This window comes from Lepisosteus oculatus, chromosome 11 (assembly GCF_040954835.1).
Source record: "Lepisosteus oculatus isolate fLepOcu1 chromosome 11, fLepOcu1.hap2, whole genome shotgun sequence".
NCBI classification, from domain to species: domain Eukaryota; kingdom Metazoa; phylum Chordata; class Actinopteri; order Semionotiformes; family Lepisosteidae; genus Lepisosteus; species Lepisosteus oculatus.
Window position 1 is genome coordinate 32230928 of NC_090706.1, and position 205330 is coordinate 32436257.

The window sequence follows — 205330 nt, forward strand, 5'->3', positions numbered from 1 at the left end:
TGCTCTACTTTCCAGGAAGAGGTGGAACCCTGACCTGTCGTACAAGAATGAGTCCTGCTAATTAGGTTAGAAAAACATCAGTACAATAAATTGCAAGTAATGTGATCTGAGGAAGAAACCGGAAACTTAGACATGCTAGGTCTTGTTTTCTGTAGGAAGTTTCAGGGCTTTGAAGTTCAATTCACTTGGGTATGATACTGTATATTACCCATTAAACAATACTATTTTCTTTGTTAGCTGAAGTTGAATTTGTCCTGTATTTCAAGAAAAAATACAGACAGGTAGGTGGGTGGCACAGTTCAGTTCTTGGGGTGCTATCTGCATGGAATTTGAATGTTCTCCCCATGTTTGTGTTGGTTTCCTTCAGGTGCTTTGGTTTCCTTTCACCATCCAAAGACCTATTAGAAATTTGCTTCTTAGGTGGTAATTGGCTTCTAGGTTAATGGGCTGCTGGGAAAATTGACCCTGGTGTGAGTCTTGTGGGTCTGTCTCTGTGTGTGCTCTGCAATGGACTGGAATCCATCTAAAGCAACAGAATACATTGCAGGAGTTTAACTGACATTAAGAAGTGTTTTATCAGTTCTCTAACGGTACTAGCAAAGTACTTTGTAAAATAAAGCAAACTGCAAAACGAAGTAATAGAAATCATCTAAAAAAAATTTGAGTTCACCTTCATGTCTTTCAGAAAGGGATCTGAGATTCACTCCTCTGACTACATGAACTGAAAAACAAGAGACCAAACAACAGTGTCTTAACATGCTAAAAATATTCATAAAGGACATCAAGGGAAGCTTGAAAAGAGCAATCCACTTTTAGTGGAATGAGTATTACTGAGTAGTATAGCGAGTATTACTCATTTTAAAATGAATTTTGGTTCTGTTAATGTGATACAACTTGTACAATTAACTTATTTAATAAACTAACATGTTATTTATGCGAGTCTTAGGCCCACAGCTCTCTCTTGAGCACCGTCCACCGGTTTTTGCTGTAAAACATACAGTTACTGAGTCCATAATTGGAATTAAGGAGGGTGGGGATGGGTGGATATTTTTTGCTGGCCTCCCTGGCCAGAAATGATATGGCATATCTGACATGTTCCCAAGAGATGACAATGTCAATATCATCTGACTTTCTAATGGATGTGTGGCAGTGATGTCACCTCACATGACAGAGCATGAACCCTCAGACCAGTCTGTCTGTGCACTGATAAGAAACCACTACAGATTAAAAAGGGGCATGATACTGCCTGAGCAATCTGGCTTTAATGATAATTGTCCCTGCCATTCCTGTCACTTTGGTTGACATGCATCATAACTGTAATTATAGGATATTTCAACACTTTATATTTTCCAGTCACCTTAAAAGGATTAATCTACAAATCTACGTTGTGTAATACACAACGGCTTTTCTCAAACATCTGATCTGACTAACTGCAAATGCTATGAGTTGGTTCTCAGTTTAGTCTCTGTTTGACACGAATACATGTGGGTCTGTCTCTGTGTGTGTCTATTAGACATCCTTGAATACCTCTGTTGAACACATGAATATCAGATAAAAAATAAGGTTATACTTTAAAAAAATTCAAAGTTTTAACATTAGAACAATTAGATATTTCAAGCCAAACAAATGGCTTTTTGTAAATGTTCTCATATCTCCAGCCTGTGCGTAATCTCACTGATTATATAGTGAAAGTTTTGTTTACCTATAGTAGTATTTGTACAATTCCCGACCTCCCAAGTATTTCAGAATAAAATGTTAGTGATGTCGCACACTTACTCTCATGGCGCTGTGCTGAAATCATGTCTAATGAGACCAGCTGTATCTAACTGACGATTTGTCAATCTGCGAGGGTTGTTTACAGGGTGATGTTTATTAGGGTTGAATGTATTTCCTTAGTAACATTTTCCCCTTCTTAAATGGATATACATGGAAAAGCCGAGGGACCAGCAGCTGCATACCCACACTAAATCCAGCTTAGTATGAAAATAAAAAAAAACACAGTTCACAAAATCTAGAAGCTTATTTTGACTTTATGTCTTATTTCATTTAGTAATTTGTTATTTTATAGCGCAACTTTAAGCAATGCAGTTTGCATACTTGAAGTGCTTGTATTGCTAAAAGCATAGCGGATTCATAAAGTCTGTGGTTTTTATAAGCTTTCCAGATACAGTCACTCCTGAGTCCTGCTGGATTACTCTCCCCCAAGGCCTGAGATTGCTTAAACAGGGGCTTCCCCAAAAACCACACTGCAATTGCATAAACATCACTGTTGACACTAGTTAAGGCAGCTTCCTAATTGAAGTCCTTTAAGCCACAATTGAAGAATGGGATCTGGATTTGATCAAGCAGGGGAGAAAACAGGAACTAGGAAGTGTTTGTGTAAAGCAAAATTGGCAGCTACGGAGGCATTCTTCAACAAAATAACCATAAGTAAAGTTAAAGTTAAAAAAAATCATAACTATAACTGTAATACATTTGAATTTACATCAAACTGTTTCTCCATTCAGCCCTTTTCTAACCGATTCTTCCAATTCAGGATCTCAGTGGAGAAAGATCCTATCCTGGCAAGCAATGGGCACAAGGCAGGGTACACCCTGCATGGGATGCACGTCCATCACAGGGCCAACACTCAGAGGTGCACACACTCACACCAGGGCCAATTTTTCTAGAAGCAAATTATCCTACCAGTATGTCTTTGGACTGCACAGGGAGAACATACAAACTCCATTGAAGGATACTGCTGTTGTATCCTTGAGCAAGGTACTTTACTCATATTATTTCTACTGGGTAACTGGATACACGCCAGCAAGTTGTCATTGTTTAAGGATCACCCAGAAAGTAAAGTAATGCCCCATATTAAAAGCAACTCCCACAGCAAGACAATGAAACTTTTAGTGCTGTAAGATTAAATTTTCCTGCTTCCTGTTGCAGAGTTCCAAAATATTTTTACAAAAACCTGTATCAACTCTGACCCTGTGAAGTCGTGCATAAAAACATGATAATACAAAAGCATTAAGTATTAAGCATTAAGCATTACTTTCTGGGTGGCCCTCAGAATTTGTTCTCAATTGATTTAATCGGGTCAAATATAGGATTTACGTAGTGGGATTAAATGTGCTACATTGCCATCTAGTGATATAATTTAGTTGTTGCCAAATTTTCAAAACGCATTTTGTTTAATAAAGGGTCTGAGGTTAAAGTCGGAGATAAGACAGATAAACACTTCTCTGTCAATCCAGGAAGGGATACAAATATTTATTAACTCAATTCCTAGACTGATTTTCCTTCAAGGCTTTTCTTTGTTGTTTGTGCTTTTAAACGACAAGGTCAGTTGGATTTCAGATGATTTACTGTATATAAAACCTGTCACTAAACTCAGTAGTTGCTACAACTTCAATAAAACACAGATGTCTGCCTGTAGGTAATCAGCACAGTCTATATCCTATTCAGCAGTGTTTTAAAAGAGCTGTACTGAAAGGGTTTAGATGCTGAAGTGGGGAAAATAACTGTCTCTATAAAGTGACAGCTCTATATAGTAACTGAAGCACAACAGAATCCAGAAACCAATAACACAAGTTAAAAATGCTGGAATGAGATGATGACTATCTTGGCCACATTCTGATAGGTAGGTAGGTTGGTCCCAATCCAGGCCATCAAGGCCCTTGCCCCCCATTCTCAACCATCTGGAGGTGGAGGTGATGTGGTCAGCATCACACTCCGGCCAGCCTATTACCCCCGGAAGGATTTACCCCTGGTACTCATTTGGAAAGCAGGCTGAGTGGACCTAGGAGCCATCCGGAAGGAATCAGAGCAAGCTACATACTGTACTAGCTCCTACTTGGGATTGAACCCAGGACCTTCCTGTCAGGAGCTAGATGCCTGTGCCATCTGAGTTACCACGGCTCCAACCACATTCTGATATACGATGAAAATCAGAGTGTGATGCCACAATACAGTTTCACTCTAGCAGTCAACATACAGTATGCAAAATTTTATGCTCACTAAGCTGCTTTGGTAATCCATATGAGGTAATCGATATCCCCTGGAACTTTTCAACGTCTTTGTAGTTAAAGGCGAACCGCAGGCCCAATATCTCCGACAGGTTGTTAAATCTTGGTAACAAAATAAATTCGTTGATGTTATCGAAAAAATGTACAAAATCCTGAACTTTGTGAAAGTACTGTAAGTTGCAATGTTGTCACAAACTCACATTCCAGTTTCCACTGATGTGGGATGTGAGGCGGTCCCTTCCTGGTCACTAGTCACTGTAATGATTAATGTAATGTGATGTACAAGCAAATAAGTACAGCTTGTGCAGGTTCTACATGCAGACGTAACCAGTAATATTTGTCAGCAAAACTATCTCAAAATCGAAAGCAATATTTCTATTGGATTAAAAGAGATGCTATTCACAAGCCTGCTTGTTTACAATGTCACTGGAAGTTTTGTTGTCTTGTTCTGAATCACAGAATATGGAGCTGTGCATACCTGGAAATTTAGTTGATTTTGTGGCATAAATTGGAAGTTTTACAAGTTACTGTGTATATTTTACTTTTATTTTGGTTTGAAATGCGCTCATCAAAGGTGATTCTTTCTAACCTTGAAATATAAAAATAGTATTGCAGTTCCCCTATTATAAATTATGAAAATGTACTCTATGGTGTACATTTTCATAAACCATATTGTTCTGTGTCGCACAGTCCCAGTCTTTGTGAAAATTCCATTTAAAATAGTGACAAAGATTATTAGCCACACATGGATGTGCTTTTGCATTTGTAAGCAAATTTTCCAAGATGTATTCTGTTCAGAGAAAAACAGAATACTTTTAATAGTGTTATAGCAATCTGTCTACACTAGTAGCTAACAAACCTTCTATCTATCAGTCTATTAATAGCCTTCAACTGCTTTCAGTAAAGCACATGGTGAACATTACCAGAATAATAGTGCTCTTGATGAAATTACTTGTAAGTCTCTTCTAAAAGAACCATATTAAAAGTAATTAGTTTGTTCTATGTCAAATAGCTTATTTTGGTTTGATATTAAGCTACATTTCATTAACCATAATTTTGTTTACTCAGACAATTGCTATGCAGACATAAGTTAATTTGATTAATGCATTTTAGGCTGTCTTGTACAGTACAGAGTGCTCTATCTTTTTTGATAACTGTTTAATATCTTTGTTTAAAAGAAATTTGTATGCATCATGGAACAAAACTAATTTGAGTATGGAATACTATATTCTATAATATACAGTAAGTGTAACCTTTGACCTTATCTAGCCTATTTGGATTTCTTATTCCTCACGCTAGACACATTTTTATGTCAGACAATACAATTTCTTCAATATAAACTTTGTTGGTGTCTGTTGGTTTAAACAACGTTGGTATTATCAAAAAATCATTTATTTTTGTTGGCATCACAGTGAAAACCAGATGAACACAGGAATGATGTCTACAGCAGTTAGTAATGCCAGTTCCTGTGGTTTTGAGGGAACTTACGTTGTTCCTTTTAAACAATTTGGAGGATTGCACAACTTCTGCAAATATTTCAGAGCAGAAGTCCACTGATGACCATACTGTCTCATTTACTTTTTAACACCAAATTCTCAGGTTGAATTTTTGTATGAGTGAATTTACAAATCTACAACAGTACCTGCATCTATAGCTGATGAAATCCTTCTGTATTTGTGCATCAATTATTTAGCTAACAGATTAAAAGAAGATCCTTAATGATAACAGAAGCTGACATTAAAAATTGAAAATCATACTCAAGAAAAATGTTTAATTAATCTGAATATTGATAAGGCTATTGCTATAATTCTATAATTAGATTGATACTGCTGTCAGCCGAGTAGGTTAAGAAAATTACAGTATCTCAGAGTTATTTTTTTTTTCAGATTTCCATTTAAATATTTCTGAGTTATATATTTCATAGAAATGAAGGAATTAAACTATTCCTCTTCAAATCACAAAATTCAGGCACAGCATTTCTATATTAAACAACAGCTTATTAAAAAATATTTTATGTCAATGTACTGTGAAAAAAATGAGAAGTGAATGGTTTAAAATCATATTACTCAATAGACAATGTCAACATAAACATATTTTTATTTAAAATAAACAATGATATTGCTTTTATTTTAAAAAGAATAGAAGTAATGCCATATAAAAATTATAAGGGACTTGACACAAATTCTAACATGCTTCACATTGATGGCAAAAGCTTGTTTATTAGAAATATGGCAAAATACAGAGAGGTTAAAAAGAAATTTTAATCTAAATTCAACATTCTTCCATTAAAACAATTAGCATTAAATTAAATGCCCAAATAATGTTAGCAAAATCTTCTGCCAATAAAATAAATACAAGAAAGAATTGTATCAATAAGAAAGAAAGAAAACAAAGAAAACACTCAAGGACACATGCATGTTAAAGCATCAAAAGGGAAATAATTTATTACTTACTTTAAAGAAGGATAAGCAAAACGAATTTAGCTTCTTTGTAAAAATAATTTCCCAACACACAGCTCTTTGATCTAAAATTCTGTTGTAAATCCAAAGATGTTATCATAGACATTCAAAGCATACAGTTTAGTCAAGGGAAAACTTTTTCACTCACATAACATGCATCTAACCCAATAAAAGCAGGCTACTTTCTGGTATTTTCCCCATCATGTTGTGCTTACATTGAGAACAAAACAATCCTTATCCACTTTCACAATGATCCACATTGACATGTTTTCCAGAAAACCGTTGTTCCTTTTGCAACTCACTGAACAAGATAATATGCTATGTGGGCAAGTAATATACTGTACATTATAAAGAGTTTCAAATAAAACAATCCTTATTCACACAAAAAATACAAGTTTCATCTTCAACAACAGTGTTCAGTCCCACTAAGCTAATGCAGTCATTGGGGCAAAAGGACTTTAAATAAATTCACCTACAGTAGAAAATAACTTTCTTGTTCTTGTTTGTGAATATACGTCCATAAACATCCATGTTATTTCCAGTTTCACATTCAATTACTTCAAAATGCTGCTGGCAGTACATGCTGAATGCTACATAGGAATAAAATAAATTAATTAGGTATTCATGTCCTTAGCTACATATGAATGTAATGTGTTTACATTGTGTGCTACATTTGTTCTACCTTTCTTAGTGCAAGAAGAAAATGATCATACTGTGCTTATATAATACTTTTTAAATTTCTGTTGACGTTCTTGCATTCTTATACAAGGAATGTCTACACTCTTAATGCTAGGGGTTTGTGTCATGCAAGTCAGACATACTGTAAATGCAGACAAAGGCAGTTTAATTATTTCAAGTTGACTCTTTTCTGAAAAATGCAAACATTTTGAAGTCAATGCCACATTTTGACCATTATTTAAATGAGAACAAACATTCACCAAACTTACAAAACAGAACTTATAACTATATAGCAATCTTAGAAGTGCAGTAAAGTAGTCCACGAGTTTTTTTTTCAATGTATGTCACCACAAACTAAAGATAAAGATTGCAATTGATAATCTGAGCAACAAATATTTTCTTTTATTATTTGGCTTTTCTATTTCTCAGCTAAGAGCAAATACATAATTAGCATATAATACTGCAATTTCATGGAAAAATAAATGAGAAAACTGTAAATAAGAATAAAAGTAATATATGTTTAAAAAATATATAGCAAGTTTAAAAGGCAATGCACAAGAGCCATATTGACTAAACTTGCAGTATTCTGCATTTAGTTTTGTACTTTAGCTGTTTTTGTTTTACTTTATATTTTTTTACTGAATTACTAACTTATTCTGTAAAGCTTACTAAATTCCACCTCTGGAGATATTCATTGTGGCCGTGTGAGCAGATACATGGCTTTTAGCTCTAAATTAAACAATTTATATTTAAAGAGTTTATTATAAGCCATAAGCATAGTGCGCATTTAAACATAAAAAAATAGAGATAATTTATGGCACCTTATTTCCAGTTGGCAGGTTGGGAGCTAACCAGCTTCAAGATGATATGATAATATTTGCATTCAGGTATTCAAGCCACTGATAACAAGTATTTTAGCTGTCATGAAATGATAAGATAAGATAAGATAAGATCACTTTATTAGCCCTATACAATTTCTTGCATTAGAAATTCGTCTTTTCACATACCGTAGCTTGCTCTCCATGAAACACATAGACAGGGAGAGAAGCTTGGGGTCAGAGCACAGGGTCAGCCATTGTACGGCGCCCCTGGAGCAGCTGGGGTTAAGGGCCTTGCTCAGGAGCCCAACAGAGTAGAATTCCTCTGCCGGCTGCGGGATTTTAACCAGCAACCTTCCAGCCACAGGTGCAGATCCTGAATCACAGAGCCCCCTGTCTTTTTTTTTTAAGTGCAGTTCTTTATATATTTTCATATACCTTGCAATCAGACAAATGCAAAATATTTAAAAAAAGAAAATTGAATTATTTTTTCTTTGTTTTATGTCAGTTAATACAAAACTTTTTTTAAACAAGCATATTACACTGTTTAACCTGATGGAACAATAAAAAGCAACAAAAAACAGCTTTTCAAACTTATTTTTGAAAGAATTTCTGAAGAATGGAGAAATCATACATTTAGCTTCCTATGGTCAAGCTCAGTGACAATGTTCGAAATTAATGTTCAGTATTACATTTGGAGAAATTTGTGCATCCAAAGCATGCTTCATCCACAAGGAAATTCATTATGTTCTTTAAAAATCACAAAAAGGCGCTTATGAATCTGCACTGTGTGATAAAAAATCAAAAACAATCTGTGTATTGTGTACAAATAACCTGGGAAAGTAGGCTCTAAAATCTGCATCGCTAGTTGAAAGCACAAAATTCATAGCTTTCATTTCCCCCCTGCAAAAAAAACAAATATGCTGACTTGGTACAACAGCTTAGGGAAAAATAGCTACCTTGTGTTTTTCCAGCTGCTGAAAGGTTTGACTTTTATTAGCTACTAGAACATGAACTGGAGTACCTAAGCCTCAGAGTATCCATGGTAATTTAGTCTAATTTTATAGCCCACAAATTATTTATGACACATTAAAAAGTGATACAGTATCTAAGGCATACAGTTTCATTGTATTATATTCTGTAGAGTAGAAGAACAAGTAGAGGAAGCTTTTTTTAATTGAGGGTTTCCTTTGATACTGTTGCTGCCATGAGTTCTTGGAGTTTATTTTCCAAAATATTGTCAGTATTCCAGTTTTCGACACCCATCAATGATTTCCTTTCTACATCTATCAGCTCTAATGCAAACATCCATTGGACAATCACATTGTTTTTTGTAATGGGGAAAGAGTTCTCCATTCACTTAATTTCAGTATTCCCTGTGAAAGCTCAATCTGTCCTTCCTCTCTTAGAAAAGAAAATCTTAAAAAAACACTGTGAAATATCCTGGAGTTAAACAAAAGGGTGTGTGTAGACAGTGTAGAAAACCATCTTCAGCAGAACTGATAGTTATTGGTTTTCATCAATGGTTGGTCTTCTTCTCCTTGGTCACATGAGTCTTCGGAGCACTTCGGGGCATCACAGGGTTCAGGCTGTTCATCTACAGCATTGCGCTCAACATTCTCATAGATCTGTTTTCAAAGGAATTCAGGAGGAAAGTCAGATCCTAATCTCACCTACTTCCTGTCTTCTACATATGCAGTATATAGGCTCCTTAGCTGTTTCTTGCACCTGTCTCACTAGTGTATAAACACCCTTGGAGTACTGAGGTGGGTTCGGTCAGCCTCATCTTTACAGTAAGGCTGCCTTTCCCTCAGCTGGATAAATTAAGCCAACAACTTTTAACACTTTTGTCACAGTATGACATTTATTAGGATCTGACCAAACTACTGAATACGTGTTTTGGAAAACACTGCCTGTATGACTTCGCAATTTTATTCTAAAAAGTATTTTTGTTTGTTATTATCTGATAATAGAAGTCAAAATAAAGAAAGCAGGCAAGTTAAGAATGTACAGTAACATGGTAAAACCTCCTCTCACCTGGTGTGTTTGATCTCCCAGCAGTCTCTGAATGAGCTTGCCTATTTTGTCAAAGGTGGGGCGCTTAGTTGGTTCAAGGTTCCAGCACATCTTCATGATTGTGTACCTAAGGAGAAGTTTTGAAAGTCTCTAGCCTTTTTAAATAAAGAATTTACAGTCAAGGTTTTTGACCTTAAAAATATAGTAAATACTGTGACTAGCGTCTCTCCACAAATTATCTGGGGTCTGGCCTTTATCCATGGCATTCCACCCCTGATATTCCCAGAACTGGCAAAGAGTTATACAGTACTAAGATCATGTGGCTAACATGCAGAACTAAAGACAAGACACACACAGAGTATTAATATATATAAAAACAGGAACAGATGACCAACACTTACTTTAGCAGGCTGCAATAATTCAGGGAAGGTATTTGCTATGTTCTTGGAATGGAAGTTTACAAAACGATTTCCCCCCCTAAATGCCCCCTACTAGTTTCCTACTACTATAGGAAAATGATATATTATGTACTGTACCAAGCTTAATAATAACTGTCTAGCTGAATCACAAAGTAAACACAGGAATGTCTCCAGATTTCTGACCATATACAGTACTATTAGACTTACATTTCAGGCAGTGCGTAATCTGGTCTCGACATCTGGTAACCATCTTTGATCATTTTGTAGAATTTGGTATCAACCAGTATGTTGGGATAAGGGCTCTTACCTACAAAAATAAAACAATCATTTAAAAAATTAAATATTGCATCTCAAATGGGCTTACAAGGTCTTTTCAATGGACGTCAATAAGTGACGTTTGGGAGGGATGGCAATGATAAGTCAATCTCACACAGCTGTACCAAATCACCATCACCACCAAATTAGCTACATAAACCAACCAGAATCCCTCACTTTGTATTCATCTCAAGAATACCTCTTCCGTCCCATCTCCACTTTTTGCTCCACATGTCTTGCATAGTGTAAATCACAAAACATGAAATAACATTATCTTTCCTCTAGCTAGAGAGTGGTAGGTCTGTACAAGATGGCAGCTCTTGTCTGAAACCACATTCCCCAGAGAACAGTGGTGAATGACCTGCTGTGTGCAGTAATCTAACCAATGAGTGGATGATGATTGGTCAGGTGACATATAAAACCAGGAAGCGACCTGCTACCTGCTACCAGCGGTCATTGACCTCTGCTAATACGGACGCAAGCAGGATCTCTGCTATGCTCAGCATGTGAGACGGAAACAGGGATGCAACTGACTGACTACTCAGGAACAAGATTTTGTGAGGGTGAGTATTTTAAATAGTTTCAGAGAGTGATTTTAAATCTTGGTATGAGACTGACTTGAGAGATAAATTATTTTTGAGAAGAGTTTTGGAACAAACTTATTCTGGAGCCATCAAGCAGCTTAGTAGCCTGGCTGTGCTTTACAGAAGGATTTATGATGTTTAGCTACAGCTCAGACAGAGCTAGATGTTTGTTATGTTTTGGAGTATATTGCCACATTGTAAATAGAAGAGCACTTATTTTTACTTCATAGTTACTGTACCATTGTGTATCTGTTTTCCCTGAGTCTCGCCTATTTAAATCCTGATAGGCTCCCTGTCCCATCATATACTGCAACACAGCATCATCATTTATAATATATACAGTAACTACTTCAGACCATATTGAATTTACAGAGCTGTTTTCAGGTTTTTGCTTTGTCTAACACATGGAAAGACCACAGTAACATCAGAGAGATCCTGTCTTACCCAGAGAGAATATTTCCCACAGGAGAATACCATAGGACCAGACATCACTCTGTACAGTGTAGACACAGTCAAAGATACTTTCTGGGGCCATCCACTTGACTGGGAGACGTGCCTGTGGATAAAGTATTATTCAAAAACAAGTCTGCCAGTTTCTTTAAAAACATTGCATTTCCGTGTCATTGACCTAAAAAAGGTATCATATTTATCAGTTGTGTGACAAAGAAGAAAGAAATACTGGTTTCTGGCTCAAAAATACTGATCAAAATGTGAAAGCAGCAGACTCCAATAAAGAATTTCTGTTTAACCCTGTAATTCAGAGGTACAGTATGTACTAAAACATTAAAACCTGGACTTGAGCTATATCATCTCCAGAAATCTAATATGAAAACTGGCTCAGGTTGTGAACAAGGCCTATTGTGTCATCTCAAGTGGTTTAAATTGTTTTACAGTGTGGAATTAAGAATCTGTAGAAAGTGAAACAATATATAATAAGAAACAGGGCAAAATGACAGAGTCAGAAGGAGTGGTGTTTAAAGAGATCAATTAGGCGGGGTTAGAGACACTCCCACAATTTAAAATTAAGGAAATTCAAACACATTTTCAAAACAATGCAACTGAAAGAGTTGTTTTTTTTATCCTTTGTTCATGATGTTCACTCACATTTCCTTTTACCACATAGCTGGAATCGTTCATAATATCTCTGGCCAGCCCAAAGTCACAGATCTTAGCGATGCGCCCATCAGTCAACAGCACATTCCTTGCAGCCACATCCCTGTGAATACACTACAAAAAGAATGCAAGTAATGACTGTTGATGAGTAATGAAAATAAAACTGCTGTATGTTACTGCAACTGATCAGCTTGAAAGAAACAATGCATAGCTACTTCTGTATTGAGCACGTGACGCTCAGGCTAGTCTCTTAATCACAGTGATTTAAGAAACAAAATCAAATGAATTGCAGCTGGTAATGTATATAATATAAAATATGACAGTTTGATGAAAATAAATTAAATTGACCTTTTTTTGTTTATTATTTACAGTACACTCAAACCAATATCCTGTTGTCCTTCAATCATATAATATTGTTACAGCTGTACTGTAGGTAACTATGCATGTGTCTCAAAGAATTTAGAAACAATGGGTAATGCCTAGCTAGTGTTAACATTTCCAGGTTCAAATGGGGGTTTTGCTGAGATATAAGGGGTCCAGATTCAGTGATCAAAGCAATGTAAAGTTTACCTTTGTTTACCTTAGTTAATTACGTTTTGGGTAGATGATTAAGTAATAATCAACAGTCCAGAAAGACACCAATAAGCTTAGTTCAAGATAGAATAGAGGCTTTGAGGATCAGAAAAGAACAAAAGAAGACAGGAATACACACCATGAAAAGCATGTGCCTGGTGAAAGGTCCTTGTCTAGATCATCCATAAAGATCAGGTCTGAGCTAAAATATTTGAACCTGGCTAACAGAGCTTGCTATTCTGTGTTAGGGAACTCTGATTTCATGAGTGAAGAATCCCTTGGTTAAAAACAGCCTCTTCTGGTTTATGAGTGCATTTCAGAAAACGGAGATATGTTCCCATTCATTAAGTGACATCTGAGTTTTCTATTTAGTTCAGAAGGCAGCATTAATTTATTCTGGCTTTTGTAGGCATTCAGAGTTGAGCACTTGGTTAAGCCTTGGGTTTTTCTGGGTGGTTAGGACGTTAGGTGTCTGGGATGCCTTGTCTTTAATCTTGTATTGTACGTTGGGTACATATGGTAATGTATGTTGTTAGTTGATGTTGTGTGTAGTGTAGTGTGTGTCATTGTCATTGTTAATAATTATTTGTTTAACCAAGTGTGCCTGAATTATTACTCTTTTCACCAAAATTGTGCCAGAGAACAAAGACATCCCTCTACCTATACAAACTGCTCAGATATATTCTTGTTAAAATCCTTACAAATTAGGGGTTATGATTATTTATTTTACTTACTGAATTATCTGCTTGGTCATTACCTGATCTTCTCAATTTTTGTAATCCCTCCCATTTTTTAACAATATTAAAAATATTAGCATATTAATTTATGAAAACACTAAACTACCTAATGAAACATAGAGCCCCGGCTTACATTTTTCTCAGCCAGGAAAGACAGTCCTTGTGCCACTTGGTAGGAGAACCTTAGTAAGTCATCCATGTCAACTGGCCATGTATCTTCTTTAGTTTCATCACAATTGGTGTCTGCGGACCACAAGAAAACACAAAGTTTCAGAAATTTGCTTCCTTGCCAGCATTTGGGAAAAAAAGTCATTTTTGAACATAAATCTTGTGTAAACATGCTTGTCATTGTCTAATAATAATAATAATAATAATAATAATAATAATAATAATAATAATAATAATAATAGTAGTAGTTGTAGAAAATGAATCAATAATAATTATAAGAATAATTTGCATTCATGTTGCACTTTTCATCACAAAAGATCCCAAACAACTGATTTGTACACACTAAATATATACCACATTAAATATTTTCAATGTAGTATATATTTTTCTGCTTTTATATACTATATACTTTTATATATACTTTTTCGGGTTTATTTCAAGGAGCTGTAATTTCCAAATTGTTTTTTGGTTCTGTGCGTAGCACCTCCATATAAATGCAAATTGAAGTTGCAGAAAAATGAGGTAAAAAGAAGAGTTAAGCTATATACTGTAGGATGTTACTAGCCATGCAATGTTTTTGAGAATTAATGCTGTTATTTAAAAGGGCAAATTGCGAAGATTTACTTAGAGCTGCATGTGAAGGCATAAATCCAGGCTTCATCTCCAGGTACCCATCCGAGCAGGCGCTTGAAATGCCACTGTCACTGCATAACCAGAGAAAATTCAGAAATAATTTGAACCTCAAAAGACACTGTTCTTAGATATAGCGATAAGATTTAATCTTGAAACATACGATTCTCTAAAGGGGAAAATATGCCAGGTTCAACATTACTTATTATTTTTAAGAGACTACACAATAATAGCAGCTAAAGCATGATTTATGTAGCGATGATGTCTAGTATAATTAACAAGTATTTGGTTTATGTTGTGTACCTTCTTATGTACTTCTTCTCAATGCACAAATTCTTGTAGTCATTGACTTCTTCCATTCTGCTGGGCCCACTCATGTAGGCCAGAAAAGTTTCAGCCTTGTTTCTGAGGAAGTTCAGGAGGTCTCCATAACTACAGTATTCAGTGATAACAAGCACTGGACCTGAATGTAAATGCAGCAAAATTCAAAATTACAGTCTCAGAGAAATGCTTTTTTCTACTTTTGTGGTTGAAAGAAATGGCAAATTCAAACTGATGACAAACAATAGTTTTGTTCATTTCTGTAACAAATACAATATGATGGATTTTTAAAAAGATGTTATGGTCCATTTCTGTCTTACTTGTGTGTTATACAGAGATTGTGAAACACTAATACTGGAAACAGTTGTCATGTGTCTATATATAGAGTACATATTGCAAAGGACCCCTGTCACTTTTTTGCAATGGAGGATACACCCAAACAAAGCAAGAGGCTATGGTAAAAGAGTATTGCTTATCAGTGTTCTTATTCAGTTCCAGGAAAAGAATGCTTAGTTTTGCTATGATTTTGTATGTAAATGATTTTCCACTAGAGAGGAAATTCAAATGAGATGGATTCACTTTGTGAAATGTAAAAATTAAATCCTACAATCCCTTTCGAGTCTTCAGTTTAAACTATTTCATAATATAAAGGCCAATGTCTGAATTCTATGAGCATCCCAAAACTTTTACTTAACTTTTATAGATTTCTAAAACTGATAGAAAACCTACTCGAGTACTTTGTGACTGCGACTTGAGTCAATAATTTGACACCACCCAGGTATGAGTCAATAAATTATTGCCATATAAGATATAAACAAGAGTTTCCAGAGAAACTATCACATCAGAATTTTCTGCAGTCTTAAAATTGATGTTTTGAATAGATTTCAGGATGTTGGGTGGTCCTCAAATTCAAACAACAAATGCATTAAAAGAAAGCTGACATACACAAAAGCAAACAGAGCCAAACATACCTCCATGTGTACAGGCCCCCAAGAGATTTACAATATTCTTATGATGTCCCAAGTGACTCAAGATCTTCAGTTCAGACATGAGAGCTTCTCTTTCATCGGAATGGGCACTGGCTGCAAAATAAATATAAGCATAGGTATTTAGCCATTTACTGTATACTGTATTTTGCTTTATATTTTAGTTTTTTTAATTTAATGTATCATACCTAACCGAAATTGCAGTCGTTGCATACTTTTTAATAAACCTAACTAATGTAGTCAGACTCTTACTAACAGATTAAGTAGTGGAGATTGTAAATCTCTAAAATTTACATTTTACTGTACATTTCTGTTTCATATGTTTCTGTAAACAGACCTAAAATAGCCTTTTCATCTTAAAAGTAGACACTGGGAAACTTCAAGAATGTATTTTTAAGAATGTCAGAGAAGACGTTTCTGGAGCTAAAAATGAATGGTAGAAAAAAGGAACAAAGCAAGATTGAATTTGAACCAAATTCAGTTGACTAGATTGTTGGGCTTGTTTGGAAAAAATAAAGATTGAATGGATTAAACAGATTGTACGCTGCAAAGACTTACGCTTGAGCATCTTGACAGCCACACGGACAACATTGTCCTCCTTTCCCAGGCCATAGGCTGTGGCTTCAACCACCTTCCCAAAAGCTCCAGCACCCAGGATTTTCCCTGCAAGAAATCAAGCATGACAATTGCTTCCTTAGTCCATTTACTTACTGGAAAAAAGACAATAAAATCTAAATTAAAAACAGATATTTTGTAAAAGTAATGATAAGACACTGCTGCCAAGAAGACAAAAAGAAACAGTCAAAAGAATAACTCAACTCATCTGAAAATTTAACTTGTGAAGATAGTTCAATTGACTTTATCACTGTTTCGATTTCATTGCTTTTAATAGTTCAGAATCATCCATTATATTACAAAAAGGCTAAAAGGGACTTACAGATATATTTTTTTACTTAACATTATTTACATAATCCTGATAAGGTGAGTTTTTATTATAAAAAATGATAGAAATTTTGATAGAAATGATAAGGATATTGTTTAGATAGAGAACACATTCAATGATGGTAAGATGGAAATATGTATCATGCTTCTCAAATACAACTATTTCATGTATTTTATATGTGATACAGAGAGAGAAAGGTCTGCTTTTTAAGGTCAGACAATGTTATAAACAATTTTTCTCATGTTCTTGTTTATTAAGAAGGACACTGAAAAGGCTTATGAAATTGCTTATAAAAAAGGAAAAAATAAAGCTTCACACTGCATTGAATGTGAAGGCTCTTTTTTATAAGCAAATAGAAATAGTTCAAAAGACATGTCTACCTTTTTCTTTTGCTTTCAATGTGAGTTTGCAGACAAGATACAAAAATACTGGGAAGCAGGTATAATGCTCATGTACATCAAACCACACAAGATTCTACACCCTAACCTCAAACATCCACCAATCTGTGCTTCTCAATATCCTTTTAAGCATGCTGGGTGACAGAACCTAGATTAGCAACTAATTCTAAGTTATTACTGGAACCGAAACCATACCTAGACGAAGTTTGTCTCTGGGGAACTCCCATTTCTCATTGTATGGCAGTTGTGTGGGATCAATAAAGGTGTAGTTGTTCCCATCACTGCTTTCAATGATCTTCCAACGGATTTCATACCTTGGTTTCTGAAAACAGAGAACTTTGTATAAGATTGGTATGGGCACATACAAAGGACTGCAAAATTGTCAGAATAAATGTTGTGGATGAAGATGTACTCAAAATGCAAAAGCAGCTTTCTCTCAAACCAGAAGTTTCGTTTGTTTTATTTTGAAAGTTTAAATGAAGTGTGTGAAGCCTGGTCTGTGGCCTTCTCATCATTCTCAACAACGAGGAATAAAACAGGCAAAACATCCACCTCAGACACTTTAAGAGCAAAACAGGTATAATGAAGTAAAAAATAAGTATCCCTTTTTTTGGATTGCATGTATTGTTTTTTTGTGTGAGTGAAATTACTCTCTAGTATCTCACTACAAAAACTTTGTTCTCATCTTTAGCAATTATGGTTATCATCTGTCTTATTGTAAAAGTATCAGTTGAAACCAAACTTGTTTTTGTCTATTTCTGCAGACTGTTCCATCCCTGTTGCATGTCTTGGGGCCTGGTGTGGCTTTTCGCTTGCATAATCATCTGCTTCAAAACGGATGACCACCAAACCTCTTTAAATCTGGATTTAGACATTAACATTGCACAACAATATATTGCTATGGCTGCCAATTTAGATTCATTGTCTGTTCTTGTAATGTTGATCTCGATGCATCTCCACTGTTAACTATTAGTAATTCTTAACTATTTGCAGCATACTGTATGGGTGTCTCATGCCAAGCTTTTGACAGAGTCAGATTTTATTTGTCCATATGTCTTATGGCATTCCCAAGGGTTTCATTGAGGGACACCTTGTAGTTTTCATCTCTGTATTAACTCTTCCTCAGATTACTTGTCAAGCCATAGGTTGTATTTCTTCATCAATACTGTTCACATTTACTGGCACATTGAACTTCACTATGAACTGGAAGTTTATATTTAGTTTTTTTCAGGCATTTCAGATTCTGTTAAAAAAATTTAAAAGTATTTTATAGAGGTATATGCCATGCGATTTGTAAAACACAGAACGTATGTGTAATAGAATGATGTTAATTAAAATTTTAAATATACAGGACAATTATTAATAAAATGTCATACCTGTTTATACTTGTATAAAAGGATAATTAGAAGCACCAGGAAAAGACAAGCCACTGCCACTGATCCTGCTAGAGTTGTTGTGAAAAGAGGTGTACCTGTAATGTGATATCAGGGACTTTTATTAGAAGAATCAACAAAATACTTTTCTTCATTAGGATTTCTGTCTGCTTCACAACAATGCCTTAGCTGAACCAGAAATCATAGGATGAAGTCTGGTGACTGGGGTAAAATAGAGCAATGACAGGTTTATTTTATATGCAACAATTCTACTCAACTACTGTACACTTAAATGTTACTTAAATGTACATTTAACTGCACAGACAAATGAAAGTAAAGATCTTATATTTAGCTTCACTTCAATCCAAAAAGTCCTGGTTCAAAGTTTCAGATCTTTACAGAAAATCATCTCAAAACGAAAAACATACAGTTAAACAGTTGAGTTTGAGTGGATACTCTGATCCACAGTTTCTAGTCTGAAAGATTTGTGTTGTTCTGCAGTCTTACGTAAAACTTCAGTAGTAAACGATGCATGGCCCTCTCCAGCAGAATTTGATGCCACACACTCCACAGTCATCCTCTTAGTGAAGGGAAAGACACCCATGGAGCTCTCCACTATGTAAATCCCATCGTGTTCCAGGTATATACCAGAGTTTTCATCTGATGAGAGCAGCTCAGAAGTTCCTGTTTTATTGCCTTTGCACCTGCGGGCCCAATAATAATCAACATTTAGGAAGGTCACACTGCAATATGGTAGGATCTAAAGCAAAATCAAAAATAAATTCAGAGGTGAATCTGAAAAATGTGCATTCGTCTTTTCATGCGCCTTTTGCAGATGCAGAGTTCTGTGTAAGAAAGCAAGTGCAATGGACTTTTTTTCTATACATACGTGGATATGATTCCTGAACATTGGTACCACTGAATGTTGGGAGCAGGGTACCCAGATGCTGTACAGGTCAAGCGGCTGGTGTTATGCCATTTCACTGAAGCTTTAGGCTTCTCTGCCAGAGGGAAGAGATAATTCAACTTAACAGGTGAAAGCAGATTTTAGATTGCATTCAAACATTGCAGGATGCTACAAGAAGCTTTACCAGCAGCAGTGATATGCCACCAGCCATATCACCCTGCAACTTACAACTGGCAACCCACTGAAGCTAAGCAGGTGTGAGCCTGGTCAGTACCTGGATGGGAGACCTCCTGGGAAAAACTAAGGTTGCTGCTGGAAGAGGTGTTAGTGGGGCCAGCAGGGGGTGCTCACCCTGTGGTCCACGTGGGTCCTAATGCCCCAGTATAGTGAGGGGGACACTATACTGTGAACAGGTGTCGTCCTTCGGATGAGACGTAAAACCGAGGTCCTGACTTTCTGTGGTCATTAAAAATCCCAGGGTGTTTCTCGAAAAGAGTAGGGGCCAAATTTCCCATTGGCCCTTACCAATCATGGCCTCCTAATAATCCCCTCTATGGGGATTAGGGGTAATAATAATAATTGAATTGGCTTCATTACTCTCTGCTCTCCTCCCCACTAATAGTTGATGTGTGCGTTCTGGCGCACTATGGCTGCCGTCGCAACATCCAGGTGGATGCTGCACATTGGTGTTGGTGGAGGGGAGACCATTACCTGTAAAGCACTTTGAGTGGAGTGTCCGGAAAAGCGCTATATAAGTGTAAGCAATTATTATTATTATTATTATTTACAATGAAGGATTGCAACAGACCTAGAAACATAGGAGATGGTGAAAGATGCAGGAACATATTCACAAATAGTTATGGTTAAAAATAAAACTCAACTCAATTTTAAATAAATTATTAACACTATCAAACTGTATTTTCCACAGAAAAGGTTTAAATTATCTGTAGATAGAATTGGAAAAATGCAAGGGAAAGCTGTATTGTAAATTGGCACTACCCCTTCAAATATTACAGCACTGTATGGTGATTATGAAAAATTCGTTTACTTTTGTAGTAGGTCAGAAACCAGCCTGGTTTTAACTGGTCGAGTAAGATGGAGGTTTTCTTAGAAAGTGAGATATTTGGTATATAGATGACATATTTAGTCCTGAGATGTAATATGAACTTACGGTGTAGCCGAACATGAAACTTAATTGAAGCATTTGCCTTGGTGCTCCTCGCATAGAATATGTACTGCCCATGTTCTTCAGTTTTCATTCTCTTTAGTAAAAGATTTGCCTTATATCTGCAGAAAAAACACAGACTCAGCATAAACTCACAACTCAGTAAAGTTTTGGGTTAATGAACTCCACTGAAGTTGAAAATGTGGTAAAGACTATACACTACTTCCCTAAAATGGACGTCACTTTGCTCTTTTGTCTTTTTAAAGTCTCCTACAGTATGCTTCCTCTTGAGGAGACCAATTTCATAATAACTTTTGTTGACTTTTGTTAACTTTTGTTGACCAAAGGTAGACCATCAGCAGTTTCAGAAAGTAACAACTGTCTTCTCTCTTTTATGCACATTCAGATTTGAGAAAAACAAACCCTGTTTTCTCAAACAACAGATATTTGAGGAGTGAATAACCTTGAATATTTAGCATGATTATTTTCTCTGATATCCAAAAGACACGAATAAAGCAGAAGTAAAACCAGAATTAATCAAAATTATTCTTCAATAATGAGGAAAGCAATTGTAAAACTTCAAGGATATTATTAAATGATTCCTTTCAGTTATGAATCCCCTTACTCAGCTAATTCAATTATACTACCCTTGCACAGATCACAATCCTTTTTTTCAGTTTCCATTAAGAGTTACAATTTTTGCAAATCCAAGATGCTTGTATCAAAACAACAAGACAAATAGCACCTGTTGTTGAATTCTTCGAAGTGTTCTTCATGTGCAGAAGTATTATGAGTTCTGGGTGTATCCCATTCTTTTGCCACAATGGCAGGGTAGGCCTCAATCAACACCTTCAGCTCCAAATCCTGTCCTTCTTGCACTTCAAGGCTAGTATTCTGTGGGGTTGAGAGCCTAATGTAAGGTTTATCTGCAGAAAAAAAAAACATTTTGTAACTGGAAAACAACTCCTATGGCAGGATGCTGTTAGGTACTATGAACTTAATACTCAGAATACGCTGGAACTCAAAAACACACATTTCAATCTAAACCACAATGACACTCAGATTGCTGTTAGATTGGTGCCAACGTACAGTTTGTCATTGGAGGGAGTGCTAAGGCCTCTTGACGACTTCAGTAACCTACCTACAACTTGCAGATAAGTTGTAGAACTGTTTACGCCAGCCTCATTAATTCCAATGCAGGTTATATTGCCTGTGTCTGACATGCTCACTTTAGGGATAGTCAATATACTCCTTATGGCCAGTCGACTACCCTCAGAATGAGCTGCTTCTGAAACATTCAATGCCTGAAACATAAACGAGAGAAGATTTGAACAGTAACTTATATCAATATCTGATAATTTGGTGTCTAGTACTGTGTAGAGTGTAGAGTGTAGATTTTCTGGATCTAGAACAAATCATAGAATTAAATAATGTTTCATATATACTTGCATCAAAGATTAAGTATCTACACTACTGAGTAAATTTAAAACAAAACAAACAGATAACTGTCTTTGGTAGATTATAAATTCACTATAATAAACTACATCAAGTTCCCAGTCCAGGAATTTACATTAATCCAATAAAATATGATAAGGGTCTTGTATGTACTGCATTAATCATAGGGCTTTAAGATTTAGTCTGCAAAGTGTTCAAGGCGTCCAATTGTGAAAAAAAAGATTACAATTACTTCAAGGTATTTGAAATGGTTCAAGGCAGCACAGATGACTGAAAACCAAATGAAAGGTATTTCATGCTTCCTCAGCAAGAATAACAAATAGAAGCATTAAGATGTTTCAGTCCTGCTCTTTCTACTAGCAGTTCTTTCATACTTTTCTCTTGAAAATGTATCTCAGGACTCACCTTTCTTGTTGAGTGCTTCCAGGTAACATTATAATTAAAGTTTGGATTGTGTGTGGTGCAACTTATTTCAAGTTTCTCCCCAACAATGCGTATGTACTCATCTGTCTCCAGAAACACGTAGGGTGGGAGACGCAGCTCTATGGGCAACAGAACAGACAAATTGAATTCTCAGGCTCAAACTCATCATTGCTTCGTCGAAAAGTAAGACGAGAAGCTAGAAGAGGTTGGCTTACTTTGAATCACATTGATGGAGAAAGCACTGGAGACCTTCTCGATGCCGTTCTTTGTGGCCCGGCAAACATAGTCGGCGTTAAAACTAGGCTGAAGGTTTTCGATGGTTATTCCTCTCTTTGGGTCAGCAGTGTAATTCATTCCTCGTGGGACAGAGCTGCCATTTTCCATCCGAAGCGAGAAGTCAGTGGCACTGGGATCGGTCAACAGGCAGGGAAGAAGAACGCTTTCCCCCTCCTTCTTCAGGAAATGATAGTTGTAGCTTCCTGTTATGAACAACTGACTAGAATCTGCAAGAAATGAACACCCAAACTCCTTTTGTCATTCTTTCTATATACTATTTCTGATCACATCAAGAGACATAGTGAGCAGTAGATCTGCTTAGAATGTATTATTTTTTCATTTTTAAGAAAATATATTTTACCTTATACATCCACATACTTTACTTCTAGTCATTCAATTTTTATGTATTGATAACAAAATAGCTCTTTTATGTTATTGTCCTCTTAGCATAGTATATATTTTTTTCAATATAGGCTAAACTAAAAGTCCTTGGGATTCACAACAATTATTTAAATTACATACATCACTTTATCTTATTTTATTTCAATTTTCCACGTATAAGATACTGTAAATTCTTTCTTATGGAAATAACCATATTTATATTACTATTATCATCTAATGGACGTTGCAAAATGTTTAAATTTCCTATGTGATAAAATGTAAAATCAAGTAATTTTATCCCATGTGATTATGAATAATCAAGAAAATGAAATCAAACTAAAGCAAAAAAACATTGTTTACCTTTTACATACACATGCACAGAAGAAAACAAGTCTGGTTGATTCTGATATGCACATTTGTATGTTCCTGTGAATTCAGATGACTGAACTCTGGCTCTGAAAATACTGGAGGTTCCATTGTTCTTTATATACTTCTTATATTTTGCAAGTCTGACAATCCAGGTCACAGTGTTGTCACCATTACAGCGAAGATTCAGAATCTCACCAGAATTCATTACCATTTCTGGCACATTTGGTTTGATCTCTGGTGGCTTTAAATCTGCAAATTTAAAGGGAAATATTAAAGGTGAAGACTACAGGCAATCAAACAGGAATTGCAGTGTTCTGACATGAATATTTAATTTGTGACCTGCCCTTAAAAATGACTAGAGCCATAGAGTTGGTTGGGGGAACAATTTAGGGAAAAAACGCAATAGCTGCTGCAACTATATCTTTGGATATAGTACAATGTATGTGCAACAAATGTTCATATATCCACATTAACATTTACCAAAAAAGACCATTGCACTGTATGCAATGTTACTGTCATGAGCAAATCACAGAAAAGTAGGACATGTGGATTATACTTATGGAGAAACACATGAAAAATTTATTCTATCCACTTTTTTGTGGTCCAATGTGGCAAAGAGTGAAGTCTTTTTCTCCATGGTCAAAAGGTTTGTCAATGTAATTGTGAGTAATGACCATTTTAGTATTCTGAGATATAGGTGAACTAAGCTGCTTTAAGGTTTTCTAAGACAAAAATGCTGGGCAATTCAAACAAAATAGATGCATTATAGTAAGTAACAGTTACCATAGTCATCTTATTAGAGCTATTATTTTAAAACAATGAGATGGTATTGCTACCTGACCAAGGTACCTACAACACATTGTTTTGGCGAAGGATTATATTAGGTTGTTCAGAAACACAAGTAACTGCCAAAATAAAGGAAACGCCAATATAAAATGTCTTAATAGGGTGTTTGGGCCACTAAAAGCCACCAGAACAACTTCAATGCACCTTGGCATAGATTCTATAAGTGTCTGTAACTCTATTGGAGAGATGTGACAGCATTCTTCCACAAAAAATTCCATCATCTGGTGGTTTTTGTTGGAGGTGGAAAGCACTACCTCAGGCACCACACCAGAAACTCCCATAAGTGTTAAATTGTGATTAGATTGGGATAAAACATAGCATATGGTTTACATCATTTTCATGCTCATCAAACCATTCAGAGACCACTCATTCCCTGTGGATGGAAGCATTGTCATCCTGGAAGATTCCACTCTCTCTGGATAGAAATGCTTCACCATAGGAACATAATTACTCCGAATTGCTTTGCCTTTATTGGCATTTACCTTTCCCTCTGAGGGGTTGAATGGACCTAAACCCATGCCAGGAAAATGCACCCCACCCCATAACAGAGCCAGAGAGCATCCTTCACCATGGGAAACCATGGGTGAAGGATGACTCACCCGACCATGTGATTTTTTTCTACTGCTCAGTAGGCCACTGCCTGTGTTCTTTGCACTTCTTTACTTCCAGAAGTGCATTATTAGGTGTAATAAGGTGTTTATGCACTGCTACCCCACCATAGTAGGCCTCTCTGTGAAGTTCTCGATGGACAGAACTCGATGAAACTGCCTGGTCATGTCTTAGATTGACATTTGCAGTCAACCGATTAAGAGTTGCTCGTCTGTTTTGAGTTGGATCTCAAACTTGTGCATAGACATCATGGCTGAGGAGTACTGTACGTGCTTTTGTCCACAGTTGTCTCTAGATGATAATTTGTTTCTCAGACTTCCATGCCAACATCACCTTAGCCACTGTTCCTTGTGAATCACCAGCAAGTTCAACAAAGGTGCCTCAGCAATCACTCCTACCTCAAAGTCACTGAGATCTCTCCATGGGATCCAAAATCATGGGAAAATGGCCCTGCCCAAAATTTTTATACCCGATCCTAAGCAAATGGGATGTTAATTGCTTTAATAACTCAGGAGCAACACCTGTGTGGAAGCACCTACTTTCAATATACTTTATAACCCTCATTTACTCAATAGTTTCCTTTATTTTGGCAGTTACCTGTATAATGCAGTGCAAAATCAAAGGTAGTGTAAAACTTTATATGGAGGTCTCTAGTCCTGGTCCTGCAAAGACTAAATTTAGTCACAGGATTGACATTCCTGGACCTGAAGGACCAGTGCATCTGCAGTTTTTCAATGTCTCTTAAAAAGTACCAGTGCCTGCAGACCTGGAAGAAGCTATTGGTTCCCATTTAAGGTAACAATGAGCTGGAATTGGTTATAAATGAATACTTGCAGACACGCTGGCCTTGAGAACCTACTGTAAGTTTGATAGTTAGATTTTTGTTCCAAGCCATCCATGAATTGCTTTATGTTACAAATCACCAATTTAACTTTTAGAATTTGGACAATTTCATGACATATTAGACCTGCAGGATTGTGACTCTTCAGAGTCAGGATTAGAAAGCCTTGCTTTACTGTTTTCAAGAAAAAAAAACTGTTTTAGGAGAAAAGAAGAAATGAAAGCTAGTCTGCCAGCACAGGCTAGAGGGGTAAAAAGAAGATCTTTGAGCAGATCTGTGACAACCCAGAACATCAGGAAACACATTGCACAGCCATAGCTAATTTCAGATTCAAGAAAGGGCTTGCATTTCCCATCCTCCCTCTCAGTTCTGCTTTTACTACTGCAGGATGTTCTGGATAAGAATGGACCTATATTGCATATTACATCTACTGCTGTGACCAAAGTCACACAAGCATTATGTGTCAATAGTAGGGTGATGCAAACCTTTTGGACACAGATGTAGAATTTCTGTGAACAATTTCAGTCAATGGACCTGTTTCCGAAGGCACAAAAAGTGCCTGAAGGAGTTAATGCAATTAACTAAATTAGTCAAAGACTAGTGCATATTTGGATCTATGAAACCTATAAATTTATACATAGATTTTGTTAGTTAAATTTGATCAATGCCTCTAATGCGAGTGACATTAGAGGCATACTAATTACAACAATTTTGATTTGGTGTTAGATGGCACAGATAAGAATTAAAACGTTAAGATGGACTTGTAAATGAAGGGCTTGTCTCTGTTTCACAATGTCCTCACATGAGTAACTGTAAACTAAAGTAACTACTACTTAACGCAATCCATGGAAGGTCAACATTGACCTTTTCTACACAGTGCATTATGTACGCATAAAGGCAGCTATTTGTCCCTTTTCACTGAAACAGAGAGATCTAAACTGTTGTAGAAAATGGCAAAACAAATAATTACCTAAAAAGTGAAAGAAAGAATAACCTCACTTATTGCCTATATAAAAAACACGTATACTTTACATTGCTTAAAATTAGGAACTACAGAGATAAGTTAATTGGCTGATGGCCTTAATTGTAGTTTAGAAAATTTCAACTTGCTGTAATTTCAAAGTCTGCAATCACTGCCATTGCTTTCATCACATTTTAAGATACTACAGAATTACCAGAATGAATATTATTCTTCTGGATATAAAACAGCAGACAGTAAGAATGAAAATTAGTCTACCATAACTTCTCTTCTGTGGCTGATTACATAAGCGCCTCTGAATCTATTAGAATAAAACCCTTTGAATTTATGAGAAATTACATATTTCAGATATATTTTTGCACATTGGTTCTGAAATCCTTTACCAAGGAGATTCTGCCTTTCACTATCATTATTTGCTTTGCCTTACTGCTCTGGATAAAATTATGTTGAAAGTGAAGAAACTCATTTATGAGAGTTAACTCCACATGAGTTAAATTTGTCTGATATGAAAGGATTCAGTTAGAACATAACCCAGGCTAATTCTTATATCTCTTCTTCAACTAACTTGAAGAGGCATAAAGTTTTGAAAACTCCTGGAAAGGGACTGATCATAAGGTCCTCAAGATGAGAAGAACTGAGCTATAGTTTGAAGTCGGATTTAAATATGAGTAGTGACATAGTCAAGAAAAGCTTCTTGCAGTACATTATCTACAGTACACATCTCACCAATAAAGGTACTGTAGGTGAAGGGATTACAAAACACTAGAAAAAAGAAACACTTGAACACAGTACTTATTCCTCAAAACCAAACTATGAAAACTGTCATTTTAATGCAGAAGTGAAAAATGCAAGGATATTCAAACTGAAAAATTAAAATACATTAAACAAAAACATCAAAGCTCAAAAATACCCTCTTACAATATAAAACTTTAGAATGGAATGTTCAAAGTTTGATTCAGGTCAACTACATGACATCCTCATTCTACAGTTTTATTTTAGATTGATATGAGAGTTATGATTTTTTGCTCCAATATAGAAGATGTTAAAATTATGTAGGGCATAATTATGTAGAGGTGGCATGGTGGGACAGTGGTTAGCATTTCAGCCCTGCAGTGCTAGAGCCACTGGGTTCAAATTCAGACCTGGGGTGCTCTCCGAGGAGTTTGTGTGCTCTCCTTGTGTTTGTATGGGCTTCCTCTGGGTCCTTTGTTTTCCATTAAAACTTCAAAAACGTCCTGGTAGGTTAATGGACCTCTGGGAAAATTGACCCTAGTGTTCAATTTACCATTTCCCATTCTTTTTGTATTTCCCACCCAATTTAACATTGTCATTTGTTTTTTCTCCGTCTTGGCACATACATTAGCTACAAACCTGAGACCTCAGAGGGGATCTGTACAAGGAACTTCTGCTACCCATCCACCTTCGAGGTCCTTATCTTTATCCATTTAACAGTATCGAGCCACTTGACAGTATCTTTTGTTGCTGCACGGTCACAGTCAACACAACCCGTACCAGAGCTCTGGTACTGATTGGCATGCAGGAACATAGGAAACTGCTGTGCTACATTTGTAGTGAGCTGTGGCAAACTAATCCGATCCATTCTATGGCAACGGTCAGCGAACCGCGAGCAAAAAATTGGATAATCCGTATCACATGTGGCCATGGCTATACTGATCTAGATTAGCCACTTGGGAGCCCAAAACATTTTTTTAAGAAGAATATAATCTTTGTATTATTATGAGGCAATTGTGTTCATGTGAAAATGAGTGATAATTATGGATTGTAGTGGCAATCTATTCATGAAAACACCATTATAACATGCGGCTATATTTCAAAGAAAATGAGAACCATTGAAAAAAAAACACATGATCTACTGAAAGGACAAGTGGACAACTGTTGCCTTGAAGTCATACTTTTCGAAAGTGTGAAATAGTATTTTTTGGTACAGCACTAATAAAATTTTGTAGTATCACCATCTGTTTTCTAAACATAGAACAGAAAAGTCTTAATACATACCGTAATATATTTAACTATATGTAATACTGCAGTTTCTTTAATAATTCTAACGATTAGAATTCTATTTTTTCATTTTAAATATTGACATTCCACCTTGAAAAAACAATAAAACATAATTGCAGTGAGTTGGAAATATTTAATCTATAATGTATGATTAGATAAAGTAAGAAGCTGTGTCAGCATGCGTAGGCTGCAAAGAAACAAGTAAAGGTTTATTCCATGCTGAAATACGAAGAAACGAAACACAACTTTTCGGCTGTGGAACCTACTTTGGGTGAAGTGTCTATCTATGTGATTAAATAACTCCTTTGTCAGAGATGTTGACTGAGACAATAGCTACTGCACAGCACTTGCAGATCAATAGAAATAGAGAGAGCATTCAATTTTGTTTTATGGACGTTGCTTTTCCTTGTGTCTCTTATCATATGTTCAAATGCCTATAAAACAATATTATTTTAATGATCTGCAAAGACATTTTAATATGCTGAATAATTTAGAACCTGTATGTCTACCTGCAGTATTGTCAGGTTCATGGCTGGTTTTAAGAGAACTTCCACAGTTTAGAAGAACAGAAGCAAAGAACAGGGAGTTGAGATCAGTTCAATGAGGGCAGTTAGTAATGTTCTTAAATTATATTTTTAATATCTATATTACAGAGTGAGCAGTGTATTTTCACAATAACTCATTTTAAGTATTAAATATGAATATTCTTTCTATAAATAAATAAATTATTTCATTGTATGTATAACACGTTTTTGAATCTTTATAATTCTTCTACTTCCACCTTTTATGAAAAGAAATTTGATTTACATTTGAAAAGATCTATTTAAAATATGTAGAAAAACCCTCAAAGGCTCACAAAATCATTTTTATGATTAACAAAACCAAAACACTTGGAATCAAATCTTTCTTTGTAAATGAAAACTGTGATCAGATTATGATTTTTTTTGTCTAAATACGATGGAGTTTATACTCTTGCACTTAAGCTAATTAATCATATGGAAGATTTTGTTTTAAATAGTGATTTGGATAATTGGAATAATGCATTTATAACACATATTGCCTTTTTTAATTAAACTATTTTGTAATCATCTTTCAAGAGTTTTTTAATTTAAGCCTGCCTTTTGTGATGATAACTGCATCTAAAATATGACATTTTGTTAGATTGCCATAAAATGGCTAGTTGTCTGGATGGTTATTCATAATATTATTAGGGACAACAGAATGTGTTTGTTTCATCAATGGCCCCTGCGGTGTTTCCATACAGAAAAGGTTATGTTTTCATTATGACGTCATCCATACATCCATACATTGTGAAAAAGTCCCTTTTTCTGATGAGACTTGTGGTGCCCCTGAGGCTGTCACAGAAGCACAGGGTGCAAAACAGGGCTAAAAACACAAGACTCTTCTTGTGCTGGATGGGGTGCCAATCCACCATAAAGAAAACAGAAGCAGGGATCATTCAGAACAGCCAGTCAAACCCCAACAGCATGTCTTTATACAGCAGAGGAAACCCAAGCACCAGGAGAAAATCCAGAGCACATACAAACTCCAAGCAGACAGACCTCCAGCCTAGAACTGAACTCAGGACCCAAGGGCTAACAAACAAGCACTAACAGCCTCACCACACTGCTGCCCTTGTGACTTCATGCTATGCTCAATATTTCCTTTTCAGAAAAAGGCACACAGCAGGAATGAGCAGGTTTTGCAGAAAATCACTGCACTTAAACAAGACACAAGATTTTCAAACCTATTTTATTTAGTTACTCCAGGAGGATACAAGACCAATATGCTCTAAACAATTTGAATTTAGATAATAATTTTAAAGAGTTAACAATTATTTGAATTTATGGAGAATTCCATCTCAAAGGACCCCAAAGAGCTTTACATACAGCAGAGGATCCAGGAATTATAGCTAAATCAGACTGTGTAAACCCAGACTGAAATGTGGCTAAAACATCAAGGTAATCATTGTGTCTTGAATGATCAGTTATTCAGGACATTATTTTAACACCTCAACAGAAGAGCAATCATTGTCTATGAAGCTATTAAGAATTAATTTAAAGCTTTGAAATAGAGGAAGTTAAGCAACCATCAAAAGAGCTCTTCTTAAACACTTGATGGAGACTCAATATTTTCTTTTTGAAATGAATTTTGCACACCAATAAGTATAACTCTGGAAGAGGGGTGATATTTATTATCCATGAGCTCACAAACTCATTTTTGAAATTATTCTGGATAACGTTCCTCAGACCTGCATGATTTGAGACTTCAAGCAATGTACTGTATCTTTTTTACAATGTTTTAAATTGGTCTTTTCATTATATTTTTACTACTGTGGTTATTAACATGTATGAAAGTTGTACCTGTCTGAACAGATTTGCATCAGATGGATGTCAAAAATCAATACAATGTTTAATGTATCTGCACGTATCACCCTCCTGATAAAATTCCATAGATAAAGTTACTGATTAAACTGATTAAACTGATTAAAAAATCACCAACTCTTGTGTTTAAGCTCTTTGGTTTTCCGAATGAAGGAATTACAGGTTCTTACCTTGGGCTGCACAGGGCAGTACTCCCAATATCAGAAACAGGTGAAGCATCCTGTTTCGAAAGCAGGGAATACAGCAGAACTCCTCAATGACAGCTTGCAAAACTATTCTCTTCAAGACCTTGAAGGAAACTGATGACTGTAATTAGCTGTCAGTTCTTAGCCATCAGAACTTCTTCTTTCTTTGCAGGATACAATGGTTATGTAATCTAAACCCAAATTTGGATTGTCTGAAAAAAAAAGACAAAGAATGTGCTTTAAAACCTGAGTGCAATTAGATGGAACAAGTAGTCCTTCATCTTGATGTTATTTCACCCTCAATTCAACTTTTTATAATTCCTGGGAAAAAATGTAAATTTTATTTATTTACATAAAGTGGGGCATTGAAAAACGTAACAAATGAGTAAATCATTGTTTCAATGGAAGTGGTTTTATCCTACTGAATAACAAGTAAATAAGCTTTATTATTCTGGATTAGTTAACAAGATCTGAACATATTCTTTGCATTCTTTGCTTAGTTAAGTTTTAAATGTTGTTTTGTTAGCCATGGAACAGAAGACTTATTTTATATGTATCATGGAGGTACCATTTTAGCATCTGGACTCTACTGGAGTCTATGTTTTCGGGGGTTCAAACTGTACTTATCTGACTTATGTAAAGTCAGGGACTGCTTGAGCTTAAGATGGTTAGCAGAACAAGGCACCTTGTCTTCACAAAGAATTCATCAATTTTTTCCTCCTGCATTCTCTTAATTGAAAATACTTTTAAAAGAATATTATTTCTTAGTAGTAATCTGCCAATAAGACAAAGCAGCTTTAGTTTTCCCATTTTTGATGTCACAATCAAGTGACAGCATCTGAACAGAAGTTACTGGGTGGCAATGAAACCCATCATGTCAGCTTGTAATTGAATATATACATTGTCTTAAACGTCTGAAGAGGCATGATTACATAACAGATAATTGCTTCAAAGTCAGCTCAAAGTCCTTGGGGACATTTGAGAATTTGTAAAAATGTGTGTCTTTCATTTATTTTTTTTCAGAGTTTTGGAAACAATGCATCTCAAAAACACATTTGTAGTATTTGCCTATTCTGCCATCTTTGTTTAACAATTAAACAACAAAAACTGTAACTTCAGTTGAATGTTATTTTGAATATTATTTCACCTTGTAATACAAGGTATGTTAAATTTGAATAGCATCTGCGGTTTGGTATACTGCATGTAGTTTTTAACGTTTCATACATGCTAAAACATATAGCATATGTTAAAAGTTATAAGTATCACATTTGTAATAATCATTAATCATAAAAAAATAATGTCATTCTTTGCAGTTAAAAATGGAAAATATAGCTCTTCTAAAGAAATTATTAATGAATTCCATCTTCTACGTCTATAGAATAAAAAATAAAGACCTACCTTTGAGCAATTGTCTCCTGTTTGGAATTAGTGAAACTGTAAAAATGAAGCAGAAGATTCAATTGTCTAAAAAATTATTGGAACTCCTTTTTATGCTCTTCTCTTTTCTTAATATTTTCCCAGGTCCTGCACGAAGACCGTATACTAAATGTTTCTTACTGATCTGAAGTTTTAACTTTTTAACAACAGATTCTGCAAAAGTACATGCAAGTGAAGCAAATAAATTAACACAGTTCAGCATAATAAGTAAAACCTCCATGGTCTGTGAATGCGTATGACCCATTAAAGGCTAAGACATCTTAAGAAGCTTCTTGAATGAATTCATTGATGCTCTACTCAAAAAAAGGGTTGTGGAGAGACCTCATGATGGGCATGGTTTGCGAAGATATTTTCAAGGTTGTTTGTGAGAACATGCTTTTTATTTTTCAGAAAGATGGCCAAGATTAAATTTCAACAGTTTTAAAACCATTTTGTTGGGTCCTGAAATAAGGCATGAACCTTTTCCCTACATTTTCAAACCAAGCTTTTCTTCAGGCTTTGCTTCTGCTGATTATTACTTTTTTTTAATTGTCTTTGCTGCTATACCTGATAGGAAGACTTTATAGTGAACTGTTATAATCAGTTAAACTTAATAATGTCTTTATTAAAATAAATGTAAATGCAAGATACAGATTGATAGGTAGGTTCTCAGTTTGTTAAATAATAACAAGAATGTCATAAGAAAGTAAATGTGGCTCACAAATTTGTCTGATGTTCCTAATGTCACCTTTCTTAAAATGTGAGGTCTAAGCCTGATTAAGACATAGACTGGTGTTTATTTACCTAACCTTATGTTTAAAAACTAAAATAAACCTTCAATAATGTTGTGGTTCATGAGTACAACATCCAGATTAGAGTCGCTGGGTCTAAATAAGTAGCACATGAAACTTGTGAAACTTGGCCTTCACACAAACAAAAAAGATTGCTCTTAATTTCTGTGAAATCGAGGATTTTGATCTTTAGAAATGCTCCTGAACACTGACCTATGTGATAATTTAGAATTAGCTACACAACAATGTTTGCAGAATTATCATAGTGAAATGGGTATCCCTTAGGCTCATGACCTACAGCTGTTTTTGTGCCCTTGTGTGAGGTATTTTACCACATTTGGTCCAGTCAACACAGTTGTACAAATGGGAATCAGCATTACTGGGGAGATAATCCTTGTGGTGGACTGGAACCCATTTCTAGTCCATTAAACATAACAGAAACTAAAATGCAGTGCAGTGGCTCTGGTCTGGAGTTAACCATTTTAATGGTGTGAGTATTATTGAGTGGAGACAAAACCAGTTAATGACTTCTCATCCCATCTTTTTGCACATATAATATATAATTTTTTTAAAAAAATGTAGCAGTTATGGACAGCTGTTTTGAATTGGCAGAAAGAAGTCATGAGAAGGTCTGTCTCCTGTAGCATTGTGATTGGACAAAGAGCTCACACCCATCATTAGGCAAAAAATACTCTTATTGCAAAAAGTGCACATTACAGTGAATATTTTACTGAAAGAAAATGGTATTTGGGTATACAAGTTGGATGTCTCTCACAGAAAAACGATGGTTCCACTGAGGCCATAGTGATAACAAATAACAAAAATATTCAGTTAAAACTCCATACATTCATTTCTAATTTTCAAATACGATAGTCACTACTCACTATATGTCCTGGACTGTCTGACCTCTGGTATGGTGGCCTGGGAAGTGGATGAGGGATTATGTTGTGAGGATCTGGGAGCATGGCCCAAATTCACCCCTTAACAAACAACATGTGTGAAACCTGCATCCATGACAGAACTTCAAGGGGAGATGGTTGCACCTTAGTGGTGTCAATGCTGAGTGGTGCAGCTCAGTAATTTTAATGTTACAATGGTAGGGTCCGAGGGGGCAGGGCTATATCTATTTAGGAAGCTCTTTAGCTAGGCCAGGAGAAAGTTAGCTGATACGACCCAAATGTGGTGCAACTCCTGGCTTATAACTCTCAATAGAAGTGTTTGTGTATTGTTTGTGTATTGTGTACTTTCGTTCTATTTTGTTGTTTTTTGCACTATACATAATTGTTTTGTTGGTTTGTAGGGAGCAGTGTCCAAATAAACCACCACTGTTGCACCTGAGTGCTATTACGGCTGAGTCATCATTTGAAAGAACTCACTTAGTCACCTCTTGTAATGAACAGTTCTTTCCGGACCCTATGCGGACGACACAATCCGAAAAAGTGGGGAAACACTAGGAAAACGTCATGCAGGAATACGGGGCTGAAAACAGGGGGGCGTGTCCAAAGTGCGCTGGTGCACGGGGGAGGTGTGGCCGAGGCAAACAATCCAAAAACAATCCATAGATGGAATCCAAAACACAAGAATAAGTCCATTGCCAGGTGATCCATCCAAACAAGGAATTAAAACCATGAACTGGGTCGGAACCGGCGGACAGGGAACGGGAACAGGAAGAGAGATTAAAGCCTTAACGGGACCAGGCGCTTCCAGGTACCGGACTCGCACGGTGTGGAAACCAGATGCAGAGCCAGGCTGAACGTCAGCTCCTGGCTTTTAAGGTGGGCTGGGAAAACGGGTCAGGTGCACAGAATTAAGTCTAAAGTGAAAGGGCTGGAGCACCCTTAAGGAGGAGGGACTATAATCGTGACACCTCTCCTCAAAAAATCTGGGATTGTCCAATTTCTAGCACACCACAGATGATGGCTCTGAAAGAAGATTGTTAAGATCATGCTCTTTTCTGTATGTCTCCTGTTTTATCATGTCATCAGGTGTGAGATTTGATCATTTTATAGTTGTTGCTGTTACATGCCATCTTCCTTTATCAAGCATATACAATAATGCAGTCTAAATATTATTTCTCAGGCAGCACACATACAGTATCCCCACTCATTAATTCAGATGTCCATATTAGTAAAAGCAGGATGCATTATGTTGCCATCACACTGAGACGTCTTCATTTGCATTGTCCACTTGGTTGTAAAAAATAGATCTGTTCAGAGACTTGAGACTTCATCAATGTAAATTCAAAGTGAACAGAAATTACCAATACTATCCTAGCTCCTGTCTCCTTGTAGATTTAATAAAATACTCATATTTTCACCGTCACATAGAGGAAGGTAGAAAATCTCTAATGGTGCTCCATACATTGTAACTAAACTGTTGCTCATTGTGCAAACACATTTAGTTTTCCAGCTTAAAACTCCAGTTACACAAGGCAGACAAGTGTGTTTATTTTTTACTTCTCTTGACCTTTGAGTTTTAGCCCCTCAAGGATAAAACCACAATCTGCATAATCAGGTCCTTTGTCCTACAAGTTTCAGTCGATTAGCTGCCACACATCTCTCTAACACAGAAGCTTGAAGGGAACTACAGCCCAAATACAGTACATAAGAAGACATCCTACCACAAAAGTTGTTTTTATAACACAAAAGTTAAAGGATAGTAACTTATCAGTTGTTTTGCATGCAGAAAAGATTAATATAAATAACAGAAAAATAACTATTTGTCCTGAAATAAGCTTTTTGATCTGTGATATAATATTAATTTGCAGATGCGTTCTGCACTGGAAAGCTAAAATGAGCTGGTGTTCACATGTTCACATTGTCAGAAACTGAAACTGTCAGATGACTAGTTAGACCAAGCACAAGAATCCTTTTTTGCCCCAAAATTGCCAAAAATGCCAAAAAATTAACCTTTGATAGAAAGCGATCTCCAACATCCCTCTCTACTCTTACCAAAAGATAATCACTATACCAGTCTTTTGGTCATGTACAGATTTGTAAGTGGGTTTTTAGAGTCAATTATGGTGTTTGATTTAGTAGTGGTATTAGCATACTGGATTCATAAATAATAGTAATAATATAAAATTTCATCGTTAATGGTTCAGATAATATCACCATGTGCAGACCAAAAAGTTTGGAAATTATATTAAAAAAATTATACGTGTTTATACAGAGCTCTATGTTACCTCAGTATTCTATGAACAAGAGCTTCATCAGACTATTTTATCCAGAGGGTATCTACAATATCTGCTAATTATCATTTTGGGTTATTACTTAGGGACAAGAGTCATGTGCCTTGCTTGTTCTTGTTCCCCTCTGAAAAAGAGAATGTTATATTGTGATAATGTGATGTTTCTTTTTTTGCAGGAGGAAAAGGTTATAATAATCAAACAAACTCATAAATGACGATACAATTTTTATTGTAATGTTTTTCATGAACAGGAATATAAAAAAATGATTGCTTTATATAATTCAAAATATATGACAATACACACTGTAAACATATTTCTATAACTTTGGTACCACAGCCTTGAAGAGTATGGTTAGATATACTGTAGAAAATGTATTGTACACTGTGTGCCAAAAGGTGCCTTTGTTTACTTTGTTTAAATGAATAAATCATTGTGTATTTGAAGTACCTGAAATAAACAAAAATCATATATGTTGATATAGCTATGCAGCTGGCTCTGAAACAGAAGGAAAATAAAGAAAATGGCTCAGGTCAGTTTTTAAATATTGAAATATTTTAAGAGTTGTCTAGCAATGAAAAATCTTAAGCTGGGAAGTTTTACTTCCTACATTTAATGCAGGACACAGAGCTAATGAAAAATGTATATATGCAACAACGATCACTAAAAAAGGAGCAAAACATTTATCACTTTAGGAATTTTGTGTGACAGTAAGAAAATAAGTCACGATGTTTTCTTTTAAAATAGATGTAATAATAACAATAATGATGTGCATATTATAGATACCTCCTTGACTGTCCTTTATACTAAGACCCTTATATTGCCAGTACACAGAAATTTTTAAAATAAATGCGATACATCATATTTGTCAGTGAAGGAAAAAATGGCATCCATTTTATTCCATGTGAAACGGGCATAATACCCTTGCAACTTGAAGTGTTAAGAACATAGTTGCAATGTTAGAATTAAATTGTTTTTCAAATACTTAGCCAATTTATATCATGAAGGACAGCGAAAAGACCATTGCGTGTGAAATTTTTAAATAGGACTTGTCCAGACGTCATGATTAATCTTTTGAGTCAGAAACCACATTTTGCACAATTGAAGGAATTTGTTCTGCTTAGGAACAGGCATGTATTATTCACATATTCCTTCTCAATCTATTTTGGGACACTTCTCCACTGACAAATATATTTACAGTCTTGAACCAATATAAATCATGGATGACATTTGAAATGATACGATAAAACAATTATACACAAACATAGGAACACTATACAGAATTGCTCAAATTGCCCATTTAAAAAGAAATATATTTTTCAGCCATAGTACTGTTACTAAGTAACAGTATTTTCAACTTCGAAAATACCCATCACCTGAATTCAATTTCCTATTGCATTCATAGAAATATTTGCCTAATATATGAACTCTGTTTCCCACTATCACATTCTCTGAGGCCTATTCTCTTATACTAGCTTTTATTACATATAACTATTAATTTTAAACAAAACAACTTTCTCAAAAGAAAATACTTTGATGATTATAATATGACTTTATTTCCATCCATTAAAATTACTAACCAAATTCATTCAGCATCTTTCCCCTTAACAGAAAATTAGAAAATGCCCAAGGACTGATGTGTTGCATATGTCCACCATCTCCCAGCATGCTGTCTTCATGATTTCTACTCTACAGTTACTGTCTCTAAACTGACTTTCTGACCAGTATTTCAGAATTTCAGTATTTGCTCTAAATGTTACATATCTGCTCAGAATGGGCATTTTTTGTCCATGGTCCTTGTGATGGAGCATGTTATCATTTAGAGCAAGGAGCTGTGTCAGCATTCAGGCTGCAAAGGAACAAGCAGAGGGTAATTCCAAAATGAAAATGAGGCATTAAATATAGAGTGTGAACTATGAAGCCTTTCATGAATGCATAAAGAACACAGGCAGGGAATGAGAGGGGAGAGATGGGGGGGGGTTAATGACTGGAGGTACAGTAAATGTACAGCAAGACACAATCCAAGGATAGCAGTCTGTGAATTGAAAGCAAAAATGTAATAAATTGCATTTCTTTCAAGGTGCATTTTCAGCTATGGAAACTGAGACTGCATGGAATTGTTAAATGGTTGCTAGCATCTTGTAAAATATATACATTGAACTGAAAGTAATTCCATACTAGAAAAGCTTATAGTCTTTGATTAGATCTAGAATTCAGACAAATCTTATGCCGGAGCCTGAAAAAGCTTTTATGATGAATTTATACTGAAGTACAATCAATTAAAATCTATTTTTAAGGGCTTCACATGTTAAAGTTTCCCTGAATATTTTCCAAGAATTGATTACAATAAAAATTTCATTTTGTCCTCTTGTAAAACAATCATGGCATTAATACTTGTGATTAGAAATTGATTTCATAGTCATCGTCTTGTGAATGTCACAATGCTCCAATTGACATTAAGAAAAAAAATAAACAAAGTTTTCTTAAAAACTGGGCTCACAACTCCTCATGAAAAAATTAAAACACAGTTTGGTTAACACATTGTATGTAGTAGTGTAAAGTTCAGACTTTTCACTTTGAAAAAACAGTTTTCAAATGTTTTCAGTTGTCAAACTACTAGCTATTTTTTACTGAATTGTAACAGCACTGTACATTTTCATCTCTGTTTAGTTATCATTGCCAGTACCTGATAGTTACCCACCAGTTACTATGTACTGTAGAATTTAATATACAGTATACACAACAATATAAGGGTAACATTTAAGCAAAAACCTGTTACGAATTCCTTCATCTTTAAGTACCTTTATATTTCCCTTTTTAACTGAACTTTTACAAACATTTTTGTAAAACATTCACTTTACAAAACTTAAACATAAAACACCTGGAAAAAATTCTTATATATCCAAACCAGCAGAAATATATTTAAATTTATAATTTACAATGAGGCTAGTTTCTCTTCTAGAAGTGCATTTATTACAGTACAAATCTGTTACAAAAATCACTTTAATCTTTTCTTCTTTGTGCAATATGAGTCTTGGATACAGTCTATAATTGCTAATTGCTTCATGTTGGGGTTGATGTACTTTTATATAGCTTACACATTCTAAAGATTCTAGAAATTGATGGATTGTTCATATAACATGGTAATTAAAAATGATTCCCTTTATACATAAAATAAAAAGTAAATATTTACACATATAAAACTGATACCATACTTTAAAGTGTACACTCTATTTATATTAATACTGGGCAGTGATACAGCTACGCAGCAAGAGTACATTTTCAGTTGCAGTAAATCTTAATTGTACTACAATTTAACAATTTGGGTGTTACTGACATCTTATCAGAATATTTTCAATTAAACCAGGAAATTAAACCACTGTTTAACTTTCAGCAAAACAAAGTGTATGCATGTGAACAGTATGTGAACCTTTTAAAAGCATAGATTGATTGTTGACCCTAATAAATGAAAGGTTGAAATAATGTAAGACTTATAAACTTTGAATTTCAAAGCAAACCTATATTGTTTGTATGAAGCATTGAGTCAGACATAATGTTCTCACTAGACTCCTCATATAGCATTTAATAAAGTGGCATAACATTACCAGTACCTAAAGAAAAATGCTTTTAGAATTTGGATGATATAAATATCTTAGAAATGAATGAAAGTTAACTGTAATCACAGAGAAAATTCTAAAACAAAGACTCGTACCATAATTTTATATAATTATTTGTCCTAGATCCTCTAGAGGATTGTATCAACATCATAATGTTTTCTGAATGATGAAAAAGATAAGATGTTTGTTTTACATTTTTCCTGTGCTATTTGTAACATTTGGTATAATACTATTGAAAATATAATACTATAATACTATTTGGTATATGGATTGCATTTAGTTTTCATGGATTGGGGGTTAAAAGTGATTAGAACTACACAGCCTTACTGCTCAACACCTGAAGCTGTGAGAGATACAACTGGAGGAAAATCATGCTTTAAATATCAAGGATTGTTTTTCTTCATTTTGTTGTTTTATCAGATATTTTATGATTACAAAGATCTCAGTAGAAATTACATAGATTTCAATAAATCCACTGTTTCAGACAATTTCAGATAACGTTGTATACTAAAACTGTATTTTTATATGGAGCTCCAGCTGTGGAGCAGTGATTATTGTCAAGAAATTCGTCAACAATACAATTCTCATACTATATTGCATCTAAACAGTGTCCGTGAAATGATTGCTTAGATGTTACTGATGCCTGCACATATCTGCTAAGCAATTTGTTTTAAAGCATGTTGTTGAAAGCGTTTTGATTTACACCAGCTGTATCCAGACATTGGCTGTAGGTCCATATTCACTCTTAAACCAGAGAGTGAGTATATGCAGGTTGCTGGAGGACCTTTGGGTCGGTTACAGGAAACTTTCCTCTACTTCTGGCTCTGTTTTTTCCTCCTCTGGAGATGAACTGGAGCCCATTTCTTCTGGATCTGTGATGGATGTTTCTAAGGAACCAGAAGCTGGACTGACCTCTTTAAGGTTTTCAGTGCTATCAACAGAAAAAGACATGTACTGTAAGCAATGAAACAAGCATAAGCATAAAGTAAGATTGAGGTCTTCTGGCTACTGAGATTTCACGTGTGTCAAATGATAGGAAAATAATTCCAAATGTATCTAATTGCAAAATCTCCTTCTGCATTAGGTTGCACTGTTTCAGCTATCACACTTGTTTGAACTAAATAATCTGTATGAAAAATATCTTGATCAAGTCACTTCTTGTTAAAAATCTAGCTTGGTTAATTTAGCTTTATCATTCCTTCCATTGTAAATGTCTCATTGTTTTTACCCAGAAAATGTAGAGAATGTTCTCGAAATAATGTTATGAGAAGTGTCGTAATTATGGACATTCTGCTCCCAAATATATATTCTTTATTTGTAAATTGCCTAAATTGTTTTTTTCCACAATTTGCAATGAGACCTGCCCTACCAATGAATGTTCAGAATTCACACTTCTGCACCTCCTGTAACTGCTTCACAATAAATGTCTGACTTAAGTCATACAATAAAATGAAAATGTTTATTTAAAGTCCACATTCTAACTATTTAAGGGCAGAATGTATAATTATAAAATGAATACAAGCCATGTCTTTAACTTTTCAACATTTTTTTAATTTAATTTAAATGTAATTTCATTAAAAGTAAATATCAGGAACTAAAATAACAACTGGTCTCGGTCAACCAGTTAGCTGAAAGTGTTAAATACAATAAATTAGATTAAATATGATATAATTTAATAGACATAATAATATATAAACACACTGTAATTAAATATGTTTTTAAATAAGGCTTGGTTTTAACATTTCATTTGGTTTTGCAATAGCGGGCAATACGTGATTTCCCTTTTAGTCATATTTTTGGAAGATTAAAGGCCTGTTTCCTGTAGTTGTCTCATCATCCCCAATTTATGTTCATTGATGTAATAGTGACATATGTATTAGCACACGCTTTACTGTACAAAAGAAACATATTAATGAATATGGCAAAACTGTTTCCATTGTGCAAACATTCTGCCATACGCTGCTCTATTTTTGCCATATACTGTATTTACAGTGTTTAGCATGTCATAACACAATTTTGCTAGTTGTGTTTTATATTTAAGAGATCAAAAATTGCACACTGCAAAAAGCAGTACATTTTCTTTCTTTAATTTCAGTTGCAATGAATGCTGGAAGGCAACATGTTACCTTGGGGGATTTTCTGCCTCTGTGTCATTGCTTTCTTCACATGCCTCTTCTGGTTTGGGGTCCGGGATGGGGATGATGTACTCATTGTCAGAGGCCAGGGCTTCCTCGCCTTCAGCGTCTTGCCTTGTCCCCGGCGAGGTGATAGGCGACACCTGGCTGCCTGGCATTCTCGGCTTTGTGTGCGCAACAGCAGGGTGATCACTCTTGAAGAAGCTCTCATTCACCTGGTTATACCTCTGCGGGGATATAAAATAATAAGTTGGACAATGACTGCATGGAAAAGCAAAAGAACGACTGTGAAAAAAGTAGTAAGCAAAAGTCGTCTAACTACCTTCTTGTAGCTGTCGCTCAGCATGTTCCCCATGGCGTGAACCAAATACGAGAACTCTGGTCTTTTTTCATATTTTTCCTCCCAGCATTTTTTCATAATTTCGTAACTGGAAGAAATAATAAACCAAAAAGACCCCATCAGACCCCTTCCCTTATAGTAATAAAAATGAGCAAAGCACAAGGCACAAATGAGAGAACAAATCGAACTAGAACTTGAGCTTTATTGCCACTTGTAACCGGTACTGGTACAATGGAATTCTTACTTACAGAAAGTCTCTCGATTGTAAAACAAGTGTAAAAAAAACATACCAAATCAACCACTGACATAACTGAAAGACTCACACTTCTTCAGATGCATGAGTAGGTCTGGACATTCTGTAGCCTCGTTTGAGGGCGCTGTAAAAGAGCTCACTCATGGGGAGGTCAGGATATGGGGTTCCCCCTAGAGTCAGACAGCAAAAACATCCAATAAGGTACAACAGACAAGGCAAATGATCTTTGAAAATCTTTCCTTGTCTGAATGGGAAAAGCATACATTGTTAGATACCTTTTTGAATTCTAAGTAATGGATTTAACTAATTTAAAAAGCAGCATTTAATATGAGTAAGTCATGTCAAGTGAAAATAATGTATTTTGATACTGAATGCAATCTAGTGTTTTAAAACTTTTATTTTGTCATGCAAAAAAAAAAATTAAAGTTATTCTGGGGCAGGTATTACAACTTAAAAGCAAGAGATAAGCATGTTTTCCCACAAAATACAAATACATAAATTTGTATAAGGATCAGTTTTTTTGCAGGTGAGTGGAAATCTGGCAGACTATGACTCCACATGTTGCTGTGCATTCAAATAAAAAATAGTTATTTGTAGAGGCAGAGATAAAGACAAAATGTCTCCTCCAAAAAGGGGAAAGAAAACAGAAAGAAACTGGAACCATGAAACTCAGACTGGCTGACATTTCAAATGCTAAGAAATCAAAAAAGGAAGAAAAATTTGGAAAGTTTTCACATTGTGACTAAGTACAAAATATATTGTATTTTTTAGTGAAATATATATAAAAAATCATCAAGTCTTTCTTTCCTGAACCATTTATTTTCCTTACAATATATCACACTTCCATTTAGTTTGTAAATCTCAGGTCTACAACTTTCAGGAAAGTCACCCTTCTACACTGGAAAAATCAGACGTGTGTTGAACTGGTAAGTGACTAAACTGTACAAAAATAGTATATTTCCAATTTAACCTATCAATACACGTTTATGACAATAATGATCGAGACATGGTAATGGAAGCATTTTTTCATTTTATGATGCCTTTCAGATCAAGATCGGTCTCCAAGTTACTTTTTGCTTCTTATTAACCAGAAATCAAATTAAAGTAATATATGACTGCTCAATGATTTTATGGAGCAGACAAAAACATTCAAGAGTGTAGGAAAAGACAAATAATAATGTGTGATTCATACCGATAAAGGGAAGTCTGGAAAGATGAGACAGAATGCACAACCTTACATAAATATTAAGAGACATGAAGTAAAAATATAGTCGCACTTTTCCACTTCTCTACACAGGTTTAATGAGGATCGGTAATCATTGTTTATCATGACAGAAAAAAATAAAACTCTGTGAATATTATAAGGGTTGAGTTATCATTTTTCTTCAGGACAAACTTCACACTCCATTGTAATGCAAGTAGATAGGCAATTGAAAATCAGACACTTGAAGTCCAAATTATTATTAAGTTCACATATACTGTAAGCAAGAGTTAATTCAGACTGGGAAGTGTCTCATGTGAGTCTAAAATAACGGCTTTAATGACAAGATAAAGAATTTAATTTGTTCTATTAAGAGATCAAGATATAATTTATAGATCCAACATAAGCAAAAATAAAAAATAAGAATATCTTACAGCTATATGCTTCCTTCTGTGATATAGCCACACCACAATTCTCACAGGACAATCAAAGCATAGGACTCTTTTCCAAAAGCATGAAAATTCTACGTGGTAATTTGAAATCTTAAACTAATAAATCAATTATCATTGGGTGGTCTAATTAGATTCACATCTTTAAGACTGTATAAAATAGGACAATTTTCTTCTTCTGGAAGAAATTAAATCTTCTAGTTGCAATTTATGATCTGACTAACTAAAATACAATCACTTTTTTTTCTTTAAATCCAAAGTTTGTTGTACCTATTTATAAGACAAAATATTTTAAGGATTTTTACAAAAGTAAAACTATCAAAACTAAATAAAGAATAGTAGGAAGCAAGAGAATCTATTAATATAGTATGTAGAACGTAAACGTAAGAGATTTTTTATTTATTTCAGATTTCATGACTTATATATAGGCATAAAATAGCAGTATTGTAAATGTTCCAGTATTTAACTCACAGATAAATTTGTAATACTTAGAGAAAAAAAAAATCACATGAGAATACATAACATCAAGGCAAACATTTCCATAACCATTAGTTGCATAAATCTATATAGCCACACAAGGAATATCTTATGGAAGCCCGTTTCTGCCAGGGAGTAAAAAAACGCAACATTGTATCTCAGAATTACATTTCTATCTCGCAATTGCACTTAAAATCTCAGAATTCCAACCTTATTTCTCACAATTGCGACTTAACATCTGGCAATTGCGACTTAAAATCTCAGAATTACGACATCATTTCTCGTATATACAACTTTATATTGCTAATTGCAACTTCACATCTCACAATTTTGATGTCACTTCTGGCGCCAGCAAGAATGTAGCCAGGCCAGGTTGTTCATCTGGCAAAAGAAGCCCACCGTGCTGTTACAGTATGCCTGCCTTCTTGTGACTTCTTTTGGAATGCTATCTTTAGGAATATAAATTGGAAATTAGTTTGGACAATAGCTGTTAAATTGACACTTTCTAGATTTAAACACAAATAAGATGACTTTTGTCATAATTTTTTTGTGAATGTTGTAATAATGAGAAGAAATCTTTGTTACATTTGTTTGTCAATTGCATATATACAAAACTCTTTTGGATAGATTTGCAAAATGTTATTGTTAAACATTTAAAGGTAAATGTTAAATTTAAAGATTTTGATATTGTATTATCGTTAGAACTGTTTTGGATAAAGGATATGTTCTTATTATTAATCTGATAATTATTTTCATGAAATACTTCATCCACAAAAGTAAATGGTATAATACTGCTCCCTCTTTTAATGCATTTAAAGTACAATTCCTTTTTTACTTAAATTTGATTAGAAATTTAAAGAATCAAAAGTCAAGACATACAATGGAAATATGAAAAAAGTATAATTTTCAGCTTTTAGAATTGTGAATTCCTCTGGATGTGAAGTGTCTATTTAAAAATAAGCCCACCATCCACTATTCCATCGGGGTACTATGGAAACCTCCCTGGCGGAAATGGGATTCCATAAAAATTAGTATGATTCATTTGATTTTTATCAGGGCACTTAACAAGGCAAGTCTTCAGGCCTATAGATCCTGTACGGTTTCTGAAAATGGTGTAACGGAATGGCGGACATACAGGTTGTATGATCTGGTTGCAGTGTGGTGACGGCACCGCCCTCCCCTGCGCATAACAGGGATGCTGGCCGCCGGGGCTAAAGAAGGTTTTCTTTAGCTCAGCTGGCAAGACCTGGGTTCGAGCACATGCAGTGAGGGACATACTAGGGTGGGAACGACGAGGGCACAAGCTCTCAAACCCAAATCCATTACAACAACAAAATGCCAAGAAATGTTGGCTATTTTAAAGTCGCAAATGCGAGATAAAAAGTCATAATTCTGATATAAAAAAGATGCAATTGCGAGCTATGCAGTCGTAATTCTAAGATGTTAAGTCACATTTGCGAGATATAAACTCGTAATTATGAGAAATAAAGTCGGAATTCTGAGATTTTAAGTCACAATTAATCTCGTGATTCTGAGATACAATGTCGCAATTGCGAAATACCATTGCACGTTGTTTTTTTACTCCCTGGCGGAAACGGGCTTCCATAATATCTCCAATAAAACCGAAACATTTCAGGTATTTAGTTCTTTCCTATAGTTTATGGGGGGGCAATTCTGTCCATTACAAATGTGCGGCAGTCTGGTTAAGTCATGATGTCTACAATGTAAAATCCAAGCAATTCCAGCTTTCAAGATTCAATGGGAACAGTATCTCAAAACCATGCAGTCTGAAACTGGTAAAACCTAATAAAAAATAAAATAAAGGGGTTTTCAGTAACTAAGAGAACAGTAAAACTGTCATTTTAATGTAAAAAAAATGTTTTGTAACATCACAGTCTGATATTTTAAATGGAAAATATATTTGTATGTGTAGGCAATATTCATGCGAGTACTTGCCCAGAGTGAAGATTTCCCACAGTAATATTCCATAAGACCAGACGTCGCTCAGTGTGGTGTAGAGATTGTGAAAAATGCTTTCTGGTGCCATCCATTTTAAAGGCAGGAAAGTCTAGGGTTTAAAAATGGAGTTACACTTATGAAAGTGTTCTGATTTACCTTTCACATTCATTTCTGTTGTTGCAACTCTGGAATAAGAAGTGCCAAACAGTGGTCAGATCATGAAACTGTTAATGTTGTGGGTGGTATCACTGAGATTTGACTTTTTCACTTTAAAAATGTGCACATATCATTTGTAATTCAAATAAAATAGGACATTATTTGAATGCTTTGCAAAGTCCTATACATGAATCACAAAATATTACCAATCATCCTAATATAGCAAGAATGTTTTCATGTAAAAAATATATATTTTAATTATCATACAAGTTCTGTATCATTTTGTTTTACAGAAAAGTAATAGAAGAATTTAGTTCTGTTTATTCTGTTAAGTGTTTTTTTTTGTCTATGTTTACTTCGACCGCAGACATTGTGGTCATGTTGGACCAGGGTTTGGATGGTTTTCTTTAGTACAAATTATGGCTTTCCAAAAACCTCAGAGTCAATACAAACTGTGTTTAAATACTCTTATTAGCCAAACAGAATCTGACATGATGTGATTCAAACTCACATGGACGGAGTACAATAATGGCCAAATGCCAGCCCATCAGCCACATCTGTACACTTCAATTACAAGTGCTTTCTTTGTTTTGTTTTTATATTGGAACATATACTTAAATGGTTTCTCAAGTACAGTACGTCACATCTGAACTTATCACCAAATGGATGATTTATTGTCTGCTGTATTTGTTTTGTAGATATTTATTCATATCAAGTAATGGGTTTATTCCATGCTGGAAAGAGAAGAAAGAAAACAATGTTTTGGCCATGGAGCCTTCTTCAGGTGTGTGAAGTATATAAATAAAGTATGGTATATATATTATATATATATTAAAAAGTGTGATTTTTTAATATCATACTTTTCTGTATAATTGTACATGTCTGTTTATGAATGTTACATTCTGATTGCTTAAAATGTTTGTTGGAACTGAACTTTTCCTTCCATTTGTTTCTAATTCAGTAGGAACTCTTAGACATGCAATAGCTACAGACAATTATTACTAAGTGCTGGTGATCTGTTCAACATGCACTCACGCTGCCTTTAGAGATGTAGTTGGAGTCGTGCATAATGTCTCGTGCCAATCCAAAATCACAGATTTTCACCAGTTTCCCCTCACAAATCAAGACGTTCCTTGCTGCCAAGTCGCGATGAACACACTGTTTTTTGTTAATAGTAGATAAAAAAGAAGATCACGTCAGTCGATTCAGTTTAAAACTGGATGCAATTAAAAATAATTAGTACAATCTATCTTTTTGACCTAGCCTTGGGTAGCTGTGAAAAAAAATAACTACAATAATTTTAGTGCATTATTATATATTGAATTAATCTCAATCTAAAAGATAGAATTATTAGTTTATTCCTTGTATGCAGGTATTTATTTATTCAAATTTAATTTTAAAAAGCTTCAAGGAAAATTTGTGACGATTTAGAGAAAACCAGCAGTCTGGAAAATGACTGACCAAATGATGAGAAAAATAAATAAAGAAAACTGTCAGGTTCAGTGGTTTCAGTGCTTTGTGTTCACACCTACATTCTTAGATGCAAGGAAGTCCATTCCTTTAGCCACCTGATAACTGAACCCCACAAGGTCTGTATAGCTCAGAATAGGTGACTCATTGATCACTGGGGCACTGTCAATCCTCTCTTGACCTTGAGTAGCACACAAAAAGCATAATCAATCAAGGCAGCTGTATTGCACAAATGTTGTGTTTAGGTCATACAACCCCTCTCTGCAATCTGTCCTCTTGCATGATGGACACCCGAGAACACATACAAAAAGGCTTTCATTTTTTACATAGATTTTAAATATTACACAGCATTTGAGCATCAATGTACAGTGAAAGTTTAGATGTGTATTTAAGTGTTTTAAAATGCTTTTCCTAAGCTGCTCCTCTTTCATCTGTGTTCAATATCCAAGCCATTGTAACATAGTTGGAAATAACAGCACAGTTACACAAATTCTCTCAATACAAGCAAATATATTTTTACTTTTTCTACAAAAACACAACATTTTTTCTTTATTACAAAGGGTGGTGAGTTTATGTCTAACAAAAATAATGCTTTAGAGCATGTTGAATACAGTACCTTTAAGTTATTGACTGCATAATGGTTATTCAATTTGTTCAGAACATCTCAAATGTTTTATTATTAAAACAATTTACCAGCTGAATCCAGAATACTACGTTTAATTTCAGAATCATCTTTGCACCAAATTCTACATTAGGGAATGGCAGAATTCCAATGAACTCTGTAAATCCCAATATCTTTACATAAGTCTAGATGTATAATGTTCTTTTATTATTTTTGTTTTAAAAGAAAAAAAAAACAACTATGTTCTAAACAGAACAACAAACACTTATGTCTATAGGATGTACCTTGTGTCTGGTAATTGTCTTGCTGGTAAGGTGTTTCATACACAGATGGTTCAATATCTGCATATTTGATGTTGTCTGTCAGTTCCTGCATAGGCACATACTCTGTAGAGTCATCCTTGCTCATGTCCATATATCCTCCATCACTCTCACTGGTTAATGTTACGTAGCTGAAAAGGCAGGTAAAGGTGTTAATTATCTTTTCTGTAGTCTCTTCCTGTAGGCTATTTTGATAGCATTAGCATTTAAAAACATTTAATTTTCCATTCAGTTAGGTTACCCTGCCATCCTGTTGTGTCCAACCGGTTACCCTGTTGGACACAACAGAGTGACATTTTTATTCTCTGGAATACCTGCGTGTGCAGGGTGTGTAATAAGTGACAAAAGTGTTGCGTTAGTGACAGCAGCTCCACAAAATCCCATTGCAATCCTGGAGAATCTAATCATGCTTATTAGACTGTGTATTGTTATCTAAGCTTCTTTCTGGAATGTGTCCAAAACTTTGCACTGCTATAAAAGGGTAACAACAAAATAAAAACAAAATTCAGCTTTTATAGGTAAAGGCAAATGGTTCTTAAATTGAAAATGACTGCATCCCTACCTTTTTCCTTGACTCTCGATTGTGCTATTTCTACACATCTCAGCATCTCTCCTAGTTTTATCTGCATAGTACTGCAGGAAGGTGTGTTTATTTCTGTGGAGGTAGTCTACGAGGTCTCCATAGCGGCAATACTCTGTAATTAGATAGATAGGACCTGGAAGGAGAATAAAATCTGTTACTATTGTATCCAGAGGCCATACAGTTTTTGTGAATCACAGTAAAACACCTCATGTGAATCATTGTGGAATATTCAGCTTCATTTTCTGCACATTAAACGTGCCTTAGTTAAAAAAAATGTAATCATGTTCATCGTAAGGCTTGACAAGAAAGTGTTTTGCAGGGCAGATTTTTGTCCTAACCTTGATTCTTCTGAAAGAAAGTCTAGGAATTGAAACATACAATTTTAGCAAAAGTCTTTATACCAAGCAGAACACAGTTTTTTAAAAATGTTTTGAAAGATTAGTTATTGTAAATGCATATCAGTTGTAGTATTAAAAGCCAACAGACGTCTACATTATTGTCTGTAATGCTGGATTACTGTCAAGTACACCAGGAGAAAAGGGCAGGACAAGAACATCTGCAATTTCTGTATTTAGGGAGATTTTTGTAGATTTAATTATAGATTTTGTTTTTACTGAAAATACAATATATTCTTTGCCATCAGATGTAATAACAGTAGTAGCACATAAGTATTGTTTTTGGTTTTGTAAGTATTTTGTTTAAAGGAGGACTCATACCTCTTTTTGTGCAGGCTCCTAGCAGATTCACAATATTGAGATGAGGACCTAAATGACTCATTATTTTCAGCTCCGACATCAACGCCTGAGTCTCACTTCTCCTTGCTGTTGCTGTAGAGTTAAAAATGAAAATAATTGTAGCATATACAGGTTTACAAAGTGCCATACATACTACTTAAAAACAAGTTAAAAAATCTACTGTTGATTTGATTAAGTACATATCAAAGTCAACATATTTATTTATATTTCAGAGAGCTAATGTGTGTCTTTTTAAAGAAGAAAAAGAGTTTTAGAATTTTAGATTTACAGCTTTTGCTTCACTTTGTATTTCGTACATATAGAGCTCCATAAGAGCTCTATACTGTAGCTCAGAGTCAGATGATTCTTTTTAATAATATTTGGGCTAATAAAATGTACTTTGTGTTTAGCTTAATTAAAACAAGAACATATATACAGACAGGAAACATGTACTCATCAGTCACGTACATTTCAGCATTTTTACTGCCACTTTAGTGGTGGATTGGGAATGACCAAGGCCATAGGCTGTTCCTTCTACAACCCTGCCAAATGCTCCAGAACCCAATGTACGCCCTGAAACATAGAAGGTTTGCACTCAACAGGAGAAAATCTACTCAGGAGAGAAATTTTAACGGAAAAATACTTCAACAAAGAAGAAAAGATGTATACATTTCAATTTGTTATGTATGTAGACATTAAAAGCCTTTAAAACAGTTCACAAACTTTTTTCACGTGCAACTCAAACTGCTCAGTTTCAATGTTGGGGGATGAAAGAACTTTCTAGAATTCTCTCATTTATTTCTATTTACATAAAAGTAAAGTCCCTCCACAACACACTAGTAGGTCATTATGGAAACTATTATGAATAAAACAGAAATCATAACAAGTGTTATTATAGTTCAAAAACACTTTTCTTTTACAATACATTTGTCAAAATTAAAAAAAAAATGATTGTAAATAATTGTTCTACAGGTTCTATGGGTACTACTGAGCCTATGTTATTATTTTGGAAAATATTAGTATCACAGAAATTGAATACTAACGGTTTATTAGATTATGTTTATCTCTAATACTGTGGTATTCTCTGTGCATTTCATATAATATAGTTTTAGTGGTTAAACAAGGAAAATTAATTTGTCAAAAGGATGCTTGAATGTCCATAGAATTCTGGGGCACAAAACCCTTATGTTTCCTTCTATTCACTCATAAAATGTATACATTTTAAAATTTTGGAAAAGTCCGTTATTGACACAAGCGATTTTTTATTTTTTAAGATTTCCCTAAGATTATATTTTAACATGTATAACTGGTTAGACTGAATTCAATATAGATGTCTCTTTCCCTTTCTCCCCCTTGTCAGCACTATAAAAGAATGTTTTATCAGGGTTTGTATGGACTACTTTTCTTTTCTTACCTAAGACAAGGCTGTCTCTTGGTACCTCCCAGGCTGAGTCATAAGGGAGGTGCATTGGGTCTACATAGATGTATTCATGGCCATCCGAGCTGACTGACTCAATCACCTTCCAACGGATTTCATAGCGAGGTTTCTAATGCGGAAAGAAGCAACAGCTGCTTTACAACTTTTAACGATGGTCAAAATATTACAATGTGCCAAAGGGAAAGCATGACAAAAAAGGTTGCCCTAGCTTGTTGTTCTCACCTTTTTCCACACTGCTATCAGGACAATGATGGAAATTATAAATATTACCACAAGAGCTAAGACCGTAGCTAAAACTGCCACCTGGGAATAGAGCACTGCAAGAAAAAGAGAATAAAAAAATTATTAATGAAGTGGTATATCAGCACATGCGATATCAGTGATCAGTGAACGTAGAGACCACTAGGACCTACATAATACTTTATGTGTCTATGTTATAATGCCATTCATAACCCTTTATTATCACTCTTCTAAACACCATAACAGATATAAGTTATCAAACTATAATTTCTGCTAACTATAATACTACACTTAACCCTGAACTTAATCCTAATCATAGCTCTTAACCTAAGTTATAACATTAGCTTTGATAAATGTTATAAACACTCACATATATGTATAGATTATTTTGAAGCAGTAATTATAATGCTTTACAAATGTTGTTATAGAATTGTATAACATGATGGTGTATTGCTAACTGCACAAGACTGCATTTAAAAAGAGTGGAAGTTAATAAACTCTGAAGAATGATTTCAGTGTGGTATTTATTGTACTTTTTCTTGTGTGTAACTATCATGCCAGACATATGGTTATCAGTAGAATAATAATAACTAGGAGTAGACCCACTTAATTCAAAACTGAAGACCAGTACCCATCAGAGTGACTTTAACAGGGTAGCTGGATCTAGGTGCCAGATATGGGGTTTAGCCACTAGAGGGGGGTGGTGAGACACTCCACACACAGGGAAAAACACACACGAGGTTATAAGAGAGCAGGCCTTAACAGTGAGAAGTCACACTACCCCACTACCCACTTAAGGGTTTAAATAATCAACAGTCCTGGTTGACCTAGGGGAGTTGGATCCCCAATGTCAGGTGTGTGTGTGAGTGTGAGGGGAGACTCTGGTGGTTGGCTCATGGGAAGATAGTTCCTCATTGTGAAGGGGGCAGTGAGAAGTGGGTTCTCACGGTAGGGGGAGCGTGAAAGATCCTCAGTCTCACGGGGAGACGTGATTTAGTCGGGGAAGGTGAAAGGCTGCAAGGTTAGGAGTGAGTTGTCTGGGAGCATGGAGACGGGAAGCTCTCACAGAGCGCTAGCCTCGGCTGTTGTCAGTCCACAGGTAAATAAGAAGACAGTTATACAGCGGACTGGTCTAAAGTTTGAACCGTTGAGGGCATTCTACTGCCAATCGTTCTAAGGTACAATAAGATTAGCACAGGAGAACAGTTAAAGGACTGAGTGAGGGTTAAAACAGTTTTAAATACAATGAAATTGGTGCCTTAATACAGGCTTAAACGGAGGTGTGCAGATTCCTCTACACTTGGCAACCAACCAAGGTGGATCTTTTACAGTGATGTGCAGCAATCATTATGTACCAGTAGTCCCAATGCACAGCAGAACAGGTGAAGAAGAACAAAAACTGCTTCACTAATCAAATTAAACTTTTTGGGAAACAAAATTGTACAAATCAAGAGTGGCATTCTAACCAGCTGGGGATAACACCCCTACTCTTGTGTAAAGTGTGATGGGACCTTTAAAGACCAAGTGGTGAGGAGTCTCAGGTTTTATTCTTAAAAAATTCAATGACAATGCTGAAAGCCAAAAGTAAAATCACCATGAGGCAGATGAGAAAGCAGCTTGACATCGCGTGTTTTCCTCCCCATTGCGCTCCTGGCCTCACAGCGCAAAGAAATGATCTTCTGCAGGTCCTGAAGGGCGATCCTGCTCTTGGTCAGGTAAACACCACGGGTTTCATTATAGCTCACATTTGTCTGTATGCTGACATTATCAGAGCCTGTAGCGATAAGGGTCCACAGATCACTTCTGTTGGTGCATCTGGGAAAATTCAAAAGACACAATACGAGTTTTACAACCATTGCACCTACGATTTCAACCGTACAAGACCTATGATAATATAGAAAACAAATATTCCTTTTCCAAATCTCTTGTGATGAGTTATTTCTCAAAAAAATGTTATGACGTATTTACACTATGTAGTCATTTTTTAAACTGAAAATTGCTGCTTCTTGATCAAAACCTTGGAATGGCGCAACCTTTTAAACATCAGTGGATCTTGCCATATTGATACACATTGCAGTGCCCAGGAAAAAATTAATTCTCATTATACAGTATGTACCAAATGGAACCCTTTTTTAATATGGAAAGATTTTTGACTATTTAAAATTGTTGATTTGTCAAATGTGTTTTGTCACATTACTCAATGACCTCTTTTTGCATTAACTACAGTAGCTCTTTAAAATATAATAAACCATGAATTGTTTATAAAGACAAAAAATCATTTTGAATCAGATTAGACCTGGCAGTTAATTAATAATTAGATATCAAATACAGCAGTATAAAGCACTCAGTTCATCCCAGTGTTCATCTATTTTAAAACCTGCTTTTTATAAATGTCATCATTATTTAAATTACATATTATCCTATTATTGATTGTAGTTTATATGCAGTGATTTGCTTTTATTTTTACTAGTGGCAGGAGCAGTAGTATTATCGTACTTTTATAGAATTCCTACAAATAATTTTAAGATGTAGAATGTAAAAATACTACCCTCTGGTGGAGAGACCAACCAACAAATAAGAAAATTAATGTTCCTTAACATATTTTCTTGAATTGACTTTATATTGTAACAAAATTTATCCAAGCAAAAAGGTGTCTCAGTGTAATAAAAGACAACAGGAGTTGTTAAAAAAAACCTGCTTTCTACTTTACTATGGAGGTAAAGGACATGGCTTTTACCTGTGATAATTTTTAATATCAAGCAGAGAATATCAAGCTGCTTGCAGCCACAAGGGGCTGTGTGTTTGTCAATGGGAAAGGTTTGATGTGATATTTTAATCAATGTCGATTCAATGCATAGACAGTATGTGTTGTGTAAAACAAAGTACTGTTTTGAAATTTGTGATAATATTTGAAGTTCGATGGCAACACATCAAATTGATATTGATAATAAAGGTTGTTACCAGGAGAAAATAGCATTATTAAATCATTAGGTTCAATTTTGTCATTCCATAACTTGAAACTACCAAATAACTGTCTTCTTTGATTATGACACGAGACTTGACATTTTTTACAGGATCTGGATAGAGAAACAAAAACCAAGTCTGTGCAGCTCATGTGCTCACAAATTAACCTGCATTTCCCCTATATTGGATCATTACAGGAATCTCAAGAATAACTTACAGTTTGGGATAAGTTATTTTTAACATTGGGACTCCCAATGTTAACATAACATTACAGTAGATCACAGTAATCAGCTCAATCACATACAGTACATTCTAAAATTATACTAAGAGGCTCTATTTGTGCATGCATGCAAAATAATTAATAATTATAATACAATAAATCATAAAACAATAATAAAATAATTTAAAACAGAGTTTCAAGAACAAGGAGCATGACAGTAATGGCTCTTACACCTGCTGATTCCAGGTAATTCAATTGTCTTAATTGTACACATTTAGTGTTTTTGCTTTGTCATGTACAGTAACTGAGATTTTAAGCATAAACCACATTGAAGATGCTCTGAAGATAAGTTCTGTTCTCTCCGGTCTGTCAGTAAAATGGACGGTCAATGAAATACTTGACATTGTATTGATCTTTAGCTGAGGAATCCATCTCTCCAGTTTCTATACCTGTGTGCAGGGTGCACACTGGTACCAACACTCACAACAGGGCCAGTTTAACAGACTTACAATTTTACAGACAGGGCCAATCAACTTAGAGATATGTTTTTGGACTTTGGGAGAAAACTAGGGCACCTGGAGGAAATCAACGCAAACAGCACTCCAGGAACTGATACCAGGTCACCAGTGTTGTGAGGCAGCAATGATAACCACTCTCTACCCTTAGTTCAGGAAAAATGGACGTCATATGGATTTTAATGTTTGGAGTGCTGGTGTTTCTTTTCCGAAATAAGACTTTTTCACTGAGAATCCTTTTGGCTTACTTGTGGATGTTGTCGCAGCTGTACCATTGGATCCTTGGGGTTGGCACACCTTCAGCCTTACAGACCACTGCATGTCCTCCTCCTACTGGGATGTAGTCAGAGAGGTCCACAATATGAGGGGTCACTGCGGTGGAAAAAATAACACTTTCAGAGATTCGGAGACAAAAAAATGAAGAAAAAAAGGAAATACAGATATTGTATATTGACAGGACTCAGTACACATATTTTTCTGTGTTAAATGGTGTTACATAAAATATCAACCAAGTCCACAGGCCTCATTTTAGGCAGTACCAACATGAGTACTTCAAAGTGATTTACTACATCATTTTAATATGTATTTTCAACACAGCTGTGAAACAGGATTTTGGCTCAAAGTGTTTGCTGAGTGTTTTACGTTTCCAGGCAAAATACTTCAATGTTTATGTAGAGGCTTTGGAGAGGACTAGCAACATGAAAGAAATACCTCTACTCATTGAAAACAGTGTCTGTGTGTACTAGTTATTTCTGTATATTACTTCTCAGCTCTTCTCACCATTCACATGGAGTTCAAAGGTTAGCTCCCCTGCACCATCTTCATTAGACACGTGAACAGTATAATGTCCACGTTGCTCCGTTCTAATACGTACCAAAGTTAAAGTGGTCTCATATCTTTAAAAAACAGAAAGATTACATTGTGGTAAATTTAAACTCATTAGAATGAACAAAAAGCAGCATAAAGTGTCTTCCAATATTGGGGATATCTTTTTGTATTTTGGATGACAGTGCATTGGCTGATTTTTTTGGAAGCAATTGTCTTGGGTTGATTCTGGGCAGAATTACAGAAGTAATTGGCAACCCTCCTCCAGTATTTATTTAACTTCAGCTCTAATTTTTAAATCAGATATATTTGTCAAAATGCCCATTATATCCATTACTTTGGGGGCACCTTTGAGAACCTAAAGACCCGCTGGCCGGTTCCTGTCCACGAGGAATCATTTTTAAAAAAGAACTCACACCCATTTGTGAAATGACTCTTAGAAGAAAAAAAAAACTTTCCAAAGAGGGGCAGTCACTACTTTATCAATGTGTATTACGCAACATCACTGAATTCATCATTAGTTCTCTATGTTAAAGCCCAAATAAGCCCAAAAATACATAGGAATTAGAACATATTATACTGTGTATATACTGTAATTAAGAGCTGATTAGTTATAGGTACTTTGTACCTGGTCTCTTCCATTTTTCTGAAGTCGATAGATACTTCTTCTAAGTCTCCTGTCAGGCTGATGTTATCCTTCAACCACCTCACTTGAGGTTTGGGATAGGCTTCTATTTGCACAGTGAGCTCAATGCTTTCATGTAGTTTTCCAAATAGGTTGTTACTGATGGTGGAATTCAGCTTTACAAACCCCCGGTCTGTGGAAAGAAATGCACAAATGTATTTACACATCAGTGAGACACAGCTAGTCTGTGAGAATGTGTACCTTTTCACTGTGTAAATTTACAGCATTTCTTTGTGCCAAAAAAGGGCTAAAATTATACAAGGATTTTCATTTAATCCTGGACCTAATGTCCAGACAAGTCAGAACTTCTAGTTTGTGTTGCTGGCAGTTAAAAGCCATACAGTTGCCAAAACAGAATGTGTTTGCTTGGTTGTATTTGACTTGAGATATTTTGGCATTGGGGTCACAAATGTAACATTTAAAGAGTTTTAAAACAGCTTGCTGTTTTCCTCATAATGCATCCTTTTCTGACAGGGACTGCAGCCAAAGGGACTGAATTAAAAGCACAAAATAAAACAGCGAGTTTACATTTGCATAAATAAACAGATGGATATACAGTACTGGTGCAAAGTGTTTATGGTGAATTTTCATACTTTCCTCTGTGATTTATGGCATTTTTTAAATGCAACCTGAATGCTGGCTGTTTTTATAGGTCATAAAAGTTCAATCTTTCTGTCTCTCAATGTCTGTTTTTCTCTGTTTTTCCAGTTGTGCTTTTTTGTACTTACGGATGTTCATTGGGAAGAGTTTGAAAGACAGAAGAAGACGCTGGATTATATTGTTTTATGTATAAAATATTTTAGATTAAATAAAGATTTTCTGGACATCCTTCAACTACTGTATACTGTAAATATTTTACCTTTAAAAAGAGTGGCGTATTGGTAGCACAGTGGCGCAGTGGTTAATATTGCTGTCTCCCAGTAATTCTACTCCCAGTAATACAATGTTGAGCGTTGATTTCAATTCTGGACTTGGAGTGCTATCTGCATAAAGTTTGTAAGATCTCCCTGTGTTCATGTGTGTCTCCTTCAGGTGCTCTGGTTTTCTCCCCCAGCCCAAAGGCATACTGGTAGGTTAACTGGCTTCTGGGAAAAATCATCAATGGCGTGAGCGTGGGCATGTCTGCGTTTGTGTCCTGTCCAGGGTGTACCCTGCCTGGCACCTACTGCTTGCCTGGATAGACTTTGGAGCACCATGAATTGGAAGAAGTGGTTTGATGAGTGGAAAAGTGAATTGTTAGACACACAATTAGCTACAATTTACAACTTTTAAAAATGTATGGATACTAATTTAGTCAGTGATGCATTAGCTCAGAACCTGCAAATTACCTCTATAAATTATTTTTAACCTGTAATAGGTTATCGGAATAAAAATAGAGTAGTAGTGATGTGCTAGGAGCTGACCTCTAAAAATGACTTATTGCGTATTTATTAACAAGGTCAGGTTGTTTTTCAGATGTAATAATTTAATGGATACTCCCGTGATGCACTTATTCATCTTATAAATTTATCAAATGTAATTTGTAACTTCTAAACTGAACTGAGATGAAGTCATTCATTAATCAAGCCCTTAACTACAATTTTTCAAGTTGCCAGTGTGAGTCTTCAGGCCACAACTAACGTAGTCCATGTAAGGAGAATAAAAACTATCTCACCTGAGCAAATCAGTTAAACAAGTCAGATTTGAAACAGTGGTTTGTCTAAGTGGTGCATAATCGTACTGCTTTTTTTCAGATTATATCAAAAACTTACCGTGAACCGTAATTATGATCTCATCATCTTTCTCTGTCCCCCCTACGTTCTCACTGACATTGCAATGGTACCTTCCTGAATCCTCAAGAGTAGCATTCGATATGTTCAGAATGGATCGCATTTCCATCCCCAGATCAGAAATTATGTCGGTTATTGGTTCTATAAATTGATTCGCCTAAGAAGAGGAAAGCAAAAACAGCTTCAAGACACAGATTTCCATGTAATTCTGCTCTACAGAATTATTTTACTCATTCCCACCAATGTTTGATTGAATAGTTCTTTCAAACCCTAATTAAGGCAGAGGTGAAGTGTAATTCCAACAGTGAGCTTTATTGGGGTATTTCACTTGGCGTAGGTGAACAACAATGATGAGGTTGTCACAACCCTGACTACTTCCCACTAAGTAAGGACAAGCCAGGAATGGATGAAAGAGCCAGGAAAGTCTACAACAAGCATTACATTTGTTTTTAGGTTTAGCAGGTGGAAGTGGGTGAAATTAGGGTTTGCCTTTCTCCTTAACCTTTCGTTAAACTCCATAAAATACTCCATTATGGAGCATCAAAATAAAAAAGAGAATGAAAGCTTCTACTCAGCCCTGTGATGAAGACATTCTCCACTGGGATAAGCAACAGAATAGGAATATGAGATGAAAAATAATGTTGTAAAAATGCAGAATAAATATTTGACAAACTTTCACTATCCCAATAGTGTGCTCCTGATGATTTTGGGTTTTTTTAGTATTACTTGGTAATGATTATGTTGTTCAGTATTTTTGATGCAAGGTTATGAAAAGAACTAAAATACTTGGGAATCAGAACTGTGAGTCACAGTAGGCTTTTTTTTTTGTTTAGATGTGTTCTACATCAATTGCCTAGTTACTGTAACGTAAATTCTCCTTTCCTGTGTCTGTTATGATAAGACTCAAATCTGAATTAAGCCTGATTAATCTCAAGTCAGATTTTAAATAAACTGAGTCATTTGATTCTTGCCATTAACAGAAATTTCTCTCGATCAAAAGCCATTACGGGATTTTCTACATTTCCTCTGTCTTATTTATGGAAGACAGATGTGGGTGGTCTGGTCGCAGAAAAAGCCTGCATCTTAGTGTATTTCCAATCTCAGATCCTTTTTTTTAATTACAAATCGCAATAATTAATAAAGAAGAGCATAGCAGTAAAGCATAGAATAATGTCATGTGTTTATTAAAACCAAGCTATGTTATATTTATCACTTTGCAGATTGCTGTACCATATTGTAGCTACTGTAGTTAATAAAGAGAATGAACTAGCCCAAGGTGCTTTCTATGGTGTAACCTCTGATTACCTTTTATCAAATCTATATTAGATAACCGAACTTAAGCTTAGTCCTTGAGAAAAACTACAAGAAATCATATTATTCAGTCTTCAGACTTATTATCTAATGTTTCTTATTAAACAATGATGAATATCACTAAACATCTGCAAACAGGCACAGTCACAGAGATTTTAGAATGAAAATGTTGATTCTTCATTTTTTCTACTTACAGCTTTGCGTGGGTAGTCCCAGGTGAAGTAAGCTAACTCCACTCCTCGTACTGTGCAGTTCACAATTAGTGGTTCACCTTTCTTTAACTCTGTCTTTGTGGCATTGATAAAGACCTCTATCATGTCTGGTACTGTAGTGTACAAAACATTTGACAAAATATTAAAGAATCTTTTTGTACTAGCATCAGAATAATCTATTCTCACAGGTGGTCAAAGTAGCAATGCTGTTTCTGGACTGTGTCCACTGGGAGCAATTGATTGGTCATAGACTGGACATACTGTAGATTCCCCATGTAGTAGAACACGAGTGACAGAGCACTGTGTCACCTGTGACTTGCTAGGAACCTGAAGGCTAGTAGAGAGATCAGTGAGAGACATGCCACTCTTCCAATTGGTACTGCTTCTCCTGTCAGGGCTTGTGGAGCTTGCAATACTGTACAGCAAATAGCAACTGAGATGGGCTTGTTGGAGGAGCACTTGTTTTGGAGGAAATGTTGTTTTCATATTTTGTTCTAGGAATCACCACCAGTGAGTCTAGTCTCAGAACAATTCCATACTTGTTACAGTTTATTGTGTTTGTGTAACTGGTAATGGCTATGTCTTTGTGTCACTTTGTGACCTTCTCTTGTCATGTCTTTCTCTGCTTATCTAGGCCACCCTAAATGTTTCATGTGTGTTGTACGCATGAGACTGAAATGTAGCAGACATCTGGTTCTCTGTTGTTGTGAATGAGTCAGCACTTTCTGCTTTAGGTTTACTCAGTATTAGAGTCCTGACCAACAGTTGTAAGCACCATAATGTGGAGACTTCCTATTTAAAAAACATTTGATACACAGTGCATATAACAAACTTTCTTGTGATTAAATGTGGCGGCACATAAGATGAATAAATAATAATTGCTTACACTTATATAGTGCTTTTCTGGAAGAAAATACATACTGTATGACATGTTCAAAGGTAATTGGTAATTCATATTTCTGTAAGGTTCTATGTCTCATTTCTATCATTATTTCACTAGGAATAAAAATACCAAAGATTTAAAATTGTTGAAGGGGTTTATTGAGTGTTTTAGTCAAATAAAATTGGCTTTACTGTCTTCGACCTGGAGGATGAAGGACACAAAAGATAGAAAAGGGGGTTTATATATAGTATTTATAACTTCAAGTGGGGAAATAACACCGGAAATGATTGCAAATTTCTGACAGCAGATTGCATTTGTTGCATCTTTATGTAAAAGGCAGCACTGATTAAGTTGTTCAAAAATATGTCATATGAAGAAAGACATAGAATCTAAACAGAAAAAATGAAAGTGGACATGGCTTACCCTTAAGACTGTGCACATGAAATGCAAGGGATTCCCTCTCTTCACCATTCAATGTACCCTTGCAGACGTAGGAATTGTCACCCAAATTTGCCTTGAAGCCCTCCTGAGGGTTGTAAACTCCACTGATTGGAATTTGACTTGCCTTCTCATATAAGGTGACATTTATTTGGGGGTTGGTAACAAAGCAGGGAATGGTGCCTTCCTCCCCTACCTTCATCACAAGGTTAAGGTCAGATGGTAGGAACCACACATCTGGATCTGGGAGAGAAAAACACCTACAACTAAAAACCTAGGCAGTGTTTTGTGAACCTTTTCACTTTTTGAGAAAAATTACTTATACAAAAGATTTTTTAAATGAAAAAAAAGAAAAACAAATCATTTTCTTTTGATTAATGTTATTTACCAAACTGACTGACATATTGAGGCAAAGGGTATCACAGTACATGGGTGAAGTTGCTCCACTGTATTATATGTATTCAGCATGAAGAGTTGAGGGGCAATTTTGGCAATTAGCACAATTATTGAATTTAAAGAGGGGCCATTACTGTGAAAGCACTGTGTACTGTGCAGCTACTGTCCTCCCTTCACAAGTTTTTTTTAACTCTTATTAGATATGTTCACTCCCAAAGGCCTGATCTCCAGGGCAGCTCATCTTGTAGCATAATGTAGAGTACTGTATGTTTCTTGGTGATTCTTAGTGAAGAAAGGCTACAAGATTCCTGAAAATTCAGAACAAAAACCTGAAATACACTGAAAACACTGTAATTAGCTAGTAATTAACATTCACATTAAAAGTATTCTAGCTTTAGATTTAAGTAGCCAGATTGTAAAAGCAATAAACAATCTGTAAATACAAATCAAACTTAATTATGGTGTACAAATTGTAAAAACATTTGAGTTGGAAAATAAAGAAGAGATCCGAGATTCCGTTTTGAAAATTTCAGTTCCGAAAGTACATTCATGTATCTCAAGTAGTGATGATTTCTAGAAAGCAAGGGATGTATGTCATTATATTATGCTGAGACTATTTAATTTATACAATTCATAATATATATTTTTTTGCTTTCTGATAATTTCTTACAATTTGGTAATTGCGTAGACGTCATCTTAGATAAAGGTTTTGGCTAAATGCATGATCAAAATAAAAAAAAAGTAAAAAAAAGTATGGCTAACCTGGTACATAAATGTAGATGCTTTCCTCCTTGAAGGCTGATGGGGATTCAGAACATGTATATAGTCCAGTTTGTCTCCATGTTACATTTTGTAGTGTAAGATTACTAGAAGAAATCCCATTCTTTACTGTAGAATGAATTTGTTTGTCATTGTGTTTCCAGATCACCTCACTTGATCCTGAGCACGTCAGAGTGATGTCAGAGTTCTGCTTCAAGACTAACTCTGGGCCACTTGGTGAAATTTTAAGGCCTTGACCACCTTGACACAGCTGTAGGAGAGCTTTCAAAACAAATTCACAAAGTTATAATGCATGTCCCACAGAGGGTTATAACAAATGAAAAACAGAATGGAGTTACACTGATAAGGTTGTGTCCTTTACCACTTTCCAGGTAATGGGTGGGTAGCAAAGAACAAGCATGATTCAAATCTCCACTACTGTATGTTCTGAGAATCAAAACCCTGATTGCAATTGAATTGCTCTGGATTTCTAATAGAAGTCACTTCTTTTTTTCTAATTCTAAATAGGAATTCACAATGCAAAGAATAACATCCAAAACTGAACACATTAAAGAGAAAGTAAACATTTTGTAGTAAAGTGATATACAGTAGGAATGTATAAATATTGTAATTACATGTAATAGTCCACCAGGTGTCTCTACCCATTTTCTTAGGTTGTAGGAGTCACCCGGATGTTATAGTTTTGGCGCCAGAAAACTAGAGAGAAAAACCGGGGAGAACTGGCGAGAACGGGGACAGTTGGAGAAAGCTAGCACGAGAGAAAGGTATCAGATCAGTAGTGTAATGTGCTGCACAAAATAACTTTTCTTTAATACATAGTTCATTGTTCCTGCCTCTGTGTCATTCTTTGTTTCATGTGAAGATACAACACATTTAAAAGTTGGATTGCTTTTTGTGTCCCATTAACATGTCTAAACAATGATGTACCTTATGAATCTTACCAAGAAAAAAGACAGTATTTTCTGTGAACCAAATTCATCACATGGACTATGTTTTACCTGTGACAAAAGCTGCTAAATTGAAGTCTGTCATCCAACCCCACTTCATTTTGAAACTCTTCTGGAAAAAAACAAACAAAATCAAATGTAATGAATGTCTTTTCTTAACATAGTGATCAGTATGACCTTATAACAATTCTCTTGTTCCCATGAGTTTCCTCTGGGAGATCTGATTTCCTCCCACAGTCCAAAGACATACTGTACTGCTAGGTTAATTGGCTTCTGGGAAGATTGGCCTTGGTGTGAGTGTGTGCATACTTGTGTGTGTTTGTTTTTCAATGGACTGGTGTGCTGTCCAAATTGTATCCTAACTTGCACCCTTTGATTGCTGGGAAAGGCTCCCCACAGCCATGTACTGTACAAAGAGGTTAGACGATAGATGGATGGATTTGAGGTATGAAGAGCTACATAAATAAAAAGTATATTTTAATACTATCAATTGCTTTAAAAAGCTGCCCAACAGAATTATTTTCAACTTAACTTAGATGCAAGTCTCACAAATCAACCTATATGTATACGTTTCCTTCATTACATGACTTTACTCATATTAGAATATCTATCAAATGTACTAGCCTATTAATTGGGTGTAAATATAATAATATTTAGAAAATGGAAAACAGTCACCACCTGCCTTCTCTCAATCTCCTGTAATAACACAAAATGTTCAAGTTCTAGTCAAATCTTTTTTCAGGCACATTGAGAGGTTAAAGTAAGACATGTCAAGCCATTTCTCTCTGTGAAGGAATAAACAGATTAATTGTAACTGTTGTAAGACAGTAAGAAGAAATAAAATAAGGAGACAGTTCCTAACCATACAACAGTTTTTTGCCTCTTATCAAAGACTGCTGGAATCTCACAATCAAGGAAAGCAGAGGCATTCCAAAGCTACAGCAACAAAGACAGGCACATTGCCTATCAATGCCCTCTGCAGGGCTCCTGCTGTTTTGTCATGCAGAGGTCAGGAAGTTGCAAGGGTGGGTCAGGAGACATTCAGCATACAGAGAGAAGTGGGTAGTTGACAAAGCAATTTGACACACAACACGCTTCTCATTCAACTCATGTTCCTTCCAGTCTGACCCCCTGAGATCTAACGTCTTAGTCCATGCTCCAGCTTTTAATGATTTCCTTGGTTCAATGCAAATCCTAAGACTTCTCAGTGTTCAGGTATACTAATTAGGGAGATTTCTTTGGAAGGAAACATTGCAGTGTAACATTGACATTTATGAATACAACAAAGGGATACATAAAACCTAAAATGCATGTAACAGCACAGGGTGATTTTATACATTTCAAAAAGCAAATTAAAAATACTGTAAGTATCATTAAAGCACACTGATTTAATTAACTGAATCAGTGTGGCTCAGGTAAAGCTTTTACAAAATAAAGGAATCATACCTAAGTAGGATTAAGTTGATTTTGTAATAAAGGCCTCATGGGCAATGCTACAGGACATTTTCAGAAAGCAAGAATACTGTATATCAGGATGTGCAATGTATCTCCATTAGTTATGTCTCTTGGGGAAAAAAGAGAAAATTCACACAGCAATGATCCAATCAGTTTAAATAATGCATTTCATTTTTATAAGATATATACTCTTTTTAATGTATTTCAGACTTTGTTAAGGAGAAAAAAAATTGAAAATGAAAAATGTAGCTGACTGAAGAAGAATAATGTATTTATGTGGGCTATTCCCATTCCAATTAAAACACAGCAGAATGTCACACACCTGCTCATCACACCATCTCCCTATAATATGTGTATTGTATAAGCATCCCAGGCAATTCTGTTAATGTCTAACAGATTTGCTAGGGAACAAGGTTTAATTGTAAACACTAGCTCATTCAGTGTTATACAGGGAATACAGAAATGAGTATGACTTTGGCCCCTTCCTTTACTTTTTTCCTGTTGGGAGGTAAATTGTTGACAGCCACATTACTTTATTGAAGTAGGAAATTATCAATTCCTATTTCAATATGGCAATGTACAGTACAGTATCAATTCCCATTTCATTATAAAAAGCCATTAAAGCAGGATCTAAACTCTAAACAAATTTTGACTTACTGTCTGATCAACCTCAGAGACCAAATGTGCCTCCTGCCTTATCATTAAGTTGGTGTAATTGCAGGCATTTGGGAAGTACCTAGGCAGGAGCTGAAGTTATATTAAATATACTAAAAATACTATAATAATTAACTGTTTTAGTTATAAAGTGTTTCCAGTAAACAGTGTGCACTCTTTTTGTTAATGTTCTTACATATAATTTGTATTTTAGACAGAGTATAGTCATTAGACAGAGTATAATCATTTCTTCAGCAGCTCTACTGTAGTGCTTGGAAATTACACATTTATCATTCCATTATTTAATGCACTAATGCATTACTAAATAACCTCAGGTTATTATTATTTTCTATGTAGACATTCTAATTACCAATATAACCAGTAATTAATATAATTCAATAGAATTGTACTTGAGTTAACCTACCTGCTTCACCTACTGTATAAAGATGAATATACATTGGTCATTTACTATATTGTTGAAAATTAAAATCTTTACACATGTGTCCATACTGTGACTCTTTGTATCTTTGTTAACAGAGAATTATTATTCTGTTCACATTGTAATATGCCAGATTTCTAAAGGTCTGGTCTAGGGAGTGAAAAAACACTAAAACAGGATGATATGATCTCCATTGTGCACAATTTCCTTGTGGTTTTCCTTGTAAGCTCTTAAAGTCTGAGCACTCATTAAGTGCCTAAGAGAGGTATCAGTGTCTATAAGTGGCTAAATTTTCCCTTGTGTGCCTCTTGTTGAGACATGAGTAAGATTATACAGGAATTATAGTGAGACTTTGTCAAACACAGGAGACTTTTTGTGGATACATTAATCTTTTATCATTGTAGTTCATATGCAAGCCACAGGGCTGCAGTGGAATGATACTGGTGCCTTGAGAATTGAAATACTGAAACACTGTTATGGATGACTAGAACTGTATCAGGAGTTTCTGTGGTTAAACGGGTTAAAGGGCAACATTTTTTGTTGCTCTAAGCATAGGCAAAAAAAGAAGGATTCTGACTGGAAATTTGTCCTTGAGTAAACAGTGCGTCATACAATGTGGGAACAGATGGAAAGCTCAAAAAGTGGGAGGCTGGGGTCTGGAAACTATTAAAGACAGAGAGGAGGACTGAAATCAGTAAAGGGGTGGGAAAAGAGACGAGCAGAAGAAACTGCTGAGGGAGGAGAGTAAATCCTACTAGAGGATACACCAACAAGTGCGAATCACATTTTATAAAGCTGGTTTTCACTCTGATACAATATACAAGTATGGATGTATGTGTATGTACTGTATACAAGCACAAAACATAAAAAAGAAGAAACGAGGCTAGGCTTTATGCTTGTTTTTGCTGTTTTTTGCTGATACATAACCCCTTCGAAGTTCCTCACGGCAAGCTGTTCTCTCATTCTATGACATGAGTGCCAAGGAAATGACTTGCACTCCTCCCCCAGCTTGGCTGTTCTCTCCAGAGGAACAAAAGAGTAAATAAACTGAGCTGACAGCATTCCCAATTGGCAGACTCATGGAATGGTTCTGTCTTCACACACCACCCACTCCTTTTGGTTTATAGCTGAATTTCTCAAACTTAAGTATATGCTTATTTTCTCTCCTTTTTTCCCATGAAGGAAGTGGTCCTCTAGATGAGTGAAAAAAATATGTTGCTGAGATCAAACACCCATGGAGAGTCCCTGAACAAGACAGTGATGTTACGTTTATACTGTATGTGTCATGCCAATGAAGTTGAATATCTCTTTCCTGATCTTAGTCAATACAGTGCAAATATTACATATTATGAAATTTGAAAGAATTTAAAGAAAAAAATATGCTATAGGCTTACAAAGCTTCCAGGTGAACAGTGGAGAAAATTCTTAAACTGTAAAACTAAGACATATTTCTTCCTTCTATGTCAAATCTATAATGCGCTTTGGACCATGGAAATACCTTAGAAATGGACTAAATATAAAGAATTAACATTTTAAATATTGAAATGTGCTTTGATTATTTAAAATGAGGTTTTAGTGGGAACAAATTTAAAAGTTAAACTCTGTGAAACACATCTGGCCATGTGTTTGATAGTCACAAGATACAGTAGTGAGATAATGACGGTATTTGATTGTAATTCGTTAAGCAAAAATATCTTTTGTCAGAACACAGACATTAACAATCTCAAGCACAGTGGTCTTACACAGCAACATGTACTCAATGTGCATGTACAGTAAGTGTCAGCATTCTTGGATATCTGACTACACTTTGCCTGCTGACTTGCCACTTTGTGTTTTTTCTGACATTTGATGTAGAAATAGATAAAGTTCACAACTGACAATTATTAAATTTAACTCAGCCACAGGGATTGTACGTGGTGAGCCATTGTGTAGTGCAGTGGTATAGAATTAGTGCTGATGTTTACCACAGTGGTTGCAAATATATGGTCTTATGAGCATCTCTTTGGTTAGAAAAGGTCATTGTGATGTTTGTAGACATCCTTTGATCTAGATGCTGTGATGAAAAAAAGTGTTTGTCATCTGATTCAAGCACAGCTGACTGCTATTCCAGTAAACCATATTTATTTATTAATTATAGAAATCAAGAAAATTAGGCTTAAAAAACTCATGAGGAGGTTATGAGGTTTTTTTACAGAGATGCAGCTAATACACTAGACTCCTTAACTTTTTCCTAAAAATGTTTTAATACAGAAATCAACAAAAATACAATAGTGATCTACTATATGCAGAAAAATAATGAAACATTGCAAAAAATGCTCTAATCTTCAAATCCTCATGTACTAGAATTAAAAACATGGATACAGTGTTGGAGAAAGGTATCATTGTGATTGCTGCAATTACTTGAATAAATTAATAATAAATAAATTAAAAATAAATGAGAAGTTAATGGGAAGTGATGGTTAACTCTGTCCTGGCCAAGTTATAATATAAATTAATTTGTAATTCCTTAGTAAGCCTTTAAAGCATTAAATCAGTGTGATTTTCCTGCTCTTTAATGTGTAACATCACTGTTCTGACATCAACACTTACAGTATAAACTTTACTGAAATAAGGAATATAGTTAAAATACAATTACTATATATTCATCTATACATTTTCTAATTTTTATATCAAATTCTGGGGGTTCCGGGGGAACCGGAGTCTGTCCTAGCAAGCAACGTGCACATAGCAGGATGCAACTTGGACAGGACACCAGTCCATCGCTGAGCAGACACACACAGAGACACACACACTGAAGCCAATTAACCTACCAGTAAGCCTTTGGACAGTGGGTTGAAACTAGAGCACTTTGTTAAAACCCACATGAACATGGGGAGAACATACAAACTCTATGCAGATAGCACCCCAGGAATTGAACCCAGGCACCTCCGTGCAGTCCTTACAATTATATAAATGTAATTCACTAGAACACAGCAAGGAATCTTTATCAGCTTAGTACAAATTCATTGCACTAAATACATTTGAAAATAACCTTGGCCTTAGGGTATTGATGCTTAAGTCAGCAAGGCATTAAAAGGAGGCCTGATGAATTGTAAGTAACTGTTCCCAGGGTTGGCTTGGGAACATAGCTGCCTTTAGGGTTTGACTGACTCTGGGATTGTGTTTCCTTTTTCTGACTTGTTTAGAGAGTCACACTTTAATGTTAAACATAGCCAAACCAGATTGCTTGATCAAATCTCCGAGGGCATTTGCAGCTTATCTACAGTTGTCGGAAGTGTGGCTATTCACATCTGGAAATCATATAAGTATGACACGAAAAATATTTTTTCCATCACGTTGACCACATTTACATCGACAAACTAAATATCTTAAATGTAAAGCCATGAGGTACTGAGGCTTCCAAAAAAAGGAAACAATACAGTACAGTTTGCAACTTTTCCTAAAACCAGCCAGGAATTGTATTTTCCTGCATTGGAAACATTTACCCTTTTGTGTGTGGGTGAAAGAATAACATCAAAGATATTAACCAGAGGCCAGCTAAAATGGCAACAATAAAGAGAATAGTTTCCACAGCTGCTCCAAGGCAGAAAAGCTTGATATGTGTTTTTTTTTTTTTAATTTTATATACAGCAGGAGATTCAAGCCATCTGATTCTTTGGTAAACCCACACTAGTATATTCAGTCTTCTTCACTGATTTTGGTGGGACCTGGCTTGATCTTTTTGTCATTTTATTCTTGCCTTACTTTACATATAAACCCAAGTTGCTGGCATTACGCCAGAATTGACCAATATATCATCTTAAAGACAATGTCGCTGCAAGAGTAATATTGTGCTGAAGTAAAAATAAAACATCTGTTTGGAAAACATCCAGAACACAAATGTTCCTAAAGAATTCCCTTTTAACCATCACTATTTCTTGTCCTGTAATATTTATAAATAATAACAAATCATCTTGAGATCTTCTGTTTAAAATAGGGATTTGGAGACATTAGAGGGATTTTTTTTTAGTTTTGTTGTCTTACTGCAAGGAGGGTTTTATTTCCCCAAGAGAACTCCCCTCATTTCCTTCTTCCTTCACCATTTTTAATCCTTCTCTAATAAAAACAGTACCATGACCTGTCTAAAATGTCTAGGAATCTCTGTCATTCAAATGTTATTTTACTTGCTCACACAGCATAGATATGTTTCACTGAGAACGAGACTAATAGAATTATAGTTAATGAAAGCAACCATGCAACACATATGGAAACCAATCACAATTTAAAGACATGTTTGTGAAGACAACATGTTTTCCCAGTACAATAGTGACAGAATAGCAAAAGGCATTTGTTAGACCCAATTTAACATATATACAGAAATAAATAAATGTTAACTACTTTGTTAACCAAATGTTACAGTATATAATGGATTATTCAAGATTTTAAAATTATTTTCTTTTATCCTGCGTGGTTTGTGATACAGTAGTTATTATTATTTAATATTTATACAGTTCCTTTGCAATAGGCACTATAAATTAAATTGTGTTCCTTTATTTAATTGGTTTTGACTATAGAATTAGACAAGTATGATGAACACACTTGCTTTTTCTATCTGGATTCCAGCTTGAATGTGGTTTGCTGTCTGGGATGTGTTGTTTCATTAGTTATATGATCGGGTGTGGTAAATATTTGCTGTTGCCTGCATTTCAATACAGTTGCTGTAGGAAATGTCTTAAGCTTGTATAGGAAGCTGTGGGTTATGGTTTGTTCGTATTGAAATGAGGGTGCAGTAAAAGGCTGAGAAAAAAAGAAAAATAGGCAGAAAGGGGCACAGATGTGGGCCATGTTTAAGAGTTCACTGTTCACCAGTGTTCAGTTAGCTCACAGAAAGCACTAAGGCTTTGTATCTTTAACACAAGGAAATGTGCCAGATATAGTATTGACTTATTTCAAATGCTGACTAATCAAGATTAATTCATTTTTGACAACATATACGTAACAAGAATGTTGTTTTAAAATGAATCTATCAAAAGCTAAAACTAGGTCCCTGAAAGTGACACCAAGTTGTATTTGACTTTACCCAAGTTAGTGGCTACTTTTTATGGTCGGAATATCCTTTTTAACCTAACGGTACTAGGTGTGTTCAATATGCTGCAAATTTGACTTTGGGGTTTAATATTACATCTGAGCAGCATATTTCCAAATCCTCTGCAGTTTACATTGTTTTTTACCAAAGCCAAAGTCAAAGGCTAGTACTCACATTACCCCCAAAAAATCACTACAGGACACATATGCTCTTTATACATGTTGACTTCAGGCTTAAATCAGCTGTCGCAAAAGGAAATAGTGTCATTAATATATTACTGGCCCCTTTTGACAGCACCAAAGCTGTGAAATGCACTGAGAGTCACACAGGGTGACCTTTAAACTCTTCCTATCTGGAAAAAAAATGTCCCAGTCTTTAAAATCCGCAGGGAATATCATCTCCTGCTCTGTGTGAGAGACAGCGGACGCCCATAAAAAAGGAACAGCTGAATACAATTATAGCCATGGTCTTTTTAAATTCCTCTCCTTTTCCAAATAATTTTCCGCAGACAAAGAAGAAAATTAGTTTTTTTGTCCTAATGAATTAATTTGAAATATAATGTGATATTGGTACTGTAGCTGTCATGACAATTAAAAGTGCATATATTCTTTTTTGTTATCTTTTTTTTTTACTAAAAATTAACTTATACATTTTGGATAAGCCTACATATTTTATTAATAAAATAATAAGAAGCTATGTCTCCTAATAGCAGTTATCTGGGTTCAACTGTTCATCGATTTTCAGTCATTTATTTTTTCAGTTTTTATTCACTTCCCAAACAATTTTCCAAACTGAACACATTTCCAGTTCTAGGGATGATGGAATGTTTTACATTATCTTGTCTTGCTTTTGATCTAAGCTTTGAGATACGTTGGCTGGGTTGTGCAGATAAAGCAACTATAAAATGCCAAGTCTCCATTATCATAAAAAACACATATTATGGGATCAACAGATACTAAATGGAAAGCAATGAATCTGAGCATTCCAGCCACTTGTCAAGTTGCCAGTTCCAGTTATTAGAAAATGTCTGTTCCTTTGTCAGGGAGTTTTGGGTTTTGCATCCTTGGAGTTTTAAGTAAATCTGAGAATTTGATGAACTGGCAGACCATCTGGATTTAGAAATAACTGATGTAATGATGTAAAAGTGCTGGGATATTCTATCATGTGGTTCAACTGATAAAGGTACTCATTATAGGGGCAGGCTGAGCTCTGTGATCCATATACAGTATTGTCAACCAGAGCCTGAATCATGTACTGTAGTTGACTGTGAGCAGGATTTCACAAGCAATTTTCCCCCAAAGTTAAAGGAAGTATATTTGCATAGGAAGGTCTTCCGAGAATCCAACTCCTCTGCAGGAAGTACAGTAGAGTACGTGAGACCTAGATTAGAATCAAGGTCTGATAATTCACAGGCGTCTTTTGCAAACACAATATCACCCCTGTACCGTAAGACATTTTTTCTTGGAGATGGGTTATAATAAACATTTTTTTTTATTTCCAGTCTTCTGGCAGTTGAGTAAAATGTTACCTATATCAATATTGAGTGTAAAAAGAAGGCCCATAACTTTTCTAACTTTCTCTAAGAGGCAGATCATGCTTTAACTTCCCTGCCAAGAGTCCCTTTATTGCTTTGTCATAAAAATAGCTTTTTCTCTCTGCTGTGAGAGTTGGGTTTTCTAACAAGCAGCTGCAGAATGCATCAGATAAAAACAGCACAAATTTGCTTTACAATTCATTTTGAGTCACGTTTTCTTGTGGGAAAAGGGAATAGAGTTTGTATAAACCACGATGCAAGAAATACGATATTATTTTAAAAATCCACTCAGCTTGTTGTGTAACAGTTCTAGAAATACTGTATGCAATCGCCTCTACATCTGTTCCCGCCTTCAATGAATTGTAACTAAAAGTTACCTTGGCATGAGAATCCAGTATATTCAATACTTACTGTATTCATAAAAGAAGGCAAAATTGAAAAATAATGTAAGAAGTTCATTTTTATTGTATTTTTATAAACAGAACTATAAAAACAGTGACGTATTTCAAAATATATTATTTCAAATTTCTACGATACCATTAAAATGGACTGTGATAAGCAGTCAAGAACATTGATTTATATCCTCACTTAATCCTCTGGTCACTGGGTTTGATGTATGCCTCAAACTTATCTTATTATTAACTGTATTTGTAAACCAATCTTGAATTTCATGACAAAAGACACCAATTGCTGGTTAAAATATCTTGAAACAACTTTCAATCCAGCTGTCCAGTTGTAACTAGGGCAACAATCCATTTCTATTCTGCATTGAACGGATGACATTCTTTTTCAACACTGGTTTTTCTATGATAATAATAGTCTTGGTAAGACTCTACAATACTCAATTTGTGTTTCATCCAACAACTTCAGGTTGTACTATTTGACTTGTGAGACAATTAGTGAGCCAGTTAGCAATGAATTTATTGTTGAAGAACACCTCAGCTGAAAATGGGGAGGCTTATGAATTTAAAACAATTGCCACTAGAGCCATTAAGATTGACAATACCTAGTTAATATCCAGTAGCAATCAAAGTGACTTATAGAAGCTTGTACAAACCTCTGGCGGTTTTGAAGGAACGAGTAATAGGTTTATTCCATGCTGAAAAGAGAAGAAAGGAAACACAATCTTTCGGCTGTGGAGCCTTATTCGGGCGTTTTCTGCTTTTTTATAATATTCAGAGAATTCACAGTTCCTCTGCAGTGTAAATTTGTTTTAGTAGAAAGATGTATTTCACACACATTCACTGGATTTTCTTTTACATTTTCAGTTGAACACCATGATTGAAAAAGATGATTTATACAAAAAGTCTGATTACCCAAATCCTAATAATTAGTATATAATTAACCAATAGATTCAATCTTGGAAAAATGTACAAAGAGTTTAATAACCTTTTCATTTATACATGTGTAGATCTGTATAAGCAGACTTGTCTCAGATGTAAGAATTGAAAACATTCTAAAGACAAATATAAAATACTGTATAATTACACTGGCAATTATAAACACTTTTCATTTACCTACTATATTAAAATATACTTAACCAAAAGAAAAGTAATCTTTATATAAGTCCCCCTTCCTCTGTAGATAACACTCCAGCACCTGATTCTAATTAGTGACCATTTCTGCAATTGGTGGAAAATATAAATGAAAGTTTTTTTTGGCCATTATCAGCACCATCATTAGTTTTAGTTGTAGACTAGCTAGAACCTCATTAAAAATCCAGGAAGAACATTATATAAGCTTGAAAAGGAGCTCACAGATTGTACAAACAGTTGCAGCAACTCATACTACACCCACATGCTAGCTGTAAGTAAACCTCAGTCTTGCTTTTTTAAAAAAAACAGAACAATGACATAAATTCACCTCAGTGAAGTGTCAGCATGATAAGTTATTAGCAGTTGACTGTCCAAAAATCTAAACCTAACATTTCTTTAACTCAAGCATAGTAAAAAAAATGCTTTTCATGCTTTCCCATGACCTCTAGGAAAACAAAAATGCAAACAAAATACTGTGTACCAGATGTCTGCCACAGAAGGGTGAACATTTTCCTTTGCCTAAGCTGTATACCTACCAAAGGTTTTCTTACGTGAAGCAAACTGTGCCAGTGGTTGTCTTTACAGGATGCACGTTCTTGAAGTCTATCTTATTGTATTTGCTATTATCAACAGTTTAACTAAGCTGTTGTTTACGTTTATTTTTGTGCCTTTCTGTAGAGAACACCTCACTGGAAATATTAGATTATACAGAAAATGAGGTTAGCTCTCTTTTAAGACACTGACATAAAAGTTGACATTTCATGTACAAAGGCAATCCAAGAGTACTGCTCAATGACAAAAGATTTCACAGCCAACAGGACAGGCTGTCAAACATGGCCTAATTGTGTGAAAGTAAACAGTTCAGGAAACTCAAAGTCTGAAGAGAAAACAGATAAGCATATACAGATCCCCTAAAGTCAAGCACCACTTTAGCCTAATAAAGTACTTCTGAAGCAGAAAGGATTTTTAGCATTCTTATTAAAGCACTCAGTATTAAATGTGGAAAACTCAAGGGGAAAATATATTTTCCCTGCAGCATAACTAGCCAAATTCCAAAGATTTCCATGGAGAAATACTGACATTCCATGATAATTTGTTTTTGATATTCCAAGATAAATTGGTTTTGTTGTTTTTAATTTTAGAATTTGCTGTGTTCTGTTAATTAGTGGGTATTTTTTTCTGACATGCCTTCAAGTATTCATTTCTTATATGTGGAAGTTCTTTTCTACATACACTATACAAGCTGTTGCTTAATTTTTTTTTTAAAGTGAACCAATTAGGTCCCACATCAAAGGAAATAACATGGCTGTTTACAAGTCTAATCTGAAACATGCACACACATCACTTCATATTTTTTATAGGTTGAGTTTATGCAAAGTATTATAAACAATATTAGATGCCAAAAGCACTGTAGTTCTGGTTTACTGTATTTCAGCTTCTGGGTATATGGTATGTATATATATTAGGATAAAACTCCAATATGGTACTGTATATCTCACTGTAAACAGCCAATAGATCTTCAAGTTCAGAAACTTGGGCAATAGACTTCTGTGTAATGTAACTAAGTCAACGTTTGTTAATGCAGACTTTGATAAAATCCAGCAGATCTACAAACTTTCTCCTTTTAAATGATCTCAAACAATATTAAACACTGGAGACTTTCTACCAAATATACTCCAGGTATATTTGAAGACAGCTTTAAGTGAACAAAAAGCACATAAAAAATATATTAAAAGGGGGAAAGACTTACCTTGGATACACGTCACTCTAGTATCAGAAAGACTTTTAAAAAAACTTAAAGCATTGTCCAACGGTGATTTCTCTTAGGGATCTGAACTGCTGTCCGACTGCCTTGAAAGTGTGAGTAGCAGTTTTCAATTAGCTTCCTTTTGTAGAACTGGGGTAGATTCCTCAAATCTTCAGAGATGATTGCTGTAATCTGGTTAGCCCCTTGAGCCCTTGAAACAGGCACCAGAACTCTGTTTATTTATTCAAATGAAAGGATAGGGGTGGCCACTGATGCAGCACTGAAAATCACCTTTTAGAAGAATAAAAGGCTGTTAAAAGTTGAAATAAACATCAGAAGAGGCCAAGATTAAACTATTGGTCTTCAGTCACATAGGTCATGTATTTTCAGAGAATACAGCTCCTTTCATAAAAAAAAAACGTTCTGTTGGCTGACACCTTTGAAACATAAATCTATATATGATAAACGTGTTCTGTTCCTTACGAAATAACGAAAACAAAACACCAAAAAGAAAAAGTAGTCACGAGACAATATACTGGCAAGCTTCACTAATTCAAGTCCAAATGAAAAAGAAAAGAGGCTGATGAAGACTTTTATATGAAGTTAGAACAAATTGTCATTTTAGTGCCGTGAACAGAAAACTAACTACAGCTACATTTAAAAGCAAAGCTTGTTTTCTATAGACAAAAAAAGTTCTATTGAATTTAAAAGGACTTGTAAAAGGGTACTTCCCTCTTCTACTCTCAACACCAGAGTGGTTGTGTCTGTTTTCAATCTTGGCTTTTTCCTTATTTTTCCTTTCCCAGGATATGAGTGGATGGCTAGAAAATTCATAACCCACGCCAGCAGCTGACTAAGGGCTTTCTTTTTATTAAAGAGGACTTTTTTGAAGGGGTGTGTGTTGGGGGACTTGAGGGGGGGACTCTGCATACTCACTCCTGTAATTGTTATAGTGTGAAGTGCCTTGTGGAACTAATTAGAAAGCTGCTGCACGCACATTTATTAGATTGAAGAGGACAGTGCAGTGCTTGTTTGAAGACTGACTGGGTGAACGTGTCCATTACAAATCTTTACATAGCAATTTAGAAAACTTTAATTTAGATTGATCAAATTACATCCACAGCTACCGTATATTTCCTTCATGATAGCGAAAACTGATAAAGGCGGCAATCTGCTTCTTTTAAGAACTCTGTAAACAGCTGTAATACCAGAACAGATGACTGCTTCTGTATTTGCAGTTAAACCTTTTTTTTCCTGAATCAGGCACAAAATAATCAATCACTGGTCTAGTGTGGGGTAACAAAAAATTATAGCATGCTATCTTGTCTCAGACTGAATATATACATGTATAAATATCGGTCATATGCTTTTGGAAATCTCTTAAACACAGAGGACAAACTCAGAGCAGTTTTTTTCTATTCAAATTACAAGCATCCACTAATACATAATTGATGACAGCATTTTCAAAACCATAAGTTTTCATTCTGATGCCCCAAATCAAAATAGGACATTACACATTTCAACAGAACTACATGATACCTATATAACGTGACATAAGATTTAGACTTGCCTGTGCTCACATCTGATGTATTCAAATGACCTGCTACATTTCTACAGCAATCTAGGCTTAGGGCAAGCCTGCTCTGTGCTGTGACCATTAAATAGAAAACTGTCCTAGGAAAGGCTGCCATCAGCAGACTGATCACTTTCTCTTAAGCAGAAAAGTGCTAAATTTTAAAACTATACAAACATTCTATTATAAAACTCTTTTTCGAACCAAGGTCTCATTTTGAAAAGATTCCATCTTCCATCTGATAAAGTTAACTTTCTTTTAATTTTTTCTGATTAGCATCTTAATTTTACAAGTTAGAAATAGTTCAGAATTTCAATAAATAGTTCTGTGACCATAACATAATACCATCTCTGACATAGCACTAAAAGATAAATATAGCCTTTTTTTTAAGGCTGTTGACTGCCTTATTTGAATAAGAAACAGGAAATTAAGCAATTGCCACTATCTGTCCTTTTTATAGAAAGAGCGAAAATGGAATGTGGACCTAACAGACATATGATTATAAAATGATTTTTGTTTAAAATTCAGGAAAACCATAGAGATTCACATTACACATGTAAAACCATTTTTTTCTATTGTTCAGGGTGGATGCACAGTAATGCCCCAACTTAAAAATCACTATGTAGTTTACAAATGCATGCATACATCTAAACTTTTTTGGAGTCCTTCTTTAAACAAATACAAGTTAATAAACAGAAATAAACAATGTAAAAAAAGCTGGAAATTTTAATTGACCCAGGAAATTAAAGGAAAATGGATATTAAAGGAAAACAAACAAATCAGGAGTATATAGGTGCTTCTGCATACTAATATTTTATGTGATTTTTTGCCATTGAGCATTATATCTTTAAAACAAGTCACAGACGTTTGTCAAATAAACATATCTCAAAAGAATGAAAAAACACATTACCAGTGGGAGGTGTTAAGTTTGCTTTTTCTTTTACAGTTAAATGAAACTATGTAGAGAAGTGTGATCAGCTTGTACTCAGCAGGTTTATCTTGGAATAGGACACTGAAGAACAGGCACAACTAAGTGAGACAGACATAAATAAGAACAGAGTTTAAAAGTATACAGCAAGAGTTCATCAGAGAGTCATGGATTATTTTGTAGTGTGGTAGTTATGCATCTTAGAAACCAGAACACACTGCTTCCAAATGTCAAACTAATCAACAGGAAAATAGTGTTAGGTTGTCTTTTGATTTATTGAGCATATTAAGTTTTTGTTTTCAGAATTTTTTATCGAGTTCCAAAATCGGATTATACTCATCTTGGCAGCTATGGATCAAACACAATAATGAAGTACTAAATCTGAAAGAAATTAAAAGTCAGCCCTGCTGACTTTAGAGATAAACATATTTGTCAATAAAATAATCAAACACACCATACTGCAAATCTGGTTATATTGGATATTATAATTTAGAACAGAGCTGTCATAGACAGACTATGTCCTGCTTATGTCCTGGTTAAGCCATTAAAACATTAGGAAACTGTATGACATTTACCGACCTACTGTCTCTTTTTTAACAAAGATATTATTTACTATACCGATATTGGATCTAGTTTCCCTAGAAAAAGATTAAATTTCTATGCAAATATTGTATGTAGATAAAAATATAATTAAGTCATAATGTCTTCTGAGCACAAAGAAGAGTAATTAATACAATTTCTTGCATGTCCTCAAGTGAATAATGCACTATCATGTGATTTATTTCTTTTTCAGCCACACTGACGTTTCCAGTGAGTGAAAATGTAATGGCTCAGTTCAATAACTGGCCACAAATACCTGGAAATCAAAACAGTGGAGCCATTCATGCTCTCAAAACACTACCCCGTGCAAAATGATTCATGTTTTTATATACTTCAGGTGCTTCAGCCAATGCAGGATGGGAGTCTACAAGTATTTTGTGTGTCACAGTTCATTGGAAAAAGAAAAGTTAATAGAGATAGGCAATTACCTTCAGCTGTTTCCCTCGTTATTTCCAATAGAAACTTTATCCTAAATATATGGCTTTCCATTTACACATTATGTACAGTTAATATTATTCATTGGCCTACTACTATGAGGATTTATATGAATATTAATTAATATTAATGTTTGGCAAATACATGATGAATGCAAGCGACTCACCTTAATTATCATTTTAAACAACTTTAAAACGTATCCTTTTGCCCTTGCCATATTATCTTTTTCATTGTATTTTCATTGTATTTGCTATTTGGTTTCCACATTTCAAAAAGGACATTGGTGCTTTGGAATCATTCACAGAAGATGAGTGAGTTTAATTCCTGGTATTCAAGGAACAGGTTAAAGGAGTTGAATCTCTTTAGAATCTATTAAACTCGTTAGCTTTGTTTTACAGTATAAACAAGTATGAAAACTTCTTTAGAAGAAGTTTAAAATATCTTCTTCCAATGTAGTGTATATTTTATTTTCACACTCTGGGACTAGTCTTCTGTCACATAGCTATTTATAATTTAAATTCATTAAACAGCTTAAAAAAGTATAAAAATATAACAGTGGAGTGCCTCTAGACCAGTAGTAAAACAAGGAACTGAGGACACCAGTGGAAACTAATTGGAATTGCAATAATGACTGAAAGGCTTTTAATTGAAAAGCAGTCGACATCTCTCAATTCTCAGTTCTGCACACTAACTTGTCAATCATTGGACAAACCCTATTTAGCATATATCAACTATGAATCAGTTCTGCTGAAGTTTCCCAATGATTTTTTTCCCCTAGGATACCTTATTAACTCAGATACTGTCATTGTCTATGTAAAGTTACATAAGCAGCAACATGTATTATAGTGTGCTTCATTTTATTTTTAAATTTGCTCAAACTAAAATTATTTTAAGCAGCAAGGGACTTCAAGAACTATTTTGCTCATCTGGTTGAGAAGACGTCACATTTTATAAAATATACTTAATAACTTTTGCCTGTACATTCACTGCACTCCAAGCAGAAAAAAAAAAACATGTATTAAAGGGGAAAAGCTAGGATATTGCGATAGTTACAGTATATGTATGTTCACTGCTGGTCTGGTGAGCAAGTGAAGGCATTGTTAATGTGCCAAGGATTCACCATAGTTCAGTGCGTCCGCAACAACAAAACAAAGCAAAAGACTCAATGAATTTCAGGACTTAAATCAAGAGTCCTAACCAGTCTAACCACAGAACTCTTAAAGTTGCTTCATGTTAAAAACCATATGACATGTTTATAAATATACTATATGTAGAGTGATGTCAAAAGGAAGTATTGAGGAAAACAGACAGATCAAATAAGAAGAACAATCTTGTTTTGAGATCTTATTTTTTATTCTTTTTACATTAAATTGGAAGGGATTCCTGCTAAAATAAATAAACCAAGGCCTTTCTGACAACACTGTCCTGGCTGGCTAAGGGTATGTTTAAAAATTGTGTGGTCATATTTATTGGAGATAAAATATATATTTTTTCCAGACATGCATTAAGAACTGAAAGTTCCCAGGAACCATTTCAAGAAAACACACTATACCAGAACCAGACAAAAACTATCAGAATTCTTCATCACCAAATGTTTTTAAAACATGTTTAGGGCAACTAAGAAAGTCTGTGACACTTTCGTCTTAAAAACATGTATGTTTTATAATTGTACTTTCAAAAATATACAGTATCTAAGTGAAACAAACCATTTAATTTTTTATAATTTTTATATCCTGTTGGGGATAACAATATTTGTACATACAGTTGTAAATATACTAAATATAAAACAGTTTAGCTCCACAAAAAAAGCCCTCTAAATTAAAAGCACATGTTTTCTTTCCTGCAATTTTGAAATTATTGTAAACATATTATTGGAAATTATTAGACATTTATGTGTTAACTGTTTTTTTATCAGTACAGCACAATAATCTCATGCTCCCTGCCATCAATGGCACTCCTAAAGTATGTAACAGGGCTCAATAGTACTGAGCTAGATACCGGATCTGATCTAACCCCCTTAGAACATGGTTAATATTGAATTCAGCATATCAGAAGGATTTGGTGTCTAAGGAGACAAAACTAAACTCCAACTTCTTAACCACAGGACCTCTAAGCTAGAATCTGACAACTATGAGTGACAGGTATGAGTAAAACACTTGTAGCATCTCTGGTAGAATCTCAGTACCAAGGCATTTGAAGTGATTGAAAAGCGGTACAATAGGAAGTCCATTTTCTCCATTGTAAAATTTAAAGTCAGTAATGCTAAATTGGACTAAGACATTTTATACCAAAATAACCAAAGCCATCAAAAAGAGACATTCTATGAATATAATAACATTATATTCGTTATTTAGGTTGTTACAGTATTTAGTTTTGTTATGAGAAATAGTGCTATAACTACCAGAATGGCATATGATTTTAACAAGTGGTTCTAAAGACAACCAATATAGGTGGAAATGATGAGTGATCCTACAAACTATGAAGTGAGATGTTAAATCATTTTCTGTTAGCACTATTGCTGAAAAGCTGTAGTATGAAATTTTAACTATATTAATGGAACCTGCTTCTAAACTTATACTGTATAATCTTGAGCCAACACTATATATGCCCACTGGAGGTAGTCAAAATTCTTATAGACGTCCCATTAAAGAATGTCACAGGCAGTGGAATTGCTTGTTGCCAAATGTGCAATGTGAAGTAGCCATTGTTATCAACTGCAATGCCCTATAATATTAGTCTGATTGTCATGAGGTACAGTAATATTGTCCTATAAACTTCTAGCATGTGCGATAGCATTTTATTTTACAGCTTGGAGTAGACTGAAGCAAATCAAAAGCATACAGTGCAAATCAAAGAGATTAATCCATAGCTTGGGTAAAGTACGAAATGCTTGTCGCTTGTCTTTTTTCAATATTAGAAATACAAAGTTATATGTGTATTATTTCATGCAGAAGGGGAGTAAAGTTATAATGTTTTTCAGAAAACCCATACAGTACATCATGTACAGTATACTAGACAGATTAGTATAATTGAAATTGGTGTAAAGACAGTGAAGTTGAGCAATTGAATACATTAAGTAATATCTATTTTTTTCAAAACTAAGCATAGCCAGCAGATATGTTTTCACAATTTAAATGTCAAACCTGCCATTACTTAATCATTAATCAGGAAAAAGTGATTGATCTTTTAAAATAACGAGGGGTACTGTATGTAACAAGGAATGATTGATTGTTTTGCTTGCAAGACTCTGTCATCAGGCACTAAACATACATGGCTTATATTTTTAAAGATCTGAGAAAGGAAGTACAAGGGAAATTAGAGGCTACGGCCCCAGGGAAGTCATTAAACAGCAAGGGGAGGATAGTTAAAAACTACCAAACTGAAAACACGAAAACACAAAGACCAAACTTTGTCAGTGTGTTTTTTTTTTGCTCTTCAGAAAACAAAATATCTAAATTGAAAGATAGAAACAGCTCAGTATAAAATGTTTCCTGCAAAGATTGTGCCCCTAAAGACTGGAACTACTAACATTCTTAAAGGCAAAGACACAACCCGAATTAGCATACCAATCTCTCTCACTTGGAATGTTTAGGTAAAAAAAAAAACTCAATTCAAGAACCAAGTCACTGTGAATCATCAACTAAATAAACCTAAAGGTGGAAAAATGTGTTCCAAAGCAACAAATAATCATACATAAGCTGATCTTGGATGACGCAAGCTTATAAACACTGCCAACACATTTAAAAGATGTTACTTTAAGGAAATCCATAGGCCATAGATGTTACTGGTCACTTTATTTATCATTTTGTCAATAGGTCTTCAAGGTCTTCTTGTTATTGGTTCTGTTAACATGTAGGCAGAGGAAAATCGGAGCTGTAAAAAACTAGTTGTGAACAGAACTAGAAGGATATGGTTTGGAAAGATCAAATCTAAAAAACAATATAATGTGGAGTGTAAGGTGGGCAGCACGGTGGTTAGCATTTGCTGCCTCACAGCGCCAGGCGCTCCGAGCCCCGGACTCAGATGGTCAGGACGCCATGATGAAGCCTATGCTGTCGGGTCTCTCCTGGACCCACTGGTAGGCGGGCTTCCGGGTGTCCATCTTCCAATGCTGAGCCAGGAATAGCGAGAGCACCAGGCTTAAATATTGTCAGACTAAGCAGAGAGCAGGTGCACAAATTCTAAAATACAAAACGGTAGGAGCGCCCTTAAGAGGGGGGATTACGATCGTGACAGTGTGTTTATACTGTATGTCTGCCTGCCCTGCAAAGGACTGGTGTACTGTCCAGGGTGTACCCTGCCTTGTGCCCATTACTTGCCAGGATAGCCTCCTTTTTTCTGTGACCTTGAATTGGAAGAAGTAGTTAGAAAGTGGATGGATGGATATATATATACAGTATAAGGTACAGTGCACCCTTTTGAAAACATCAATTTCATGTAATACTAAATGATATGATACATGAGACAGTCTGGCAACAAACTTGATAATATCTGTCTTCTCGATAACTATCACTCTACTAAATGTTACACGATTAGCTTAAATGGATCACTCACAGCTGCAGCTCAAATATTTAATCAGATTCCAATGATAATGAATCATGCCACTATCTTATATGTACTGTGGCTGAAGCATTTCCTTTGCAGGAAAAACACTTGAGAAAAAAAATGCCAAGCATGCTGCACATTACAAATTACTTAAAGGGATGCCAGAGTAGAGTGTTTGTACTTTATATTAAAGTATTTGCTCATACACGCTATTTCTGTGTAAATAATGTTTCCAAGCTACTCGTGTATGTCCCTTTGTTTTAATTTGTTAGAGCCTTTTAGAACATCACTTTTTTATCAGCTGACTGCTTCTCAAATGGCCCTGTGTTTGCCAGATGTTCAAGCATGGAGTAACTGTGCCAGGAACAAATGATAAGTCATTAGACTGCTTCTGTGGCTCACTTGCTCATTATGGTTTATAATAGTCGTAGGCTAACAAAGTGAGATAAATATTTTTAAGCTCCTACAATGATATAGCAAACACATTAAAATGAGACCTTCCATTATTATACTTGAAACAACAAAAACTGACCTGCTAAAACATACATTCCCTTTAACTATCTTGGAATTTATTACTTTTGATTTGTAATAGTTATAAGTAGACTTCTTCTGTTATCTTGCTAAATTGCTAAGTTTCAGGTATAGCTCCAAATTAATCTAATCTCTTAGTAATTGCAGTGTTATTTTTAATGCCTATTTCTTTGTATCACCTCAGTTCTGCATGTGTCAGGGACAGTATAGCAAAATTAAATTTAACAGTTAAGAATGATAATTTCTGTATTATGTCTATAACAATATGTCTGTGCTATGAGGAGTGTGACAGGAACACTATGAATGATTTAGACAGATTTTTCCATAAGCGATGTTTAATATCCTGGAAACATCCCTAGTGTGCAAGCTAGAAAATAGCCTGAAGTGCACCATTATGGGTTAATATTTGCTTACTGAGTAACTGCAAGTACAGTAAAATATTTTTAGATAAATGAAAATTAGGCTTGCATTTTAATCTTGTAATATATGTAAAATGTATAATATATGCATTGAAATTGTTAAGATATTATTGCACGTTTTTTTATTTTAAGGTTACTACAGTATGTAAGATATCTGAAGTATATTGCATCATTGAATGATTAGAATGCATATTTCTGCTTGTATTGCATTTCTTCAAGCACTTTCCAACTCTTTCCCTTTGAACACAAAGGTGGCAGATCTTTTCCTTGTTAGAAACATGTTATAACATATCTTAGAATATTCTATTGTCATGAATAATACGGACTGATGATTTCTACACTGAAAACCAGGCGCTTTAATGTTAAAGATTAAACATTTGATAGCCAGTAGATATGATTTTCGCAAGAATTGATTTGATATCACTTGAATGTACAGTATGTTAGACAAGTTGTATAATGATTATATTTGGTATGAAAAGACACTTACAAAATTATAATTGTTTTAACTCTTTTTCACGTTTTCAATAATGCAAATAACATAAACGGCTTACACCTTTATTAAACCTAGACTATTCTGTGCAAAAGTATCCCACAAGGGGGCATCAGAGAATTATTTTCCTTGATTACAGGTTCAGCTTAGGTTAATGACATCAGATAACGTTTTACAACTATAATACTTAAACCTAGATCTCATTCTCAGGCAGTTAAAACCGAAAATGGATTTTACACTGATTTGAAAAGACAAACTAAAACAGCAACAAAAATATGTGGCATTCAATTCACAGCATACTGTATATGTAAAATGTCATGGTAGTTGCTGTCTGTATTTATTTATTTCTAAAGTTGGAAAAGTACATCTATGAGCCAGTTTTACATATGGACTCATTAACAGTGTAACTCCTAAGAGAACTTTTGAATATTTGAAATGGTTTGAAAGGATTGTATTGATTTGATATTCTATTACATTTTTAAAAAAAATCAGCATATAAAACCTGAAAGACCTAATTGGAAGTTATTATGAATAAAAATCCATTATTTCATTTCATTAGAGGATATCTCTAATATTGTGATGCCACATTAGTGCAGAATGAAATTCCTGGAATATATAAAGAAAAACTTTTATGTTAATCTTTTTATGGTGTACAAATGTTCTTTCTTAACAAAGATCAATTGGCAAATCTATTTATCTACCTACATATATCCGTGGTATCTTTGAGAATTTTATTGTTGTGCAGATTACTGTCATCACTGGAACCAAACTCCTTCAATATTGACATAAAGCAAACATTTGAACTTGACCTACAGAGCTGAAAGACTCCAAAAGTCAAAGACCTTTTTCCACCTGTTATTCTACTCCTATGCAGATGAAGCATTGGTCTCCTTGATATTCTTCTCACCAGGAAGGGTTATATCTTTAACAATGCTCTTTGTGGCATCATGCACTGCACAGGATGTAGTACTCTATAGTTAAGTGCAGTCAAACAAAGTCCTAAAACTCTTCTTTGAACTCTATTCCACGTTGTGTGTCTTTCATTTTAGTCCAGTCATTTTTACCTTAAACCTAAATAAAACTAACCTAACTGTTAAAGTTTGGAGGATTATTTAAGCAAAAATTGATATTTTGTCTTGTTCTTGTTCTGTAATTCTGTAGATCTGTACAGCTGTTCACACAGTCAACTCCAATTCTAATTTAGTAAGGCGGTGTTCAAGGGTCATCATGTTGTTCAATAAAGATTAATTGCAAAACTTAGTTTTAAGTTGGAAAATCCATAAAAGTACAATTTGTTTCATTTAAAAAGAATGTTTTCTTTTAAGGTGATAGACTCCATCAACAGCAGAAAAATTCTGTACCCTGAAATCCTATTGTTTTGACAAAAGTCAGATTTTTTTTTTTACCTGAATTGCTTTACAATAACCCCAAAGAAATTATTAAAGATAAATTTACAACTCCAAGCTCCTTGTCTTACTAACACACAAGTAAAAATAATAATTAAGGAAAGTTAAGGTATATCAAAGTTGGAACTTCACTTTTATTTTCAGTTTTAAAACAAGTTTTCACTTTGTAATATTTTAGTATCAATTGCTTCAATAGTATTTTTACATGCCTTAGTGTTCAGAGATTATGGAACCAATTAACTAATAAAAAATTTCAAGCAATGGATAAAAATAAGGCAAAGAATCATAGACGATACATTGCTGTTTTAAGATATATTGTCAAACACCTATACAAAACATCAGTTTTAACTTTCAAACAAAATAAAAAAATCATAATCCTGTCTATTTGTGCTCAACTGAAGCTTTAACTAGAGAACAACCATTTTGGTCTCACTGGAAGTACTTTGGTCGAGCTCAGATTAAATACCATACATCGACATTGAGTTTACATAGATTTTCAGAGGATCTGCCAAGCAAATGAAATGAATCCATCTTTAATCAAATTTTCTTCTGTGAAGGTCATGATACTAAGCTACTAAATGAATATTTAGTAATACTGCTATAAATTAAAACAATGTCACTAATCATAACAACTTCAAAGCTCTTGCACAAAGTTGAAAAAAACAGGAATCATTCTTTCTTGATATTACTTCTAAAACTTTTGATGAAGACATAGCTGTGTTTCTGCAGCTCTTCTGAATGAAAAGCTCAAATCTGGTTGATGTGGAAGCTGCCCTATCCTCAAAGCAGTATTCTGAAGGGGACATCTTTATAGGCCTATTGTGCTTCGCTGTAATGCTCTACCTCAGCGCTCTCATAACAAAGAGAGGACACAAAAAAGGCGGGCAGAAGACACAATAAGACTTCCTTCATGTTTGAGGTGGGTGTTCACAGAGACATGTGAAAACCCTGCATACCAACCTTAAAGGCCACAGGTGAAGAAAACTGGGGGCTGGGAAAAATAATTCGGCACTCCAGTATCATACCTTCCACAATGTTCGTGTTATACTTCATGAGCGTTTATTATTCATAGCATTGCTAACTATGAACATGTTGCTTTGTTTATTAAAAAAACACTGTATAGTAAGCTCTACATTCTTTACAGACTAACAACCTTGTATTAAACCACCTAAAAATATAAATGGAAAATAAAACTAAAAATAAAATGAAACCTTAGAAATCTTAGATTCACACATTACATGATTGGAAACACATTCACTGAAAAAGAAACTATCAGTACATGCTCTACAGGGTATTGCAGTGAGTTTTGTGTTACTGTTATATTTATATAAGGTTATGGTTTTAAAATGATTATTTCACATCATTAGGAAGAATACAACTATCCCATGTTGTGATCATGATTAAAAATGAATTAAAAATTAGGTTTATGCATACTTACAGTACTGCAGAATGCTCAAGCATTTATTGTTGTATATATTAACATCATCACATACAGAAAGAAAGAAATTGACACCCATTATTTTATGTTTCCTGAGTATTACAAACATAAAATTGTCCAGTGGTAGTTCATATATCTTAATATGATTACTTTTGCTTAGCGAATATTTAAAAAACTGTATAACAATGATAAGAGTGTACACAATAAAATAGTCCACAGAAACCATAAGGTAACAAATTTTATTAAAATTAAAATAGCTATTATTATAAGTAGTAGTAGTAGTAGTAGTAGTAGTAGTAGTAGTAGTAGTATTCATTAAAGGTACTGTCCAAAAAGCCATAAAAACTTGTTACTAACCAAACTCAAATAAACCTACAGTAATTCAGGGTTCAAGTCTCTAACGTTTAATCGGTCATTTTGAAATGAATCCCACCTCTCTTAGAGTGCAATATTAATCAAACTTGATAAATCGTAAAAGATCTTTTACAGATATTTAGCAAGAAGGACCAGAATTAGTTATTATTGCACATTATTTTGTCGAGATAAAACAACAAATATCAGGTCTCCCTGTGGAAAAAGCATTTCGAAAACTTTTCTTTTCCTCCTTTATTTTTCCAGATTTTTCCCATTCTCTCGGAGCTGTTAATAATATCTGAAGTTCAGAAATAATCAAATAAAGATATCTGCACAAGTCTTCTTTAATTAAAGACAACGAATTTCATGCACACCTATATTTGCAAACATGTTTAGAGAGTTTTATGATTTAGTTTTGAAATCATCTCGGTTTTGCAACAATATTTAATTCATTTTCAGTTGCAAATAAGATGAATTTATTTGAGAAGATAGCGAAAACTTTTTATTGCGCAGTATAATTTCTACTGTTAAAAATACAGCAGTGTTCCTTTGAGTTCCTAAGAATCAGCTAGTGTGCTTCTCTGTTTTAGAATTTTCATAAATAACATTTATCCAGAGTTCCAGTTCATTTTTGTTTTGAGAAAAATGAACCACATTCGTTTTATACTGTGGATAATATAGGGAAGGAAAGATAAAACGAAAAAACGGGAGGTACACATAATTCAAAATACCGGCCGCGAAAAGCAGAATGAGTCTTAGTTAAAATTTTATGATTTTTGAAAGTTATTTCCTCTTTGTTTTTCTTCAGATAGATCCTCCCTTTTCTTTTATACACAATAGCTCAAGGCCAGAGTTGGAAAAAGAAGTGTTAGGAGGCGGGCAGAGGTGAAACGTCGGCTATCTCCTATGAAATCTGTTTGAAATGCCCATCTTCACTTCTTCTCAATACAGAAATGGAGACAACGAGTCTCATTGGCCTTTTAAATTCTCAAGTAAGATGTTTCATGCTAAAGTTGTAATCAATTCAATACCATCCTCACTGTCAACTTTATTGTTATGAGCAACAATACCAGCAGCAGGAATTAAATTACAACCGATAACCAACACACAGTATATTCCTATGCAAGGCTACACAGAAAATATATAAACATAGTCTAAATATAACAATACATATTAAAGTTGTGGAATGATTTCAAGATGACTTTCATGACTTAATAACATACTGAAGATCGGTTTATTATATTTGTGTAATTTGCTAATACGGCTAAATAAAATTCAAAATAAAAGTCTCGACTGCAATAAAATTTGAACCTCTAAGCAGTATTTAAATATCTAAGAAAATAGTCGCAAACGAATTTTCACACGAATTTATAAGGCTTGCTTTGACATTTTCATGAAATGCCTAAATTAGTGAAATCTATATTGAATCCCCTTTTCCCACGAGTTGCTCAAAGTAATGCAGGACTGTGCTTGGACAGGTTCAAAGAACAAAAATAATCAGCATAAACTTTGATTTTAGCATCACCTGTACGATTTGTAACATTTGTATTCAGACATTAATCTGCTTTGATGCTGGTGCTTGTCAGTCTTTGAAATGCAGGCCTGTGTTTCAATGCAAATTGTTCCTGATGAGGAAAAGAGGGAGGGAGATGGGGACTATAAAAGTTGACGTCAGGGTAGTGCCTTTAAACTGGCAGCAAATCTGGCAAACAAGAAGTTAAAGTATACAGGTAGGTCATCCAGGAAGGAGAGGTTTGGTTAAAGAAAAACTAGGGACAACTTGGAAGACAGGAGCTCTATTGGACACACATTATGCGCAGGAGAACTCGTTGGGAAAGATGTACGTGAGCTATCTTTTGGATAAGGACAGCAGCATGTACTCCAATTCTGTTAGACACCCCAGCCTGAATTTGAACCCACAGAATTTTGTACCGCCGCCTCCGCAGTATTCGGATTTTGCCGGCTATCACCACGTATCTGGAATAAACAATGACCCACACCACGGCCAAACGACGGGCACCTGGAGCCCCGCTTATGCACCTGCAAGGGAGGACTGGCCCACTTACGCACCCGGGACAGGGCCTTCAACTTCAAACCCGGGCCAGATTACATTTAGCCCCCCAGATTATAATCCAGTGCAGCCCCCAGGCCCGGGGATACTGCCTTCCCCCCTCAATTCTTCAGTCGGTCAACTGTCTCCAACATCATCACAAAGAAGAAACCCTTACGAATGGATGAGACGGAGTGCCCCGCCAACAACTATGGGTAATTTGATTATTTTTAAAAGCGCGTTACCAGTAAACCCAAAATAAATCTGCTGTGCTGATATTGTTTTATAGAGGCTGCAATATGCACCATAATTTAGTAATTTATATTTGAGATAAAAATCCTTAAACTAAAATTGCTATGTTAAAAAGACTTGATGTACTGTGATCCATTATACAGGCAGTAAGGATGTTAGTTTGTAAACAGGCGTTTTTTTTACTTAAATTTTTAAGATAAATAAACTCATCACACAACATTCCCGTAGATGCAGAAAGAATCTGAAATATATTTGTATTACGTGAAAAGCGTTGTGATTTAGGCCTATGTACAGCACACAGTTGTACTCAACAGCTTGACAGCTGTTACCCACTCACCTGCATCTCTGACTGTGAAGATGTTTGGTACATCTGATTTGCTCCAACAGCACGTTTTAATCTGGTTTGTAAAATCGGGTGTCAGCAGTACGGCTGTTACGTTTTTTATGTTGCAGAAATCAAATCGGTTTCCTAAGTAACTAAAAAATACCATCCTGCGCTCTAGTATTATCAGTTTAAATCTTGAGAAAAAATGTATTATCCTCTTATGTGTACTGAAATCAGTTGATCAGAGAGGTAACTTTTGATTGAACTGCGGACCTTCTTTAAGATGCTGAATTATATATCTAGAATATCTAGATTAAGATTTAAGAACTCTTGTGTATTTCTTAAAGATTTACCAAATTTAATCTACACAAATCGGAACTACTCGTTTATTATAATCAGAAGCACAAGCCGAATAAGTAGTAAAAAGATGCAGTATTGAAGTTCGTGTTCTCACTTGTCACAGCAACGGAGTGGATGAGGAACAGCCAGTGAACTTGTAATAATAATTAGGAAATGTGCTATTTTTGCTGCAATCATCCTAACTGTGTAGAGCTGCGAATCTCCACACCTCTTGTCTTAAACAAACCTTGAAATTAACGACCCCAGTTCGTACTTTTTCTGAGCACCATATATAATGGATTTACAAGGTGGAAAGGTAACATTACAAGCTGGTAAACGTGTACCTTCATCAGAATATTATAATGAATAATAATGGAAGATAGTATGAAGACGTCATAGTGTTGCTTTAGTTAAAAAATAACTCCCACTTCAAAATAAGACATCGTCTTGTTCTGTAAACCTAGAAGAACATTATTTTATGGCGTTTCAAAGTTTGCATAAATGTGAAAGAAGTGTTCCTTTCAGGAAAAAAAAAAGTGGAAGTACCTTCCCAGGGGAAAATATACAAGTCTAAACAGTTGAAATGCAAATTCAGACCCCTTTATGTTGTCCACTGGGGACTCCGGGTGCTTGTAAGTGCAAGCGAGCAGGGGTAATTGTTTCCATTGTTGTAATCCTTTGTTCTTCCTATGTCACGAGGAGGAGAACACTATGAGATCGAAGACTTTGATGTCCGTTCCCTCACAGCACCGATAGACAAATCTCGAAAACTTTGCAAACATGAAGGATTCCCGATTCCTGCAGCAGCTTTTCTCTACGGTATCCTTCTCTTAACCTTCGGAATTTGTAGACTCTTAAGTTTATTATTATCACTATCATTATGGTGCTGTGTTTTTAGCAAGGGCCGAATATTACTAACACCAAGATGCTAAACACAACAAATAGTAACAACCTTCCAGTACTGAAAACCTGGCTTTCCTGAAATAACCTAATGAAGATGAGAAAACTACTTTCTAGGAAGACAAGTGCCCAAACATACAGTAAAACATAAAGACAACATAGACAACATTAATTAATTTGTATTTCAAAGGCCTGTAACTCCATTATTACTCCATTATTTATATTTTCCCCAATATATAATAAAAATAAATCTATTTTGTGAAGAAGAATCTAGGTTGAATCCTATGAATTAGTTTGAAGATAAGATAAATAATAGTTGTTATACATTTATTGCAATTTAGGAATTAGTACATTTTAATTATGGTAGAATATGTATTATACAACAATATATTAAGAATGGTATTTGTGTTGTGTGTCTGTACAGCAAGCAATTCCACCATGACTAATTAAATTATGCTGGCCATAGCTAATCTAGAAGTCTTGATATACAGTACAAAAATGTACAATATTATAGAGCTTATATTATAGGTTATGAGCAGCTATATAGGCTACAGATAGGGGTTTTGACTATTTGATGGTAAGAGTAAACATTATTTATTTTCAAAGGATGCAAAATAGCTAATTTAATTGCTTTGTTTATGGACAGATTAATGACACTGAAGATAACTACACACTTGAGACCAAATTATACAATAAAACCATGTAAATATTGCAAAATTGAAGCATCACAGAAATAATTGAGTTATCAGTTTTATGCTGCCATTAAATTGTTTAAGCTATTTAATATGTCCATGGCATAGTATATAACACCCCTTTATGACCTTAAAATTATGCAAATAAACTTGGTGCAATAGCAATAGCTACTGTATTTGGGTGACAACAACAGCAAAGAACCTCTGAGAATTAATTCTAAATAGATGCATGAAACACAAATATCTTCAGGGCAGTGGGGCACAAAACATACAAGCCAACACCTAATTTCATAATGTTTTGTGATGAACAACATTCTACTGTATTACATTTTTCAATACAAAGTGCCTACAGTACATTTTAAGATCTTCCGAAGACATTTATAGCAGTTAAAAAAAAACAATAAAAACTGTCCATCTCAATCCTTTCCCCTGTGGGCCAATATATTTTACCTTTCTTCCATTGTCCAGATCCAGAAATCTACTATATTTTAAATTATATCTGAATTATATTTGAATTATAATACACTTTATTTTACAATAAATTTACAATTGTGTTATATACACATGTGTTGTTGGGAAGAATCTGTGGGCACTAGTAAACCTTTGTTTTCATTCCCTAAAATGGAAAACAATGTTTGATAATAGTGCTATATTAATGCTGTGGGCTATAAATATATTTAGATATATCTATATCTTAACTGCCTTATGAACAGGTTGCTCAAAGTAGAGCTGGGGGTTTAACCCAAATTACCAGACCAAGTGTGAGCAGTTATCTTGTTGTCCAGACAGGAGATTTTACGGTCTGCGTTACAGATTAACTTCTATAAGAGAGACACCACTTTGTTCTGTTGACTTCAACCCATTCTTTCATATGAACTTCCCATTACCTGCAACCACAAAATGGTCCGTCTGAGTTTGTGGTTATGCAACTATTGTATGACAATTAAAACTTTTCAATTTTAAAAGCATATTTGAATACATTAAGTTTATAGTAGTGTGGTATTGCTTTAAAAATGGAACATATCCAGTTCCTTAGTTAAAATGATACTGAAGGTGTTCAAGGTATACATGTAATCATGTGTGCATTTCAAAACATAATATTGTTATACCCACTAACGTACCCAAACATTTCTTTTCATAAAGGAGACTTTAAAGTAGGAAAAACTGATGGCATGATTGAATGACTATGTTTGAAAGCTTCCCTAATGCTTCCATAGAATCTATTTCTTTATCAAAGAATCATGTGATTGAAAATAAAAACAAACAAGGGTTATTTCTAAACTTCTTTAATAAATATAATTGCACATGCACTTATAGGGCTTATATTAAGTTTATAGAAGATAGGTTTACACAGAACCATTTTGTTTAGGAAAACCATATTTGATTTTTTAAAATTCAATTATGAAATAAAGGCAATTTTCTAAAACTCAATTCTCCCTCCAAGCTGCCAACAAAAGCTGCTCAAAAGCTCAATCTTCCCACTTTCATTCTGATTGTATGGAAAGGTGGTATAGACATGACAGGAGTGCCCCTGTGTGTTTCTCACAGCACCTTCTTCAGGTGGCTGTTGCTCTTATCTCACTATACGCTGGATTTGCTTTAATCAATACAATATCTTAATGCTTCATCAAGAGCATGCTGGATCAATACCCCTCTGACTTAATTATCCTAGCCAGTAGATGTGTGAGCAATGTTTCTTGTATAAACACCAAGTTTTGATAAGAACTACCATCAAAATAGCAATTTACCGCATTAATTATGAAACACATGATTAATAGAATTAATCACAGTTTAACTGGCGCCAGTAGTTGCATAAACCTAATGGCCTGGATATCCTCCTAAAACAATTTGCTCTGCTCACCTTTCAGAAATGTTTCTGGTTTTGGATATATTTTAATATTTAACTTGATAGCCAGTTTCTGTTTGGGCTACAGAAAAAGCTGACCTACAGTGAGTAGATGTAAGTTAAGCACAGGACTTCACACATAACATTGCATTATTACATTAACAGTGTATTTAGTGACAATGTTTGATATGTCATTTTTATTTTAGACATTACTTGAAAATGTTTTTATTATACCAAATTATGCAGAATTTAAAATAATTTTTTATACAAGTCATTGTTCAAGGTCATTTATCGCATGTCAATGAGCTCTTTAAAATGGCTAACCAAGACAGATTTTATTTCTCTTCTCAGACAACGTTAGGCAAAATGTATTACCTATGTAACCATAAGAATAAAACTGATAACTTGTTTGACATGAAGTTACCAGTTTTATGAAAATATCCATTTTGCTTCCTATTTAATTTGAAACATTAAACAATGTTATAACGTGAATGTCATAATGATTTCTCTGAAAACATCTAACAATAATATCTGTGTAAAATGGATATTCTTTTGCTTCAACATACTGTATGCTAAAGCATATTTATATTCGTGTCTGCGATGTATGTGATTCTTTTTTTATCATTCACATGTTATTTTTGATGTCTGTACATTCATCAGGTGAGAGTCATGGACTCCCAGGAGGTCCACAGAACAAAAAGTCTGAAAGTTTACGAATGTGAGTTGTAACGCTCAGAAATTGTTCACAGGAGGAAAAACCAGAACAAAAGACAAATACCGGGTGGTGTACACAGATCACCAGAGACTGGAGCTGGAGAAAGAATTCCACTATAGCCGGTACATCACCATCAGACGCAAAGCAGAGCTTGCAGCAGCACTTGGTCTTTCAGAACGACAGGTTAGTCACAGCCTGCTTTTTAGAAAAAATATTATCCCAAATCTTCACTTTTGTTTTTTTCTATTTAAGGGTGTTGATATCAGACAGCCTTAGGTGTCTTAGAGGGGTAAAGGGGTGTATATATCCTATCTAAACTGTTAGTTAAATATTTTCATGATTGTTTCCAAGTAAGCCTCTAATCTCAATAGTGTTCACAGTCTCCTACTGAGGTATATCATCATAATGAATGCTGAACTACAGATTAAGGTGTGGACAACAAGATATAGGACAGAGGAAGCATTCTTGTCTGCATGCAATTCATTTTGACAAAGATGTTCTCAAACTTGTCCCATCTCCTCTTGTCAGAACGCAGACAGAATAAAATGCAGAATATGTATCTTTCTTGCTTTGATATTATACAAAAATGCATATTCTCTTATTTAAAAGGATTATTTTTTCAATGCATGCAGCTTCTCAGTACAGCAGAGCTAAAAGCAATATGCATTGCTTACTTGGTATTAAGATAAATATGTATAATGTTGTATGCAAGAACCTGTTACTTCAACCCTTAACATAATAGTTAGAAGTACAAGTTAAAAAGTGTAATGATCTTATACAGGTAGATAAGGTATGTTTTGTGAAAAAAATATATTTTTTACTTTATATATACATATGATCTCCATGCATCATTCCCTATGTGTTCATTCTAAAGATACAGATGCTGCGTACCTGGAGTTTGAAAGGATGACGATTAGATTAAACTAGTCTACCTACCATTGTAAGACAGTTCTTGATCTATGGTAGGCGGAAGGATGAGAGAAGAAACCAAAACATCTTAATACATCTTATACATCTTAATAAAGGATTTTGAATTAATAAGGAATAAGGATTTTGCAATGAACTGAGAGAAGAGGTTTATAGCGGACTAGTAGCTCAGTGTTACTGTGGAAACTGTTTTAATGGGTTTCAAGCAAAGATAAATGAAACAATACAGCATAATGGTACCAGGGTACATATGATGGCCATGAAAAGCAGATGTGTTTTTTTTTTTGAGTTTCTGAAGCAGTGTTAACGTTTCTTTCATTTTTGTACAGGTAAAAATCTGGTTTCAAAACCGACGTGCCAAGGAGAGGAAGATGAATAAGAAGAAAATGCAACAATCTCAGCAGGCATCTACTACCACCCCCACTCCTCCTGGCGTGGGGTCAACAGGCAATGTTGCCATGGTGAGCAGCAGCAGTGGCCTGGTCTCCCCATCCATACCAATGACTGTTAAAGAGGAATACCTGTCCTAACGACTGCAAGAATGAGCGACACACAACCAACAAATGACCAACAACACAAATTCATGCCTGAAATCACACTGATCCCAGGATACAACTTCAGCATGAAGAACTTTTTTTTAAAAGAATATTCTTCTATAGCTTGCTGTGCTTTTGTAAAAAAAATATATATAGAAAAAAGAAAAATATATATGACTGTCTATATGACTGGTAAATGTGAGCCTCTTTGACCTGCTTTGCTTTCCAATGCCATACCTAAACAGCTTATAACCAAAGAGATATTATGTAAATGAAGATGATTTGATATTCAATTTTGAGATGTGTATATGGTTTAAATAATTTGTATTAAAATCTTTATGTTATGCTGCTTAATAATGTTATTATTTGTGATAATGGGAAAGGGGGTCTATGGAGCTGAATATGTCACTGAAAATAAAGCACAAAGACTTTGTCCTGAATATGATCTCACTGTTCACAATTTTTAAGAAGTTTATTGTTTCATTGTTCTTCTAGACTATCAAAGACAAAAGGTATTTCTTGATTTCTGATGCTTCAAATATACAGTTTATATCAGAATTCACAACTTAAATCAAGAGATGAGGTGAAACAAACTCAATGATCACTTAAAATTAATCACATAAATGAGATTAAACCGGGGACAAGAGGACATTGAGAACCTGCCAAGTAAAATGAACAAGATCTATTTTGACAACTTGAACTGTGCATGCTCAGAACAAAGTACCATGATACAATATTATAGTGGATACTTAATGATACTTCAGAAACGGGTTTGATGAGATTCTTGGGTCAATCAGTTACCAAGAGAAACTTATACAATCAATTCTAAATGGCATAAGATGCATTTTGTAAAAATGTGAATACGTGTGTTAGATGTGTTTATCCTGAATTATTTGATCATTACAACGTGATGCTTCAGTACTACATAAGTACAGTCTGAAGCTTGTATTTACATGGTTTAAAGTCAGTGCAACCAAAAATGTGCAATATTTTTTTTAAAGATTCATAGACAAGGTGTGATTGTCAGCTGAACTGACAGTTATTGAACATAGGCCCACGTGTATACATCTTAATAAATGATTTTGAATGAATGCACTAGCAGTCTTGTAGTTCAGTGTTACTGTGCAAACTGCTTTATTGTTTTTTAAGAAAACAGTAATGAGGAAAGTCAATAATATGCACAGAGTTCCAATAACTGATCTGCTTCAAAGATAATTAAGTGCAGAATAAATTGTCTTCAGTGCAATAGTAAGTGATTTATAGGGCATTCCTTTAATGAGTTTATAGCCCTTTAGTTTCAGTATTAATGCCTTTTTTGCAGAAAGAGGAAGTCTGATATCATTTTGATATAACTGCTGAAATTCCTACATTCTGATTATTCTCATCAGCATACAGCCAGAAACATCAGTGTTCAATGATGTGTTTTTCCCAGTTCCTAAATAATTTTTGAGATTGTAAAGGATTGTAACAATGAAAACATGGGGGCTATTAAAACTATATATGCAATTAGGTATGACAAGAAGAACAGTTGTTTTAATATAGAAACAATTAATAAGGAAACTTCAATTCTAAGTCAAGCTTTTTCATTTCCTCTTATCAAGAGTGACCCCCAGACAAACTGAAGCTAAGCACAGAAGGCTTCTATTGCATACATAGATATACCTGTATTTGCTAATCTAGTTAACAAATTGAGGGAGTGGTGATCAAAGGGCAAGGTGAGAGCTTAGCAAACACAGTTCCTGATCCATAAGCTCCACACATAATACACCTCAGTTATCACCTCTGTGGAAGTGAACCTGTCTTGGTTGGAAGCAATACATTCTGTTCTGTGTTGCTAAGTTTTCAGCAATAACTGAGATAACTGAGAAAAAAGAAATTTACTGAGATCATTTCAAGCCAGGAACTACATTGTATAACCATGATATTCTGACTAGGTCCTAAAGGCAAGTGGTGGAAAGCCCTAATCTTAATAAAACATTAATGAAGTTACATTTTGATACAGATACATACAAGGACTGATGATGGAAGTACAACTAGATAAATTAATAAAATTGCTAATTATTAATAATAAGGCTAGCACAAACAGGAAGTGCTGTGCTAGAAATGATAAGAGTTGGAAAAAAAACTGTTAGAAGAGGCTAATAGTGTGCATTCTATGTTTACAGTAAATAACTGCGATAAGCACAGCAGATTGCCATCTTGAGAGCTGGAGAGTCTGAATTGAGAGACCTGGAATGGATGAATAGCTCCGGTAGGGAGGCTGATAGTTTAAGCCTGGGGCCTGGACAAGAGGCTGTGTAGAACAATAGATAAGAAGAGGCAGATTTTGTGAATGTTGCCTAAGAAGTGTGCCAAAGGAGAAAAGTGTTGGGAGTAGCAGAGGGAGGGGTCAAGAGTGACACAGAGCTTCTTGGCAGATGAGGAGGGGGAGATGGTAGCTAACTGAAGAGAAATACAGCCGTCATCCTGAAGAGAAATACAGAGATAAAAAGGCTGTCAGAGGGGGGGAGAAAATGAGGTCAGATTCTGAAAGGTTAAGTTTAAAATGGAGTAAGTGAATTCTGGAGGATTTGGCTATACTGCACTGCTTACTATTATATTATTAGATATTGTTATTTAATATTATTATATCACAATGTAAACTTACAGTTTTTAAAGACTCAGTTAAAATTGACCTCAAGGCCCTTTACAATAACAGGGACAATATGCTTTATAGTATTAAATTAAGTGAGCAATCGAGCAGAAAAATTCTGAACAAGTTGCAATTTTAGATTGAATACCTCCAGGCAGAGAAAAAATAAAGGTTGAACTAAGGTTGCTGAGGAGTAATCCAAAATGGACCTTAATTTAGCAAAGGTGACAGTAACTAGCCAGCGGCTGTAAAAGGTGGATCATGATTTCAAATTATGATTTGATGGATCGATTTTAGTTTGGGATCCATAATAACACTAATCATTTTTTTTAAATCTTATGTTACTGGAAAGTCTCTGATTGTGCAGTGTTGTTGAATGTTACTTTGTATTATGGAATGGTGCTGTAGATGTATTGTATTATTGTCACATATGTTATATGTTTTTAAGCTCTTGATGGGAAAGAAATTCCCTTAAGTGCAATAAAGGTTTATTCATTTCAATGGCTGACTAATGAATGATATGTACAAGTCTGTGTCCTTATATAAAAATGTATAATTTTTATAAAAGTATAAAAATGAAATTTAAGGTCACATGATGAATAAAGTTAACCCAGATGTAATATGTGCTAACTATGTAATAATGGGTGCAAAAGTGACGTTTTGGAATAGACTTACCACCATTTCTGGAAACTTGAAAGTTTCACTAGCAAGTAAGTTTAATACTGGTTAACCTCAAAAAGAAAACGTCCGCGTCTGGTAAGGAAAGGACAGGGAATATGTCAGAATGAAGGAAATATCTTAGATAAAATATAGATTTGAGAAGGTATACATTATTTCTGTATACATGAGTTGTAACAGATTCTGACAAAAACATGCCACTTGTACATATAACGACCTCTCCCAAAGTACTCTTCAAAAATGGTTCAAGCTATTCAGCTTACTGTGCAAGGTTGCAAGTTGTTAATTACCAATAGCAAATCAAGTAATCTTTAATCTTGAAGACGGAGTCACTAATGGCATTTATACTGTATGTTTAAATGAAGATGCACAAAAAACATTTATTACACTAATAAGACGGGACATTTTTGGAATTGATTGTGAAGCCCCACGATAGTCCTTGAATAATACATTACATTACAATTTTCATACTGTTTGAAAGGTGTTTTTGCAGTCATCGATTTTTTCTTTTACTGGAGTCGGGCTACTTTTCTGAGTTCTCTATGACTGGACGTGTCATCTCAATTGTGTTAAAGAAAACGCGTGGAAAGCTCACGTCGCACAAGCCTGTCAAGGACAAAACGACTTCCTTCTCTGAAAAACAGATGCAGCCTGTCGCCCACTGATATTGCTCCCCAGCAACCAAGACCAAATAGATATCAGTCATCTGCTGGATAGAAACGGTTCCGTTGTAGGCGAAACTCTGTTGGTTTCAAAATATTATAAACATAATAACTAATAAAGGCTGGGCCACAGATAGAGTATATATTTTCATGCCCCTGCAACTTTGAGCTAGGTTTTGGAAGTCAGTGCTTTTGTGCCAGGACGTTGTAATTTCACTGCTGTCTTCACCTCACTGCAGTATTGTTTTCTGTTTATGGGCAAAACAGGCCTCCCCCCCCCAGCTTGTCTCATACTCCTATCTCACCGAGAACTTGCACTTTGGTACAGAGTGTAATAAAGTGATCTTCCGGCAGTTTTCCCGATGCGTGCGGTTGCTATGTGGCAGGAATTGACAGATATGGTGGAGAAAAGAGACAAAAAAAATCCCCCCAGAAGTAATCCCAGCCTTCTCTGTTTACACAGAGAACACAGAAGTCACTAGCTGCAATGGGTGTGAGCGATGGGCAACAGGTGTAACTCAGAACTTCCCTTACCTTTGAGTCTGTTGGCTAGAATCTTATTAAAATATTCGAGACGTATCACAAACTAATTTAGAATGCTGAAATCAGATGTTCTCTAAATAACTTTAAGAGTTGGTTCTATTCATGACATGTTCTGACCGGCAAGTGCAAACAAAATGCAGCCCATACAGGATTATTCCATACTCATTGTTTTAAGATACAGAGATTCCCCTTTCGCTCTAAAATGGGCCCAGAAGACCATGGTCATGGTCATGATGCAGCTCTTGTGTGCCGTTAGATCCTTAGCTGAAAATGAAGCAAAACATGTAATATTATATACAGAACATTTCTCTTCAACTTCTGATTGATTCATCCATTCATTGCAAGTAAGTTGTTTTTTTCCCAAGTCATGGTCACAGCAAGGATGTCTCTGGGAGAAGAGAGGAAACCAGAGAACCATTTAAAAAAAAAATGTTCTGTATGTGCCCAGAGAGAAGGATCCTTTGGATAATTAGATCTATTTTACTCTTCTATAATTTAAACTTCTGTAACAAAACACCAGGAAAATTACCGTAATTTCAGTAGAAAGTGAAAATATAACAAGTCAGACTACTGAGAGACTAGTTAATTGTTAAATAGAAAGTACCCTGTTGACTTACTACTTTCATTAACCAAAACCCTGTAGGAGGCAGAAGGTTGTGCTGTATTTTAAATAAATATACATGTATGTTAATGTATATAGGTATATAGTAAATAAACAGACTTATGCCTTAAATACCAAGGAATCAATAATAGGGAATTATTTCAAATCTTCATCATAGTAACAGAAACATTTCATTGTTAATATCTAATGGGCCACCAGCAATTACACTGCCATACTTTGACTTTATTGCACTATGGTGTTTTCTGAAACAATTACATTTAAAAGCTCAAAAACGATTCATGCTTATCATTGGAGCCCATACTACAGATGAGATAGTTGTCTGTTTTCAAAGATATTTTTTTACTTAACAGTGACTTTTTAGTTCATATGAGAGGTAGTTGTTTGATGAATGAGTAGCTCAGAAGAAAAATGTTTTTTATGAATGTATTTTTTGTTACTATTGTTATTAAATAGTATGTGTGTGTGTTTATATTGAAAGCTTTGGCAATATTTTCCATTTTAACATACTCCGATAAATTTATAACTTTAGCATAATGTCATATCTAGTTATAAAAAATGACATTTGGTTTTCTTGTTATGTAGAAAAGACTGGAACTAGCACACACACAGCGAATTTGCATAGTTTGTCATCAAGCCAAATAAAAATAAAAAGTATTTAGCTTTACTGCCTCTTCAGGGAGAAGAAACAGTTCTCAAAGCAAATAGACAATTAATTGGAGCAAATAAAAGGAAAACATAATAAACACACAACTTTTCCCAACTTCAATAAAACCAATTACCCACAGCTTTCATTATACTTTAAAGAGCCATGACTTTATGGGGCAGTTTTACCATAAACCTCCACAATTACAGTATACTTACTACTCACTAATAACCTCTATATTGGTGAGATTTATTCTAAAATAAACAGATAAGCTGTAAAGCAATACCAGTCTGAATGGTGTCAATGCTGTAATTGTCTATAAATGTCAGATATGCTTAAGTACCAATATACTGTAAATAGTTAATAGGGACTACTGGTATTCCCTCTGTTTGATAAATTCAAAAAGCTGGAGAATTTGGCATATTTACATAATATACAACATAATAAATAAATATGCAACTTAATAAATTTATATTTAAGAATATTTTATTTGTATGCAAATTTGTTTTATTTTCTAAACCATTCATGATTTGAAAAACAATCAAATCATTATCAAAATGTGCTATCATTATGGTTTATATTGCCATACATTGGCATGGCATGCATAAGTTAATAGACCTCATAACTTTGATGTTTAATATTTTTGGAAAATACACTGTTTGACCAAAGAGGGAGACATGTTTGCTTATGTGCACAAGCACAAAAAGTGCAAAGAGCTTTGAAAATAAAGTAATTAAATATAAAATAATACTATTGGAGATGTGTTGCACATATATACTGTATATATATGGCATATGCATGTACATATTATTAGGTTTTTTGTGACCCTATTTAAATCAGAAACGACCTTTTCTAACAGATTTTCAACAGTTTCCAGTCACACTTTCCTTGTTAGTGTGCCAAAGGAATTCTGTTATAAATATATAAAAATAAACATAAAATTAAGTTTTAATGTAGACAAGTGCAAGATGTTACACAAAACAAAGTAAAAGTAAAATAAAAATCTAAGAAGGGAAAAACTGGGCACATAGAGCTACATGTAAATGTGATGTTAGTGCTACTGTATGTTAACAGTTCTTTTACCTCCACCAGGCAATGTGGAAAGCAATAAAAAAAGGCAAACAGAACTTCAGGATGTAAAGGTAAAAGTTCAGACATTAAACGAAAGGGTGTTATGTTAAAATTGTGGGTCGAATTGGGGCTGTTTTACAGCTTTTGAGTCCTGTGTTCAATTCTGAGATGCATAGCTTTAAATGTGTACTTTGCATGTTCAGTGTTCATGTGGGTTTTCTTCACGTACTCCTGTCTCCTACCACCTCCAAAAAATAAACTGTCTACCTTTATTGGTGTCTCTACATTGTCTGTGCGTGGGTGTGTGAGTGTGTGCCCTGCAGTGGACTACAGGCATTCTGGAATATGCTCCAGATTCTATTCTATGCTTCTACCCTTTTCTTGATGTTATTTGTATGGATGTTAAAATTATGCAGTGCACTAATCATACAGTACCTCATTTAGAATAAGATATAAAATTTTAGTCCCATGTTACAAAAAAGCTGCTTTGTCATCAGTCCAAAGCAGAAAGATATTATCGAGCCCAAAGAGATTTACTTTTAAACTTTTCAGACCTTTTCACGACTTCTTGACAATCAAGTGGAACGTGAGTCAGAAGACACGAGTGTGGACTAAAGGGAAGAATGTTTAGAAGTGGTTGGATGAGATTCCAGTTAATAGCAATCAAACCACCACACCATGTTTGCAACCTTTCCCATGCTCCTGTGTTGCTAAGGGTCTGAGATTGCTGAGAAAGAAGAAAAAATAATTAAAAAAATAATTCATAGACATTATTAGCAATTCCTTTCTCACATTTTAAAAAATCAGTTTCACCAATAAATGCAAACACTGATTGGAAATTATTGCATGACTATACCTTGTTTGTCTGATAGGGGGTGCTGAAACCATCTTTAATGTTTCAGAAGTTGAATAGTCTATATTAACACATGCTGTCCTTAAATGATACAGTCACGGAAACAACAATATGCTGTTGTGTATTTTTTATCTAGCTTATCTTGTTATATTGAACATGATTAACCTTTGCTTTGTTGATAAATCACTCATTTCAATGATACAACAATATGCAGTCCAGGGCAGGTTTCAGTGTTTTGTAATTTGTAAATATGAGATCATAAAATCTGTGATCAGAATTAAGAACTAAAGGGAATAAACAATGAAATTACAATAAAAATCTCATTCTGAAAGACTTTAAAGATTGATTAAGTGTTTTTCCAATTGCATGTGAAGCCTTTAATAAACTATCCTCTTGTTATTGTTTTACATAATTTAAATGATCAGAATAATGTTATATTCCTTATCGTCACGTGAAAGCTGTAGTAATGTAGTAATTAACCTAGGATGGTAAAATGCACTTAATAAATGCACTTATTCTATAGAACCTTTACTTAGACACTATCTCTGGATCTGTGGATCTCTGTGTTCGCTTTTTTCTTGTTTGTATAAGAAATATGTAGTTACGTTCTCCAAGTGATTTTACTTTTCCACCTGATCTCTCCTAGGGAAGTGTTTTCTTATTCCTTGTTTGTATAATGCCAAATTAAATTTCATACACATCTGACCCTAGATGCCTAGGTTAAATACTGAGATCTAATTTAATTGCACAGAGTTGGTGGTCAAGTAATTTTTTTAGGTACTTTTCATCTGTCAAGAAAGATTTCAATATATTTAGCAAGCCTGACCTGAATTTTTATAGTATTATGCTATTGCTTGTACAACTTTATTGAAGTTTTATAGATTATTCTCCTCCTCGAGCTCAATATATATACTGCGATACCAAAAATAAAAAAAATGTATGTTAAGTTCCACTGATTTCATGTCAAAGTATTTTATTGTAATGGAAAATGCCCTTTTCAAATACTTTTATAAACTGCCCTTGCTAACGACAGCTCAACCTGTTGCTGCACTCCCAGGAAATCACTGTCTCAGTTATTAGGCTGTCAAGGCTATTACCTAACAATTACACACCCCATCATTTTTGTATAACCTGCCATCTGATTCCTATTGTTCTTTTCTCATAAGCTTGGTAGCCTGCCAAGCATCATTTGAGGCAGCAGTGTGAGCAGGTCCAGAGAGCTAAGGATTGACATATTCAATTGACACCACTGTTTTTCTTTCATTAAATGCCCTTGTTTCTCTCTGCTGAAGTGTAACGTGGATGAGGTGTGAAGATATTTAACGTGCTGGAAGTGTAGCATAGCAACAGGGCAGAGATATGAAGCGTCTGCGAGCAAGTCATCTACAAGAGGTAAGCAGCTGTCTATTAATTCTATTAGCATGTAAAAGGACTAGTTTTCTGAAATAGAAAATTAATCCAATTAATTGCCATTATGAAAAGCAGAAAATGCTTCAGCCTACACAATCGTTTACAACATGGTTATGGTCAAATCACTGATGCCTTGCCTCCACTCATTCTTTCTCATAAGCCTGCCTCTGTTGTCTCTCTTATTTTCAGAAATTCTGACAAGGATATCATTATCATCACACAGAATTCATCTGAATGTGTGAACGGTGAACTGAAACCATTAAACTTAGGCACACAAGATATTCATTTGCCTTTTGAACTAGTCAGTTTGCTCTGAAATAAATTTATATCAATATTTTAAGAAGGATTTGTATTGTTTTTGATAATATTGGTCCTTTGTTTATCTGTACTGTATATGCAGTTTGTGCACTAACACCAAGCATAAGGTGCAGTGCAATATTGTATATTAAAAGTGTTGTCTACATTATTTTAGAATATAAATTGTCATGTAAATTGGGCATGTTGGTCTTTTACACTTTTGCTATAGTTGAAAATTTAAAATAGTAGTAGAAACAGGCTCAATATTTTTCAGTTTATGCATGCAATAATATTGCATTTCCATGAAGACCTAATAGTTGTAGATTATTTCTAAAATAAGCAAATGTTTCAATGGTTTTAGATAATACTGGTAGATTATAGATAGATAATACATAATATATATATAGATAATGGATAATAACGTTTTTAAACACATTAAATTATTTACACAAACATAATAATTTGGATCCAAAATGTGTGGACGTATTCATGTGTGAAATATCTTTTTTACAATCTTCAAAGAAACTACATCAACATTGATGTATCATCATGTGGTGTTTTATTAATGTTAAGGTTACAGTAGTAAATACATTTGAAACGGCAATTGACTAATTTGTGTAACGGTCCCATTTGTACAAGAAAAAAAAACATCTGATGAAAAAAATATTTGGTACATTTGACAATCTGTCGGAATGTCTAAAGAGATTTCCTTTAATCTTGGTCAAGTCATAAAAAGGAGTAATTTGTAAAGGTGGCAACGCTGTGGTTAACTACATAAAAGCTTAGTAAATCACAAACGTAGCTCCCTTAAATCATTATACCACAGACACTTATTTTAAACCTTTTCTTGCATTTAATGTAAACCAATAGCATACATTCTAAACAGTATTTCACAACAGCTTGGAACATGATCATCCTATGAGTTCCCTGAAAAGACAGAATATCCCTCCAAGTCAAATCAAGAAAAGGCACAACAATAATAATCAGTATAATCAGTTTGGCCTCTTAAAATATGTATATTGGCAGTGTTTATTGAGGATATAGCAGTGCAGTATTTCACTATCTCACAAAATTTCATTACTGATAGCACATCTATAACTGCATAAAAGCATATACATTTTAAACCTGGTGGGTCTTCATACAGTAAATGTTCCCTTGCCAAAATAAATTAGAACCATACAATATTCTTTTTGACTTTTTTCACACACTATTTTAGAGCTACAGTACATGTGCATTACAGATGATTATTTTTCATTGGTGTTGTTATTATTCCATTACAAATTGAAGAGACAGTTTCCTGGTTGCCATGGAGATAATTTGGTGTGGATACTCAGTGCTGTCAGTTTATATTTTTGTATGGAGACTTCTTTTTTTCTCTTTAGTATTGAAAATATCTGGGCTAGTATTATTTTTAAATTTGGGAAAATCTCATTCAATCTACTGTAAGTACACTGATGGGTTAAAGCATCCACCAACCCTTTTTTTAAATAACCAATACAGGGTCACAATGAGAGTTTAGTCAAACATTTATTAAATCAAACATTTTTCTTTCTGGTCAGTAAGCTCTTGGGCATGTTTGTTTGTTTCTTCTATCTGTCATGTGACAGATGGGCACTCCAGGAAGATATGTCAGTGCTGGTCAACAAATATATATTTTTTTCGTCTTTGAATCAGTTGATTGTTATTGAATACATTTGTTTCATATAAAAATAGTTTAAATATTTTACATTTACAGGTAAATGATATATTACACAGTATAATATTTAAAACATATTATACTGCAATGTAAATTTGGAATAGGATGTGTGGTGAATGTTATATTTTAAATTAAAACAAAACAGTCTAAGGGATTTTCCAGTCTTGACATCCCTAAAACATGGAATTTGTCATCTTTTTAAAGACATGATTTAGGTACACTAGTATGAGCATAAACTCCTTATTACTCATGCCTGTTGTTGCAATGTTGTTTTGAAACTCCTGTTTGTGTATTGTCATTGCCATTGTTTGTGTGTTTGTCTTTTAAGCACAGTCATTTGATGTCGTAGGTGCTACAGCTGTCAACAGTTAAAATTAATTGGAAAGAGCTGATTTGATAGTCTGTTTGTTATATGCAACAAATTTAGATTTTTTTTTTTACTTTTCAAATTTGTATCCAACAGTCCAGTACTCCAGATCTAATGAGCCCCAGCGAGGGAGAGGATGGGGTGGTCTCAGAACTGGAGTACACTGCAGACCGGGGGAACTGGACTGGGAAACTGGATTTCCTTCTGTCTTGTATTGGATACTGTGTGGGGCTGGGCAATGTGTGGAGATTCCCATACCGCACTTACAGCAATGGAGGAGGTGAGAGAGTAAATTTAAAGGTATGGAGACTGAGGTTATAAAACAGGAGACAATAAACACTACAACTAGTAAATTAAACAAAATTAATAGGATGTTTATCCACCCCTTACTATGGGTTTGATATATTGGAACCTATGCAACCTAATCTATCTGATTAACTTTTGATTTCTTTAAAACATTATCAAAGTTTTAAAAAATCCACACAAAAAATGTATTCATACTTTAACAGTAAATAGACATTTTTCCACTTTATGGTTCTAAGGAGAGCAATATTTTACTCCGCAGCGCTTCAATTTGAATGCAATGATTCAGAACAGTATCCAGCAGCTTCCCTTCACATCAGAAATCACAAAGAATTAAAGCAAAGAATTAAACCACTGCTGGGTGTAAAAAGAAGACCCTGTTTTCTGTTTTTTTTCCTGCTTTCCAGGTGCGTTTCTGATCCCGTATTTCATCATGCTAGGGATCTGTGGAATCCCAATATTTTTCATGGAGCTCTCTTTGGGACAGTTCTCCAGCCTGGGACCCCTGGCAGTATGGAAAATCAGTCCATTCTTTAAAGGTGATCTAAGAGCAGAGAGCATTTTCAGAATTAGACTTACTACTGTATACAGTATGTGATGTTCTTACTATTGTTCTGTTCTTCCAAATCACAGTATGTATGACTAGAAAAGTATGCAGGATGTTTATGTGTAGCCTATATTACAAAGGAGACAAAAAGTAATGTAGAGTACAATTACATGATGTATTCTGAAATGCAAAACTAATATTTAAAAACAATATTAACATTCAAAATATATTTTGACCTATAGAATCTTACTGAGTCTTTGACTTTGTCATTCTCCATTAATTCCTTGTTGTTCATTTATCTTTATCTCTCTGTGATACTGTAGGTGCTGGTGTGGGGATGATAGTCATTGTTTCATTAGTAGCCATCTACTACAACATGATCATTGCCTACGTACTCTTTTACCTCTTTGCCTCCCTGACCAGTGACCTACCCTGGCAGCACTGTGGGAACTGGTGGAATACAGATCGTTGTCTGGATCACAGAGTCGTTCAGGGAAACAACAGCTCAGTGAAGCTCCCTGGGTCTTCTCTGAATATTACAGGCACTGTCAGTCCTAGTGAAGAGTACTGGAGGTAGGGTCAAGGAAAATGATCCTTCTTTTCATTAAACACCTCAATGCTCCCAAATCTTACTTTTGCATAGTGTGAAAAAACTATTTCCCTTGCTCTGCAGAGATGCATCTTTGCATAATAATCAGAGAAGTCCATGTCTTACATCAGCACTCCTGATGAACCTCAGCACCAGATTATTAATGTTGTGCAATATATTACTTATACCTGATTATTTCCTCAGTTTCTGCATTGGATAACTTTTTTTCAGCCGTTATGTCCTACACATCCAAGGAAGCTCAGGGATTGGGAGTCCAGGGGGAATTAGGTGGAATCTCTGTCTTTGCCTCCTTTTGGCTTGGATTATTGTCTATCTCTGCATCCTGAAAGGAGTCAAGTCCTCAGGAAAGGTAAGGAAGCATTCTGTGTCAAAGATGTAAAAAACACTAAGTTCGTAGTTCGTAGTAGTAGTTAATAGTAATAGTTAATAGTAGTAACTCTTCAGTTCAGGAGGTACTGAAAAGCCACATAAGAATAGTACTAGATGCTTATAAATGATACATTAGAACTTACATGATGGACAATCTCTGTATAAAGGCTAGCTAGCTAGGTACATATTACCTTTAGCCACTAATACATAATAAATGTACACATGGCATGTTGCACTGATGTGTCATACAGTACATGAGTCACTTTTAATTTGTTTTTCAAATTATCATTTAAAATTTATTAGCACACCAGTGCTTTATTTTTGTGTTGTAGTACTAAAGTAGTAATAAAAACAAAGAACACTAAAAATTAGTTTACAAACAAATCCTAAAAAAGAAAGTGTTACTGCAATAGCACCACATGTGCTATTACAACACTATATCACCCTGGGGTCATACTGAGGTCATGATGTAGATTTCACTTGACTACAAGCTAATTACCCATTGTTTTTAACCCTACACAATGGGAACTGGTATCTCAGCAATCATGAAAATTGTTCTGAAAATACTTTTACAATATAACAAAGCTTAAAATAAACATTAAAACCCCTTCTGTAAGACATGATTTCTGCATACTGGATAAAAAATGTTTTTAAGAAAAATAATCTGTAAAAAACATTAATAGTTAATGATTAATCAATCTTAATATCCTCCATATGGTGCTTTTAATTTTTTATGTTTCAATCATACTGTGCTCTCCAGCAACCAGCTACAGAGCAGATCTTACTGAAGTGCCTATGAGCAAAACTCTATTTAAATTTGTGGAAGTATAGAATTAGCTTTTCAGCAATGTTTGTGAAGCTGATACTCTGGCTTCTATCAGAAATGGTTGAATCAGATAGCCAGACCAGCTAGGTACTAAACACTAAACTGCTAGATAAGACAAGTGGGCCATTCTCATTTGTAATCATTCTTATATACTTATATGTCCTGAAAAAAAACAGGTTTATCAGCTTTGACAACATGGCTGAGTATTTTGTTCCACTACAACCCTTGTGGAAGAAACCTCCAATCTCAGTGTTAAATGAACTTCCTTAGTTTTATCTTGTGTCCTCTGGTTTGGTTTCACTGTTCTTGAAGAAGTCTGCTGGATTGACTTTGTCAATGTCTTCAAGGATTGTGAATTCTTGCTTCTGGTCACCTCATTGTCTTATCAGTTGAAAATGAAAAAAAGATTTGATTCTTTTAGCCTGTAAGCGTAGAACATTCCTTTGAGCTCAGGAATATATTTGGCCGATGTTCTCTCAGCGAATTCCAGAGCAGCAACATTTGTTTTGAAACACAAAGACCACATAACACAATATTTTAAAGGGAGTCTTACTAATAGCACAATTTTTACATACACTAACATTCCCTATTTTACCCTTTTTACTATATTTCCTAATATAATGTTTTGTCTAGAAAATGTAAGTAATTTTCTAAAATAGACAACCAAATCATTTTGAGGATGGCTACATGCAATAGATCACTTCATCAAGTTCCACTAACTAAAAACTTCTCAATGGTCTTAAATATCAAGGCTTTATCCAGACCTATCGACAAGTATTTTGCCATTTAGCTTATAAAAGCTTGAACAAATGAGATATATCATAAAACATGTAGAACATGGTGCAAAACAAGGACTTAGTTTTGGTGCTTTTATATAAATGTACAATCCTGGAGCTCAAGATGTACATTCAATAGCATTAATAAGGTTTAACTTAATATTTATGTAGCTATGCAAGAAGATTTATCCTGAGAATAGTAAGCCATAAAACTTGAAGACAGACAAACTACATCTCATTTAAAGATTGCCACAGAGTAAACAGACACTTCTGATTGTACTTAATTTGTGTCTAGGTTGTCTACTTTACAGCCACTTTCCCTTATGTCATCCTTGTCATGCTTCTTATCCGAGGGGTGACTTTGGATGGAGCTTGGAAAGGGATCAAGTTTTACCTCACCCCTCAGTTTGACCACCTCCTCACTTCAAAGGTATAAAAGCTTCTATTACTTAAATTGTGGTTCAAATTCCCGATGAATTTGGTCGAAGATGATATTCCAGGGGAAGCTCACATTTAAAAAAAAAATTGTTAAGGAGTCAGCCTTCAGTTTACTTTATTTTTCAGGTTTCGCCACAAAAGCGACAGTAGTGCATTTTTAATGGAAAATGACTAATTCCATTTGCCAGTGGTGAGGAGTGAAAGTTACATAGAGATTTATAGACAGTGAAAGTTCTATACCTGGCCCACCATCTTCCATAACGACCTTACTTTTATATATCCTAATTTGGATTCTGCTCTTGAAAGCTTTGCCTGGAGGGAAAAGGTGCTGTACAGACTGATAAGTGTGCCAATGTGTGTAATTGCTATGATTCTCTCCAGGTATGGATTGAGGCAGCTCTTCAGATTTTCTACTCCCTTGGGGTAGGTTTCGGTGGTTTGTTGACCTTTGCTTCCTACAACACCTTCAACCAAAACATTTACAGGTTAGTGTGACTCTACTCTAAAGCCCTGCAGGTAGGGGAGGAGTTTTCCAGTATCAGCTTGCCAATAAATAAGAAGTCAAAAGGTCTCTAATTTGAACTTCTATCCAGTTGAAGGACTAAAGCTTTCATTTTATAGTCCTCACACGGATGTGGCACAGGTGCCCAGCTTCAATTTACTCACTTACGCAAACAGTCTTTCACTGCCTCAGCAAAGAGAGCCACACAGATTCCAGAGAAGAAAACGAATCCAAAAGCTCAAGAATGGATTATTTTATTGCAGGGTTTAGTGTAACATACCGTATTGGACTAAGATGCTGTAAAATTAGTTAATTATTTTTCAGACAATGACAACAGTGAAAGAAACAGTAAACCAAGCCAACAGTTTCTCCTGTAACAATGAGAAGAATTTGACATGCACTGAGATGTAGGAACCCTGTAGCTGTAATGCAAAGAAATTTACCAGAATACCATAACAGTTCATTTACTAAAGTGAGTAAAATGTTCAATAAGATGAGCATTACAGGTATAACTGATTAGAATACAGTAATAACTTATTTGTTATCTGTACACCTCAGTAGAAAACCTACTGTTGTTTACAATGCATAGCATCAACATTTCTGTCACTTTACTATAGTGCTATTAGAAATCCTTTCTTAGAAGCAGATATACTGTATGTCAAACATGTCTTCCAAGCTGTAATGAAGTTTGTGTATCCTGAAGCGTGGAAGACTAATTTGTCTCAGATATGCCCTTCACACAAAAAGCAAAATGATTGTGGAGCAACAGACTTTGGATTTGAAGGTTTATTCTTTTTTCAAAGACTTAAATAATCGCTTCATCTTATTTCTTCCTTTCTACCCTTTTAGGGATACATTTATAGTAACTTTGGGAAATGCCTTCACCAGTATTCTGGCAGGTTTTGCCATCTTCTCAGTACTGGGGTACATGTCTCAGGAGTTAGGTGTTCCTGTGGACCAAGTAGCTCAAGCAGGTAACACTTGTCCATAAATATCTTATGTCAGTAAGAGCAAGTGCTTGTCTTATGATGTGTCTGTATGATATTGTAAATATCTGTAGATACTGTGTAAATTGTATATGCTTTGGCAACACTAAAATTCATTGGTCATGCCAATAAAGCTTCTTGAATTGAAAATAGTGACAGATATGTACTGTAGATATCAGACAGTTCAACAACTACACAGAAATGTATTTTGATGACTAGGTTGATGAGTAGTGAAATGTTGTTTCTTTCTTGTCATGGGTAAGAAATATACTACACAGCCTGATTTTAAACTCGTTTCAGTTTAAAACACAGATTTTAGGAGTCGGAAAGAGATCTTAGTAATGCTATCTGTTGCTTGGTAAATTTAATTTCAAACTTTACACTGCTGTTTGTCTTCCACTCTGGGACTGTTAAGGAATATACTAGATCTGAATTTGGAAACTCAAGGGATCAAGCCTCTAGTCTGATTGTCATGCCTATGGCATCTTCCATTTACTATGTATCATATTGTTATTCCTGTGTCGCCTTTTCAACTGGTCCTGGTGCAGCCGGCAGCTCTAAATTGAGGAGATCAAAGGCTTTCTTTTCTTAATGGGAAGACGGCCTAATCTGGCATTGTTTCTGTGGAGCAGTGTGCTCAGCCCTCATGCCTGAGGACTTGTAGCCCCTTAAGATCAAACAGGAAGTGGTGTTGGAAAGCCATAAATTCTCAGACCTTTGAACTGGAGACCATTTCTTCCAAAAAAAGGATGATGGTTGTGGTGAGGATGTTGAGGAAGGTGGGGGAGTTGGCAGGGACTGACTTTTTTTTTCTCTCTTAAAAAGTCTGTTGTATTTCAATGTGGATAATGTCCTGAAGGTCATTCACTGTTAGACAGTAAAATAACACAGCAAGATACTGTATATCCCTTTATGGGACAAATATGCTAGCTTTTTCAACTCATCATTAAACTGAGATGTCTGCCTTTTCTCCCAAACTACAATGTAAAACTGACATCTTGGATGAAAATGACAAGAATTCTGAATTCTCTGGAACAAGAGCGTTATCTTGTTGATCTGGAGGGAGAAAGAAATGAGTCAGAGTGTATACTTAAGACCTGCTTATGGGTTGCAACCTGGCTCAACATTTACAGAAAGCTTAGAAAGAGATTATTAGTGGTTTTTTACTTTGTTTCTAAACCATAAAATAATAATTTACTTAAATGAACCAAAGATCAACATTGTAAATCAAATAAAGTGCCACAGCAGAAAAAAAAGATTAGACTCAAAGCATTTGTTCTTAATCAGAGTATTTGTACAGTGTGTCCAGTTGGGTTAATCCAGATGGAATCTCAGCACTAGTGTGTGATGTGCTCATGCAGACGCTAATTTCTATTAATTGATTTTGAGGGGTTAGCTGGAAACCTGCTCTCTGTCACAGTAATGAAGCCAGGTGGAAAATGTGGGGACAAGTGCCATCTGATAAATATGTCAAGAAACTCAGAATTCAAAAGGAAATATACTGTATGTGCCCCAAACAAAGAGTTTTATTAGGGAAAAGTGAACCCTTTTCAAACATTGCTTTAGTCATTAATGGATTGTGTGTCTCACAGCCTATTAACTGACTGTATATTGTCATCAACCTATCCCATGTGCCTGATGTTAACAGAAAATAATCTCCCTCTCTATATATTTATGCTTGCAGAGATAAAGAATGCCATGTTTTGTTCCTATACTGAATTGGTCATATATATTTTACTCAAAAATCATTATGCTTTGTTACTGAGTTAAGTTAACCCAGAGTTTTGGTAGACTATTGAAAGTGTCATGCAAAGTAAATCAATAAAGCAGTGTCTAAATGTGCAAAATATAGTCTATTTATAGAATATAAGATTACGCAAAGAAGGATTTCCATAAATAAAGTAACAATCTCTCATAAAAAAATACATATTGGATGTTTTTGGTAATGGCATGTATCAGCTCAAAGATTGCTGACCAGGTGCAAACCTGGTCAAACATGGAGAGTTACAGCTGAAGTAGTTTACTATAATGTATCCTGAAGAATACTAGCAATCTTTATTGGTGCCAACTGCACCAATAAAGTCTTCAGCAGTACTGACGGGAAGTGCTGGACTCGTCACATGTCTGATTAAGTGCCTTGTGATTTCCATCTCTTTGGCTTCTTAAGAACAAAATCTTATTTTGCAGAATATTGTAATTGACAGTGAACTGTATCAACCAGTTAAGCCTTAGTTCCAATAGATTGACACAAATTTCTACTATTCCAGAGCCAAACAGATATCATGATATCATGATGGAGCACATAATGTGAAACCAAATTTAGCAACTACTGTATATAGAAAAATGATATTCGCTATGGCCTTCCTATTATTTCCACCACATGCACGAACAGATGCATTACAATGGGAACTGTTCTCACTTTATTTATTGGCCTGCTTTTGTAAAGCATTAGGAAAACTGTTGTACAATTACAGTAACTTGGGATGTTAATTAAAAAGAGCCCCTTATTTCTTTTAGAAAGGCTTTTTTTTCACACTGTAGGACATCTGCCAGCACCGTTTATAGTTTGACGCACTCAAGATCACTAGAAAGACACATACATGCAAAATCTTCCCACAGTTAACTTTAATTTTAACTATATTTGAGAACATTTCTTGAAAAGAGACAAGTTGTAGGTGATTCAGGCCTTTAAACAGAGTTATGATGTCTTTGTTTTGTGCAGGTCCAGGCCTAGCATTTGTTGTGTATCCACAGGCCATGACAATGCTCCCACTTTCTCCCTTCTGGTCCTTCCTGTTCTTCTTCATGCTGCTTACGCTGGGGCTGGACAGCCAGGTGAGCATCGTCCAGATCTTTCCACTGCTGTATTTAGGTTCTTGATAGGTTTTTTGGAAAGCACAATGCCACACAATTCATATACATGAAGCTTTCAAACAAGGAGGAATGACAGGAAACAAGCTCTCTTTCATCTCAGCTGTAATCATCCGTGACATCATTTCCTAAATCGTCTGCTGCATCCCTCCTCCACCCCATCTCCACCTTTGCTGTTACCCCTAGGGTAACTCTTCAATCTGCATGGAGATCCTAGTCTTCTCATCCTACAGTTTGGAGACTAAGCCAAATCAAACCCTTTTTCAAATGCATTCAGTTCTGGAGTGTTGTTACTCCTAGTCAATTCGCTTTTCTATAGGAGACTACATTGTTATTTTTAGTTATATTCAATGAAGGAGCACTAATTCATTTGAACACATTTAGATAGCTAATTGGTCAGGATATAAACAATGACATCAGCAGTTTAACACTGTCATCTGCCAGCTATATGGGGAATCTTAAGGAAGAGTACAGCCTGAAAGGTGCAGGGCTTTAGTATGTATAAGTAGATCAGGAGACACACCTACAGCTACATAATGTTGATGCAGAACATCAAGTGTAAATACATTATATGAAAGTCTGATCCACATTAGCGAGACACTTTTTAAACAATGTGACTTGGGAACTTAAGAGAATACCTAACTTGAAACATGAATTCTTGCAGGTTTTCAGCTATAATAAAGCAGTTGTAACACAGACATTTATGCATAGCTCCTTCATCTGATTTTTTCCCCAAAGTTTGCATTTATGGAAACAATTGTCACTGCCATCACAGATGAATTTCCATTCTACTTAAGACCAAAGAAGGCCTTCTTCTCAGCCTGTATTTCTATCAGCATGTTCCTAATGGGATTGATTCTCACCACAGAAGTAAGTTAATTAAATTAACAAAAATTGTCTTGCTCCTGGTTTAAAATGATTATTTTTTATATATCATATACAGTGCCTTGCGAAAGTATTCGGCCCCCTTGAACTTTTCAACCTTTTGCCACATTTCAGGCTTCAAACATAAAGATATAAATTTTTTATTTTATGTGAAGAATCACCAACAAGTGGGACACAATTGTGAAATGGAACGAAATCTATTGGATTTTTGAAACTTTTTTAACTAATAAAAAAAATGAAAAGTGGGGCGTGCAAAATTATTCGGCCCCCTTGCGTTAATACTTTGTAGAGCCACCTTTTGCTGCGATTACAGCTGCAAGTCGCTTGGGGTATGTCTCTATCAGTTTTGCACATCGAGAGACTGAAATTCTTGCCCATTCTTCCTTGCAAAACAGCTCGAGCTCAGTGAGGTTGGATGGAGAGCATTTGTGAACAGCAGTTTTCAGCTCTTTCCACAGATTCTCGATTGGATTCAGGTCTGGACTTTGACTTGGCCATTCAAACACCTGGATACGTTTATTTGTGAACCATTCCTTTGTAGATTTTGCTGTATGTTTGGGATCATTGTCTTGTTGGAAGATAAATCTCCGTCCCAGTTTCAGGTCTTTTGCAGACTCCAACAGGTTTTCATCCAGAATGGTCCTGTATTTGGCTGCATCCATCTTCCCCTCAATTTTAACCATCTTCCCTGTCCCTGCTGAAGGAAAGCAGGCCCAAACCATGATGCTGCCACCACCATGTTTGACAGTGGGGATGGTGTGTTGAGGGTGATGAGCTGTGTTGCTTTTACGCCAAACATATCGTTTTGCATTGTGGCCAAAAAGTTCGATTTTGGTTTCATCTGACCAGAGCACCTTCTTCCACATGTTTGGGGTGTCTCCCAGGTGGCTTGTGGCAAACTTTAGACGAGACTTTTTATGGATATCTTTGAGAAATGGCTTTCTTCTTGCCACTCTTCCATAAAGGCCAGATTTGTGCAGTGTAAGACTGATTGTTGTCCTATGGACAGACTCTCCCACCTCAGCTGTAGTTCTCTGCAGTTCATCCAGAGTGATCATGGGCCTCTTGGCTGCATCTCTGATCAGTCTTCTCCTTGTCTGAGCTGAAAGTTTAGAGGGACGGCCAGGTCTTGGTAGATTTGCAGTGGTCTGATACTCCTTCCATTTCAAGATGATCGCTTGCACAGTGCTCCTTGGGATGTTTGAAGCTTGGGAAATCTTTTTGTATCCAAATCCGGCTTTAAACTTCTCCACAACAGTATTACGGACCTGCCTGGTGTGTTCCTTGGTCTTCATGATGCTCTCTGCGCTTTCAACAGAACCTTGAGACTATCACAGACCAGGTGCATTTATACAGAGACTTGATTACACACAGGTGGATTCTATTTATCACCATCAGTCATTTAGGACAACATTGGATCATTCAGAGATCCTCGCTGAACTTCTGGAGTGAGTTTGCTGCACTGAAAGTAAAGGGGCCGAATAATTTTGCACGCCCCACTTTTCATTTTTTTATTAGTTAAAAAAGTTTCAAAAATCCAATAGATTTCATTCCACTTCACAATTGTGTCCCACTTGTTGGTGATTCTTCACATAAAATAAAAAATTTATATCTTTATGTTTGAAGCCTGAAATGTGGCAAAAGGTTGAAAAGTTCAAGGGGGCCGAATACTTTCGCAAGGCACTGTATAACCCACTTGATTTATAGAAATGATTAAACATTTAAACAAATACCTTTCAATTATGAAGGTGCTGAAGAGAGAGAGTTTCTTATTATAACTATAATGATTGTTTTGAAAGCTTTTTTTTATAACAGACCAGAAGCACTTGAAGTCGACTACTTTAAATATGATAACCCTCAAGGGACTATGAAGGCACACTTATTTCGGATTTTCAGAAAGATTCACAGATGTTCCTGATTACTTATAAGTCTCACCTTTGAAGTCTATAAGAAATTTGACAAGCCCTTGTGTTAGACAGGAAATTGTTAACATCTCAGTCACTTGTTCAAAATGAATGTCACAAGGACCAAACTGATGTACTGAGCAGACTCCAGAATTTCTAAAGCTTCTGTTCAACTCTTGATAAAAACAATTAGGATATTAGATGTTTTTAAACAAAATTGTCATTGCAGTTTTCGATAAAAAAGTTGATGTCCTTTGAAATAGACCTTTAATTTTTATTTATATTTCTTCTACATTTTCATGATTAGATATCAAAGGAAAATGTAAATTTTCTTATTTTCTTTTGCCTTTTATGTGGACCATTTTTAAATTACCAGCTATCTTTTGTAGTGATTCTCCTTGCTTTGTTTAGAATTCTCACTGAAAATAACTTTTCATTTTGATTTTTTGAATTAACATTTGCATACTTAGTCTTTCTAATTTTTTAAAATATTTTTTAACCAGTTTCAGTGGCTAGAGGTTGATTATTCTAGCAAAGAAAGAAAAATGCTACCTTTAATAAAATTAAGAAACAGTTTCTTATTTCTTAGTGCAGTCTTGATAATTCTGGTAAACTACCTTTACTGTATCTTTTTAAAAACCAACACTATACATTTGTTTTAAAATGATCTTTTTTTTTCACTGTCCGCTTAAGGGTGGAATGTACTGGCTGGTTCTGTTGGATGACTACAGTGCTGGGTTTGGGTTAATGGTTGTGGTGATAACATCATGTTTTGTAATTTCACGCATATATAGTAAGTATACATTTGACAGTCCTTTGGTGAAGCTTCTCTATGCCTATTTTATGTGTTAGAAGATTTATTTTGGACATTTATAGATGGGAAACAGTGCAAAATCAAAATCGTAGCCTTGGGAATTCTCCTTGGGATCTTCAAATATCTATAGTTCATATCTTTCCTTTGAGGCTGAACATTTTATTGATCTAATGATAGCAGAGATTTTCATAGCTCAGGTCCTTTAAAATTGCCTTGGCTGTTTGTGATCTCAGTGCTATTTACTTCGAGCTTTTGTATAGTCAGTTCACTATGGTCTTTCAGGTCAATAGCAACATCAGATAAGGTAAAACTGGAAGGATGAATTTCTACTATATTGCTCATTAAGCTCAGTATAACCTCATATTTAGATTATTACCAAACCTTTTAACTCTCAGTAATGGTTTATTTTCATTACTACATTAACCATTAACTCAAAAATTGATATGTCAGAACATTAAAAAAATCAATAGATCAGCAGTTCAGGTACTTATTTTATAATAAACTGTATGCCACCAGACTCCCTTTACAATCAAGTAGCTGTAAGTGTCTATCTCAGTGAGTCTGTCTATGACTTAGATATTGTCTTGTCTATTGTATATGACTGAATTGTTCACTAAGTCTTAGATGTATTGGATTTTTATCAGAATATTCTTATATATCACATAATTTTTCAACTGAATACTTGTAGATTTTCTTTATGATACAAAATTTCCACATTTTCTTTGCCAGTAAAATATACATTATGAAATGTATGAATATTTTAAAATTATTTTATGAATAAAAGATCATAAGCTGTAAACTTACAGCATGCATAGAAAGAATTCCAAAAGCTAGTTAATATAAACCAAATACATTATATACTGGATCCCTTGTGTTTTTAGACTTACACAATAAAAGCACAAAGGTTAAAGAAAAATACATCGAACACAAATGATTAATGCGTCCTGATGCACCATTCAGTTTAGAATAGTTTCCTATTGCCCCTCAGATGGAGACCATCTAAATTGACATGAACCTGCAGATTCAGCCTGAAGCACTGCTGCTTGTCAGACGGTTTGCTGGTGAATCTGTCAATTAGCCATTCTTTGGAGATACATCACTAAAACCTATTAACTTGCTGTGACAGGGATTCAAAACAAAATATTAAATATTCAACAGATAATCTCTTCATTTCACCTCTTCACCATGTTCATACAGTATTTAACACTTTAAGAGCAGTTACAATCTGTACCAGTTTTATGCACTGTCACATGTTCAAAATCTTGTGTTCTGAGGGAAGATAGCCAGTTGCTTTATTATTAGAAATGAGAAAACCACTTACACATCACTTTCAGCTCTGATCTTCATTATCATTTCCCATGTAATTGTATGAGAATTTATAGTGTTTAAAAGTGTTTACTGTAACCTCATGTGAGCCTGGTACAGTATGTGAACTATCACATTGGATAGTACATTAAGAAGAGTTAATTAAACATTTGAAAACCATGGGCTCATTGGTATTTTCTTAGTTTTAAAAATGGTCTTTTATTAATAGTATTACAACTGTTCCTACTTCCCCTACAGGTGTGCAGAGATTTTCTCGAGACATTAAGATGATGCTAGGATTTGAACCAGGGATTTATTTTAAGATGTGCTGGAACTACCTTTCACCACTCTCCATGTTGGTAAGACTATTTATACCTGCTTCACAAAAGATATGATTACGATCTGGAAGGTGCAAGGTAGTAAAAACTATAGGCCAGGAAATGAAACATCGTCATCGTCCGTCTCTGTGAGTATGCTGCCTGTTGGTGTAAAAAAATGCTTGCTTGACCACATTTTTCATGTTCCAAGAAAAAAAACAGGGGGGTCTGAAAATCTGTCTGGGCAAGAACTCCCACTGTTTAAAGAATATTGTGAATAATTATTTTAATCAATATTATATGATACAATATTTTACATACTTTGTTAAAACAGCACGATTATGCATGGGCATGGAAAAGGTGAAATGTGTGAATGAGGCTTGAACGAAAAAAAGTACTTTTGAGTTTTGTCAATGTTCTGAAACTTATTGCCATTTTTAGTCTTTTCATTTTACTTAACAGCTCATGCACTTTTCATTCTTGTTTACTTATGCTACAATAGTATACCAATTTATTTGCTTCTTGGTTTTCAGGCTTTGCTTGTATACAGCATTGTGAAATATGAGCCGTCTGAATATGGGACTTACAAGCTCCCTAAGTGGGCAGAGATATTGGGTATTTTCATGGGCCTGTTACCATGTTTAATGGTGCCAACTGGGATGGTGGTTTCTGTTCTCCGTGAAGAAGGAACTTTGAAAGAGGTAATTATGATTGACTTTCAATATTAAATGTGACAGCAATGACAATTATTCTTATACGTATTATTAGCAATATCTGTTCTGGACAGAAAATAAAATACAGAATGAGTTACTAACTATATGAGCCTAAAATAAGAATAGAAAGCAAAAATGTAAGGGATAGCATTTGAACAGTTTTGGATACATACTGTATTTTCACCAGTTGCTTGAGTATTTCCCTGAATCTCATTTGAAAATACATATTACCTGTCACAATGCTGAGACCAGCTTTGGATCATTTTAGATAGTGCATCACATGCAGTCACATTCCAGATTCACGTGAAAAAAAAATGTAATGTATTTGGCCCAGTGATGGATTTTTCAGGTCCTGGAGAACAATTATTTAATGTCACGTTCTACTGTATGATTTGTGTGTTTACCACTTTAAAGATTATCATCTTCTATTCTGTTACATACAGTAGAAAACCTCTACATCTGTATACATCTAAAATGTAGGTATTTCTATCACTCTGCTTTAATGTTCCATATAACTTTAAAACATTCTGTGCTTTTGTTGTTTACAAGGTGAGTTGACATGCAACATGTCTGTGGCTTACCCTTTATAGCAGAATAACACATTCTTGACTGGTTTATGACAGATTTACTCTTAAAGATTACAAGAAAGCAATTACTATAGACACGACAATGCTCTGTTAAAGAGGTACCAGTTGAAAATAGGTTTTCTAATTTCTAAATGAACCTCTGCTCACTGGAAGGTGTCCTAAATAAGGACATATGATGGTTTTATTCAATTTATATTTTTGGTTAATTTACAATAGTGAAGATACTGCAATACAAGTAAATCCTAAGATTTATTTCTTAAATAAACACTGCACTCTGTGTTTGGAAAGGAAAATCCTTGTTATTTTTTACCATGTTAAGGTGCTTGTTTGCATGAATTATGAATGAACAGGCAATATGCATTAACTTGTTTTTCAATAGCCTGTGAAGAAAAGTAAATCTGATGCACACAACCTGAGAGCTTCATACAGTAAATACAAAACAAAATAATCAGTTCAGAAAGCCATAAAATAAATATTTTATGATTAGCATGCCACTGTAGAATCCTGGCAGGGTAAGGAGCAATTAACATTGCATATTCTGATGTGTATGTGGCACTGTTCAACAGTTGCCACTAATAAGGTCTTGTAAATAATTTATAATTCATACCTGCTGTTTCTGTGCATAGAAATCTCAGAATAAAAGCTTTTACAGGGCATATAATCAGTTGCTCCATTAGAAAATTTAAAGGTACCACAAAACTAATTACCTTTATCAGACAGTAATAGGTCAACAAAAATAAATAATTATGAAATCACTGAATTCAATTTCTGAAGATGAAAGTGAACCTTTCAAAGGGTTGGAGATTGTCTTTCAGGCAATATTTGAAATTTGTCAGATGTATTCAGGTACTCTTTCTACATGGTAAGAAGTTAAATATTGATAGGCATTTAGGCTACAGTCAGATTCATTCTTTTCTAGAACCTTTAGGGATTCAATATCAGTCAATTCTTTTGTTATGAATTGATAGTGCTATGGTCCACTTTTTATTTTAAAGAATAAATCCCACAGAGAATAACATGCCATGTCAAAGTATGTCGTTAATTTTAAACCCATTTCTTTCTGATCTTTGAAATATGCATCAGTATTTGCCAAACTGGCATTAAGTCTTTTCAAACATCTGATTCACAAGCACACAAACTGTAGATCAACAACATTAACAATTGTTCTTAAGTTTATATTCTGAAATATATTTTAATGCTAACAAGAGCATGCATTTTTAATATTTTTTCAAAATAATGAGCCTATATTATATGAAGAATTATATTTATTCAATGTGAACAGATAGAGCAGAATTCCTTGCAATTGTCTTTTTGATGTGATTTGGCTAACTGACACAGACACTGACACAGTTAGATACTAGATTGATTTATTAGCGATGATGTACATTAATTAGGGATACCTTTTACAGCAGCAAAGGATTCCCTGTGCATAAACTCAAACCAATCATTGAACTGATTGTACAATCATACACTTAAAATGTTTTAATATGACCAAGGGTGATTCCGCAGGGTTGTAAAAGACAATAATAAAACCCAGCAGTGAGGTTAAGCTTTATCAAATACAACCTTAATACCCTGTGTCAGTTTATAAAACGGTTCCATACAGCATGACTAAATGTTATCTGTTCTTTTCAAATGTGATTTCAAATTTTGGTAATAAAAAGATTTCTTGCTTTACTGCAATAGTGCCTTTAGGGCAGTACTTATATTTTTCAATCAACTGAATTGTGAAGGATGTACAAAGCCTATACCAAACGTATATTTATATCTTGGACACCTAAGTATAAGAGCTCAAGGCATGTACAGAATAATCTTACATCAGGAGAAGTGAGTACTGTACGTTAGAGGCAACAGACATACAGTAACAGAACCATTTCTCTTATGGTTCAGTTATGGTTTAAAGATTTGAAAACGAAAACAAGTTTTAATAGTTTTAGAGTTTAACAATACCATTCCATGTGATTTTAAATTAAACAGCCATCACATCGTTTAATACACGTTTTTAGGTCTACAACTTAAATTTAAATAGTGGTTGCTGAATGACATATCTGATTAAATTTATACTGTTCAGTTTGACCCCACAGAAGAATCTATTGTATATTTGAACGTCTTACAAATTAATGTATTAACAGAGAATTAAACAAGCCATTAGACCATCCTTAGACTGGGGACCTGCTCTAGAGGAAAATCGAACAGGCATCTATGTGAACACTCTGCCAGGAAGTCAGTCTCCAAGACCCCTGATGGTCCACATGAGAAAGTATGGTGGAATCACATGCTACGAAAATACAGCAATAGAGCTGGACAAAGAAATTGAGATGGAGGAGGAATCCATGATGTAAATGTTTACTTGTTCTCTTTATTTCAACTCAAAGAGGTAATTCATGTTCTGACTACAATTGTTAATGAATTTTCTATGTTTTAAGAAAGATAATGTGGTTGTTAATGAACATGTATTAATTAATAATCAACCTTATTAGTAATGAATGGTATGTTGACAACACAGATACGAATATATAATTATTATAACTGCACAGTAGCACTGCTATAGTTAGAGACAGCTGTTAGACTCTTGTACACATGTACTGTATGTCTATGTATGTTTGCACAATTTATAATTTATGGTTTCTAAGTCCTTATGACTTCTGTTGAAAGTCTGTTGAAAGCAGCAATTGTTCTGTTTACACTGTTGGTACGACAAAACACATTATTCATTGTAATGGTCATTTACAACCCTCAAAATAGTTTAACATCCTGAAAGAATATTAATTGCTTAATGTATGTTAAGTGTCAGTTACAGTAGTGGTTGTTCTTGTTATTTTTATGAAGTCATGGATTGATAACTAAAATTGTCAGGGTGAAATAGTTACTGTAATTCATTTCATTACTTATTTTGTTCACTCAAATACATTATACATTTTGTCAGGGTGATTTATAGCTGAGTTTAAGGGGAAAAAATAAAAATATCAACTTGAACAGATCCTTGTTTCTTTTACACTATTCTTCACACTTATATAGTTCACATCTACCCCGTAAATATTATGGTTTAGGACATAGAAGCGCAAAAGCCAACCATCTGTATTTAAACAATAAATGGATCAGGTAAACAAGTTGGGGAGCCAAATAAATGATGTACATGTACATTATTCCCTTGTAAATTGCAGTAAGCTCTATTTTAAATTACATTTTGTTTCTTCATTTCTTAAGACAAAAAAACTTAAATTAGTAATCCAGATAGTGTAAAATCATTGTATCTCAGTGGGTATGAATGCCTACTTAATTTACAGGTAACAAGTTCTAAAACAATATTTGAGTTTTATTAAGCTCAGCAAAAATACAGTGTTAAAAAAAATATTGTGCTTAAGTTTTCTTCAGTGGGTGTCATAAAGATTCATAAGGTAGCTTCCAAATATTTTCATACCCTTATATCAATAGCATCAATCCATTTTTTAGTAATTATCCATTGCAGGGCACACACATTCAGAGATACCAATTACCTGAATGGCATTTCTATTGAGATGTGAACTGTTAGAAAACAGTATGTAGACACACTCTACTAAGTATAAAAAGAAACTAATTACTCCACAGCTTCTTAGGAAGATAAAGTAATTGGAATTTGTAAGTTGCGTTTTTAGTGTTTTGATTAATTGTTCATTTTGACCATGCTTTGACTGCTGCATAACAACATGCTATTTGACATAATGAATTAATCTGTATTTGTGGCAGTTCAAAAGTTTCTTTTGAAGCTCAGGGCGTTCATAAAACACAAGGGCAGATTCATGCTTAAAAACGTGAACTTTCAACTGTACATAATTTTGATGCTTATGACGACAAGCTACAGTACCAAAAATGCAACTCTAGAAAAAAAAAGGATGAAATTCTAGCTGATAAGTTCAGTATTAACAAAAGAAGGCACTCTTAAAAAGCCTCAAAAGCTTTTATAAAATATATTATTAACTAATTGTTTATGTATAATTATAAAAGGAAACTGTACAAACACAGCATTTACATTACAAGTCATTACAATTTCAATATAATTGGGGGTTGGCGCGATGTAGTGGGTAAAGCTTTGGCCTCATAACTGACAGGTCTCTACGTAAGGTAATTTACACTGATTGATCCCATCAGCCCAGCTATATACAGTAAGTGAGGACCAGAATTACTGGGGTAATAATTCCTGAGATGGCCCAATATCACATCAAGATGGAAGTCAATTAAGAGACACCATTTAAGATAACCTAGCATAAGTTTGTGCAGTGGTCAGATACTGACACAACACATCCAGTCTCCACACTGAAGGCTCCCCAGCCTGGAATCAAGCACAGGACCTGAGAGCTGTGAAGCAGCAGCACTGTCTGCCATATCACTACATCACCTGCTATGACTATTGATTATATTACACCATGTTTTGGGTGGCACAATGGTGCAGTAGTTTGCATTGGTGGCTTGCAGCTCTGGGGACCTGGGTTCAATTCCTGGGCTGCTAACTCCACACAGATTCTATGTCCTCCCTGTGTTTGCATGAGTTTCCTCCCACAATCCAAAGACATGCCTTGTAGGCTAATTAGCAACAGGGAAAATTGACTTTGGCATGAGTGTGTGTTCATGTCTGTGCAGTGATGGACCAGCGTCCTGTCCAGGATGTATCCTAGCTTGTGCCCAATGCTCTCCCCGATAGGCTCCGGGCCACCATGAACCTGAATTGGATAAGCAGTTATTAAAAGCAATGTGATGATGTAACATGTTTTACTAATTCTTTTTTTTTGTCTTAAGTTCTCACATTTTTCGTTTTAAATTATATAATATCAAACTGAATTGTGCGATCGCTTAATGACATTGTGAAATGGTTTGGAATTTCTCTTTCACTTATGCATCTAAAACAAACAAAACTTCCTATATGTGCATCCCTTTCTTGTTAGACATGGCACATGTAACCATTCTGAAGAACTAAAATATGCCAATATTGACTTTGGCTGTTACTTCAGTTTCCTAAAAATGCTCACCTGTTTATAGGAGGTGATGACTCCTCCTAGGACGTTTACCCACAAAATCTACTTGTGATCATTTCCTTCCCATTAATCTGTTACTGTATTTTAACTGTTTGTACAATAAAAATGTGAATATGAGTATGAGAACTACATTATGTGTATGCGTTCATGTTGCAGTACATTTGCACAAAGACAAATGTACTGTTTGTAAAGTAATATTGAGTGTTGACTCCAAGACATCCAAAGTTTGCTTTCTTAAACGTGTGGAGTTATATGGAAAATGGACATTTTTCATCTGTATTTCAAATGAGTAAATTAACCTGATCAAAACAAAGAGGAGCCAAAAAACATTTTGGCAAATTGTCAGATGTATGACTTTGTGGACAGCTGCATCTTAAAGTAACATACAGTACCTCCCTTTTAACCCGTGCCCAGCTTCCTGTTAGGAGATGTGGAATTTGCCATATGGAAAAGTGGAATGGTTCTGAAAGATGGGTGTGTCACAGGAACATGCCAACAGTTTGTCTTAATATACTGTATATTGAAAACAGTAAATTTATAAAGTGAGTAATTGTTATTCATATCTACTGTATACTAACAAAAAGAGATTTTAAGAGAGGTTTCCATTTTTGTTTTTTTATTATTCTCTATTTATAAAATAAAATTTAATTGGTATTACATCAATTAAAAAATATCAACTAGCAAATGATCAGGTTTGTAATTTGTTATTCTCGGATAAAATTAATGTACATTTAAACAAGAAATTCACCATCTGATAGAAACATTCATAGGAAATAAGGATCCTCACTTGACTTTGGAGCTTCACTTCTTTGGTACCTTTTAGAGATCATTACTGCTTTTGCACTGATTTCGTCTGCTGGCAAGGGAAGAGTTACCGTGGTTACAAGAAACCTGCTGACCTGCAGGTGTGAAGCATAATATTAGCATTCTCTCAGGAGGTGAAGATTACAGCATTTCTGAATTTAAAAAAAAATAGATATGCAGTAATATGAAACTGAATTAAACTATGTTCAGCAATCTACAGTGCATGTATTCACTTAGCTCTACAGAGGTAATCTCGATGGCTCTAAGGCCCCTGTCACGAAATAGTGCTGGACCTCTTAAACGTGCAACTGTTGTAAACACAAAAGAAAATAAATCTTTTCACTTATATAGCACTATTCTGGACACTCCACTCAAAGCATTTTACAGGTAATGGGGACTCCCCTCCACCACCACCAATGTGTCGCCTCTGCCTGGATGACGTGACAACAGCAAAAGTGCATCAGTATGCTCAGTATATCACTGGGGAAGAGAACAGAGTGATGAAGCCAATTCATAGATGGGGATTGTTAAGAGCCCATGATGGATGAAGACCAGGGGGAAATTTGGCCAGGACACCAGTGTTACACCCTTACTTTTTTCAAGAAACACACTGGGATGTTTAATGAGCATGAAGAGTCAGGACCTCAGTTTAACATCTCATATAAAGCACTTTTTTTTACAGTATAGCGTCCCTGTGACTAATTCAGGGTGTTAGGACTGCAGTGTGAGCATTCCCTACTCGTCCCACTGACACCTCTTTCAGCAGCAACCTTAGTTTTTCCCAGGAGGTCTCCCATCTAGGTACTGACCAGGCTCACACCCGCTTAATTCAGTGAGTTGCCAGTTGTGAGTTGCAGGTGATATAGCACTGTCTTTTCTCTTAAACTTGTATGTGATGATTTACTGACTACAATCTAACAATCTAACATATCAAGATATTATCATAAATCCAAATAAATAAACCAAAAGTTCTGAATCTTGAAAATTACTATCTAGAAATTAGAAATGCACATTCAATGCACAATTCTATTAGAAAAGCCTTGAATACTGCACACATTCATCACAAGATTTTTTCAGCCTTTTGTTCTTTTTTCCCACTTTGAGAAGAACGATCTTACAGGCAGATTGCTGTGGTTAGGAAATGGTCAACATCTACGGCTTGTTCCAGCTCATTCTAGTCACTTGAGAAGTTAAGTTTGAAAGGTTACACTTTGATGTTTCTTCTTGAGGTAATATTACGACACACACTGCTCCTTTTAGAACTCAGAGGGTTTTTCTCAGCATTTTATCTGCTGTTCTTTGACATTCAAATCATATTTCACCACAAATGATCAAGTTCATGTTCGGATTATGTTTGCTTTTCTGCTTTTGCAAGGACACTGCTATATGAGTTTGTTTTCCCTACAGACACAAAACGTAAAACAATATATTATTATTAATAATAATGCTCTTTTTTATTGCTATGTTGCTCATGCACTGTTACACTCTTTATATCATATCTTCAAAAGTAATATTAGGTTAGAAATATAAGGTTGACATCTAAAATTTGTGGTGAGTCATTAGGAGAACTGAGGAGAGCACGCATAAATGAGCTCAGTGTTAAACTACAGAAAGAGTTCATTAGAGTGGTGTTAGAAAATGCGTGCAGATAAAATGAAACTGATTTTAGAAAGAGCTACTAGTTTCATGTTAGAAAAATGTTTACAAATAAAACTTTGTATTAGTGAATGAAAACAGAAAACAAGAAAGAGGAAAATAAAGGTTTCAAAATCATGGCAGTGTTGTGGTTTTGTACTCTGTGAATATATTCCCATGAGAAAGAAGGTGATGTTTTTTTCATGATGAGCTTTGAAATATCTGAGGATCTCTGTCACCTGCCAGTTGAATCATTAACTAAAGCCAGGCTATAAAGGTATAGTTTATGGAAAGTTTGATTATGACAGGCTATAAAGATTACATTTTATTGCCCTCTGCCCCTTTGCTTGGTCTTACCTTGACACAATTTGCATGTGATACAGAGTGCTGCTTTGTACCCCTGACCTTTACCTGACTCCAGTTTTCTGCTTAGAGAGCTGACTGAAGGCTGTAAGATTCCTGGCTAGTTAGAAGAAACAGAAATTCAAAGGAACATCACAATGGCAGGTCCAATATTGTCATAACATGTTTCCCAAATTAAATATATATTTTTTTCAATAATTGCATTTATTTTCATGCCATTTATGTATTCATTCATTAATTTTAACTGTAAAATACTTAATATATTCTACAGTTTGTATGAAGCTACTGATGCCAATTTGAATCTGATTATGAAATGTGTCATAAAACAAATTGTTCTTGCAGTATGAAACCCTTATTCACAATCAGTCGGCATTGCTGATTGAAGCTTTTATTTTTAGTGTAAGTACAAAAGCATTTCAAATTGTGTTAGAAGTTTCTGTTGACTGCTTGTCTAAACTAAGAATTAAGAAGTACTGGTTTCTATGGCATTTTTGTGATTACTTCTCATCTCAGTAAATCAGAAGGGTCCTCCTATCCATCTTTCAACACACCACAATCATTAAGAACTTGCCCATAAAGATCTGGTATTTGTTTTCAAACCAGTTTGAACCCATTTCTAAATTTCCATCTTTACCCATTTATATATAATAACTTTGGCATTTAATTCTCTAAATCAATTGCCACATTGATATAAAATGGTGTTAACCCTAAAATGTAAAAAATAAACTAAAGAAATTTAAATTCTATTTGCATATCTAACTTTGATTTCCATAGTAGCTATATTTTCTGTTCATCTGAAATGATAGCTGGAGAAAGACCTTCTATATGATATTGTTTGAAAGTTTTAATTAAGTGCTTCATGTAAAATGTTATGTTCCGTTTATTTTTATTATGGAGTGCAGTGCTCTTTTATAATTCTATTATATCAGTGTACTAAATATTAATATTTAAAAGTCATTTGTAAAATGTTGACTTAATTCTGGTTGATACCATTACATTATAGATAAATCATTTGTTTAATTATTGGAAAGCTCATAAAGTATTTCAGAGTCATCTTTTTATGATGTTAAAAGTACATTCTATTAATACAGTATAAAGAGTATTGCATTTAATTGTATACAGTGTTCATTACCTGTAGGCCACAAAAGTGGATTTTGATGTGATTATTCTGACACCTAGTGTCCATTTTGTGATACAATACTGAAAAGATGAAATTGCAAAAGATATGAACAAAAAGTATTGGTGCTAAATTGTTTTTGTCTCCTCTTTCTACTTTATCAGAAACTGTTGATGCTTTCAGGATGAGTATTCAATTCAAAGTCACATTGAATGTGACCCAATCAATAAGTTCCTAAAGACATATTGTTTTAGTTTGAATAAACTGGTATGTTGGACCAGTTTATTCAAGTCTCAATGTAACAAATTACTTTTCTCTGACAGACACTGCCTGGGAAGTCCTGGTTTCAGTAATCTGCTGACACCACTCGTTTGGTGAAAAATCAATCCAAGCATTTCTTTGCATCTGAAAATGTATTCTTAAATTGAGGATTTTTCTTTGTTTCTGGATAAACATTCTTAGAAGAAGCAAAACTAAAAATCACTTGGTATGTTGCCATAAATTGGCAACATTTTAGATTATATTTACAGTAAAATGCAAACAGAAGTCTTAAAGAAGAATTCATTGTAAAGTGATTCATTATTATTCACTATTCATTTTCACCCATTTTATACAGTTCATTATAAACTTTCAGCACATTGTAGAATCAAATTCACATTGCCAAATAATTTATCCTATGATCTTATCTCTGATCACACAGTAGTGCATATTTGGTATTTTACAGGAAGACTTCAACTGTATTTGTCTAACCACATTTTCATTTTTATTTTAGAACAGCCTGTTAAACAGAAATCTATTTAAACTCATGCATATTCTGTTTCTGTTAATAAATATGGACCCACAAAGCATACCCTAGCACACCCAGGACTATGAATTCTAAGAGTGGGTGGTCACATTGTTTTCTATTGTGTATCTATTACAATTTGTGCCATATCTGCAAAGAGTAAATGCATTTTTATTCTTCGATATTTTTCTTTTACACAGTAAATGCTACACTCAGTGGCACCTAAATATGAATTTATACCTCTGTGTTTTTGGTGTCTATTGTTGGACTTTTTCCAGATTTTTAACCGGTAAGGTACTGTACTTTCTAATTAAAAACATCTTACAAGTTTAAGTGTAAGAATATGCCTCATGTATAAAGTGCAAGGTTTATCATCTTCTATCATAAATAAAATCAAAAGGTTCAAAGGTTTGTTTAATTTTTATATTTTATTTAAATTATATGAATTATGAAATTAACAACAATACCATATTCTTAAATAATATGACCTGCTGAAACTATGAAGATATGTATAATCATGCAATATTGGCAAATCTGTAAATATAATCAACTATTTTGTCTTCTTTTAAACATAAAATCTCCGCCTTGTTAGGTGTGATAATGTTAATTATTTTAGACAAAATGTAGAAGATACCTTTTGTGTACAAAGAATTAATACACTTTTGGGAATATTTACTGTATTCATATACCATGAAAAAATAATACATTTAATAATATAAAGTACTTTGTTTGACTGAATACATCTAATATTTCAATTATTATTTTAAAAACAGTTACTACTTATTAATTTAAACATTTGACTTTATGTTTTCAAATAATTTTTAAAGTTTGAAAAAGACTTTCAGGTTTAAAATGTATGAAAAATGGAACAGTGCTTTTGTCTTTGCTAAAGAAATAGAATCCTCACTTATATGCTTCTTATAACAGAGGCCAATGAAGAGACACATGTTAAGACTGGCAGCTCAATTTTTCTACATCTAAATAGAAGAGGCAATATGAGCACTGATGACTACACATTGAAGAAAGATGATAAGCTGGTGGTAAAATATAAAAGCTCTCTTCCTCAGTATTACGGGACTTATACACGTAGATCCCAATTCTATCCTAATATGACTCTCAGAATTGATGGAGCAATGGAAAGTGATTCAGGAAATTACTTGTTGGAAATTTATAACAATGGCAAGTTTGTACATAGAGAAACATATTGTATTGTCGTAACTGGTAAGTCACAACGCAGGATTTTTTTCCCCCTTTTTCATGTAGATGAGTAATACTGTGTATCATTTTATTTTCATAATTTGAGTGTACTGTAAGGATTACAGAGAGTTGTCTCTCTTGCCACTTCACAAACTTGTTACAAACTCAAACTTTATCTTTTACTGGCACATTGTGCGATACACAACCCAAGCATAAGTCCAACCTCTGATCATTTTCTCTCAGTAACCTTAACTAGTGTAGAAATTTCAGATTACAAAGTATAGAATCCTCTTGAGTTTCACTGTTTTGGCACGCTGCAGATGAGGTGAGTGAGGGGTATTTCATCGTTTGTGTTATCAATTTGATTTGTAAACGTGATCATGATGAAACAAAGATTTTTGAAACATTACTTTATATAATACAATGTATCTTCTAATCATAGTGCATTTTGTGGCACACTATCTTATGGTGATGTATAATAAAACAATTGTCAGAAAAAGACAAAAATTAAACAGAAATTAAATTGATCAGAATTCAAAGCTCGAGCATAAAAACTATTTTAAAGAAAGAAAACATGTGAAAGTGCTTATCGACTTAAAAAGAATATCAATTCACTGTCATGTTTTTTTGACTGTCTAAATACATTTGAGGATGTAAATATATTCATAACAACTACTGTATGTGATAGCACTTGTTCTGGATAAAAAATTACATAACTGATCAGGAGGTTGAAGCAGAACTAAGAATAATTTGCCATTTTCTACCCTTTAACTAAGTATAAGTTCATATTAATATCAAAATACAGTATGTGTATACAAATCTAAAAGTTGAATTTATAATACTTTATATTACTGTAGTATGTTTCATTGCTTTTGTGGTGCCTGAAGTATCTAAACAATATTTACATGTGAATCACTTCACAGCCCTTAGAAGAAAGAAAATGTTATTCCCACTGTAGTGCTGTTTGTGCACTGTAATTCAGAAATGACACATAAAATTATAAAAAAAATTTTAAAATCAAGGTGTTATTTATTCTATTTCAGTTCCACCAGTTTATGGCATCCTATATGGCTCTGTGTTCCTGTATCTAAGAAAGGGGAACCACTTGCGGAGTTCGGGCGTTGTGTGGAAGAAGAATGGCTTGGAGGTGGCTAGTCTCAAAAACTCGGAGGTCCGGCTTCATGAAGCTTACAATGGCAGAGCAGAACTCTTTCCAGATGGAACTCTCAGGCTCGACAGAACAGAAGCAATGGATGAGGGAACATATACTTTGGAGCAGACAGACGGAATGGGCCATAGGGAAAGCTATCGTTTATTCCTGCTTGGTGAGTTTTTAAGTCTTTCATAGACAAAAGTAGCGCCTGAAGCTCATTGTCTTCATTTATAGGAGAGGCATATAAGCAAGTGTATGATTGTATATCTTATTCTCGTCAAACAAGAAGGTTTAAGATCAACCCTGATGTCTACCATTTTTTTTGCTCTGCACAAAATATATAAGAATATTATATTCAATGTTATTACAGTCTCCTGTCAGTATTGATCCTTTTTTTTAACAGTGGTGATCCTATGCTTTCCCCTCAGAGAACAGCAAGTTTGACAGTGTGGATGGAGAAGAGGGGAGTTCAGTATTTCTCCACGTGCAGCAAGTCAGACTGCCCTCCAATATTCACATTACTTGGAAAAGGGAGGACAATCTGCTGGCCACCCTTAAAGATCATGACTATTACACTTTTAACAGAACTGGAATTGTGCTTTTCCCAAATGGGACACTAAGACTGGATAATGCCCAAGAGCCAGACACAGGACCATATTCTTGGGATATATTAGATGTGGAAAAAAAACATACACACCATGGAGTTGTACAATTGTTTGTTATTTGTAAGTTATCTTACCCGAATGCAAATGTACATTGTTAAACTTTGGTTGACGTTTAATGGCTCTCAGTATTTAAAGGTATTTGCATAGGTCATACAAATTAGTTTGGGATTTCTAGATAGTGAATTTTAAATCCAGAACTGTAATACATTTGGGCTATGAAAGCTGATTATAACTTTCAATATGTTGTGCTGCAGATAATGAACAGCGTCCACCAGTTTATGGATCCCTTGGCAGATCAGTTTCTCTGTCTTTGGTCAACGGCCGGGGTGAAAATGTCTATGATGTAAAATGGATGAAAGGAGACATCTCTGTGGCACAGTTCAAGACAGCCTTCCCTTCTTACAATGGAAACTATAAAAATCGGTTGAAGATCTTCAGTAATGGGACAATGATTATGGACAGAATACAGGAAAATGATTCAGGAGTTTACAGTGTAGACTTTTTCTATAAAAATGGTACAAAACACAAAATTGTGTTTAAACTGTATATAAATGGTAAGCATTTATTATTACTTGTGTGGACAATATTGCTAAAAGGAATGTTGTAATGACATTTGATAATTACACTTACTATTATCAGTGTACTGATAATACTACTATATTATTATATAGTACTACTTCTCTAGAAAAACCCCTGCATATGGAGGTTTGGAAAGCTAAGTTCACATTTTCACAGATAACCACTGAACTAAGTGACAAATAAACGAAAGACCCAAATTCCAGAGCCACAGAAAGTGTTAAATTGGTTTCAGTGCTTTAGGAAGATTAAGACGTTTTAGGAATCATAAAAGAGAAATTTTCAAAACAACTTTATATTGCAGACAACAACCACTAATGGAAAGTTGTCTGTTGCCTGTACAATAACATCACAGTTCTTAGAGATAAAAATATCAATGGTTAGAAGCACAACAAGAAAAATCGATCACTGTTGGACCCAAAATATAATGATATACTGTATACGGTATTGCAAGAAAAGAAAGAAAAGAAGAAAAAGTCAGGTACATCACCCCAAAGATGACAAACTAAAATCAGTAAATCTGCAGGTACCAGTTGGAAAAAAACAGTCAAGGAATTATTTTGGGGGAGGTCTTCAATATCATAGTGATTTTCAGAAAGTCTGTGGTATGTGCTTCAGAAATAGGATGCAGATTCACTGATTTTCTTTTGCTTTTTCAGACTCCACGCCTCTAGACAAAAATATTCATACAGTCTGCAACCCTGATGGGAAAATTGATTATTTCTGTTTGGTACAAGAAGGTACAGTATAATGAATTGTACTCATCTCAATATATTTGAAAAATAGAAGAAAATATTAAATATATCTTGATGTAATTCAATTATTTAATATTGTTGTATTAATATTTGGACTACATCTCTAAGCTTAATGAGAGGTGTAAGCTTACAATAAAATATTTTGCTTATTATACACCATGTCAGGATATCCTGTTGCATTAAGTAGTTAATCAGGTATCCCATTATTTTTTCTGTTTTTAGCAATTCATGAGTTGCTCTTCATAAATGTACGTTTGACAAAGGTCAATGTCACATGGTTATACCGTGAACTGTAGCTTAGCTTTAGTTCAGATCAGGACATGTCAGTGTTGTATACAGTTGTGTACAGTATATCATTGCATCTACAGTATATGAGAAAGAAAATAACATAGCTGTTCTAATTAGGGCATTTGGATTGATTTTGTCTTTCTTCTCAGGTCTGATTAGTGAAATGGCAGTTTATCTGATGTGTCACTTGTGTATGGTTTTGGTCTTCCTCACAATCTCTGTTTTTGTGCTGGTTTGTCTAAAAAATAGGAAAACAAAGTAAGTACTGTACACCTCCTGTCTAAATAAAGACATTTTCTGGACAACTACAGTGGTAAACAAGTTTGATGTATGCATCTCTTTCCTAAAGAAGAAAACACTATAATAGTACTTACGTGTAATATATTGGTAAACAAATATTAATTCAAAACCAATTATAAAGTCTCTTGTAATAGAAATCTAGTTTTCTGAAGTCAATTGGATAAGTAATAAATACAAAACACAGGGACATGGAATAATTTAACCTAAAGCTCCTGGTCAGTGGCATTCCCTCTTATTTGATTAGCTGCTCAAGTTTAAAGAGCACAGTATGTAGTAAACAGTACTGTATATACTGAAATGTAGCTTTGAATTCTGAAACTGTCTCTTTTTCTTTATAGGAGAATGCAGAGGAGACCAATGTAAACTTGTAAAATAAAATGTACCAGCTAATTTCAGGTTATGTGGAATTAAAACCTTTGATCCAAATGCCAGCAATGATGAACTAGGATAAAAAATCATCCCTTGCATTTGAAGCAAGCACGCCAAACATTTAAAGCATGCATTTAAAGCATGCACGCCAACATTTGGGCTATGTAGCAGTTTCATAGGCTATTTCGTTATTATTTTCAAGCTTCATTTCACTGTGTCTCATCAAAAATACACATATGTTTTTGGTAACGCTCTATGTGATACAGAAATATAAATACTGGTTTGAAAGGGATTGATCTTGAGATTTAATCATACAAAGCAGTTTTGGATTATGGAATCCATTTTGTAATCAGGGATATGACACTTACTCTCTCTCTCATTTCTGTGCTACACAGTCAGTTTTATGTGTATTTGTGTCCATGTTCTAAGATGGCAGAAACAATTATTGGGAAACAGCAGCCCCAGCTCAACAATTTACTGTATATCATAATACAGTCCTCAGAATGGCAAAGAGCATCACAGATGATTCTACACACCCGCTCCATTCTCAATTCATAGTGATCCCATCAGGTAGACTGTACAGGGTACCAAATTCAAATAAAGATATTTATAGTTATATTATCTTTTGTCCCTGCTCAATGAATGTATGTTAATGTAGTCTATTAATGTATCACAAACTTTTGTGATGTAATGTACTGTACTTCATGTGATTTTACTGTTTTGTTTTTGTATTTTGTACTTTTATGGGAGAAGCCAAAGACACATTTCAACAGTAGTGGACAATAAAATATCTATCAAGTATTTATCTATTGTCTTTTCTGCTCAAGACAGAAAAGGTTCAGTTATTGCAGCCTGAGAATTAAAATTTATTTTAGTATGACAATAAGATCATGTATTGTAATTATAATAATATTATAATGTTCATTTATTTGCTTTACAATGTTGCAACTCGTTGGTTATGTTACCAATACATACAGTATCATCAGTAAGACTAAAGTCTGTCTTTCTTTCACAGCTTACATTGTTTCTATTCAATACATTTCCATAGACAGTCCAAATATATCTGACTGAATTAAGCAAACTGTCAGGGAAAATGACATCTGCCTGGCTCCTGTCTGTCAAGTTGAATTTTTCCAGGGACTTTATTTAAAAACTGTTATGACAATAGCATGTGATAGTATAACTTTCTATTGACACGTTTTGTATTATACAGTATAACAATTGTAATCTATTACAACACAAGTGGGAACATTTTTCCCTACTTCAGGATCTCTGAATTTCAATATATCCTGCTAAACAATTGTTATACACTATGGTGGTGAATGAAGAAAAGTATTATTTATTGATCATTTAGTACTGTACAATATTCTGGTAATGTAACGTTTATTTACAGTTACGTCGAATGTACTCACCAGGCTAGGCTATTGCATCATTCCCCTGCATGTCCTGTAGATTTGACTCCTGACTATTTCAATACGAAGAAGAGCTGGTGGAGCTGCTCCTCACTATTGGCTCCCTGGCATTAAGGTTGGCACCGCTGCCTTTCAGCTAATGTGGTACGAGTTCAGTTCTGGGTCTGATTCAGTGTTGGACTTGAATTTTCTGCTGGAGCTGCTGTTTCCTCACATTACCCTAAGATATCCAGGTGGAGGGCAGTTCTGCCTTGTGCCCTATTCTTCCAGAATAGACTCACTAGGATTTGCAGCTTCTGGATAATGGTTGCGTATTCTGTAGGATTCTGGAATGATGTTTCTGAGGTTCCATGTTTTTCTGAAGCTGGTGTTCAATAGCCTTTTGAAAAGTAGCTGCACAAAATCACTTTGGGTGATTGGGTCACTTAGATGCTACAGTAGCAACCAAATAAGCCACATGCCCCAAATGGCCTTCACTTGTTTTTGTAACATGCTTAAATTGTTTTTGCTGTTTTTCTACTTTTAGAGTAAATTTGCTCTCTTCTGTTCATCAAAATAAATTTGCAAAGGTCATTTTAAAAATGAAGATGAGCGCATGTTGAAAAAGAATGAGTTTTACTTTCCTCTTTTTAGTCAAAGTGCAATAAAAAAAAGAGATTTCTCAGAACAATATCACATGCAGAACATATGACTTGGTAGATGAGATATGTAATTAAAGGCTCATGAATAATACAGTTAGCACCCATTCTAAGACATGCAAAGAGAGTGACACAGCTCAAGGGAGGCTAAGATTCCTTTAAGAAGGGAAGATGTCATTAATAGAATGCGTAGATTCAAGCTTCGAGTTTTTCTAAGATAAAAATACACAAAAGCTACTGCTCTTTCTAATTTGGTCACCATGTGCAACAAATTTCTCAACTTTTTGGAGAAAAAAAGCACATGAACAATATGCCTGATATGTAAGCTACTGTCTCCCCCTCATTTGCATGATGTCAATTGAACAGAATTGAGTAAAATAAGCAGAGCCTGAGTAAAAGTGGCTGATTTTATATAGAAACCTAAACAGGTACTGAGACGAGCCTCATAAAATTAGAACACATTCGGAAACTTCCATGTTGAAATTCTCAGCACACTGAATTCTATATTCATTCCCTCATTTTGGCATTGACAGACTGTAAATGAGAACATGACTTTCCACTGCAGTCTTCTGGTCATGCTTTTTTGCTTCAGCTTTTTGTCTGGTGAGTTCTTTTCATAAATGGTACATTTGTATTTGTGCTTTAATTAAAATTTGTTAGCATGACATTTTATCTTTATTAATTCATTATCAGGTGAATTATTCCCGATTCCCTATAGAGAAGTGAAGTATTTTATTATCTTGAACAGCTACAGTGGTAGAAATCTAAATGGGTTTTCAAAGGGCTTACACCTACAGTGCTGGAATCCCACATTAATTTTACTTTAGTCATTGCTTTTTATATTTTAAAAAGTCAGCAGCCATATTGTGCTTTGGCAAAGAGGTGATTTTACACTCATGACCCAATGCCAAATTAAACTGGTAAAAAGATGATTTTTGATACAGTTAGTAAGTGGCAAAATGTATAAATTTGCAAAAATATTTAAGAAGAAACTAGTTTTTCTTTCTTGTCTCATGTCTCCATGTAGTCTTAGGAAGCCCAGGATTTCCTCATGTCCGACTCAATGTGTCAGAGTTTTCCTGCATTTTCCGGAAAAACGGAAACAATTCTGTGGCTATGCTTGATGATAATACTACGGCACAATCCTATGGCGATTATGAAAACAAAACAAACCTTTTTCCAAATGAGACACTTATGTTGCATTTGTGCTTGAAGAGTGATGTTGGACACTGTAGTGTGGATGTTCTCAAAAATGGAACACGATTAGAATGTGAGCAATCTAGTATGGATGTCATTCTCAAAAATGGAACACACTCGGAATGTAGACCTGTCTATGAACTACCACAAGGTGAGATGTGATTTTTAGAGTACAACATGGTTATGAATGAGAGATCTTAAATTTGGAAAACTATAGAACACAGATGCACTGTCTAATGCAAATGTCCAAAGCATTTTCAGCAAAATGTTTCATTGCTTTTCTAGTTCAGTGATCAGGAATGAGTTTAAATGAGTAAGAACAATGTTCTGCATTGTTGCAATTTTCACATACTCCTTGAGCAATATAAGGACCCTTGGAAAGTCCAAAGAAAGTATTTAGAAAATAAATACTGTAAAGACAGCATAGACGTCTTACTTTGACATTACCAGTAATATACAGTATAGAGTAATACATCTTTAGAGGGTAGCTCCAATAACAAATAAACAACAATACAATCACAGTAATATTTAATATTTATCTATCTTCCCAATTATAAACTACATTTTCTAGGCATTTTCTAGTTTACAGTGAATGTAAATTGTAAATTTATAGTTACAAATCACTTGTTCTCATCATTACAAATAAAACTTACAACAGAAGTCTGGAGTTGGAGTAATCTTGAGTTGGATTTTTTTTTTGTTTTTAGACCTAGCATTGCCTAAGTCTGTGGTGATTTACAATTTTCTGAAAAGCAAGACAGTGTTCTTTAAGTGCTCAGTGAAGACTGAAGTGGATTTAATATTTGAGTGTAGGCTCAATGGAACACTTCTAGAGGATGAAAATGTTTCTCTGTCCTGTGAGGTGAAAAACAATGCTGAAAACCAAGAGCATGCCCATGTCTGCTTCGACTGTGGAACTCAAAGTAAGTAGAGTAATATAAAAAGCTGATAATTTACAGGCCCTAGAAAGTGTATATCTCAGTTTTTAAGGTGAAGGGTTTGTCAATATGACAAAAAATACCACCCTTAAGTAAAGTATGAATTACTTAGAATTAAAATTTTATGTATTTATGTTTGTAGTATGGCTGAATAAATTAATGGTTCAATTGAAGACACATTAATTAGTACAACTGAGGTATCCCTTGTATATATTATATTTTATTTAGAATAATCAGTGATGCTTTTCTAAAGCGAGAATATTATGAATAGGGAGAAATAATACAGCATAAGGCAGCGTCCTAAAATCTTTATGGCAATGGGGGATACATGGATCAAACACCTAATTTCATTTAACTGTGGAGTAAATTGCTAATATTTGTGTGAAAGCCATGATGGAATGGAGAATTAAAATACTATCCTATGATTTTCCAGACAGAATGAGAGGATTTATTTTGTACATGGTGATAACCGTTGCAGCTGCTGGGACAGTGGTCACCATTGCTCTTGCTGTTATTTTCTTTTGTGTGAAGAAACATGGCCACAAGCAATCAGGTAGGTATCGTTGTTTTTGACCTTATCTTTTCAATCTACTTTAGTACCACACAGAGATTGAGGTCCTAGAAAACAAGTGTAGCTCTGAGTATAATTTGCAGGTTTTGATATGCAGTACTTTGGAACAGTCATTGATATACTGATTTCAGGTAGTTATCACTGAATCACAAACACTGTTTCATGCTCTGTGCATCAACCATGTTCTAGAAAATACCAGTATAGAAGTTTCACTTTAAAAATGGTTTCCTGAGTTTTTTTTGTACAGAAAACCTTTGTGACAAAATAGCTGGTTGTCTTTAAATAGGTTTATTGATCTTGTCGAATTCTTGATATCAGGTTTTTATTTGTTTTGTAGACGAGGGGGACCCATGCACGAGACCATTCAAGCTGGAACAAAGCGGGACGGATACAGTAGTCTATGCTACGATACGGATCGCTAAGGCAACAAAGTGACAGGACAGTCAACAACATTTTTTTTATTTCTAGGGCAATAGCTGATTGCCCACACCTGTCCTCATGTGTCACATTGCTATTTTCAGAAACACAAAAGCATTTCTTCTCTAGAACTAAGTTAGCTGACTAAACTGACCTAAGACCTAATGTATGTAAAGATTCCACAGTGCAATGGCACGCATCACAATCAGTAAAGAAACATGTTTTTTATTTATTTTTTTGTTTCCAGTTATTTTTAACCCACTCAGTTTGGAATCTTCAGTCATTTTTAGTTTGCAACTCAGCAACAGCAACAACCCCGGTATTTCAAAATGAGAATGAGGATGGGCAGATACTGCACCCCCTCCACTCCAGCAGAGCGGTTCATTTATTAACACAGTTACTCTGAGTTGGGTTAGCACCTAGAGGAGGAGTTGATCACAAAAAGTTGCCTTAATTCCCTAGCTTTATCAAACTGTTTGTGAATTTAAAAATGCTTTAAATGTTAAAGCCTGATTACTGATATTAGCTGTGCAAAATATTCAATTTGATGTTTTTTAAATATTGCTATATTTCTAAGCTCTTTAAAACAATATCATATTATGCACATTCTTTCAAAGCACATTTACTATACATCTACTCTAAAGTTTTAGAATGGGGAGCAGAGGGGGGGTCAGCTTGCATTTTCAATTTAACTTTGCAAACCTAATGGCACATCAGTATGTTTAACTGATCACAACTAAAGATCTTCTTATTAATGAAATGTCTTATATCAGTTGTGACCTAGCTTCTTCCAAAAAGCTGTACTCCAGATTTGTAGTATTTTAACTAAACTAAAGATTTTTCTTTTCAAAGTCTCTTTTAGAATCTGTTTTAAAGAATGTTTTAGCAGCTGACCTCTTACTATAGCTCATCCTTTTCTGAACAGTTCCTCCTTCTTACTGTATATACTGAAACCATATCCCATTAGGCCATTCTCACTTAAAGGTACATCTGTCATGTTTTAGAAAAAAAAAAACATTGCTGTAACATATTAATAAAATTAATAATCATGGTTTATCAACTCTCATACCAATTTTCAAGGGCACAAATAAAATGTATTATAATTTGGAAGACTTTAAGTAAAGTAATGATTTCTGTATCTTTTAATTATTACCTCTCAATTAGTCCTTACCATTAGATTCAGCTGCTACCTTAAAACTCTGTTATCTTGCTTGTGGAAATCTTTGAAGTACCTCTGTCCCTCAGATTTATGACATTAACCTGGAAAATGAAACAGCCCTCAAAATAAAACAGAACCCTGAAGATAGGGGTACAGCAGAGTGATTTTAGGAAATTAGAAGTTTTTTTAGAGTGATAAAAAAGAAAGCTGCAAGAGAAAGATTCTTGGAGTAAAACAAAAAGAATGCCACACAGTAAAAACATATTGTTATAATATGTGGTGTAATTTATCATAATTCATCAATTTAATATGCATTTTGAGTATTAAGTGTTAAAGCAACCCCTATAAAATGTAGAAGTTTTTCATAAATGGCAAAAATATGTTGAAATCTGGGATTCAGAAGGAATGTATCTAAAGTATTTGGTGTTGCATACATGGTTTAAAATATCTATAGTAATATATAGCAAAACTGATTTACTGATGATCTTCTGATCAATAACAAACATTAAAAACCAGGTTGGTAAATTAATATAACTTCAAAAAGGAATAAATTATATTTTGATAAGCATCAATGCCTTGTGTGCTTTCTACCTGCCCTTTTTAAAGATTTGCAATAGTTTTTAAATACTTCTAACTACTTATTGAGTAACAGGTAAGGGAAGTTAAGTGTTTTTGATGTTTTGCTTTGTATTTGGTCAGTCTAAGAAGATAATTAACTACGTGAGAAGAAGCCTTGTTTCTTGTCAGATTAAAAATAAAAACAGGATGTGAGTTTCCTGTCCACAATTATGTGACTATGGGGGTGTTTTTGCAACCGTTGACATGGCCTGACTTTCAAATGTTCAAGCTACTGACTCATGAAGCCATAGTCCTTATATAAAAGTGCTGCTTCCTTTGTGCTTACTGTATGTATTTCACAAAAGCTTTGGGGTTCTGAAAGCATTTCAGGTCTTTTCGGCAAAATATGAGTTGTGAAGTTATGGATGTTTGTGTTTTTCAGAGGATGTTGAATCTGTCTAGTTGTCTTCAAAACATATACAGTAGTCATATCTACATAAACATACTGCAGCTACAATAGAAATAGCTGTACATGTGTAAAGTAAGGTAAGGTGCAACCCTAGTCTCTTTAGTGAGGATAAAACAAAGAAGTATCAGTTAAGAGCAACACTGATGCACAATAATAGCTTTTCTGATGCTGTTCAAAAAATATCTTCCTGCTCTCAAAGCTGTGGAGTAGAGTTATTTTCCTACAGTACATGCACTTTTTGCAATAATGCTAGATTCTTCTGTTGGTTGTGTTTACATCTTTAATGTGTCATATATTTTAGAACTGAGAAAAATCCCAGCACATTCTCAACATTTTCCTTTTTCTTACACAGTTATGATAAACAGTAAAGGGGAGTGACATCAGACTCAACTTACAAAAATACACAACTCAGTTGATAAAATTAAGATATACTACACAAAATACCCAAATATGTTTTATTAATGTGTCTGATATTTTATAAGCAACATGTCTTATTCATTAACAATACTGATATACCTAGAATGGTAGAATGGTACCTACAATTTTGTTTGGACTGGCATTCTTTCATTTGCAAGTAACAGATAAAATATTTGAAGTTGATTTTGATACAATGGAATCTCTAAACTTTATTCATTCAGTAAATGCAAAGGTAATTGCTTAAAAAACAGATTTTCACATTAAATACAAATTTGAATTTAAGCCATACAGTTTGTGGTGATTGAAAAGCAAGGTGAAGGTAATGATACTCTTCCTGTATACCATTTTAGTGCAGAGAATGGAAAAAAGCAACACATCACAAACTTTTGAAATCACAAAGCCCCTGCCCTCTTTCTGCGGCTTTGCATTAGACATGTAAGAAAATGTCAGTAAAAATTAGTCTGCATAAAGTATAATTTTAAGTATATAAATTGTAGAATGAATATATCAATCATTAATCCATCCCTTCATTCTCAATAATCTCTTTAGCCTTAGAGGGCTGCAGTAAACGGTGGTGTAACCTGAAGGCACAGGGCACAAGGCTAAACTACACCCTGAGTGGGATGTTAGTCCATCACACTTCAAGGCATTATCTTGGACTCCATTTGTCTTAGAGATATGTCGTTGAACTGTAGGAATAAACTGTAGGAGGAAACCAGTCCACCCATAGGAAACTCATGCTCTATATAATTTATTTTCCAGAGAGCTACAGTATGAGGCAGCAGTATTAACTGCTATTAACAGTATTAATTTACATTCCTATAATACAATTAAATTCTAAAGAAGTATGCAGATTAATATGTCTTATCAGAAGGGGGTTTACTGTGAGTTACAGGGTAGTAGCATGTGTGGCCAGTATTGGAAGCAATACAAGCTATGCCATGGTTTGTATTTTTTTTTTGCCATGATATGCATAAATGACATTGTGTCAGATTCATCTGAATTTATCTTGTCCAAGGGCTTGATCAATGAGGCATCATTCATTCAGGCTGCCATCAATACAACAGGCCAGTTCATATACAAAACAGCAACATGTTAAAGCAATACAATCAAGATGCGGCCACACTTAAGGGTCAGGGTGTTAAAGGTAGTTAATGCTTGTTTACATATGAGACTACTGAAAATGATAATATTATCCTCTTTTGTAACTTATTTTTTATTTTTATTAACATTGTACCTTGTAATTTAGTCTGTCAGATATGCATGGCTTGTCTGTAATACTTCTATGACTATACATTACCTTATATTATTAAGATGTAATTCATGCTGAAGCCTGTGGAATATGATACAAATACCTCATCAAATTCTCTGAGGTATATTCATACCTCACCAATTATAATTCAATGTACTTCCAATATAAAATTATGGTATATACGTTGGTATATATACTAACGCAATGGTTAGATATAGAGTCATTCAGCACAGCAGTGAATCACACATTGAGAATGTGCAGGGCAGCTGTGGCAGCACCCCCAGTAACGATTCCACCTTTGAGACTGTGGTTTTGAAATTTCCACTCATCATAAATTCTTGCATATGAGAATTTGTTTAATATCCCCTCTAACCCTTCTAACAATGGACAGAGCATGGCCTCTTCTCGCCTTCTCCTTTCTCTTTTTACCAGGTACACGGATTCCTTCATTTTCTTCACTATGAACGAATATTTGCTGAGTTAATTTTAATTTTGGAAGTGGCATAGGCAATACATAAAATAATTTCACTGGCATTCTCTTTGCTTCAGTTGATGGTTAAATTCAAATATTTATAATAGTAATATTTCAATTTAGCGAGGATCTTTGAATTATGTTATACACATTTAAATTCAAAATATAACCGGGTCTAAGATATACAGTACAGTATATTGTGTATATATACTGTATATATATTACTTCATAAATGTGTATGACTGAAGTTATTTTTGCAGTTCCAAATTCACTTCAAAATGAACAATGTAATTTTAAATTACAGATTGATAGTGTTAAGCGTAGACATACTGTACGGTATAATCCGTATTTATAATACTATTTTGTTTTAGCCAGATAACTTGAAATTAGCCTATATCACATCACTGGCATACTAGAAGTGGTTGTATAAAGCATATATGACATAGCTACAACCTGTACAACATTTGCACAGATTCAATTAATTTTTCTTATTCCCAAATCCTGTGGTTTATGGCAGGTTTTTGTTGTTCAGAGGCAGTTTTCTTCCATTTAATAATAACCTCTCATCAAGCATTGGGTATTTATTTTGAATTTGTATTTAAGTTACTGTTTAATTTATGCCTGAATTATTATTATTAAAAGGGTTCTCTATAATGTTATATATTGAAGAAATCAATTAACTATTGCTTCTTTTTTCTGTGCTGCAGGCAGCAGAGCCTCCCCAAATCTGTATGTGGCGACAGGCAGTACAGTCTACCTGACTGCGGACAATGGAACCCAATTAAACTTCCATGAATTCGACTGGTATATGAAAACTTTCAGAGTGGCCAAGTTGAGAAATTCTACTGTTCACTATTATTGGAGGCAAGGTGAAATCTTTTTGAATGGGACTCTCAGACTGGACAATGTCAGCAAAAATGATACTGGAGAGATTACAGCTAAATTGTTTGACACAAATGGAAAAAATATCCTCCAAATTACATATAATCTGAATGTTCTGGGTAAGATATTGTTACATATTTTTATGAAGACTGGTTTTATTAATTTATAATCAATGCTTTGTGTGGAAAAAAAAAAACACATCCAGCATCATACTGACCAACTTTAGCAAGGCATAGTTTGTTACAGTCTAAATAAAATGGTATAACCATGTGAACAGCACAATATAGTGTCTTAATAATATTAATTGACATTTAATTATTAATAAGCACATAGTAGGACTAGTAGGTCTAGGTTTCAAACAAAATGACTTTTAATTTCCCTTTTGTTTTTCATGAAAGATCCAGTGTCCCAGCCTGTAGTAGAATACATGAAGGCTTCTAATGGACAATCAGAGTTTCACTGCTTGGTTAAGAGTGGAGATGACCCCTTGTACTCCTGGAGTTTCGATGTTAAACCTCTGGATAGTACAGTTTTTTTTCACATTATTGAAAACCACAAACTTCGTTTAAGTTGCTATTCTGGAAGAGTAACCTGCACCGTTTCAAATTATGTCAGCCGACGTTACAGTGAACCTCTTCCATTTACCTGTGCAGGTAAGATAATTCCAATTTGCACCTGATAGATAATTACTACTAATGTAGTAGTAACCTATGTTGTGATATCATAAAAACAAAAAAAAATATTTTAAATATTTTTGTGATTGGCTGAATCACTGCTATTTGTCTTTACAAATCTAAATGATCACAACTACAAAAATAAAGTAAAATTTCAATATTTAAAAAAAGAAATCTAAATTAATCACATAATCATACACTCAAATAATATAAAAATTAAATCATATATTTCCTGTAATAGAACTCTCTGGTTTCTGTAACTGTTGAACAATTAAACTATGGGAAATCAATACTGTATCTAAATTTAAAATGTCTGAAAAGTTACTTTGTGCACTTAGTAACTTTTATAATCAACTCATTGCCTTAAGTTTGGGGCAGCAAATAATGGGTTAATGTTAACGTGTTCATGCTCATGTTAAAACACATTTTTTATGGTGACAGATAGGTAACCTCTACTCATGATAATAATGATACAGACTTTTTAGTTATCTCCCTTTTTGGTGATGTAGAACTTTAATTATTGAGTGTTGAGAAAAAAAAAAGTTTTGTTTCTGGTTATCTTCAAGATATATTTGCTTGTAAATAGCTTAAGATAAGGTCATATATATACATAAATTAGGAGATACTTGGACTGAAGTAATTTATGTTGTAATAAATATACAGTATAATGTATATCAATTCATTAATTAATACATCTCTTCAAAAGATGAAGAATCAATGCAGGTGACTGGACTTGGATGGTGCATTGGAATTGGGATTATGTTTTTTGTTTGCTCATCGGTAGTTATGTTTCTCCTCTACTCTCGAAAACAGAAAACTCCAAGTAAGCATATTTGTTTTTTTAAGGTCTTTAGTCTCTCTGAAAGGGTATCCTCATGCCACAACTGCAATTCTATATAATCGTTCTAACAGAATGATTTCAGAAATTATTTTAACAAGTTTGTATTTCACCTTCTACTAGTATATGTATAGTATATAATATATATTACTGTAAACAATAGGAACAGCATTTTATATACATTCACACTAATGTTGCTTAGCAAAATTACAGATTAATGTTACTTTATATTAAAAAATTAACTGAATAAAATCTATTATAAAAGCATCATTTGCCTGAAATTATCTGACATGTGTGCTGGTTTGATTTTTTGTTCAATTCAAACCGTACCATAGGCATGTTAATTTAACGGTACCAATTGGTAATGTACCCAGGTGGTAGAAGCAATGTGGAAAAATAATGTTGTGCATAAAATATCATTATTAACAATTAATTTTAATTTAATTTTGTACAAAATACATCAGTGACAAATTCTCATTAAAATTAAATCTTGATGATCTGCCCCAAAACCTAAACCTAACTCAAAGACAAATCATTTAAAACATTCTTCATACTAAACACATTTTCTTTTTTTTCTTTAGCTGTTAGATTCAGACAGAAAAACATCCCAAATCAGGAAAACCAGGATGAAGCAGATGTAACCTATTCTGAACTCAAGATCATTAAACAGCAAAAATGAATAGTCGCCTGGTTTATTCACCTTGTACGATTGTTTTCACATATGCATTCAGAACATTTTAGCTACATCTACGTTTACTTTCAAGTCATTTGAATTTTAACATTAGAAAATTAGACACATGTCCAATTGTCTTGTTTTAGAGTACTTACAAATACTTATTTTAATCAATATGACAATAATATTTTGATCAAGCATATTTAATGAGATTATAATTTGATCAATAAAAAAGATGTAAATAGAAATCAGTACATGAGCTACAGTATCGTGGATCTGCCAGATGAGGTGTTAAAGAAAATGTTTAAACCACCAAATGTTCTAGCTGTCTTAGACTCTTTTGGTGCAACAGTAATGAGTGAGAGGGAGGAATATAAAACAAAGAAAAGAAGAAAAAAGAATGGGAGGCAGACACCTCATCACTCCTGTTTGCCTTTTTATTGTTGGTGCAACAATTTAGGCCTCCCATATCTTCACTGCACAAACTGTTTATATATTTGGCTGTGCGTTATTTTCATAAAAATCAAGTCAATCCTTTCTTTTTCAGTTTTTGTGCTTATTTCTATGATTGTATAATCGATGATGTATAATCAAAACTTCATGGGAATATGGAATTATTGCTGTCTTACTAATCCCCCCAGTACTATTACCTTTGATGAAACCCAGAGTAGCAGCTATGTATGTCCTACACCTGCTTTGGACCCTTGAAGATTATCCTGCATCTTAATGATGTACTGTTCATAATTTTTTGCCTTTAAACAAGCCAGCCTCTTTCCATGGCATTTAAAACCACATGCTGCATGAATTAACCTTTTCTTTCTGTTTCTTTCTGTATGTAACTGTTGATTGTTCGTTATCCTTAATAAATTTGTTATTTTGCTTTTCTTGGTACTTGTGTATGTGTTATTTATATAAAGTAATATTATTATTATTATTATTATTAATAATAATAATAATAATAATAATAATAATAATTCCTTACACTAATATAGCATTTTTCTGGAAGCTCCACTCAAAATGCTTTACAGGTAATGGGGACTCCCCACACCTGGATCATGTAACACCAGCCTGACGTCAGTACTCTTACGACACCCCAGCAATCAGTGGGGAAGAGAACATAGTAACGAAGCCAATTCACAGAGGAAGATTATTAGGAGACCAAGATCAGTAAAGGCCATGGGGAACTTTAGGCGTAACACATTTGAGATTACACCCCTACTCTTTATGAGAACTGCCCTGGGATTTTTAATAATCACAGAGAGTCATTATTTTACAGAATAGTGTCCCCGTCACTATACTGTGGCATTAGGACCCACACAGACCACATGTTGAGTGTCTCCTACTGGTCCCACTACCTCTTCCAACAGCAATCTTAGCTTTCCCAGGAAGTCCCTCAGACAGCAGCAGGCCAGGCTCCCAACTGCTGAGCTTCAGTGGGTTGCCAGTTGTCAGCTGCAAAGTGATATAGCTGCTGGCTATGTATTTATTTTTACAAATCTGTACTGATTATAATAATTTTAGTTAGGATTGTAATAATTCTGAATTCAAATTCCTTTCTACCCTAAATACTACTGCTCTAAACGATCTGAGCCTGAGGCAGGGCCGGCCCTAAGCACAGGCGAACTAGGTGACTGCCTAGCCCCCAGGGCCGCCAGGGGTCTCCCTCAAGGTGCAACACAGCATATTTTTAATTCGCATGTTCAAATGTGAGCAAAAAATTCCCTAGAGCACCTCTTTCTGTTGCTGCTTTGGATTATCCTAATGGAAGCCCATGTCACAAGATGACCGATCATATTCGAGTACGTAATGTTTCTGAAGCGCAGAAAAGAAGAGCGGGCTAAGTGATCTCAAACTAGAGGGAAGCAAAATTGAGTCATTGTAATGTAATGCTCTCGGGTTCACGTGGGTATACGCTCCCACCGCTGCCGCCACAGGTAGGCCCCCTACCGTTGGGGACTCGAACCTGTGTCGAGCGTCGAACCTGTGTCGAGCGTCACTCAACAGGGACCCAGCCAGTTGAGCTAAAGAGAAATCTCCCCCCAGCCTAATGACTGCGATCCCTGCTATTCACAGGGAAGGCAGTGACGTCACCGCCCTGGTAAGATGGTTTGCACAACCTGCAATGTCCGCTGTATGCTTTATATTAATAATGAATAATATGCGTAATGATGTAATAATTAATATTTCTTTTGGTTTTGAGTTTGTCGGATCCATGTAACTAGCAAATAGGTAGACATAGCATGTTTTTGATTTAGACATGTACACTGCTGGAGGTGTTTTTTACTAGAAATTAACAGATTAACGTTTTCCGCAATTGTACCCATGCCGTGCAGCTAAATAAATGCTGTCTGGCTAAAAGTCGGTGCTTCCCAGCCAAAAATAAGTGTGAAATCTACTGTACAAAAGACTGTTCAGCGAATTATACGTAATCGTCATCACAACGTATCGCTTTCCTTGCAGTTTCTCCTGTGGTACATTAAATGGGGGTATTGAGAAAACAACCCGTAGCTCTTCAGATTGCAATCACTCTCCCAGTAACAGCAACAGGAGAAGAGAGAAGCTTTTCAGAGCTCAGGTTGATTAAAACATACCTGGGGACATAAATATAGACAAATTTATTTTTTTTGTCAAATGTTCCTGTCTGCTCAGCCTTGCTGATCTCACATCCTGGTTATTAAGTGCAGTTGTTTTTTTTTAATTTCTTAATTTCATTTCAACTCTTTTCTAGAAAGGTTTCAGTGCAGTACTTTTTTGAGTTATGATTTGCTATAATTTTGAAGTAACAGATCCTGTTTATAATTATTTATGGTTATTGCTCCTTTTAATTACTTTCAATGTTCAATGTTGCAAAATGTGTACCTTGTGTTCTTGTTTATACGTTATTTATTAAGTGTTCTTCAAAGCTGGTTTAATAAGAAATTTCTAGTTAAATAATTCATTTATTTTGTTGTACTAAACAGTAAAATAAGGTTGTGGTGGGAGTTGATAATAGCAGTGTATGTACAGATTGTGATCTGGAGAGGCCCCTTTCCAAAGTCTTGCGTAAGGCCCTTGAATGTATACTTTATGCTGCGTTGGTGTATCCATCCACCCAGTGGAGTGTGAAATACTCCATTGGTAATGTAGTCTTTTAACGATCAACACAATTTTATTTTCAGAAAGTGTGAATCAACACTGAACTAGTTAGATTATAAATACACTTAGACTTTGCTGTTCTTAAAATTATATTTAATCTCTTCATCCATGCATCCTTCCATCCATTTTGGTGGGTAGCTGCATCAGCATGCATAGTCTGCAAAGGAACAAAATAAATAGGTTTATTCCATGCTGAAAAGAGAAGAGAGAAAACACAATGTTTCGTCTGTGAAGCCTTTTTCACTTGAAGAAGGTTTCATGGTCGAAACGTTGTTTTCTCTCTTTCTCTCTGGTTTGCCAGCTTCTTCTTTCTTCTCTTCATTTCTGTGCTCAGGTCTTTCTGAGTTGCAGGTGTAATTTATACAACCCTCATGTAATTGGATTGCAAAGGAAATGCAGATGGTTCTCAATTCACGTAGTTAGATTGTAACTATTGTATAATTTATATACTGTACAGATGCAGCCATTCAAAATGGGTGGGGTATTTCGCGGTATACCCCGGTGGGCGTGTCGCATCAAAACGCAGTATAACGCAGTATCATTATAAAGTATCCGGAATCACCTTGTAAAACAGCCAGGAGGAGTCAATAAAGCTTAACCTCTCATGTACAGCATTTGAGCTTTTAAATTTAAACTGTGTATTACAGCATGTTAATCATCAGTCATTAAAAAGTTGGTATATTTTATGAAAGCAAGATTGCTCAGTTGGACAAAAGTATACAACCTACCTTTATCAGAAATATTTATGCATCAAAGCCTTTACAGAAGATATTACTAATAGTATTAATAATGAATGACTTTGGACAAGCTGTAAACTCAAAGTATTACGCTGGTCCACATTCTTTCTAACTGTCATTTTAAACGAAAATACTTTTAGTTTTTTCTTTGACAAACACCACAGCATTTCGTGGATAATTTCTTTAGCACATTTGTACAAGCACTTGGAATCTGTCCAAGCCCTACTTTGTCAGGTATTTTCTTTTACTGCAACGGACATAAAAACTCCCTTGCTTTTAACAGAGAGTTTCATAATTTCTAACCACGAAAATTATTTAAACTGCGACACTTATCATTCAACCAGAGCTCAAAATATCACAAGGATCCTCTAGAGCACATCAAAGACTGTATTAAAAGATACTTGTATCAGATACATGAGAATCCAGGCTTTTTTATTAACGCTTTCTTTTCCGTATACCAGATATTATGGAACCACTTCAGAAGGGTGTCAATCAGTCAGATTCCACGAATCGGTACTTCAAAGAAAAAATACACACCAGTATTCCATTTCTCCCTAAACATTTTAAGCATCGAAGTCTTTAACTAACATGTGAAATAGTGTGTAAAAAAGTGGTAGTTTTAAGCTTTTCTGCTAATATAATACGGAATCGCAAATCTAAAGAAATTAATAATGATATGATTATATTTGTGTACTGCAACAGGGCTGTGTAGGGCTGTTTTGCCTCACAATCAGACAAATGCAACATGAATTGGGCTGTGTAGTCTTCTAAGTATCTTAATAAACTTTCACATAGCTTTCTCCCCGTTTAGATTTATTTTTCTTGGGATCTTGGGATCAAACGTGGAAAGATTAGATTGTAATCATTTTTATTTTTAAATACATTTTAGAAAAGTGTAATCTATACTAAAAAGCTGTACACCACCTGCTATAAAGATACATATTGTAATACTTTCGGGCTCAGATAGGACGGATACAAGAACTCAGACTTGTGGAGTTAAAGCAAATTAAAGCCTTGATTTTATATATCACCTTTAAAAGTGGCATCTCAAAGCAATAAAGATTACAAAGTAAATACCCAACACCAATTGTACCCATCTGTCATGTTAATAAAGACCTTTAAATTGAATTGAATTTTATTACTTGTTTTTCAGGAAGTTAAAAAAACACTTGAATTACTTATCCAGTCTCTTGAAATAAAATTATTTTTCAAGCAATGCAACTAACGTCGGGCAACGTGTTTTTTTTAATCCAACATTGACAGCCACATCTTAAATCTTGTCAGTCAGGTCTTTTTTCTCTATTAGAATTGTGGCAATTCAAACAACTTGGGATAACAAGTTGTCTCAAAGTCACCGAGCTCACAGAGCTTCAACAACAGATGACAATTTCCTTAGTCCTTCCTTAGTCTTCCTGAAATTGTCAGATTATGAGTGAATAAAAGCATTTTATTAAAAACACATTTGGGTTTTTTGGTAGCTATATTATGTATTTTTCATATGTAAGATATAATGATGTGTTACTGCTTACACATTGCACGACTTTAAAAGCTAGAAAAACAGGTTTCTTTAAAGTACCGGGACCAGCCATATACTGTATGTTTATGTTCCAAAATTAATATCGTTTATGGCCTTCACACGCGTTACAGTATGCTCCTATTCTTTTTATGCTCAGCTACTAAGATTTCCCTTCAGTGGTAAAATTCCATATAAATATTCAATTCTAAAACGGGCACAGTAAAGACATTTAAATCTTTCTACGACCGACCAATGCACCACGAGTGCCCCTGTTGGTCAACCAATCACGTACCGCAGTATTTTGCGTCATGATGCGCGAGGCCGTAGCCAATTACCCGCAGTACGTGTCTGTGCCCCATACTTTGAGTGGCTGCATCTGTATAGTCAAATACTACTTAGAATACTACATAGAATTAATGTCCATATTGGTATCTGTAAATTAGATGTGCCATTAGGTCTTTACAGGTTCATTGAATAAAAAGAGTTTTAAAAAGGTGTTAGGAGTTTCTACAAAACAAATCCATCAATTTGAGTTTTCTGTGTTACAGAAGGTTTAGCGTTCATGATTGCACAGTAATGCATTGTATAACAAAGCTTAAACAAGGAAGAAAAATGGCTAAAGATGATCCCGTAGCTGGACTGGCAGTTCAGAAATAAACCCTAAAATCATGAAGTTCATGAGAACACCGTTTAACATATTGTTGATAAATTAGAGGTCAAGTACTATTGTGTGTAGCTTCTTAATGGGTTTTACCCATTTCAAATACTGCACAAGGCCTTTTAAGCTATTAATACGTAGGAACCAAATAAGCCTACAGTGTACTGTACATTGAAGATGCTAATTTCTTTTCGCTGTTTCTTCCGGTTTCAAATCCACCTTTGAAAAAGTAGCTTTCAATTTATTTAACTTCCCCACAAAGACTGTAGCAATGGAGAGGAATGCATGGTTATGTCTGATCTACTCTCTTGCATTGTTATTACGAGGTAACCTTTAATTTTATTTTCGTTTTAATGGGATTGGTATTGCTGGAATGATAAAAGCAATGGCAAAATCTTGCAGGCAGATATAGAGAATTAGAGTGATATTTGTAGTATTAGTATTATTTTGTAATGTACTACATGCAAAATAATACAACAAAATACTGTAGATAAAATACTGGCTATATGCATAACAATATTTTACCAGGTACAGTATTTTTTTATTATTTCCATTCCAGGTATTCTCTTTAAATTTAAAAGTGGTGCAGTAACACACTGTTGTAAAAATTCAGTAAATTGTAAATTTTGGCAGTAAATAGTAATTCTTGTCATAATCAAATTCAATGTGAAATTGTTCACAAATAATCAACCTTTAAGATAATACAAATATAACCCATTTCTGAGGTACAGTTTCAATAGAATAAAATCTGATTCCTTTATTCTTTTTGATAACTTCATTAGATCTAAAAGTCTAAATCTAACTTCATTAGATCTAAAAGTTATAAAATAATAATGCTCAATTAATTAAAGAAATTCCTATTGTGCGTATGAATATAAGTTGTAGATCAGGAAAATTGATGCTTTGGTATTATTAATTTGATTCATTAATTGGAGTATTAAGTCCAGGACAATCAAATTATTAGATTATAGGATATTTGATAAAATATTACATCAATTTAGCAGTCTTTTTTATGATTATGGAAATGGAATTAAATCAATTTACAATAAATCCATATTGCTTAAACATCATAATTTTAAAGAATCCATCACCAGGTCTTATTACTGATTTAAACTATAAACCTGTGTTTTATGTTTTTAGGAAGACATTCATGCCACTGATAAATTGAATATCTAATATTATCTTTTAAAAAATAAAGATAATAAAGCTGCTTCTGCTGATAACAATTCAGAGATGGGGATTATTAGGAAGTAATGACTGGTAAGAGCCAGAGGGAGTTTTGTTCAGGACACACGGGTAACACCCCTACTATTTTTGAAAAATGTCCTGAGATTTTTATGACCATGGAGAGCCTCAGTTTTACGTTTCGTCCAACTTGAAGTTCTGATAGGCGGGTGGGTCAATATTATTTTTTTTTTCTGTTATCCACATATTTGTCTCAGTCTTTTGGACTTGTCATCCATACAGTATCCATCTTGGAAGTGGCTTTGGGTGTAGATTTCATTTTTCTATTGTATTGTCTTGTAAACTATTAAATAACCTAACAAGGAATACGATTTAACCCTTTTGTGTGCTGCAGACAGCAGAGCCTTTCCAAATCTCTATGCGGCGACGGGCAGTACAGTCTACCTGACTGTGGACAATGGTACCCAATTAAACTTCCATGAATTCGTCTGGTATATGAAAACTTTCAGAGTGGCCAAGTTGAGAAATTCTACTGTTCACTATTATGGGAGGCAAGGTGAAATCTTTTTGAATGGGACTCTCAGACTGGACAATGTTAGCAAAAATGATACTGGAGAGATTACAGCTAAATTGTTTGACGAAAATGGAAAACATATCCTCCAAATCAAATATCATCTCATTGTTACAGGTAAGCTGTTACAACACAGGCCTGCATTTATGGTGAATTAATCAAGCAACATTAATGAAAGTAAATTAAACAGATAGTTATTTTTCTATCAGTAACCATTTTGGCATTAAATTCTACCTTAGAATAATAGCAAGGATGTGTGAGGAAGTAACTACTGTACACCCTTTTCACACTAAAGCAGCAATTTTATATGGATTACTATGTAGAGTATATGCAGCTTCCTAAATTTAAATGTTATTAGGAATACAATTGTATGACCTTTTTAATAGCATTGGACAGTATTGTAAAATGATTTTCAACCTGAAAAGACAATATTCATTTAAATGTAAACTGTATTAACCACACAAAAAAGGGTAAAATAAATAATGATTTCCCTCTCGTTTTTCCAGATCCAGTGTCTCAGCCTATCATAGAATATACCTGTTCACAAGGACAATCGGAGTTTCACTGCTCTGTAGAGAGTGACAATCCCTTGTATTCGTGGAGTTTTAATAACAAGCCATTGCTTGGTGTTGGCATTTTTCATAATGTTGAAAACCATAAACTCAGTTTAAGGAATTCTTCTGGCAGAGTCACTTGCACTGTTTCAAATAATGTCACCCAAAATAAGAGTGAAACCCTTGATTTTTCTTGTACAGGTAAGCCACTTTCCACTCATTCAGATTTTTGAGTTAAATAGAATAATCACGTTGAACATCTCACTATACGTGTAATTTAGAAAAGAGTAAATTTGTCCTAAATAAATAACTACTAAGATGTGTTCACATTCTGTTGCCATGTCAACACTGCAGCAGATATTTTATTAACTTGGTTTTGTAAAGCCTGTGGTTGAAATAGAGTTACTTTGGATAGTATTTTTTTCTTCTGTTCATCTGTTTTAATACATGTGAATTAATTCTTAATCGTATTTAATCTTAATCATGTTTAATCTTAAACAGGTGAAGATTCAATGCAGGTGACCGGAAGTGGCTGGTGTATTGGAATTAAATTTTCAGCCATTGTGCTTATTTGCATGATAGCATCTGCATTTCACATCTATACTCGAAAACAGAATAAGCAGAATATTTGAAGTAAGTATTATATTTTTCTGAAAAAATCGTAACTCCTTCAGTTCTGTCCTTTGTTTCCAGTATTTTCATCCAAAATTGTCGTATTGTTCTTGTTCTAAATGTTATATTTAGATTGTATTCTATTATTATGAGTCTGTGACAGATATTTAATTTGAAAATGTGAGTTGAACAAATACAATCCTTTCAAAAAGATAAAAAAGACTTCATTGAAGCGCTATTTCATTAACTTTATTCTGAGGGGAAAAGTTAACAGAGTCTACCTGTAACACATGTAGAAGCTGGTTGATTTATTACAGTACATACAGTAATTTATATCACAAGCAAGGATTAAGTGCAATTTCACCTTTTTGTAAGAAGTATATCCTCAAATGCATCTTTAAAAAATAAACATGTCACAAATAAAACAATTTAGCCGATTTTGCATTTCTGGTAACACAAATATATACTTATATATACTATATACTTTTTCATAAAATTCAAGAAGTTGTCATATTTGTGTCTGATGTTTTAAAGTTTGAAAAAAAAACTTTCACATTTTCATTGCTATATGTTTGTGCATTGACTGTTTAATTATGTTTTCTTAAAAGTAGATATTTTGCATATGGCTGACCACAACATCATCAGTTTTATTTTACAATGTTAAAAAAAATTTGTTCTAGGTGCAAACTACAGTGACATTGCCAGGATCAGAAAACTCCATTTCAGGATGATGTAATGTGCTTTGGTTTTTTAATAGTTTTGTCAACCTTCTACATATTATGGACATATCTGTGGTTATGAAATAAAACAAGTCTTTAAATAATATAATGTTGCCTTATGTGAAAATGAAAACACTCTTCGATTTCTGAAACAGACTGGAGTTTTACTTAAAAGGAAAATTATACCTTTTCTGTGTCTGGGATGTAGTAAACAATGAAGAATATGCACTTACTGTACATGCCAAAAATATAAAGTGTATGTTAACAAAAAGTTACTTGAGTCAAAACCTACTGTAAGTGAACTTATATCTCAATATCTCAATATCTCACCCAGTGTGGGTGTTTGCTGCAGCTTCAACCATGGACAAAACCAATGTTTCCCATTGGAACATTTTGCCTTTTTTCTTGTGGATATTTGCTTTATGAGTACAGCAATGTAAATCATCACCCCTTTGATGCACAACACAAGATCTGTCTAAAGCCATCTGGGTTTGGTGGAAGGCCTTTAGCCTAAAAGAACACATCATTTTAGTTCAGTCTGTAAGACTAATGTAAGTATTGGTTTTATCATAAATAATCAAGGTAAAATAGCTACAGCTGGGGAAGCTCCATATGAATGTACTCTGAAGGTACAGTATTTCTGTTTCTCACTTCCTTTAAACACTTTCAGTTTTGGTCCTCGTCCACTCTGTCATTGATCCCAAAGCAGGGGGAGCCTTGCACTTGTATTCGATCTAGGAGAAACAGAGATTGGAAAAGATCACGTTCATTAAGATCTTGTTATGAGATAATGAATCCAATGAAATGCATTGAAAGTGGGCAAAGAGCAAGACTGTATAGCTCTTAGAAAGAAGTGGGCTACACTGTCATGACAGAATTAGACCCTACACCTTTTCAGAAGGTTACTTTTCTGAGGGGTAAAAGCAAATTGGACTTAAAGTGCTAAGGTTATGTTAGTCATATGAAAATGACCAATTATTAAACTTTTCAGATGGAAAAGTATACAAATCACGAAGGTGTGCACATTTTTTTTGACATTACCGTTGTTGACATTTTGGTAAAAGATTGTTACTGAAGTACACCCAAAATGAGTAGCTCACGGTTATTCATTTCTACAGAATAATAAACCCATAAAACAGATGATGAACTTGATTTTCTCACCTTGCTTTCTTTTCATTCTGAACTGATGAATGATGAAAATGATGAGAAGGACTGAGACGATTGCTTGGAAAACACTGTGTGTTACCACATAAGCAAAGACAAACACAGGTGCTTCTCCTGTTAAACAAACAAAAAATGTTTTTAATGTGATCATTCTGAGACAATTGTCTTGTTTGAACAATTCACAACTAATAGAAAAACAGATATTAAGAATACAAACTCATTCATGGTTATTTATTACAATGTTTGTGAGTTAATAAGGTAGTTGATTCATGGTTATGTTATGTGTATTGTGTACTGTATAGCCCACAGAAAAAGCTAAGAAAATTAAGAGGTTCTTAGCTCAAAAGCCCAACAGTAGAAAGTAGTGTGGAAATTAAATATTTTGAAATTCTGAATAACTGAATCTGTATGTCCTTCAGCTGTGGGTCCCTTAGCAGTATTGTTCAGAATCAAAACCCAAATATATATCAAACGCATCTCCCTGTTGTACAAAAAGTTAATCCAACTCCAGGATGGCCACTTAGACTGTTTAACATTTACACACTAAAAAAGTAACTATCAATTTTTGAAAAAGATAAAATCTCATCATAAAGATGCCACGCACAACTGCAAAAAAAAAGATTTTACTTTGACCTGTCAAGAAATAGGTTACCTCTTAACTGGAGCCGAAAGTCTTTCTTGTAAACATTCTTCCCATTGGTGTCATAAATCTCCACTGTGTAAAGTCCTTTATCAATTTCACGAGCTTGCTCCACTTTGAGAGTCCCATTTGCAAAAACCTCTGCCCTGTTCATGAAATCAGCAAAGGTCCAGGACTGTGACTCCCTAAACCGCGCAATACGATTTTCCTCTTTCTTCCAGATGATGTCAGATATATTCGGAAGATTTCCACTGTCCAGGATGAACCATACAGAATCTCCAAGATTTCCATAAACAGAGGAAGGTGTGCTGATCCATTCATCAGTACCTTAATAGAAGAGCATACTGTAACTCAGACTTAGGATGCTAGCAATATATCGTCTGAGGAATCTTAATGCAGTATATAGTTTTAAAGAAATACGAAGCAAAAAAAATCCAAATTATTCAGATTTGGAAAATCCCTTTTATTCAAAGCAAACATCACATGTGATGAAAAATCTATTGTACTTTTCTTTTAGATATTGTCCTGTATATTGGGAGGTAGATGTACATTGGGCATTTTTATTGGTATCATTAGGTGAAATAAATACTTCTTAGCCATGTCTTTTTTAAATTAGTTTTAAAAACATTTTTTTGCTTTACATCTTATCCATTTACTTTTTTTTTCACTTTACTTACCTGTAATTCTTAAGAAGTAAGAAATAAAGAAGATGGAAACAACACGGCAAACCATTTTCATCAAAATGAACAAAAATGACAAGAAAGTTTTTTTTAGTATATGGACTGTCTTAGGAAGTTAGTGGAAAGCTGCTTTCATAAAATGACTTATCATCCTCTTTAAAAGAAAACAAATATTTTAAACAATGTCCTCTCTGTTACGTGCTATACTCTTAAGTTAAATAGGGAACATACAGAGAAAAAACAAGCACTCATCCAAACCACTGTAATGAGAAACAATAGAAAAAAATATCAAAAGAAAATTAAAGATTTAGAAAAAAATACTTGTAATATGTAAAAATTATATAGTCATTGTTACAATACTGTTAATACTGTCACTGAAGAACTCTCATTTACAAAAGATCTCACTGCATGTACAGGATTGTAAGTGTAATGAGCTTACAGCGCTGAATAACTATGTATTTCTCTGGGGATATTTTTGTAAAGTATCTAATTTTAACCATGTACAAACCACAGCAGACTTAAAATGTCATTTGCTGTCTAAATTTGTGTATGTAATATTCACACTAACAGACAAAGTTTAATCGTTAATCAGCAGCACAAACTTGCAGATGTGTGCAAATGATTGTAAGTTACTGTATATCACGTTACTTTGCAAAAAATAATAATCTGCATGGACAAAAGCATTCACTCAATTATTTAAATAGTTCATGTCTGCAAACATTACTTTTAGTAGTAGAGGGTAGATAACAACTGAAACAAAATACTAGTATTTTCCTAGTAACTCAATTTTTTGTCATCTGATTTTTTCAATGAATTTACTGTATTTACATTTTTGTATTCGTACTGTATTTGTATTTGTTGTGCATTGCGGTGTTGCCATGTTATTTTGAACCCATCTCACATGCTCAGAAACCATCAATTTAATTACAGCAAAGGAACTGCGTAAGACTGACTAAAATCTGGCCACTGACTGATATACATTTGTTGTGGGCTCATGTCAAAAGTGCACAATCGGGTAAATGATAGAGAGAAGAGAAGCAGTAGATACAGTAACTTGGTAAAAGCTGCAAAATGTTTGCATTCTGTAAATTAATGGACACATCTATTACTAGAAATAATTTGTCAATACTTTGTCAGGATTAGTTTTCTTATATGTAAGCTATTTCAAATTCAAAAACGTTTTAAGTCATAAATTATATAGACTTTTTTAAACAAAATACATTGGTTTTGAAGCCTACCATTGTATTTTTTTTTTCAAAAATGAAAATGTGTTTCTCTTGCTTTGTAATTTAGTCAGGAATTAGTGTAATGCTTTATTATTTTGGGTGGCACTGTTGCTGTACATGGTGTGATACTGTAGAGTTCCAGAAGTTATGTTCCTATAGCTTGTTTGCTGAGTTGGTTTAAAAAAACGTAGTACGTGAGCTTATGGGTTTATTAAATACTTATCAAACTCTTATGAGAAGCACTATTTGTACTTTTAGGTTCCTATAGTGGTATAAATAACAAAGTATCACTTCTTTGTAAATCAGCAGCAATGGAGCACTGATAGTCTGTGGTTTTTTAAAGAATGTCAATAACTACAGTTCTCACCACATACGTAGCAGAGCTCTGTTTCATTTCATCTTCCTTTGCTTTTATGATGGTACCGTATCGTCCTCTTTTGCTGGTCTGGAATATATTGTCTTTTTTTTATGGTAAGCAAAATTTCAATTACATTTTTCATTTATATTGAACATTGATGTATTTGCAATCTGTTTTAGAAACAAAATATGTTTGTAAATTATATTGTATAATATTTCTTAGATATTGAATTATGTTTTACAAAATGCAAATTATTGCAATATTTTCAGAAAAAAAAATTGTATGCATTGTCCTGGACTTGTCAATTTTAAGGAGTGCATAGTTTGAGAATCCTTTTGTAATTATGATGATAAGTTTGGGTTTTATATTATCATTGATCAAAATTGATTTAATTGTATATACTTGTATATATACTTGAATATAATTGTATTAACAAACATTAATATTAAAGTACAGTATGTAAAACGAAGACAATGTGCACAATCAGGTCATTTTCACTTTTTTGTTGTGAAAAGTCTGATCTGATGAGCAATCCTTACATTAAAGAATCACTTGTGGACAAACACTAGTCACTTCTTACCAATTATGTAATCAAAACCTGTAGTTAAATTCCAGTTACCCACGTTAATACATCAGCACTGTATAACTGAAAGCTCTTTACTCAGATTAAAATTGAGTACTTTGTGTTTTTTGTAGCAAACAGCAGTGAAGAAACATTGATTTTTGGAAAACTTGGAGAGTCAGTAGCCCTTCCCTTTGGGTCAGAGATCAGGGAGTATTCTGATGTGAAGCTGACAAAAGGCAATAGTTTTGTTTTCAAACATAAAAATGAAAAGAGTTCTTTCGGTTCAAGCTACAAAAACCGAACGACATTCAATGAAAATGGGACAATCGTTCTGGAGAGAACTGTGATAGGCGATGCAGGAGAGTATAAGCTGCAGGCTTATAAAAAAGGGAAACTGGTGTACAATGCCAGTGTCCATTTAATCATTCAGTGTAAGTATCATTCTATTCAGCTATTCCTATATTCTACACATTTCTTCTTTGCATTATAAGCATCTGCTTCTTGAAAAATGAAACACTGTGTCACAATCGGAATGGTCATTTCTGATAGGAAGAGACATGTAAAGTAGTTCCCAGTTTTGCAGTTGTCTAGAGCAGATGAGGATTGAGGAAGTCAGATTTCAGGGGAAAACAAAAGATTATGCATAAGACAAGACAATGTAATATGGCAATTTTTAAAAACATATAGAACATTTCTTCAAAAGTATTTTAATGATACAGTAAATAGAATGGTCTTAGTTTAAAGACATTTTCTAAAGAAGGTCTTTGGTCATATTATAATTCTTGATTAGAATGAATGAACACTAATTATAAAGCACTTTAAAGAATTCAAAATCATATATGTATATGATAATATATACTGTATAATTATAAATTATGTATAATTTTATTAAAATTAAAACTGTAAAACTAAGCCTGAGTTTTAAATCATATACTGTACACTCTCACCAGTTTAATACTCTTATGTTGAAAAATTCTGAATCATGCCAGTTTCCCAGAACTGCTTCCTAACATCTATTTTCAATATTGCTCCAGAATTAAATACTGCTGTTTACTGTGAATTTATTTATTTTTATTCTTTGTTTTGATGTGTGTGTTTTGGTGCTGCAGGTGTAACAGAATTACCTTTTGTTTATGGAGATTTGGGATTTTCCGTAACCCTCTTCGATGGAAATGTGGATTTTCAAAATATTTCTAATGCAAAGTGGAAAAAAGGAGACACTCTGGTGGCTCAATTTGTGCATTCCCACCCTCAGTATAATGGAGAGTTCCAACATGGAACAGAGGTCTTCCAAAATGGGACCCTGAAAATGCAGCACGCTGAGGAAAACGATGCTGGAAATTACACTCTGGAAGTTTCTAATGGAGATATCCTTCATAAATGGACAACACAGTTATTCGTAATTGGTAATCTTGAAACCACAGGCATGAACAAAATGAGATAGCCATTAATTTTAGAGAGAAATTTCAAGTATGTGATATTTGTAAATTAATGTACATGCATTTGCATGCATTAAAAGCTACAGTAATGCCTCTTAGGATCATGCCATTTCAGAAAGCTGCAGTATAGTATTTTTTAGATGAATTTACTCATTTTTATTCAGGAGTATTATATGTTACCTTGTGAGTCTTGTCTTGTGCTGTAGTTAACATTCTCATTTCTTTCAGGAAACAGAAATTAGATTCCTTTGATCACCTGCCTTCTAGAAATCAAATGAGCTAGATGAGAAAAATGGCTTGGTCTCACCTCACTTATACTATCATGTGCACATTCAAAGTATAGTCTTTTTCTAAACTTATTTTGCAAATAAAATTAATTAACCTTGGCAACCAGTACGTTTGATAATGGAAATGGTATAGAATGTAACATAATGGTGTTCTAATAGGGAAGATCACATTGGAATAACCTCTGTTTTTCCTGCAGTACACAGGCCTGTAATAGAGCACACGTGTATACCTGGTGGTGAAGCTGAGTTCAGATGCTCTGTAAAAAGCAATGCAGACCCTTTTATTGAATGGACTCTGAATGGAAGCCCACTTGAAAATAGAAGCGGAAACCAGACTGTAGTTTTAGGTCATTTTCATGGGCAATTAGTCTGTGCTGTAAAACACTACAGTAGCATAAGTCAGAGTGATTCTGTCTCATTTCCTTGTGTAGGTAAGCACAATATTTCTTCTGAATATACTGAGAAGCTGTTATCAGAAAGATTTAGTCAATTTGTAACTTCCAATTTGTGAGAAATCTTAAATTACATTAGAAAACAAGGCTTAGTTTCAATAAGGTGCGGATTAAAACAGATATACAGAACATACTTAGAAATATAAATGGGCAATTGTACCTGTAGTATTAATAATTTTAAAATGTTTATTGTTACTTTAAAGATGACAAAGCACTACTGTTGTCTTTTTTTGTTTCCAAAGATCAGAAATGGGGTTTGTTACTCTTTGTTCCCATTGGCATTTCGCTGCTGATAATATTCAGTTTAGCTGGATACTGCCTGGCAAAAAAATGTCCATGTCGTCAACAAGATTTATGTAAGGACACAAGCAATTTTCAATTAATTTATTATGTTTCTCAAACTTCCTAAAAGGGTTCTATAATTGAGATATGCATTTGCAAACATGTGAATAAGGAGTTAACACGTGTTGAATATTGATCATTATTCATCAGTAACGTTTTGTGAATTCTAAAGCAACTCCAGTAAATTAAAGTACCAGTGGAGTAAAGCAAAGGTTTTCTTTGTGTCTTTCCCAGACATGGGGAAATTCTCTGTCAGAAGAAATTCAAAACCAACAGCCAGCTTTAAGGATTTTTAAACCACACTTAGCAAGTTCTAGATTTCTCTTCTCCTTTCTTATACTCTATTCTACCTGAGCTGCAAAATAACTTTTTTTGCTCAATGTAAAAATCACACTGCAATAAACATTTACTAATTATTATGTTTATCGATTTATGTACATCTTCTAGTCTTTCCGAACAATGCACAGACAAGGTTATATGAAGAACAAAAAATGGAAGATTGCATTCAGCATTGCCAGGAAGGCAAAATAGAAGATTGCACACAGAATTGTCAAGAAGGTGAAATGGAAGATTGCACACAGAATTGTCAAGAAGGTGAAATGGAAGATTGCACACAGAATTGCCAGGAAAGTGAAATGGAAGATTGCACACAGAATTGCCAAGAAGGCGAAATGGAAGATTTTCCAAGCCCACCACCAGAGGCTGAATGTGAAGTATTCAGTACCACTCAATTCCTCTCCACGTTTACAAAGTAAAGTTTAATACAACTTGCATATTCAATATTGTTAAATGCAAATATAATTAAAGCTTGTCTTCATTCTCCCTCATTTTATTGCAAATAAAGAGATCTTGATGGAATAAATAATGGAAAGGAATGACATCTTAAATGTTTGGTTACTACATTATTGCACATAATTGCTAACAGCCTTATGTGCATATAATCTCTTATTCATTTAACAGTACCTTGCATATTAATTTATTAATAATTGAATAAAGCAAGAAAAAAAGAGAAAAAAAATCTGATTTATTCAGATATAACATTGAAACATGGTCTATCCGTGGATTTTAAGAGCATTGAATAGTAAGAGCAACATTTCCAATCTGCACATTAAAAGTACTGTATTTGTTCATGCCTATAATGGTAAACAATATGCTGTTGCTGACTGTGTCCAAAAGTAGAATTATATAATATTAACAAGAACATAAATGAAGAAGATTTTGGTTATTTCATAAGAAAGGGTGGTATTACAATAAAATAAATTAAGGAGTTCAATTGATTCACAACATTATATTTTCATACATATATATCTTCTTCTTCTGTTGTTGAATCATGTCTTGCCTCATGGAAGAAAGATGAGTGAAATTCAGGAAGACCTAGAAGAGTTAAAAAACCATTAATGCAAACTAAAACATTATTCACATTCCTTTGATTTAATTTTTCAGTGGAATACGGAATGATTCAGAACATTTTCATTTCAGAACATTTTCATTCATGCACTACGATGATTAAAATAAGAAGCAGGATCTATACAATGGAATTAGTTACAATTAGAAGTTACGATGTTTTACTCAACTTTGACAATAAATCCATTTTGTACAGATACCAGGGTAAGAAATGCCAGTGGTACTTTAACATAAAAATCACACCTCTGTTTAACTAAGACTATTTAGATTAATTTGATTAATTTGTCACTTCATGGGAGTTACCACAATTTGATGTAAACCTCTTCAGGCATTCACCTTTTAATGCTGAGTTAACATCTTTCTCTTTGTCGTCTTTAATCACATTTTTCGGCACATGCATTTCAACATAGATGTTCTTTTCTGCATCTACAAAAAATCCAATAGCTGAATGAGTTCTTGAGCTGGACAGTCCCATAGTAAAACATTAAAACAAAGTTTTTATTTTCTTTATCCACCCAAGTTCATCCAACCACAAACTCTCCAGTTCCTTTACTGTTTTTTTTTTATTTCTCACTAACAAAAATATTTTATTTAAATGTGATCCTGAAATTTATTACTTAATACTTCAGGAGATTTGTTCCCCAATAGAAAAATAGATCAAGACCCTCAGAGCTCTTTCAAGGAAGAACCTGTAGAGCAGATAAAGTTAATTACTGTTATTTAATTAACGTGCACATGTTGCATCAAGACTAATAAGGAGACAGATTTAAAGCTGTAGGAAGCCATGAGATAATCTCTACACATAGCTACTGTAAATACCAGATAAAGCACAGAAAACACAGAGTACTGATAAAGGGCATGAGCTCAGAATAAAGTAGGGCTACCACAAAGATCGGTTCTAAGACTGCTGCTCTTTCTATTTACATCAGTGACCTACAGCCTGTCACATTTTCGCATGATAGGCAGACACAAAGAAAACCTGTGAATATGGTAACAGAAGCACAAACCACGCATGATAGGTTCAGGGCAGGGCTAAAATTAGTAGATGGAATTCAATTATATTATTGAGTATTTTAAGATTCTAGAAACATATAAACAAGATGGCCTTTTGACTTTTCTTATTATAGCAGGTAGTTAGTAAAGTTGAGTCTGTTTTGTGTCATTTCCTATTCTGGTAGAGCTGAAGGACAAGAAGACATAAAGGCAGCTGCTGTGTTGTATGAATGCCCTGTATCTGGCATAATAAGCACTCATTTGCTGTATGTATTTTGCTAGTATGTGGATTTACTATCTTCATTAAAACTCAGTTTGTCCATTTCCATGTAATTATTTGTTTGCATAGGGTGTACTCGTACCACTCACTTGTTTACATCTCTTCTAAAACAAGACAGAGGGTTAAGTAGAGAGGTTAAATGATCAAGAGGTTAAACAAAAGGTTAAACAGAGAAATTGACTGGTTGTTTCTGTGTTGTTTGCCTCAGTTCATCTATTGTATCTGCTTGTCGCTTCTATCTGCAGGCTTTTCCATCCGCTTGGCTGACCATAGCCGTGCTCAAAAGAGAATCATTGCAAACCCTTTCCCTTTCAAACCTGATCAAGGGAATTAGAGTACCATAGCTGTTCTGTGAGTAACTACTGTACAGTATATGAGGCCATGTTGCATTTCTTTTGAATGTTTCAGAAGCATACTTTGTTTGCCATTCCTAGTTTAGGATCTTGAGCTCTGTAGTAAAAACTTGAAGCTTCAAAAATTGTTAGAAGGTGACCACTGGGTGTGTGGTTGTGACACAGCAATAAACAGCTCTTGAGATAAGATGGATTTGATGACTTCTATTCCTACTGCCCTTTATTATGTTCTATTCATGGTGCGTGTAATTTCTTGCTTACACTCGAATGTTTCATTTTATTATGCAACTAGGAGGTTAATATAACTCTGAAAAAAAACGTATTTAAAGAGACGTGTGCACACTTAAAGCACTATTACTACCTACCAGTGTATTGTATGCCTTTTAAAAACAAAAACAGCATAATAACTTGATTCTGAAGAGCAATAAACTTTTTAAATGGAGTATATCCTACCTTCCAGCCTATGTGCATGACCCTCAGCCTCTCTTGGTTGGTTCAAGTGAAAATGGAGTTCTCTGTTTCCTAAAAGAAGAACCATGTATATTGCAATGAGGTTTTTGAGGTCCAATGAGGTTTTTTAATGAGAGTGATCAGCAATTCTTGTGCGGATACTTCAACATGACAGATTTATTTCATTTCCCAGTCATGCACAGATTAATGACTGAAATTCCATTAATTTCAAAGTACTTTATTCATCCCCAGGGGGGCAAAAGAGAAAAAAAACATATTGTAACGCAACGGGGGCTCAGGCGGGCGCCCTTGCCACATTAGGTCGGCCCCCCACCGTCGGGGGCTCGAACCCGGGACTCCCGCGTCTCTCTGCAGTGACCCAGCCCCGTGAGCTAAAGAAAGATCTCTCTACAGCCTAGTAGCTGTAGTCCTGCTATCACAGGGAAGGGCGGTGACATCACCTGCTCTGGTACGCCGGCTCTTACACAGTGCCTGTCGGCCGTAAGCGTTACAATATCAAAGTCTTTTCAGAAAAACCTTTGACAAAAGGTTTCAGAATGAGATACTACGGCAACAAAAATAAGTACATCACAAGTGGATGTGAGTTGGTTCATAGTTAAACAACAAAGCAGAGATATCTGATTTTACAGTTTATCTAATACAGAATTAATTTATTCATTTAAATGCTGTTACTTATGCCTGTTCTCAATGAGGAAGTTCGGGGTACTATAAAAATAATTTGTAATAGTGGAAGGTGTTCTAACCCTCTTCTGAAAGTGAAATTGAGCTGCCATATTCAGTGCTGTGGTTTTGGCAGTGACTAAGCCACAGACTTCCTTTTAACTAAAAACGCAGTCAAGCTGAAGCACCCTTTGGGGGACAAGTGATTATCATCAGAAATATACTGAATCTGTATTAGATAATCTGTAAAATCATCTACATGTACTGTACTTGTTTTGTCGCTTGTTTGTTTTTTTATTCCAAAACTCATCAACTGATTACATTCGTAAAGGACTTTTTGGATATTTTCTTTCTACTATTTGATAGTGTGTTGAGGGAAAACAGGACATTCAAAGTGTCAATATCGGTAATCTCACCTTCTTTTCTCTTTTTTCCCAATTTCTTCCGCAGGTTTAAAATAATGTATGATAATATGACAACTGTAACATGGATTCCCACCCAGATGAAAAGTAAACCGCGAGCTGTTTCAAATCGAGACAAAAAGCAAGCAAAATGACAGTAGTGATCATTTTATCCCGGAAGGGCACAGTAGTTTTCAGAAAGTACATCAATGATAATGTGAAAATCTGGAAAGACAAATTCAGTAATGGATAGATCATAAATAATGTGCTAGACAACTGAAAGTAACAATAAACATTGGTGACTCAAGAGATGGAATAATGCATGTAATCAAGGCAGAGACAATCTAAAAGTAAACATAAACTGCTTTACATTTTGGTTTTGGCTGCACTTTAGTTAGTAATCTTGTTTACAAATAATTATGTGTACGGCAAGGCACAGTTAGAATGTGGACCTCAGAGTGTGCTACACAAAAGCAAGTTTCCAACAGTATTCAACAGTGTTCAGTTCTTACCTCTCTTTGTGGTATTTTCATCATCATTCCCACTGATTGGACAGGATATGTTTATAAAAGTCTGAAGGCCTGAATATCCATGAACAACAGTCATAAAAAGAAACACGGAATTGAGTAAAACTGTATTTTTCTTCATGATCAGAATTAATTCTTATGTTTGCATTGAAAAACATTTTGAGAGGCTGAGAGCATGGTTTTTCTTCCAGTGTATTCTGTAACTGTCCGACTAACGTGCTCAGTATTAATCTGGAAAAAAGTACTACTCTGCTAAACAACTACAAAACTACTAAGACTAAGTTTAAAGCTATCATTTGAAAAGAAGAAAATGAAGCATTTTTAAAAAGCTTTGTATGTTATGTTTATTCAACTGTAGTTTGATTTTTTTTTAAAAAGATTAAAAGATTTTGAAATAACATCCTTCAGAAAACAAGGGGAAATAAAAAGTTAATTAAGTAAAGCCTAATATTGAAAGTATATCAGGCTTGGTACTTTTTTGGTACCTTTTTTAGTCTCTGCTCATTTCAGTTTGTGGTAGCTAAAGTGAGAAACAAATTTCAGCCTAATTTCTTCCCATTTGTTTTATACAGCCATTTTATTTTCTTATAGTTTTTATTACATGATATTTGGTGTGATCCACTTGAATTAACAAGAATCTGACCTCAAGTGGTATATCTGCTTAAATATTATCATTTGTGTTGTTATTGTTTTGTAACAACAATAATAATAAGGGAAAGGACGGTGATGCAATACTTAGCATTACTGCCTTGCAAAACTGGGGCCCTGAGTTCAATTCTGGACCTGGACTGCTATCTGCATGAAGTATGTATGCTCTCCATGTGTTTGTGTGGGTTTGCTCTGGGTGCTTTGATTTTCTCTGTTTGAAACCATCTGGGAAAATTAGCCCTAGGTGTGGGTACTGTACGTGCCTATTTGTGTTTTGTTTTCTGGAATAGGCAAGTCAATAAATTGTCCCTTAGAATGTCTATGTGTATGTTTTCCCTTTGATCCAGTCCAGCCTGTACTCAAGTCTTGCATTCTGAACCTTACCTGCAATATGCCAACTTCGAATAAATGATTAATGAATAAGTAACATGAAACAACATCAAAATCATTTTTTTCTTGAAGATTCCTAATATTATTGACCCATGAGTGTCAGCATTTCGAAAACCTGTGAAACAGATTTTGCGGGTTTGGTATAGAATGTGTTTTTATTTGTGAGAAAGATGTAAAATAACAGTGACAGTACATCATCCCTGCTTACAGAAATTTTATTAATTAACAGCTGTCAATCAAGCAAAATATATATTAGTAGACACTGATTTGAGGACTGAGTCATACGGAGAGAATAAGATTACCCATTATGTTTTGCTTAAATTATGTCCTGTAACAAAATTCCACTTTTAATACATGGGATATCATTATACTGTATATTTTTATTACATATTCAATTTCTTAATTCTTACAATTTTGCTCATGTATAATCATGTGTGTTATTTTTAAAGTGCACAAATAATAAGGCTTAATACTGATGCTTTGATTATTCTTGTCACCAAATACAGTACATTATGAAAATAAATCTTACCTATTTTCAGTGTGATATTATCCTTGAAAATATTCTTTCCAGTTTTGTCATATAGCTCCAGGAAATAAACTCCAAAATCTTCTTTTACGATGCAGTTGAGTTTGAGGGTTCCATTTCTGAAAATCTCAGCCCTGTTTTTATATTTATATGAAGGGTGAGAGATGCCATTTTTAAATTTCCCCACCAGTATGTTTTCTTTTTTCCATGTTGCCTCTGACAAATTTTTGGGTGTTGATGGATGTAGAAATACCACGGATCTCAGTTGACCATGTGCAATTTTTTTCTCTTCAGTACCGACTGAATTCATTATGAAAAGAAAAATCACATTAATTCACTTATGCTTAATCCACTTTATAGTATGCACTATAAATTAAACTGAAGTTATGAAGCAGCATCACAAAAAATAACTTACCATATTCTGTGACAGAAAATAGAAGCACCATCCAAAAACTAAAGCCTTTAATATAAAGCATTGCATTAATATTTTGTAACTGGAGAGCAAACATTATATACTAATGTTTAAAATTTAAGTTGTTATTCCTCTAAATTTCACAACAGTATTTAAATGTATTATTTACATCTAATAATGATACACATATTGCATGCTGCCAAGGGTTTCAATCTGTAAAGCAGATAGGAAATGATACATTTTTTACTTCTCAGCCTGTGGTCAGCTTTGTCTGCCTGTTTAAACACCAGCTCATGTTCACACACTCTTGAAGAGATAGTTCCTTGTATAGTTTTAGGTAACATGAAAACATGCCTTTCAATTCAGAAGAGGCTGGTGGGGGTGTGACACTGTAAACAAGAAAAGAAAAATAAAAGTTTAATATTTTCTATAGTTTGCAAGAACTTCTTGATTTACTTTCTTTAAATAAGAGAATAATAGGAATCAATATTTTATGGCTTTTGTGTGAAAATCACCACAATGTGCTTCAAGAAAAACATTTTGTAATAAAAAATATAAAATACAATGGAGATCCAATTAACTGAAACTCCAATGGTCACAACTAGATGGCCTCAAAAGATAAGGAATTTGGCTTGGTTGTTACTCAAAAGAGCAGGAATATAAGGTGCATATGCAGATGTTCTGGCATTTGTCCTAGACCCACATCTAGATCTTCTAGATCTACAAGGCTCTCCAGCCAAGGCAACTTTCCATCCTCTCTTACAGAGAGCAAAACAGATTTTATCAAGCTACACAAGTTTGTTTTAAAAAGGAATACAGTTTCTTCTCACCAGTCTTCTATCTCAAGACACATTGACTCAAACTGGCAACACCCGCAACTCCACCAAAACCCCGCACTGCAACATTTTGGTACCCATTGTGAGGCTAACTAGAACAAGTGGTCAATGACAGACTGTCTCTCCATTATTGAGGAACTGGTTCAGACCCTTGCAAAGTCTGTCACCATTTAACAGGATGCCAACAGCTTACAACAGAGTGCCCAGAGTATTCTTCAAGCACAGTTTCCAGGTCTTCCAGGAGGCAGCAATGGCACAGACTAGCTACCTGCAGGAATATGTTGAGGCAGATGATGATATCAGATGATAGAGAGCATAGTTTCAACACCGTGGATCCTGATACCCTCAACCCAGCTGCAGGTGCAACCTGCTCACATTCTCCAGAAGATGACCCCCCAGGATGTAGTGGGGTATTTAGTGGTCCTCTAGAAGGCTCAACCTAGGGATAGGAATCACTGGGCTAATATCATAACCTCTTTCGTAATAAGTGTATTATGATCTTGATAGTGCTACTGCCTCAGATTATAAACTGAAAGCCTAAATCTTAGCAAGGTAGGGAGCTATAAGATTCCACAAATGGCATTATAACCCCAATATCTCCACTTGATCTCAAAGGTTTGCGATCATTTATTTGGCTAAAAAGTGGCTGGAACCTGAAGCCCTTAGTCAAACCCACACAGTCAAATATTTAGTACTGGACATGTACTTCTATCAGTTACCCCCTAAAATCCATCAGACCATCAATCCATCAGACCCTCAAATTGCCTATGATTTCATGGTATCCCTGGAATGTCATCTTTCAGCCACCAAAATTGCCAGAAACACAGAGGGGGTTACGATTATAGTCCAAGTAATACACGTGAAAGGGAACGTAGTAGAGATTAAATGAAGAACAAAGAGGGGTCTCTCCATATGCCAAGTCCCTAGAGTTGCCATTTCATTCCTTGTATGGTCCGGAGCAGAACATATGCCACCCAGCCTCTCACTGTAGGAAAGAAAACTAGGAATGCTAGCTCCTGCTCTGGCAAAGGTAGTAAGAAAATGGATTGTAATGTGTTCCATCGGTAGGAGAATCAAATAAAGTACCACCTATCTACGGAAAGCTCATTTACAGAGAGCAGAAATTGAGAATCCAATAAACGCAGTCAGGTCAAAGTGAGGATCAGGAATCCCGTAAGAAACCCAGGGAGACTTAAGACTCAGCAAAAAAATTACCAAAGCTAGGATCTTCACAAACTATACTAGAATCCATGGCACTCCCAGATCACAGATGAAATAACCTGATATCACGATTCTCATCCCTCCTCCAGAGGGCACTCTGACCCTTTTGTGTTAGTTTCATTATCACATTCACCTGCCCCTTGTTCCATCCTTTATTTTAGCCCGGTGGTCCGGAAGCTCAGGGCTCTGCATTAGAATACAGACGCCTGGAGGCCCGCCGAGCATCAGGTCGTCCTACGTCCACGGCATGAGGGCTTAGGCGTCCAGACCAGCTGACTCAGGGACTTGGAGCATACCGGTTTTTAATTTTCGTGTTCCTGTCCCTGATCCCGTTCCTGCTTTTAATCATTTGTCTTGGATGGATCTCCCAGCACTTGGACCCTGGACTGCACCCTAGTTTCCCGTTTTGGACTTCCCTTGTTTGGACTTGTTCGCCTGTGCTCCCCCATGCACCTGGATCACTGTCGGCACCGCCGCATGTTCGCCATCTCTTCCATTCCTATCCATGTTTTCCCCGTAGTCCTTTTCCAGTCACTTCCAGATTTTACTGTCTAAACTACGCACTACACGGGAGTCAGAACCGGCTCCCGTGACACCTGAACCACGTTAGTTGGACACGGTCATAATTTAGCAGGCGTTCCAGGTGGTACAGGTTTCCCATCAGATAGGCATCCATGGCAATCAGCACTGAGAGACAGGTGAGTGGATACTGTATGTGGCTGCTGGCTCCCGTGTCAATGCTAGTTCACTCCAGTGAGCTCCAGCAGGAGCAAACATGACAAAAAATCTTACAAATTATTATTTGGCACCAAACAATTATGTATGAATCGAACTAATTTCATATTTCCATTTCATTTTCATTACTATACAGTATATCACATTGCAGTAATAACAGAATATTTTCTTTACACTTACATTTTTGAAAAGTCTGGAATATTATATTAAATGCTACATGACATTTTATTCTGATCACCACTGTTAACGGCAATACATTTAGTATTTTTGAACACTGGAACAACAGAAGGCAAGAATAGAGTGGATTCTATCTGTATTCCTGTAGCCTGTATTGGCAGAGGATGAACTCCCCAATAAACAGAAGGCCTTGAATTCCACTCCCCTGTAAAGGTAAGCCAAATAAGCCAAATCTTAAAGTCTTTGGGGAAAATCAGAGATTCTAGTAACTAGTCATGGAGACACAATGAAGACACAAAAGCTGTTACCAAATGCAGTATGCTGGAGCAGTGAGGCAGCAGTGCTACTTTTACATGGTACCATTATTTTTCAATTTTCTGTGCTGAAACTAAAATAAAATGTAAACATTTTTTGAATTAATTAAAAACTATTGGCCAGTACCTACATTATTAATTTGTACCTTTACATTGAAATAGATTTTTAGCTTGTAGTGTCATTTATTATCCATTTTCCTGGATTTGATCTATTTTATTACAATTGTGGATCAGAGCTACAAGATATTCTGAAATGCAAAAATTGTGAAGTGTGCATGAAAAAACTACAGATCTAGTAGCATAAATACAAAACTAACATCATGTAGGAGTTTTATTTTAAATAATTTAACATCAACAGTAACTTGATTTTAGGCCTAAACAAACAGAACAAAAGTTACATTCCACAGAACAATCCATTAGTTTAGTTTATTAAACATTAAAACGCATGTGAAATATTAGCCAGGAAGCACAAGATTTTGTTAATTAGAATATATCACATTATGAGACAGAACTGGTGATGAATTTGTTTGTCTGGCGATGCCAGTCTTCTTAATGTGAATCTGAGCATAAATTACATCAGAGCTGTCTTGGGTCTTCACTTCTGCATCAGTATGTTTTTCTTCCCCTAAAAAGCATTAGAAATGATTAAGATTATTCCATGACTGGGAAACTTTCCACATTAATTTATACGTACTACATAATCTTGTTACATACTTGATATACAGCTCGGAAACTGAAAATGCTCTTTGAATAATATCCTTTGCTTTGTAACGATACAATACAATTAGCTCATGCTGTGGCTTTCAGTACTGTATACTGAATTTAATGCTTTGAAGGTCCACACTTGCCTTGGTCAGACAGATCCTTGTTTAGCTGCAGCGATTTGAATCCGGAACTGTTCTCTCCAAGGAACCTCTTCTTTCGATTCAAGGTATTACTCATTTCAACATATTCTTCCTCTATTGGTAAAAACAAAACCAGACAAAATGGTTCCTATTTGTAGACTACAGGAAGTAAGACAAAAGGGGTATTATTAACACTGAACCACTTTCTTTTTTCTTTTTCTTTTCATATGTCTCTGGATATCTTAAATTGCTTTCACCTTTTATACGCACAGCTAACTAAATGTCATCCCTTAACATCTCAGTAGATCATGATCACATCATAATCCTTAGCTGTTCCTGTGTCTGTGATGGCTTTTAAGGCCATGTAATAGTAGCCATAACACTAATAACATGTAAGATCGTCTGCAAATGTCATAAGATTCAGCAGGTCCAATCCAATCCATGAATAAACATTCTCTCGAGGCAACAATATGTGTGCAGTATACATTGCAGTGTATTCCTTTAAAAGAATTGTAAAGGAAACAATAACATTCCACGAAGGCAACTCACACTTAATAATAAAGTAATATTAAGTCAATATTTACAGTAATACTGTGTTTTGTACCTTATATTATTGATGTTAATTTGCTAGAAGGACAAATGGCAATTTATTTGTCTGCCATTCTTGGAGTTGTTGTTTAATATTGAGAAAAATAAAAACATACTGTACCATTGGTATTACTTCACAACTCCATGGTGATTAATCAAAAGTGTATCCTCACTTCCGTGTATCCTTGGAACAGTATTGCATTGTACAGTACAATGTTATATCATTGTTAAGACTTTGATACAGTATGTGTGCTGGTCTGGGTGGTTGAATGCTATTAGATCTTTTTTTTAGCATTTCTGAGGCCAGTTTACGGCTCTTCGGTTGAACTTTTGCTTTGTTCAATTTGTTGTGTTGAAGTGCATATTCTTATAATAGCTTGTGCTGTAAGAGTAATAGGGGGGGTTCTTGCCTTGGTCTGGTGTCTTTGTCTCAGGTGCTATTTCAGCAGATGAAAAACTGTGCTGCTCTGATATTCTACTTGTTTCTGCCATATTCTGTAGGCCCATGTCAACATATATGTCTTCTAAAAAAGAAAAAAAGGCATGCTTTTCTGTACTTGAAACACATACACAGTTTGTGCATTACTGTTAAAAAATGTAAAATTTTGACATAACTGTAAAGCTCAGTTGACCGACAGAGACTGATATTTGGTAAATGACCTTCACAAGATTATAGTCCGTGGTTATGCTGTCATGCATCTGAGTAGTTTTGTGCAACTTTATTATTTTTAGATACACACAACTATAACTGCCTATAGAATGAGCTGCATATTTCTGAGCACTTTAAAAGCTCAAATGTTCTTGCAAAAAGGAAATAAGGATGATAAGAATAATTTATATTTGTACCCACTAAGGAAACAATTGGATGGGGCTGATTGGTGGTTTAAACAGTAAAAAAGCTCATGTAACCCTATGATGTTGAAATTGTTTTGTATTGAGCTGATATTACCTGAGAATTCACTGAAGACTTTGTCAGACTGAACTATACTAAATCTCATATACAACGTACGATATATACAGTACATGAAACAGAGTTCTATTCATTTCATTTAAGGCTCACTATTTAAAGAAAAGAGTCAATGTTTTGAGACCATAAAAAGTTGATAAAAGAAGCAATTGCATTTATGAAAAGGGTGAAGAATAAAAAACAGTGATATATAAATGCAATAGTCTTGATGTTTATAATTGCATCAAGAGATTAAAGTATTAATTACTTATTATTTAGTCATGTCCATAGACAGAAGGTGGTAACCTCTTTGATTCTTCCAAGCCATTTTTCACTAAAACTTTGGATTTCTGTGAACTATAGGCAGACGACGTAATATTCTCCCAAATTAGTAAGCACAAATAAAAACTTACAAGAAATCTGCATTTATCATAAAATATTGTTTGGATAAACTTGCCTTTTATGGCTGGTTCTGTTGATGCCAATGATGGGAAAGACGTACATTCTCCCTTCCCCTTACTTTCTTTGTCAGCTACATTGTATTGCTCTTTTTAGAATAAGAAAAGAACATGAACAATAAAAGATTTAAACAACTGTAATAATACAATTCTAAAAAGTATCATAAATTAAATTTCACATTGATTAAAAGGTGCAATTACAGGAAAATTTACGTTTTGAGCTTTTAAAGATTTAATTAAAAATACTCCTTTAAATGTGTTTCTGTTTACAATGAACAAGTAACATTTTAGAATACTTGCAAACCATGTGTTATGCATAAATGATATATTAGGACTTATGAAGGATAATGAGCAACAATGACAAATGAATTTATTAACTTCCCTTAGTGAAAACTAACACAAACCCATCATATAACACTAATACGTAATTTATTAGACATTCACCAGTGCTCAACAAGCTGTATTTTCAGTAAAAAAGTAGTCATTCTTTCTCCTATTCTGAAGTGTTACCATTGATTTTTACTTTCTTTTTCCTACCTTTATGAGGCCATTTTTTTACTTTACTGGTTATAAGGAGGATCCCCAAAAACAACAAAGCTATGATGAGAGTTCCACTGAGGCAGAATAAGATTGTGAGAAGACCTGGTTTATTCAAGAAAGAGATAATCAATGTTAACATTAATAGTGCACAAAAACAAGTCACAGAAACAAAATACAAGGGTTATTTGAACCTCAGCAAACAGCATTTTTTGTAGTTTTGTAATTATTTTCAAGCTGTAGTGATAAGCATTCTCTTATTCTTGTTGCATACAATGTTTGCATACAGTATGTGTGCATATTTATTTATTATATGGTGCACGTTTTGTTCTTTAATTTTATGAGCATACACCAACATTAACACAATAGGTTCCTGGACCTGCACATTTTACAGTCTACATCTCCAGGAATCGTATGCTTTTTTAATGTCTTATTGACTTGACCATGTTATGTTTCACAGCAGTGTAATATGAGTATTGATATTCCATATCTATTGCTTCATCTAATGGAAAAATGGTTTCATTTAACATTTTATTTTAATGTAACAGTTTACTTGAAACAAAAAAATCAATGATAGAATTCTAGGAAGATTCAAATGTCAAAAATAACATAAGGCAATGGCTTTTTCATTAGGACAATTTACAGTAGGGTTCAGAACCTGTTGATGTTGAAAAGCAAGAAGGCTTCAGGGGAGCACTTGTCTGTCTGCTGATGTTATTCTCCGCAGTGCAGTAAAGCTCCTCAGAGACATTTTTGATTGCAATAAGAACACTACGTCCATCATCAGTGGTTCCAAGGCTGAGTGGGGCCCCATTTGAACTCCACTGAAAAGAAACATTATGTCCTTCCTGCACTGTGCACACCAGTCTTACTGTTCCTTCATCTTGACAGGATGCTTGTATAACTGGCCGTGAGACAGGATCTGCAATTGAATTCAGTACTTGGAAGATATTACACAAGTAGTTGATATTACACTCAAAGGTGCATATTTTATAAAATATGCAAAATAGTTTCAATGTTATGCTGTGTTAAGAGGCAAACGTAGTTTATATTAAACCCCAAACTGCATATTTTCATAAAATATCAAAAAGCATCAGTACAATACACTATACAATTATATTTACCTATGTAAAAAAAATCAGATTGTTTTATTTTCCTTATGTTCAGACTGTATAATATTATTGTTTATTTTAATTTTCCGGAGGAATTAAAGGAATTAAGGAATCTCATGTATTAATTTTAATGCAGTGCAAACCCTGTTAACATTAAAACGGGTTCAGAGACTTTTAATTTCCAATGAACTACATTAAAAAAAGACTCACCTTGTACCTCTAGCCTGACACTGCCCTTGAACATATTTTGTCCTTCTTTATTAAATACTTCTAGGATGTAAGATCCACTGTCCTCTTTCAGAGGTTTGTCGAGTCTCAGGGTGCCGTTGGAAAATACTGTTGTTCTATGTTTGTACAGATTATGTAAGGTAATATTACCAGGTTGTAATCTTGCCACTCTAATGTCTTTAAATTTCCATACCAAATCATTTATGTTGGATGATGGTGTTTCTGGTATGAAAAGAGACACAAACTCTCCGTGGTTTCTGGTTACAATCACATACTCTTCTTTTGCTCCACTGGTGACTGAAAACAAATACAGTATACCATTAAATAATCATATGAGCCACATTTTACAGTCAACATTTATAGAAGGCATAAGAATAGGACACTACTTCTTGCACAGTTAAAAAAACAAAATAAGAAGATCTGGAGCAGAAGAGCAACAGTAAACCAATAGTAAAATAAGAATACAAGCATACATCAGTCATGTTTATCACCTTATGCAAGGATTTATGTGAGCAGTGAGTCATTAGAAGTTGATAATGGCTTTCAGCAATATGTGGTGTTTCACTTTTGATTAAGAGAAGCACAGTATAAGCATTCTTCCATTTAAAAGTATGCTAATATTAGGTTGCATAACCAAATGTTCTTTAAAATGGTACATGGTACCATTTTATTAGAAAGTAAATGATTATGTGCACTTAAAACACTATGTTGTACATCCCAGTTCACATTTTTCATTTATATTTCCAAACATTACAGAAGTTCAATGTTAAATACATACTTTTCTGATGATCCTGCTTCATGTTCTTGCCTCTAAGTACTAGCTTATTAGGTCCAAGGTAATAATTTATGAAACTGTCTATCTTCATGACATTGTGTATATATTTATTTGCATTTTTCATTTTTCAATGTCATGCTGTGTTAAGAGGTAGTAGTTGATATTAAACTCAAGGTGCATATTTTCATAAAATAAAGCTAAATATTTTTCAATGCCATGCTGTGTTAATAGGCAAAAGTAGTTGAGAGTAAATCCAAAACTGCATATTGTCATCAACTATCAAAAAGCATCAGTACAAAGCACTGTACAATTATATTTACTTGTTTCAAAATTTCAGATAAAGAAAAACTTACAGTATGCAGTCTGAAGAAATCTCAAATAAAGGAGCAAATTAAGCAGACGTGCATTAAGGAGATACATTCCAAAGTCAATTGTGTGCAAATGACCACACGCTGACCATGAAGTTACTCAAAGAAACAAAAAAGACATTGCTAGGGGCTTTTATTCTGGGACTGACAAAAGGAGTAGGAAAAAGGTCAGTTATTACTCATCACACATCATTACTTAAAAGTTCTGGATCTAAAACAGGAATAAGGTGTTTCTCTGTAGTGTTTTTAGTAAACGTGTGCAACTGCACATAAGAACACTTCAAATTAATGCAGTATCTTTTTATTTCTGTTTTTTAATGTTTTGTAGGAACCAATTTCCAGCCTCTTTTTGAAGAAATTCAAAACAGAAATGCTCTCAAAACAAATGATAAAACCTACTGTAGTATATTGTGGTAAACCACCATCCCTATTTACTATCTGTTAATAGCAAGGACTCTTTTGCAAAAACATGCCCAAATAAAAAAATAAACATTTTACATAAGGAATGAAGCAGACATAGCACAAATGTGTTCCTTCTTTTGGCATGTTTATTAAGAAAGAAATTATTTTAAGCCCAGCGCCCCACACAACAAAAAAGACAGGGAGAAATGGGAAGTTAAACTGGGTTACCGTTGGGTTTCCAGGCATTACACTGTAATACAGAATTTTTATTTCTATTTATTTTATGAATAATTGATTTGCTGGTGAAGTTAATTGAAGTATTTCCCATTTAAAAATTCAAAATGACAAACAGATTGCTTGTGATAATACCCTGAAATAACTATGTAGCTATGTGTTGTAAATACTGTAAGTGAAAGATTGGAAAAAAGAAGAAAGTATCAAAAAAAAGAATTTGAATGAGATTTTCACTAAAAAAAATGAAAGATTATAAAACCTGTTTCTTTCCAAGCACACGAAGGTTTGAAGGGATCACTTGTCTCGCTGCTGACATTGTTCTCTGCAGTACAGGTAAATTCCTCAGAGTTATTTTTTAGCACTGCTAGAATTCCACTTCCATCATTCCTGGGAGTGAGCATGTTTTCAAGTGGGGTTCCATTTACGCTCCACTTGTAAGAAACATTATCTCCCTTCTCCACCACACACATCAGTTTGACCAGCTCTTCATCTTGACAGGATGAGTTCACAATAGGCTGAGAGACTGACTCTGAAAAAAAATAAAAAAACTTTAAAACACAACTCCTGAACTGGTAATATAATGTAGAATACTCTGAACAATATGTATGTTTTTCATTTCACTCATTTCAAAAATGTCTCCCAATTATTAAAATCATATAACTGGAAAATTAGAAATTTTGTTATGAAAACTTCAACTGTTGTTGCAGCAACAACCAAGTCTAAAATCTGATCAAATATAGGCATATTGATATAAGTTTTATCCGTTGATATACTGTATACGGTATGAGACTTAAATCATGCACTATAAGATATCTTAAAGGCCAATGTAACATTCTTTCCTGTAATCATTTTTTTTATTATCTATATACATTCTTATCATTGACACATTCTCTAAGGATTTTCATTAAAAATGAATCAATAGCATACTTTATTAAAAGGACTTACCTTGTACATCAAGCCAGATGTAACCCTTGAACACACTTTCCCCTTCATCATAAACATCCAGGGTGTAAGTTCCACTGTCATTTTTGATAGGCTGATCTAACCTCAGGGTTCCGTTAGAGAACAGAGTTGTTCTGTTTTTGTATAAATCATGCAAAGATGACTTGCCATTTTGGAACTTTGCCACTTTAAGGTCTTTAGTTTTCCATTCTAAATCCTTAATGTTGGTCAGTGGCATGTCTGGTAGGAAAAGATACACAAATTCTCCAATATTTCTGGTTGCCATTACATGTTCCTTCTTAGCTCCACTAGTGCCTAAAAAACATATATTCCATAAAATGAATAAAAGCATGGTATCGTCGTTTTATTTTGAACTTGGGCAATGCAAAATGTTCTGTGTGACAGAAATATGCATCTAGTCAAATAAAGACAAACAGGAAAGTGAAAGATAAGACAACACCAAGATAATTAAACACAAGCACATATTCTTTGTTAGTTACATACAGTAATCTCTGTCTTTGCTGTATTACTTTTTGTAACCAAGAGCAATTCATTTCTAATATTGTGTTATCAAATTACAATATAATATGATCAAATCTCAGCAAACTTCATAATGCTTTAATACACTGCAGTCCTTAGAGCTAATGTAAAAACTAAGTTTTCCTATAAAATCAAAAAGTCAGTGTTTTTTGTTATGCAGGTCTAGAAAATATTTTTAATTTTGCAAGTTATTTCTCTTTGTTTATTATATACAAAAAACAAAAAAACTTACAGTTGGCGAGGTGAAGAAATGTCACACAGAGCCACACATTCAACAGACATGTGTTAAGGAGAATCATGTCAATGCCCAGTGCAAGCAAATGAATTCAGGCCGAGCATGAAACAATTAAGGTCATATAGGCCTGTTTTTTTTTTCTTTTGACCAACCACAGAAAATGAAAACAGTTCGGTTATGAGGCATCGCTTCTCCAAATTCTGTCGCTCTAAAATAGGAATACGGTATTTCCTACTCAATTCTTTAGCTAACATGTACAGCAGGTTTCTGGTAAAACTGTTACAATCTGTTCACGTTCGTCTTGTCGTCTTTTATAAAGACCATTGTCCACCTTCTTGACGTTACCTGCCTATTATAGTACAGACAGAAAACTTTACTTACAGAAGAACAGATACACTGTTGGATAATGGCTTTGATGTTTTATTCCTTGAACTGTCTTATTTTGTGGATTAATGCATGAGAAAAGGTTTTGTAAAAGAGTGAAGGACAAACTTGTTTATCTTGATTATTTCTTCCAGATCCGAAGAGCATTTATAATACACACAAAAGTGCACACAGACACAGAGATTTCAGAATTAAAATTTACCCATTCCTGCAGTTTTACTCTTGTCATTTCAACTAATGACAATTAGTTTACTAATAACAATTCATTTACTTAGTTATAAAGTTAATTCAACACATAAACGGTATGATTAAAAAGGTGCATTCATTGAGTTTTATTAGCATCTTGAGGCCAAAAATGAACATTACTGTGCACTGTATATTAAAGCAGGGATAATTGCGGAAGATGCATGTGCCATAAACTCACGTGGACAAACTTTCATTGGAAAAGGAAAAAAAAAAAGAAATACCATGATTAAAAACCTTTGCATGTCCAGAAACAAGTAGGTTTGAGGGCAGTGGTTGTTTTTCTGCTGATCCAAAATCTGACTATATCGCATTATTATGACCTATTTCGTTTGTCTTCTGTTCTCTTCTACAATTGCATGCTTGAGTACTTAGTCTTTTTAACATCACCTCTTTATAAAAAACAGAGCAACACCTTCATCTTACCTTCTATTTAGGTTGTTGCTAATCACGTGCTCCAGTATTCTCCAGTATTCTAATCTTTTGCTTTGAAATCTATTTTTAGGCTTACTGAACGTTTCAGTGAAATTATCTCTAAAAAAGCCCATCTTATCTTAAATGTACAGTAGCTGCATAGCAGTTAGATATTTGTGCTATTTAACTTACTGAAATACCCACTTCTGAGAACTGAAATTCGTAGCTGCTGTAGCATTTAGTAAGCTTCTCAACCATTACAAGGGCGGTCTTATTAATTTCCCTTTTCAGTTGTTAGTGCTTTATTTAAGTGGTATAAAATAAAATGTATAAATAAGATACATTTACTAAATTTCAGGAGCCTTTTACTCAGGCCTGTAGACCTCACAATGAGACAGGCAGTAATGTGAACCCCAAAGCAACAAGCGAACATGGAGTAGATGCCAAACTAGATGTCAGGGGTGTAACTAATTTTAGACATGGGCACCACAGGGTTCTGCATGCCACAGCTCACCCCTGTCTGTTGGTAAAATCAAGCATCAACTGGGGCACTGGTGTGTTACCTTTTAAAATTATATTATTTTATCCACAAGGGGGAGCAAGAAGAGAGCTAAAGATATTGGAACACTCATTTTTTTTTACTATAAGAACTGCATAGGAATATTTACCATGCTTGTGAAATTGACTACGTTAAAGTATTTACCATATTCTTGAAAACAGACATGAAATCTGAATTTTATTTTATCTGAATTTGTAAAAACATGCAAATAAATTCTGAATGTGTTTCAGAACAACAACATTAAACATGCATTTTGGGAGTTTTTCACAATATTAAATTTGTTTGCTGAAAAACACATCTATAATTACTTATTTAACAAGAAAAGCATCTGAAGTAATTTATTTAGCAAAGATGAGAGTTCACATGAACATCAACCTGACACTTAACCAACACTTCATTGAAAACACAATTAATGAGTTCAAACAAATACTCTGAATCTTAAAAAAAAATAAACTTAAAATAAGTGTTAGATCAAACAACACTGTCCAGCTGGAGTGATCTTATTTCCATTCTGTGTTCTTTACCAGGATTTATATCTTCTGAGCAACATTAAATTACATAAAAATGTTCCCTTACTTTTTCTCTCTGTAAAAGAATATGCATTAAAACTCCTGCATAAAAAAGACTAGTGTGCATTGTGTACACTATATACTGTAGTCTACACAGTGCAATTCAGACAGTAGGTGTATAGTATATAGTAAAGATATATTTTTAAGAAAAGTAATGTCTTTTAAAAAAACTTTGTTTAGACGTGTGGATGTGTGGAATTTTAAGTGTGTTACTGCTAGTCAAGGCTTAGATTTTTTTCTCTCAGTGTTAGGGTGGAGGGCCTTCTATACTGTACATCAGTTAAAATTGGTCAGACAAAGCTGAGTTGATTTATTTCACTTGAATCCTGAATGTTTGTTCTCAATGACCAGCTTGATTTGTCTGAGACTATTTGGTTTTTCTGCATTTTCCTGGTAAAATACTAAGAGTGAAACCTGATAGAATTGCCTCTATTAAGAACAATAAAAATAGTTCAGAAGCTTATCTAATTTGAAATAATTAAATAAATACTATATCTGTGTGCTTCTCAGATCCAATTATTTGGTACAAGTTTTCTAAATATTATCTTAAATATTATTAGTAATTCTAACTGTTTTCCAATATTTTGTTTTATTTTCATTATACATTCAAACAGTGGATTTCATTGCGTTCTCTTTTGCTAGTCATTTAAACACTTGCATAATAGAAGAGATTTATTTTATCTTAGGGGCAATCCAAAAAGAGTAAAACAAAAGTATGTACTGTATCTTCCGAGCTGTTAAAGAAAAAGCAAAATACTTAAATTAATCACACCTCCCCTTTCATGCACGTGAGGAGTATTGAGAACACCAATACTCAGCTGCAACTTTCTCTACCTATTTTCTAAAACAATAGAGAAGTTTTATAGCCTCATTATAAAGCAGAAGAACAACAGCTTGAACCAATAGCTTAACCAAGGCTGCAGTTCCAGATCACATATTTTACTCACGTTTTCTAACCTAATGTCTCATCTCAGAAATCCAGGTCTCATATGAATCATCAGATATCTTACACCTCTTATGCAGGGTATGCAGAAATATTTTAAAAATGAATGACATACTGCATACGCACAGCTGGCTGAATTATATGATTTAACAAAACTGCTGTTACTCCTGTATAAATTTAAAATATTCAGTTCTGCAGTATTCTCTCGAACACTGTACATGTGCATAGTTACACTTACTATTTTGGTGTATTTTTTATTGCTCTCAAACTACAACATTTAAAAATCTAATTTATAAACTACATAAATCCGATCCTAGCACACTCAAAATCTCTCACTCTCTCACTCAAAATCAATTTATATTCCATATATTTAGATGACTAGTAAAAAATAATGTTTTCAATTTTCCAGATGAATTATTAAGAAGTGTAACAAATGTATACTTCTGTGGCTGCCATTGATGGGCCTGTGATGTGAAAATAAGACCAGCACAGACTGTAAGGTATACAGATCTGCCACTGGCATTGTTTTAAACACACATGGTAAAATTAACTCACCTAACAGATTATGTCCAAAGTGTAAATCAACTGTATGTAGTGTAATACTTATCTATGCAAAGATGTGTTTGAAATATCATACAGTGTATTCTGTACTCTCAAATATTGAGTTCTGACAGACGTCTAACAGAATTGACATAACATTTTCCTCATGTGGTGCTTTGAAGATTAACATTTTTTAATGGTGAGTCAAAGATCTTCTGGGAAAGACACTATTTTTCACTCCTCGATATACTGTACAGTATACTTCCTACAGATTATACAATATACGTGTCCCTCATAGTAAATAAACATGTTGGGAATAAAAGACATTAAAAATAAACATGCTCAAATGATCACTGATACCTTTTAGACAGCAACAAGGTTGACATTAGTATACATATCAATACAGAAGAATTAATGTGACTTCTAAAATAAAGAGGAATATACAGTACTGTATATACTGTATATTGGACATAATTTCCTTAATCATTATCATTAACAATGTACTGTAAATTATGAATGAATGGAGAAAAAGCAAAACTATTTCTTACATCCATTTTACAATATATCTTCTTTTTATTTATTCACTTTGATTGTTCAGAAATGTATTTTTTCATTAAAAGGTATAGTAAGTGATTTTCCTTATCTGACTTAATTCTCACCTTTGTTTGGCTTTCCTTTGGATTTCCTCCTGTCTGTGTCTCCATGGAGAAAAGCTGCGGTATGCAAAAAGATGAATTCCTAATGCAAGAAATTGTATAGGGCTAATAAAGAAACATTATTATTATTATTATTATTATTATTATTATTATTATTAGCATTATTAGTTTACCCATTACATTGTTGCAGTTTTTGTGTTCTGTTGAGTTCTATTGTTTGTTAACTTGTTAAGTTTGGTCTGTTAAATGAAATTGATAAGCTTCTTTTCATTCAAACTTTAGAAGAAATTTAATATTCTTATAATATTCTCACTACTGCGAGCATACAGTAATGAGTTGCACGTTAGGACCGGCAGAGAGTGAAATCTTGGAAACTCTTCATTACACCTTTCCAAAATGAGAACAAAATAAAAATCGTTTCCATTGGTTGGTCTCTTCTCTTCAGAGTAAACATTCAGAGAAGTAGGGAATACCTGAAGCACAATCACACCCTCAGCACTGCTATCTATCGGGTTAGGGTTAGGGTTACTGAATCACTGATACGAGATGTCTACAAATGTCGTTAATGCATTTTAAATCCAAGCAGAATGAAGAATTTCATAGAAATTTCAAGTTTCATTGACATGTTTATTTTTTTACTTTTTCCTGAGACTGAGGTTAAGTACTATGTCATGCTCTGCTACAGAAACACCATCTCAAAATTTTTGTTTTGAGTGCATAAAACATTGAAATTTGATTGATTTGGCCGATTGAAATAGACTATTCAGATTTATTTCATTCAGACACTGCCTGAAATGTAACCTCAGCCTAGGTAGACTCTATCTCTAATACTACTATCACTTCTGCGAGCACAATGATTTGAATGCCAGGACCTGCAGAAAGTGAAATCTCGAACATTCTTCACTTAGCCTCAACACGAACGAAACAAAATAGCAATCGTTCACCTTCAATACTCCTTTCTCTCATGATTCTTGCTGAAAAACATTGAGAATAGGATGTAATGTCTGAAGCAAAACCATATCCTCAGCACTGCTATCTCTTTGGTTTAGGGTTAGGGTTAGTGAATCACTGGTCCCAGACGTCTATAAAAGTCGTTTATGCATTTAAAGTACAAGGAGAATTAAGAATTTCATGGAAATTTAGAGTTTTATTAACATTTTTATTTTTTTACTTTTTCCTGATAGTGAGGTTAAGTACTATGTTATGCTCTGCTACAGAAACACCATAATTTTGACCATTGAAATAGATTATTCATATAAATTTCATTTAAACATTGCCTGAAATTTAACCTCGACCTAGATAGACTCTATCTCTAATACTACTATGACTACTGCGAGCACAATGATTTGCACGCCAGGACCTGCAGAGAGTGAAATCTTGAAAATTCTTCATTGAGCCTCAACACGAACAGAACAAAATAGCAATCTTTCACCTTGAATATTCTTTTCTCTAATGATTCTTGCTGGAAAAACATTCATAATAGTTGGTAATGCCTGAAGAAAACAACACATCTTCAGCACTGCTATCTATCGGGTTAGGGTTAGTGAATCACTCCCAGATGTCTATAAATGTCGTTAGTGCCTTTAACGTCCGAGGAGATTTAAGAATTTAATGGAGTTTCATTAACATTTTTGATTTTTTACTTTTTCCTGATAGTGAGGTTAAGTAATATTTTAAGCTCTGTTACAGAAACACCATATCAAATTTTTCCTTCTGTGTAACTGGGTGGTTATGGAGGGGATTTTTGAAATCTGACACTGAAATTGGTAGCTGTCGCTTTAAGAGATGCTCGTATGAGTGACGTCAGTGCGCCAGTAATTTTGGGAGTGGACATCGTAAAGTTGAGCGTGGTGTGTGGCTACGTGTGATGTGAATGCAGCTAGCGTGTTATTTTTTGCGTCTTGGATTAGACGAGATCAAAGAGGAAATTGCCACTACCGTATTTTTTCTTTGTCTTTGTTATTTTAGTAGCGCTTTGTGCATCCTGGTGTGTGTACATCTCCATGTATATCTATGTAGAGCTTTTGGGTTAAAGGTTATACTGTATCCAATCTAAGTCCTGTAACAGAAAATAATACAACCACTCATTTTTATGATTTCATGCAGATCCAGAATAAAAAGAATCCCCATTTAAGTTTATTGTAGTACGGTGTGTTCTTTCCCGGGCTACATTTGTTTACAAAAAACATTGAAACTCGATTAATTTTGCCTATTTAAATCAATTATTCAGATTCTTTTCACTCAGACATTGCTAGAAATATAACCTCGACCTAGGTAGACTACCTCTTATACTGCTGTCACTACTGCGACTACAATGATTTGCATGCCAGGACCTGCACAGAGTGAAATCCTGAAAATTCTTCATTGAGCCTCAACAAGAACGGAACGAAATAACAATCTTTCACCTTCAGTACTCTTTTCTCTCATGATTCTTCTTGAAAAACATTCAGAATAGTACGTAATGTCTGAAGGACAAATTCATCTTCAGCACTGCAATCTATCAGGTCAGGGTTAGTTGTTCACTGATCCCAGATGTCTATAAATGTCGTTAATGCATTTTATGTCCTCGGATGAGACTTAAACTTAGGCTCTGACTCTCTTTCGTCATTAAAAATTCCCAGTCATCCTGGGCAAATTTCCCCCTGGCCTTTACCCATCATGGCTTCCTGATAATCCCCATCTACTGTATGAATTGGTAACATCAGTGAGGAGGATATCCGAGTGACATCTGATGTGTGTTAAGCGTACTGGCGCACTATGGCGGCTGTCGCATCTTACTGGTAGTGCTGCACATTAGTGTTGGTGTAGGGGAGTCCCCATTACCTGTAAAGCACTTTGAGTGAAGTATTCAGAAAAGATCTATATACAGTATGTTTAAGGAATTATTATTATTGTTGTTAAAGCTGAATCTATTTTCAAACTGAATTTTAAAATATGACTAAATTATGACGAATGTGTTTCAGAACAACACCAACAAATATCAATAGTATCACAAATATTAAAGTTGCTTGCTGAAAAACACTAAAATTACTAATATTATTATTTCTTCAACAAGAAAAGCATCTGAAGTTATTTATTTAGCAAAGATGAGTGTTAACATGAAAACCAACCTGATATTACACATTTCACCATACACTTCATTGAAAACACAATTAATAGGTTTTTGAAAAAGAAATTTATTCAATTTGAAAAACTTAAGCTTTAAAAAATAAACTTAAAAAAATAAACTTTAAAATAGATCAAAAAACACTGTGGAGCATTTTTTTTTCCATCCTGTCAGGAGCATGATTTTGAAAGTAAACCTTATCCATGCACTGGGTCTCCCATTCTTTACCAGGATTTATGTCTTCTTCTGGAAAACATTAAATTAGATCAAAATTTTCCCTTAGTTTTTTTTTTATTTCTCTGTAAAATAATATACAATAAAACTCCTACAGTACATAAAAAGACAAGACTAGAGTGCATTGTGTACACTATATTCTGTAGTCTACACAATGCACTTCAGATTTCCGAGATGTGTTAAGTATATAATTAAATATATCTATCTATATATATTATTGAGAAAAAGTAATGTCCTTTCAAAATATATTTGTTTGTGACTGGTAGATGTGTGGCATTTAAGTGCATTGCTAGCCAAAGCTTAGATTGTTTTTCTTTCATTGTTAGGGTGGATTGTGTCTACAGTATACAGTATGTCAGTTATAATTGGTCAGAAAAAGCTGTGTACTGTTATTTCACTTGAATGCTGAATGTTTGTGCTCAATGAACAGCTTGATTTGTCTGAGACTATTTGGTATTTCTGCGTTTTCCTGTTTAAAATACTAATAACAGTCAAACATGACAAAACAGCCTGTGTTAGTGGTAAGAACAGTAAAATTAGTTCGGAAGTTTTATATTATTTGAAATCATTAAAACTTTCGGATCTTTCAGAACCTCAGATCCAATTATTTGGTACATGTTTTCCATATATCATTTAAATATTATTTATAATTCTGTTTTCCATTGCTTCATTTCATTATCATTATACTGTAAATTCAAACAGTGGATTTCACTGTGTACACCTTTGCTAGTCATTTACGTACTTGCGTCCTAAAAGATATTTCTTAATGGAAATGCAAAAAGAGAAAATCAGGGAGTGTATGTACTGTATCTTCCAAGCTGTTAAAGTAATAGCAAAATACTGCCATTAATGACACCTCCCCTTTTGCTTTTGCAGAATAAAAAAATCGCAACAGTGATTTAAAGCTCTCCTGTGAAAGATATTTTTCTCTCCTTGATAAACACTATGACTCGTAAAAACTAAATATCTGCCCTCATAGAAATTAAACAATTTGGGAATAAACGACATTAAAAACAAACTTGCTCAAATGATCATTGATCATTAGGTATACATTAGTATACCTATTAATACAGAAGAATTAATTTTAAGAGGATAAGAAAGTGATTTTCCTTATCTGACTTTATTCTCACCTTTGGCTTTCCTTTGGCTTTATAGATCAGGAGGAAAAGCACAGAAGTCAAGAGAACCAATGCAATGAGTGTTCCAATCATACGTAACAGTGCTAAGAGAAGAAGAGAAGACCTGTTTTATTCAGGAACAGGGAAGATGAGGAATGTCACTGCCCATATTCCATGAAAACTGGATAAATTATACAGTTGATCAGTATTATTAATTTGCAAATACTCCAACTACTTAAGTGTTAACGTTTCCCATTACTTTGTTGCAGTTTGTGTGAGTGCTATTGTTTTTATGTGTACAGATGTGTACATATGCTTTGGGTTAACATAGATATACAAGCACATTATACCACAATGAAAATAGATCACACTCACGCACACTCACTCTAAAGTAGCAGATCTAAAATAAGAATATAGTCTTTCTTGGTAAATTCATGTGTTAACTTGTACAACTGCACAACTTAAAAGCTATAATTCTGACAGAAAGTTTATGAAGGAAAGAGTGTGTTCAAGGGCAGCATCTAACTAGATGTATAAGTTAACCCTAAACCCTTTATAAATATACAGTACTATTAATTTTGAAGAAAATCCTTATTTTTGTCAATAATAATAGATAATGAATAAGATTATTACCTGAAGATTCTTGACCAAGAAAATAAAAAATATAAAATATACAAATTACACTGACCTTTCTTTCTTATATAACAGTAAATAGTTATTGTAATTATATACAGTATGATACATGATGTAGTTTTCATATACAGTATATCAGTGTATTTTATATATATACAGTATATGCCTGTATACTGCATATTAAATTTTAGTTTTCGTCATTGTCTTGTTCTTTGAGAAACTCCATAACATAATTTGGACAAGGGTAGCATGTTGAATTATTAACTAGCATCTTGACTTGTCAGTGTTATTTTACAGATTAGTGTAACACTGGTATTGATCTTCCATGTCTGTTGCTGTGTAGTAAATGATGGAAGAAATGGTTTCATTTAACATTCATTATTAATGTGAAAGTCTACTAGGAACATTAAGCTGAAAACAATACATGATAGAATGCTCAGATTCAAATGTCACAAATAACTTAATCCACTGACTTTTTCATTAGAAAAAAAATTGAATTGAGAACCTGTTGATGTTGAAAAGCAAGAGGGCTTCAGGGGAGCACTTGTCTGTCTGCTGATGTTGTTCTCCGCAGTGCAGGAAAGCTCCTCAGAGACATTTTTGATTGCAATGAGAACACTATGTCCATCATCAGTGGTTCCAAGGCTGCTATTGAGTGGGGCCCCATTTGAACTCCACTGAAAAGAAACATTATGTCCTTCCTGCACTGTGCACACCAGTCTTACTGTTCCTTCATCTTGACAGGATGCTTGTATAACTGGCCGCGAGACAGGATCTGCAATTGAATTCAGTAATTGGAAGATATAACACAAGTAGTTGATATTAAACTCAAAGGTGCATATTTTATAAAATATGCAAAATAGTTTCAATGTTATGCTGTGTTAAGAGGCAAACGTAGTTGATATTAAACCCCAAACTGCATATTTTCATAAAATATCAAAAAGCATCAGTACAATACACTATACAATTATTTTTACCTATGTAATAAAATTCAGATTGTTTTATTTTCCTTATCTTCAGTCTGTATAATATTGTTGTTTATTTTAATTTTCCAGAGGAATTAAGGAATCTCATGTATTAATTTTAATGCAGTGCAAACCCTGTTAACATTAAAATGGGTTCAGAGACTTTTAATTTCCAATGAACTACATTAAAAAAAGACTCACCTTGTACCTCTAGCCTGACACTGCCCTTGAACATCTTTTCTCCCTCTATATTAAATACCTCTAGGATGTAAGATCCACTGTCCTCTTTCAGAGGTTTGTCCAGTCTCAGGGTGCCGTTGGAAAATATTGTTGTTCTATGTTTGTACAGATTATGTAAGGTAATATTACCACGTCGTAATTTTGCCACTCTAATCTCTTTAGATTTCCATACCAAATTGTTTATGTTGGATGATGGTGTTTCTGGTATGAAAAGAGACACAAACTCTCCATGGTTTCTGGTTACAATCACATACTCTTCTTTTGCTCCACTGGTGACTGAAAACAAATACAGTATACCATTAAATAATCATATGAGCCACATTTTACAGTCAACATTTATAGAAGGCATAAGAATAGGACACTACTTCTTGCACAGTTAAAAAAACAAAATAAGAAGATGCGTCTGGAAGAGAAGAGCAACAGTAAACCAATAGTAAAATAAGAATACAAGCATACATCAGTCATGTTTATCACCTTATGCAAGGATTTTTGTGAGCAGTGAGTCATTAGAAGTTGATAATGGCTTTCAACAATATGTGGTGTTTCACTTTTGATTAAGAGAAGCACAGCATAAACATTCTTCCATTTAAAAATATGCTACTATTAGGTTGCATAACCAAATGTTCTTTAAAATGATGATACCATTTTTTTGGAAAGTAAATGATTCTGTGCATTTAAACCACTATGCTGTACATCCCAGTTCACATTTTTCATTTATATTTCCAAACATTACAGAAGTTCAATGTTAAATACATACTTTTCTGATGATACTGCTTCCTGTTTTTGCCTCTAAGTACTAGCTTATTAGGTCCAAGGTAATAATTTATTATAATGTCTATCTTCATGACATTGTGTATGTATTTATTTGCATTCTTCATTTTTCAATGCCATGCTGTGTTAAGAGGAAGTTGATATTAAACTCAAGGTGCATATTTTCATAAAATAGGCAAAAAAAAATTCAATGCCATGCTGTGTCAATAGACAAAAGTAGTTGAGAGTAGATCCAAAACTGCATATTGTCATCAAATATCAAAAAGCATCAGTACAAAGCACTGTACAATTATATTTACTTATTTCAAAATTTCAGATAAAGAAAAACTTACAGTATGCAGTCTGAAGAAATCTCAAATAAAGGAACAAATTAAGCAGACTTGCATTAAGGTGATCAATTGTGTGCAAATGACCACACGCTGACCGTGAAGTTACTCAAAGAAACAAAAAAGAAGTTGCTAGGGACTTTTATTCTGGGACTGACAACAGGAGTAGGAAAAAGGTCAGTTATTACTCATCACACATCATTACTTAAAAGTTCTGGATCTAAAACAGGAATAAGGTGTTTCTCTGTAGTGTTTTTAGTAAACTTGTGCAACTGCACATCAGAGCGCTTCAAATTAATGCAGTATCTTTTTATTTCTGTAGGAACCAATTTCCATCCTCCTGGTGTTAACTGCCTGAAGAAATTCAAAACAGAAATCTTCTCAAAACCAATAATAAAGCATTCTGTAGTATATTGTGATAAACCACCATTTCTATTTACTATCTGTTAATAGCAATGATTCTTCTGCAAAAACATGCACAAATACAAAAAGAAACATTTTACATAAGGAGTGAAGCAGACATAGCACAAATGTGTTCCTTCTTTTGGCATCTTTATTAAGAACGAAATTATTTTAAGCCCAGCACCCCACACAACAAAAAACACAGGGAGAAATGGGAAGTTAAACTGCAGTTATTAATACCATTGGGTTTCCATGAATTACACTGTAATACAGAAGCATCATTATTTTATGAATAATTGATATGCTGGTGAAGTTAATTTAAGTATTTCCCATTAAAAAAATCTAAATGACAAACCGATTGCTTGTGATAATACCATGAAATTACTTTATACCTATAGTACAGTATGTACTATGTGTTGTAAATAAGTGAAAGATTGGGAAAAGAAAGAAAGTATCAAAAAATGAATTATAAAACCTGTTTCTTTCCAAGCACATGTAGGTTTGAAGGGATCACTTGTCTTGCTGCTGACATTGTTCTCTGCAGTACAGGTAAATTCCTCAAAGTTATTTTTTAGCACTGCTAGAATTCCACCTCCATCATTCCTGGGAGTGAGCATGTTTTCAAGTGGGGTTCCATTTACGCTCCACTTGTAAGAAACATTATCTCCCTTCTCCACCACACACATCAGTTTGACCAGCTCTTCATCTTGACAGGATGAGTTCACAATAGGTTGAGAGACTGACTCTGAAAATAAATCAAAAAGTTTAAAACACAACTCTTGAACTGGTAATATAATGTAGAATACTCTGAACAATATGTATGTTTTTCATTTCACTCATTTCAAAAATGTCTCCAAATTATTTAAATCATATAACTGGAAAATTAGAAATTTTGTTATGAAAACTAAAACTGTTGTTGAAGCACAACCAAGTCTAAAATCTGATCAAATATAGGCATATTAATATAAATTGTATCCATCGATATATACTGTACAGTATGAGACTTAAATCATGAACTATACGTTATCTTAAAGGCCAATGTAGCATTCTTTCCTGTAATATATATTTTTTATTATCTATATATATTCTTATCATTGACACATTCTCTGAGGATTTTCATTAAAAATCAATCAATAACATACTTTAATAAAAGGACTTACCTTGTACATCAAGCCAGATGTAACCCTTGAACACATTTTCCCCTTCATCATAAACATCCAGGGTGTACATTCCACTGTCATTTTTGATAGGCTTATCTAACCTCAGGGTTCCGTTAGAGAACAGAGTTGTTCTGTTTTTGTATAAATCATGCAAAGATGAGATGCCATTTTGGAACTTTGCCACTTTAAGGTCTTTAGTTTTCCATTCTAAATCCTTAATGTTGGTCAGTGGCATGTCTGGTAGGAAAAGAGACACAAACTCTCCAACATTTCTGGTTGCCATTAAATGCTCCTTCCTAGCCCCACTCATGCTGAAGAAAATGATCAAAACAAAAAAAGAAAACCATAGTATCATCTTGTATTCAGTAATTACTGAACTCATGAAACCATGACACATCTGTATAACTTTGTGAACAAATTTAAATAATAAGAAGCATCTGGTGCAATCAGAAACAAAAATATGAACCAACAGTAAGATACAGCACTTGAACACGTCTCCTTGCTATAGTAGACATGTCTCTACACTACATTTACTGTTTACAGGCTCAGCGAGCGACAATGGCTTTGTGATCTCAGAGTAGGTTCTGTTCATGGTTTGTAAGGGTTTAGGGGAACAGTGAGCCACTAGATGCGAAGTATGATTTTCAGCATTAAGCAGTCGATGACTTTTCATTACAAGGTGCACAACACAAACATACTTCCATTTTAAGACTCAGTTGGAATAGATATACAGATCTATTTCAGAATGGTGCATGCTGCTGTCAGTATTAGAAAATAAATACTTCCATTACATTAAACACTTTTGATAGCCACGTTCACTCTCAGGTGTAATCTGCAGCATATGAATGCTGTTTTTTTCTATTTTTGTTTTTATTGTAATACAGAACATATAGCAAGTGTTTAATATTATTTTTCCAGACTGATAATATTTCTTATACATTTCATATTTAATAACTTTTTTATGATTTGCTTCTAAAGTACAAAGTGATGCTTTATATTGCATATCATATTATACGAATACAATGTGTATACACTGTACTGTATATCCACTAGATCATTTTAAACATTTGCAATGCTTTAACATAGTAGGTTAGTGTTTATATATTTTAGTAAACAGTTCAATTATATTGTTACGATTTCTGAATGTCATGCAGCCTAAAGAGGCGCAAATAAATGAAAACTGGAAGGTGTATATTTTCATAAAAAATCAATAACCAACTGTACAAAGTGCTTCAAAATCACATTTACCCCTGTAAAAAGTTCAAGTTATTATTACTTGAGCACAGAACAAATCTTGCATTCTCACAAAAACGAGAAAATTAAGGAAGTACATTACAATATCAAGTGTGTAAAAATGACCAAAGACTGTACAGTACATAGTTGTACTCAATAACACAAAATAGGTGATGTTGACAGGGCTTTTATTTTGGGACTGACTAAAGGAGATGTCAGTTATCATTCATCACATATGATATTTCTTTGTAAATTCATTACTTAACCAATTTCTTAAGATGATAAATTAATAGTTCATGCACTAGATTAAAGCTTACCTCAGTACCTAGGAATGTATGTTGTGCTATTTTTATGATGTTTAAAAATGCATTCTGAAATGATACTTTTTTACAGTATTTAAATAGTTTACAAATGGTAGAAATGAATCATAATTTGGATTTATTTGGACCCTTCTGTGTTTTTGTTTTCATTGGTATTCCGCTGCAACACCTCCTCACAATTACATGAAAAATCCAGTAAAATAACTGAAAGAGATGAGGTGGTGAATGATAGAAAGGACTAACGGGTATTTAAGAGACAACACCCTTGAAACCCTTTATTGCTGATAAGACATCATTGCGAAACATGCTGTACCAGAAATATTCTTTATACTGAACCTGAGTTGAGGCCTAAATTACAGTATGTACAGTATGTAAAAAAGCAGCTGCCTTAGAAACAATATGTGAATGAGATCCATAAAGCATGAAACAGAAACATACTGTATAAGAAAGAGACAGGAATATCACATTGTCATAGAAAAAAAGAGAGAAATATCACATTCCTATTGATTAATGAAGTGTAAAGCTCTGTTTTTACAATTGATTTGTAAGAGTTTTAATTCGATTGTCAACTACAGTCTCAAAACTGAAGATACAGTTTGACAAAGGCCATTTTCTTTTTTGTGTTGATGCTGAAGATACAGTAAGTGCAGGGGAATTGGTATTTTTGATCTTGCTTGTAATAAACCTTGCTCTTTGTTAACTATGGCAAAACCCAAAACCACATCCCCTTTAGATTTGCGTATACTTTATGCAGTTGTTTGACACTTTAGTTTGGCTGTAGATCACAATCACATGAAAAACAGGTTTCTTTTCTCTCATCTTTTTGACAACTTTATTTGCTGCTTGAGTGCAAACTTCATCTTCTGTGAAAACACCCCTATCACAATCACAATTGCGAACTTAAATTAATTTTTATCCACATTTTTCCACATTCTTATGACAAATGAAATGGAAAATGTAATAATTCCCTGTCGTACATTAGTGCACCTGTTTGCTAAATCTACAGACATTTTTAAACAATGTCAAGTCAAAGGATATCTTAAAGTATCAAAGTGCAAAGTTCAGATTAGAAAGTTTAATGATTATATATGTGTTACATACAACAAGGTAGAAATGTGTCACATTGCTTAGGTTTTAGTATTTACAAGTTGAAATCTATTAAAACTTTATATACAGTATAAGCTTCAAATAAGTGTGATAAAAAAGTGACAGTTTTAATGAAAATGCAAGAACTAAGAGTTTTTAGAGAAGTGTCAAATACACAAGCTATATTATTTTAATATATAATATTTATATAACATTATATAATGTAATATTTCTCACTGTTTGTCAACCTTCTTATGATTCATTCTACAATCAAAAGCAAAAGGACTCTTGCCACAAATGTTAGAATGCCCCCCCTTTAAAATGACTAGTGTTTCTTTACTGTATCTCTTAAGAAATCCAAAAGTTCTTCCGTTGTGTTTATGAAAACTAATATGTCTATCCTTTTTAAGGGAGCAGCTTAAGGGTGTTACATAACCTGGTTCCAATGTATGTTATGAGAAGAAATAGAAACATGGCTCAAAAAGCAACAGTACTGTATGTATCTGTGAAGCAGTACATCCAGCCATCCATTTTCTGTCTGCTTTGTCCAGCACAGGGTTGCAGATGACACCAGAGCCTATCCTGTGAAGAAATGAGCACAAGAGAAGGACACAGATCCACTGCAGGGCACATACTGTACAGACAAACACCCACACTTGGACCGGCTTCTCCAGGAAGTTAATTGACCTACTGTACCAGTATGTCTTTAAACCGTGGGAGGAAACAAATATACCCGGAGGAAACCACGTGAACACAGGGTGAAACATAAAAGCACCATGCAGGGCACCAGTGCTACAGTGCAGCACCAATAACCACTGCACCGTCATGCCAACCCAGCACATTAAACGAGAACAAAATAGTCACAGACAACTGTATCTTAAGAGTGGAATCAATTCAGTTTTCTGCTTTCAAGGATGTAACTGATTCATAAACACAAGTCCTGAATAAAAATGCATTCAACTGCAAACAGAGATATAATTGTCAAGTCATGGTCAGAAATTGCAAGATATAAATATGTGACCCTCTATAACATTGATATTTTTAGATTGAAGTACGTAGAATTCTATAGTGTAAAGATGGAAACATATCAGTTGCTCAGTGACTATCCTCGGTGTTACCAAAATAAAAACAGGCATCGAGTGGTAAAGATGGTCTAGGTGGAAGGGAGCTCTTTACCAGTGATGGCCTCGGCTGTCTCTAGCTTCTGTAGCTTTTTTTAAATAAAAATGGGTCAAATGGCCTCCATTAGTTGTTAACCTTTTTACATTTTTATATTTGTTTATATGGTTTATAAATGTTACATTAAAGATTCCCACGTATACTACCTCAAATATTTGTTTTTATCTTTACTGAAAAAGAGACCGTACTGTATTCTGAGAAAGCAAACAGAAAAAATGCAAAAAGCAGATTTGTAAATCAGAGCATTGTTATTCAGATGGTGTTCTGCAAAACTGCAGGTGAACTGCTAGATTTAAAAGCAACACTATGTACTGTATGAGGTGTTGAATTGAACAGAATGAAATGAAATTACACCTGTTACATATCACAGCTTGTTGCAAAATGCCATCCTACTCAGGAAATCTATTAAAAACTTACGTCACAAAAGACCATAAAATGTACTTAAAAGGCAAATAAATCTAAATGCAAATGCAAATACGTACCTGTGCATTAATGGTGGAGTTCTGGATATCTGCAGGTCTCCCTCATACAAATCCTGTGTCAAGAATTGGCTGCCAATTCACAGTCCTCACAGTGCTTAAGCACTGCTACTGTCAGAG

General features: G+C 34.5%; 12 protein-coding genes across 27 annotated transcripts; 7 read left to right on the forward strand and 5 right to left on the reverse strand.

Annotated features, from left to right (window-relative positions):
- Positions 1 to 6089: 6089 nt before the first annotated feature.
- csf1ra (colony stimulating factor 1 receptor, a) lies at positions 6090 to 32986 on the reverse strand. Of its 2 annotated transcripts, XR_011191180.1 has the most exons (23): positions 32779 to 32986; positions 31366 to 31592; positions 23509 to 23766; positions 22707 to 22994; positions 22474 to 22610; positions 21755 to 21917; positions 21359 to 21539; positions 20620 to 20735; positions 19431 to 19542; positions 19049 to 19245; positions 18545 to 18639; positions 17364 to 17490; positions 16386 to 16490; positions 15813 to 15923; positions 14824 to 14983; positions 14515 to 14594; positions 13856 to 13965; positions 12404 to 12526; positions 11744 to 11855; positions 10608 to 10707; positions 10003 to 10108; positions 7969 to 9593; positions 6090 to 7059 (listed from the first exon to the last, which is right to left on the reverse strand). XR_011191180.1 is itself a non-coding variant. In XM_015350044.2 (22 exons), exons 2-22 carry the CDS (start codon positions 31412 to 31414, stop codon positions 9456 to 9458), a joined length of 2868 nt encoding a protein of 955 aa, XP_015205530.2. In that variant the 5' UTR covers positions 31415 to 31592; positions 32779 to 32986; the 3' UTR covers positions 6090 to 9455. The 2 variants fall into 2 exon arrangements, 1 of the variants encoding a protein (XP_015205530.2); XM_015350044.2 differs by having other exon boundaries at positions 6090 to 9593.
- Positions 32987 to 36988: 4002 nt separating this feature from the next.
- Positions 36989 to 77970, reverse strand: pdgfrb (platelet-derived growth factor receptor, beta polypeptide). Of its 2 annotated transcripts, none has more exons than XM_015349963.2 (23): positions 77146 to 77970; positions 64765 to 64825; positions 63749 to 64027; positions 62576 to 62833; positions 61252 to 61382; positions 59729 to 59903; positions 57921 to 58110; positions 57248 to 57363; positions 56716 to 56839; positions 54363 to 54583; positions 52751 to 52845; positions 52505 to 52637; positions 51559 to 51663; positions 51073 to 51183; positions 50336 to 50489; positions 49738 to 49904; positions 48894 to 49012; positions 48397 to 48519; positions 47203 to 47314; positions 43190 to 43289; positions 42849 to 42954; positions 42518 to 42753; positions 36989 to 41322 (listed from the first exon to the last, which is right to left on the reverse strand). In XM_015349963.2, exons 2-23 carry the CDS (start codon positions 64811 to 64813, stop codon positions 41187 to 41189), a joined length of 3240 nt encoding a protein of 1079 aa, XP_015205449.1. In that variant the 5' UTR covers positions 64814 to 64825; positions 77146 to 77970; the 3' UTR covers positions 36989 to 41186. The 2 variants fall into 2 exon arrangements, with proteins under 2 accessions (XP_015205449.1, XP_069052210.1); XM_069196109.1 differs by lacking the exon at positions 77146 to 77970 and adding an exon at positions 74918 to 74954.
- A 13598-nt stretch (positions 77971 to 91568) lies between these two features.
- cdx1b (caudal type homeobox 1 b) lies at positions 91569 to 98883 on the forward strand. 3 transcript variants are annotated; one of them, XM_015349673.2, is made up of 4 exons: positions 91569 to 92126; positions 93527 to 93646; positions 97015 to 97163; positions 98237 to 98883. In XM_015349673.2, exons 1-4 carry the CDS (start codon positions 91700 to 91702, stop codon positions 98435 to 98437), a joined length of 897 nt encoding a protein of 298 aa, XP_015205159.1. In that variant the 5' UTR covers positions 91569 to 91699; the 3' UTR covers positions 98438 to 98883. The 3 variants fall into 3 exon arrangements, with proteins under 3 accessions (XP_015205159.1, XP_015205160.1, XP_006631948.1); XM_015349674.2 differs by having other exon boundaries at positions 93530 to 93646; XM_006631885.3 differs by lacking the exon at positions 93527 to 93646 and having other exon boundaries at positions 91573 to 92126.
- An 8391-nt stretch (positions 98884 to 107274) lies between these two features.
- Positions 107275 to 129797, forward strand: LOC102697094 (sodium-dependent proline transporter). 3 transcript variants are annotated; one of them, XM_006631886.3, is made up of 14 exons: positions 107275 to 107539; positions 110014 to 110197; positions 110628 to 110759; positions 111091 to 111340; positions 111588 to 111726; positions 113644 to 113778; positions 114168 to 114271; positions 115138 to 115262; positions 117997 to 118109; positions 118884 to 119015; positions 121628 to 121727; positions 123312 to 123412; positions 123904 to 124071; positions 126803 to 129797. In XM_006631886.3, exons 1-14 carry the CDS (start codon positions 107507 to 107509, stop codon positions 127010 to 127012), a joined length of 1926 nt encoding a protein of 641 aa, XP_006631949.2. In that variant the 5' UTR covers positions 107275 to 107506; the 3' UTR covers positions 127013 to 129797. The 3 variants fall into 3 exon arrangements, with proteins under 3 accessions (XP_006631949.2, XP_015205140.2, XP_015205139.2); XM_015349653.2 differs by lacking the exon at positions 107275 to 107539 and having other exon boundaries at positions 110129 to 110217; XM_015349654.2 differs by lacking the exons at positions 118884 to 119015; positions 121628 to 121727 and having other exon boundaries at positions 118029 to 118109.
- A 4654-nt stretch (positions 129798 to 134451) lies between these two features.
- On the forward strand, positions 134452 to 140484 carry LOC107077668 (carcinoembryonic antigen-related cell adhesion molecule 3-like). Of its 4 annotated transcripts, none has more exons than XM_015349681.2 (8): positions 134452 to 134671; positions 135310 to 135603; positions 136623 to 136904; positions 137161 to 137457; positions 137652 to 137951; positions 138633 to 138713; positions 139166 to 139274; positions 139655 to 140484. In XM_015349681.2, exons 1-8 carry the CDS (start codon positions 134611 to 134613, stop codon positions 139677 to 139679), a joined length of 1449 nt encoding a protein of 482 aa, XP_015205167.2. In that variant the 5' UTR covers positions 134452 to 134610; the 3' UTR covers positions 139680 to 140484. The 4 variants fall into 4 exon arrangements, with proteins under 4 accessions (XP_015205167.2, XP_015205168.2, XP_015205170.2 ...); XM_015349683.2 differs by having other exon boundaries at positions 134595 to 134676; XM_015349682.2 differs by lacking the exon at positions 139166 to 139274.
- A 1799-nt stretch (positions 140485 to 142283) lies between these two features.
- Positions 142284 to 145645, forward strand: LOC107077672 (uncharacterized). The gene is made up of 5 exons (XM_015349690.2): positions 142284 to 142338; positions 142763 to 143083; positions 143640 to 143855; positions 144304 to 144423; positions 144779 to 145645. Exons 1-5 carry the CDS (start codon positions 142284 to 142286, stop codon positions 144874 to 144876), a joined length of 810 nt encoding a protein of 269 aa, XP_015205176.2. The 3' UTR covers positions 144877 to 145645.
- Positions 145646 to 149079: 3434 nt separating this feature from the next.
- Positions 149080 to 153136, forward strand: LOC107077691 (T-cell surface antigen CD2-like). The gene is made up of 5 exons (XM_069195562.1): positions 149080 to 149145; positions 149893 to 150186; positions 150466 to 150720; positions 151448 to 151564; positions 152161 to 153136. Exons 1-5 carry the CDS (start codon positions 149097 to 149099, stop codon positions 152256 to 152258), a joined length of 813 nt encoding a protein of 270 aa, XP_069051663.1. The 5' UTR covers positions 149080 to 149096; the 3' UTR covers positions 152259 to 153136.
- Positions 153137 to 158570: 5434 nt separating this feature from the next.
- LOC107077680 (T-cell surface antigen CD2-like) lies at positions 158571 to 162127 on the forward strand. Its single transcript, XM_069195559.1, has 5 exons — positions 158571 to 158624; positions 159878 to 160171; positions 160561 to 160809; positions 161110 to 161241; positions 161901 to 162127. The coding sequence occupies exons 2-4, from the start codon at positions 159979 to 159981 to the stop codon at positions 161238 to 161240; spliced, it is 573 nt and encodes a 190-aa protein (XP_069051660.1). The 5' UTR covers positions 158571 to 158624; positions 159878 to 159978; the 3' UTR covers position 161241; positions 161901 to 162127.
- A 3114-nt stretch (positions 162128 to 165241) lies between these two features.
- On the forward strand, positions 165242 to 169970 carry LOC107077665 (platelet-derived growth factor receptor alpha-like). 3 transcript variants are annotated; one of them, XM_069196110.1, is made up of 6 exons: positions 165242 to 166120; positions 166704 to 167003; positions 167682 to 167978; positions 168496 to 168729; positions 168998 to 169106; positions 169540 to 169970. In XM_069196110.1, exons 1-6 carry the CDS (start codon positions 165994 to 165996, stop codon positions 169571 to 169573), a joined length of 1101 nt encoding a protein of 366 aa, XP_069052211.1. In that variant the 5' UTR covers positions 165242 to 165993; the 3' UTR covers positions 169574 to 169970. The 3 variants fall into 3 exon arrangements, with proteins under 3 accessions (XP_069052211.1, XP_015205150.2, XP_015205149.2); XM_015349663.2 differs by having other exon boundaries at positions 165248 to 166120; positions 168993 to 169106; XM_015349664.2 differs by lacking the exon at positions 168998 to 169106 and having other exon boundaries at positions 165246 to 166120.
- Positions 169971 to 170097: 127 nt separating this feature from the next.
- LOC107077666 (uncharacterized) lies at positions 170098 to 176442 on the reverse strand. 2 transcript variants are annotated; one of them, XM_015349665.2, is made up of 7 exons: positions 176161 to 176442; positions 175749 to 176045; positions 174167 to 174235; positions 173670 to 173774; positions 172576 to 172644; positions 170833 to 170922; positions 170098 to 170466 (listed from the first exon to the last, which is right to left on the reverse strand). In XM_015349665.2, the coding sequence occupies exons 1-7, from the start codon at positions 176252 to 176254 to the stop codon at positions 170387 to 170389; spliced, it is 804 nt and encodes a 267-aa protein (XP_015205151.1). In that variant the 5' UTR covers positions 176255 to 176442; the 3' UTR covers positions 170098 to 170386. The 2 variants fall into 2 exon arrangements, with proteins under 2 accessions (XP_015205151.1, XP_015205152.1); XM_015349666.2 differs by lacking the exon at positions 170833 to 170922.
- A 3303-nt stretch (positions 176443 to 179745) lies between these two features.
- LOC107077664 (carcinoembryonic antigen-related cell adhesion molecule 1-like) lies at positions 179746 to 187750 on the reverse strand. 2 transcript variants are annotated; one of them, XM_069196111.1, is made up of 10 exons: positions 187648 to 187750; positions 186879 to 187115; positions 186193 to 186462; positions 184137 to 184451; positions 183473 to 183736; positions 182815 to 182919; positions 182277 to 182366; positions 181284 to 181397; positions 180289 to 180399; positions 179746 to 180065 (listed from the first exon to the last, which is right to left on the reverse strand). In XM_069196111.1, exons 1-10 carry the CDS (start codon positions 187712 to 187714, stop codon positions 179920 to 179922), a joined length of 1719 nt encoding a protein of 572 aa, XP_069052212.1. In that variant the 5' UTR covers positions 187715 to 187750; the 3' UTR covers positions 179746 to 179919. The 2 variants fall into 2 exon arrangements, with proteins under 2 accessions (XP_069052212.1, XP_015205147.1); XM_015349661.2 differs by having other exon boundaries at positions 186879 to 187190.
- A 7364-nt stretch (positions 187751 to 195114) lies between these two features.
- Positions 195115 to 201495, reverse strand: LOC107077667 (carcinoembryonic antigen-related cell adhesion molecule 3-like). 3 transcript variants are annotated; one of them, XM_015349678.2, is made up of 6 exons: positions 200914 to 201495; positions 200229 to 200498; positions 198216 to 198530; positions 197555 to 197824; positions 196429 to 196520; positions 195115 to 195307 (listed from the first exon to the last, which is right to left on the reverse strand). In XM_015349678.2, the coding sequence occupies exons 1-6, from the start codon at positions 201308 to 201310 to the stop codon at positions 195299 to 195301; spliced, it is 1353 nt and encodes a 450-aa protein (XP_015205164.2). In that variant the 5' UTR covers positions 201311 to 201495; the 3' UTR covers positions 195115 to 195298. The 3 variants fall into 3 exon arrangements, with proteins under 3 accessions (XP_015205164.2, XP_015205163.2, XP_015205162.2); XM_015349677.2 differs by having other exon boundaries at positions 195115 to 195310; positions 200914 to 201493; XM_015349676.2 differs by lacking the exon at positions 196429 to 196520 and having other exon boundaries at positions 195115 to 195310.
- Positions 201496 to 205330: the final 3835 nt, after the last annotated feature.

Coding starts and splice junctions, on each gene's coding strand:
- LOC107077664 (XM_015349661.2), bottom strand. CDS start 187,714: ATGATTCTCCTTAACACATGTCTGTTGAATGTGTGGCTCTGTGTGACA. Junction 186,463..186,878: donor CATCTGGCTTGATGTACAAG/GTAAGTCCTTTT, acceptor ATTTTTTTTCAG/AGTCAGTCTCTCAGCCTATT. Junction 183,737..184,136: donor TGTCAGGCTAGAGGTACAAG/GTGAGTCTTTTT, acceptor ATTCAATTGCAG/ATCCTGTCTCACGGCCAGTT.
- LOC107077672 (XM_015349690.2), top strand. CDS start 142,284: ATGACTTTCCACTGCAGTCTTCTGGTCATGCTTTTTTGCTTCAGCTTT. Junction 143,084..143,639: donor TGTCTATGAACTACCACAAG/GTGAGATGTGAT, acceptor TTTTGTTTTTAG/ACCTAGCATTGCCTAAGTCT. Junction 143,856..144,303: donor CTTCGACTGTGGAACTCAAA/GTAAGTAGAGTA, acceptor ATGATTTTCCAG/ACAGAATGAGAGGATTTATT.
- LOC107077680 (XM_069195559.1), top strand. CDS start 159,979: ATGAAAACTTTCAGAGTGGCCAAGTTGAGAAATTCTACTGTTCACTAT. Junction 160,172..160,560: donor ATATCATCTCATTGTTACAG/GTAAGCTGTTAC, acceptor TCGTTTTTCCAG/ATCCAGTGTCTCAGCCTATC. Junction 160,810..161,109: donor CCTTGATTTTTCTTGTACAG/GTAAGCCACTTT, acceptor AATCTTAAACAG/GTGAAGATTCAATGCAGGTG.
- LOC107077691 (XM_069195562.1), top strand. CDS start 149,097: ATGGACAGAGCATGGCCTCTTCTCGCCTTCTCCTTTCTCTTTTTACCA. Junction 150,187..150,465: donor ATATAATCTGAATGTTCTGG/GTAAGATATTGT, acceptor TTTTCATGAAAG/ATCCAGTGTCCCAGCCTGTA. Junction 150,721..151,447: donor TCTTCCATTTACCTGTGCAG/GTAAGATAATTC, acceptor TCTCTTCAAAAG/ATGAAGAATCAATGCAGGTG.
- LOC107077666 (XM_015349665.2), bottom strand. CDS start 176,254: ATGTTTGCTCTCCAGTTACAAAATATTAATGCAATGCTTTATATTAAA. Junction 170,923..172,575: donor TCATGCACATAGGCTGGAAG/GTAGGATATACT, acceptor GATTTTTTGTAG/ATGCAGAAAAGAACATCTAT. Junction 170,467..170,832: donor TGTTAACTCAGCATTAAAAG/GTGAATGCCTGA, acceptor TAACTCTTCTAG/GTCTTCCTGAATTTCACTCA.
- LOC107077667 (XM_015349676.2), bottom strand. CDS start 201,310: ATGTGTCATGGTTTCATGAGTTCAGTAATTACTGAATACAAGATGATA. Junction 200,499..200,913: donor CATCTGGCTTGATGTACAAG/GTAAGTCCTTTT, acceptor ATTTATTTTCAG/AGTCAGTCTCTCAACCTATT. Junction 197,825..198,215: donor TGTCAGGCTAGAGGTACAAG/GTGAGTCTTTTT, acceptor ATTCAATTGCAG/ATCCTGTCTCGCGGCCAGTT.
- cdx1b (XM_015349673.2), top strand. CDS start 91,700: ATGTACGTGAGCTATCTTTTGGATAAGGACAGCAGCATGTACTCCAAT. Junction 93,647..97,014: donor TGCAGCAGCTTTTCTCTACG/GTATCCTTCTCT, acceptor AATTGTTCACAG/GAGGAAAAACCAGAACAAAA. Junction 97,164..98,236: donor TTGGTCTTTCAGAACGACAG/GTTAGTCACAGC, acceptor ATTTTTGTACAG/GTAAAAATCTGGTTTCAAAA.
- LOC107077665 (XM_015349663.2), top strand. CDS start 165,994: ATGTCAATAACTACAGTTCTCACCACATACGTAGCAGAGCTCTGTTTC. Junction 167,979..168,495: donor AACACAGTTATTCGTAATTG/GTAATCTTGAAA, acceptor TTTTTCCTGCAG/TACACAGGCCTGTAATAGAG. Junction 169,107..169,539: donor ATGTCGTCAACAAGATTTAT/GTAAGGACACAA, acceptor TACATCTTCTAG/TCTTTCCGAACAATGCACAG.
- LOC102697094 (XM_006631886.3), top strand. CDS start 107,507: ATGAAGCGTCTGCGAGCAAGTCATCTACAAGAG. Junction 110,198..110,627: donor CACTTACAGCAATGGAGGAG/GTGAGAGAGTAA, acceptor CCTGCTTTCCAG/GTGCGTTTCTGATCCCGTAT. Junction 110,760..111,090: donor AATCAGTCCATTCTTTAAAG/GTGATCTAAGAG, acceptor GTGATACTGTAG/GTGCTGGTGTGGGGATGATA.
- pdgfrb (XM_015349963.2), bottom strand. CDS start 64,813: ATGAAGTGGGGTTGGATGACAGACTTCAATTTAGCAGCTTTTGTCACA. Junction 62,834..63,748: donor CATCTACATTTATGTACCAG/GTTAGCCATACT, acceptor TTTCTCTCCCAG/ATCCAGATGTGTGGTTCCTA. Junction 48,520..48,893: donor ACTTCCTTGCATCTAAGAAT/GTAGGTGTGAAC, acceptor AACAAAAAACAG/TGTGTTCATCGCGACTTGGC.
- LOC107077668 (XM_015349681.2), top strand. CDS start 134,611: ATGAATTTATACCTCTGTGTTTTTGGTGTCTATTGTTGGACTTTTTCC. Junction 136,905..137,160: donor CTATCGTTTATTCCTGCTTG/GTGAGTTTTTAA, acceptor CTTTCCCCTCAG/AGAACAGCAAGTTTGACAGT. Junction 138,714..139,165: donor TTTCTGTTTGGTACAAGAAG/GTACAGTATAAT, acceptor CTTTCTTCTCAG/GTCTGATTAGTGAAATGGCA.
- csf1ra (XM_015350044.2), bottom strand. CDS start 31,414: ATGCTTCACCTGTTTCTGATATTGGGAGTACTGCCCTGTGCAGCCCAA. Junction 22,611..22,706: donor CTCCATCAATGTGATTCAAA/GTAAGCCAACCT, acceptor TGTTGCCCATAG/AGCTGCGTCTCCCACCCTAC. Junction 16,491..17,363: donor CAGAGACAAACTTCGTCTAG/GTATGGTTTCGG, acceptor GATTTCTTGCAG/GGAAAATCCTGGGTGCTGGA.